A 283,403-nucleotide genomic window follows, 5' to 3' on the forward strand; every position below is an offset into this window, starting at 1 on the left:
TTGTCGTTGCAGCATGGGGGTGTACGAGTACATCAGTGGCGGGGCGTGCATGTCATACCTAGGCCTTCAGTAGTCTTATATCTGAATCACTGCACAGCTGCGAGTGTGGTGTGATTCACTCCATGTCCAATAGAGGATGCAGTTGGCCAAGAAATAACTTGTGACTTGAAGAAACTTAAGAAATGCTGTCATGAAACTGTTCGAATTTTTACTATGAATGTGATAACCGCATAAAATTGCAATATGGTTTGCTATTTTTGCTAACTTCGGAGTTGTCCAAACTTAATGATGTCCATGTATTCTTGAAAAGTCCGTCTTGAAAATGACTTTAACAGTATATCAATTTCATCAATCAAATATCAATTTCTTCTCCTTCTTCGGCCATTGTGGGTTGACAAAGCCGCTATTAAATCAACACGACAATATACAGTAAAGTCTTGTTATATCGATATGGGTTATATCGATAGTACTGCTTATTACGATACTATTTCTATGAACGCAAGGAGAAAATTTACATGCTGCAGGATCGGATATATCAATAGTCCGATTATATCGATATTTTTTCAGACTTCCGAGAATATCGATATAACGGGACTTTACTGTATTTGCTTATGCAGCTCACGACCGATACAGTGTGCTAGCTCTGGCCTGTATGCGCGTATGACCTAGTGGCTAGTGATACTATGATCGGCTAGTGACTAGCCAATGATGTGATTAGCCAATCATAATTTGCAAAAACTCTGACGTTGCCTTCCAGCAGGCCTTAGGTTGCCAAGTCAGACTCTGATTGGTTAAAGCAACTGTTTCATTGACATTGATTATTATGCTCCAGAGCCTGGAGAACTAATTGAGAAGGTGTCCAGGTAGAGTTCTGACCCTGGTAACAAATGATGGCTGAAATGTGATTGGCTAAATGCTTAAATATGAAACAACACATCTGGAAGAAGCACAACAGGGAATTGCAATGCAATGAAATGAATCTGAAAGACAATTTGGAATTGTTTAATAAAAATTCATGGACAAAATTAAATTCAAATTAGTCTGTGATTCCGATATTTTTAGGCCAGCAGAAAAGGCCTTGCAGTCCCTGACGGCCCACCACTAGAGTACATAATGTAGAACTGGCGAGCCAGAACAAAAGCAGTCGGGTAGGAGCGTTCCCACAGAAACCCTCACTGCTCTTAAGGAGGAACTGAAGCTCCCCAAAGTTGCTCCGCCTTTTGACGCATTACCATATATGAGAGACGGTGCAAAAGAACGTGGTTGTTGAGATTAATAAAAAGATCTTGTTTGATCCAGTAGCATTTTCCCCAAATTGTTTGGCCTTTTTGGGTCTCTATGGCAACATCTCTTAGCTGACATCTGGATGTAGAGGGCCGTGCCGGCACATAGAATAGAGGATTCCAGCTAGGAAGCTGAAAGGGACGAAAGTCCATGAAAGTCGTATTGTATGTGTCAAAAACTTTGAGAGTCTTAGAGTTTGGACCCCCCTCTGCTTCTGGATGTCAGGGGTGAACGGAGCAGGAGCTGCATTCACATTTGAAGCCAAAATGAGACAGAAGGCTCATCTGGTCCAAAAAGTATAAAGATAGTGAGATTTTTTTCTATAACTGAACTGGAATGAATCATGGGTCCTGTCATTTTTTTCCACTTAGCCCTTTTGAATTAAGCCTCTTTGGAGAAGCTTGTTTCCAGCTTGCTTCCGTCACCTTTCCCTTCACCAGCGGCAGACACGCAAGACCAAGAAAAACGAGCACACTCCACTTTGTGCGTCAATTGGATGATCCATAATGGCTGCGTAAGCCAAGCCAATAACTTTGGAGCCGTGTGACCAAATGGGTACATTTTTCAGGCGTTGCGTGAGTCATTGTTTTGAAGGGCTGCGAACCTGCCAAACAGACGGGCACTGTGTGTCACACCAAGTTACCATTGAGGCGACACTGAGAGTTTAAACAGATGGTGCAATTGACCATGAAGATGAGTTGAAATCAGAGCTGTTTTTTTCACCATTTAAATTCATTATTTGCATTATTATAAATTAGATTTCATATGTTTTATTATTTACTTGTTTAGACGGTTATCAGAACTGGGGAAGCACGGAGGTTGAGTGGTTTGCATATCTGAATCTGGGCTCTGGATTTTCCAGTTTGGTGTTCGTCCACATCGTGACTAGTCAAGGGTGTAGCCCACCTCAGGTTAATCCTCAGTCAAAATTTTTAACAAAAGTGGCTGTCCAATATACAAATGGTACCGTTGATCCTACAATTCCCAGAATGCACTGCACAACGACAGCTTTCTCTCCAGCAGGGGTGTCAAAATCATATTTGACGCAGGCCACTTTGCATTTTGGGCTTCGCTTGGTGGGCCGTGATGGCACTGAAACCAAACCTCCTATTACATAATACACCACAAATTGATATACAGTGATACCTCGGTTTACGAACCCCTTGGCAGTGTAGACTGCAAGGTTAAAATATCCCATCAATCAGGCTTTACAAACAATCAGAAAACCAAAAAATCAAGTAATCAGAAAACCACTGAAAATACAATATATTCAAAATTAGTCATATTTTTAAGCAGTTGAAAATTTGACCATATCTTTATTTCTTTTTCTGTGTAATTACTTTTATGGCAATAGCATTGCAAGACACTAGGTTAAATTTTGCAGCTATTATTAACAAAACTGGCATTGTAAGGATTCTTTGCTTTCTCTATGTAATTATGTACATATATGATTGGGCTGAGGCTCCAAAAGCAATATTATATTTGGAAAACTGTTTTCATTAATTCCAGGTGCGCCTTGTACTTGGGTGCGCCTTATATATTGAAAAAGTTTGAAAATACACCATTCAATGGGGTTACACCTTATATTCCGGTGTGCCTTATATACCGAAAAATACGATAAACACTCGCAAATGCGTATTTCTATTTACAACCCCTTGAACTGGGTACATGATGAGATGGCAAGAGACTGACTGAGGAAGTTTTAGCTTTGCTTTTTTTTTGCATTGTCAGCCCTTTTCTCCATTGACTGGAATGCTCCGTCGAAGCAGCATAAGGCGTCTCCTTCCGTAATGACTTTACCATCAGGCACCACGCCGACTTGCCTGGCGTGCTCCTTATAAAACGAGAAGATGTATTGGTTCCATACCCAGCCACACAACCATGCGATATGCTGTTTCCGAAATGTCTTGAAATATTACTCCACCTTTTTTAATTTCATCATCCAAATCAGTATCTAAAACAGGAAGCAGAGCTGGAGGGAGCAGAGCTGAAGATGTTGAGGTTTTCTTTGGGAGTGACCAGGTTGGATAGGATCAGGAATCAGTACATTAGAGGGACAACTCATATTAAAGGCTTTGGAGAGAAAGTCAGACTGAGATGGTTTGGACAAGAGGAGAGAGAGTGACTATATCGGGAGAAGGATGCTGAGTCTTGAACTGCCAGGCAGGAGACCGAGAGGAAGCCCGAAGAGGAGGTTTATGGATGTGGTCAAAGAGGACATGAAGGTAGCTGGTGTGAGAGAAGAGGATGCACAAAACCAGGATAGATGGAGGACATTGATTCGTTGTGGCGACGCCTGAAGGGAAAAGCCGAAAGGAAAAAAGAAGAAGAAGATGCAAATCAGTATCTTGACTTTTTGAAAATCCTCGGCCTGTAGCTGCGCAGCATGAGAAAGTAATCGAGTTGTGGATCGTATCATGGCTCTCTGTGATGTGTGGTGATTGTAGTGATTTGTGGTTTTCCTCAGATACATCCAGATGCGTCGCTGAGAAGAAGTACACAGAGCAGCAGGCCAAGAAACTTTTCCCACAGGTCTTTGTACCAGTATGCAACCCCGATGGCACATATAGTGAGGTAACAAAAATCAATGTTACTATTTTAAGATGTGAGCACTGATTGGTGTGTCACTTTTATTCATATTTCACCATCTTCCATTAAATCCGATATAATCTCATTGTAAAAATGTAATATTTTTACAGGTACAATGTCACAGCTACACCGGATACTGTTGGTGTGTAACTCCCAATGGCCGACCGATTAGTGGCTCTGCTGTGGCCAATAAAAAGCCTCGATGTCAAGGTGGGTACAATGCCTTAGATTAGATTAGATTAGATTAATAAATTAGATTAGATTAGATCAAATCAGATTAGAGTAGATGGGTTTTTATTGGTCTCACAGTGGAAAATGTTACATTTCACAGCAGCAAAAGCAAAATACAGGAGCTGCTATAAAGGCAGCCACTCTTACGGCGCCATATTGAAGTCAAAAAGAAACAAAATAACAAGTAATGCATCATTGCAGATTTGAAATGTAGATTTAAATTAACCCGCACTTCTCTTAACTCTATTATATTTATTTCTGGTGAAATTTGAGACAACTCTGTCCTTTGCATGTAATTTCAAGGCAATACAGCACTGTACTGTACTGTACTGTACTGTATGTAGCATTACCTTTTAGTTATTGTGCCTGTTGACAAGTGATTTGAGGTATTTCATTTAATTAAATGTTTTGCTTTTTAGGGTCAAAACAAGAGCGAGCGACCACAAGAGAGCCAGGAAAAGGTGAGAAGTCATTTGAAGACACTGCCAAGCCAGACATGGTTAAAATAATCAAGTGACTTGGTTCTTGCTTGAGACCTGTAGGGTGCGACTTGAGACTGACGTGTGACTTGCGTGTATGTGACTTTCACCCGGCTCTGTTAAATAGACCAACAATTACAGTACAGTCTATATACGTACTCGTGTATCAATGTGCAAGTGCGCACCTTTCAAAACATGTACATGCCTGTGTCTGTTTGGCCGTTTCTGTGTCGTGCAGCTTAGGTCGCCTGTTAAGGCTTGCCGCTACTTTATCAACCTGAAATGGCCTGAAGGCTGATTTACAATAAGTCTGTCAACTGAGACAAACGTTGCGAGAAAAAGATGTTTTCAGATAAGGTTGATGATTTTTTAAATCATATTTTACCATGATGTTGATCTAACAGACATCTCAACAGCCCTAATTGATAGTTTCATTCATTCATTTAACACTTAATTTTTCACAATAAGGGATGTCAGTGGAACAAAGTATTTGTATAATTCTAAAAAGGGGTGTGATTGACTCTTGGATGTGGTGTTCTTCTCTTCACCAGAAATTAAATTTACATCAAGCGGCACTGCAACATTTCCAGGAGGAAGTGATGATAGGGAAAAGGGAGGGAGTGGTTGAGAAACTGTGTGTCACAAGAAAAAACAGGATAGACTGTACATTTGTGGTGTGCCCTCAATGAAACCAGCAGGAATAGCAGCAATATTTCCATCCCGCAAAAGCCCATCAATACCAAAGCATTCCATGAAGTACTTTAATTATCAAGGCATTGAAGCATCATTAAAACACAAAACACTTCACCATAAACTCTTCTCTGGTGCTTCACTTGACAAATTCATTCACATACTGGAAACATATGCCGCTTATGACTGGCAAACAGCAGTAAATCTAATGCTGTAAAACCACAAATTGCTCAGGGGTTTCCTGGCAGATGTAAAAAGAGGTGTTGCAGTCATGTAAAAGACTGCATGGTGAAGATAGGTTATTAGTGGTTCATCATAAATCCAAATCATAAATACATTTTTTGTTCAGATGGCATTTCATTTCCTTACTCTGGGCTACATTTCACAACGATGCAGTTTTAGCCACCAATCCGAAAAATAAATGGCTGGTAAGAATGAAGAAGATATTGTTGAATAGAACAATGCCTTAATCCTTGTTTGTGGAGCAATCCATTTGAGTTGTCGGGACTCGCGCACAAATAGCTTTACTTTCGGAGAATAAGTGACCTACAATGAGGTTAACCACACCTATATGCCCTTTTCTTCACCCCAAGAGACTCCAAACCTCCGTCGCCATCCTCATCTTACCACAAATCCAACAAACACACACCAAACAAACACTGAGCTGAATTTTCCCACAGTTTGTTGTTTCTTTCTCTGACTAGGCACTTCTTCAGCACTTGTGTCTTTTATTTATGCTTGGAATGAGAAGCGCAGCAAGGACAATTGGGCACATTATAGTATTTACGGTACATTTTGTAGTAGCCCAGTGAAAAAGATACATGTCCATTTTTGTACATATTTTTTGGGAGTCTGCAATTCGGACATCCCATTGAGGTAAATAATAAATAAATAAATATGTACATAAGTAAACACATATCTATTTAAATAACTATCTAACTGGCTAGCTCACTAACTAGCGGTCTAGCTAACTCTAACTTGATAACTCGATAACTAGCTAACTAACTACAGTGTACACTGTTTACATCAATTGGGTATATGCATTTAGGACATTCTGTTGAGATAAATAATTAAATAAACGTGTACATATTTAAATAAACAAATATCTATATAAATAACGAGCTAACTAGTTAACTAGATAAGTGTTGTACCTAAATAACTACACTGTTTACATCAATTGGTTGTCTGCATTTTGGACATTCCATTGAGGTAAATAAAGAAAGAAAAAAAGAAAGAAAGAAAGAAAGAAAGAAAGAAAGAAAGAAAGAAAGAAAGAAAGAAAGAAAGAAAGAAAGAAAGAAAGAAAGAAACGAATAAATAAATAAACGAAATGAATAAATGTGTCCATACGTAAATAAACAAATATCTATGTAAATAACTAGTTAACTCGCGAATGAGCTAACTCGCTAAGTAGCTAACTAGCTACCCAACTACATTTTTTTACATCAGTAGGGTGTCTGCATTTCGGACATCCCATTAAGGTAAATAAATAAATAATTCTGTATAAATTTAAATAAACAAATATCGCTATAAATAACTAGCTAACTCACTAGCTAAATAAATAAATATTTTTTCCCTCGACAGCGATGATTTGTTCTGTTTTTAAAAACAATGATCTCCATGGGTGTATATGACCGCTATCTCTTATTCGTCCCGGACTGAAACTTTCCCCTCTATACAACTCCATATCTGCCTCCATCCCACAAAGTCATGTATCACTTTTATTTTCTAGTTTACGCTTGTAATGGTAGTTTCTTTGCAAATATTCTCCATTCTGAATGCAGATGAGACTGGATTGGTGGTGGATCCACAACCCCCTGCGGATGAAGAAGGTGAGTCTCTACCCAGTCATTCATCCATCCCTTGTTCTTCGTCCACCATCACACTTGGTGGGTGAATGGTAGCTGAAATATGTATTTTATGTTACTTGAGAGTAAACAAATGTTGAAAATAGATTAATCAATGGAAGGTGGCAATCGATGTCATGATATAGCAAGTGTAAATTGATCATTGTCAACATGATTTAATAAAATTATTTTTATTGCTGCATGTGGAAACTTCCACCCCCCTCAGGAAAAAAACAGTAGCAGTGAAAGTACTATTTCAATCGCTGCAGGCCCCAAGTTATTTTAGTTATTTCAACTCATAGTCTGAAGAAAGTATCATATTCTAAAGACGCAATCGTCTAGCTTAACGACACTCACAGCCACAGTCCATCGTTTACCTACTCCGAATTTTCCCATTTCCCAGCCATATCTGTCAAATACAGTTGACTTTTTGCAATTTCAATTTGACAACCATGATGTGATTTTTACCGTGTGTGAGTTTTGGAAGCATTTGGCTCCAAAGATATATGACTGTGTTTTCAATTGATGCTAATAAAGCTGCCATGGATTTCTTTCAGACATCATTTCCCAGTACCCCACTCTGTGGACGGAGCAGGTCCGCAGCCGGCAAAACAATAGAACTAGAGCACCATGTGAGTTTGAATTTTTTTCCATGATGATTGGGCGTTTGTAGACCTCAACTGAAAGCAGGCTTTGTGTTTTCCTCCAGACTTTAGAGTGCAATCATGGTTTGCGGCTGCTTCTCAATACATATGAGGATTGGGGAGTGAGGGGAGGGGGGGGGGAAGCAAGCACATCCTGGTATTGCGAGGACATGATGCTTTTGGGATCTGGTGGACTGTGGTTCTTTTTGTTACAAGCTATTCGTAATTATCAGCACATGGCACAAACACAGGATCTCCGATTCTTTTTGGCTTGATCCGTACCGCTCTTTGACTCATGCTGCACATTGATCTCAACACACAGATCGGTTACCCTTTCGGTCTTTGGGGATTTGTGCGCAAAACACTCATCTAGGCTGAAAAGCCAAGCGTGCATGAGTGCATTTGTGTATGAATTCCCATTATCATAATTTAAAACCAATAAAAAAGCATGACAAATGCTGGAATGATGGTTTTGATTAACGTGGACTCTTTGGGGTATTGAATAGAGAAAGAAGGAAAAACAGCCCAACAAAGAGAGCCCATATGGAGGTACTGGAGCGAAGAGAGTCCGCAGGGAGGCGTTTCATCCAGCCTCCTTTGTGTGTGCGAAGATTTCTTAATAAAATAAACAATGAAAAGGGATATCTATAATCCTGCAGTTGATTCCGATCTTTGAAGCAATCAACCAAAAAACTCGCTTGGCAACATAGTATCAGCTTTCATCCCTGAGTTTAACGCTAAATGTCTCTTGAATATCTTCACAACAGATGAGATCCCGCAGGGGCCATGCAAGAAGCCCATCTTTTATCATGGTTGAGACCATCCGATATTTCTTTTGGAAAGCATAAAACACAGCAAAAAAATCCATTATCTCTGGGAATTGTGAACATGTCAATAACGACCCCTTCGGCTTTACAGTGCACTGCAATAACGTGTCAAGATGTGTGAAGGCGAAGGCCGAGTATTAGTCTTGTCTGTTTCCCTCGCTGTCATATCCATCCATGAGGACGGCTGACTTTTTAAATATTTACTTAACTTGTGGCATGGGGTGCCGTGCTTGTGTGTCATTAGCCCATTAATGTCCGTAAACAGTGCCACAGGGGAGCTGATATAGGAGTCTGCACACCCTGTCTCTGAGCATTCATCCGCCGCCCTTTCTCAACTCTGACAGCTTCTCTCCACCAATACTGGCACTGAGAGCTATCTACTCTATGTTTGACTTTGTTACATTATGTTTAAAACCGTGTCAACCAGATGTGGTTTGGCATGAGACTAAATTCATGCTTTGAACAACCCTTTGCATCCAAGTCAACCTGCAATTACATGGAAGTGTGTTCGTGTGAAAGTAATGCCTCCGTGATCTCACTCTCCAGCCTCATCGTGTGACCAGGAGCAACAGTCTGCTCAAGAGGAAGCAAAGCAGCACAAAAATGATGCTGTGTTTGTTCCGGATTGTGGCCATGGTGGATTGTACAAGCCAGTCCAGTGCCATCCATCAACTGGATACTGTTGGTGTGTCCTGGTGGACACTGGACGGCCCATACCTGGTACCTCTACCAGGTAAGATAGACAGACTGCCTTAAGAACAGACTGATTTGTTACTACCTTTGCACCAGATGGAGGGAAGGAGGGGTGTTGTTGACATAATGCTGCTAACTAACCGAGACATCAACAAACAAAGACTGGGAAAACATGTCTTGCCTTTGGGCTTGCGTGATTTCTCATCTCCGCCGGCGATGAGAAAGACATCATCCAGACTGGCACGGGTACATATTGCTTGTTATCAGATTAACAAGTATCCAGGCAAAGGGCCAGGGAGTACATTAGCACACATGGAATTATGGATTGTGACACTTTTCTTGACTTGTCCCAGGCCAACTTTTGGCCCACTTGTAGAGCAGTCTGAGAGGAGCTTTGCCTCTTCGAAGGGAAGCTGTGAAATCTTACTTGTGTCCCACGCTCTCTGTCAGCCTCTCTCTTTCTAAATTTCCCCTTGTCACCCTGACTCTCCTCACACCAGACGCCACAACCCTCAACCCCACCATCTTGGATGGGTGACAGGTTCTCCATTTTTCCACTATTATAATCTAATATATTTATTGCAAATTTCACAGTTTCTAACTGCTTATATAGTCCCGTCCACATTGAGTGATGTGCTATAAACTTGTTTCTTTTGCCCTAGGTATGAGCAGCCAAAGTGCGATGGCAATGCAAGGGCTCATCCAACTAAACCAAAGGACCATTACAGAAGCAGACATCTTCAAGGTATGCCCTTGCAGGGGGATGGACTCATTTTTTGTTTTTCTGCTCTGCTCAGACCACATGGGGAGGTTCTTCAGTCATTGGCCTCCAACTACTGACAGCCTCCCAAGGTTGTGATAACAATGGAAGTGTGTGTGTTTGCTGATATCATTAGCAGTGTTGGTCAAGGAAGGTCTTGATAAAGACTTGAGGATTGCCAGATACTGCCCTACCACGGTCAGTTGGCCAGGAGACAGAGACGGATTGGTGGGGATTCATTGACACCGACGTGTGGTGATGGAGGATACCGGGATGAGGGTAGATAGGAGATGAGGGGAAGCAGCAGGCGAGAGAGCTGTGGGTAATGAATCATGGGATGTCAGGAATAGGGAGCGATATACATCTTGGCAATAGCATAGATAACGGCATTAAAGAGTGTGAGGTTTGAAGAAATTGTCAGGCCAGTTTACTTCCTAAATTTGACCAAATTGTACACAATGGATAATCCTTCACAAGTGTTCCTTCTAATATTTAGACGCACTTCACACGTTGTTTAAACCACCACAAATGACCAAACTATAGGTGTGAACATGAGTGTGATTGTTATTGTTTATAATGTTGTGATTGTGTCTATATATGTCATCTGAGAAAGCCTGATGAGGTTCCTGAAATATACACGTCTTGTTTTAAGGTCAAGTGGTCTTTTTTCATATATATACACCATATTTTCCGGTGTATAAGGCACACCGGGGTATAAAGTGCACCCCCAATAAATTGTGTATTTTCAAACCTTTTCCATATATAAGGCGCACCTTAATTGAATGAAAAAAGTTTTCCAAATATGATATATAAATATATAAAAGTTTTCCAAATATAAGGCGCTACAGTAGAGGCTGGGTTACGCACGACTTCTTCTAAAAGGGGAACTTGGAGTCAATGGCTGCTGACAGTATTTGCGAGACCTGTTGTAGCTCAATATTACTTCATATATGAGGTGCACCAGCGTATGATACGTAGGGTCATCTTTTAAAGGAAATCAAGGCTTTTTTTTGGGTGAGCCTTATAAACCGGAAAATACAGTATTTGTGCATTTCTCCATATGGTTGATCTTTCTAGCTTGCATAGATGTCACCATGTCACGTGGTACTATATTTTTCATCCTCCATGTTCAGATACATATATTTGAAAGCCTCACGACAGAAAAATTCTTTTATAAGGTGCAGCAGAGAGCACATGAACATCGATGTACAATTATTTATTCTTTCTGATGGATGTGTGCATAAACATTCTCGCTCAAACACTTCCAATCATGATTTATGTTTAGCCATATTCCATTATGCTTTCTATAAATTGAAAAGCATTTTGCTGTATTTCATTTCATCCTTCAAGAGACCATATAAATTGCATACAAAGTACAGCAATTATAGTTTTCAGGTGCATACAACAAAATCATAGTTTCAGGCGCTTGGCACTGTGGAAGATTCTTTTTTTTTTCGGGTAGATTGGTAAACATGTTAATAATCCACAAGCGAATGCACAGAGCTTCTACTGTTCTTCTCCGGTCCAAGTGTTTATGCAGCCGTGCTCCAGACCTGACATGCACACTGGTCACAGGTGCTGCATTTTAGGCGCAGTGCAACTCTGGCTCTGCTCACACATGAGTTTTGTGGTGCCAAAGAGTGTTACGGCTTGTCATTGATGAAAACTGCATACGTCAGCAAATATTACTCATCTTTGTTGATGTTTGCCAGATGAGCCACAGAGTTTGTGAAGCGTTGCGAAACAGGACATATAATTCAAGTATATTTGTTGTATCAGATGAAGCAAAACATTTATGAACGCACTCGACAGAAAATGTGCACCAAACTGCCATTTTGAACGACACCTGGACAGCGTAAAAATAACTAAATACCGTCCAGAAATTACCCGCATCTTATTTTCTTTATAAGATATTGCGTCAGCGGTACTAAACCTGGTTAGTGTATAAACCAAGCATAATTACGAATGTTGCCTTCAGTCCAGTCGCTGTCGAAGCGCTGGTGTTGAAAGGTTTATGGGGCGAGATGTGAAAACGGAGTTGGAGTGAAAAGTAGTGTATTTGACTTTGTTTCTCTCCACACGTTTTGGGCAAGCGCTGGGAGCTGCTGATGTGAGTGTTGACAGGGCTGTGCCCCATGTGGTTCCATAAAATAACATTGCTTTTCATTGAAAGCAACGCACGGGTACACGCATGCACCTATTGGCCAACCTTTTTTTGCAGCAGCCTGATAAATGGAGGCATTGGAACAGACGCAGGAAATAATCTCATGATTGGATGCCTTTCTTGACTTGAGCTGTCAAACACGGGCATTAAGATACAATCATAAAAACAAACTAAGATCTCATGTGAAAGACATCTCCTTAGGTAATGGTAGCCAGACATCTGCTGCCAATCGAGGCAGAGTTTTAAATGCTAATCTCCACTTTATTTCTGCTAAAATACAAAGTAAAATTATTTTCCTCCCCTAGCCACAAATCTAACCTGCTTTATACATTAATGGCATAAATAAAACACTTTGTCTCCTAAGAGTGTCATTGTGTAAGCGTCTCAACGCTTGGCACCATTTTCGGGGCTAATAGATCAGAAAATTTACGGGGTTCGAGCCATGAGGTCGAATGACTTTAAATGCAAATATGCTCGGCGTGTAAAGAATAAGAGTTTGGGCATGTGTATTACCCAACTTATAGGACCAAACAGCCACACTATTTAAGAGAGGTGGAGCGGAGGCGTGGTGCTGAGTTGCCACCTGTTATCGAGGGCCAAAGCATGCTATTATCTCCAACGCGGGAGAAATTGGCCCCGCAGGGCTGAGTTGTGAAAAGAGTAGAATTGGAACGGCAGAATGAAATCAAACTGTGAGAAATAAGAGAGTCGGAAGAAAAAAAATGTAGGCTTTTTTTAAATGTCAATTATGTGTGCTGGTCTTCAGGCGTACATTTTATTTTGCATTTTAAGCTCTTATAAAGCGTCTTTGAGTGCGATGAAAAGTGCTTTTAAATTAACTCATTCACTACCAGACGATGTGAAAAAAAATGTGTACTCCAGTGCCAGGGTTTTTGTCATTTTCACTCAAATTTCAGGATCCACAGAATATTGAGTTTAAGGACTACATAAACATTAAATACAGCGTTACAAACGTAGACTCTCTTCTTTCATTAGAGAAAAAGAGTTAATTGAGTCCAAAAAAAGTTATGAGTCAGGAGTTATCCAAGTTTGAAATGGGGCGGCTGTACAAAATACAATACAATACATTACATATTGATTTATATAGCGCTTTAACAACAGCGCAGTAACAAAGCACTAATGTGGACAAAAGACAAATGCTACCCCCTTCGTGGAAGTGGAAAAAAAAACATCACCAGAGGTCTGACCAGCGCTTTATCGGCACCCTCGCACACATAGGCAAACAACCATTCACTCTCACACTTAGGGACAATTTGGAGTCTTCAATCAGCCTGCCATGCATGTTTTGGGAATGTGGGAGGAAACCGGAGGACCCGGAGAAAACCCACGTGGGCCCAGGGAGAACATGCAAAATCCACACAGGGAGGTCTATGAGTTTCTTTCATTTGGTGTTTGACATGATTCTATCATTATGTTCATCAGTACTTGGCTCACTTCAGACTGTGTTTGGTTTTCTGACATTTACATGTACATTCACTTTTTAGGGACATATTCAGTGTACAGCTGTCAAAACCACTCAGGGGGCTCTTGAGTGATTGACAGGTAACCTCTACCTCCTCCAAATGAGAGTCTGACACTTTATGAGATGGTCTTAAAGACAACTGTGACAGATGTGTTTGTGGTTTCCCCCTCCCCCCGCCTCACTGCTGTCTAAGGCGCTAAAGCCACGTTGCCTATTACATGACGTCCCACCCCAAACATTTATTAGGCCACCTATGACGGCAACATTCCGCGTTTCAATGTTTGCTGAAGAGGAGGATCACTTTCTATGTTTCTTGAGATTCACGCACCTGATTGTGTATGCACTATTTTCCAGGCTGTCCCGGTGCAAAGAAAACTGAATTTCTGACAAGTGTTCTTGATGCGTTATCGACAGACATGGTTCACGCCGTCACAGATCCAGCATCAGCCGGAAAGTATGATATTTTTTCATGACTTTATCCTTCACAATATAATTTTGTGATCTCATCAACTGTAGAAGAATTGTGTCACATTTTGGTTTACGACCAACGGGTGGCACTGTAGGGCCCCGCCTGCAGCTGCACGGACGGGTGTTGGTCGTTTTCATCAATGGCAGTTAAAAGGACTCCCGGCATGACCGTTTAGTATCGGGTCATTTTTAGTTTCACCCTGTCAGGTTTGTTTCATCATGTTTTACTCATGGTTTTGTTTGCTACTTTGGACATTTTTTGTTTTGACGACTTTGTTGTTTGAGATATTGTTCCTGCAGACTTTATTTGACAAATTGTATTAAATGTTCCAAGACATCAAGGAACTGATTTTGATACATGCAGAGGTTGGATGCTCGATGCCAGTCTGCTGATTTTATCTTCTAGGGTAGTGGAGCCTGACCCCAACCACACACTCGAGGAGAGGGTGGTCCACTGGTATTTTGGTCAACTGGATAAAAACTCCAGCGGCGACATTGGAAAGAAGGAGATCAAGCCATTCAAACGCTTCTTGCGTAAAAAATCCAAGCCCAAGAAGTGTGTCAAGAAGTTTGTGGAATATTGCGACATCAGCAATGACAAAGCACTGTCCCTGCAGGAGCTGATGGGCTGCTTGGGGGTGACCAAGGAAGAAGGTGAGTTTCGAATATACCACCATGTAATTCAGAATGATAAGCCTCATAGGCCTTAGCAACGGTAACCAAGGGGACCAGAGGTTAAGGAAGGGTCAATTTGCACTTTGTGTCGACAGAATGATTTGATGTGAATCCAGCCTCCGTATTTCCTCCTTACAAATTCAATTTTAAGTTCCTGTCACTTGGTGTGTTTCAGGAGCCAAAACAGGAGAAGGCTTATCTCCCAGTCGACTTGTAAGTCAAATATTCCTTCTGCCCATCAACAACACCACCGTGGCTACCTAGCTAGCTATCTGTTATCTATTTGCTGTCTATTAACTATCTAGCTAGCTATCTATTAGCTATCAAGCTAGCTAGTTATCTAGATAGCTGTCTATTAGCTAGCTAGCTTTCTATTTGAGTCATTACCGGGTTGAGTGAACACTGGCGCGTGGTTGCCGCTGCTCACTCACAGAAAATACTTGTGTCCTGTGACTGTAAAGTGGCATTGAGAGTTTTGAAAGGTGCTTATAAATGAATGTACAGTAAAGTCTCGTTATATCGATATCGGATATATCGATAGTCCATGTTATATCGATACTATTTCTATGCACGCACGGAGAAAATTACATGCAAACATGGTCGGATATATCGATAGTCCCGGTCATATCGATATTTTTTTGGACTCCCTTGAATATCGATATAACGAGACTTTACTGTATATATAAATGAAATAAATGTATTATTATTAGTAGTAGTAGTAGTAGTAGTAGAAGTAGTAGTAGTATTAGTATTATTAACACTCACCATTCTTTCAGTTTCCCAGCAACGCTTGGTTATTTTTTTATATACCATGTTTTCAGGCACCTCCAATAAATGAAAAATGTTTTACAAATATAATATATAAGTACAGTACATACAAGTTTTACAAATATAAGGTACACCACATTATAAGTCGCCACTGACTCCATTTCCCCTGTAGACGAACTAGTGTGTATTTCTTTCATTAAAAAACTATGAAACACCGTTGACAGATTAGTCAGAATTACACAAAAAAACAAGTCGTTTCCCAGCCCCTCCGCCACAACCCAAAAAAAAATGCATCAAACTAATTTGACTCCTCCTTGCTCTCCTCAGCACCCATTGAAGAAACAAGGCTAAAACAAGTGAGGATCCCGCTTCCACATGGACATTCTGCCCTCACCATTCGGCAAAAACAAAAACCGTAGTATTTGCACTTTGTACTTTAAGGAAAATGTAAATTCACTCTGTAGAAATAAGGTATTTAAACAGACTGCTGAATCTGTGAATGTTTTAGTTAGCTTTTTTTGTTTGTGTGTGAGTGTGTGTTTCCCGACCAGCAAAAAAAAAAAATATTAGCACATACAATGTATGTGTACTTTGAGTGTCGCAGTTTTCATTTTGGATTTTTCATGTCATGCCCCCTTCCTATGTGGACTTTTCCTCTGTGTGTGTTGTTGACTATAAATCTGATGCGTAGATAGGTTTCTCGCAGACGACACCTATTCATTTAGTATCTTTTCATGTTTCATTAACGCCAGCTTGTTTCAAACACTAACCATGAGAAACATGCTACAGATTCCTATGTATTCTTGTTTATTAGGAATAAAGACCTGTTTTATACATATTTTGTTTGTATGTGTTTGTCTGATAAATAATGTGTGTATGTGCATGTGTGTGTGTGTGAGAATCTAATCCAATTAGACTTCATGGCTTATGTACGTACAACATAATTGCTGTGTGTTTTGTTGCCATGTGTGTTCTATTCAATAAAACACCTTGTTGACACAGTCCTAAGATACCAAGTGTTAGTCATACATAGCAAAAGTTGTGGATCATCCTACTTTCCGACAACTTGCCAATTCCCCTCGAGGCAACATTTTAGAATTGGAAAAAAATGTCTGGTTGTTATTTTAATGCTCATCATAGGTTTCCATTGTAAAGTGATGATAGATAGATGGACCAATCCCAGTCGGGTAATAAGTGCCCATTGAAAATACGATGCATGACCCAGCGTGTGTGCGGGAAAATGTGTATTTGCATAAGATTTACTTACATGCAAGCAGTTGAATGGACTCTTTCTTGAAAAATAACAGTCAGCTCAGAGCAGTCATGACATACTACACTGTGGTACATTGTTCCAGCCTGATTATGTGAAGCTACTAAGTGTTAAACAGTGGCTTTTCACACAAGAAGTCTTCTATAGTTGAGTCAGTGAACCTCAGGCTGACCTGTTAATTCTTCTGATATAGGATTAACAGATTTGTCTCTTCTGTGAAATAATCGGACAGAATAGTCTGGTCAAATTTAGTCTGGTGCGATTTCGATTGAGACGAGGGATTAAGTATCAATAAACTAGTGATTTTTAAGTCATTCACTGCCATTGACAAATTTATTCGGGAATTGAAAATATGACGTAGAGCGCCATTCTCGAATTTGTTCGGGTTTTGTTTTATCTTGTCTGGGTGCAGATAAAGCGCTGGCCATGGCCTCTAGCATTATTCCACAAGGGGGCTGCATTTCCCTTGTTTTCCATGTTAGCACTTTGTTCTAGCGTCAGCTGTTGTTAAAGCGCTATAAAAACCAATATGTATTGCATTGTATTTTGGACAACCGCCCTAATTTCAATCTCATATAACTCCCGATCTATATAATTTAGATATTAATTTTTTCTGATTAAAGAAATGAGTCTCATGTTTCTTACTCTACATTGAATGATTATGTAGTCCTAAAGCTCAATATTCTGTGGGTTCTGGAATTAAAGTGCCAATGACAAAAACCCTGGCACTGGAGTGGATACATTTTTGCACGTCTGGCAGTGAATGAGTTAAAAACTATCTACAGTCACAAAACAAACACACACAAAAAAACAATTATATGTTCGCGCGTTTTAGCTTTTCATCGCAAATATGGAGACTAAGTGCTTTTAAGGTGATTGATTAATTTAATTAATGTTCCAACTGGTTGATCCTTTTACAGTGTTTCCAGTTGAGTTAATCTCAATTCCAGGAACCAAATGTGTCTTTTCCAAACAGCCATGCAATCCCACAATGGGCTATGATTTCTTTTTTTCTTCGTAATTAATTCTCAGCAGCTTGTTCTCAAACTTCTCGTCAACTTACCGGTAAGTCTGGGATTTCTACGTTGCCAACAAAGATCAGGTCTTGTCATCTATGATTTGTTCTCCGTTTTAGTTGAGGTTCACATAAACACCTTTTTACGAGTTGGCTATGTGTCAAGGTATGGTTATATGTTCCCGTGGTGGCTTGGATTCTTTCCCAAACCGATGGAGTATGCTGTCCATACATTTTGGCTTGCACAATTGGCAAGGTCTCCCCATCCCCAACTCTTTGACCCCCGTTTTTTTTTCTCACCTCGCTCCGTCACACAAGCACAAACAAACCCCCTGAGCACAGATACTATTGAGTAAGACTTGTGGGCACAGTTTGTGTGCTTTAATGGACAAGAGCAGGCACCCGAATTTACCACTGGCCTGCCCCATGAAGAAATTACTGTCAAAATCCATCAGAGCTTTAATAGCCTCTGGCCTGACTACTATCCCCACCACAGGCCCTCATAGGGGCTCTGCTCTGTAGGTAAACAGTGGCAGCAAAGCCTTGGACTCACCACTTCCACGCAGACAACCTGGTGTGGCTTTTGGGGATCCAGTTGGCATCACAGAAGATTGGCTGGCACCTGTTGGAGCAGGTTAGATAGCTTCAGGTAATAAATCTGAAGTTTCAGATGTGAGATGTGTGTTTAAATTGTGTCAGTGACTGGCATTCATTTTCGACAGTGTTTGTCCAAATGATGGAAGGAGGTAAGTGCCTATCCAAGATGACATTAGGCAAGGGGTGTAATACAGTTTAGTTTTTGTTGTTGTTTTGATTTCAAGATGGCGCCGTGGGAGTGGTTGACTTTCCATCAGCTCCTGTATTTTGTTTTTCTATGTCTTTCTTTCCTTTTCTCTTACTTTCATAACTGTGAAATGTAAATTTCCCCATTGTGAGACTAGTAAAGGCTAATCCAATCCAATCAAATCCAATTCTTTTAACCCAATATATGGGGAAACAATCTTATTTTCCTTTTGGCTTTTCCCTTCAGGGGATCGCCACAGCGAATCCGTATCGTCCATCTTCAGAGGTTTTGGTTTTGGCCTCAGTTTGTTTTGGCCAAGCTTTTACATCGGGGGTAACAATATTGCGTATCTATTCCTCAATTTGTATTTGTGGGAGGAATTTACTTTACGGTTCAGACTATAAAGTATACATTTTCCTCCTAGCTTTCAGTCCTGATTATTCTTAATTGTCGATTTTTCTCAATCCCAGGGGCATCATGTTCTCCTCTATTCTTAACTTCCCTTCAACTTGCTAAGCTTGGGGAAATTAATTGAGGATATTGCATTCCAGGAAGTAGCATTAAATGTGGACCTAATGAGACTGTCATGATTTGTGTTCATGGATTTGGCATTTATATCAATGTGGAAAAAAAGAAATACCGTATATTTCCCATGTATAAGGCGCACTGGAGTATAAGGCGCACCCCAAATGAATGGTGTATTTTCAAACGTATTCCATATATAAGGCGGATTGGAGTATAAGGCGCACCTTCAATGAATAAAAATAGTTTTCCGAATAAAATATAGAAGTATATAAAGGTTTTTCGAATATTACGCACACCACATTACTACAGCAGAATCCAAAGATGGGCAAAGAACCACAACCATCATGTTGTAAGGATGTGAGGTCAATACGTTTTCTCTGGAGTGTTGAGATGTCAGGATCTCATAGCTGGAAATTTAAGCAAAAAGGGTAAATGGGTTGCAAAGAAGCAGATGTGGTGTGCATTGCAACCCTAAAATGATGTTTTTCTATTACGGACCCAACTACCAAGTGATATTTTTATTCCTCTTTTTGAAATGTTGATTCCAACGTTATGGGAGCGGTTTGGGGAAGCCCCCCAACCCCAACCCCCCATCGTAACTGTACCCTGGGGCACGATCATTGTGAGAAAAGCGATGTCAGTTTTAAGAGTGCATGACAGGGCCTCTTGAAAATAATATTTTTGGCATTGATGTGATGGGTTTAAAAGTTGGCCAATTACATACAGTACATTACAAGACTAGATAAACTCTACACACATTGGACATAGCATTGCAGTCTTATGCCCTCCACCACTACACTCATGTCCTCCCTCCTTGTAATTGTTTACTGATTCAGATGATAGCTTGCAGTATTGATGAGTTTTTATATCAGTTAAATTTGTAGAGAAAAGTCCGATAACTCCATCCTGAGTTTAGGAGCTCAAATTGGGACTGTGACACATGGGAGAGATGAAGAGCAATTAAACAAGAGTTAAAGTGTCAATGGCTTTCCTGCTGAAATCCTCATTCAACAGAAACATTGTAGTACTCAAGCAAAAATAACACGTAATAGAAAATGGCAGAATAGCCTATTTTACTTTTTTATTCTTTTTCTAAATAAACAGGATGTTGGACATAAGAATATTTGCTTTTATTTTTTAATCTTTGGCGAAATTCCAAGCTCCTGTTCTAAATTCTGGGAGGGATTTCCTTATTTCTTGTTCTCACAGTGTCCAGCTTTGACGTAGCAATATCCCAGTTTAGCCTGAGCAGTAATGAAAAGAAAAGATGTGATTAAGTGGTGTGCAAGGAGGGGGGGAGCAAGGAGCTACAATGGAAATACGACAGGAAGGGTGGGGTGGGGTGGGGGGGTGAATGTCAGGTGTAAACTCAAGGGATTAATTGGGTGACTTCTCCTCAGGAATGTTCTGCTGGCAGACAAGGCCCACCCCGCATCCCCCACTCACAGATGCCCACTGGTGACAGGTGCACTGTTGAGGTAAGGCCGCATGGCTAGGTAGTAAATGCAAGGTGGCTAATCTTGTAAGGCATGTAATCGCAAGCAGATATGCATATTTGCATTTTACTTTGCCTTTTTACTTTTCAAAATGGTGAATACAAGGACCACCTGAAGGTAGGACACATGGAGGTATGCACGGTAACTTTTTTTCTGGTTCCAGGCTGACTTTTGGGAAGACACAAGTTCAGGCTGACTTTAGGCGATCTGTCAGTCTGATCAGGTGACTTTAAACGATCCGATCAGGTGACTGCAGACGGCCTGATCAGATGATTTTAAATGATCCGATCAGGCGAATTCAGACAATCCGATGAGGTGAATTCAGACGTACTGATCAGAAACGTTGTTGCTCCATCCTTTACTGTCTTCCGCATGCTGCTGACGTCAACATGTCACGTCAGGATGACTAATGGAGCCCAGATACCTCAATATCGCGATTCAATTTACATTAAGTAAAACAAGAATAAAATGAAACCTATTGCACATTTTCAAAAGCTAATTATACAATTGTGAACAATGATAAAAATCTATTTTTGACGAAAATGCTCTGCTGACTCTAACAGTCGTCACGTTATCTGAATTTAAAAACAATTGTCATCCTATTTCATCATCATCTTTGCCGCTTCACCTGCCCAAACGTCAAGATATCGACCAATCCTGCTTTAATCGGTGCTCAGATATACCAACGTAATCCCACATAATGAACGGATGATTATATTGCGGAATTCAAACGATTACATAAGGAGTTACGGCTATTTCACAACAATCAGCCTATGGTTTACAAATACTTAAACACCTTCCAAAGCAGATTTAAGATTTGAAAAGTGGATTGTTAAACTGTTGCTGTACAAGAAACCAGTCGACTTCAAATACTAGACCATGGTGCCCATGGGCACCAGGGAGCCCCCAAGGCTGACTTCATGAGTACCCCACAGACCTGCTATTGTAATAGATGAAACGCTAAACACTTACATGTGTTTATTAAAAAAAACATATGAATCAAACCTCTGAAGATGGAGGACACTGATTCGCTGTGGCGACCCCTTGAAGGGAAAAACTGAAAGGAAAAGAAGAAGATTGAAAAAAAAAAGGTGATGCATATCAATCGTCATCACTTTGTGCAAGCAGTTTTCATTATTATTGTGTGGGAACATTAACACGACCACTCAAAAGTTTGGCCATACTTTCTAGTGCTTCTGAATGAGTGTCTAAACCTTTGGTTGGCAACGCGGATTAATATTATTACCATAAGAGTTGCTAATAACATATCAGTAAAGACCATTTGAACAACCGTGTTATCTCAGACGTTTGTATGAAACTGGTAGTCCTTGGCATCATTCAGTACCCCAAAAGTTACTTTTAGTTTCGAAAAGGTTATTGCCCCTTGATTTGGTCTTTCTCTGTCACTCTACAGACATTTTTTTCATTCAACAAAATCAAGTTCCCATGATTTATGTCTGGGAATGTCTCAGAACTTGCCAACACTTGTTTTATGACAGAAAATGGAGACAGTGCCCCCTGGATTACTGCATTACTTGTATAATGGGAAATACCCCAGAGTCTTGATTGCCTCACTGACTTGTGTCAAGTGCCAACAAAGGACACAAAACCCCAATACAGATCGACAACAAGTCTATCCCATGAATGTTGGAAAAATTCCTCCTGTGTTTCTTTGAAGCCGCTGGGATTCCTGTGGGTCGTGTGAGTGTGATAGTAAGATGTTTGATTGATAGAGGCTCTGTGAAATGGGACTCTTTGTTTTCATCTCCCTTTGGTGACCTGCCCTGTCATGTTGTCCCTTTTTTGAGAAGCGGGGAGTCTATCTAAGCATCAGATTAACACCAACGGACAACATACTGCTCAGTCACTCTTGGAGAGGTCAAAGGTGACATGCCAGGGTCACTGGTGAATCCAGGTGGATGCTCTGAAGGACTGTCAGGGACTTGTGGAAGTGTCTTCCAACAAAAACAAAACAAATACTAACCTATTGTGAGGCTCTGCTGGGAAGGTTTGGCAGCGTCACTTCAGAAAGAATTTCATCTTCCCCCTGCACCAAAACTTTGTACATATTTCAGGAAGATCGGGGACATTGAATCGAAGGAGGCCACGTTCTCTAACTCCATTATTGGAGAAGATGATTGGAGCTGCGGCCTCATCAATTTGTCTTTTTCACAAGTGAGAGAAGGATAGAGCCGATTTCCCTCATATACTTCACAATCCGCCCTGTACAGGTGTATGCACATGAGCATATATATATATATATATATATATATATATATATATATATATATATATATATATATATATATATATATATATATATATATATATATATATATATTAAAGTCTCGTTATATCGATCAGAATCAGAATCAGAATACCTTTATTCGTCCCGCAATGGGGAAATTTGCAGTCCACAGCAGCAATTGAAGAGGGATGGGGTTGGGGTGGGAGTGAAAGGATAGAAAACAAGATATTCTAAGCATAACAAAATAAAAATGTCAACTGTATACTGTGCAAATGTAGATGTGCAAAAACCGTTCTATAAACAAGACTGTACATAGTGCAGAATCAAGAAATAAAGATATCGGTTATATCGATAGTACTGCTTATTACGATACTATTTCTATGAACGCAAGGAGAAAATTTACATGCCGCAGGATCGGATATATCGATAGTCCGGTTATATCGATATTTTTTCCGACTCCCGAGAATATCGATATAACGAGACTTTACTGTATATGCATGCATGTAAAAGTAAATGTTTGTAGTACTAAAAGTCGTAGTTTGTAAATGTAAATGTTTGTAGTACTTAATGTGATATACTAATATATTTGTACATATGGATAGTATGTATAAGTTAGTCGAGGTAAGTGTACAAATAACAAAACTATAAACATGAAATATACATGTAGAGTTGTACATGTTCCTCAGTGTTTTGCTGATTTTTGTTGACTTAATGATGATTTGTGGATTGGTAATGAAGAAAATACTTTTTTTCAAAAAAACTTTACATTATAGTAAATGTGGAACTTTGGCGTGTAAAAATGGCTTTATTTGAACAAATGTGATGAAAACTGGGTCATTGGTTTATGGATCAAACAAAGAGCTTAGTCACTCATGATTCAACACACTCCTCAACAAACTTGATGTTCCACATGTAGTTTGCTTGAGGTTACATACTCGTGCTTGAGGCACATACTCGTACTTTATTTGCTAAAATGGTCCAAGCAAAATAAAAAGTAATGACAGGGAAGTTTTGGGATTTTGCTTTTGGTTTTCGAGACACAAAGGGGGAAGTAAAAAAAAAATGAGTGGGAGTTTGCTTAACAGGTGGCGATGCATGTGCAAAGGGGGGGGGGGGGGGGTTGCGTGGTTGAAAGATCTGTTGTTGAAGGAAACAGCATGTGAGGTGTCAAAGCAAACAGAACTAAGCAGAGGGACCGCAGGTGTGCAATGTGCTCCTCTTGCCTCTGAACAGCCTTAAGCAGCCGACATGCATACCATACAGGCACTTGCCCTGCAGCACTCTAACTGGCCTCCTCCAGCCACCTGGAGCGACGGCACGTGATTGAAAAAAAGTAAAAGTAAAAGTAATTGTTTCCAATGGAGTTTCAGAATTGTAAGTTGGGAGGCCTACTTCTCACCCAACCTGTACATGTATAATTAATGTGACTTGAACTATCCTGGTGCAATTTGTCAGACTAGATGTTTTGAACAGTCGGACATCCTTGAATAATCAACATCCTAAAGGAAATAGTAACGATGCTTTTTCTCCCCAAAGGGGAATGAATAGGTGAAAAGGAAGCTCTGATCCTCTCCTCTTTTATCGAGAAGTGCTTCATACAACAAAAAGTGTGCATAAAGTGCTTAAAATTGAATGACTGTGTGTTTTGTGTTGTGTCACATTATTTGTTATTTTATTTTTGTTTGACTTCAAGATGGTGCCGCGAGAGTGGCTGCCTTTACAGCAGCTCCTGTATTTTGTTTTTTCTACTTCCCTCTTTCCTTTTCACTTCCTTTCATAACTTAACTGCTGTGAAATGTAAATTTCTCCACTGCAATACTAATAAAGGCTAATCCAATCCAATCGAATAAAAAGTATCACATTTTCCTGTGTATAAGGCGCACCCAAAAGCCTTCATTTTCTTCAAAAGACGACCCTGAAATGTATTATTATTATTATTATTATTATTATTATTATACGCAGGTGTGCTTTATATGTGAAGTGATATTAAGCCACAACAGCTCTCGCAACTACTGTCAGCTGCCATTTCCCACTGTAGAAGAAGTAGTGCCTAACCCAAACCTCTACTATAGCATCTTATAATGTGGTGTGCCTTGTAATTGGAAAACTTTTATATATTTATATATTATATTTGGAAAATGTTTAGCATTCGTTGAATATATATACTCTTTATAGTCCGGTGCGCCTTATATATGGAAAAAGCTTGAAAAATATCATTCATTGGGGGTGCGCCTAATACTCCCTGCGCCTTATACACCGGAAAATAAGGCACAGATATTTGCCCAAAATAGGAAAGCAGTGTAAGTATAAAATAAGTGGAAAAATAAACAATTCAGTGAAGTTTATATACCCCACATTTCTACGTAAACCACCAATAACTACATTTTTTACACACATAGTGATTTAAATATTGCAGGTGTATAACATTTACCATAGCCGACTCCATACTGTTTTTCTAGGCAAGAAAAGAAAATTCTTAATACATTCCACAGCTAAGCATAATCAGGATAATCTTTCAGTCATTTTCCTGTTAAAATGTGTCTGGAATATAATGTGCGTATCACATTTAATGTGGGCTCATGATATGGGCAGTTCTGTTCTAATTATGAATCAGTATATGGCCTGAATAATTGGACTGATCACCAATTCATAAATATTAATGCGTGGCTGTGTTGTAAATTACCCCAAATAGTATAGTCCTTCGGAATCCAATGAACACATTCATAAACACTTGTGAAATCCATAAGTGTGATTATTAACTGGATGATTTTGCTATTTTGCTCTGAAAGCTGAAGCCTCTCTGTGTCCCCCTCAAGTATTCTCCCCTGAGGATAAATTGTGGTCGGGCCCTGACATCCCACATAATTTACTAAATCCACATTGGCTGAAGAGACCCATGTGCTGCGGAGAAAGACCCTCTGTGCAACTAACCTCAGTCCCCGAGGGAATATGGCACACCACAACGCAAGGCAGTGCTGCCTTCATTCATTTTTTAAGGTATGCTATTAGCATATATATTCAACAATTATAATAACTATTGTATGGCATGTTTATCTGATCCATCATGCATTTCATGACTTTTGGGACTGTATTAATTCACCTCTGATGACCTGATATAACAGTTTTAATTCAATCCTGAAGGCGGTACAGACGCTCCCCACCTTACGAACGAAATACGTTCCAAGAGGTCGTTCGTAAGGTGAATTTGTTCGTAAGTTGCTTCAGTGCGATACTGTATTTGGTATGGAATTTATGTTTGAGTCAAACACTGAACGGGGAAGTATAAAACATAGACGCTCTAAGAGTCGTAAAATAAATGTACACCTACTGTAGTACGACGTCATATATACTTGGGTTTTCAGTAAGCCATTACTGAAGCCGCTGGCACGTAATTCCACCATTACTTTTTGTTGTGCGTCGCGTACTCCTGGCGTGTCAACTGGAAAGAGGGATTTCCTTCCCGCCCACAAACACGATGCAGCCAATCGTAAGCGAGGTCGGTGGATCGGCCGGTACTCGTTGCAACAATTTAGAGCATAGCCAGGCGCTGGTTGGTCAGCCTTAGTGTCAGTCACGTAAACGTCCAGCCTTTAAAAGCTCGAGGGTGTGTGTGCGTGGAGCACAGGACAGCCAATCGCGAGCGAGCTAGGACGTAATAAAGCGCGGACAAAATCTAATTTACAGCGTCTCTGTCCGAATATTTTTCGACATACTGTACACGCAAAAATGTTCCTATGTACCGTGTGTACTCGAATTTTAGTAAACTGGGGAGCGTCTGTACTGACAACTTTGGTTATTTTTTTGAACTATTCCCTCACTTCTTGGAATTTATTTGACCTATAAATGCTCATTTTTTCAATGACGAATTGCATGACAAGCAAGACACACAATAAGAAATATTTTCAGGTAGTTAGCCATCAAGGCTCCATTGACTTTAAAACAGTACTGTAACAATTCTGATCAATTGTTCTGTTTTGACACATCATACAACAGTACAACGGTTCAGAAAATTATATCACAAATTATAGGCAAGTGATAACTAATCATCTATTCAATATTATATCTTATGTGTATTCCTGCTTCCATTCTAGGTTATTTTGTTTGGGAGGAAACCTGAATACTCAAAGAAAACCCATGCAATCCTGGGGAGAACACCCAAACTCCACACAGGGAGGCTGGAGCTGGAATTGAACCAGGTACCACTGTACTCTGACGTGCTAACCACTGGATTTTGAGTTTTCCTTGGTTTTGTTTGGGGAGAGGGGGGGGGCTGAATTTGAATTGTGTTGGTTTGATCCAATTCCATCAATTTATTAAATTAAATAATTAAATAAGGCTTTAATCATGTAAGGGAACCACATCTTTTTGCTTTGTGGAAAAAAAAGATAAAATAGAAAGATGTCAGAATGTTGGATCACAAAGCACACACGTGCACACATACACACATTCATGGACTCACACTGTACACAAACATGCAGCACTCCACTTTGACTCATAAATGGAGCCTCATAATCACTGTTTGCCTTTCTATTTAGTCGCCCTTCAGATGTAAGTGTAACCTTGGGAAGTTTGCTTCACCAATTTTTTTTTTACCAAGGATAGATAAACAGGCAGATACTGTATACGGTCAACAAATGCATGTGTACAGCTTTACTTCATTCCATATGTTCTCTTTCCTGTTAAGTGGTCTATGTCACCAATGTGGGGTTAGTTCCCACTCAGTGACGTTCTAAATGTGGGTGTGAACTCCCCACTGCTCTTGCATGGAGTCAGATGAGATGGGTATGACTGACTGGGATCAGGTTAGGACGACCCTGATGAGGTATTCCGGGCATGTTTAGGTGGCTTATTTGGGATTTGTGTGTTTAATCCTATGTTCATTATGTTATTAACAAAGAGCGCAGTTACCCAGCATGCACTGGTATACTGTACTGTGCAGTCCCCTGGTGAAAATATGTTACACTACACGTGATCCAGGCTTCTGTTAAAACCATGCAAGTAGTTAAGTAACACATTTTCTTCATAAAAAAAATGTGAAACAGAGTCACTTGTCTTGGTCTGAACATTTTTAGGGTAGGTTGTGTGCTGGAATGTGTTCATATTCTAGTAAAATCCAAATATGCTTATTTGAAATGAATGGCAAGATTTATTAAGTGTTTACTTTGGAGTTTAGATTATCCAACAAAGTAATCCACCAATCTAGAGTTTGTCTGCTAAAACACAGACACTCCAGCGACATTTATGAGTCATTTACAAGGGTTGTTACACATTTACGAGAGGTGGATTAAGAAAAGAAGGGACTCAAGGTGAGGGAGTTTTCAACCCTGAAAATGTTCTGCGCTGCTCACTGTAACAGGCAAAATGGGTTGTTTCACAGTGTTGTGCAAAAACGGACAATGTGTCAAGAAAAACCTTATCCTGAACTCAGGAATAATGTTGCAGTCATCCCCAATACCGAACAAGAAATTCATGTAGATTATTCTGCGCAGTATTTTACCCCACCCACATCCAGGAAATCTACAGATAGAAAATGATGAGTAAATTACATTCACCGTTTTACATTCCCACAGTCAGTTACTCTTTGTTATCTCACTGGCGGTGTCTTTAGTTTTCGTCTTTCTGCATTTCCACCATATAATTCCAGGGCAAATACTTTGGCATGACAACATATTTACCAAATTATTAAAACCAATATTTGTAGTGAAAGCAAACCGTTTTTCACACATAATCTCTTTGGATGTATTTTCTTAGGAGCTTAGAACATAGACATGCTCACTCCATGAAACAATATTTTTACTGCAGCAAATCCAGTCAATGTAATGCTGTCATTATGGTCAATAAAATCCGATGTAATGGCCACAGTTGGCAACGTAGTTGAATTGTAGCCAGGCCAGGGATGGACGTTCCACAAGTTAATCTTTTAAAGCACCGTTATGTCCAACTTTTGAGCTTGCAATAACAATTTAAAACCATTTGCATGCTGAACTTGCTCCTAAAAAAGTACAATAACATAAATGTCATTGCTTTAGTGATCCAATATCGCCTATTTTAATGGTCTGTAATGTTAGTATAGCAGTTAGAATAAACCAAGGAATATGTTCTCAAACCACATATCTCATTTGGAGATGAACAAGGAAAACGTATAGTAACATTCAGCAAAATAAATGAGATGTATCCATCCATCATCGATAGCAGTAATCCCCACTCGAGTTACAGGTGCTCTGGAGCCAACTCTTGACAAGTTGCCAAGCAATTGCCAGACGAACAACAATGACACTTAGATTCATACCAAAGAAAAATCACAAGCAGAGGAGCAAAGTCCACAGTTGGATCCAAACTTTCAAACTCAGAATGGAACAACCATTCACATTCAATACAGCTGTTTTAAAAACTACAAAGGGTCCTTAGGCAACACAAAATATGAAATATGTATTTCAAACCGATAAACACTTTAGGACAAACATTAGTGCATCCAAAAGACAGGCTGCCAAATGAAAAACAAAGTAATGTAGTTTATTCAATACATTATAAAAATGAAGGTTATAAAGAGAAATACATTGGGGAGACTAAACACATTCTCAAAAAAGACTAACACCATTGCAGGGATAATACTAGTGGGCCTCAATCTGCAGTACATATGCACCTAAAAGCTAGCAACCACTAATTTGACGACAATGAGGTTAAAATCCTAGTGAAATAGAAATTAGATGATTTGAAAAGGGAGTAAAAGAAGCTATTTTTATAAAACAGTAAAACCCTCGTGCTTACAACACACATCTGAGATCGTTACCACGTAGGCTTAGTTATGCTGATGAGGTGATAGCAGGGCAAATGGGGCAATCGGGCCAGTCATAGACCATAATCAGTCAGGACAACCTTACAGCAGGGACCTATCATCATATCAAACCAACATGATTAGAGTCACCATTGAACAACAAATGAACCTCTACTACTATTAGGTTGTACTCTCATACTGTGGTTGTTTTAATTGTAGATGTCTTGAATGGTAACAACACTCACTCCAGGACTTAAGTTCACAATATAACCAGTTTAGTTGGTGAGAGATTTATGAATCTCTCACCAAATGGCAAGTAAATCTAATTAGGCCTCCTCTTATCATGACAAATCCTGTAGTGTTTGGTGTTGGTCAGTACTGTGAGTGTTCCTCAGTGGTTATGTTCATGCCGGCGGTCATCAATCACTAACAGCAGGGAGTGAGAGGGCGCCCAGCTGGCAGGAAGAGTTGATGGCATGATGCTACTTGCTTCGGACTGCCAAGAAAAACTTGTGCAGAGGCATAAGAAAGAAATGAAGTCTCGCTCTACGTTGCTGTGATTGTTTATCACTGTTTTGCATGCTATGAACTTACTGCCTGATGCCATTCTTTGCGAGATCCTTGACCATTTTTTTATTACACACATATATCTAATCACTGTTCCGTCTGTAAGTAATTAATTAATTACGTCTGAATCAATGCAGACTGAAAGAACGGTGGTGTGATTCACTACAAGTCCATTAGAGGGTACCAGGAAATAACTGACCGGCCTTTCTTAATGATGTCCAAGTCTTCTTGAGAAGTCCGTTTTGACAATGGCTTGAACAGTATATCGGCAACCAAATCCATTTCTTCTCCTACTTCAGTCATTGTGGGTTGATGAAACCACTATTAAATCAACACAATATATTTGCTTATGCAGTTCGCTACAGATATGCTGGAGTGTGCTAGCCCATGCCAGTATGCACTTATTATTAGCGGCTAGTGATACTATTATTGGCTAGTGATGAGCCAATCATGTGACTAGCCAATCATAATTTGCGAAAACTCCGACGTTGCAAGCGCCTTCCAGTAGGCCTTGGTGTTGCCAACTTGAACTCTGATTGGTTAAAGCAACTGTTTCCTCGCCATAGATTTTTATGCTCCAGAGCTTGCAGAACTGATTGTGAAGGCATCCAGGTAGATTTCTGACCCTGGTAACAAATGATGGCTGAAATGTGATTGGTTAAATGCCTAAATACATAAACACACATCTGCAAGCAGCGCAACAGGGGGAAAGCAATGAAAGGAAGCTTAAAGACAATTTGGAATTATTACTAAGAATTCATGGAGAAAATATAATTAACATCAGTCCATGATTTAGATATTTTTAGGCCAGCAGAGAAGGCTTTGCAGACCTTGATGGTCCGCCACTGATAAAATGTTGTACTCCATGAAAACACACAGTAGTGACATTTAACCCTTAGTCTCCTCAGTTCCCAACTACTTATTGAGTGTCGTTAAAAGGAAAGGTAATGTTCATCAAGTGCATGACATTTGACTTGCTAATAAAACGTAATGAGTATTCATCAATTAACTGAAATGTTGTGGGATGCTGCCTGTGACGGCATTCAAGGGATTCCATGCAGTGTAGCAGGGTGACAGAGTTTCTGTTGTTGGCTCTCCACACAGACCTGCTTTGTGCCGTCCCGTCGAGCGTCAGGCTCCCTGCGTCAGACCTGGCCTTGGAGAGAAGGACTATATTATGGCACATTATTGGCCTTTACTCCTCTGCTGAAATTCACAACTTTTTCACTGGGATCCATTTTTTTTATTTCGGCCCCCGAAATGTCGCTATCCTATCACACGCCTGTGCTTTTGGCTTCAGCAGATGAGTAGCAAAGAAGCCATTTGGGTCCAAGACATACACTCATCAGCCACACCATCAAAAAATTTATTTACCCTCCAAACATGGAGATTCATAAATAATTCAAGACTCAGATACAGAATCCAATAGCAGATTTGCTGCATGTTTTCAAATACCTGTGCTGATACTTGATCCTCGTGGGGTTTACATAAGTGCTTTAAAGACGACAACTGGAGAGATGTATAACCAATAAAGGCAGCAGACCTCTATCTGCCCCCGCGCATGACATCAACCAGCATCACTTGCTGATCTCACTGTCAAACATGAAATGGTCTCGATTTTTTTTCCACCTTGACATCCGTAAATATCATGCAAGTTCAACCTAAAGAGCAGAAAGGGAGAAACAGGAATGGAGGATTTAACACTCGTGACATTTTCTCACCGCCTTCATTTACCTAGGTATAATAAATGGGTACCGATTCGACCTTTAGCTCCCTCTATATAAGGTGTCAAGTCTTGCTTTAAGGAGAATATCACTCAGAATAAAAGCCTTCAGTTTATAGTTCTCATTCTTCAAAAATCGGAGGAGTGATTTGCAAACATTTGCCCTATATTATCTTGTTACAATCACTCCGAATCCACAAATTTTGTTTCTGATAGGAGGGAAACAGAATTACTGAATCTGGTTTGCCTGGTTGAAAATTGCCCAAAAATGTCAAATTGCACTTGAAGTGTGAGTGTGAGCGCAGGTGGTTGTTTATCTCTGTTTGGCTTGCAATTGGCTGGAAACCAGTTCAGGGTCCCCCCCGCCTACTGCCCGAAGGCACCCCCCGCAACCCTCGTGAGGATTAAGCGGATCGAAAACAATGAATGAATGAATGTCAACTTGTTGATATTTATGAATTCACCGAGGAAATGAAAAGACAATACAGTGATACCTTGGTTTACGAACCCCTTGGCTTACAAACTTTTCAGTTTACGAACGTTATGTTTATGAAAATTTAACTTCGGTATACGAATTCTTTTTCGGGATACACACGGAGCTGCCACAATGAGTGATGTGTCTTTAGCGAACGAGCCTGTTCTCTTAACAAGAAAATGGCAGCCGGCTTGTTTTGGTCCTCTATTCCCTGCCACGAGTTGTCGGTTAAAGCCATGTGATTGGTCAAGAACGTAGCAGCGAGGGGAGGGGGTTTAAACATAAAAGAGACAGGCAGACGACAGAGAGAGAGTGACAAAATGCATAGAAAACAGTGACATTTGGACTTGTTTCAACTTCGATAGTTCAAAGGCTGTAGACTGCAAGGTTAAAATTCCCATTAATCAGGCTCCACAAATAACCCGCACAAGCCATCTGTACACTTGATGCAAAAAGCTATCAACCCAGCTAAACAGACCACAATTGATGAGGAACTAGGTAAAATGATCACAGAGAAAGCTCCTACAAGGGATCATTCCTCAAGATGGTGAAAGGAGAAGGTTACGTTCCTCATCAAGTGTTTAATGCTGATGAAACCGGCCACTCCATTCCATCAAGCCATCAACGACCATCACAACGGTAAATAAAATGACTTTATTATTCAGTACAGTTTATTTCTTTAAAATAAGGTATATTTTTGTAGTTTTAAGGCTTAGAAAATTAGAAAGTAGAAAATTATGTTTTATGTGGACCTGGGTACGAATTATTCTCATTTTAAAGGTTTCCTATGGGAAATTAATTTTTGGGATACACACTTTTTGCCTTACACATTCTGTCCGGGAACCAATTAAGTTCGTAAGCCAAGATATCACTGTATACCATATTTTGTGATGTATAAGGCGCACCGCAGTATAAGGCGCAGCCCCAAAGAATGGTGTATTTTCAAACTTTTTCCATGTATAAGGCGCACTGGACTATAAAGCACACCTTCAATGAATTATTATTTTTTCAAATATAACATAAAAATATGTAAATGTTTTCAAAATATAAAGCACACCACCATATTATAAGGCACTACAGTAGAGGCTGGGGTTACGTACTGCTTCGTCTACACGGGAAAATGGAGTCGTGACTGCTGACAGTAGTTGCAAGACTTGTTGTGGCTTAATACTTAATACTAGTACTTCACATATAAGGAGCACCGCCATGTAAGGCGCAGGGTCATCTTTTGAAGAAAAGCAAAGCTTTTGGGTGTGCCTTATACACCAGAAAATACGGTAAGTCTGAGAAATAAATGATTTGCTCTCTAGTGTGTATTTTTTCTGTGGCCAATGGGCATCTGGAATACAAACTCAGAGTTTTGTTTGTGCAAAATTAAACACCAATCTGGTGATAATTGTTTCACGTATTTATGGAAGTACAAAACAGTCTTGTGTGGTCCATTGTCTATTGAAAGACACTCATGAGATGCTCAGTACAGAACACTCTCTACCTGGAAGCGAAGGTTCTTGTGGAGTGAGCACATGGTGGACAATGAATAAGACAAGTGGGCTTTTCCCCTCTGCGGGGAGTATCAGACTTTAAAAAGAGGACGTTAGTAGTTTGTGTGTGTGTGGGAGGGGGGGGGGGTTATTCAGCCTTAAAGGCCAGCTGTGTTGGTGCTGTCAGCCTCATTGCCTCCAGTCCATCTCCTCTGGGCCGACATGACCTCTCATGGAGGACTTTAGGCGGATTAGCACACCAGAGGACAGCTTGAACTGTTCAGGTACAAGTGTTAAGGGGTCAGCGTGTGGTTTCACTTGTGGCCTCCCCTCTTGAATGAACATTTAACTGGGCTGTAATTCATGTTTTTGTTTCCCTTCTGTGTAAAAACTCTACTTACATAGTGGTTAGGAGTGTGCATTTTATTATATTGTTTTTTAAGTTGGAATTTAGATTATTTTCGAAAACGCCCCTCTATATATTGGAATCAGCCTATGTACTGTATGGAGTTGATATGACCAGTGGCAGGCCGTGGATTTCATCGTAAGGCCTTCAGTAGTACTAGGTCTGAATCAATCCACACTGAAAAAAAGTGTGGTGTGATTTACTACAATTAGCCAGGAAATAACTGACCGACCTTTCTTCATGATGTCCATTTTTTCTTGAAAGGTCCATCTTGAAAACGGCTTGAACAGTAAATCTCCAACAAAATACATTTTTCCTCCTCCTTCAGCCATTGTGGGTTGACAAAACTGCTATTAAAACAACACAATATATTTATTTATGAAGCTCACTATCTCTGCTAGTATGCTAGCTCTGGCCAGTATGCTCTTGTCACTAGCGGCAGTTTTCGCCAACTATGATTGACGAGTGACTAAACTTGCTGATTTCCAGAAACATTGTGACTAAAGAGTCACTCGGTTGGCGTTTGGAGAAACAAGTGTATATATGTGCATTTTTCAGGGCAGGAGTTGTTGATTGTGAGCCATTTTAGTCGAGTGAGCTATCTAAATTGCATGTCATAAGCAGACATGAAAACAGTATCCATTTCCCAAAACAGAAGTCTTTTGTGCAAAACACGTCTTTGGGACGTCCCATTGAACCACAGTTGTGTTTCTTAGCTGCACACTCAAATACAGTTGCACAATGGATTGTGTCATTATCCAAAAGGGGAAAAAAATAAATGCTGAGACTTCTTGCCCAAGTATATTGTTTAAAAGCAGCTCTTCCAGAGCTATAATAACAAGCGCCTTATTATGGAATATCCGATGGCTATTATGTATTTAGGCAGCGGTTTGGCCAATGTGACGTGTCCGACAACCCTAAAGTTACAGCTGTGATATTGTGTGGCCTGCAACGATGGAGAGATAAGGAGGATATCACGTATTTGAATATTGAAACTGAGTTTTGACTTGATATGGAAGGACTGCAAAGCAGCCAAGGTCAGTTGAGTATTTTTGCAAGACATACCACGTTCAATGTGTTTCTCAAATTAAAGCAAATAAAATAAAAAGTAATATGCCAGGAGAGATGAGGCGTCTTTGGCAATGGCACTGACATTTTAAAAACCTTTTTTCTGAAATACAGTCTGTAAAGTTGGTCAAGGATATTTTTGAGACATGTTTTCTCCATCCAATACACCTTGGCGTACATTATTAAACATATTATCCCTGTGTTTTGTATAAAAAAAATGGGTGAAGCGAACATACCACATAAAAAATGATTCCGAATATTGCCACTACGTACATTTTGATTGCGTGTCTGCAATTCTTGACAACCTAATATGGGGTTTTCAGAAAAATAATATACTGTATATGCGTGTGTATTTTTTCCAAAGGGCCGCCTTGCTTGTCACACATGAGGCATGGAACATTTACTCTTTTTGCTTCTCATCAGGAACTTGGCTTAACGCTGCACATAGTCTTAAGTAGTAAAGCAATGCTAAATCAATGTTAATGTAGACCGATGTCTTTATGATTTACTGGAGTACACTACATGGAAGCCGGTCTCGCTCAGTTGCTGAATAAACAGAAGTTTGCTCAGTTCAAATAAAATTTGATGAGGAGATAATTTTGTGAGCATACAGCATAAAGGTCTCTCTCATGTGACGTAGTTCGGCACTATAAGGGTAAAATCAACTTAAAGACAGAAGCATGCGAGGGATAAGTTCATGAAAGATATGGTTTTTATCCAGTCTATCAGTGCTGACTGATCTAAAGCAAGCCATCGACATAAACCTTTAATTAAAAAAAATAATTCAGCGGATCTGCACATTACCTAACATGTATACTCGGTGGCCACAAGTGCTATATCATTCCATCCCATACTTAACATTGAGTGATGTAGTTACGTATTAGATCAGTAACATTATACAGTGAGACCTCAACTTACGAACTTAATTGGTTCCCAGACAGAGTGTGTAAGGCGAAAATGTGTATCTCAAAAAAAAAATTCCCATTGGAAACCATTAAAATGGGAATAATCCGTTCCCGGGTTTCTATAAAATATACTTTTCAACTAAATAAGCCTGAAAACTACACACAACATACCTTATTCTATGTATAATAAATGTGCTATTGTATTGTAATGAAAGAAATACACTGCATTGTATCATAAAGTCACTTTATTTACATTTGTGATGGTCATTTATGGCTTGATGGAATGGCGTCGGAGGTCGAAGGTCAAAGGGAATTGCTGTTTGGAAAGAGAGGCGCATTACATGACTGTAATTAAAGAAATAAACTGCTGTAAAATAAAGTTTTATTTACCTTTTTGATGGTCGTTGATGGCTTATGGAAGGAGCGTCACTTTCCATAAGGACTGTTGGTAACTTAACCTCTGGTGCTGTTCGGTCGTGTGCTTCCGCCGAAGGTCACTCCGCCAGCCGTGGTGGGTGTGTATTATGAAAATAGTGCTTATTATAAGGTTTAATTTTCATAAATTTGACGTTTGTAAGACGAAAAGTTTGTAAGATAAGGTGTTTGTAAGTTGAGGTCTCACTGTACTTATAAAGCTTCTTCAAGTCACAGGTTATTTCCTGGCCAACGGCATCCTCTAGTGGACGTGTAGTAAATCACACCACACTCGCAGCTGTGGAGTGATTCAGACGTATATATACACTGCCTGACCAAATTAATAACTTGATGACAAAATTATGTCTTTGTAAAAACAAAATGAGTCTTAACCAACATGAGTTGTGACTAGTTGGAATCCTGAAATATCCCTTGTCAATGTTGGCAAAGTAAACCAAATACAAAGAAAAGAGACATCATTTGACTTTTTGGGCACGGAGGACTTCTAATCAAAGCTGAAACGCACATAGCCGACCCTGTAATCTCAGATTTCATCAGGAGATAGATTTTGGCGCTGCTCCACTGACAAAGAATAGAAGGCTGACATGCTAGATTGTGCTGTGACTGTCTGAGGATAAGAATCCAAGTAGCTTAGACAGTAACAGTATTGGAGCAGAACAAAAGCTGTGTGAAACTTGCCTGCAAGGCTAGCTAAATCTGGCACTTGAAGGTTTTTGTTCAATAAATGCAAATACAAAAGTAATAGACCATATGAAAAACTGGGAAACCATCCAAAGCTGAAATAACTAGTAAATTTAAAATTGCTCGAAGAGACAAAAGCACCCTCGTTTTTCGATCCATGGAAATAATAGAAATCGGTTCTTTGTGGTTCCTTCGTTCAAGGAGTCGCTTTGTATCAATGTTTAAAGGACAACCGACACCATTTTTTTGTTTCCTAACTGACATCAGAAAAACGTTTTATAGCATCTAAAATACCCAAAACACGCAGGCTGATATTTTTGTCAAATGAAAAACACCAAAATGACGAAGTGTCCCAAAGTTTCAGTTTCAGAAGGTCCCGCCCCCTTGTTCGTGACGTCACTCCAAGACGTCTTGCCTTGCTCTAGAATCAAAACAATGGCTTCAGATTCGGATAAGATGCTTTTTTGTTACTCTTCCAGTTATGAATATGATTCAAATCGTTCTGAAGAGGAAAGCATAAATGTTTGCAATCGATTAAAGAAGTCCTCCCGTATCAATTCGAGCCGTCAGGACTCCAATATAGCATCCCAGAAAATGCACAAAATGGCGCCCATCCACTGTTGGAAATGGGCTGATTTGTCTAGTGGGTATTTGTGTCAACTAGGATCAAATAGTAGTATTGGTGCAACACACAACGATTCACAATCGCATTATTTATGTGTTTTCCTTCTAATTTCGCCATCAACACGGATCAACACGACGTTTTCAGACCAAACAAAGTACCCAAAATGCATTGTGTGTCGCTTTCTTGGTCAGGGGCGTTCCAGACGTGACGTAACGGTATCGTCACCAACTCAAAAACAACACTTCCTGAATATTCAGTGCGAGTCTTAAAACGTAAAATATAGCTATATGCAGTGGAATATTTGTAAAATATGCTCAGTAAACGTCATTTGAAGTGATTTTACAAATTATGGACACAACTTGTCCGGCAGCGTCGGTTGTCCTTTAATGTTTGCTGTCAGCGGTGGGGAGTAAAAGAAGATCGTCAGTTGCAAAAGAAACTAAGTTCTCACAAAACCCGGTCAATCAGACAACCCAAATGGGAATTCCTTACATCATGCATACTTACTTGATATGTTTACAACCAATAAGATTTACTCCGGGCAATCTTCATTTTTCAAATGCTTACAATGTAATCAGATTTAGCTTACTTTGAAGTTATGAGAGTATGATGCCTAAATGTGAAAAGATTCTTTCTCATGTGCCAAGAATATCCAAGAGATTCACCGCCCGCTTCCACCACAAAGACTTCTTCCCACATGTGACAACAGCCCATGTTTATCAAGGTAACTTCATCTTTTTTTCCTGCCATTGTCTTCCATTGTTCCTTTGCTTATCGACTTGCACTTTGTCACAATACTTGATCCTTTCAGGCCAGGAAACATGTTTGGTAACTTACGTCAAAATGGGCATCACACAATTCATGTGGAGCCAGTGGAACCATGTGATTTCTCCCATCCAATCAACAGAGAAAGGTATGATGTCACAGTCAGGAGATAAGGGTCGGAATCTCTGTTGGAACATCTCACTTTGGAGTTTAGGTGTTTTCACCAGGCTTGCGTGCATCTTTTGGAGGGGAACTCACCTTCGTCGTACATTTCAAAAACATGCTTGTAAAAGCTAATTTCATACTTTAACTTATTGTTGGGTCATTGATAATAACCATAATATAATTTACAGACAAATTAAGTTAAATGTGAACTAAAATAGTACTCTATTTTCCAGGGCATAAGGCGCACCCAAAAGCATTGATTTTCTTAAAAAGATGACCCTGCGCCGTATAATAATAATAATAATAATAATAATAATAATAATAAGAAGAAGAAGAAGAAGAAGAAGAAGAAGAACAATAATACATTTTATTTATAAGCGCCTTTCAAAACTCTCAAGGTCACTTTACAGTCACAGGATAAGTTTTTCTGTGGGTGAGCAGCGGAAGTTACTCAAATAGCTAGAAAGCTAGCTAGCTAGCTAGCTAATAGATAGCCAGCTAGAAAGCTAGCTAGCTATATAGCTCATAGATATACAGATAGATAGCTCGCCTTATACACAGGTGCGTCTTATATGTGAAGTAATATTGAGCCACAACAGATCTCGCAACTACTGTCAGCAGCCACCAACTGACTCCATTTCCCCCTGGAGAAGAAGTAGCCTCTACTGCAGTGCCTTATAATGTGGTAGCCTTATATTTGGAAACATTTCATATATTTATGAATTATATTTGGAAAACTTTTTTCATTAATTGAAGGTGTGCCTTATAGTCCGGTGCGGCTTATATATGGAAAACGTTTGAAAATACACCATTCATTGGGGGGGCGCCTTATACTCCGGTGCGCCTTTTACAGCGGAAAATACGGTTATTGGGCATTTCTGAAGACGTCACATTTTAGGCCACCAGGGGACAGGGAACAGCCAGGCTTCACAATGCAGTGCTGCATGTCAGTGGCAACACAAGGACTTTCGTGGGCTTCTCATTGTGCGGTTATATGGACTATAATATAATCTTCTTAATGACACGTTGATACGCATGTGATGGAGTAAACAAAATATTTTTTGTGAAAAACAGATGGGTACACAAGCGGCACATTGATAAAAGATGTCAACAACCACAAACCCAAGAGTGTGGGAATCAAATAATAAAACGTGAAACGACAATGGTGGAAATTAGTCTTAGGCTGCCCTCTAGAGCTGGATCGGGTGAGCCACCATTAAAATGCCAAAAGATGCTAAGTCTTTCCAAGCACAATGTCGGTGTACAGAAACTTTGTCAGATTGCTTAACATTGAAGTGTCTATTTAATTTGGGTGATGTTATTTAAACTATTTTTGCAATGATCTATAGTCACCATTTTAGCAGGGTGAATGTAAGAATTCTCTGGACTAGTGGTGGAAACGAAGTAGAAATACCTTTTGACTGTACTTAAGACTTGAGTACATTGTTTGCCAACAATGTATTATTTTGATTGTATTTATTATTTTGACAGCTTTTAGGTTCTGGGTTTTAATCTTGGCTACCACCTTCTTGTTTCATTGGCGTCAATGTGATAGCTTCAACTTTCAGCACAGACCAATGAGTGCTAATTAAAGTGCTATTTTTGTGAGGGGGTTTATATTTATATCTCACACATTTCCTATCATACACGACCCTGTCGAACTTAAAGTATACCATTATCAACCACAAGAGGGTAATGTTGTCTGAGTTTTCACAAAGGTTTGGCTAATCTAAATTCGTTTTTTTTCTCTGCAGATAGATAGATAGATAGATAGATAGATAGATAGATAGATAGATAGATAGATAGATAGATAGATAGATAGATGGATGGATGGATGGATGGATGGATGGATGGATGGATGGATGGATGGATGGATGGGTGGGTGGGTGGGTGGGTGGGTGGGTGGATGGATGGATGGATGGATGGATGGATAGATAGATAGATAGATAGATAGATAGATAGATAGATAGATAGATAGATAGATAGATAGATAGATAGATAGATAGATAGATAGATAGATAGATAGATAGATAGATAGATAGATAGATAGATAGATAGATAGATAGATGGATGTGCAAAGTGTCATATTAATAAAGGCCGAACAATTGGTATGAAGCAGAATGAAAAATCGAAATAGCTCTATCACACTAAATGGTGGACTATTTGGATCTGGGTGCGTGGCCTGCCAGCTCCGTGGAACACTTGAAAAGGAAGATTAAAACCAGATGTTGAATGGGGTCCGGGGGCCAACCAATAGGAAGCGAGGCCATTTGGTCTGTGGGGGGAGCTTCAATCCCTCCTGTGAGCTCAAGAATATCTCCATCAGGTAGGTTACACCCCAAAGAAAGTCAACAGCAGCAGTGAAGAGTAAGACGTAGACCAAACCAGTCATTGGCCTTCCGTCGTCGAGACTTTTTCTTCGTTGTATGACGTGTCTGGATATGCACGGTGTCTCCCCTTTAGCATGCTGAGCGCTAAGGGTTCATGCGTGGGAATGATAAGCGCCGCAGTGGGAATGGACCGTAGCAGGGTGGGGGAGAGGCTCCAAGCCGCCTTAGCCGGGTTGCAAGAGCTTCATTTGCTTCGGGACAGACAGGGCGACATGGTAAACTGGGCGCTAAATGTGGACCGGGAAGAACCGGTCAGTCGCGTGCACGCCGGTTTGGTGGACGCCAAGAAGATGGGGGCCGAAGAGAAGCGGTTGGAAGCGACCCTCACGGCCCTGAAGCAACAGCTGGTAAGAACTTGCTTAAATTGCTTACACGTTGATGTGTTTCTTTTAAATGAATTAAAATATTGGAATGTAAATCCTTTCGTTTCGATTTATCAATCAGCTGATTCGCATACCTTTGGTTTATTAGCAAACTTTCAAGCACTCAGCTGGAGTTAGGAAACAGGAATGGAGTCATAAATCAGGTTCATTGCTGTAGCAAACTATTGTATTGTGGTGTAGACTGCGGTGTGGTGGGCGTCAGTCGCAATCGTTAACCACTAATGCCAGGAAATACAAAACAATAAAACGCGGGATGGTGTTAAGTGGCGTGTTCTTTCATTTGTAAACAGTGACAGTCAGTGGTGATCATGAGTGTTTGTGACAACTGGCAAAGGAAGGTCCAAGCGACAAGTTTTGCCATGTGTGCTGCTGTTATACTCGTTTTCAGAACGAGCAGGGAACTACCATGCACGCTGAAGTAACAATGATTTGTTGTACTTGTGATGAATGCGAGGGTTAAACCTCAAACATTCTCATATCTCATGTTAATTACAGGAGCCATATAGAGAAATTTAATGAAAGAGTTACACTTGTCAATGCAAGAAAATAAATGTATGAGTAACATGATTTACAAGTATGTATTTTCCACCCCGTTAACAACTGTAACAGTAAACGCTATGCCTTGCCTGCAAAGTAAACAATCTTGGATCCCAGCCCCCAATCCTGACTCCTCTAAGCAGTTTACACAATGGACAGCCTTTACTGTGGGGGGAGAAATGAATTACCCACCACTGCTTTTCCATGCTCCCCCATGTCCCGCTGGGGTTAATCATCACCCACAGCTGAGTAGCACCTCTTTTTCTAAGGACTGTACAGTCGTTGTCTTTGTGCGTTTCTGGCTTTTTTTTTAAATACTCAAATATAAATGAACACTGACCGTGCTTGAACCTGTGTATCTGGGTTTATCTGAAAGAATCTCTTTTTTCTTATAGTCTCGTCTTCGGAAACAGGATGTAGGACTGAAGTCTCACCTGCAGCAGCTTGACCAACAAATAAATGAGTTAAAGCTGGATGTGAGCAAGGCTTCCAATGAGCAAATGGAGAGTGATAGCAGACCAAGTTCAGGTGTGTACACTTGAAAGATTCATGGAGCAAAGAGTAAATTCAGTTTCGGTGTTACGTAATTGCTCTCTCTCTCCAGGTTTCTACGAGCTCAGTGATGGTGGCTCTTGCTCCTTGTCAAACTCCTGTACCTCAGTGTACAGTGAGTGTCTATCATCCTCACAGACCAGCCTTCTTCTCCCTTCCACAAGTGTGGTTAATTCTCGAGTTAGCCCACCGTTACAACCTGATGAAAGTGCAACCCACTCCAACCCTACCCGAGTAACAGGAGTTCATCTGGGAAGCAGTAGGATCAGAGCAAATTCGACTGTCACTGAACATGGACGGCCGAGACCTGTATCAACAGGTAAGGCACTCCTCAAGCACTCATTTTGTTCCATGATTAAAAACACATCAAATTAACTGAAACTATAGTACAACATTAGATACTCATGCTTTATTTATTGTCTTTGTCTTTTGTTGTCTGAAAAGACATGCAAAAATGTGTGCACTCCGGTGCCAGGGTTTTTGTCATTGTCACCTGAATTCCGAGACCCATAGAATATTGCGTTTTAGGACTACATAAACATTCAATACACGGTTACATACCTGAAACTCTTCTTTTATCAGAAAAAAAAAGTTAATTCCTAAAGTATATGGGTCTGGAGTTATATGAGCTTGAAATGAGGGTGGCTGTCGAAAATACAATGCAAGACATACATATTGGTTTATATAGTGCTTTAACAACAGCTGAAGCTGGAACAGAGCGCTAACATGTGAAAAAGGGAAATGCTGCCCCCTTGCAGAAAAAAAAACATTACCAGAGGCCGTGGCCAACACTTCATCGGCACCCAAGCATGAAAAAATAAAACCTGAACAAATTCGGGAATGGCGCTCTACGTCATATTTTCAATTCTCCAATACATTTGTGAATGGCAGTCAATGAGTTAATCACACTGTTATCTATATTTACACTTTTGATGAGTCACGTACTTTAAATGCTGTCTTTATGCATCCGCACAAAATTTCAAGTGTCATATGAAATGTTAATTCTTGTTTTATGCTTCCTGTGTTTCCCAGGAGACCTCGACAAGATGATAACTCAACCACTGAGCTATAAACCCATAGATGCTCGGAAACCTCCAATGTGCCCAATTCCCAAGATCCCTGCAACAGACCCCAAATTCCAGAGCAATTTAATCTCCCGAAATGGAATTGAGTGGTATCAGTACCCAAGCCCTTTGCATGCTGTCGCGCTCCAAAGTCCTATCTTTTTCCACGGTGGGGAATCAGCAATAGCTGCAAATACCGACAAGCCTCCAGCAAGTGATTCTGACACGTTCCAGAGTACCGAAATGGGCTATGATAGCAAGACCCTGGGTTACATTGACAAGCTCCTCCATGGCAGCTCCAACAAATCCCACATTCAAATGACACCCGAGGCTATGCAGACACACGGTACATATCAAAGGAAACCACCTGAAGTCGTAACTCTGTGTCCTCAGAAACCTGTATCTCTTCCTCAACCTCAACCAACTCAAGCCACAAACATCATAGGGCTAGATAATGAACAGAAGAGACACTGCATAACGCATTCCGGTCAAGAAACAACTGATAACGCAGGACACCAACAGCCTTTGAGACCTCAGGAGGTTTCCTATAGGCATCGCTATCCTGCTGTAATGGGGGAGTACAGCTCTGATGAGGTCACAACTTCATCCCTGATCAAGTCAGACAAAACTCATGTTGATTTTGTACCTAGAGGCCACACAGAAAATATATGTGGAGATTGCCTAAAAACAAGTCCCATAGAGAAGAAGGCTCACAGACAAAGACAAGTCATGTCGCACAGTTCAAGCGCAGAGGAGAGTCAAATTGTTGAGGCGCAAAATGACCACATTGGCTCCCCCCGGTTTGTTCATGCTAAATTTGTTCCTGCTGGAAGTCAGAGGGTCAAGGTGAAACAAGCCGATCGTAAAATCAAAGCCGTGAAATCCAAACGAAGGACCAATGAAAGGCCTCGAGCTTTGAGGCAACAGCACCTCTGCTCATCTGCCGAACGAACTAGAGAATCCAACGGGTGTAGAAGACCAGGAAAGGGGAAGATCATCCATAAATACCCTTGCTGTCCAATCGAGGAGCACAAGCAAGGTTCAGGCTCAGACTCCAGCCAGTGTGGCCCTGGAATAATCTATACCCACAAGGTCCATCCAAAGACACACCCTGCTTCAGCTGCTACCAAGTGGTGCAAAAGCCGCAGATTGCAATGTGAGGAGTATGAGCTGCCTGCGGAGCAGAAGAAGAAGAGACAAGCGGCTGCCAAGTGGTTATATGATGGGGAGAAGTTCCAAGCTTTGTCTGCTCAACAACAGAGGTCAAAAGAAGTCTTTGCACAAATACAAGGGAATGTGCGTTTACACCGCAATATCAATGCCAAGACAGGGCAGTGGATCGGACCTCATCATCGCTTCGTGTCCTCCATGTCATCTAACTCATTCAATACCAAACTCAATGCCAAATACCCTCCAGCACCCTATCATACGGCCAACCACTACCCACCTCGATGCGAGTCGGAGTACTCAGCTGAGTGCATGTCACTGTTTCACTCCACCATCGCTGCAAGCAGCGACGGGGAGATGAGCGATAACACCACCAATCGCTTTGGGGATAGTGAATCCAGCCAGAGTTTCCAATCCTTTTCTGATTCTGACAGCAGTCTGTCCACGGAGGATGGAGACCATCTGGATAGCCTTGAGGAGGAGGGTGACCTGGTATGGGCCCAAGCTTCTGTGGGGCCCACTGCAGCTGGAAAAACCCTGCAGCAACTCCCACGAACGGAGCCCTCAGCTTGCCGCATCAAAGCTTCACGAGCCCTAAAAAAGAAGATTCGGCGCTTTCAGCCTGCCTCGCTGAAGGTCATGACCCTGGTGTAATACCCGAGGCAACATATTTGTCACTGAGGGAAGAAAAACTAAGAACTGCGTGAACTTTATCAGAATGATCAAACTTCTTGCAGCACCCTTCTTTTTTCAGGGCAATGATTGTTTTTCATTGTGCTTTCATTGAAAAAAAAAATTATGAGCGTATGTGTTGTCTGTGTGTAAAAAAGCATGCTTGTGTAACACATTTATACACTTTTTTTGTAAATATATCATAAATATAATTCCTTTCTCAATGCACGCGTCCTAGTTTAAGATTTCATGTTAGTCATAAAAATGTGGCCATTGACAAATCATTCTGACATTATTTCAAGCAAATGTTTATTTCCTCTGACTAACAATCAATGTTTCTTATAATAAACTACCAATTGATGAATATTGAATCAGCTTGCATTGGCCTTTTAATAAACCCTTTACTTTAACGTTTATTTATACAATCACATTTAACTATGGGTTTGATTGATTCTGCTTTAGCTTGAACTATTAGCCGTTAGATGTGAATAAACAACATTCCGCTGACTATCATGCTTTTGAAATCTAGACGTCTTGATCCTAACAAACATCCTGCAGAGGCTAACCAATTTAGCACAGATATCTGTAACAGCTCCTTATCTGGTTTCCTGATTCAGACCATCTGTTTGCTTAATAAATCGCAGATTCAACATTCGACCCAGACAGCCATTCTTAATTAGTTGTGGAGTGGAACAGTATGCGGATATTCAAATTTGCGTTGAAGCGGGAAAGATAACTAACCGCATACGATGGGCATTTCAAGGGAGTTACTGACAGCGGATATATCTGAGTTCTTGCTTTTACTTTTAAAACAATCAGTGGGTATAGGATGGAGGAGGAATGACAACGTATACCTATTGTCGCTGAGCTGCAAAAAAGACATTAGATGGTTGACAATGTTGGTGGATCCCAATAATGCGTTCAAAATGAATTGAAATTCAACAGATTTCTAAAGCAAGTGAAGGTAAATTATTGAAGGGCAAACAGATATGACTCCTGTGGTCACATGTAAGAACATTTTCTCCCAGCAAAAAAAACATTTTGTGAGCTGAATTTTTGACGTAGCTAGTAGGAATGGCATACTTCATCAAATTTACTTTAAAGTAGTGTTCCCTGCAGCTATAATCACTACAAAGGCCAGTGTTTAATTCTTTTTCAGCCTGCGCTTGTCCCACTCTTCTTTCAGAACCATTTGCACTTCAAGAAGGAAAACGTCTCAGAGTCAAAGTGCACACTGAAGGGCAACTCTTACTTTTTACGCATCACAAGATGCGGGTCCAAAGTGCAAAGGCCTCAATTCACATCAAAGTTAATGTTTTAAATTCTACAAATTGCTTCACCTGAATCAACTACTTGGGGGTTTGTACGCCCTCTGTCCTCCCCATGCGGGTGACAGCGAGACCTTGGTGGGATTAGAGCTGCTGTTTTCAAGCAGGCTCAGAGGAAGCTGAATTTAACTTTGATGTTGGGTGAAGCGGGACCGTGTCAGTTTGACCTTGTGTGCTGGCTGACCTTTGCAGCTGTATTGCCGTCTCATCTCCAAGGACATCTTCAAAAGGGGCGTCAGAGGGGGCCTTTTATATATCTTTGCGGGTTCTGGTGTCTTCTTTTCTTCACGTTCAGCAGATCTGTTTTACTTTCCCTTTTTTTCACTGATCTACAGCTGATGAAACTACATTCTTCTGTTAAGCGGAAATAAAACTGCAAATAAATACTTTTTTTACTGGAGCAATATATCTTGGGTTAACAACAGTCTGGGTTTAAAACACCAGGATCTTAATTGTTTAGATGTGTATACAACGATCTTGAATATTTTAGAACAAAAGTATGTCAATATCATAGGACATGAAGTTACTCGTGGAAGTATTTTGTATTCAAAGTGTTAGCCTCTTTCCAAAATACTCCCCATGGATGCCTGTCAAGACATAATGAAGGACTCCAGATGTCGTCCGGGATCTCATTCCACAGACTGTTGTTCAGCCGCTCTGACTCTGACATCAAATGCAAGAACACACATGTGCAGATGTCAGTTCTCATCAATATCATAGGCTTTTGTGCTGACACCACAAAGACTGGTGGGAATTTCACAGCTACTTGCCAAAGTAAAGACAGAACGAACCGCACCTCTATAAATAGGTAAAAGTCTCATTAAAAGCACTCTTAGTACCGGGACAGATGATCACTTAAGTCATCACAACGCATGTCACTGAGCTGCTTTGGACATTGATCTTATTACAAGTTACACATAAGGTCACTGGGCTACGACTCTTGTTGTTAGCATGACAGTCAAAGTATATTTCCACTGTCAAAAAGATGTGAGACAAAGCAAAAAAATAATGGTGTACTGCCACACCACATTAACCAATTTGTGACAATGTGACAACTGTGAATCAAGAACAACATTGCAAACAAACGACAAAGGACCACAGAGAGGAGTAAGAAAAACAAAGGGTGTGCCGCAGACAGGTGCTAATTAAACTTTGGCTAGGTTGAGTTGAATCACAGATGTAGGAGAGCTTCTCCTCTTACGTGAGGATCAGGTAAACCCAAATCCTAATTTATAACAGCTCTTCTCAGTCAGTCTCCAGGCTCTCTTTGCTCCCTCTCGTCATCATTTATCTTTGTTTCCACTGGAGCAATTACTGTACCTTTGAAATAATTGCAAGACTGTTTTCAATAATTGAACATTGTATGTCCTTATCTTGCAGTCACTGTTTCTGGTTTGTGAAGATTTCTTCAGTCCGACTGGGCGGCATGAAAAGCCATATGACTTTCTTCATAGAAAAGCCTGGAACAGTGAAGGTGGGTGATTTTATAGGCGTGGATTCTGGGAGAAGCACAGAAACTCATGATTGTACAGCTTTAGACTGGCAATGGCAAATATATCATACCATACATCATGCCTTGTGGAGAATCAGAATCTGAATCAGAATCGTCTTTATTGGCAAATTCAGTAGAACAGACAAGGAATTTCTCTTTGGTAGAACACGCTGCGCGAGTATCATCATAAAAAAAGACATGACAAATCATATTGCATAAAGTAATTCATTTCTTTAAAGTCTGCTAATGAACAAAGTACAGTAAAGTCTCGTTATATCGATATCGGATATATCGATAGTCCCGGTTATATCGATACTATTTCTATGCACGCACGGAGAAAATTACATGCAAACAGGGTCGGATATATCGATAGTCCCGGTTATATCGATATTTTTTCAGACTCCCTTGAATATCGATATAACGAGACTTTACTGTATATAACTACTGGAATACTGTGCACTGTATGGTATAGTAGGTATTTTTTACTTGAGCAAATGAATCAATGAATGAATGAATGAATCATTTTTATAGACCTGTTGAGTTTGGTGTATTTTAAATTTGTTACGAACCGAATTACATTAAGATACACTCCCTTTTGCAAAACTTCCTTATTGGGGATGAGTTTTATCTTGTCTTTTGTCAAGAAGACGGTACATATGAATGGTGCTGAACTGGAATGTCCAATCTCATGAATGTCAATTGTCTGCTGCTAAGGAGAAGGCTTCTTTGGTTGTGTACAAGTACACAATGGAGATACAGACCAGATATTTGAAGACACAGAAAGTAAACTGGGAAAAGATTGAGACATGCGCAGCCACGAAGGCCAAAGCAAATGGTGAACGAGCCAAAAGACTTTCATGGCTGTCCGACTCATCTAAAGGCATAGCAGGCGATTCCTTTACCACCACCTGCTCCTCTTTAAGTACATCCTGTCATTTAATAGCTAATCCCTTCATTCACTCCACGGTGTTTGCTTACCATTGTTTCAACTCACTTCAAGCTGTGGTCAAGGGGTGGTTCAAAAGTTCGCAATCCGTGGAGAGCACGCACTCACGGCGACAGAGGGCAATGTGAGTGCAGATGCCCCTGCAAAGCAATTGTCTACAAGAGAAAATCCCTGCACATGTATGCAAAGTAGTGTTTGGTTCTAACCTTTGCAGCCAAGCCAAGGAACTATTGTGAGCATACAAACCAAATGGGCCCTAGAATTATGCCTTATATAAATTCTACAAGATGTTATCCATAAATCTTCCCAAAACATTCATAAAACATTTTGAAGGTACAAAGGTCTATCTAATGCAATGGTTTGAGCTTGAGTAGGCAAAAATAATCACTCCATTTTCCCAGAAACAGTGGGATTACACAGTGCGTTTGGGTTATGCGCTCATCAAGAGAACTAGTTGGGTGTATCTCTTGACTGCATGGTGCTTCCTCCATTATCAGACTCAGTTTCTCTGTTAGGATGTCCTGACTGTTTTATGAGCAGGATGTCCTGTGTCACTTCAGAGGATTGTCTCTCTTTTGTTAGGCCTGAGGGCTTTAAAGGACAACCGACACCATTTTTTTGTTTCCTAACTGACATCAGAAAAACGTTTTATAGCATCTAAAATACCCAAAACACGCAGGCTGATATTTTTAGTCAAATGCAAAACACCAATAAAAATGACTTAAATTGTCCCAAAACTACTTCAAAATGACCTCGGAGATGTCGAGTTTCAGAAGGTCCCGCCCCTTGTTCGTGGCGTGATGCCAGGACGTCTTGCCTTCCTCTAGAATCAAAACAATGGCTTCAGATTCAGAGAAGATGCTTTTTTGTTACTTATCCAGTTATGAATATGATTCAAATAGTTCTGAAGAGGAAAGCATAAATGTTTGCAATCGAATAAAGAAGTCCTCCCGTATCAATTCGAGCCGTCAGGAGTCCAATGTAGCATCCCAGAAAATGCACAAAATGGCGCCCAACCTCTGTTGGAAATGGGCTGATTTGTCTGCTGGGTATTTGTGTGAACTAGTATCAAATAGTAGTATTGGTGCAACACACAACGATTCACCATCATTCATCATTCATTCACCATGTTGTTTATGTGTTGTCCTTCTAATTTTGCCATCAACACGGATCAACACAAAGTTTTCAGATCAAACAAAGTACCCAAAATGCATTGCGTGTCGCTTTCTCGGTCAGGGGCGTTCCAGATGTGACGTCACGTCAGGCATCGTCATCGACTCGAAAACAAGACTTCCTGAATATTCAGTGCACATCTTAAAACGTAAAATATAGCTATATGCAGTGGAATCTTTGTAAAATACGCTCAGTAGAAGTCATTTGAAGTGATTTTACAAATTATGGACACAACTTGTCCGGAGGTGTTGGTTGTCCTTTAAACCAGGGGTGACCAAACTTTTTCGATTGAGGGCTGCATACAGAAAAATGGAAGGATGAAAGGGCCAATTTTTGAATTGTCTTATTTTAATAAACATTGGATTGGATTGGATTGGATATGCCTTTATTAGTCTCACAGTGGAGAAATTTACATTTCACAGCATTCAAACATAAATGAGTCATTTGACTGACCTTCTGGCCCACCTCAAATGTCATTTTTCCTGGTCGTTTATATGAATATTTTTTGGAGGCAGTTGAGGGCCACTGAAAAATGGATGGCGGAGCATTAATAGTTTGAACGCAACTTCAACTGTGCCAGCAAAAGTGTGCAGGGGGTTGACTGATTTTGCTTTATCTTGAATTTTTCTCGACTGTGGGATTCGTCTACTTTAACCGCCAACAGAGCCACGAAACAAAAACAAGACTTTGTTAGCTCTGAAATAGTGAGTGTGAGTTTTGGAAGAGGACATCAAAAGCGAGGTTAGAGTGTCAGCTGGTCCTCCTCTTGGATAGGCCCCCTGATAAGATCAGAATGACAGGAGAACATGGGACCCACCATGTACCTCCGCCCCCATGGCACTCCTTTCTGCTCCCATATGGCCAGTAACAAGGCCCTCACCTTCCGACGTAAATTCTTCTTGACATATGCCCCTTTTTTCTCCTCCAGAGATGCTTTGAGTGAACAACATTAATACTGCTCCTATATGTCCAGGAGAATTTAAATGATAACACTTATGATGCCACAATGAATTTTTAATAAAGTTGTTAGTTTCAAAGAAATATAAAAGCAGCATGAAGGACCAAACTATTGAATATCTCTCTGCTTCCTTCCTTCATACTATTTGGCTGTCCTTCACATGTGGCTGCTTTGCATCAACAAGAATCCCTAAATGCTCTGTAAGCACTTTTACAATGGCTGCTTGAACAAAACAAGGCCTAATTCACTCAAGATGAACACTGATTAAAATATTTGGATTGGATATGATTTGCCTTTATGAGTCTCGCAGTGGAGAAATTTACATTTCACAGCAGCAAAGTGATGAAAGGAAGAGGAAAGGAAAGAAAGAAGTAGAAAAACAAAATACAGGAGCTGCTGTAAAGGCAGCCATTTAAGATTGATTTCATTTTTTTACCTGATTCTCTCTATCCAGTGGAAGTATATTGTGAAATGATGACTCAGCTGTTAAGTCTAAAAATGACAATATCCTATTCATTTCAGTCACAAAATCAACATATATATATGCCATGTAATTCTAGATTCATATCATATTTTAAAGGAATATATCTCCTGTTGTATGACATGATAAAATCACATTCATAATCTAGAGTCCATCCAGATATAATTCCATGTACACAACAATATATTTTCCAAATCATGGAAGACTGTCCAGCTAAATTTTATGCTGCAGCGGAAAGTGGCTTATTAATTGGCAAAGTGCGACATTTCCTTGGAGTCAAAATTGCTGTATGGCTGTTTTGCTTTTGTCTCACCGGTATTGTTAGTGGTTTGCTTCCTCTCCCCAGATAAAACGGATTAGAGCTCACAGGTGTGGTGGAAAGATTCCCCTCATTGAGAGATTGCTGGAGATTTTTTTTCCCTGACATGCACACAGTCAGAATCATTATTCTGGATGTTTGTGATGTGGTTTCATTTGTTTTCATTAGTGTCCGTTTCACTATGTTTACACCTCATTCTCCCCTAAAAAAAACAAAAAAACAAACATGATACCGTGATGCATACAAAGTTAATCTCAGCCGACTCCACTAACAACTTGCAAGACTCCCTCAGGTCTTGTCTCTTGAGTGATTTGGACAAACCGCCCCTCTCTCAGTGCAGAGGTCAGGGGTCATGTGGGGAACAGACTGATCCTCCACGCTAGTATCGAGTCTCTGCACACAGACGTTCAGACAGCTGTCACTGTCTACCCGGACGTATCGAACACAGATAATTATTGTCGTCAAATCACGGTGTGTTTGAATAATTCCATATGTAGAAACACACAAGAGTAGCAGTTTATAGAACAATGTCATGAGTTGTTGGAAATCAAGTATATAGTCTAGATACTGTAAATAGGTCAAAAGTTTGAAATGGTGAATGGTATTGTATTTTGGATACATCAAACTGATAAATGCTTCCTCGAAATATGACTCAATGTAAGTTATGTGCGAAGGCGGGCCGTAACCTTTTGTACTGGGAATAGAAGAAACTTTATCTTGTGATGTGAGCAGAAAAAAAGCAGATTCAGCAGACTCCCATTTTGGATAGTCCTGTAGGAGGACATGGAAAGTATCTGTTTCTCATTCATTAAATTTTAAAATAAGATATAATGTATGTTGAGATGTATTTCAAAGCGGTACGACAAACAACATATGGTGACGCTTCCTTTATCTTCACCTGACAGTTTGCACGACTGCTTCCTGGCATAAATAAGACAAATAAAGGGGTGGCAACTAAACTTCCTTTTACGGCTGTTAAGATAAACATTAACACCTGACAGTGAATGTGCTTCAAGATAAACCAATCCTTATGTTTTTGATTTATTTCGCTACTGGCACAGATGGTGGAATTTTCTGTGCTGGTCATGGCTGATGTTCCATGATGTTAAGAACAGAGATGGATAAATCTCCACATTCTGGACCCAGAGCTCAGTGAAACGACCCCCGGAGGGATGAATGGTGACGTGTGGATGATATGTTTATATGGGCTGTGTACCCATGCAGTAAATCACAACAGGTCTGGAGTATGGTAGAGAATGACAGTCGATCCGGGGCCCCATGTGTTCCTCGAGAAAATGGGGTTAGTTTGGGGCTAACTTTGTTACTTTTAAACAGGTTGACCCAGCAGGTTTGACCCCAATGTTTCTTTGAACAGGACAACCCAGTGTGACACTTTTGACTAGTTTTGTTGAGGGATTTACACATGAAGGCCAGGATTTAGAGGATCTCAGAGGACAGCTTGCAACTGAGCTCCCTCATCTTTTTGAATGAGGCATTTCAGACATTAAAATCAAAACAGATGAGCTTCACTTGCGCCGCAGCATGTCTCCCCTGAGAGGAAATATTGCTGGTGAGAGAGATTCTACAGATCTCGATGAGGTCAAGATTTCACTTCAAAGAATCGTTGGCAAACCACATGCTTGGTTTGTGGTGAAGGCTCAATAACATTTTGGAATCAAATACCAAAGAGCAGGGTTAGTCACAAGAGATCATGAGACAACACAAACTGCATCTCAAGACACTATTTGGTAAATTAAAAAAAAAGCATCGATTGAACATGCAAATAACCTTAGATGTTCCAGTTCAAAGCGTCGCATTACTCATCCGCTACATGACCTCATTATGTGGTCGGCGCCACTTTGTAAATACTGCAATCATAAAAGTAAGAGGAAAATATGGCAGGCACGGTGACAGGTCTTAGGCTCCAGTCAGGCTGCGCACAACCATTCGACAGTCGTCATTTAATAAAGGTTGACACCCACGCTCTCATGACTCCCTGGCAGATCTATCCCATTGATTCGGGATGTGTGCAATGTGCACTTTAGTGAGATCAATGCCCAACCCTTTTCATTTGCGCTTAACAATCTCCACAGGCATATTGTCCCTCTGTGAGAGCCATAAAAGTTAAAACATCCGCTGCAAAATGACAGTAATGAAAACACTGAAAGGTAAACAAAAGAAAGGATGAAGCAAGAGAGACAGTCTCAGCATTTGACTTGTGTTGCAATGTTCTGTGGATACCCCGCAGAGAAGCATAAAAGGAGCACTGAATTATTGGACTGCAATACTGCCTGTCCTAAGTCTGCCTCCATTACATATAGTAGGTTCCTCCATGTCCTTTTTTGATCCTCATACAGCATGTCATTTTCAACACCACAGCAACAGTTCAGTTGGGCAAACCATTTATCCACTTCAAAGAGTATAGCAGGATTGTGCCAAAACCACACCAAATTCAACCCACTCGGAGGATGACATTATCAAAAAAAAAAAACAGCAATAGAGAGAAACATGGAACTGCTAATGCTTCTTACGATAATGTGCCACTACGGCAGAGGGAAGTCTGTGAAGTACGATATCATAATTGCGCACCTGCTAACTATAATTGGATATTTTAGTTGTAGCTTGAAATTTAATTTGAAATTATTCCAGGGACCTGTAATGATAATAATAATAGTATTTTGTTTTTCTACTTCTTCCTTTTCTTTCCTCTTACTTCCATAAATTTGCTGCTGTGAAATGGAAATGTCTCCACTGCGAGACTAATAAAGGCTAACCTAATGCAATCCAATCCAAAAGTGTTCCCTTAAAGGACAACCGACGCCCCGGGCAAGTTGTGTCCATAATTTGTAAAATCACTTCAAATGACTTCTACTGAGCGTATTTTACATAGATTCCACCGCATTTAGCTATATTTTACGTTTTAAGACTCGCACTGAATATTCAGGAAGTCTTGTTTTCGAGTTGGTGACGATTCCTGACGTGACGTCACGTCAGGAACGGCCCTGACCGAAAAATCGACACACAACACATTTTGGGTACTTTGTTTGGTCTGAAAACATCGTGTTGATCCGTGTTGATGGCAAATATAGAAGGAAAACACATAAATAGCCCATTTCCAATGGAGCTTGAGCGCCATTTTGTGCATTTTCTGGGAGCTACATTGGAGTCCAGACGCCTCAAAATGATACGAAAGGACTCATCGATTGCAAACATGTATGCTTTCCTCTTCAGAACTATTTGAATCATATTCATAACTGGATGAGTAACAAGAAATCATCTTCTCCGAATCTGAAGCCATTGTTTTGATTCTAGAGCAAGGAAAGACGTCCTGGCGTGACGTCACTAACAAGGGGGGGGGGACCTTCTGAAACTCGCCATTTCCGAGGTCATTTTGAAGTAGTTTTGGGACACTTTAAGTCATTTTTATTGGTGTTTTGCATTTGACTAAAAATATCAGCCTGCGTGTTTTGGGTATTTTAGATGCTATAAAACGTTTTTCTGATGTCAGTTAGGAACCAAAAAAATGGTGTTGGTGGTCCTTTAAAGCCTTTCCAGCAGCTCCTGTATTTTGTTTTTCTATGTCTTTCTTTCCTTTCATCTTCCTTTCATCACTTTGCTGCAGTGAAATGTAAATTTCTCCACTGCGAGACAAAAAAAGGTAAATCCAATCCAATAACCAGTAATGAATGTTTTTGGAATGTGGGAGCAAACCAGAGTACCCGGAGAAAACCCACGTTGTTGTGTGTGCGTGCGTGCGTGTGTCTGTGTTTGTGTGGAGGGGTGGGGGGGAAGGGGTTGTTTATGCTCCTTCGACTCAGATGTGGAACCCAGATGACCTTTTGTTTGGTCTATGGAAAAAAAGGTGGCTCATCTGGCAGGAGGAATCCATGCTCATGCAAAACAAATGCCAGAGAATATCATTTGTCAAAATCCAGGGGGTTGTTAGTTAATACATCACGGTCTCCCGCCATAAAATTGAACACATAGATCTAAAATATTTATATTTTTAGAATTTTATTTATTTATTTTTTTAATCCAGGCATTTTTTTTTCACAGGGCTCTCAAACAAATGTCAAGTCTTTGAGGTGAGGCCCTTCTTACTTTGACAGACAGTCTACAAGATAAAGTTACACCCTATTGCACATGAGGGAACAGCTTGGACATATCTCAGTGTGTCTCCAGCTAACAAACAGCCCAGCTCTCCAGGCGATCCCCTATGTGTTGTCATGGCAGTCCTTCAAACACAGTAGGGATGCATTTAGGGGCTTTGTATTTCCTGTGTTTACCAAGCGTCTTGGGCAATCCTGCAGTGAGGCGCAGGATGCCTTTTCCACAATGGCAGCAGTGAAGTCGTCGGATCCTACATGGAAGAACAGCACACACACAGGCAGTGAAGGCAGGGAAGCTAATCCCGGGTGACAAAAGTGTGCGGGGTCTGAGCTGTTATGTCACTTTTCCACGGTGCAGGCTAGAATGCTAAGAACATAGATTCCCTCAGCACTTAACATTACCACGTCTTAACTCATCATTCACACAAGTTGGCCGAAGTCAACATTTGATGCAATGCGACACAGAGACTTGAGGATCTTCATTGGTCATAAGTAGATTTGTCCGACAGGAATCCATGCAGGCTCTATTTAGAAAAGGATCTCAGAGGATCCGATCTGTTTTTAGCTTGGCATTAGTTAATATAGTGCAACAAGATTTGGGTGAGAGTTAAAAGTAGCTTTTCCAGGTGTGCTCTATTGTTCCGATTCACCAAACACGCAATAAGTCCCAAAAAACATTTCAATCGCACAATACTGATTGCAATTTGTCTCACGTTTCAACTGAATTGCTATTTTTTATGGGATTGTTAACTCATTCACTGCTATTCACGAATTTATTCGGGAATTGAAAATATGACGTAGAGCGCCATTCCCGAATTTGTTCGGCTCTTGTTTTTTTTTTTTCATGCTTGGGTGTCGATAAGACGCTGGCCATGGCCTCTGGCAATGATTTTCATCTCCACAAAGGGGTAGCATTTCAATGTTTTCCTATATTAGCGCTTTGTTCCAGCTTCAGCTGTTGTTAAAGCGCTATATAAACCAATCCGTATGTATTGCATTGTATTTTGGACATCCACCCTCATTTCAAGCTCATATTACTTCAGACCCATATAATTTAGGAATTAACTCTTTTTGCTGATGAAAGAAGGGAGCCTAAGATTTCTAACGCTGAATCGAATGTTTATATAATCCTGTAATTCAATATTCTGTGGGTCCAGGAATTCAAATGACAATGACAAAAACCCTGGCATTCGATTGGACACATGTTTGCGCATCGTCTGGCAGTGAATGAGTATCGCATGTTATGTATAGTATTTCTTCGCGAAATACAAGTGTCGATTCAAAATTAAAAATAAGACCAACGACATTGTTTTGTTTGACTCAAACAAACAGTATTTTAAAGGCATGCTGTGAAAGAGCTCTGCATCCAAGAGAGTTCCAGTTTGCGTGGTCAGCTGACTTGCCCTTCACAACACATTCCAAGTGTTCTTCCATTTCTCGTAGCAAAACTGACATTGCAACCCCCTGCAGAGTGGCGTCCTTCATCCCTCAGCGAGTTTGCTGTCTAATGAGGGGCTTAGAGCCATTACTTCACTGCCCAGCGCTTTGGCTTCACCATCCTGTTATATGGCCTTTCTGCCACACCGTGAGAACCGAATGAAGGCTAGATTCCATCAATACATAAATACATACACAAAGGACGCTCTTCAAAAAAAGTTTGTAAGGAAGCCGTCACGACTCCATGATACAGTGATACCTCGGTTTCCGACCCCCTTGGCTTACGAACTTTTTGGTTTACGAACGTTACGTTTATGAAAATTTTACCTTGGCATACGAACTTTTTTCGTACACGGAGCTGCCACAATGAGTGATGGGTCGTTCGCGAACGAGCCGTTCTTCTAACAACAAAATGGCAGCTGACTGTTTTTGTCCTTTATTCCCCGTCTTCGGTTAAAGCCACGTGATTGGTCAAGAACGCAGCAGTAAGGTGGTGGTTTAAACATTAAGGAGACAGGCAGACGACAGTGAGAGAATTTCAACTTTGATAGTTCAAAGGCAGAGTGTAGACTGCAAGGTTAAAATTCCCATCAATCAGGCTCCACAAATAACCCGCACTAGCCATCAGTTCAATTTGAAATGAAAAGACAAGCAAGTGAACCAGCTATTAATGATGTTTCTAGTGTGTCTGCTTGCATCTGTTGCTGTTGCAATATCACAACTTCCAAGATGCACAACCCAGAGGTCCTTGAGACACTTTCTGCAAAAAGCTATCCATTCCATCAAGCCATCAACGACCATCACAAATGTAAATAAAATGACTTTATTATACTGTACAGTTTATTTCTTTCATTATAATACCATAGCACATTTATTATACATAAAATAAGGTGGAGTTTTAAGGCTTAGAAAATAAGAAAGTAGAAAATTATGTTTTATGGGGACCTGGGAACGGATTATTTTCATTTTAATAGTTTCCTATGGGAAATTAATTTTTGGGATACACACTTCGCCTTACACACTCTGTCTGGGAACCAATTAAGTTTGTAAGCCAAGGTATCACTGTACTAATTTTTAGTTAGATTTCACTATGTGGTGTTTGCATAGTATTCAGGATTCCACCCATATTCTAAATACATCATATTACATATACAAAATATTTTACTCCACACACACTGATTCTAAGGGCCTTCTTTTCTTTGTTCAACTATTTCCTGGTGGTTTTAATCAGGTAGTTTTTGTGCAGGTTGTGTAGTGACAGCAGACAGTTAAAAAAAGTTCATTTTACCCTCAAAACTGTCTCTAGGTGTGACTGTGGGCGGTTGTTTCTCTATGTGTGCTCTGTGATTGGGTGGCAACCAGTTCAGGGTGTAACCCGCCTCCTGTCCAAAGATGGATGGGATAGATTATTATGTCACGTCTTCCTCATTGTGACCGACACATTAATATTGTTGTTGTTTTATTTTTGAGAAAATTCAGACATATTTGGTTAAGATCTCCTGAATAGTATGATTTTAAAGCAAGCAGATGATGGTTTGAAAAGTTAGTGTGCCCTGTTTTTGCCCAAAGACTGCTAGGATAGGTGCTAACACGTCTCGTGGCAGGAAGAAAATTGGTGAAAATAAAAGTTCGTTTTTATAGAATTTTACACATGACCTGCTCTATTATTAAGTTTTTATTCGGTTTATGCGATGAAATAGTTAAAAAGTTGTTTTCTAGACTTTGAACGGATTAAGATTTTTTACATTGATTTTAATGGAAAGTGCTGGTTCGGTTTTTGAACACATCGGTTTTCGAACAGGTTTCTGAAACGGATTATGGTCGAAAACCGAGGTATCACTGTAATACCTAACCTGCACTTCCGGATATTGCATAACTCTCGTCCCACTCAAGCAATTACAGACTGAATAGGCCATCAGTCATTGCTACTGTGATGGTAATGCATGATTGGACTTTAAGTACAGGTTATAATCAATTAATTACATGCATTGTTCTGTCACAACAATAAAACTAAAGAATTTATTTGAGTTGCATACAGGTAAATGACAATGTAACGTGGTGCAGATGATCGTGCTGTTTTGAGCAGACGGTATCAAATCAAAGTCCTCTTCTCAGACAAACCGAAATGAGTTTTGGTGTGAGTATTCTACCTCTTGCTGTGATGTGCTTTTTTTCATGTAACACCCTTTCACCAAATGTCAACTTGCAAATAAACCCAGAGCCCACACCCAGAGTAGACCCTGATTAAGCTACCAGGTCTCTTTAGAATAGGTTGGGAGGCAATGAGATGCTAAATGTTGGTAAATAAAGAATTATAGACCTTTAAATGGCTGCAAGCACACGTGGTGGTAATCATTTAAAATCCACACAAATACACAAAGTAAAGACGCAGCCACTATCTATCTGAATGATAATTTCCTTATTTATGGTTTGCTTTTTTCAACACAAGCTTCAGCTGCTTGGAATTTCACCATTATCACATCATCACAATATGAAAGGAGAAAAACAAACTGAGGAAATATGCTAATAAATCATCTGGCTCACAAAAGCTCCTCATTGCTGACAAGATAAGGTCACTCATGACAAGCCTCTGGTAAGTAGACAACATTCCTTTGTTGGCTTTTGAACCTTCTTATTGCTGCAAGGCTTTTCAAACTCCTCCAAAAGGAACATTGTTCCAATGTGGTCTTCACAGTGTCTTAAGTAGCTTGTCTGCAGAGCTGCACTTCTTTGATGCTTGTTTTTTTTCCCATCCGAATGGGCCTGAATGACGTACACAGTTTCAATGTTCTCATCAAGGAAAGCAAGAGTGAGGAAAATAAGACAACCACAATGCTCAACTTCGTCAGCATTATTCAGTCCCTAGAAATAATCGGAATTTGAGTTCAGGCAAAGCAATCAAAATTCTCTTTAAATGTTCTTCAACAGTGCTATACCCTTATACAGTGAGACCTCAACTTACGAACTTAATTGGTTCCCAGACAGAGTGTGTAAGGCGAAAAGTGTGTATCTCGAAAAAAAAAAAAATCCCATAGGAAACCATTAAAATGGGAATAATCCGTTCCCGGGTTTCCATAAAATATACTTTACAACTAAATAAGCCTTAAAACTACACACAACATACCTTATTCTATGTATAATAAATGTGCAATTGTATTGTAATGAAAGAAATACACTGCATTGTATCATAAAGTCACTTTATTTAAATTTGTGATGGTCATTTATGGCTTGATGGAATGGCGTTGGAGGTCGAAGGTCAAAGGGAATTGCTGTTTGGAAAGAGAGGCGCATTACATGACGACTGTAATTAAATAAATAAACTGTGCTGTAAAATAAAGTTTTATTTACCTTTTTGATGGTTGTTGATGGCTTATGGAAGGAGAGTCTCCTTCCATAAGGACTGTTGGTAATTTAACCTCTGGTGCTGTTCGGTCGTGTGCTTCCGCCGAAGATCACTCCGCCAGCCGTGGTGGGTGTGTATTATGAAAATAGTGCTTATTATAAGGTTTAATTTTCATAAATTTGACGTTTGTAAGACAAAAAGTTTGTAAGTTGAGGTGTTTGTAAGTTGAAGTCTCACTGTAATTCAATACAAGTCATCACAACATTCGTAACATCGATTCTCTTCCCACCTTCAAGTCCCATCTCAAAACCCACCTATTTAAAATTGCATTTTCTGTGTAGCTCTCTCTCTTGTTTCTATTTATAATTGTATTTTATTTATTGCATTGTATTTGTGATTATATTTTATTCATTATAGTACCTATGCTTGTCTGTGACTGTAAAGTGTCTTGGAGAGCTTTGAAAGGCGCTTAAAATGTAATGTATTATTATTATTTTTTATTATCTTTATTGATGTAGTGCTTTTACAACAGCTTCAGCTGCAACAAAGCGCTAACATAAAATGAAGAAATATAACAGAACATAACATCAAATACGGACAGTCATAAATTCATAACAGTTATTTGTGCATGTGCCTTGGTTTGGAAGTAGTTGGAGATGAATCAAACCTTTCACCAGTGGATCGGAGACTCAAGCTGAAATCGTGCATGATGTCCCACATGTTGGCTAGAATCTACATTTGAAAATAATCCAACAAGGTGTCACATCCATTGACAATAAAGGAAATGCATATTTATCATAATTCATAAAATCTATTTTATATAAATGTAAACCCTGTTTGTTAAATGTTAACTCTTAACGCCCTACCCACTCTCGAGGACTTGCACACTGAAAGAATCCAAACTAGGGCGCGGAAAATCCGACTGGACCCTCCGCACCCTGCCCACCACCTTTTCCAGATATTCCCCTCAGGCAGGCGCTACCGATCCATGCGCATACTTGTGTGTTCTACATACTTCGCAATAAAGATGATTCTGATTCTGATTTCTCAAGGAGCTTTCAATGGGCTTTAAAGCAACAGGGAAAGAAAGGTGCCTTGCTCAAAGGCAATTCAGATGTTAGGGTGGGGGGTGGATTGAGCGAGTACAGTATTAGTTTGATCAGTCACAGGCCATATTCTTCATCACTCATTCAAAGTTCTACCTATTAAATATGTACAATTATCTACCAATTTCACTGCACTAATCCCTGCTTGATGCTTTAATTCCGCCACTTCAAGAGCAATGCCCCAATTATATCTACTCGACATGTTCTCATTGAAAAGCCAGGCTCTGAGTTCAACTCCACAGGTGTCCAGAGCGCAAGACGCCTGAAACATCAAAAGACATTGTTTGTTATGGTTCGCTTGCTTTGCCTATTTCGTTTATTATTAGCTCTTACTGAACCTGTTCCAAAAAAAAAGCCAATGTCAGCAAATGAAAATGGGGATACAATTCATCATATGTAAGTTATATAAAAGTCACTCATCGCACTTTATTTAGACCCCCCCCCCCCCCCCCCTGTAACAGAAAGTGTTCGGAGTCAGACATTTACCGCCCCTTTTTTAAAAATTGTCTTTCTGTTTTCATTTTATTATATTATAAAAAAAATGGTTACACAGTTATATTATCGAATGCATTACACGTCCTGACATGTTTTGTATGACTCACCTAGTTTTGGTTATTGTAAAATGGAACTATTCCATCATAATAACAAATGTAGAAGTGAGCTGTATGCTTTGTTCTTTTCATTGACTGTTTGGGCCTGTGAAACCATAATAAACTGTAAATTGCAACAAAAAAAGTCACTTATCGCCACTTTTAGGGGCATGTAACAATTTCCTATAGACATAAAGATCTTTGCCATTACCCTTCTTAATGGGATGTTTATTAAATTGTACTGTTAAAATTACACAGTCGTTTAAAATGAAGACTCACCATGCCACCACTCAGCACGTCGCCTCATGCAAGATTTTTCAAGACTTTTTTCATTGCTTGTTACAATTCGTCAATCCACCCGTCTTCAATGCCAATTATGCTTACTAGAATAGCAGCAGGAGGCAGTGAGAGATTGAAAACCCATTTTATCAAGTCATCTGGGAGAACCACCACAAAATAATGTGTATGGTTCCATCTTTAAGACACGCCTCAAAACCCACTCACTCTTTGGCATTTGACTCAGCATGATTCAAATTTGATATTATTTTTAGTCCTTGGTGCTTTCTACTATCTTTGTGACTGCTTTATTTGCTGTATATGATAGTTGACCATGCTAAGCGCTTTGTTACAGCTTCAGCTGTTGTTAAAGCGCTATATAAATCAGTACAGTAAAGTTTCGTTATATCGATATTCTCTGGAGTCCGAAAAATATCGATATAACCGGGACTATCGATATATCCAACCCTGCGCGCATGTAATTTTCTCCTTGCGTTCATAGAAATAGTATCGTAATAAGCGGTACTATCGATATAACCGATATCGATATAACGAGACTTTATTTATTGCATTGTATTGTATAGTTGTTTCAAGAATCCAAGTTGGATTCCAGTTCTTGCCCATTCTACTCATACTGAATCGGCACCATTAAACTACATGTGCACATTTTTAGGATGTTACCCTCCCCCTCCACATTCACTTAATGTTATATTCCTAAAAGCTTGCGAAGAAGTAATCAATGACTCATGTGTCCTGATAACAACCAACTCCCTATGGGGCATCTTCAAAGGGCTCCTGAGGAGATGGTGAGAGAGAAGCATTGCTCTCCATGGGGTAATTACAAGTTGGAGCTGAATGGATTTGTCTCCTTTTCAGCAGAGAGTTTAAAGACAGTCCTGTAAACAATTCAACCAGTCCTGTTAGTGCAGCGGGAGGTAGCTTCATCCACTGTTCTCCAACTGGCGATGCATGTAGACCACTGTCATGTACACAAATGTATTTATACACATGTACAGTACCGTGTTCTACTTTATTAAGGTGCAATTGTTTTCCAGGTAAGAATAAGTGAAAAGTTAGGAGACACAACAATTTCATGCAGTGCAGCTGAGTACACGGCTGTCTGTACCGTGACAAGCGGCCAAGTGTTTGGGTGCTTCTCACTTAAAAGGGTAATAAACTAGACAAACACATAACAAACACTGTCTGGCAGCGTTAAAGCACTTTGTTTGTCTACCCTGCCTGCATCAAGTGCTCATCCAATAATACGACTCATTTATTTTGGATATAAGAAACCTTAAAGCAAATGCTCATTCTAATGTAAAGTTTCACGTTGGTCAACTTTGAGACAAAAAAAGGACACCACAACAGCTGCACAGAGCAATTCAGTGCGGGTGGGTTGAACATTATCACAATATCCATGAAAGCTAAATAATCAGCACTTGAAATACTGTGACCAAATTGAGACTGCATGGGTTTAGGACAGGTTTGGCTTTGGGGTGCCTCCATCCATGCTAGGACCCCGCCACAATTGTTGGAGAAAATGAAGACAAACCAATCATTAACTCCAGACAACGTAATAAATAATGCAATGTGGATGCAGTCGGTGTTTGTCAAAAATTCCTCGTTGGTGTGTGTCTGTGTTATACGGTACGGAAGAGGATTAGGGCCACTGAAGAAAAAAAAATACGGTTGGCAACATTCTGACTTTAAAGTCAGTGTTACAATCATGTAATGTAAGAAAATTATTTTGGAGACCAGTTTTTGTTTTGGTTTAATAATCTCGAGACATTTGCACCTCTTGTTTGATTGATAGATTTTGGGTACGAAACTGAGCATCGTTGACCAGTATAGATATAATGATGATGATCAGGCTCTCGGCCGTTCTGGTTTTTTTATTAAGTGATAAACAGTAAGAAATAACGAGTGTATCATGAATGGAAAGGGAACCCGCTTACAAGCGGTAGGAATTGATCAACTACTGCCCCTTTGTGGCTATAGATAGACTGTGCAGTTCAGCAAGGATGCTTGTTGAATTGAGGCAATATAAAACCGCTATCCACGCTGAAAATTGAAGAAACAACACCCATTGAGTGTTGTAAAATTCATTCGTTAACCCAATTTATCACTGGCTACGGAACGACTAAGACTGTTTGAAATATTTCAGTTTGGCTTTTCACTCAGAATGACAATTTTTTTTAATTGTTTTGCGTATTTTACTGTTTTCTTTCAATAATTTGTGTTTTCATTTTCTTTGTTGAGGTAAGCTAAAATTTGGCTCTGGGACAGCACTTTGTAGGCAGCAGTGATCGTTTTAAAATAAACTTTTTTATGTGAAAGTTGAGTTGAAATGTAGTCCTGAATGCACCATCACGCCCTACTTTTCCCCCTCGACATCCGGGAACTTGTAAGCTAACCAGTGTGGAGAGTGGTAAGGAGGGCAGTGGTGGACAGCCGAACTGATGACAGCTGTCAGTGGGGACGAAATCACGAACAAATTCTGAGAAGAGGACCAATGTCGGACCCTTAAACAAGCACGGATTATTTATTAACGCCCAGAAGGTAACTTGGAATTTTTGAGTGGGAAATCGAAGTGGAATGTACTAACAATTTCCCCTGCCTCTTAAGAGAATCGATGGCTAGCTTCAGTGTTAACAAGCTAACAACGGCTGAATTAGTCTTCCACGAATTGTGTTGTTTTAAGAGCGTTCTTAAAACATGGAATTATTTGTACTAAAGTCTCGTTTTTGTTTCGGGTTATAACAAATTGTATTCAAACAAGTTGGGTAAAAACTGGCTATTGGGGGGGACAAATGCTAGTTAGCTAGCTAAATGCTGACAATCGTAAAATGTTGCTTCGCCAACAAATAACTTAATTCTCCCAGACTTTTAAACGGAATTTGTTAAAACATACATTTCTTCAACGATAGAGTTACAAGACTGTAGTATATTTCTTATTTTCCACGGTGTGGAAAACTTGTGGAGTTCAATGACGTTAGCTCGCTGAATTGGTTAACAGTATTGATTTTGAACGTCATCTACAACATTGCGTTGCTCCTGACAGTTTATTTGTAAACAGTTAAGATGTTGCTTTAGCAACAATAGTTTGTATTCAGTAAATAAACAAAATGCAGTACGACGTGAATTGATTCAAGTTGCCTATTGCGGCTTTTATTCTTTAGTCTGGACCAGCCGGTCAAGGTGCTGCAAACAGTCTCAGTGTGAAATAGTCGCATGTCACTGTGTTGATGGCAAGGAATATCCTATAGACCACTCAGCCACACTGTGAACCAGTTCATATCAAACCACCACTACAGTCTTACTGTGATTATCAGGGTTTTTTATAGTTCCATGTTCAAATTGTATGCTTGTCACATTTCAAGATGGTTCATGTCACGCACAACTGTTCGCCAAAGCCCGAGTTGCATACAATAGTGATGTTGTTTTTGCTGGGATCGTAGTTGGATATGACAGTTGATTTGTGATGGTCTATAATTCATACAGCGATACGGAGAGTTTAAAAATATGCACGTATCAAGAAGTGCAGTTGTAATGTCTTTGCTGACCATTATTAAAACCTTCCTTCTGTTTTCATGCTAGGTTTTTACTACACTCAAATTCACGCCACTCTTGCACATCACTGAAGGAGCTGCTACAGTTAGTGGGACAACATGGGCACACAAGGCACTGGTCGGAAGCGTGCCCCACTAAAAGATCGCTTCTCTGCAGAGGATGAGGCCTTGAGCAGTATTGCACGAGAGGTAAGTAGATACAGTGATTAAAATACATGCTTTCGTTTCAATAATATAACATAATATAGTTTTTGGGTTTTTTTTGGGGTGAGGTAGTTTTTTTAGCACTTGCATTTCCATTTACAATCTCCTTTGCATTCCATATTGGTTCATATATCAATTATTACTCACTGTAAAATGATGATGATAATATAACCATGGGAAGTATTTGAAGTTTTTATCGACACTTTATCAAAAGGTGTGGACATTGATCGATGACTGAAAGGGTAGTCGGTTGCATATTAAAAACAATAATCTCACTCAGATAATGAACATTTTGATTTATATGAACATTAAAATAATGATGTACCGTGGAATGGCTCACATTTACACGATTCTTGTCCATCTAACAGTCTTATAAATTACTCTACAGAACTTTTGTTTATGATTAAATCAGCATGTAATTATGCTGACTGACATCAACAACATATAATTTACGTATTGTGTTCAAGCATGCTTTTGGATGTTTTCAATTGACAACAGTAACAGGTAGTTTCTGAAGACATGGTCTTCGTCACTACAATCGGGTGTAAGGTCTGTAACACAGGATATACAAACTGTGTATGATCATACATATCCAACATGAATTCATTTTAAAGTTGTTTAAATAAAGTTACATCAAATATTCGAAGCATAATTGTCATTTATATGTCAACTCCTGCGAAAATGTGGATATTCAGGTTGTGCTGCAGGCTGCTGGTTTGACTGTACCATTTTTTTTTTTCGTCAGAGGGAAGCTGCTTGTCTTGTAACAACTTGTCTGGGTATTACTTCACTGCCATTCTTTGGTTCTTTTTTTTCAGAATGCTCTTCCTACTGTAGTAACATCGAAGAACACCATAATGGAAAAAAAGTTTTTCCAATGACTAATTGGCTAAATTGTTAATTATATATGCTTGTTGTATGTAAATCGGTTCATAGCTTCACACGTCTCTTTTTTGAATTGTTTTAAGAATGACTCCTGTCTAAAAGCAACCTCATTCTTGGGCACTAAGCACAAGACTCGATTTGCTTTCTTTACAGTCATGGAGGCCCGTCATAGAAACATGAGTCATCGGACCCACCCGACCAGATTCTAAATTTGAATCTGTTTGCAACAAAACTGTGATTAGATTGTCAAAGCCGCGAGTTCAGGGGGTCAGTGTTGAATACTGGTATTACAAAACCACATGGACCTTGTTTTGACATTGTCACCAGTATCATTCTAAAAATTGTGGCTGTTCTTTTATTTTTATTAATCAACTGAGAATTATTACTGTTGGATTTGGACTTTGTCAGTGAACAACAATCTTTAAATTCTGCAAAGAGGGGGTGTGTTTGTGCCTCCATGGAAAGTATGATTCATATTAGTGATGAATGAATACAGATCCTTATTGCCAGACATCTGTACTCGTAATGGCGACCCTCCTCTGAGCAGTCGCACAAAAACACACATTAGGGAATGATTCGTGAAGTTATTACAAAATTAAATTATTATTATTATTATTATTATTATTATTATTAAATTAATTAAACAGTGACAAATTTGTTGTAAATTACTCTGCTTTGCTAAAAAAGTTTGCCTAACATTTTTTGTCATCAGTATGATTCAAAATGTGTCCTTTACCTTTGACCTTAAAAGTTCATAAGCCTTTCTGTTTCAATACAAAGAATGGTATTGAAACAGAATGGCTGTTTATGTCTGACTGCAGCTGTGAGTCTTTGACTTACTTGCACATGAGAGGTTCATTCGGAAATAATCTCTGAGCACGTATTGGTTCATGGCAAAAGTTTGGAAACTTAGCGCTGCTGAAATTTGCCATTCGGCTCATGAGAGTGCACTAACGAAGAACAGTGCTCGACACTTGCCGTTAAGACTGGGGACATGATGTGCCATTTCGAGCACAGCCTAACACTGAATGCAGCCATTTCCAGAGTAGTAAACAGATGTAAGGGTGAATTTCTGAATGTTCCTTCAGTTAAAAGGTACTTAACTTTCAGTTCATTAACCCCCCCCCCCCCCCCAAAAAAAAAAAATAGAAACGTCGATTTCTACATCCATTTTCTAATCAATTTATCCTCACAAGGGTCACAGGCATCCTGGCACCGAGCCCAGCTGTCTTCAGACAGTATGCAAGGGGACATCCTGAACTGTTTGCCAGCCAATCGCAGGGCGCACAGAAATAAACAACCATTCATGCTCACACTCGCACCCAGGGGCAATTTAGAGTGTTTGATCAGCCTGCCATGCATGTTTTTGGAATGTGGGAGTAAACCAGAGCAATTTGAAGTGGGCATCCTGTGCAACGTGGAAAAAAAATCACATCCATTTCATATTTCCCCACATGCCCCACTCGAAATGGGCATATTTACTAAATGACGGGTTTTAAATTTCACCCGGCTTACAGCTACACTTCTCCGCTCTATGACAGAGTTTTCAGATAAAAGATAAATTGAGTTTTCATTTGTGTTCCGATTGGTGAGGCTGTACCATGGTGTGATTTTCAGTGAATTGTGGCTAAATATAGACACAGGCAAACCTCAGCCATGCTGCTGCACAGAACAGCTCAACAGATAGACAGCTCAACAGGTGCAAAAGGAAGAGAGCCAGCCATCTCATTGGTATTTTCCAATAGTTTTTGTCTCTGCTTTGAACAAAGCAGTATATTTGTCAAGCAAGATTTTTTTTTTCCAAACAAATAAAGATACCACAACCGTCTTCTATCGATTTTCATTGTAAAATTAAATGTATATTGTAAATTCCGGAACTGAAACAATCGTACAACAGTGTTGATGTAAGCTTTCGGCCTTCTGAAGTTTAACAAGTCATTTTAGGTAGCACACAGTCAGTTGGGGAATAATCAAACGGGGTTCTTCTTTGTAATTTATAAGATTGCCATTGACGTCTGTGCACAGGCATAGTTGATCGTAATTTCCAGTTGTAACATCTGCATTGAGCGAAAGGAACACAATGTCCAGTGTATTAATGGACTGTGTTTCTCCAAATGCTATTCCTTTTCTTGTTTGTTTCATGAAAAACATTCTGGTAATGTGTATTCATGTCTTCCAAGATATCTCGGTTATTGAGTGGCTAACAAGTATGTTCATGTTGTGTCTCACAGGCGGAGGCCAGGCTTGCAGCAAAGAGAGCAGCACGGGCAGAGGCCAGAGATATTCGGATGAGGGAACTTGAACGGCAGCAGAAAGAGGTATATATTCAAATGTTAGGAACAAAATGTATATCGCTGAACAACATCGTCAATGAGAATTATTCATCTGAAAAATTGTCTCTACAGACGCTCCCCAATTTACGAATGAGATATGTTCCGAACAGTCGTTCGTAAGTTGATTCAGTGCTATATTTTGTATGGAATGTATGTTTATGGCTTATATAAATAGGTTTAATGTTTATATAAGTGTGTTTAAGGCTTGTATAAGTAATATGTATTGGTTTGTACTGAAAAATAAACATTTAATAAAATATATGCTCTATAAAGTTATGTACATGTACAACTGGAGAGGATACTACATACACGTTACTACAAAAATGTTCGTATGTACCGTTGTTCGTAACTCAAATGTTCATAAGTAGGGGAGTGTCTGTACTGTATTTTACAGGGGATCCTAGGCAGGATTTTTTTCAAATCTTAGACATCACCTCAATTTTTGAGCAATCGGTTTTTGGATTAAACCTCAAACATTATGGTTTATTGCGCTGTTTCGTTGCGCAATTGTTGTCTTTCAGTTGGACAAATATCTTTTTTTCACAACCTATATTATATTATTAACCGTCATGCAAATATTTATTTAAAAAGGTAGCTTTTGCCTCACCTAAAAATGTTATATATTAGACACCAACTTCATTGGTGTCTAATATATGAACATTCAAACTTCAACCTCGTTGAAGCAATGCAATATTGTTGTTCCAGGTGTGAGTCTTTTCACATAATTGTTTTAGCTCACTTAACAATCCAAGTTCATGATTTGAATTTCGATTTTTTTTTTTTTGCTTACATATTCAGAATACAGCATGGTTGAAGTCTGAAACAATGATGTGTCCATTGTATTCTGCGCTCACTTCCCTTTAAACCTAAATCTGCTATCCTTTTCCCATACAGTATAATGCACAATACTCGTTTGCCTTTGAAGCGCAATGTTTCTCACAAAAAATAAAAAACCTGTTGCATATCCGCACAAATACCAGCATTTCTATTCTTGAAACAGTTGTTGGCCACGTTTGACATGTCAGCAGTTTTGGGTGAAGTATGATTGTATGTTTTTTTTCCTGGCACTTCCTCCCTCTGTCTAGCTTTCTTACCGCTCGTCTAGCAGCAGTAGCAGCAAAAAATGGGGTCAGATCCACCAGTGGATGGTAGGCGAGTGGGAGTTTTGCAGACCACTAATGCAGTTTATTGTGTGGGACTTTTGACCCTTAATACGTGACTCTAAAGTTACTCACCATAATAAACCTCCCTGTGAAAATAGCACCAGTGTATTTGATGCTCAGCTTGAGTTTATCAGTGGTGGAAATAATGCAATTAAATTTGGACAGAAAGTGACTGTTTCTAACATTTAACTTTGAGTTGCACTTAATCAGTTAATTTCCTTGCATGTTAATGAACTGTCTTTGCAGCATGTCTTTGAGAATTGTTACTGTAAGTAAGCGATTAATAAGGTAGTGTCAGTAGTGTTTTAGAATCAGAAAATGCACGCATGGAATTAAATCCAAATGGTTGCCGCTTTTTTAATACACTTCTCTAAGTGGAACATTAAAGAACAATCGACGTCTCCGGACAAGTTGTGTCCATAATTTGTAAAATGGCTTTAAGTGACTTCTACTGAGCGTATTTTACAAAGATTCCACCGCATATAGCTATATTTTACGTTTTAAGACTCGTGCTGAATACTCCGGAAGTCTTGTTTTTGAGTTGGTGACGAGTCTGTACGTGACGTCACTAAAGGACTGTAAAAAAGACGCGTTTAGCGGTCCTTCCAACACGTCAATGTATATTGCTGTACTCGTTTGGTCTGGGGACCTCGTGTTGCACCGAAGGCCAGAAGAGGGCGTCCAAGCGCCATATAAGGAATTTATCAGCCTGTGGAAACGGAGGTGGCCACAGGAGGTCGCCATTTTGTGCCTCTTTGTTTGGGTGAGAGATTTTCCTCCAATGTTGCCTCAAAATGGCACAAATAAATTCTTTAATTGATTGCAAACATGTATGCTTTCCTCCTTTGGTCTGATAACCTTGTGTTGCACCCAAAAGCCGCCAGAAGAGGGTGTCCAAGCTCCATATAAGGAATTTATCAGTCTGTGGAAATGGCGGTGGCCACAGGAGGTCGCCATTTTGTGCCTCTTTTCTGGTGATCGTTTCTCCCCAATGTTGCCTCAAAACGGCATGGAATAAATTATTTAATCGATTGAAAACATGTATGCTTTCCTCTTCAGAACTATTTGAATCATATTCATAAGTGGATGTGTAACAAGAAAGCATATTCTCCGAATCTGAAGCCATTGTTTTGATTCACAAGCAATGCAAGACGTCTTGGCGTGACGTCACGAACTGGGGGCGGGACTTTCTGAAAATGCCCAATTCGCAGCTCAATTTTTTGCAGATTTTGGACACTTTAAGTCATTTTTATTGGTGTTTTGCATTTGACTAAAAATATACTGCATGTTTTGGGTATTTTAGATGCTATAAAACGTACTTCTGGTGTCAGTTAAAAAACAAAATAGTGACGTCGGTTGTCCTTTAAGTGAGTAACAGTGAAGGCCGGAATACATCTCCATTTGCTGATGAACAGGATGATTGTTTTGCATGGTTTGGTTTTTCCATAGTAACATTGTGGCCTGATCCACCCTTGTAATTGAGCCTCTTGTACTGTTCAATTCTTACCAACATTTTTTTCTTGACCACAGGCTGACTCAGAAAAAGCTAGAGCCGGTAGTAGTAGTAGATCAAGCAGCCGTCATCGGGTGTGTATATTTCCCTCCTACTTTCTTACTTCCTTGTTTTCCTTGCATTTCCTTTTATCTTTTCCTTTCTGTATCTTGTTTTGTTTCTTTCAACATCAACAGGGCCTGGATGATGATATCATGTCTGTACGCAGCTACAGAGTGCGTACATTTTGCACACCCGCCGTTTTTAACACTCAAAAATCAACACTTGTTGAAAATAATGCTTATTTCTCGGAAATGGTTTGTTAAATTATTTTAAACAAAAGTCCAACAAAATACTTCTTTTTCATCATGCGTATTGTGGATGTATGATAATATTCATGTGCTACGTGTAAAGTCAAGCTCATCAGCCATCCGTGATTTGGACTCGAACAGAAGTCGATCCAGTTCTCGTAGAAAAGACATCTTGGTGCGTTTTGTTTGCATGTGTCGTAGGCTATGTGAACTGTGTGCTGCCTAACAGAAGACTACATACTGTTGTGAATTTCAGTTTCCCAGTTTGCTTTTGAAATTGGATATTTTAGCTTTGTTAAAGACTTGCAGCTGAGTGTGTGAACTAATTTAGATAACTCAAGTTACCTTAATGCTAGGACTGCTTTTCTCCAGATGTTTTTGATTTTTTTTTCGACTTTAGATTACCCTTCGTGGTGTGGCATTCTTGATAATGCTTGCTTGATGGTTTGATTGACCTCTTTTACACCTATCAAGTATTGGTGAGTTTCATGAAGTGTTCACCACCTATTTGACGTTAATTTTTTCCCCTACTTGCTCCTGCTCTCCCGTTAGTATGATGGTGTGACAAATGGCTCCACTCTCAAGACCTCGCGTTCCACTGTATGTATTTATTGATGGCAACATATAACTCTTTAATCATTGATACACATTGAGCTGATGTGACTTTTTTATTGGGAAAACAGAGTTCTGTATACAATGATCTACATGGCCATAAAAAGTCTTCGTCTAGCTCCTCCAGGAAGGATTTGCTGGTCAGTGATACTTCACCTTCATTATCTCCGCTCTGACTTCATACCAAGGGGATGTACAATCATAGCATAAGTGGTTTAACCACTAAATTTAGTTAGACTTTATACACGAATTAACATAGCTTAAAGTGGTGCCTCGATAAACCATAAGATAGATGCCTTTTGTCCTAACAGCTGGAGTTCTTCACAAGCACCTAAAATAGAGAGACAACTCTTGTGAAGTCTCCGCTGGTGTTTCTTTTTGATTTTGATGCTGCTGCATCAAGAGATTGAAGGTTGAACTTGGCCGGCAAAAGACTGGTGCAGAGTAGCCAATCGATTTACTTTGTTATCAGGATGGTGTGTACTTTAGGCTGTACATCTCATAACAAGAAATATGATCCCCTCTGTTAATAGCTATGGAGTTCCACATCAACAGCTACATGTTGTTTTATGCAATATATTACGATGAAACTGAAGTCGTGTTTAGTGATAGTGTTTCTGTTTCTTACTTTTTTTGAGGGTGGGGTGGGATGGTTATTCTATGTCATTGCCCCTCCAGACTGGACTGTACCACGATCAAAGGAAATACTCCAGCCTATCGAAGACCAAACTTCTGCCTTCTTCTACCACATCCTCCTACCAGCCACGGGTCTGTCCATCTTTCCAACTCATTTTCCTTTCATACACAGACAGCGGGGTGTAAAAGCCTTGACTCAAATGACAAACTGTAATATCGACTCTAAAATTTTTAGTTGAAGGTACTGTAGCGCTTCACCAGCATTACACTTTTTCCAGCCCTTTGGCTGCAAGCCTTGTTTGAAATTTGTAATTTCAGCAAATTGTGCATCTGTTTTTGTGTACTTCTGCTCTTACTGGAAGGAATTCTCCTCACGTCAACTGACATCCCACTGTTCCCCAATTCTCTGACAGGGCACCACTTCCTCCTCCACTTCCACTACTGTCACAGGGCTGCCACGTAGCTATAGCATGGTCAGTTTCTGTCTATTGTATGGAGACTCCCATTGCGATGCATGCCTTTAACTTCAAAGTTAGAACCTCCCTCACCCCAGTGGCCATATATATGCTCTGGGATGCCCAGGCTGGATGAGTCAGATTGCTTATTTTTAGACCCTGGACCATCTCAACTCTTGGCAGAGGCCACTTATTTATACCTCAGCAAGCAAGATAAGCTGTGTGATCAGGCCTCCAGATCATATATCTCACTGAAGAAGGATTAACAATATAATCATGATCTTTCTTTTGTCGATTTAAACTGCAGGCAAAGTTTAACCGACATATCGTGGCAATCATTTTTGTACTTAATCCCCCCCCCCCCCAAAAAAAAAAAAAAAAAAAAAAACTTTTGTTTTTTTATTCTACAGGTATAAGTGGATCATTTAGAAGCGGCACTGATTCTGTACTCATATTTTATGCTTAGAAACAATAATGTTCATTGACATTTGTGCTTGACATTTGTCCTACTTACGAGTTCAAAGATAGACAGGATTTCTTCAGTTGTACAAAGTGTATTATTCCCGGAAATGTTGTTTGAATATTATAAATATGGAAAGATTTGGAATAAAGTTGCAGTGTTTGCCGTTCAGCATTGAAAAAAAGGGCCTTACCTACTAAAAATACAGTGAGTGCTTCTACTTACTGCATGACCCTCCCAAGGCTCACGGCTACACAGCTCTGCACCCTCTGTTTTTGCTGAGTCCTGCATTGTCTCCGATGTGTGCCCTCAGGCCTCTATTTATGACAACACCGCTCTTTACGGCTCAAGTCTGGGTTCAAGAGCAGTAAGTCTTGTTTGTATAAACAACCACCACAACAACCTACTTTGTGCTTTTTGCCTTAAGTGCTTCCCCTCTCGTCTTAATCTCATTTTCTGCCACATCTGCCACCCCTATCCCCTTTCACACAGCCATCTGAATATAGCTGGTACTCCTCTGGAGCCAGTTCCACTCGCAGCAGCCCTTTGGTGAGCGCTATAATCGGCCTCCAATCGCATGATGTACACTAACATCACACACAAAATGTCCCCTGCTCCAGGACTCTCTAACGTTGATCTTCCATAAATCATTCTCTGACTTAATTTTAAAGACACTATTGTTATATTTGAAGTATATGCATCAACATTTGAGAACATGTTTAGAAATTATGTGGGAACTTGCGTTCTGTACACAATTGTCCTGTTCGCCTACACAAGCAGGGCTCCTCACAGGAAATGTTGTGGTGTGTGCTATGTGTGAATATTTCTGTGCGTGCCCATGTCAGTCTTCCTCAGATGATGACATGGTGAGCAGCGTATCCCAAGAACGCTTCAGGAGAGGCCGCAGGGACAGTGCGGTGAGCTTTAGGGACAAGAGGAGTGCTCCGTTTCGAACGCTCATTTCATTTGTCACAGATTATAATGTCAACTCTTGTTGTTTTGTTCTCATGGCCATGTCTTGATGTATATCCTTTTTTCCTCCACTCTTTTCTGTCTGCTTCTTTCATCGTGTCTCTATTGAAAGTAGTCGTCTGACTTCTCTGACATTAGTGAGTCTGCAGCTGATTATTTCAGCCGCTCCAACAGAAGGGGCAGTATTGTGTCTGATTTGGATGATTTGAGCATTCCAGATCCCGATGCTGTAAGTTGCCTGATTCAGTTCCCAGCATTTGAGTGTTAGAATATTTCTATTGCTACATGGTTTGAAACTAACATTTAGTTAATGTAAAAGATTCATCTCACGGTTGGTCATTTGGCAACTCATGACTTGGTGTTATCTCTGTAGGAAGCCATCTCATCGGTAAACCTTACATTTGTATGTTCAATAAAAATGTGATGAATGCAGTGTTTTTTTAGTTTTGTTTAATGAATTGAATTATTATTGGTTGTGCTGAATTTGTGAACGTGCAGCACTTCTACTGATTGGTCCCTAATTTGCAGAGTGGCGAACTATTCTAAGCATGATTTTTCATCAACATTTTCTTCCCATATAACCTAATACTATATTTCTCCTTTTTTCAGCTGGATGAAAAATGCGACAAACAATATACAGATTACAGTCGGGTAAGTGTACCCACCGGCAACATATTTTCCTTAAAAAACCTCGACATGATTTGGAATTGTTACACAGTTGACATTTGTATATTTCAGCGCCAAAATACTGAAAAATTGAAACATCCCTTGATCACCTGAGAACAAAATGGATTTCCAAAAGAGAATTTGATACATTTCTCAATATATTTAATTACACGACTTGCACCTTTAAAATCAAAACCGGTTTCTCACCGGTTTTCCAATCCACAAAAATGTTTGTTACGCCCCTCGTACACACACACTTGTAGTCAAATCCACTCGAAAGTCATGTTTGTTTATTCCCCGGCAATGAATTATATTGTTATGATGTAGATCATGCAGTAACATAACACAACTATTGACTCTATAAACGGGATGGTGCCATAGAGGTTGTCCTCAGGAATGTTAAAAGCACAGCCAAAAGTGTATGTGGCATTTCCAAACATTCACTACATCCGTTGCCGTTATGTTTAATCACACATCCATGTTATAATATGGTGATCTTTCATTAACGTGGTTGTAGGAGAGTCACGGTCATAGCACCCCCTTTATCAACAATTAATTACAAAAAATGAGAGCCAAATTTTGTACATGTTACACCTCTGGAGGAATTTCAAGAGCCGGTTTATCAGGTTTATCAAACTACAACTCAAGCAAGTGACAGTGACAATGTGAAACACAGAATGATCGGACTCTTCTGCGCTGTTTGGTGACTGTCAGTGTGTGCTTTATGTGCATTTTGTTTTGACTGGTCACCTGCATGTTGTGTTTCCAGCCGTCTTCCCGCTGTGCCACCCCGGGCCTTTCAGCAGCAACATTGGCCTCACTGGGTGGAACCTCATCGCGACGGGGAAGCGCAGACGCGGGCAGCGTCTATGACCCAGACACTAGCTTGAGCGAACTAAGGGTAAGGCAAACAAACAGTACTTACCTTCTGCAATCACATCAACAATTTGCAGATGGGGAAATCAGCGGCAAAGCAGGACAGGGCATAAACAAAATAACTGCAATAAGTCTGGCGAACTCATAGTTATTTATCTATGATCTATAATTGTTCTGTCCCCATGAATCTCCCCAAAGCATTGCTTCTTTTTGTCCTCTCCGCCGTTCTAAGCATTTACTGGGCCACTTTTACCTTTATGGATGCATGGGAGGCCTGGGATGTGACATGTGACCTTTGAAGCTATTCCTTATATGTGAGCGTGCTGGTACTGTGCATTCCGGACGCATTCTCTGTTAAGAGATAGCAGCACGTGTGCTTTTGTAATCTCCTTGACCATCCCCCGTCTTCTTTGTAGTTCCGATTCAACCGTTCCCTCCATCTGCTCCACAGGATATCTATGAACTAAAGGACCAGATTCAGGATGTAGAAGGGCGATACATGCAAGGGCTTAAAGAGCTGAAGGTAGAAGGGCTCAAGTTCACAGCATGTCTACTCTTGTTCTCTGAGAGCAGTATGGCATCACTAACCCCCTGCCTACCCACTCAACCCCCCTAGCCCCCACGCCTGTACCCCCTAACACCACGACCATGTGATCTGCGTGTTCTCTGCCTGAATAGCAAGGACATTTCTTTTGCATGATTTCCCAACACTTACTGTTTTTATCCAAGTTACTTTCTGTGGCCACAACTGAAGACATGCCCACGTTTTTCCGGAAGTCATAGTAGTGACCTGCTCCACCTGCCGACAGCAGGCAGCGGGGATGTTTAGAATTTCTGCCATTATGGTTTTGGTACTCTTTGATGTGGCCTAACATCCAGTGTTTGAAGTAGACATCATATTTACTTGGTCACAGTAGTTATTTTTTTTAGATGGTTGCTCTGTAAATATAACAATGATTTTAGAAAGGAAAAAAGTAAGTACAAAGAAGGCGTCGCTTAATTCCTAGGCCTATGATATTTTTTTTTCAGGTTTAGCAGTGCTTAAAACTGTGTTATAACATGCTCCGTTTCATGTCAGGAATCCCTTACTGAGGTGGAGGAGAAGTATAAGAAAGCAATGGTATCCAATGCACAGCTGGACAATGACAAAGGCAACCTCATCTACCAAGTGGACACTTTAAAAGACGTAATTGAAGAGATGGAAGAGCAAATGTCTGAGATGAAGCGAGAGCTGGAAGAAAAATCAAAGGTGAAAGAATCAGTCCCATATTAATTTCACCCGTTTTATTGTTTGATTTAAGATGATGAATATCTGCTAGAATTGGTATTTTAGGTGATGTTTTTGATATTGTCATTTCTCCCCCAGGAACTAGAAAGACAAAAGCACACATGTACTGTCCTGCAGCATAAACAAGAAGAATTGAAAGAGGGAATCCGGCAGAGAGATGAACTTATTGAGGTTTGTCTTACGCTTCTTTGTGTGAGCACATTTTTTACAAAGCTTTCAGCACAATAAAAGCGCTAGTTGCTCCGTGCAGCTGCCTACTGAGACTTAGTGCAGGGACCCGATAAGGACTTATTGACACTGGCCTCCTTCTAATTCATGTATATTTAGGAAAGTCAGTTATCACCACAATCCTTCCGTTTCCTTACTGCTCTGATAAAGAGCACATTCTTACCCTGTTTCAATTGTGTGTATGTATTTTTCTTATTTGGTCTTCCGCTGAATATTTCCTTCCTGTCTTGTACTTTAAATTCTTGTTACTGTTCATCACTTCTCCAGGAGAATCAACGAATGCAGGCTAATTTAGATGCGATCAGCAGAGAGGTGTATGACCTGCAGGAAACAATAAACTGGAAGGACAAAAAGATTGGGGTAGGCGGTCCCGCATAGATCCTGCTATAGAGGCACTAGATCAGGGATGCCAAACTCCGGTCCTCGAGGGCTGCCGTACTACATGTTATCCAAATCTCCCTGTTGCAACGCACCTGATTCAAAGCAACTGGCTCAATGGACTCACCCGATTCAAATGATCAGATCAGATCGTCATCAAGTTCTGCAGAAGTCTGACATTGAGCCTATTCTGGTGCGTTGCAACATGGAGACTTGGAAAACATGTAGGGCGGCGGCCCTCGTGGACCGGAGTTTGACACCCCTGCACGAGATGATCTAAATTTTAAGCCACGCAAATCTTTTGTCACTCACACCCTCTGCATAATGGACTCACTGTGGCATAGGAAGCACACCCGCATATAATAGTTTCTGCATGTCAGAATAACAGGGTGTTAAGTTGTGATCCGACAAGTTTTGCTCACAAAAAAAAGGTTGCCGTGATTATCATGCATCATGTAAAAATATAATTTTATGAACTTTTACAATTTGCTGGTACAAATAAGTGTTTAAAAGTTAATCATCCAGCATGATGTGCATATTTCACACGTGATCAGTTTGACAGGCCGTTGCAGAATTAATTTTCCCCCTTCCTTCTGCACTCAGTCATGCTTTTCCTGTGTCTCTCCTTTCCGACTAGCTATCTCCCTTTGTCCATTTTCACTGTTGGTTTGGCATGCACAGCGCATGATTGTGCATGAGGCATGACAAACGTGCTAATGCATCTGTATCCACTGTCCAACTTCACTTCCTCTTGTCCATTCTTGTCTTCTGTCATCTGTGTGGCCAGGCCCTAGAGAGGCAGAAAGAGTACTTTGATTGCATTAGGAATGAGAGAGATGAGCTCAGACATGAGCTTGCTGACATCAAGGAAAAAGCCAGATCGGGAGAGGTAGGTCATCCTGCGACGTGACAACAAATACGGCTGAGACATGCGCTACTTGTGAATAATGACTTTTGGTTTGGTAGAAAATGATCAAGTTCAAGATAAACATGGCTGTTTTGGTTTACATGATGATGTTTTTATGAGGGCACATAGCCACTTCTAATGTTTTTTCATACCTGCTATTTCTCATGGTTTGTATTGTGGACATATAGCTTAATACAATAGTGCCTTGAGATGAATTACCTGAAACAGATTTTCTGACTTTTTTTTTTTTTGGGGGGGGGGGGGGGGGTTAGCTTGATATCATTGACAAATGTTTGAAATACATCCACCAAATGTTATCAATGAACTCAACTCACTGAACAGCAAGCAGCAGTTTTCACTTCTTTAAAAAGAGATTTCAAGATATTGTGAAACTCTTCTCCCTCTGTGTGTGGACAACTGTATTCTAGTTCTTGTCACCACACCAGAAGTAGCTGCAATCAACTCACCCTGAGAAATGGTATTTTCCTTCTCAATGACACATTACAAATATTTGAAGTGGAATTTTGGGAGATAGGTTGTAACATATTAACTCATTCACCGCCAGACATGTACCCAGTCCAAAAATGTGTCTACTCCAGTGCCAGGGTTTTTGTCATTGTCACTTGAATTCCAGGACCCAGAGAATATTGAATTTTCGGACTACATAAACATTCAATGCAGCGTCAGAAACATTAGAATCTCTTCTTTCATTAGAAAAAGAGTTAATTCCTAAATTATGTGGGTCTGGTGTTATATGGGCTTGAAATGAGGGCCACTGTCCAAAATACAATGCAATACATACATATTGGTTTATATAGCACTTTAATAACAGCTGAAGCTGGAACAAAGCGCTAACATAGAAAAAAGGGAAATGCTGCCCCTTGTGGAAGGGGGAAAACATTGCCAGAGGCCATGGCCAGCACTTTATCAGCACCCAAACAAGAAAACAAAACCCGAACAAATTTGGGAATGGCGCTCTGTCATATTTTCATTTACGGGATAAATTTGCGAATGGCAGTGAATGAGTTAATGTCATTTCCATTCATTTCAAAATTCATTCATTCATTTCATGCTCGTGTTTGTCTCCTGCCAGACACACGGGCTCGTCATCATTCCAGATGGTACACCAAACGGAGACATCAGCCATGAGACCGCATCCTCGGGAATCACCGTGGTCTCGCAAGAAGCCGCCCAGGTATTGGAATCTGCAGGAGAGGGTCCACTCGGTAAGTCACACAAATGGGTTTTGATGGCACGTTTGAAATTATGTGGGGTACTCCGTCCAAGTGGATTCCGTAATTCTGATATAGCTTCCAAACCGATTGCAGTGTATATAATTTTATTTCTGTTTAATAGATGTCAGGCTACGGAAGTTAGCTGAGGAAAAGGATGAGCTGTTGGCTCAAATCAGGAAATTGAAAAATCAGGTGGAGGAGGAGCGACTGAAACACTCAAAGGTTGACAGTGTGTATGCAGATGGGGAGAAGATGGAGAACGGCACCGAACTCCACTTCATTGAAATGCAGAGTAAGTTTAGCTTATCATGATTGGGCTGTATTTATCAATCCCAGCTTCATTTCAAAACTCTATTCATGCTCAGGAGACGCCAACAGACAAATTAGTGAATACAAATTCAAGCTTTCAAAGGCAGAACAGGAAATGGGTACAATGGAACAAAACGTAAGTACCGGTTACAGATTGCTTGTCAAATGCTTCGGAAACGTGGAAATGACTAAATGGTTTGTTTGTCTTCTTGCTTCAGATAAATAGGCTTGAAGGGCAAGTATCCAGGTACAAGTCATCTGCAGATAACTCTGAGAAAATAGAAGATGAGCTTAAAGCAGAGAAGCGCAAACTCCAGAGAGAGGTAAGCACAAACGGTTTGATTTAATAGAAATGACCATTCGGAGAAAGTGGAATCAGCTGCAGCAAGTGACAACACCTTGAAAACATTTCAGTTATCAGTAAATCACTAAATTTGTCTGGGTCAAAATCTTCTCACTGCCACGTTAACATCTTTGGAATCTCTTCATTAGTCCGCTTGGACTGTAGATAAGAAGCAATGCATTCTGGCTTCTAATCAGAATCAGAAAGCCTTTAATAGTCCCACAATGGGGAAATTTGCAATTAATCAAATAATAATAATAATAATAAATTATTCTGTTTCCTAATCCAAATTGTTTATTACTGTAAAATTGCAAAAAAAAAAGAAATTAAAAATAGACATTGGTGATTTAAACACGGACATGTTAAACTAAAATCGTGGGATTTCATCCAATGTAACATAATGCAAAATATTTATTGAGACGGGCATATGGAAATTAGCATGGATGTTAGACATGGCAAAATATGTACCTTAGTAATAATAGTAATACATGAGTTACATTATAATTTTAAAGCTGCTGTCAAAATCTATTGCACATTTCTACAGCTTCAAAGTTAAAATCATTTTAACAGTAATCATACATGTTAAGTTTCAGAAATCATAAATCGGGAGATTTTCATACTCGTGACTCTGTGGTGTGTGTTAAAATAATGTGAGTGTTATAAAGTATTGTGGTCAAAACCGGGAGTCTCCTGACCAAATCGTGAGATTTAACATGTACGAGTAATGAACAGATTGGAGAAAAAGCATTTATAATGCAGTTTAAACTACTACTTGATACCACTAGAGGGAGCTCGCAAGTCACCCTTTAAACAGCAGTGTACACAATATAAAATGTCACAGATTCAATTAAGATTAAATTTGATCAGAGTCACAACCAAGACGTGTGTAATGTTGTTCCCTGGCAGCTGCGCACAGCTTTGGACAAGATCGAAGAGATGGAGATGACGAACAACCACCTCGTAAAACGCTTGGAAAAGATGAAGGCCAACAGGAACGCTCTCCTTTCCCAACAGTGAGGCACGGGCGGCATCACCGTAGAAGCCCTTAAAAAATCGCACCGCCGACTGCCATGTCGCGTCTGCCCTCCAAGCTCTCACGCTTGAACATGTGTAGCTCAGCAAAAACTTTCCACGTCACGAAAAGGACAAAAGAATGAGCAGACCTGCCTTTCTTTGCAAACCAAAAGTTTCGGTTTGTCCCGGCCAGCTGTTGCCAGGACTCAAATGCAACAAAATAGAACATCCATGGGAGATACAGTACAAGTGAGGACATTTTTGTTTTTTGTTCTGCAACGTTTTTTGATTTAAGCGCGCGCAACGTCACATGATTTAAGTTTATTCTGGCTGGGTGCTTGGCTCTTTTTTTTTTTTTTTTTTTGTTAAGTTGCATGAATGAGTATCCTGATACTTTTACAAGGACTGTCACAGCTGCTCCCGGCCCTGCACCTTCCAACTTCCCTCAAACAAGCCAAGTGCCTTCTCCATCAAACAATAATGGTTTTTACTGGTGGTACAATATGTATTGAAAGAGGTGCAAATGGAAAATATAGCCAGCCAATTGCTGCAATTTCCTTCACTTTTTGTTGTCGAATATTTAAAAGATTTCTTGAAAAATGAATGTGCTATTTGCAGAATTGTGTAAACTGTATTTTATTTCAAATAAGCTCATGTGCACATGCTCTCAGTCATCTCTTACTAGGGGGGTTTCCTGCGTGATAAAGTCATTGCCCTTAAACCTTGTAAGTGGGTGGACCACGGTTGTCAGCAAAAACCAAAAGTAAGCAGCAATTAATGTTTCATATCTCTGTGGAGGTATTTTGCCCCCTTCCCCCTGGTTGCTGAATTTATTTAGTTCATTAATATGTAAGGCTTTTCCAGCATGAATGGCTGTTTCATAAGAAAGATATTGACCACTCAAAAAGCATTCCATACTTTGAATTTATGAATTGGAATTTATTGAAAACGTACAAAAAGTTACAGAGTAAAAAAGGACATTGAGAGGTTGATGTTTTTTTTTCCGAGTCATCTAACACCTCTCAAATACTTTATAGAGATCTGGTAAATTAGCGATCTGCAGCACCGTGCCGTCCTCACTGATGTGTTTGGGAGGACTAATGAGTGAGCGGAAAGCCTTGCATAGGATGTGCTCAATGTTCCATCGCCAAGATTTCACTTCTGCATCCTGATGTAACAGACAAAAAAAAAATCAAAAACTAAATCAATGATGCTCTTTAAGATACATACACGGGTTGTCAAACGTCACTCGTGTGTCTTCTGACCTGGTCCTCTTCTGGCTCAGCTTCCAGGATGTATTGCTTCCTTATTGAATAGAACATGCTGCATTCTTTACTGAAGTCTCGGAAGCATTCTTTTTCATTGTCCCAGTTCACCTGCGTGAAGGTAATTGAAAGATTTCAATTGCATGAGAATTATCGATGGAGTCTATGCCTGAACTAATCTGCAATCACCTCTGTTGCCAGGCGAAGGATGAACATGGGCAGACCTTCCATGACAGGCGTGTAGTTATCAATCAACAAGGGTAATCCTCTTAAATTTCCCTGCTGCAGTGCATAATCGTTAGTTACAGTAAATCACAAAAAAACTGACTGGTAAATGAACTTCAACCTGATCTATCTCCATGGAGAAATAGTCCTCCAGCATCTCAGCTTTCTTCTTCAGAAAGTCCACTATATATTCAGCTAATCCTTCTTTGGGTCCATCTTCCTCAGTCCAACCACTCTCCTCAGAATCCAGAGCCAACATGGCCAGCTCGTAAATAGGAGTTGGTGTCTAGAATCCCATAAAGGCCCGTTAAAAAAATAATAAAAAAGAACATCACCAGAGAATGGTGACTTACTACTTACAGAAAGTCTCAGCACACCAAAGTTCCCAAAGTCATAGATGAGGATTTGGTAGAAGAGTTCCTGGCTGTAAGCAAGAAAATAATGACAATTTGCCTAAATAGATTTCACACACGTGCACTCGTACGTGCGCATGCTTGAGAATACCTTAGCGTTGTGGTATTGAGGAGGTAGAGTTTAGTGTGATGCTGGATCAGAGTCCACTGGGGATTGACACAGCCCACAAACGAGTGATTTTGCAGCATCTCCTGCAAACCTGGTGGCACATAGTGGAGCATTTTTTTCCTCTGGGCCAAAGTGCCATTTAATTATAAAAAAAAAAGAGAACTGAGGAAATCCCACTTATGACATGATGCAATTTGACTAAAACACTTAAATCATTCACTGCCAGACGATGTGCAAAAATGTGTTCACTCCAGTGCCAGGGTTTTTGTCATTTTCACTCAAATTGCAGGACCCACAGAATATTTGAGTTTTAGGACTACATAAACATTCAATGCAGCGTAAAAAAACCTTATTCTCTTCTTTCATCAGGGAAAAGAGTTAATTCCTAAATGGATTTGGGTCTGGCCAGAGGTCTGACCGACGCTTGATCGACATGAAAAACCAAAACCCAAACAAATTCGGGAATGGCGAATTGAAAAGCATGAAGTGGAGCATGCTATTCAATTCAATTCAAATTGCAGTGAATGAGTTATGTGGAGGTATAACTCAACTCAGCAATACCAGCAGTGTAACTTGTCTGACACTGCTACTACCCGACCCTTAAAATTAAATGAATAATTTGATTAAAAAAACAAATGAGGTGCAAATGAGTCAGAAGTTCACTGTAGCTATTTCAAACCTTGATGCGTGTTTTCGCTAATCTCGACTCGCAGCTCTTTGACGCTGTTTAATTTGATGACTCGTCTCTTGGGCGTGGCTGAATCCATCGTGTCCTCATCTCGCCGCTCTTCTGTATCCTCCACCTCCTCTTCCTCTTCCTGCTGCTCTTTCCTGGGTCGCTTCCTAGTAGTAACGCTTGTGTAGAAATTATTTAGGCCATTTGGGGGCAGTAGAATTCCACTAATATTACATTCAAGTTTAAAAAAGTACTAATGAACATTCGAGTTACGAACAACGCTACATATGAACATTTTTGTAGTAACATATGTAGTATTCTCTCCAGTTGTATATGTACATATCTTTATAGATCATATATTTTATTAAATGTTTTTCAGTCCAAACCAATACAGGTTACTTATACAAGCCTTAAACATACTTATATGAATCTTAAACATACTGTGTATACTTTCCATACAAAATATAGCACTGGAGCAACTTATGAACAAATTTAATTTACGAACGACCGTTTGGAATATATCTTGTTCTTAAGTTGGGGAGTGTCTATATTCAAGAGATGAGTGCCATCCAACCATTAATTTCCATTTCCGTAGCATCTTTATTGCTGTAACTAAGGGAATGAGTCACCTTTGGACATCGTGCACTTGGTCGTTGCTCTCCTCGCTTCTCGGCAGGTCTACCTCCATCTGGTCCAGTGCCTCCACCATATCCAAATCATCAAACTCGACAACTTTGGACATGGAATCGACGCCGCTCGGGCAAGCGGGTTCTGTCTCAGGAAGCGGTTTCTCCTTCGGCTGGAGGAAGGTGTCCAGCTTCTGAGCACTAGAGTCAGTCCTCACCATCTGATGCGCGTAGACGTGCTCGCCAGACTCCAACGTGCCGCTGGATGACTTGACCTCACTTAAACCACACACAGACAGCCCGGGCAGCAATGTCTGCACAGAAATAAAAACAAGGTCAGTTTATTCCTTTTTGCATATTCATCCTAATAATGTAACATATTTACCTCAAGTCATTTTAGCCTGCTGTTGTATGATCAATTAAAAAAAATAATTGTGGAGTTAGATGTCTAACATATGCCCAAAAATGAAACGCGTATAATCATAATAATACATTATATTTGTAAGCACCTTTCAAAACTCTCAAGGTCACTTTACAGTCACAGGATACGTTTTTTTGCGGGTGAGCAGCGGCAGCCACAGGAGCCAGTGTGCACTCAACCTGGAATAGCCTTTTACTGAGCGAGTTGCTTGTTCTGTAGCCACAAAGGAACATAAGTCTTCTTGTGCCGGTCCCAAGCCCGGATAAATACAGAGGGTTGTGTCAGGAAGGGCATCCGACGTAAAAGCTTGGCCAAAACAAACATGCGGATCAAACCTCTAAAGATGGAGGACACTGATTTGCTGTGGCGACCCCTTGTAGGGAAAAGCCGAAAGGAAAAGAAGAGATAGAAAGCTAGCTAATAGGTAGCATATCCGGTAGTACCTGCGTGAAGTATGTACGTGAAGAGTTGGAGCCTAGCAGCTTGCACTCAATGTGCTTCTGAACGCTTTCAATGACGCTGTCCTCATGCAGGAAATGCACTTCGTGCTTGGTGGGGTGCACATTCACGTCTACGTTCTGGGGGGCAATCTCTAAACTGCAAAAATCAGGTATTTTGTCATTTACTTTCAACTAAAAAAACACCCATTCAACACGGAAAGAAAAAAAACACTAACTCAAAAATTGACCAAGGGTGGCTCATTTAACTACAGTTAAGTATCTACAAACATATTCCCTCGATGAAAAAGTTTCTTCAGCATAACTTTAGTTTACTGACGAAGCTCTTCGGATGAGAAACGAAACGTCCGACACCTTCAAAGAATTACAGATGACGGCTGAAGAAACCTTTTCATCGATGGACCACTCCTGTACGACTCAGAGCCTACACAGATGTACCCTTAGAACGCATTGTTACCTGAGATAAAGAAAAGGGTGTGTGTTCTTAGGCAGATACGCAGCGTAAACCGTCTCCACGGCTTTCTTCAGTGCACTTGACACGACCAGGCGGTCTGAAAAGTCACGAGCGCCGGTCACGTCGGCAATCATTACAGCAGTGCAAAACAGGCAAACATTCCCCTGCATGTTTGCTACCTACGGTTAATGAAGAGGACCATGATACATTTCTTGACTGAGTAGTTTGCATTGGAGATGTAGCCCTTCAGCTTGAAGGCCAGTTTATGGTCCTCGCAGCCAACCTCGATCAGCTCTCTAAAAACAAAGGAAGTCCAAGATGGTGCCTGAGTAATAATAATAATAATAATGATGATACATTTCAGGTATAAGTGTCTTTCAAAACTCTCAAGGTCACTTTACAGTCACAGGATAAGTTTTTCTGTGGGTGAGAAGCAGCAGCCACATGCGGCAGCCGCACGCGCCAGTGTTCACTCAACCTGGAATAACTCAAATAGGTAGAAAGCTAGCTATTAGCTAATAGCTAGCTAATAGGCGAGCTAATAGCTAGCTTATAGCTATCTAGCTAATAGCTAGCTAATAGCTAGCGAGGTAATAGCTCGCTAGATAGCTAATAGCTAGCTAGATAGCTAATAGCTAGCTAGATAGCTAATAGCTAGGTAGCCAGATAAATAATAGCTAGCTAACTAGATAGCCAGATAGCTAATAAATAGCTAAGAGATAGCTAATAGAGTGTGTTGAAGATTGAATGACTGTGTTTTTGCCATATTCATTTGTTTTTTTTTTTTTTTAGTTCTTTTGACTTCAAGATGGCACAGTGGGAGTGGCTGCCTTTCCAGCAGCTCCTGTATTTTGTTTTTTTACTTCTTCCTTCCCTTTCCGCTTCCTTCCATAACTTTGCTCTTGTGAAATGTACATTTCTCCACTGCGACACTAATAAAGGCTAATCCAATCATCAAAGGTCAGCAATTCAGCTGCGATTTTGTAACTAATACCTGCTGACCGCATTGCCAAAAACTCCTCGAATGTTATCCACCACTGATGCGTTGGGCAAAGTCCTCACATCTGCTACCGTCTCTCCTTGCTGGAAGAGGCCACCAAAATGTTTGAAAAAAAAAAAACACATTATTATTTACTTAAGTACATTATTGAGTTATTCGCTTACCTTCTTGACAGAGAAGCTTTTCCCGGAATTGTGTATAGCATATCTATAAAATACAAGTGCATCCCAAACATTGGATATGCAAAAAAGCGCGAACAAAAATAACTCAAGATATGCAACATGACAGCACCTGCTCACCACCTCGACAATTCTGGAGTACTCATCACTGGGGCTTTTTAATGCTTTCCTCCTGGTGGACACATTGTAGAATAGATCCTCAGCCTGTACACACAGAGACTCGATTATACACACACTTATTCTTATATTGATCTTAGTTTCACTCCCTGGTGCTTTCTACTATCTTTGTGACTGCTTTATTTCCTCTATAAGAGTTGTCCGTGTTATTCAATTTGTTACAGATTCAGCTGTTGTTAAAGCGCTATATAAACCAATATGTATGTATTGCATTGTATTTTGGACAGCCGCCCTCATTTCAGGCTTATATAACTCAAGACCCATATACTTTCGGAATTAACGATTTATTTCTGATGAAAGAAGAGAGTGTAAGGTTTCTTACGCTGCATTGAATGTGGAGGTAGTCCTAAAACTCAATATTTTGTAGGTCCTGAAAGTCGAGTGACAATGACAAAAACCTTGGCACTGGAGTGGACACATTTTTGCACGGCGAGCAGTGAATGAGTTAAAGCATGGGTCTCAAACCCGCGGCCCGAGGGCCAACTGCGGTCCCCGAAAAAATATTTTGCGGCCCGCCTTGACATGAAAGATTAATGTTAGTGCGGCCCCCATGATTGATATGAATGAAACTTGTGCGTGGAGCTGAACAAACCGCTGAACAAATCACCATTTTGGAGCTCCAGAGGGAATTTAATCACAGATTTGCAGACTTCAAGACGCACAAAGCCACATTTCAAATTTTTGCCGACCCATTCTCTTTTGATGTGCAAGATGTCCCTCCTGTGTTCCAAATGGAGCTCTGTGACCTACAGTGCCACTCTGCACTCATAGCCAAGTTCAGGGATGTGAATGGAGAAGTGTGAATGGCAGTGAATGAAAAAAGATGTTCAGGTCCTATTCAAAATTATTCATGAACAGATCTGAGTGTGATTTTTTTTTTTCATGTGTGTGTTCCTTGCATTTAACCCCCTCTTGCCCACAATCCTACTGGGATGGGCTCCAAAATGTATGGAAGAAATAGTGGTGCCCAACTCACCAGTATTTGTGTACCCTGATTCCCTGCGCAGGGTTTTGGAGGGCCTTTTAGTTTACCATTACTGTAAGTGGCCCTGCAAGACACAAGAAGCACCAATGTCATCCATCCACCTGTTTGTAAAATCTATTTCACACGTTACCATACCTGTAAGCGCATTTGGCATCAGCTGTCTTTGTTGTTATGGTTACATGGGCGACATGGCTTATACTGGCCAGAGCCTGCAAACGAATACCAGGAAGATGTGTATCTTGTTTCTAAGGATTATTTGATATTTGCATTTACCTCTCCTCTGAAGCCATACGTTGCAATGGCAGAGAGCTCCTCAAATGTCTGCAGCTTGCTTGTGGTGAAACGCTCGCAAACTATTTCCATGTCTTCTCTCTGCATCGCAATTATAGAGGCCTAAGAAGGTGTCTCAAAAGTTAGTGTCAATGTTAAATTGTTGAATGCCATGAACCGGTTGCCAGCCAATCGCAGGGAAACAAACAACCATTCAAAGAACAACCGACATCACTTTTTTGTTTCTAACTGACATCAGAAAAACGTTTTATAGCATCTAGAATACCCAAAACACGCAGTATGATATTTTTAGTCAAATGCAAAACACCAATAAAAATGAGTTAAAGTGTCCAAAAACTACTTCACATTGAACCCGGAAGTGGCCAGTTTCAGAAGGTCCCGCCCCCTTGTTCGTGGCGTCACCCCAAGACGTCTTGCCTTGCTGGTGAATCAAAACAATGGCTTCAGATTCAGAGAAGATGCTTTGTTGTTACTCATGCAGTTATGAATATGATTCAAATAGTTCTGAAGAGGAAGCATACATGTTTGCAATCGATTAAAGCTAAGGGGGGGGGGGTGTAGCACTAAAAAAGAGGCAGAAAATGGTAAGAAAATGGTGACAAAGCGCCGTGTAAGGAATTAATCAGCCCGTTTTCCACAGGCTGATTAATTCCTTACACGGAGCTTGGTCGCCCTCTTCTGCCTGTTTTTGGTGCAACACAAAGTTTTCAGACCAAACAAGTACAGCAAAATGCATTGACGTGATGGAAGGACTGCTACAATGTGTCCTTGTTTCGGTCAGGGGCGTTCCTTAGTGAGGTAGGGTGAGGACTCGTCACCAACTCAAAAACAAGACTTCCGGAATATTCAGCGCGAGTCTTAAAACGTAAAATATAAATATATGCGGTGGAATCTTTGTAAAATACGCTCAGTAGAAGTCATTTGAAGCCATTTTACAAATTATGGACACAACTTGACCGGACCGCCCTCCTAGGACATATTGTCACTTTGATATTCATATTAATAGTGCAATAAGGCGCGTTTTAAACTACGTATTAGTATTTTTTGCATGCAAGCCTCGGCGCGTGCCTCCAATCCCTACCCGAATACCGGTGCCGTTGTCCTGAATCTGCAGTAGCTTCAATCCACCGTCGTTCACCGTTACCTGGATGTTCGTCGCCTTGGCATCCAAACTGAAACATTTAAACACGTTTCTCACCCATTTCGAGGGTTGCACAATTTTGCTGCTGGCTCCGAGCGCGAGTTAGTTACCAGTTTTCAATCATTTCTTTAACAGCGTTAGCAGGGCGCTGAATAACCTCTCCCGCAGCTATCCGATTAACAACCGTCTCTTCGAGCCTTCGGATGACCCCCGCCATCATTAACAGATCTTACTCAACTCAATTCAGTGTGCTAAATTCGAACGGCCATGCTGTTTACACCTGTTTATTTACAAGGTACTAACTCGAACGAGACACGGAAGTTACGTGTAACGAGAACGGGAATGATAAGAAGATATCTCTCTAGTGGCCAAACAAAATACTTCTGCATTTTTAACCGGCTCTGTTACATTTGTTACAATCGAGGCATTTAACGTTATTCTTAGTACAGTATATAAAGTTTTCAAAAATAATGTATTAACGCGTCATATTCGCGCGCGAGAAGTGGCGGGGTCTGGCGTCGCTTATGAATGACGTCATTTTCTTGTCTTTTGTAAATATGTTGACTGAAGCGTTGACAATGGACACGGCGCCAACGAAAGAAATCTCAGAAAATATTTGTTTTTGCTGTTTGGAAAATATGAATGTATTCTACTATATGGTAAATAAGTTCTTGGGGGGGGGGGGGAGTCATGCGCGTGTGCTACCAAACTGAACTTTGCCATCAAGAAGAGTGACCTCAGCAGAATGAAATTCTGAAACCAGGCAAGCGCCCCACGACGGGGAGAGGCGCTATTGTTGAGTAATCCAATCAGGTGGAGTTTTCTGATATGGTATAGCTATAGCCCAAGCGAACTTTGTTCCAGCTTCGAGAAAGTCATTATAAGTCCCCATTCAAGCATGTTATTATACAGATAATACTGAATTGGCCTTCGAAGTGACAGTTGAAGATGGATTTTCATCCCATTTTTGCTGCTTTATGAACACCATATAGTGAATGTGGCTTAAATGGAATACAAGAGGTGGTTGATTGATTGTCCTGAAAGATTTTTAAGCTTGATTAAGCTTGATCTGTTGCTTTTGGAGAGGAAAAAAAACAACAACATTTAGAGCTTTACTGGACTCGTGAACCTTCTAGCTCAAGTGCATTTTTCATTTGTGTTCACACCACGTTGGTGTGAACACAGGTGGTGTTTAACAGAAACAGTACAAGCATTCCAGGAGATCACTTTGAACACTAACTTGGCATAAGCCACGACTTCCGCGGCTTGCTGCATGGCTTTGGAGCCTTAGTTTCAGTACAGTCAATAAAACAAAGGCTCTAGCATAACCTGAAAGGTCACTGAAAGTATGAAGGGAACCAATTTGAACTGTAACAAATTAATGTCTTTCCATTGTAATCCTTGCTTAGGCGTGTTGACTTTGTCACGATTGAAAAATGTGTGCGACAAGCACGATGCAAATACTGTGGGTCGTTTGATTCTGAAACGTTTCTGTCATTTTGATGGGCCTGAAGTTGTCTTTATATAGGGAATATGAGTAGACAAGTGGTTTGCTCACCCGGCTCGCAGCTAGGATGTCGTCGGTTTGTTACTGAACTCTGGCAATCCTGTGTGGAATTTGCATTCTCATTGTACTTACGTCATAGTCATAAAACATTTGTAGAATCCTGCTTTTAAATGTATTTATTTTGGGACTTACTATACAAAGATGAGTCGAAATTGTAGTTTACTTCATTCTATCATACTTAGTGACATTTTTTTCATCTTGTACATATATAAAAAAAACAAAACAAATTAAATATTTAAACTAAATAAAACTTACCCATAAAAGTAAATGTTGGCAGTAAATAGATTTGTTGTGATCTCGTATGATTACACAATAATGCCTGAGAAATTATTTTTGCTAGGTAGCGCTCTATATAATTATAATAAAAGTCATTCTTCACTTCTTTATTATTATTATTTATCTAGCTATCCAGCTAGCTAGCTATTTGCTATCTAGCCGGCTAACTAGCTAGCTATTCGCTATCTAGCTGGCTAGCTATCTAGCTAGCTATATATGAGCTATATAGCTATCCAGCGAGCTATCCATTAGTTATCTGCTAGCTAGCTAGCTAGCTAGCTATTAATTATCTGCTAGCTAGCTTTCTATCTATTTAAGTTACCTTCGGGTTAAGTGAGCGCTGTCGCGTGTGGCTACCGCTGCTCATCCACAGAAAAACTTGAAATCCTGTGACTGTAAAGTGACCTTGAGAGTTTTGAAAAGCGCTTATAAATGAAATATTATTATTATTATGATAAATTGTGCGCAGATTTTCACCAAGTACTCCAGCATCTTCCCACGTTTGAAAAACATCGTCAGGTTCATTGAAGACCTTAAATTGTCCATAGCACTGAATGTGAATGTACGTTTATTTATATGTCTAAAAATATATGAATTGTATCTGTTGATCAAATGTATATTGGAAGGAAATGATGTGCATCCTACACTTGTCTTCGACATGCAGGAAGAAGCATTCCGGAAAACTGTTGATTCACAGGATGTGCCTCGGGAAATGATCCAATGGAACGGACTCGTGTAAAATGGAAGGACGGCATCTAAAGATCAGGCAGACATTATGACGTCGGCCACACAAAGGTGAACCACTCAGAATTTCGCTATCAAGTTTGTGTTTATTTCATTTTGCAATGGATCATATAAATAGTCAGCTGTGAAAAGTCACAAGTGGTTGTGCATTTTTTTGTCTTTTTCTTAACACTGTTGTAGCTAGGTCCTTGTTTTTTTTTTTTTTTTTTTTTTTTTTTTTTTTTTTTTACAAAAAGCTCACAGTACAGCAACACACTGATGGGTTGTCACCTGTGATGACGAGCATTTTTGTGCATGCAAGTTAATCTGATTGCCCCCTTACACAGGATAACAATGGAAAATCAAACTAATTTTTTTTAGATTGGCATTAAAAGGCTCTCCTGATCACAAAATGTATTTTTTTTTTCAAAAAAAAAATCAATACAGTACATGGAAGAAAATATCTTTGTGTTGTCATATTATTTGTTATTTAGGTTTTTTTTGTGTTTTTTTTTTTTTTTTACTTTATATTACGGGTTGAGTGAACGCTGGCGGGTGTGGCGGCCGCTGCTCACCCGCAGAAAAAATGTCCTGTGACTGTAAAGTGTCCTTGAGGGTTTTGAAAGGCGCTTATAAATGAAATGTATTATTATTATAATAATCAGAATAAATTGTACTCAAATTAGTGGGTTTAAGGTACTCCATGGGATGAAAATTAATGTTCATTGGATGAGCACAGAAATTACTCATAATACAGTCGTTTTTGAGTAAAATGTACTCGAGGAAATTCACTGTGTAGGTGAGTGTGAATGATTGTTTGTTTACATGTGCTCAGCGACTGTCTAGCAAACAGTTCAGGAATGCAACCCGCAATTCACCGTAAATCAGTTCGGATCACAATGTCCTTAAATGCTATAGAAAATGTATATATGAACTCTTCATTGTCAGAAATTCACTTTCTTCATCTCTCTGTTTGAGCATAATCTCCTGTCTTCTTGGAGACCTGTGCTTCTTCTGCATGAAAGGCTTTCACCCAGTAATGAATCGCACAGCTGCCTTTTCTCTTTTGTTTTCCCAACTCACATTTCCTGCTGTTTTTCCCAAGCGCACTCAAAATAAGTCATGCGATGACAGCCTTCTTTCAATACTTTACTATATTTTCCGTACAATAACAGTGGTAGATCACCTGGCGAAAAATGCAAAAACCTTATATTTTTATCACACTGACCTTATGTGGATTTGTCGCAGCTTGGAATTGAAGCGGATTTATGTGGGACAGGAGATGTGAGACAATCTCTTTTCATCAATGGATGCCACAGCTGCGTGTTTGCTTTCAACATTTAGCTTGTAGTAGACGTGAACATTCCACCATGACGTCCCTGATTCACTGCTGAAAAGGACGCTTTGATCCCCTCTTTAATCTAGAACTGCTTCATGTCACAAAGAGGGTACAGAAAGTGCTGAAGAATGAATGACTATGTGTCTTTGTGTTATCATTATTGTTTTTTGTTTTTTTTACTTCCGAGTTGAGTGGATGCTGGCGCGTGTGGCTGCCGCTCCTCACCCGCAGAAAAAATATCCTGTGACCGTTTTGTGTGTCGCTTTCTCGGTCAGGGGCGTTCCAGACGTGACATCACGTTAGGCATCGTCATCAATTCGAAAACAAGACTTCCTGAATATTCAGCGCGAGTCTTAAAACGTAAAATATAGCTATATGTGGTGGAATCTTATTAAAATACGCTCAGTAGAAGTCTTTTGAAGCCATTTTACAAATTATGGACACAACTTGTCCGGAGACGTCGGTTGTCCTTTAAGCAGGCCAAATTTTGAACGTTGCCCTGCGAGATGACTGAACAGTCTATGTTTGTTTTAGGTAATGTTTGAAAGAAACAATGAGGGATTGTCTTCACATTTCCACTTGAGGAGATAGCTGCTTGCATCACATCCTTTCCTTTAGTTATATCATAGTCCTTAACATCATGTCTATTTTAAGTCCGAGTTCGGAGCGAACCTTGCACATAATACTCCAACATTTGGTTTCTCAACTCAATCTCCTTCGATGGTTTCGATTTAAAATGCAGACAATGTCCCTAATTCATTGGATTAGAATTTTCCGAATATTGAATCAGAGAATCATTATCCTCAAGCAGTGATGGGATTCTGGTAACAGTCACTGTTGTACTGTAATTGTTTATGTTGTGTGAAAAGAAAGCAACGATTCAAAGTTGACAGAGCACTTAAACACTATGTGCTATTTCTGTGTGTTGTTTAGACTAACACGTTCACAGAAACATCAACACCAATGGTGTTTATTCATAGGGCAAGACGAGTCTTTTTAACAATCTTTCTCATTTAGCCCATTTTTAATGGTTAAAGATCTTTGCCATTTGTTTGTGATGTACACCAAGGCATGGGCGACACACTCCTGAAAGGTTGAATTTTTATCTGAAGAGAACAATTTCGCCTTTCGTTTCTAGTGTCTTTCTTACTGTATTTGTGAGTCATTAATTAAGGTTGTGAACTTGCGAGAAAATAAGCATTATACATTTTAAAAAGCACTGCATTGGCTTCCAGTGTGTAGGTTTGATAGCCCCCCCCCCCCTCTCGTTAATTAATTACTCTTTTACAAAAGCGTGCATTTGTATACACTAAAGCTACCATGGTAACGGCTTATTCTCTCAATGTGATTCAAATTCACTTTCTGGGGGAGGAAAAAAAGCCCCACATGGTGTGGATTTTACTGCGTTTGGAGCAGTGAATACAGTAAATGTACCTTCTTTGTGACAATGAAAAAGATAGTTTGTAGACACGGCCATGCTGAACATACAGCGATACCTTGGTTTACGAATTTAATTGGTTCCCAGACAGAGTGTGTCAGGCGAAAAGTGTGTATCCCAAAAATTAATTTCCTATAGGAAACCATTAAAATGAGAATAATCCGTTCCCAGGTCCCCATAAAACATATTTTTCTAATTTTCTAAGCCTTAAAGGACAACCGAAGCCTGCGGACAAGTTGTGATGGCTTGTGCGGGTTATTTGTGGAGCCTGATTGATGGGATATTTTAACCTTCCAGTCTACACTCTGCTTTTGAACTATCAAAGTTGAAACGAGACCAAATTTCACTGTTTTCTATCCATTTTCTCACCATTTAACTTTTTTTTTCACTTTTTTTTTTTTGTTTCAAGCTCTGTCGTCTCCCTTTCGTGTGTGTTTTCTCACTCTCTCTCTCTCTCTCTCTCTCTCTCTCTCTCTCTCTCTCTCTCTCTCTCTCTCTCTCTCTCTCTCTCTCATCTGCCTGTCTCTTTAAATGTTTAACCCCCCCTTACTGCTGTGTTCTTGACCAATCACGTTAACCGAACACGCCATTTTGTTTTTGGGAGAACGGCCTCACTCTCTCTCTCTCTCTCTGTTTGTAACCCCCACGCCCTCACTAATGCGTTTTTGACCAATCATGTGGCTTTAACCGGACACTGGGGGCGGGGAATAGAGGACAAAACAATCGGCTGCCATTATCTTGTTAGGAGAACAACTTGTTCGTGAACAACTCATCATTCATTGTGCCAGCTTCATGTGTATCCCGAAAAATAGTTCGTATGCCAAAGTAAAATTTTCATAAATGTAACGTTTGTAAACCGAAAAGTTCGTCTGACAAGGGGTTCGTAAACCGAGGTATCTCTGTATTCTGTATTCACAGTAGGAAAGAAACATGAAGTAATACAGTCATAATCCAATGTATAGTTTTTTTTGCTGGGTTATCTCTTTTGAAAGTAGGGAATGAATACCGAAAGGAAACATATGAATACAAATCTTCACAAATGCACACTATTATATTAATATTTCTATTTGACAGTATCATATACAATACATATTGATGTACATAGTGCATAAACAACAGCAGAGGCTGTAACTATCACGATTTGCAAGATGGTGGTGGACCCCAAAAGAGCAGGCAGGAGGGAGAACCAGGGTGTAGTTGACAAATTGGATTTAATAAAGTCAGCAGGAACAAAAAGGTCCAAAGTAGCAAACAAAACCACAAGGAAAACATGACGAGATGAAAATTACCTCACAGAGTGAAACAAACAACGACCTGACACTGAATGGTCGTCCCTGTTACCGATTAAAATGACCAAAACCTGTGGAGATGCAGGCGGGGCCCAAGAGTGCCACCCATTGGTCGCAAATCGAAACGTGACAGGAACTTTCATATAGAGGAAATAAAGCAGTCACAAAGATTGTAGAAAACACTCGGGAATAAAACTGCAAGTGTTATTTGAATCCTGATTATTTAATATGGTCATTGTTTTGGTGATTAATTAATGAGTGGGTCTAAAATATGTGATCATTTAAAAACAACATTATTTCAAATTGGCAGTGCAGAAAACAAAGATTATAGTTCAGACACACCTTGTATTTTGTATTTGGCCAAATGTTTGACAAACCAGCAGTTTGGGCCTCACGCTTATCAGTCGACTGATCAAAGCATGAGCAGCATTCGCAAGACTCGTAGCAGGGAGAGAGAGAGAAACCGAAAGAAGCCAGGGAGAGAGAGAGAGAGACAGACAGAGAGAGACAGAGATAGAGAGCGAGTGAGCTAGAGAAAGAGAGTGAGCGCGAGAGAGACAGAGGGAAAGAGAGAGACAGAGGGAAAGAGAGAAACAAAGAGAGAGTGTGAGAGAGTGTGTGAGAGAGAGAGAGAGAGAGAGAGAGAGAGAGAGAGAGAGAGAGAGAGAGAGAGAGAGAGAGAGAGAGAGAGAGAGAGAGAGAGAGACAGACAGACAGACAGACAGACAGACAGACAGACAGACAGACAGACAGAGAGATGAGTGAGTGAGCGAGAGAGACATATATATATAGAGAGAGAGAGAGAAAAAGAGAAACAAGGAAAGAGAGAGAGAGACACACACACACATATATATATATATATAGAGAGAGAGAGAGAGAGAGAGAGAGAGAGAGAGAGAGAGAGAGAGAGAGAGAGAGAGAGAGAGAGAGAGAGAGAGAGAGAGAGAGAGAGAGAAGAGAAAGAGAGAGAGAGACAGAGTGTGTGTGTGTGAGAGAGAGAAAGAGAGAGAGAGAGAGAGAGAGAGAGAGAGAGAGAGAGAGAGAGAGAGAGAGAGAGAGAGAGAGAGAAACAGCGAGAGAGAGAGCGTGAAGGGGCGTTGCGGTGCTCAGTTAACCCCCTGCACTTCTTGTCGGTGTAAGCTCTCAATAATCGTCGTGCACATGCTTAAAGCGTGACAATAAACTGGTTTAACTAGGTGACAGGGGACAAAAAGGATGTGTCAAAACACTTTTGGCAGGTCCCATCCGTGTTAGAGGCGCGACTGAAGACGCGGCGACCGGAAACAAGGCCAAATGGCCCGTTTCGAGCTCAAACGACAAGAACCGTGACGATGACTTGACGCGAACCAACTCGGTAAGTTTACCGAAAAACGTCAGGCGTGCATGTTTTGTTAATGTGAGTGTGTATGCGTGTTGTGGCGTTATGGCTGTAACATATGGCCTGAAACCTTTTTTATTTGTCAAGTATGCTACATTTTTAACTGTTAGTCGTTACAACAGCTGGGTGACCGAAACTCCTAAACACGGAGCCTTGCCAGCGCCGTTAGCTCGTCGCTTAATATTCTCCCTTTTCTGTCGATTGTTCTTATTTTAATGCTTTCCAGTGCGTGTTTGTGGCTTATGCTAAAATGTGGTTTTCAGAAAAGTCGAGAAGGAAACTCGTGTTTTTGGTCAGAGGGAGGAGCCGCACCCATAACTCTGTACAGTACACTACTGGAATTTTATCTCCACTCATTCATTTGTATTTAACTCACACTTTCAAGAAACTAGAGTGAAGAAACTTGCTGTAATGTTCCCAGATTTTGCTCCGTTTAATTTGAAAATGTGTTGTTGGGTATTGAAATTAATGCCATTACCGTGTTGTGGAAACGATGAGGGAAATGGACGACTTGATTTTCATTTGACACTTGTTGTAAACACTGTCCTCTAGCATTCATTTACATTTATTATCATATAATTGATGGTGTCACATCGAAATGTCTTCTGTAGACAGATGCTAAAGCATATATTTGCAGACTTTTTTTTACATTTATGATCATTTTTTAATTTGTAGTTTTGCCCCCCCCCCCCCCTATGTATTTAGATGGGGCGGCCCGGTAATCAAGTGGTTAGCATGCCGGCTTCACAGTGCAGAGGTAGTGAGTTCAAGACCAGGTCTGGCCTACCTGTGTGAAGTTTGCATGTTCTCCCCAGGCCTGCGTGGGTTTTCCATGAGTCCTTCAGTTTCCTCCCATATTCCAAAAACATGCATGGCAGGCTGATTGAACACTGGAAAATTGTCCCTGGGTGTGAGTAAGGGAGCAAATGGTTGTTTGTCGCTGTGTGCCTCATGATTGGCTGGCAACCAATTCAGGGTGTTCTCCGCCTAGTTCCAGAAGACGGTTGGGTTAGGCTCCAGCAACCTCGCGGCCCTAATTAGGAATAAGCGGAGAAGATAATGGATGGATAGGTGTATTTACATGTTGCTAATGGTGTAGTGTATGTTGAAAGCGCCACATTGGATCAAAAAACAAACAAGCAAAAAAAAGTGTCTGGAAACGCAAAAAAATGTAATCCTTAGTGTCTGGAAACGCAAAAAAAATGTAATCCTTGAAATGAAGGCAACACGTGGTGTATGTATGGGGGGATGGGGGGGGGGTACTTAACTTTCAGTGACGAAATAGATGTGGCTTCTTCTTCTTTCAGAAGAAGTGGTGTTGAGAATGTATGGACAGATGGATGGACTGTATTTAGATAAGATGGCTCTAATTTATCACTCTTTCTTTTGTCCTTATAATGTCCTTAGCCAGCAGTATGGCACGTCGCTCTCAATGTTCCTCCGCTGGGGATAATCCCCTGCACGCAAACTACCTTCCTCCTCACTATCGGGAAGAGTACCGTCTGGCCATTGATGCATTGATAGAAGAAGACCTCGAAGGATATTATGACTTTCTCCAAAAAGCAGATGTGGTGGATTTCCTGTGCACACCTGAGGTCCAGTATATTCAGAGCTCGGCCCAGCTTCCTCAGCAGACCACCCACCAAGAGCCAACTTTTCACGAGGGTGGAGGAGACAGCTCATCGGATACATACTGGCCAATCCATTCGGATTTAGATGCCCCCGGCCTTGACCTCGGCTGGCCTCAGCTGCATCTTTTTGGTGGCCCCACAGAGGTCACCACGTTGGTTAACCCTCCTGAGCCTGACATGCCGAGTATCAAGGAGCAGGCTCGGCGACTCATCAAGAATGCTCAGCAGGTGCTTCTTTGTTCTAAAATGGCAGCAGACTCTATTCTATCCTTCAGTGTCGTCACACTTTCATGTTTATTTTTGTCTTCACAGGTGATTGCCATAGTGATGGACATGTTTACCGATGTTGACATATTTGCTGATATTTTAAATGCTGCCGTGAGACACGTTGCCGTCTATATTCTTTTAGACGAGCAGAATGTACATCATTTCATGAACATGGTGTCCAACTGCAGAGTAAATCTACAGAGTATCCAAGTGAGTCTTTTAAAAGTCGCGCAATATACACTTTACCCAAGGCATTTTTTAACATATCCTGTTGTCCGTGCTTATTTACATATTTTGTCATCACATCCCCACCAACATTTGAGTGTTACCATTCATTTACGATAAAAAAAAAATGGTGCTATTCTCAGGGCTCAGTCTGCCGATAGTCTCCCCTACTTATGAACATTCGAGTTACAAACAACAGTACATATGAACTTTTTGACATATGTAGTATTGGATTGGATTTGCCTTTATTAGTCTCTCCAGTTGTACATGTACATATCATTATAGAGCATATATTTGATTAAAAGTTTATTTTTCAGTGCAAACTAGTACAGGTTACTTACAACAGACTTATATAAACCTTAAACATATATATACAAGCCTTACACATACAGTATATTCCATACAAGATATAGCACTTAAGCAACTTACGAAGAAATTCACCTTACGAACAACCGTTCGGAACGTATCTCATTCGTAAGTTGAGGACAGTCTGTACAATTAATTCTGCTTTCGTGACTCGCATGTCAAACTACTCCCCTTGAATGCACTTTTTTAAAGCAAATAAACAATCTGATTTATTTGTAGCAATTGCCATGGTGTTTTCTCAAGCGCAAGAGAACCTCAACAGTTCACATGGTTAAAAAAAAAGGGAGCAATTTAACACACGAAGCTCACCTTCAACAATGTAACAAAGGTCTTCTTATGACACCGCAATGAGCACAATTAGGGTTGTCGGTCCTATAACAATAGCAAAGCAGGAACTAGTTGTCAAAATAACTCACTGAGCCATAGTCATGTGTTGAGTAACTCGATGTATATTCTTTTTTTCATTCGTAAATATCTATCAATAGCCGATGTAAATAGATAAGATAATATTTTATTGATTCGCAAAGAGGACATTTAAGCGATAAAGCAGTACAAGGTAATGCAGGTACACATGACCAAAACAATAATATTACAGTAATGTTTTTATTTTGTTTAATGGATTGTTATTTGAGTAATCATATTATCGGATAACATTTTAGTTTTGCATTGAAGTATATTACAAAAATATTTTTTGTAAAAAATAAATAAAATAAAATAGCCCCAACGGCAGAAATAAAACAGGTTTTACCTTTGGAGCGAAGTTCAGTTTTGCTCAGGTGCACTTATAAATTAGTCATTGTTTGTGCATCACTGTGCTTGATATATTTGGAAGAATAATGCCACACTGCTTTAATTTTGACAATTACAATCCAATAACTTTTACAGTTTCTACGTGTAAGAACTGTATCGGGCATCACTTACCACTGCCGCTCAGGGAAATCCTTCAAAGGTCAGATGATGGATCGCTTCTTGCTGACAGACTGCAGGGCCGTACTGAGTGGGAACTACAGGTAATGATCCTACACGCTATTGGCAGTTAAGAAACAAGAAATTATATATTATAGTTCATATTTTACATTGTACCTCTTTGTGCAATAGAGTGTGAAAAATGGAACATGTTTTACATAGATTTTCATTGTTTTCCCTCCAGCTTCATGTGGTCATTTGAGAAACTCCATCGGTGTATGGCACACCTTTTCTTCGGACAGCTCGTATCGACTTTTGATGAAGAGTTTCGGATCCTCTTTGCTCAGTCACAACCGTTATTGACTCATGGGCCTTCCGCGACGGAAGACATTGGCCTTTTACAAAAAAGACAATACCCAAGTAAAATAAATTCACTAGTGTACAGAGAGCCCAGAAAGTTGGTACCAATGGACATGTCTCATCCAGAGGATGAACAAATGGAACCCGACTGGAGAATGTTGCACCTGAAAAGGGGCGGATCTTTCCATGGTCCCGCTGATTTGTACAGTCAATTTCCATCGCAGCAGTCGGGAATGGAGCACCAAGGTCACTCCAAGTTTCCCATGATGGAAAACCCTGCTTTGAAACGTCACACAAACATTTATACTGAAGGTGTTCACGGCAGGTACAATTACCCATTCACGACCCAACCTACAGCAGACTTTGAGGCCAGGGGAAGGCTGTTTATTAGGGGGCAACAGAAAAATGTGGGCCCAGGTCCCGCAGATCAGTACTCTGACTCGGGTTTACCACAAGAGATGGGGCCATTTGATAACTTTGACCCTGTGCTTAACTATTTATCCTCCACCAAGAATGTGGACTTTGAGCAGGTCTCAGAGAAATTACAACCTGCTGCAGATTTGCCTTTCAGTTTATCTCAGCCTACTGGAGATGACAAGCAGTTTGGCCAAGAACCTAACACTGACCGCAAAGACCCCAAGGTCAAGCGGGGTTTAAGGAACTGGAGAATTAACTCCTACCTCAGTGCATATGATAATCCAGGGGATGAAGGGCTACCATCCATCCCGCCCCAGGCAGCAGATCCTTTTGTGGACCCAGCTAACCCCCTACAGTTAACAGTACCACTCACAGAATTCTCAATTCCGAAAATTTCCAATATCAGAGAATATAAAATTCCCGCCATTCCCAGAGTAAGTCAGTTGCCATCTTATGCCAAAGCTTTTGCACAGGAACACGAGCAGTCATCCAAATTGCCAGAAGAAAGTGCTACTGTGCTAGCTGACAACAAAACAACACCAACGCCCTCAGAATCATCATCAACAAATGAAGGGGAGAAACTAGAAGAGGCAGAACAAAAGGAACCCAATAGCGCTGGGCGAAAGGATGAGTCATTTAAGAGAAAATATAATGCAGCAGTGCCAAGAAGCTCGAGGTTAAGATCATCTCTGATATTTAACTCTTTAGAGCAGCATACACCGGGTGGACGAGATGACGAAAGTGGCAAAAATGAGACAGAGCAGGGAAAAGTGTCGTTTATTTCCCAAGGTTTTGGACAAAGAAGGTCAGCTCCAAGAGATTCTTTTGGATGGACTCGTTACTTGAAGTCATTTGATGGCTCTGTGCCCGAAACCTCCAAAGCAGAGGATAAAGATTCATCCAAGGAAGATTCAAAGAATTCCTCTGAAAATCTTGATGTCCAAGAAGCATTCAAACGTCCGGATACCGAACAAGTCAAAGCATCTCCAGCACCATCCAGATTGAAGCGATCTGACTCTGATATGGCAAAAACCCATCACCCAACCATATCTTCGGCGAGCAATCCGTCGTCTGTCGATATGAGTGATCCTGATAAGCGGCTCATGTTTTTCAAAGAGCTGGCAGCAAAACGCAAAGCTGCTAAAGCCGCAGAAGATGAAAAAAGAACAGCAAAGACCGGAGTGAAAGCACCAGCAGATCTTGGTCCTGCGGAAAAGAATGACGTTGTACCACTTGAGGACGGGAAAGGTGATATGACTTCACAAATGTCAATTTCATTATCGTCAAGTGTTACTACAAAGGATTTAAGTAAAACAAAGTCCACAGAGCCAACCGTTGGTTTCAATGACGAGGCAAACAAGCAAGAGGGCCAGGTCAGTCATCCAAACGTTGTGGCCCAAAGCTCAAAAAGTGAACCGCGTAGAGTCTCAGTCGATTTGAAAGAGTTACAATTGAAGAACAGCCAAACGGCAGCATCTTTATCTGTCTCTGCAGAGGCTCGTCAGTCTGACTCGGAAGATCCAGAGCTTCACAAAGCTGCCTTGAGTGAGTGTAGCTCGAGTCAACAACCCATTTTAACAAAAGAAACACATGCTAATCTTTCATCGCTTGAGCGTATTACCGATAAAAGTCTATCACCGGTTCGCAAGTCTACCTCATATCAGTCCACATTATTTACTCCCAGTATGGGCGATTCAGCATCATCTTCTGTGTCAACCATGATTGCTTCTAACATCCAAACTCAAGACTCATCACAGTCTAGCAAAGTAGCACAGCCAAATGCAAAAAGCTCTAACTCTGAACAACCGTCTTTCATTAGTACCCATCGAACCACATCCAGTCCTCATGACCCTAATATAAAATCACCTAGCATGCAGTCCCTAACATGTACCAAAATACAACCAGGGGAATCGGCCTATGCCTCCCCAACGAGAGCCACCCAGTCTCCTGAGGAAATCGTCTCATCTGCTTTTGAGCAATCTGGAGTTTTACAGGAAAATTATGTAGCTGGTTCAATTGTAGCTGAGTCAATTTCATCACCCATTGTCATTCCTTCGTCTCTCAGACAAGACAAAGGTGACATCCCAAGTCTTGAATCCAATGTATTTGGTTTTCAAAGTCATTCTAAATCTGGTCTAAAAGAATCCTATACCTCGCCCACTCTCGAAGACTCATCTCGAGAGCCATTAACACAAGCAAATTGCCCTCCTGAACCTAACCCAGAAAAGTCTTTAGTTCCTGATGTCGCTGATTTATCTTCATCTGTGTTGCATGGGCCTTCGGACTCCAACTTTTTAACCAATGGGAATCCAGCTGACAAAACGACCTCCATTGTGACATCTGTTTCGGCTGATCCGGTTCTGCCCAACATCAAGCTCCACTCTGATCAATTTGAAGTGTCCACAACAGAAGTAGCCGCACCTTTTGCTAGCAATAGTCTGGGCAGTCAAAATGATGCCAGTAAAGATTCAAAATCACCTCTGCCTTGTGAATATAAAACGGAAGAAGGGGCCGCTAACAAGGGTCCCGTGCAGCAATCTGATTGCAGTGAAAGAATAAATGAAGCAACGGGGCAAAATAAATCTTCAGGGGTGGCAGCAGAGGAAGAGGTAGCATCATCACAACAATCCAAGCAGCCAAAGTCAAACCAATCCCGCTATCACTCATCAACCGCCGGCGTGCTCTCAAGCAGCAACCTCCGAGACGATACGAAACTACTCCTTGAACAAATTTCGGCTAGCAGCCAAAGCAGGAACGAGTCCACAAAGGAATTACCTGTCACCGATGATGAGAAAGAAGATGGAGCTGACAAAAATGCCAAGAGGGAAAAAGATAGAGAGATTGAGTCACTCAACAGCAAGGTGCCAAAGTCAACTCAGGACCGTGACAAGCTCCTGGAGAAACTCCAATGCATGAGGAAGGAGAGGAAAGTTTACAGTCGCTTTGATGTACGTTCAATTATCCATACAATATTTTTCCACACATTGAAGATTTTTGTTCACTTTAATAACATCTCTTTTTCTCCCATTTGTAGATGGCGCCTTAATTGGGATGCAGAGAGAAAACGGAGAGAAAGGATTTGAGACTGAAATACAGCAGAAAGCTGACATGCTGACTAAGAAACTTACATTACCGGTAAAGACCAATAAGGGTAGGATTTCTATTTGTCAATCAGTATCAGTTTAGTCAGCGTCGGGAGCGTTTGCTAACAGTTGGCCGTGCATACGTACGTGATAATGTTTTAATGACACGGATGGGTAAAGTGCAATTTGTTACAACTGCTAATTGGAGGCGACCTCCACAGTACTTGACATTTTACTGCAAAATGATGTCTTGTTTCGAATTGTAATCATAAGGTATGTGGTTTTACAATAAGGAGGTTTTAAAAATACAGAATTATGATGGCGACCGTGGAGTTTAATACCAATTACAGTAAAGTCTCGTTATATCGATATTCTCGGGAGTCGGAAAAAATATCGATATAACCGGACTATCGATATATCCGATCCTGCAGCATGTACATTTTCTCCTTGCGTTAATAGAAATAGTATCGTAATAAGCAGTACTATCGATATAACCGATATCGATGTAACGAGACTTTACTGTAGTTAGATGCACACTCGCTTTCCAAATACAGGGATCCCTCGCTACTTCGCAGTTCACTTATCGCGCTTTCAGTGCATCGCAGATTTTTTTTTCAATGAAAAAAAAAACATTAGAATAAAAAAAAATGCAGACTCAGATGTTTTGTACATGGCAGTAGCTTGAGTGGTTCCCAACGCTGACGTCATACAATGGCAGCACGCTATCTCATGGTTTACAGCCATGTGGATTGGCTGTGCATCTTCTCAGCCCATATGGGTTATTATTAAATAACTCTACTTCGCAGATTTTTGTCTATTGTGGTTGGTCCCGGTCCACATTCACCGCGAAAAACGAGGGATTAGTCTAGAACTCAATGCTAGTCGTAGTGCAGAAAAAAAAACTTGGTCTGAAGGATCTTCTGCCATCTGGCGGTTCTTCGCGTAACTGCAGCCCCCACCCGCTTACATTATTGTTCTCATAACTGCAAACCAAAATGTTACCACATTGGTCATGTGTTGGAAGTGTGAAGAAATACCACATAAATGCCTCACTTATTTGAGCAACAGTGCCTTTGTGTTGTCGAAATGCCTGTTACTTCTGAATAAGCCAACTCATGTCTGGCTTGTTTTTCTCCTGGACTTAAAGAGTTTGATGTTTCTCTTTATTCGTTAAATTGGTTAGTTATCAGATCTCACAGGCAAGTGACACACAGACGAAATGTGTCCGAGAACTTGATCGTGGCGTGGAGTCGAGCACGTCGTCTTGCTGTGTTGCCACAGACTCATAACGAAACAAGAATACAATTTGGTTACATCTAAACCTGCATGGTATCTTAGAGTAGGTGTAAAAAATCTAATTACAATACCGCTAATGGATATTCACTCCCATATATTTAGAATAGGTATTTAATACAACAATATTGATCACACGTTGCAAAGAAGAGTATCATAAGTGTGAAAGAAACAGTGACATCTTAAAGTTGATTAAAGTTCAGTTTTTATTATCCCCTTAGTGTTGCTTTTTTTAAAACTTGTCTTTAATCTAATATTGAAGGCATGTATTCACGGAGCTCCATTTTATAAGAAAACCAATACAAACAAGTTACATAAAAAATAAGTGTTTGTGTGTGTGTGTGTGTTGTGATGGATGAACAGGATTGGCATATTGTTGTTGTATTTTGGCATTTTCAAGTCATCCATATTCCCATATTAGCTATTGCAAACATTTTCCTTGAGGGACCTCAAAGCCATACCATGTACATTGATGAAGTTCATGTAGCAGTCAATGACAAACTGTTGTTTTATATTCTGTAAATTGGAAAAACTGCTTTTGTGCCTTTGTATTCCTCTGAAATTGTGCCTCAACTCTTAAATCTTTCAAATGAAACAAAGAAGCTAACAAAATAGATTTATATTTTAGGTACATTTTAATGGATGTCTGGTTTTCTAGACAAACTGCTGAAAATAAAATGCTTTCAAAATGTCCATTTTGAATCTTTTTAATAAAGATAAGAATCCTGAGTGAGTCCGATGATTAATGTGTGTATCTGACCGCAACCCCTTTGTAAAGTTCACGTCATAACCACCCTAAATTTACAGCAATGGTGATAAACAGAATAGTACTGCATTCAAATACTGTTGTATCTGCATTGTGTGTGTTGATACTCCATCGGTAGGTTGAATTATATTCCTTTAGCAATTTCTACCTCTTTGACAATTCCGCTGAGCTGTCTGAAATATTGTTATAATAAGTCTTATTATAACAATCATACATCTTATTAAATAAGATGTATCAAAACAATCAAACAAAATGTATCAAATTGCTTCGCCTCAATATTTCAATGTGTCTGTGCTTCACATTTCCAGTAGGTCGCGGTAATGCAAGCTGTTTGCTAGCAGCATTTGAACTTGACAAGAAGAAGAAGAATATTTTTTTTCCCAGCATGCTCTTCTGTGTTTGTAAACAAAGAATTCTAACGCTTTTGGTTATAGGTAATTGTTTTCACGTTGCGATGTTACCTATCGGTGTTGTCTTTCTGTGTGTGTTTTACTTATCTCTTGTGCACTGTATTGCTACACTGTAAACCCATTTGGCGTTCAGTTGAATGACTCCCCTGATCTTTAACCCCTCTAATCGAAAGAAGTTGTGAGTATGCTATGAGCTACTGTTAGTTGATTGAATCAGCTCTCTCTTCATATGCTAAGGCAACCCTGACAAGTCAAACTTATCAATGCCATAATATCAGAAATAAAGCATCCACATCAAAATTATTTTTTAAATCTCAACATTTCAAATACATTTTCTGACTACTGTATTTCTGATAAAGAATAATGTAAATGCTTTCTACTGCATGCATAACATGGAGTAGTCGTTTTATAATGCTGAAATAAGACATTTCAGATTTGAGGGTCTAACTTGGAACCATATCCAGTATTTTACCTTATACTGAAGTGTGCGCGTGAACTATTGTTCTTTTCTGTGTGCCTTGCGATTGGCTGGCAACCAGTTCAGGGTGTCCCTCGCCTACTGCCAGAAAACAGCTGGGATAGGCTCCAGAACCCCCAGCCCCTTTAGAGGAATGAGCGTTTTGTAAAATGAATGTACTTACGTCAGAGTTCTCTTGCAAAACGAAGCCAACGCGATTAAGCTCAGTGAGTGTAAAATAGCCATCAAGTCACATGCTGCAGAACGACGCTTATGAAAAGACACACTCGACTGTACTTCGTAATGAACAGTAGGCCTCTTGTGTGTGCGCTGAGCAGCACCTTTGCACTAATCTTCTTTCCCTTTTTCATGCATGCTCCAACCCAGAGTTTGTGTCAGTCTTGACTTTGTCCAGATTCTGCCAAGCGGAAATTAGTTTGACTATAAAATGACTCCAAGGCCAAAGGGAGTTTACCACATCACCGCATTCAGCTGGTATGCTTTTGTTGTAATGACTTTGGCTGCTAAGGATGGTGAGGAGTTACCACCTGGGATCTTTGTGTATGGCGGACCTTGGAAATACCTCACGTTTTTGAACTTAGTAAGTAAAATATTGTGGAGTCCAATATGATTGAAGGAGGAGCGCATACGAAAGCATGATATCTTACTTGTTATATTTCAGTTACTGCAAATGTTATTCTTTGGACTGGCTGTGGTGATCGATCTTCAGGACGGGAAACATTCTCATAAGACACTGAACAGATGTATGGATCTTATATTTTCTGTCTTTGCCTTCCCAGTAGGCATGGTGAGATATGTATTCCGAATGTTATTTTTTTTATAATATATAAGAAATCAGTATAACTTACATAAAGTCTCGTTTAGTTTGTTGTTGTTCTTTTTTGGGCTATATTTGCCTATGACAGAGAGTTGGTCTACCCAGCAACAATTGACGCCTTCTTCCCTCCTTGGATCAACCATGCCATGGTCTGAAAAATGTGTCATGTCAGCACTCTACGATAAATGGTACGATTCATTTCCTTGTGATCACTACTAATTTCTCACCTGTTTTCTTAGCATACATTTGTCCTTCCTTTATTACTTGGAGAAATTCTGGTGCAGCCACATGCCTATCCGCAAACAAAGAATGCACTGGGCACACTTGGATTAGTTGGCGTCGGATACCTATTCTGGTAAGTAAGCATAAAATAGACTGAGATGAAAATAAAGACACAAATTATCATATTTTCTGCACTATAAGGCGCACCTAGAAGAAAAGATTTTTTCCAAAGCTGACCATGCGCCTCATAATCCAGTGCGCATTATGTATGAGGAATGTTTTAAAATATAATAATAATAATAATAATAATACATTTCATTTTAAGCGCCTTTCAAAGCTCTTAAGGACACTTTACAGTCACAGACAAGCGTAGGTACTATAACAAATAAAATACAATCACAAATAGAATACAACAAATAAAATACAGTTATAAATACAAATGAGAAAGAGCTACACAGAAAATGCAATTTTAAATAGGTGGGTTTTGAGATGGGATTTGAAGGTGGGAAGAGAATCGATGTTACGAATGTTGGGAGGAAGTGAGTTCCATAGTTTGGGGGCAGAGCAGCTGAAAGCCCTGTACCCCATCGTGCTGAGACAGGCACGGGGGGCATACAGAGGTGGAGGGAGGAAGAGGATCTGAGGGAACGAGAGGGAATAGAAATTAAAGTTGCACCTTATAATGCGATGCACCTTATGTTTGGAAAAGGTTTTTAAATGTCATTTGTTGAAGTTGCGCCTTATATTCCAGAAAATACGGTACACTGAAATTCAAGGTTGTATACATGCATCTGGACCAGCCCCGAAAAAGTTTTTTTTTTTTTTTTTTTTTTTTTTTAATGATATCAAACACACACGTATCAAGACAAAACACTTGGATTAGCTAGTTCACATGTCAAATTCAAGGCTCAGCAGCATAACCTTTTGTGTCTGACAAAAGTTAATAAGGTTGACTTCCCATTTTTTGATAAAAGGTTTTATTTTTAAAGGACAACCGACGCCGCCGGACAAGTTGTGTCCATAATTTGTAAAATCACTTCAAATGACTTCTACTGAGCATATTTTACAAAGATTCCACCGAATATAGCTATATTTTACGTTTTAAGACTCGCGCTGAATATTCAGGAAGTCTTGTTTTTGAGTTGGTAACGATGCCTGACGTGACGTCACGGAGGGAACGCCCCTGACTGAGAAAGCGACACACAATGCATTTTGAGTACTTTGTTTGGTCTGAAAACTTCGTGTTGATCCATGTTGATGGCGAAATTAGAAGGAAAACGCATAAATAACGCAATGGTGAATCGTTGTGTGTTGCACCAAGACTACTATTTGATACTCGTTGACACAAATTCCCAGCAGACAAATCAGCCCATTTCCAACGGAGCTTTGGCGCCATCTTGTGCATTTTCTTGGACGCTACATAGGTGTCATTGACGGCTCGAATTGATATGGGAAGACTCTTTGATCGACTGCAAACATTTATGCTTTCCTCTTCAGAACTATTTGAATGATATTCATAACTGGATGAGTAACAAGAAAGCATCTTCTCCGAATCTGAAGCCATTGTTTTGATTCTCGAGCAAGTCAAAACGTGTTTGCGTGACGTCACGAACAAGGGGGCGGGACCTTCTGAAAATGAAACCTTTTCGGATCATTTCGAAGTAGTTTTAGGAGACTTTAAGTTTTTCATTTGACTGTGCCCATTGTTTTGTTTCTTGAGCGTGAGCCCATTGTTTTGTTTCTTGAGCAAGGCAAGACGACCTGGCGTGACGTCACGAACTGGGGGCGGGACTTTCTGAAAATCCCCAGTTTGTAGCTGATTTGTGGCAGTTTTTGGACAAGTCATTTTTATTTGTGTTTTTTTTTTCATTTGACTGAAAATATCAGACTGTGTGTTTTGGTATTTTAGATGCTATAAAACTTTTTTCTGATGTCAGTTAGGAAACAAAAAAAAATGGTGTCGGTTGTCCTTTAAATATTATCTTTTTAATAACATTAATTCTAAATTGGCAGTTTTTCTTCACTTTTGACTGTAATGACAATGAAGTGAAACCTCTTTGCCCCCTTCTTTCAAATTTCCTTCAGGATTCTCTGGGTGTACTTCTCAGCAGGGGTTTGGGTGTATCCCCTCCTTGGGCATTTCAGTGCTGTTGGTCTGCTAGGCTTTTTTTGTTTTAATATGTCTGTGGTGACCTTGTTTTACTTTCTTGGAGACAAACTCAACAACAGCGTGTGGAAAACCCCATTTCATCAACAATGACAACCCTGATCACTCTGAGATACGAAGGTTTTTTTTCCCTTGTTTTTATTTCAAAAACAACAACAAAAAACATGTTGTATTCTGTTGCTATTTCTATACGCTGAATCACATTCAAGAACATTCTTCGCAAATACATTAAAGTTGAATATGACGAACATTTGCAGTGTATGAAGGGAGTCCATTTCACTACTTCCTCTTTAATACTGACTGTATCTGAGAACTGCAAAATCACAACTGCATAAGGTCTCTGTGTGCATGTCCAACCTGATTGTAGGGCAATTCATGATAGAAGATTTTAGCCCCGTGTAAGGAAGGAATTCTGGTGACTCAAAGCACTGTTCTAAATATTTGAAAGTATCCGGCATTGATTAAATCACTTCACCGAAAGCGCTGTTGTGTTCTTAAGTCAACGGTCACGTCTGACCATTTCATCCGCCTTTGAGGTCTCTGTAGCCTTTAAGATGGTGGAGGTAGTTTGGATCTGCGTCCACCAGTCCAACTGAAAGGATCTTGGCCAATAAATTGAGATCTCCCTCACTCAGGTCGTTCTGTTGATCACAAAAATATCTACTCTGGAAACTGTGATGAAAAGAACTGAGAGTCTTTATTATTAGTACTCACCTTCTTGTTACCGATCGATTCCGGTGTCTGTGACTTTTGAGGTCCAGTTCCCTGCTCAAGATAACAAAGATAATAAAACTTCAGCCACTCAATATTAGTCGCTGGAGGAAAGTTGCTCCATTTAGTGTCCGTTCTCAGGATTCAATCACTTCCAGAACACTGGTTCAAGCTTATTTGATCCAAATAAAAAAAGAAAATACAATTTAAATGATAACCGACGTCTCCGGACAAGTTGTGTCCATAATTTGTAAGATGGCTTCAAATGACTTCTACTGAGTGTATTTTACAAAGATTCCACCGCATATAGCTATATTTTACTTTTTAAGACTCGCGCTGAATATTCCGGAAGTCTTGTTTTTGGGTTGGTGACGAGTCTGTACGTGACGTCACTGAAGGAACGCCCGTGACCGGAAAAAAGGACACATTGTAGCAGTCCTTCCATCACGTCAATGCATTTTGCTGTGCTTGTTTGGTCTGAAAACGTCATGTTGCACCAAAAAGAGCCAGAAGAGGGCGACCATGCTCCATATAAGGAATTTATCAGCCTGTGGAAACGGGCTGATTAATTCGTCACAGGAGCTCGGTCGCCATTTTCTGCCTCTTTTTTTGTGATCCATTTCCCCCCCCAATGTTGCCTCAAAATGGCACGGAATAAATTCTTTAATCGATTGCAAACATGTATGCTTTCCTCTTCAGAACTATTTGAATCATATTCATAACTGGACGTGTAAAAAGAAAGCATATTCTCCGAATCTGAAGCCATTGTTTTGATTCTCCAGCAATGCAAGACGTCTTGGCGTGACGTCACGAACGACGGGCGGGACTTTCTGAAAATGCCCAATTCGCAGCTTAATTTTTGTGCAGATTTTGGACACTTTAAGTCATTTTTATTGGTGTTTTACATTTGAATAAAAATATCATACTGCATGTTTTGGGTATTTTAGATGCTATAAAACGTTTTTCTGATGTCAGTTAGGAAACAAAAAAGTGACGTCGGTTGTCCTTTAAAGCTTTACTCGCCTGTGTCAGTCCTTTCGAGAAGCACATAATGATGACAAGAATGCCGACAACAATCTGTGGGTTTAAACAGAAATGCTACAGTCAACATTACAAGCGTGAGATCTTAATTAGACCACAACATACAGTATACTTTACAGATATATTGTACACACACATATATGTATAATACATCTAAATATCTTTTTAACTTACCCCAAGGAAGTACAGCATTTCCCTTCTCGTTGTGTGCTGAATTGTCACATAAGAAGTGTCTCCTGTTCTCAGTGGCACCCACACTTTAATGCTTGGAACAAATAAGAGAAGCTACCCGACAGGATGTGCAACATTTTAAATTCTTTCAATTGTGCCAAGAAAAAAAATGCTTTTACGTAGGCAACTGCGTCATATAGGGTGTGGTTTGCATACAGGTGTCAAGTTGCCTGCTGTAAATATTTTCATTTTTATTATTATTATTTTGCCAGATATTGAAGTGAAAGTGCAAACCTGACCAATTATTTGATATTTGCAATACGACTGACACAAATCTGGAATCTTTGCTTCCGCCCACTTTTTAAAAGCATGCATGCAACTGAGACTCTGAATTGGATATAGGCGTTCATGCTTACGTCTATGTTATCTGCACTTTGTTCAGTTAAGGCTGTACCCAATATGTCACTTTTCAGTCAGTTTGGAAAGGTTTAACCTCAGCTGTGAGCAGAAAATCGTTTTTATCCATTTTGACCGACCTTTAGTATTAATATATTTTTATTAGTCAGTGTTATATACATGAGTTTATGCATCTTCAGTGTAGCAAATTATTTTATTTATATACTTATACTGTGCATGTGTGCAGACAGCATCTCGTTTTTAATATTGCAGACTAATAAATGAAAAGTAAAAATAGTTATAGATTAATTTCATATTTTTCATTGGGGGCAGGATCTCGTTTTTAATTTTCCAGACCAATCAATAAAAAGTAAATATAGTTAAAGATTGTTATTTTCATATTTTTCATTGGGCGTGGTTTGTGCTCCCGCCCCTTTGAGATTGTGAAGAAAATGCTTTTATGGGAAAGGAAAAAAACTGATAATGAACTAATATAAACGGAGGATAAAGTAAACGTGTCCTAAAATGAATACTGTACTTGCTTTACGGAAAATATATTTGTCCGACTCGTGGTTTGTCCATCTGAATGCTTTTGAAACATGACAACTTTAAAAAAAAATGTTGGTTAGTCACATGATTTTGCTACGTTAGGAAGTTTTGACAGTAGAGTGTTTGCTTATTTGCTTTGTGACTACTCCCGACAATCAGCTTCACGTTTCAATTGCGTTCACGTGTAGTCATTTTACTGTGATACGATCACAAATGCTATGTGTGAATGTGTATAAAATGTGTGCAGTCATCAGCGCAAAAATGAATCTCGCCTAGAACGTTGTAGACGCTTCGCGACAGTTGGTCCCCTAGTGAAGTAAAAAAGGGTACGTCAGCAACGGACCTCCTGCGAGTTCGCCTTCAAACTAAAGGTATACACGTTTGCACCCGACTCCACGAGCAGAGTAAAAAAATGCACCATAAGGACAAATACGAACTTCAGGCGTCTCTGTTAACTTATCGATATGTGTTAAACGCACATTTTTTAAAGTCTACAGTTACTTCTGGCTGATATAATCGACACGATATTTTTTGTATGAAAAGTATCATCCACATTGTTGGTTGTTAAATATGACTAACTTGATGCGAGGTACTCCTGCGAGCCCCCGAGGCAGTTGTTGACAGATAAGGGAAGATTATGTGGAGTGAAGCTGGGCAACTGAGTGAATCAACGTGTCTGTGACAACGTGATCTCTACAACAATAGCGTCATCGGTGTAGTCTTCAATTGGTAAGTTGCTGTGTGCTGCTTTTACTGCCTTGTTTTACAACGCAGCCACCATTGGGCATTTCAAGCCACGCATTCTCCCCAAAACGGTGGGTGTGAAGCCAAAAAAACGTCCAACCGAACTGTAGAAACATCGAGATTGAGCTCCAAAGCCTTAGGAACCCTCTTCTTTTTTATTTTAAGTCAAAAGATGTAAATTGTGTCAGGGTATAGTTCTGAGGACGTAAAAGTATGAAAGCCACAACAGTACGTAAAGATTGCTCTAATGCTGGTGACCGCTAGCATGTTTTTAGCTATGTTGTATTCGTTCGAAAACGCCGACTGCCACAAAAAAAACATTCACCTAATGACTACACAGTTAGTCCATAACAAGGTAATTATTTAGTATGAGGCCGATATTTGGCAATAAGGCTTTACTTTAATTTGAAATATAAACCGGAAATGTCACCGTATCTTGTTGTGTTGTAAAGCCAGACAAGCAAAATTCCAATGGTAGCCCAGTTTGTTCAGTATTTTTTACGTGGATAGATAGCCTGGAGGTTTCACAAATTTATGTTGCGTTTTTCTTGCCTGCGCACGGTAGTTCCGTCCCTTTCTCAAGTGCACTTTGGCATCCAGTGGTCACAAGTGTTTAGGACCGAACCAACAACCACTGGATTGGGAGCCACTCTCACCTGAAGAATACCTGAAGAATGCTGCCATTGCGCCCCAAACAGTGTCACTCTCGTTGATTTGTTGTATCCATCTTGATCTGAATTCTTCTCATTTGTCTCATATTTGCACTTAGGGAGTGCCCTGGCTTCTTTTGCCACAAGGAAGGACTACAATGCTGTGTTGGGGCAATGCTTCCTATGGCCAGCTCGGTTTGGGGGGCATTGATGAAGAGATAGTAGTAGAACCAAGGAAATGTGACTTCTTTCATGCAAAGCGAGTGCGCGATGTAGGTTGTGGACGCAAGCACACAGCCTTCCTGCTGGAGGATGGAACAGTATACACATGTGGCTGCAATGATCTTGGTCAACTGGGCCACGAGAAGTCCCGGAAGAAACCAGGTTCGTAATTTTATTTGAAAAATGTTTAGTTGTTGTTGTGGAGTCGTGACCGTGACCCTTAATAGGGTCAGCTGTCATAGAATATGGATGAATGTTCAGTCTTTTTGTGAAATATAGCAAATATAGTAATACGGTAAATATCTTGGTCCTCCATTAGAGCAAGTTGTGGCTTTGGATGCTCAGATCATAATCGCACTGTCTTGTGGAGAGTCGCACACACTTGCCTTGAATGACAGCGGGCAGGTTTTCTCATGGGGCCTTGGCTCAGATGGGCAACTGGGCTTAAACAACTTTGAAGAATGTGTTCGTGTGCCTAGGTACACTTTCATTGTTATGTAATATGTTTCCCTATGTGCTAGTCATAATGAAAATCCCCCAAAAACATTGGTGTCCTTTCTGTGTGATGACAGAAACATCAAGACTTTGACTGATGTTCAAATCACTCAGGTAGCCTGCGGGTACTGGCACTCACTAGCACTTTCAAAAGGTGAGGATGGCTTATAACCACAAGTAGCACAATCACAATTTTTCTGACATGCTTATTTTGTCCCCCCTTCAGGGAGCCAAGTTTTCTCCTGGGGTCAAAATCGATATGGGCAACTTGGTCTTGGAGTAAACGGGCAAAGCATTTCAACCCCTCAAATCATTCAATCTCTGCAGGGCATTCCTTTTGCTCAGATATCAGCAGGTGGTGCTCACAGTTTCACCCTCACTCTTTCCGGTGCTGTGTTTGGTTGGGGGCGTAACAAGTTTGGTCAGCTTGGTCTCAATGACAGCAATGGTGAGAATGGTGATTGATTTGAAGCGTATTTGACCCCACGATGTACACCAACGTTAACTCATTCACAGCCAGACATGTGCAAAAATGTGTCCATTCCAGTGCCAGGGTTTTTGTCATTTTCACTTGAATTCCAGGACCCAGAGAATATTGAGTTTTAGGACTACATCAACATTCAATATAGCGTTAGAAAGTTTCTTCTTTTATTCGAAAAAAAAAAAAGGATTAATTCCTAAATTATATGGGTCTGGAAGTTATATGTGCTTGAAATGAGGGTGGTTGTCCAAAATACAATGCAATATATACATATTGGTTTATATTGCGCTTTAACAACAGCTGAAGCTGGAACGAAGCACTAACATGGAAAAAAAGGAAATGCTTCCCTATTGTGGAAAAGAAAAACATTGCCAGAGGACATGGCCAGCACTTTATCGGCACCCAAACATAAAAAAAAAAACAAAACCCGAACAAATTCGGGAGTGGCGCTCTACGTCATATTGTCAATTCCCAGATAAATTCATGAATGGCAGTGAAAGAGTTAATTGGATAATTAATTTGCAGGACATTTTCAACATTTCTTCCATGTACTTTTTTTGAGTTCACTGTGAATTTCAGTCTTTGACTTTTGCCTTTTTTCCCAGACCGGTGTTTTCCAACCTTGCTGAAGTCACTTAGATCGCAGAGAGTAATTTTTGTCTCCTGTGGAGAAGATCACACAGCAGCCCTGACCAAGTTAAGTACTATTCTGCAGCTGGACTTAAATATTATACTTTGGATCTGTAGATTTTTTTATTTTTAATTTTTTTGTTAGCCACATAAACACACGAAAAGTTGAGAACTGGTGTTACTGTTTCAACAGGAAGGAGGTGTCTTTACCTTCGGAGCAGGAGGGTATGGTCAGCTGGGGCACAACTCCACAAATCATGAAATCAACCCGAGAAAAGTCTTTGAGCTCATGGGAAATGTAGTCACACAGATTGCATGTGGAAGGTAAGACTGGGATCTTATTGAAAAGGTTTCTTCAGCTGACATATGTAGTTCTTTGACGGTGTCGAACGTTTCGCTCCTCATCCGAAGCGCTTCGTCAGCGAACTAAATTTCTGCTGGTAACTCTGGCCCTATATACAGTGAGACCTCAACTTACGAACTTAATTGGTCCCCAGACAGAGTGTGTAAGGCGAAAAGTGTGTATCTCAAAAACAAATTTCCCATAGGAAACCATTAAAATGGGAATAATCCGTTCCCGGGTTTCCATAAAATATACTTCTCAACTAAATTAGCCAAAAAAACTACACACAACATACCTTATTCTATGTATAATAAATGTGCTATTGTATTGTAATGAAAGAAATATACTGCATTGTATCATAAAGTCACTTTATTTACATTTGTGATGGTCATTGATGGAATGGCGTTGGAGGTCGAAGGACAAAGGGAATTGCTGTTTGGAAAGAGAGGCGCATTACATGAGGACTGTAATTAAAGAAATAAACTGCTGTAAAATAAAGTTTTATTTACCTTTTTGATGGTCGTTGATGGCTTATGGAAGGAGAGTCACCTTCCATATGGACTGTTGGTAACTTAACCTCTGGTGCTGTTCGGTCGTGTGCTTCCGCCGAAGATCACTCCGGCAGCCGTGGTGGGTGTGTATTATGAAAATAGTGCTTATTATAGGGTTTAATTTTCATAAATTTGACGTTTGTCAGACGAAAAGTTTGTAAGATAAGGTGTTTGTAAGTTGAGGTCTTACTGTATATCCCTAATCGACAGGTGATAGGTCTTTGCTCTGTCAGAGCAAAGGTCTAGCACCACTACCACTGTCCATTAAGGGGTATATATAGGGCCAGAGTTAGCAACACAGCTGTAGTTGGCTGACGAAGCTCTTTGGATGAGGAGCGAAAGTCCCATTTTCATACTCATTCAAGTGTTTTTTTTCCCCTAAACATTTTGCAATTCAAGGCAGCACACGCTGGCTTTCACACCCTCATGCGGAAAGATGGACTCATTCGGTCTTGGTGGAAATGGACAGCTTGGTACACGCACCAGCTGCAACAGGAAAAGCCCGGGTCCAGTCAAGGGTCCCTGGATACACTCTGTTGATTCAGATGATCATGGTGAGACTTTGGAATTTGATCGACAGTAATATGTCGCTTACATGTTTTCAAGTCAGTAAACCTCTCACAAATTTACCTTCACAGTCATGAATCAAAACTGCTGTATCAAGAAGATTTATGCCGGAGGAGACCAAAGCTTCGCTCACTATTATGATACCAACGTAAGTTGTTATTAAGTAACAACTTGGGTGACAGGATTTAGTCAGTGCAGCATTTTATTTTTGTTCTTGTAGAGCCTGCAAAACATTGATAATGTAACAACACCAGATACCCAGCGAAGACTTTGTACTGTGAATGAGGAAAATATCCAAAGATGGCTGAACCATTCACCCGGAAGAATCCCGCTAGAAATCTCCAAGTAAAGTATTCCCTTCACAACAGCGCCGGCTATCTGTGTACAGTGATACCTTGGTTTACGAACCCCTTGGCTTACGAACTTTTCGGTTTACGAACGTTAAATTTATGACAATTTTACCTTGGCATACGAACTTTTTTCGTACACGGAGCTGCCTCAATGAGTGATGTGTCGTTCGCGAACGAGCCCGTTCTTCTAACAACAAAATGGCAGCCGACTGTTTTTGTCCTCTATTCCCCACCTCCAGTCTTTGGTTAAAGCCACGTGATTGGTCAAGAACGCAGCAGTGAGGGGAGAGGGGGGGGTTAAACAAAAAAGAGACAGGCAGACGGCAGTGAGAGAGTTTCAACTTTGATAGTTCAAAGGCAGAGTGTAGACTGCAAGGTTAAAATATCCCATCAATCAGGCCCCACAAACAACCCGCATAAGCCAGCTGTACACTTGATGCAAAAAGCTATCAACCCAGCTAAACAGAACGCAATTGATGAGGAACTTGATAAAATTATCACAAAGAAAGCACCTATAAGGGATCATTCCTCAAGATGGTGAAATAAGGTTGTGTTCCTCATTAAGTGTTTAGTCCTGATGAAACCGGCCACTCCATTCCATTAAGCCATCAACGACCATCACAAAGGTAAATAAAATGACTTTATTATATAGTACAGTTTATTTCTTTCATTATAATACCATAGTACATTTATTATACATAAAATAAGGTATATTTTGTGTAGTTTTAAGGCTTAGAAAATTAGAAAGTAGAAAATAATGGGGACCTGGGAACGGATTATTCTCAATTTAATGGTTTCCTATGGGAAATTAATTTTTAGGATACACACTTTTCCCCTTACACACTCTGGGAACCAATTAAGTTCGTAAGCCAAGGTATCACTGTATTATAAAACAAATTTGTACGAGGTTTTGTCTTTTCCTAATTTGGGAGTGGGGTAAAGTAGTCACGCCAATTGTTTTTCTTTTGTCATTCCCTCAGTGAGATTGACCTGGTGTTCTCAACTGCAAGTTGCCTCAACGGCTCCTTTTTGTCTTTGAGGTACATCTTCTTATTCAGCTTGTATGTTACGTTCTATGTGAACAGGACGTCATGGTCACGTCGCTCCAGAATTAGCATTTTCAACACATCAATTGTGAATCTCTGTCATCAGTCATCCAGATCACTACAGAACCAGCAGTAAATGTTCCGGGATCGATATGAATGTGGCCCGTCTCCTATTTCATAGACTGATTACGCCAGAATACCCTGAGATTGCCCAACAGGTCAGTCGTGCAATAAATTAATTGTGATTGTTCCAAAGCTAACTTGTATCCTTTTGTTGTTGTCACTGTCAGATTGCTGCAAATATTGAGAAGAATCTAATCCCCAGACTAAGCAACTCCCCTCCAGACATCGAGGCACTGAGACTTTACCTGACGCTTCCCGAATGCCCTCTCTTCAGTGATCCCAGCAATTATGTGACGATCTCCATCCCATTTGCCAAATCACTGCTCAGCCTGAAAGAAGCGCCGCTTCGAGTGCTAGGTAGGAGGAAAAGCTACAAACAGTTTACTCCACGTTCGCCTGTGTTTCCATCTAGCATTATGTTAAGTTCAGATCGCCATGGTTCATGTTTGAAATTGCAATTCGGGGTCACTGTCAACGATGTTGGCTCGAACACAGGAAGATTGTCTTTTACTGCCGGCAGGGGACGTAGCCATTCATGACCGACGCCCAACTTCTGCAGCCCTCTGCCGAACTATTTATTGAGAGTATATGCAAATTTAAGTGATGCATTAGTAAAACATACTCTTCATGATTTGAATAGGACGTCCCATCAATCAATGTCCATAAAACAACAGAACGTAGACATTTTAATAGATTGTCCTTTCCATGAACTTATACATTTGAAACCTGGCTAATGAGCTCTTCCTGTGAATGAGTTTACCAAGTCCTAAATTAGTCAAAGGCCAGATCTCCTACATGAAGTTGACAAGTTAACAGGTTGTGTCTGTTCACTCTGTTCACCTCAGATTGACCCTAAATTTTCTGTGCTTCCATTGTGGTCCTTGCGTTCGGCCGACTAAGCGTGGGACTTTTAAATGTGATAACTTGTATTCTGTCTATTCTTTGTCACTCACGTTTCCTATGTTGGGCGGTTTACCAATTTTGACAATGGATGCAGAGCACATTCCAGTTTTCTGATGATTGGGTTTGCTTCAGGAAACTGGTGGTCCACATTTGAGCCCCATGTCTTCCAAAGGCTGGTCCAGTTGTACAAAGATGTGGTGGCGTACCTCCTCCAGATGCACAAGGTCGGAATCCCAGCGACAGAGCAAAGAATTTTCACCTGTTTTTTGGATACGTCACTCCAGCTGCTCCAGATCCTTCACATGGTAAATGTGGAGATACACCTTGTTTTACATTGGCAGCATTTAACTTTCTATCACTTGGTACCAGTAAATTGAGCGAAATGAACTTAGTTACAGAACATATGAAAGTCATATGCCAAGATATTTGTGCGTATCCAAGTGTTGAAACATGTCCGCTTTCATGTCCCTTCAGGTGAATGAGCGAGGCGGACATATTATACAGTATGATAAATTCTACATTCATGAGTTGGATGACTTGATAGACATCAGAAATGACTACATCACTTGGATTCAGAGACAAATGTACCCAGGGGTGAGTTTTTTGGTAGTGTGCTTTTTTGGGAAATTTAACTCATTCACTGCCATTCACAAATTTATTCGGGAATTGAAAATATGACATAGGGCGCCATTCCCCAGTTTGTTCGGGTTTTGTTTTTTTCATGCTTGAGTGTTGATAAAGCGCTGGCCATGGCCTCTGGCAATGTTTTTTTTCCACAAGGGGCAGCATTTCCTTTTTTTTCCATGTTAGCGCTTTGTTACAGCTTCAGCTGGTTAACCTGGGTTCGATCGAACCTTAAGTCGGTCTCGGGTTCGACAAAGGGAGATGCATGCTACTCAACATGTTAATTATTTGACACGCCCACTTGGCCATCAAGTGCTGCAAATGATCACATGACACAGCTTGCCCAATCAGTGCTGTGGGAAATGTAGTTTGATTTGTCGTTAACAAGTCAATGTTGAGATAGAATGGCGTACAATTTAAAAAAAAAAGTATATTTATCTTTACATATATTAACTTTTTCATGTTTTTAATAAATACTGTGTTTTTCTTAGCTTGAATATGTAATAAAATATCCATATGTTTCACTCATTAAGGATTTGGTGAAAGTACATATTTACTTGGTTGGGTTTGGTACATCTAAAAAGGTTAAGAACCACTGTGCTAGATAAACCAATATGCATGTATTGCATTATATTTTGGACAGCCGCCCTCATTTCAAGCTCATATAACTCCAGACCCATATCATTTCGGAATTAAGTTTTTTTTTTAATGAAAAAAGAGAGGCGAAGGTTTCTCATGCTGTACTGAATGTTTATGTAGTCCTAAAATTCAATATTATGTGGGTCCTGGAATTCAAGTGACAATGCCAAAAACCCTAGCACTGGAGTGGACACATTTTTTGCACATATGTGGCAGTGAATGAGTTAACATCAATGAATAATATAAAAGAGAGTGAAGATACAGTGAGACCTCAACTTACGAACTTAATTGGTTCCCAGACAGAGTGTGTAAGGTGAAAAGTGTGTATCAAAAAGAAATTTCCCATAGGAAACCATTAAAATGGGAATAATCCGTTCCTGGGTTTCCATAAAATATACTTTTCAACTAAATAAGCCTTAAAACTACACACAACATACCTTATTCTATGTATAATAAATGTGCAATTGTATTGTAATGAAAGAAATACACTGCATTGTATCATAAAGTCACTTTATTTACATTTGTGATGGTCATTTACGGCTTGATGGAATGGCGTTTGAGGTCGAAGGTCAAAGGGAATTGCTGTTTGGAAAGAGAGGCGCATTACATAAAGACTAAAGAAATAAACTGTGCTGTAAAATAAAGTTTTATTTACCTTTTTGATGGTCGTCGATGGCTTATGGAAGGAGAGTCACCATCCATAAGGACTGTTGGTAACTTAACCCCTGGTGCTGTTCGGTCGTGTGCTTCCGCCGAAGATCACTCCGCCAGCCGTGGTGGGTGTGTATTATGAAAATAGTGCTTATTATAAGGTTTAATTTTCATAAATTTGACGTTTGTAAGACAAAAAGTTTGTAAGTTGAGGTGTTTGTAAGTTGAGGTCTCACTGTACTCTTCTGAACAAATGAGAATTTGTGAACCGATATGGTGCATTCAGTCATGCCTCTCTATCCTCAGGGTCATGATGGTGTGGTGACTATGTGCAGGTATCCATTTGTATTTGACGCCCCGGCAAAGACCACTCTGCTGCAAACTGACGCCGTCTTACAAATGCAGGTAAAGAAAAACTTTTCGTGTCGTTATGTCAAATAAGCTCATTTTCGTTTTCTGCTTTGCTTAGATGGCTGTGGATCAGGCTCAAATGCAAAATTTGAGTTCCATGTTCCTCCCTGCTGTGGAATCTGTTAACCCATGCCTCATCCTCATTGTCCGGAGGGAAAATATAGTTGGAGACACAATGGAAGTTCTCAGGAAGTCAAAGAATGTCGACTACAAGAAACCGCTGAAGGTTTATTTCATAGTCATTCCATTACATTCAAATTAATCTAAAGATGTTTCTGGTTGTGAAACATGTACTCGTGACTACCCATGCCAGGTTATTTTTGTGGGAGAAGAGGCAGTCGATGCCGGAGGTGTAAGAAAAGAGTTCTTCCTCCTGATTATGAAAGAACTGTTGGATCCAAAGTATGGGATGTTCCGTTACCATGAAGAGTCCAGGCTCCTCTGGTTTTCAAGCAAGGTATTGACCGAATAGAATTGCTAGTGGCGAGCTAAAATACAGCTCACATGATGATGGCTCACAAGAAATGCCGTTAAAGGATAAAGAAAAGCATTATAATTTTTCATTTCATATTCATTTGTTATACTTGTTTGAATTGCTTGAGGGGAAATTCAGTCAACTTATTCACACGTATTTAGAGAACCAGATCTCACACGTGCAAGCATGCAACGAGATATCGGAAGTAAACCTTGAATCATAAGAGCCAGAAAGGTGTAAAAAATGTGTCCACTTCAGTGCCAGGGTTATTGTCATTGTCACCCGAATTCCTGGACCCACAGAATATTGAGTTTTAGGCCTACATAAACATTCAATGCAAGAAACCTTAGACTCACTTCTTTCATCAGTTAATTCCTAAATTATATGGGTCTGGAGTTACATGAGCTTGAAGTGAGGGTAGCCGTCCAAAATAATAATAATAATACATTTAATTTCTAAGCGCCTTTCAAAACTTTCAAGGACATGTTACAGTCATGGGATTTTTTTTTGTGGGTGAGCAGCGGCAGCCATTCGCGCCAGGGTTCATTCTACTCTGAAGTAACACAGCAGCAAAGTGAGGAAAGGAAAGAAAGAAGTAGAAAAACAATACATGTAGCCACAAATTTGACCATTTGGAAATGTGTCCTGTCCAGAAATCATTCATGGCAGTTGTATTGTATTTAGCTGGCATCATGGAATTTCACAAGTTTGGTTTGCTTTTACGGGCCGAATAAAATTATCTGGCGGGTCAGATCTGGCCCACTGGCCTTGAATTGGACACCTGTGGTTTAAGGAGCTACATCTTTCCTTTCTCGTCATTAAATCTGACGTGAAAGGTTGAGCTTTGAGCTTGGCACACATATTGGTTTCTTTAGCGCTTTAACAACAGCTAAAGCTGGAACAAAGCATTAACATAGAAAAAAGGGAAATGCTTCCCCCTTGTGGAAGGGAAAAATATGTCCAAAGGTCTGGCCAGCGCTTTATCGGCATCCAAGCAAGAAAAAATAAAACCTGAACGAATTCAAGAATGGCGCTCTACGTCATAGTTTCAATTCCAGAATAAATTTGTGAATGGCAGTGAATGAGTTAACAAGCCCATTAAAAAAATAGCAATTTACTTGAAACGTGAGTAAAAATGGCAATCAGTACGAAACCAGAACTAATTCGGGAATGGTGCTCTCCGTCATATTTTCAATTCCCGAATAACTTCGTGAATGGCAGTATAAATGTGTTGTGACAGCAATTTAATGTTCCTTCCAGACTTTTGAGGACATCGAATTGTTTAACCTCATCGGAGTCATATGCGGTCTCGCCATCTACAACCTCACCATTGTGGAGCTCAACTTCCCAGTGGCATTGTACAAGAAGCTTCTGAAAAGGAATCCCACGTTAGATGACCTGAAGGAGCTCATGCCAGATGTGGGAAGGTAAGATGAAGCGTAATCATCCAAAGTATCCTTTGCAGTCACTCTTCTCCAAATGTATTGGAACAGACAGGCTAATTCTTTCTTTTTTTTTTAATCTTTTTTTATAATTTCATTTAGAAGCGCCTTTCAAAACTCTCAAGGTCACTTTACAGTCACAGGATAAGTTATTTTCTGTGGGTGAGCAGCGGCAGCCACACGCGCCAGTGTTCACTCAACCCGGAATACCTCAAATAGACAAAAAGCTAGCTAGCTAATACATAGCTATGCCAGATAGCCAGCCAGCTAATAATAATAATAATAAATTTCATTTATAAGCGCCTTTCAAGACTTTCAAGGACACTTTACAATCATAGGATTTTTTTTTTCTGCGGGTGAGCAGCGGCAGCCACACGCGCCAGCGTTCACTCAACCCGGAAGTAACCAAGCATCATGGCACTCGACATGTTTGATTTGCTTTCGCGGCCCAAATAAAATGATGTGGCGGGCCAGATTTCGCCCCCACGCGTTGAATTTGACACCTGTGCATAAGATAGCTAGCTCCATATCCAGTCAGCTAGCAAATAGATAGCGAGCTAGCTAGCATATGACCAAAAATGATAACAATGGCTGTTTTCCCATATTATTCCAACCCTAATGGTCTTTCTATGTGGCAGATTACGGCAAAAATAATGTTTCATTTTTCCAAATTATAGCCTTTAGTTTTCATTTAAATGAGGCAGTTATCGCACTTTTCAAGCAATATAATTAACAAACGTATTAATTTGCTGCGAACTAGGAGTCTCCAGTTGTTACTCGACTACCCCGAAGATGATCTTGAGGAAACTTTCTGCCTGAACTTCACAGTAAGAGTGCATTTATTACCCTTGTGGAACCTCAAATGTAGAAATTAATCAGTGATGTTTCAATCATGTTGTGTGTCGTGTGTTCTCCTTCCTCAACTGCTACAATGTCATACATTTCCCTCAATCCGTTTTCAAAGTCAGCTTTATTGTCAAATATGCTAATATGCATGACATACAGCACAGATGAAATTAATGTCCTCTCGGACCCAGCGTGCAAGGCACTTATAACGTGGCTAAAAAGACATACAATTGACAACAGAAAATACAGTAAAGTCTCGTTATATCGATATTCAAGGGAGTCCAAAAAAATATCGATATAACCGGGACTATCGATATATCCGATATCGATATAACGAGACTTTACTGTACATGTAATTTAGGAATGTAAAGTGATGTAGTGTCGTCTGGAAAGTGACGTAGTGACGTATGTAAAGTGAGGTAGTGACATATGTAAAGTGAGGAAGTGACGTATATAAAGTGACGTAATGTAGTAATGCAAAAACAAATAACAATAAAAGGGTTGAAGTGAGGTCTCGCAGAAAAAATGAGAAAACAAAAAAATAGAGATCAGGATGATACTACAGCATGTAGCGTGTACTCAGAGTTTGGTGAGTGTGGCAGTGGGAAGGGGCAGGGTGGGCAGGGCTGGGAGGGAGTTGAGTCTCCGCACTGCCTGGTGGTAGAAACTGTCCTGTTTTATCCCTATCTTGCAAAAAAAAAAAACACCATAGAGCAAAAAAACGTTACCCTCTGAACGTTAATAAGTTATTTTTTTTCAGATCACAGAGGAAAACTATGGTGCTACCGAAGTGTTGGAACTCATACCGAATGGTGAAAATATTAACGTGAATAAATCCAACAGGTAAACTTGTTCTGCTTGTATTGTTTTTGTTTATCCCCGTAAAATGAGTCTCAAAACTGACCATGTGAGTGTAACCATTTCTGTGTCCAGGCAGGATTTCGTCAATGCGTACGTCGATTACACATTCAACGCTTCCGTCGCACCACTATTTGAATGCTTCTATGCAGGCTTCCACAAGGTTTGTGGAGGCAAAGTTCTGGATCTGTTCCAGCCCAATGAACTCCAAGCCATGGTGATTGGCAACACCAACTATGACTGGACTGAACTTGAAAAGGTTTTGCATCATTTGGATATTCATACATTTGTGATGTATAGCTTGGGGGGGGGGGGGGGGGGGGGGGGATATAATTACAGAGATGCATCTGGGCCGCACCCTTGTGCCATTTACGCATTTTGACAGTCACTACCGCAACTTTATAACTCCACTATATCAGCACCGGCGCATGTCTATTACAATTAACGCATATTGCTACATGATCTGCGCCAAACAGCAATTAAAGTGTTTTCCATCAGGTTTTAAAGAACGAGTTCTGTCCATAATTTGTAAAATCACTTCAAATGACTTCTACTGAGCGTATTTTACAAAGATTCCACCGCATATAGCTATATTTTACGTTTTAAGACTGGCGCTGAATATTCCGGAAGTCTTGTTTTTGAATTGGTGACGAGTCACTGAAAGAACGCCCCTGACCGAAAAAAAGGACACATTGTAGCAGTCCTTCCATCACGTCAATGCTTGTTTGGTCTGAAAACCTCGAGTTGATGTGTGAATTATTCAAATCTCACATTATTTTATTTTTCCTCTCAGAGCACTGAATACAAAGGAGAGTTCTGGGCGGACCATCCCACCGTCAAACTCTTCTGGGAAGTGTTCCACAAACTTCCTTTAGACAAGAAAAAAGAGTTTCTCTGTAAGTGTTACTTTACCTATGAATGATTTTATTGGAAAGAGTGTGAAAGTGAAGCGACAATCATGAAATGTTGTTTGTCCCCCTTCAGTGTTCCTCACAGGAAGTGATCGCATACCCATCTTGGGCATGAAAAGCCTTAAACTAGTGATCCAGCCAACCAGTGGGGGAGAACATTATTTGCCCGTCGCCCACACGTGCTTCAACTTGTTGGACCTGCCCAAATACACCAATGCAGGAACACTGCGTGACAAACTTCTTCAAGCTATAGATCATAATCAAGGCTTTAATCTTGCATGATGCTGCTTTGAAAAGGTCCAAAATGATCAAAATTGGCAAAATGGCAACGGGCCACCATGTTCCCAAATGTCTTTGCTTTGCAGGCTGTAGGAACAGATCAGCGTGAGCGCTGCTTGGGAAGAGGCTACAAAGAACAATATAACTTTGCCTTGTCAGCATATTATGTTACTCTGATTTTTGTTTTCCAAAGCCGTCATAAGTATTTGACGTCACCTGCTAGATGGGAACTTATAGTACATTTGATATAGCAGTTATGTGCATTATTTGTTGAATATGGCAATTACAAGGATGTAGTGTTACTATACATGCAAGATTTTTTTACACGTGCAATTGAGAGCACTACCTTACTGACGGCGGACATCTAATTCTGCAACAATACTTTCTTGAATATGGACTATAACTTGACCAGATTTAGAGGCTTTCTTCCAAGTGTTCTTAATAAAACATGCTTGTTTCAATGTGGCTTGGATGATAAGATAATTTTTACAAGAGTTAACAATCCACCTCACTTCGGCATGAAATGTGTGATATGCAAATAACTAACCTTTGTTTCACTTAAATTTGATTGTGATCATGAATACAGAACCATACAAAACATTTGGTTGGAGTGCAACGTCTTGGCTTTGAAGGTGAAATAAATAAAAGGATGCTGGTCGTTGTCAGGAGACAGTTAAAAGTGTATATTAAATTATGGATATACTGTACTTTGTTGAATTTGGATTAGCAGACATGGTGATATTGATATTGCTTTTGGTGAACATTTCAATGAGGCAACTCATGATGACCCAGCTGGTAATTGGAGCCACAGGAGGGACAATGTTGTGCTTTGCCCTCGTGAAGCCAAAACCACACGGTGTTGTCTTCCTCACCTAGATGAGATTTTATTTCTAAATTTAGATTACAAGTTGAATACAAATACTTTAAAAAAATCTCAATTTAAATTGTCACAGAGGCAGCCTACCAGCCTCTTGCTAAATTCACTAAAACTAAGTATAGTACTTGTATGTATTTATTTTAAGAATACATATATTGTTTTATTTATATAGTCAAACCTGTTTTCGAATGTCCCAGTTCTCATTTAATTCAGTTTTCAACCAAAAATGTTATCTTTTTTTTATGCCCCATCTCCAACCGAAATTCGGTTCTCAACCAAACTGAGCGCACCGCAATGCACCACTCGATTACCCTCCGCTTCCATATACCTGACGTCCTCGTGTCGTTCCTTCCTCATTGTAACCGGCGCGTTAGTATTGTTGAATAAAGTTGTTGTTTTTTTTTTACGAAAAAGCAGACGTGTTTGGTTGAGATCTCCGCAAATCGGACTGTTAGCCTCATGTAGCATTACATTCTGAGCAGACGTTTTAGTATTGTTGAATAAAGATAAATAAAGCAGTCGTGTTTGGTGAGGCGCTTCCTCGTGTAGCGTCCATTGTGAGCGGGCAGATTAGTATTGTTCAATAAAGATTTAAAAAAAAAGCAGTTGTCCGGATTTAGAACGGATTATTTTTTTTACGTTGATTATAATGGAAAGTCCTGTTTCGGTTTTTGAACCAATCGGTTTTCGAACAGGTTTCTGGAACGAATTATGGTCGTAAAACCGAGGTATAGCTGTATATATTTTTGGGGTAAAAGGAGACGAAATATAAAAAGACTGTGTCCCGCTTTATTGCCCAGGCTGCACTGCAGCGTCTATTCACAGGCGCGATCCCGCTACTGAACGGTACGGGGGCTTTGACCTGCTCCGTTTCCGACCTGGGCCGGTGCACCCCTCCTCAGACGACCTGGTGGCCTCGAGCTCCCCCGGGAGCACCATATCGATACCGATCTTAACGCGGACGCCCGTTCGACATAGCCCGCTGCAGCCCAGAACCCCCGAGCTCACACGGTCCGCCAGCCTTAGCCTCCCAGTCACTTGGATTACAGGTACGCGCCACGTACCCGGCGAGAAGTGTCGGGGCAGCAGTGATCTTGAAGTAAACGCTGTGACGTCACTTGAGCTTCAAGTAATGCTGTCGGCTCAACCATTTCACTTGCAGTGTAATGCAGTTGTTTTTTTTCATCTTCAACATTTTCACTGTTTTGTATCCCCTTTACGCTCTTCTTTTCCTCTCGTCTTTTGCCCTCAGGGGTCACCACAGCGAATCAGTGTCCTCCATCTGCAGAAGTTTGATTCGCATGTGTTTTGGCCAAGCTTTTACGTCGGATGCCCTTCTTGACACAACCCTCTGTATTTATCCGGGCTTGGGACCAGCACAATAAGACACTGGCTTGTGTCCCCTTTGTCGATACAGAACAAAACATCTCGATGAACTTAATGAAGATGCTCGATAATAAGCCCCCCGAACACGAAATGGTCATCGGTACAGTAACTGTGAGTATTTTTTTTTTGTTTCGTATTGACCCTGAAGGAAACACCAAATTTAAAGGCATACATGCTTTCGATTTATCAACTAAAATAATTTACAAAATGAGTACAGCAATAATAATGTTTCATTTTTCCTTAAGCAATGCTTATGTCATTCTAGGGGTGGTGGGCAGAAAAAAAAATGGGAATGTGTGCATTGAGAATGAGAAGACAGAGTAACACGCCCAAAATAGGACACATTTTAATAACCGCTTCTGTTGACACTGCTCTTGGTGAAGTACGCATCCATTTATAATCCAAACGGCTTCGTTGATCCTAAATTGTGTGTTACAATAGGTGAGTGACGGCCTATTCTATCTGATTTTGGGCAAGACACACTGGATTGGTCGATTGCAAGGCACATATAAATAAAAGTGCATTCATATTGTATTTACATGACATACATTTACAAAGGTAAAATAACAACACTTCAAATCAATGAATTGAATGTCATAGTGTATTTTATGTAGCTAAAACAATAACAATACTATGCTTATCAATTGCGCTCAATCATGTTGTGAATGTCAAATTGTGGATTTATCAACACAAAACCACAGCTGCAAACATCCATATGATTTGGTAAGCGTCCACATTTAACCAATCTACTTTACAGATAATGACATCACATCTTGACCATGTTCATAAATAATCTTACAAAAAGTAACAGGGGAAAAATATCCTGGACTGGATTCATATGTCATAATTACGGAACTTCTGCAGCAGACAAGATGGTGTGTCAGCAGTCCAGCGGAAACGACGATGCCAATAATCACCTAGGTAATCAGAGCAAAAAGTTAGTTTTATCAAAATTAAAAGCGCTCTTTCAATACTCCCAATAAGTTAGGGATATTGGGTGAAGTTTCATTTAATGTATATCCTTCTGTCCACTACCAAGTGAAATTGACCTTTTCTAAGCTTTTGAATAACACATCCAAATGTTTAATATTTCCATACATTTAGCACAAAAAGGTTCATATGGAAAACTTCACCCAGAAGAATGTCTTTTTCTGACCACCTGATTTGAAGGGCACATGATGTTTACAAAAAAAAAGAATGGAACTACATGACTTTAAATTAGTATGGGACTTTTATTATGATATACATGATATAAATGTGATTGAATGAAGAGGAATTACTTGAAAATTGCGTGTCTTCACTTGAGATAATCCCCGCTGCTTCTTGCTGACAATGAAAGTCTTCTGCATGGGATGTGATTGGTGTTTCTGCCTTTGCGGCCTCCACCATGGGTTCCTTCTTATTTCTCACAGCCCAATGCATTGACTGGAAAGATTTTTTAAAGTCCGATCATGATACCAATTTTCATCGCAAGCACATGACAGTAAAACATCACACACCATTTTTACAGAGTCTTTTAAGGCTTGCCAGTCATGGAATGGGATAGCAACTCCACTTCTCCTCCATAGATCATAGTTTTTTCTTTTGGCGTCATTGGTTAACACTTCTTTGGCTTCTTGTAGTTTTTGAAACTCTGCCACTGCCAGAAAGAAAATAAATACATCCTGTTATAATTGAGCTAATATTTAAAACATTAACAAATATGCTCAAGAAAAATATAATCATCTATAAGCACCTTTGTAATTAATATATTTATTTGAATTTTTAAAAAAATGTCATAGCCCTTTTAACAAACGTACCTGCATTGGGGTTGTCTTGATGTTTGTCTGGGTGGCATGCCCGAGCTCTGATCTTGTATTCATTAAGAATCTGTTCGGTCTGAAAAGAAATAAATACCTGAATTATGTGCATGTACTTGAAATTAGCACCATGAATTTCGATATCTGCCAACTGTCATGCACGCTCAATGCTACATAAAGGCAATATGTCTGTGTAAGCTCTCAGTCGTACAGGAGTGGTCCATCGATGAGAAGGAAGGAGGCGATCACGTCCGAAACCTTCACTTTTGTACAGATGACGGCTGAAGAAACCTTCTCATCGATAAAGGCAATATGGATTATGTTTTCCCAGATCTGTTAATGTTACAGCGCCATATAGGTCCAACATCAACAAACTATTCTAATGCGTTCAGTGTATACATTGGCAGAAGCTAACAATGTATGGTAGCGCTAATTTGTGCAACAGACAAATCCAAGTGAAGCTCTGCTTACCTTTTTGGTAAGCAGAGTTTACCAAAAGAGCAGTCCAGTAAGAAAGGCTTTTGGAATGTTCAACATTAAATATCTTGCCTTGCCAAAGTATTCAATTAAATTTACGTTGGCACGATTTGAAAAGCATTGCATTGTTTTTATTTGTGTTTATCACAACGTCCTATATAAAATGGAATTGAGTGTAGATTATATACTAACTCTGACTTTCATTTCTCATTTTCTCAAGATTTTGTATTGTGTTGCACAGCTCACCGTGCATTTATAATACATTTTCGGTAAATAACTTACCGATGATAACTCATCGCATCCTAATAAAGCATAATAGTCTTCCAAATCCTCGGGTCTGTAGTTCAAAACGGCCTCCATTCAACGATGTCACGATTCTTCGAAAGGAGCAGCTTGAAGATCTCTAACGCATGTTGCAAAACGAGCCTTTCCCGACGCTGCGCATTAGCCAGACGGCACGAATCGAACTGAATATATTTACTTTGCCTTTCGTGAATATTTCGGCTTCACAGATACTGTCGAGATCCATAAGCAACGGGAACCATGTGACGTATGATACATTGGTGTGACTCATCCCGGTTAACCGCACATGACGAATTTTAAAGGGACATACATGTAGATGACATAAACAAGAAAATACCTGGTACTATTTTGAGTTTGTGACACGTGTGGCTTGTTGATTTAAAAAAAACTGTCACGAAACAAGTCATACCTGTGCAAAAGCATAACATTCGCTGTACCTCACACACGTTTGCAGTCACATAATTTTATATTTTCCATCATTATAAATAATCTTATAGTACTTGAATGCATCATTTTTTTGTTATGGTTTCAGATTGGTGACGCATGACGTAAAACGTCTCTGCTACTACTGGAGAAGAGCACGTCACGTGATCAACGCAAATGAGCCAGCTGTCTGTCGGGGGAGGGATTCGCTCATTCCGCTCAGCGGTCTGAAGATGGCGGACGGAGAGAACATTCTGGGAACGGCCTTCTCGGGCGCCTCCGAAATGGACGAGCCTACCTCTAAAAAGTCGAAAATTACCCTAGCGACAAACCACGGCCTCAAAGTCACCGACGCCATTAAATTCACGTGCGTTTCTGGAGTCACGGAGAGTTGGGAGGCGGCGGCAAATTGTACGCAGGCAGCGGAGAGGGAAGCCAAACCGTCGTCGATGGCGGTCGAGCAGGCCCCAGGAGCGCAAGGCGGAGACAACAATGGCCTGGGACTTCTCGTCTCCGAGCCTTTTAAGTCCGCCGTGAAACCAGACGACAGCGCCGTGCTCGGGCCGTTCGAGTCCAATGCCGGTGAGTACTGAGGCGGACGTTTTTAACGCGTTAAGCGCCGTTCTCCGGCGGTTACACGTTTTCCCAAATTGAGCGCGGATTTGTTTTTAAACCCAATGAGAATAACTCACGTTTTTTCATCGACAATCAAACTGCACCCGGTGGCAGCCCTGTTTTCTGTTAATGGTGACACGTAACCGAGTAGAAAAGCTTCAATGGGAGATATTGGATGAGTTTTCATGAATGGACTTGTTCCCACGAGACACTGAACTTTGATGGCGACGTAGCGTTCGTTAGCTGGTATGAGTTCAGTCCTCACACCCACTTCCATGAGCCAAAGTTACCCTCCTAGCTTATTGTCGTGATCATATATAGAACCTAATGTTAACAGTCTGTGTACATTACTATTCGTTAAGTATATTCAGCCGTGTTACAGTTCTTGCAATTCTTCACACAGATCTCATTGGATGTATCGATCGAACCTCCAATGGCTTGGCTGTCACACCTGAGCATGTCACAGAGGAAGATGACAGATCCTCCCATGCCAGCTCCAGCGACTGGACACCACAACCACATATAGGTACCTGTGTGAATATAAGATGGACAATGACCTTACTGTCCTCTATCGTGGATTTTATGAAAACCCTTGATCCATGCTAAGACGTTATCTTCTGGGCCAGGTTCCTACAGTTTCATCCAGCAGCACATCAGGGAAACCGACCCAAGGGCTATCCTGAGGGAGTTGCTGCCTGAGACTGTGCTCCCACCGGATTTAGATGACATGACACTGTGGCAGATCATCATCAACATCTCAGAACCTCCTAAACGAAAAAAACGGAAGGATATTAACACATTGGAAGATGTGGTCAGGCTACTACATGAAAGTAAAAGGATTCTGGTGCTGACTGGTGCCGGGGTACGTCCCTCTTAATATAGTTTTCCAATGTACGATGATCCCCTGTTTGGTGTGGTGGATATAAGGGGTGTTTCACAAAAGATAGATACTTTATTGTATGTATTTTTAGCTTATGTGAAATCATACGTTTTTAATTTTAGTTGGTTGTAATGTGCAACATCAGTACCAAGAGTTTAGTTAGCTACTGACCTGTCAACAACCCTGAGACTCGAGGGGAAAATGTATCCTTTGGATTTGTAATCATATCTTTTTTTTTTTTTTTTTAGGCCTCCCTTCACATGTTTTGTCGTCATCTTTATTATTTTACTGGAAAAAAGAACTTCACTATATTAATGCTAACATAAAAATATAATGTGAAAGACCATACATGTGTTGAGAGATTGATACTAATGTCTTAGTCATTGGAAAACTTTATAGTGGCACTGTGAAAAATATACCACGGTCTAGTGGGACTTTTTCTGTGATTTTATTTAAGTTAAAAATTCCCTGTGCTTCATTCAGGTGTCTGTTTCATGTGGAATACCAGATTTTCGCTCCAGAGATGGGATTTACGCCCGTCTTGCTGTTGATTTTCCTGATCTTCCAGACCCACAAGCTATGTTTGATATCGAGTACTTCCAAAGAGACCCAAGGCCATTTTTCAAGTTTGCTAAGGTTTGCTTCATGTATGTTTCTTCTTACAAAGCCAGTGCAGGAGTGACGCGTGTGACAACTTTGCTTGGAAGTTCTCAGTGCATCGTCTTTTGTCACAGGAGATCTACCCGGGTCAGTTCCAGCCTTCGCCCTGTCATAAATTCATATCTATGATGGACAAGCAAGGCAAGCTACTGCGCAACTACACACAAAATATTGATACATTAGAACAAGTGGCTGGAGTTCAGCGAATTATCCAGTGTCATGGTAAGTGGCAACATGAACTGTGACGGCTCAAGATTATTTTTGAGAAGGAATATACATCTTCAAAAAAAACCAACAATAAATCATGATTCTTTCAGGGTCGTTTGCAACTGCTTCCTGTCTCATCTGTAAATACAAAGTGGATTGCGAAGCTATAAGGGAAGACATCTTTAGCCAGGTATGTAATAATAATAATAATAACACATTTATTTTATTTATAAGCGCCTTTCAAAGGTCTCAAGGACACTTCGCAGTCACAAAGCAGAGACATAAATAAAACCACAGATTAAAATTATAAAAAGAATACATTAAAACTATACAGAGATTTTAAATGATTTTGGTGAGTTTTGAGATGGGATTTGAAAGTGGGATTGAAAATCAATATCGCGGATGTTGGGGGGACGAGAGTTCCAGAATTTGTACCGTATTTTCCGGTGTATAAGGCGCACCAGAGTATAAGGCGGATATCCCCCAGTTTTAAATGTATTTTTGATGAATAAAAAATAGCTTGCATGCTTATCACTGATTCTCATAAAAAAAAAATCTAAGTACCATATTTTCTGGTGCATAAGGCGCACCCTTAACAAATGGTGTATTTTCAAACATTTTCCATAGATAAGGCGCAACGGACTATAAGGCGCAGCTTCAATGAATGAAAAAAAAGTTTTCCAAATGCAATATATAAATAGATAAAAGTTTTCCAAAAATATAAGGAACACCACATTACAGTATAAGGCGCTACAGTAGAGGCTGGGGTTACGCACTACTTCTTTTACGATGGGAAATGGAGTCGGTGGCTGCTGATCGTAGTTGCGAGATCTGTTGTGGCGCAATATTACTTCGCGTATAAGCCGTATAAGGCGCATGGTCATGTTTTGAAGAAAATCAATGCTTTTGGGTGCGGCGTATTCACCGGAAAATACGGTGGTTGTATATTGAGATTTATTGAAAGCTACATACAGGCTCTAAAGCTGTGGAAGCATTTTACTTCAGCCTATAACACAATCACATCAGCGTTGATCTTTATTAATTACTCTACCGGTAATTGGTTGGTGAGTCATTCAATTTATTGTGCATATCAAAACTATATGACGAGGCGATGAAGTATTGACAAGACCTGGTTTCACAGTTCTAACGACCCATCAAAGGAAATTGTACCTATTATGCGGCCCGTGAACTGCTGCAACGCACTCTTTGGAATTCTGAAATTAATTATAAAATTCTGCTTTCAGCGGGTGCCCCACTGCCCTCGGTGTCCAGATATTCCTTTAGCAATAATGAAACCAGACATCGTCTTCTTTGGAGAAAATCTTCCAGAAATGTTTCACAGAGCCATGAAGCAGGACAAGGATGAGGTGGATCTTCTGATAGTTATCGGCTCGTCGCTGAAAGTCCGACCGGTCGCCCTCATCCCAAGTATGTTCATGCCCAAAATCTTAAAGGACAACCGACACCATTTTTTGTTTCCTAACTGACATCAGAAAAACGTTTTATAGCATCTAAAATACCCAAAACATGCAGGCTGATATTTTTAGTCAAATGCAAAACACCAATAAAAATGAGTTAAAGTGTCCCAAAACTACTTCAAAATGACCTCGGAGATGCCGAGTTTCGGAAGGTCGCGCCCCTTTGTTCGTGACGTCACGCCAGGACGTCTTGCCTTGCGCTAGTCTAGAATCAAAACAATGGCTTCATATTCGGAGAAGATGCTTTCTTGTTACTCATCCAGTTATCAATATTCAAAGAGCTTTGAAGAGGAAAGCATAAATGTTTGCAATCGATTAAAGAAGTCCTCCTGTATCGATTCAAGCCATCAGGCCTCCAATGTAGCGTCCCAGAAAATGCACAAGATGGCGCCCAAGCCCCGTTGGAAATGGGCTGATTTGTCTGCTGGGAATTTGTGTCAACTAGTATCAAATAGTAGTCTTGGTGTAACACACAATGATTCACAATCGCGTTATTTAATTGTTTTTCCTTTTAATTTCGCCATCAACACGGATCAACACAAAGTTTTCAGACCAAACAAAGTACCCAAAATGTGTTGTGTGTCGCTTTCTCGGTCAGGGGCGTTCCTTTAGTGACGTCACATCCGGCATCGTCATCAACTCGAAAACATATAATATTATAATATTCAGCGTGAGTTTTAAAACGTAAAATATAGTTATATGCAGTGGAATCTTTGTAAAATACGCTCAGTAGAAGTCATTTCAAGTGATTTTACAAATTATGGACACAACTTGTCCGGAGGTGTCGGTTGTCCTTTAAATTTAATGGTGCGCAAATGTATTCAGCAGCTTTTCTTGCCACCCTATCCAGACTCCATTCCTCATGAAGTGCCTCAAGTCTTGATCAATCGGGAGCAGCTCCCTCACCTCAACTTTGACGTGGAGCTCCTGGGCGACTGCGACGTCATCGTCAATGAGCTTTGTCATCGATTGGGCGGGGATTTTGAGCAGCTTTGCTACAACACTGTAAGACTCACCGAGATCACGGAGAAACCCCCTCGGTTACCAGAGCAGCCACCGTGCGAGGCCTTGTCCGACGACGGAACGCCAGAGGAGCCAAATCATCACAGTACAGACTCTGTCCAAAAGGCTTCACCGCCAAGTCCGACTGTCGCGGAAAGGGATGGTCACGTTGCGCCTTCGGAACCTTGTCCCGACACTCAATGTCCCAGCGAAGGGAACGCAGAGCCAAACCAGCTATCGGTCAAAGACGCAAGTAAAGAAGAGAGCATGGAACAAAGGAGCCAATCTTCCCACCAGGAATTTCGCAGACGATGCTGGATGAATCGCGTCAGTCAAAGTCCAATCAGCAAGCGCCTGGACAGTAAGTATCCACCTGTGGACAGATCGCTGCTGTCTAAATTTTCACCCCTCTTTTCCACTTAGTGTATTTTCCGGTGTATAAGGCACATCCAAAAGCCTTGATTTTTTTTTTTCTAAAGACGACCCTGCGCCTTATACGAAGGTGCGCCTTATATGTGCAGTCACATTGAGCCACAACAGGTCTTGTAGCTACTGTCAGCAGCCAGACTCCATAGAGCAAATGGGGCGCAACCCGCAGCCTCAACCTTATAATGTGGGGTGCCTTATATTTGGAAAACATGTATATTATATTTGGAAAACTTCATTCACTGAAGGTGCGCCTTATAGTCTGGTGCGCCTTATAAATGGAAAAAGTTTGAAAATGCACCATTCGTTGGGGGTGAGCCTTATACTCTGGTGCGCCTTATACACTTGAAAATATGGAACCTTGCATGCGAGAAACAATGTTACTGTACTAAAATTGAAAACATTATATATTCATATTTTATTTTGAAAACTTTTTTCATTCATTGGCGGTGCACCTTATACTCTGCTGCACGTTATACAGCAGAAAATACAGTACTTTTTTTAATAAGACCTCAGTGATAAGTGTTTGCATGCAAGCTATTTTTCATTCTGCAAAAATACATTTAAAACCGGGTGATATCCTGATACAATTGTTTTCTCTTCTCATAAAGTGTGATACGGATTAGGGGGAGGAGGCGATGTCATTGATAATTATTATCAGTATTTTGTATTGGTCGATTTGATTTCTAAGCGCCTTTCAAAACTCTCAAGGTCACTTTACAGTCACAGGATCCGTTTTTCTGTGGGTGAGCAGCGGCACTCAACCTGGAACTAACTCAAATAGATAGAAAGCTAGCTAGCTAAGAGTTAGCTAATAATCACTCAACCCGGAACTAACTCAAATAGATAGAAAGCTAGCTAGCTAAGAGTTAGCTAATAATCACTCAACCCGGAAGTAACTTTAATAGATAGAAAGCGAGCTAGCTAGCCAAGAGTTAGCTAATGATTTAGCTAATTGTTTACACACGCCACATCAAAAAATATCACTGCAAATGTTCACATGGAGTGGAGAATGTCATAAGGTTTCACAACAAAAGATTTGAAAATGACAACACCGACTTTTTATAATAATAATAAAGAACGTTACTGTGCCGATGACGATTTTGTGTTTGGGAGCCTTTTACTGTGCGAGTTGCTTGTTCTGTAGCCACAAAGGGACATAAATCTTCTTGTGCCGGTCCCAAGCCCAGAAAAATACAGAGGGTTGTGTCAGGAAGGGCATCCGTCGTAAAAGCTTGGCAGAAACAAACACGCAGATCAAACCTCTGAAGATAGAGGACACTGATTTTCCCATTGAAGGGAAAAGCCGAAAGGAAAAGAACAAGATTTTGTATTGGTCAATGTAGGATTTAGGATTATCTTTCGTTTCTTTTGTTTTTGTTTTTTTACATTATTGAAAAGAAAATCAAATAGAAAGGTGAGACAAAACTGGAACATAATTGGCACATCATATCTGGATGATAAATACAAACGTGAAGCATAGCAAGACATGAACAATGTCCCGACTATGAAACGTGGAGGAGGTTTGGTTACGTTCTGAGTTTGCTTTTGGTACATTTCTCACCGGGTCAAACAAAGAACATGCCTATTGAATGGATTATGCTTGTGACCAACAGTGGGCCAATACCTGTTTCAAGCACCACATCACTACATCTTCCACGGGGCGGAGGTTTACTCAGATTCTGAGGAGGAGACGTCGAGCTCGTGCGAAGAAAGCGACAGCGAGGAGTCGGAATGCAGCGGCGATGAAGGAGGAGAGGTCAGCGAGCCGGAGGAAGCCGACGGAGACGCCTGCCTCAGAGACGCAATACAAGACACTTTGGCCAATGAAGCCACATCAAGTTTGCAGACAAACAGTACGGTTGAACAAACTCACTGCACCACACAACACCTTTAAACTACCTAGTTGACAAAGCACTCGTCATTTTATATATATTTATATGTGTATATATTTATATATATACATATAAAGTGTCTGTTCCATATATTTTTGATTCATCAGCCTATCGTTTTTCATAAATTGTGTGGCAATTTATGTGAATATGGAACAACCTATAGTCACATGCATTGTTGGAAGCATATTACACTTGCTACTTACTGAATACAACCGGTTGCCATCTTTGTTTTTTGTTTCATGTTTGGGAATGCATTCGTTCATCTACTGCAACCTCTGACAAAAGACAGCAATTCAAGCTTTAAGGCATGACTTTCTCATCATCAGTCTATAATGTGACATGAACTGTGATCTTTTGTGATTTTTTTTTGTCACAGTAGCATGAACATTTTAGTCAAATGCCTGGCGAAGACGAACAAGCCCTTCCGATGTCTTACTTGAACATTTTGGTGAACCTGAACACAAACAGTTCGATTCTGGTCTTTCATAAGGGTAAATGCAGCAGATAACAGTCCTCTTTAAGTTGAAACCAAAGAACACTTCATCAACTTGATCTGATTTCCATATAAGTTATATATATATATATTACTCATATCAACGGAGTCTTGGAAAGAGATTATTGAAAAAGGTAGTTTCTTCAGATGTGGCAGCTACTTTTTATGGTCAAGCCTCTTATTTTTATACTCAGCTTTGAGACATACTCTGCCAAGGGTAGATGACGGTCTTTCTGTACAAAGTTGTCCTTTGTTTTATTGCAATGCCTTATAATGTTCACTAAAATTTGAAAAAAAAAGAAAAAAAACAACAGCATCTTCATGAAACCGATTGTTGCTCTTATTTTTCATGAAATGTAATAATAATAATAATAATAATAATAGAACTCTTCCTGATAGCCTGCTGAATGTTAACATGTTGATTGGCTGATCAGATTTACAGTACAGTGATATCTCGGTTTACGAACACCTTGGCTTACGAACTTTTCGGTTTACGAACGTTACATTTATGAAAATTTTACCTTGGCATACGAACTTTACCTTGGCATACAAACTTTTTTTTTACACGGAGCTGCCTCAATGAGTGATGTGTTGTTCGCGAACAAGCCCGTTCTTCTAACAACAAAATGGCAGCCGACTGTTTTTGTCCTCTACTCCCCGCCCCCAGTCTACGGTTGAAGCCACGTGATTGGTCAAGAATGCAGCTGTGAGGGGAAGGGGGGTTTAAACATTAAAGAGACAGGCAGACGACAGTGAGAGTTTCAACTTTGATTGTTCAAAGGCAGAGAGTAGACTGAAAGGTTAAAATATCAACCAGGCTCCACAAACAACCCGCACAAGCCATCTGTACACTCGCAAAAAGCTAGCAACCCAGCTAAACAGAACACAATTGATGAGGAACTGGATACAATTATCACAGAGAAAGCACCTAGAAAGGATCGTTCCTCAAGATGGTGAAAGGTTACATTCCTCAAGTGTTTAATGCTGATGAAACCGGCCACTCCATTCCATCAAGCCATCAACGACCATCACAAAGGTAAATAAAATGACTTTATTATAAAGTACAGTTTATTTCTTTAATTATAATACCATAGCACATTTACTATACATAAAATAAGGTATATAGTTTTAAGGCCTAGAAAATTAGAAAGTAGAAAATTATGTTCTCTGGGAACGGATTATTCTCATTTTAATGGTTTTTCTATGGAAAATTAATTTTTGGGATACACACTTTTCGCCTTACACACTGTCTGGGAACCAATTAAGTTTGTAAGCCAATGTATCACTACATATATTTGAGCCTCGTGCCAACTTCATACACATGCTAATTCAGTCAGTGGTTGAAGTGGTGCCACTATTTGTTACTTCTGGGGTTCTCAGTAAAAATAATGAAAAACAAGGGCTCACTCACTTTTTTCCACAGTTCTAACTTTCCCCAAATTACATTTTTTTTCCTCAGACCTAATGGGGTCAAATTGCCACAATATCAACATATAATGTACGTAAAATAAAGGACTATTGGGCTCCCGTTGTGAAGCTAAACGCCAGTCTCCAAGAAAGTGCATCTCATTTATGTTTACAATATTGTCTTCACTTAATTTCAGGCAAATGACTGCGTTTGACTGATTTTGGGTTACGGTCTAATGAACAGTTTCATTATTTACATACAACAAAACCCGCAAAAGGGAAACTTCAGTGGTGTCGAAGAAACAAAAAAAAAAACGATGCAAGTATCTATGCAGTGTGAGGACACTTCCGATAATAAACTGTACCCAATAGCAGGGTTTTAAATAAGGCACTCCCAAAAATATATACCCCCCATTTTCTCACTAACTTCCATCGGCGTCTCAGCTCATTTTCTTTTATCATATACTCTATTTATAAAATAGTTTGTTGCCGTCTATGTGTCGTTCGCGAACGACCTGACTCTTGAAGACGGCTCTTTGAAGTTAACGATTGGGATCGGCTCTTAATATGGAGTTGCTTGAGGATCTAACGCCCCTCCCCCTTCGGTTGAATCTGCACGTGATTGGTTAAAAGACAGGGGGCGGGTTATATATACAACACGCGCGCACACACATGAAAGATGCTTCCCTTTCCCCGCCTTTTTTTGTGACGTAAAATCACGTGGTTTATATTCCGCCAGACAAATCAATGCTCCTCAGACGCCGGAAAAAGGACAAATCCAGTTAGTTGAATGTGTAAGTAAAACAAATAGATAAATAAAACAAAAATGTCGTCCACACGCCAAGGCATGTGTCTGACAAATGTTGTCAGTGGTCATGCGCCGTCTCGTCGTTGGTTATCGCATAAATGACGTGACGAAGAAGAACGTCACGACAACGTCGTGAAAAATGTTGTCATCGATAACGCCAAGCTGAAAACAGATGCTTGATTTTGGTGAAAAGATTTATTCAGCCGTCACTGACGAAGCTCTTCAAAGAAGTGCAGATGACGACTGAAGAGACATTTTCATCGATTGACCACTCCTGTACGACTGAGAGCCTACACAAATGCTTGATTTTGCAATTGTGTTTATCGCAAGTACAGCTTTAAATGCCAAGGCTCGGCTCACGGCGACAGTTGGAATGGAAACTATGGAAGATGACAGCTCGGACGTAAACGATGACCACAATCATAACTATTGTGCGGGCAGCAGCGGTGGAGTCAAGACCTGTTCAAGCAGACAACTAAGCGAGGTAAAGACGCTACACCCTGCTATCAGCTTAACCGGACAAGGAAAGGAAGTGGAGTCAGCTCGGATAAGTTTACTCTGCCGAAACGCGTCTGGTTCCGAGTTCGTGGACTCAGACTCCGGCAGCGAATGCAGCGAAGTCGGTGGCGAGACCGAATGCGCGACGCCGGCCGCCGCCTCTACTCAAGACAATTTCACGCTCGACTCGTCTTCAAAATTCCGTAAGTTGACGTGCTCCTATACACTTAACACGGTCATAATAAAACACGCCCTAAGGTAAAATTGCGATGGTAAAACGGAAATGTCCGTCTTCCTTTCTAGTAGTAAATACCATGGCTGTGGAGGACTACCGTAACAACCACTGGCCAAACCTGGAGAAGGCAATTGAGCGCCTCCTCATTTTCAATCCCACGGACCACATCTCTGTTTCGTATGCTCAGATATACAGGTATTTTTTTAATACACCTGTCAACATGCTCGACACCGTGACCTGACTAACGGCTCAATTTTTCCTTACTGAGAAAAAAACATACGCGTGCTAATATTTCATTGCGCAATTTTATTAACAAAATTTACATGTAAACATTAATACTTTTAACAAGTTACAACATATTTCTAGCAATAATCAAGTATGTTCTTTTTTGTAGAGCATTATTGTAGAGAATTTGAATTTGTGTTCTTATATCAATGATATTACGGCGAAAAAAAACACGGTAAAATGTTTAATTTAACTGATTTCGAAATAAAATTACACTTGACCGGAACGTTTCTTCTCGGAGCTTATGTTTCTTCTCGAGATTTTTCGCACGGACTTGTTTTCTCGGCGGTCGACTTCGCTTTTTGCAAGTCGCGATATTTGTTATAATTAACATTACTGCAACATTTAATGACGAAAACACGGAATCGAAAACATCTCAAAGTTATATTTAACAATTATTGCGTTTCCAATACAAACTTTCTTGTGCAAAAATCGGACAGAATACAGCAAAATACGACCGGTTGACAGGTATGGACTTGACCACTTGATGTTGTGTAAAGTAACTTGGTGTATGAATGATAATCTTCGCATTGAAATAGTAATATCAATGATCTAACTGGTAAATATAGCTCTTGTGTCTTTTGCTTATTTTTACAGTTACGTCTACAAGTGTGTTTTCCAGCAACACTCCGAGCTGCTCTACAATGACCTTAAATCCAAAATAGTAAATCATCTCCAACGAGTATTCATTGATCTGAACGTAAGCTAAGCTTAATTTTGTATACAAATACAGTACGGTAGTCTCTGAAGTAAAATAAGGCAATAAACAAGCATGTATGCCCCTTCATATGACTGTGTGATTGGTGAGATATTAGAATTTTCAAAAGGAAAATATAAATGTGCACACAATTTGCGGCATTCTTGTTACGGAATTATTAAAGGAAATAATCACAGTTAAAAAAAGGCAAAACATGCACCAGTGTTAATAACAAGGGTCAAGGGTTTTTTTTAAAAAAAGCAGGAGTGCAAGTTAACCAGTATAATGACCACTCTGCATTTTACAGTTTTGGATTTTTAGCAGATCTAAATGCGAGGTTACAACATGTCACAGTTTTTCTTCTTTTTAGGCCGTCCCACTTGAAAACCTGATTGAAAGTTTCAACACAGCCCTGACGCAGTACATTGCATCCCTTCAGTGTATTGTTCCAGTATTTATGTATTTGGTAAGTCACTTTTAAATGCGATATGGAAGTATATTTTATGCGGCTTTCTCATGCGGATTGTTTTTAGAACAAGTTCTACATCGAATCAAAGCTTCACCGTGACCTGAAAGAGGATCTGATGAGCTTGTTTGCTGATCACGTCGCAGAGAAATATGTCAACACACTCATGTGTGAGTACCTTTGCTCTTATTAATGTCACTGGCAAAACATCCCTACAATATGTTGAATGAAATTGTTTTATGAAATGAATTCATTTTTTTTTATGTTCATAAAAAAACATTCAACCAGATTTAGCTTTGAAAGGTTCTGCAAAGAGGAATTGGATTACCCTTTATTTGTCTCGTAGTGGAGAAATTTACATTTCACAGCAACAAAGTTATGAAGGTAAGAGGAAAGGAAAGGAAGAAGTAGAAAAACAAAATACAGAGAGCTGCTGGAAAGGCAGCCATTCTTGCGACGCCATTTTGAAGTCAAAAGAAAAAAAAATGACAACACAAAGACACAAACATTCAATCTTAAGCACTTTCTGCACCCTCTTTGTTGTATGAAGCAGTTCTAGATGAAAGAGGAGAGGATCAAAGTGTCCTTTTCATCAATGGATCAAGGACGTTGTGGTGAAATGTGCCTTTATTAGTCTCACAGTGGAGAATTTTACATATAAAAGCAGCAAAGTGATGAAAGGAAGAGGAAATGATTGAAAGAAAGAAGAAGAAAAACAAAATACAGGAGCTGCTGTAAAGGCAGCCACTCTCGCGGCGCCATCTTGAAGTCAAAAACAGCAACAAAAAAACTAAATAACAAAGAATGTGACACAACACAAGACACAGACAGTCGTTCTATCATAAGCACTTTCTGCACCCTCTTTGTTGCATGAAACAGTTTGAGATGAAATAGTAGAGGATCAAAGCGTCCTTTTCACCAGTGGATTCGATACGTCACGGTGGAATGTGCACGTCTGCTACAAGCTCAATGTTGAAAGCAAACACGAAGCTGTAGCATGATGAAAAGAAATGGTCTCCCATCTCCTGCCCCACGTAAATCCGCTTCAATTCCAAGCAGCGGCAGTTCCAAATACATCCACATGTGACTCAAGCAAAGTTTTTCAAACGCTGCTTTCAACTGGTCATTATTTAGGCAAAGAAAGATTTTTTTTTTGTCACTTCTCAAGCCTTTTTCTTGCAGCTCTTCTCATAAAAGCTCACGCGGTGCCCTTTGAAGTACAGCCGTCAACCATGGCCAGTGTGGTCAAAGGCCTCTACAGCCTCCGACCAGGTGTGTCACTGCAAAGCTAAAATAAATAACCCGTATTTCCAGAACTTAGGGGGTGACCTCCGAAATTAACTCATTCACTGCCATTCACAAATTTATTCGGGAATTGAAAATATGACAGAGCGCCATTCCCAAATGTGTGGGGTTTTTTTTGGGTGCTGATAAAGCGCTGGCCGTGACCTCTGGCAATGTTTTTTTTTTTCTTTTCCACAAGGGGCACCATTTCCCTTTTTTCCATGTTAGCGCTTTGTTCCAGCTTCAGCTATTGTTAATGCGCTATATAAACCAATATGTATTTATTGCATTGTATTTCGGACAGCTGCCCTCATTTCAAGCTCAGATAACTCCAGACCCATATAACTTAGGAATTAACTTTTTTTTCCTGATGAAAGAAGAGTGTTAGGTTTGTTACGCTGCATTGAATATTTATGTAGTAATAATAATAATAATACATTTCATTTCTCAGTGCCTTTCAAAACTCTCAAGGTCACTTTACAGTCACAGGATCAGTTTTTCTGTGGGTGAGCAGCGGCAGCCAGACTCGCTAGCGTTCACACAACCGGGAATAACTCAAATAGATCAAGTTAGCTAGCTCGCTGATAGGTAACTAATAGATAGCAAGCTAGTTAGACGGCTAATAGATATAGCTAGTTAGTTAGACGGCTAATAGATAGCAAATAGATAGCTAGCTAGGTAGCTAGCAACGGTGACCCCGTTCAACCGGGAGTAACTCAAATAGATCAAGTTAGCTAGTCAGCTAATGGATAACTAATTGATAGCAAGCTAGCTAGTTAGACAGCTAATAGTTAGCAAATAGATAGCTAGCTAGGTAGCCAGCAACGGTGACCCCGTTCAACCGGGAGTAACTCAAATCGATCAAGTTAGCTAGTCAGCTAATAGATAACTAATTGATAGCAAGCTAGCTAGTTAGACAGCTAATAGCTAGCTAGCTAGGTAGCCAGCAACGGTGACCCCGTTCAACCGGGAGTAACTCAAATAGATCAAGTTAGCTAGTTAGCTAATAGATAACTAATTGATAGCAAGCTAGCTAGTTAGACAGCTAATAGTTAGCAAATAGATAGCTAGCTAGGTAGCCAGCAACGGTGACCCCGTTCAACCGGGAGTAACTCAAATAGATCAAGTTAGCTAGCTAGCTAATAGATGACTAATAGCTAGGTAGCTAGTTAGACAGCTAATTGATAGCAAATAGATAGCCTGCTAGGTAGCCAAAACTCAATATTCTGCGAGGTCCTGGAATTCCAGTGACAATGACAAAAACCCTGGCACTGAAGCGGACACATTTTTGCACATATCTGGCTGTGAATGAGTTAATAATAAGTCCGTTTGGGTAAGACGATAACTTGTTTGTGAACCGAAACAGTTTGTGTTTTACTAACTTTGGTTGTAGAGATGGAAAAACACGATTATACATCATATTTAACTTTTAAAATGTCTGATTTTTATTCCTCTCCCTTTTTTTTTTTACAGAGTGGGCTCAGTTGGCGCCTGCTGTCTTCTCTGACTTTATTCCTCAAATCAACCCTCCCGCTATGGAGTCTCTGTTGTTGGATTACGCTGCTCATGACCAGAAGCTACAGATGGAGCTTTCACTGAACGGCTTTCCACGGTTAGTTTGTCTTGAAATGCTCAGTGTCAATGTGACGTGTACCATTTTTTTCCCCTCCCCAACCATCTGTTTCCAAGTTGGGCGGCCCATTGGTCCAGTGGTTAGTGCGTAGACCACACAGTGCAGAGGTACCGGGTTCAATTCCACCTGTGGTCTCCCTGGGCCTACGTGGGTTTCCTCCCCCATTCCAAAAACGCGTCAGTTTTGATTGAAAGCGCAAAATTGTCCATAGGTGCGAGTGTGAGCGTGGATCAAAAAAACACACTGGTATTTCAATAATGGTGAGGACTTTTTTCACCCACCGTTTTCCTTATTTATCACAAAATTGAACGCTTTTAGGTGCAACTTAGTGTGGAAAACACAGTAGTTGTTGACCTGGTTCATCCAATCATTCAGTAAATGTAAGGAATGAGAAAAATAAGATGAAATCCATAAAGATGAGGACTTACCTGTGTTTCTTTTTGTTTTTCAGTGGTGATCAGTCTCGCAAGAGGGCCAACGATGAATCCTGATTGGAAGATGTTCACATTTCCACTTATTTGGTTTTTAGTTCCAATGGGTGGTGAATGTCTCCTAAATTTCTGGACTGTTATGTGGGCTCCGTGAGTAACAGCACATGAACAGTGTGTGTTCCTGCGCCTCCCACCTGCTGATACAAGAGAAACTTCGCCGAACATCAGTGTCACCGATCACTGCAGTGTGAGCAAGACCTGTGCAAGGCGCACCCAATGAATGGTGTATTTTTAAACATCTTGATGAAAATGAAGGCTTTTGGGTGTGCCTTATTCACCGGAAAATATGGTGTGTATCTGTGTGTGTTTGGATAATAAGTCACTTTGTGTCAATTACACTGTTTTAATTGTAATCTAGGAATGAAATGTAAATCATTTTTATGTCATTCGTATGTAAACATGGGAATGTGATGATTTTTTTTTGTACGTGAAAAATCATTGTGACAAAAACCTTACAACCACCCATCTGTCCTCAGTTGTGTGTCTTTCAGTATTTTGTGAGTCCGAGACCATGACCATGTAAAGTAAGGCGTTTTCAGCCAGAAAAAAACGACCATGTATAGTAAGGTGTTTTTAGGCGAAAAAAACGACCATGTATAGTAAGGCGTTTTTAGGTGAAAAAAACGACCATGTATAGTAAGGTGTTTTTAGCCGAAAAAAACGACCATGTATAGTAAGGCGTTTTTAGCTGAAAAGAACGACCATGTGTAGTAAGGCGTTTTTAGGCGGAAAAAGTGACCATGTATAGTAAGGCGTTTTTAGCTGAAAAGAACGACCATGTGTAGTAAGGCGTTTTTAGCCGGAAAAGAACGACCATGTAGTAAGGCGTTTTTAGCCGAAAAAAACGACCATGTATAGTAAGGCGTTTTTAGCCGAAAAAAACGACCATGTATAGTAAGGCGTTTTTAGGCGAAAAAAACGACCATGTAAGGCGTTTTTAGGTGAAAAAAACAACCATGTATAGTAAGGCGTTTTTAGGCGGAAAAAGTGACCATGTATAGTAAGGCGTTTTTAGGTGAAAAAAACGACCATGTATAGTAAGGCGTTTTTAGGTGAAAAAAAACGACCATGTATAGTAAGGCGTTTTTAGCCGAAAAAAACGACCATGTGTAGTAAGGCGTTTTTAGGCGAAAAAAACGACCATGTACAGTAAGGCGTTTTTAGGCGGAAAAAGTGACCATGTATAGTAAGGCGTTTTTAGCTGAAAAGAACGACCATGTGTAGTAAGGCGTTTTTAGCCGGAAAAGAACGACCATGTAGTAAGGCGTTTTTAGCCGAAAAAAACGACCATGTATAGTAAGGCATTTTTAGCCGAAAAAAACGACCATGTATAGTAAGGCGTTTTTAGGCGAAAAAAACGACCATGTAAGGCGTTTTTAGGTGAAAAAAACAACCATGTATAGTAAGGCGTTTTTAGGCGGAAAAAGTGACCATGTATAGTAAGGCGTTTTTAGGTGAAAAAAACGACCATGTATAGTAAGGCGTTTTTAGGTGAAAAAAAACGACCATGTATAGTAAGGCGTTTTTAGCCGAAAAAAACGACCATGTGTAGTAAGGCGTTTTTAGGCGAAAAAAACGACCATGTACAGTAAGGCGTTTTTAGGCGGAAAAAGTGACCATGTATAGTAAGGCGTTTTTAGCTGAAAAGAACGACCATGTGTAGTAAGGCGTTTTTAGCCGGAAAAGAACGACCATGTAGTAAGGCGTTTTTAGCCGAAAAAAACGACCATGTATAGTAAGGCATTTTTAGCCGAAAAAAACGACCATGTATAGTAAGGCGTTTTTAGCCGAAAAGAACGACCATGTATAGTCAGGCGTTTTTAGCCGAAAAAAACGACCATGTATAGTAAGGCGTTTTTAGCCGAAAAAAACGACCATGTATAGTAAGGCGTTTTTAGCCGAAAAAAACGACCATGTATAGTCGGGCGTTTTGAGGTGAAAAAAATGACCATGTATAGTAAGGTGTTTTTAGCCGAAAAAAACGACCATGTAAGGCGTTTTTAGGTGAAAAAAACAACCATGTATAGTAAGGCGTTTTTAGGCGGAAAAAGTGACCATGTATAGTAAGGCGTTTTTAGGTGAAAAAAACGACCATGTATAGTAAGGCGTTTTTAGGTGAAAAAAAACGACCATGTATAGTAAGGCGTTTTTAGCCGAAAAAAACGACCATGTGTAGTAAGGCGTTTTTAGGCGAAAAAAACGACCATGTACAGTAAGGCGTTTTTAGGCGGAAAAAGTGACCATGTATAGTAAGGCGTTTTTAGCTGAAAAGAACGACCATGTGTAGTAAGGCGTTTTTAGCCGGAAAAGAACGACCATGTAGTAAGGCGTTTTTAGCCGAAAAAAACGACCATGTATAGTAAGGCGTTTTTAGCGGAAAAAAACGACCATGTATAGTAAGGCGTTTTTAGCCGAAAAGAACGACCATGTATAGTCAGGCGTTTTTAGCCGAAAAAAACGACCATGTATAGTAAGGCGTTTTTAGCCGAAAAAAACGACCATGTATAGTAAGGCGTTTTTAGCCGAAAAAAACGACCATGTATAGTAAGGCGTTTTTAGCCGAAAAAAACGACCATGTATAGTCGGGCGTTTTGAGGTGAAAAAAACGACCATGTATAGTAAGGCATTTTTAGCCGAAAAAACGACCATGTATAGTAAGGCGTTTTTAGCCGAAAAAAACGACCATGTATAGTAAGGCGTTTTTAGCCGAAAAAAACGACCATGTATAGTAAGGCGTTTTTAGCCGAAAAAAACGACCATGTATAGTCAGGCGTTTTTAGCCAAAAAAAACGACCATGTATAGTAAGCCGTTTTTAGGTGAAAAAAACGACCATGTATAGTAAGGCGTTTTTAGCCGAAAAAAAACGACCATGTATAGTAAGGCGTTTTTAGCCGAAAAAAACGACCATGTATAGTCAGGCGTTTTGAGGTGAAAAAAACGACCATGTATAGTAAGGTGTTTTTAGGTGAAAAAAAAACGACCATGTATAGTAAGGCGTTTTTAGGCGAAAAAAACGACCATGTATAGTCAGGCGTTTTTAGCCGAAAAGAACGACCATGTATAGTAAGGTGTTTTTAGCTGGAAAAAAACGACCATGTATAGTAAGGCGTTTTTAGCCGAAAAGAACGACCATGTATAGTAAGGCGTTTTTAGGCGAAAAAAACGACCATGTATAGTAAGGCGTTTTTAGGTGAAAAAAACGACCATGTATAGTAAGGCGTTTTTAGCTGAAAAGAACGACCATGTATAGTAAGGCGTTTTTAGCCGAAAAAACGACCATGTATAGTAAGCCGTTTTTAGCTGGAAAAAAACGACCATGTATAGTACGGCGTTTTTAGCCGAAAAAACGACCATGTATAGTAAGCCGTTTTTAGGTGAAAAAAACGACCATGTATAGTAAGGCGTTTTTAGCTGAAAAGAACGACCATGTATAGTAAGGCGTTTTTAGCCGAAAAAACGACCATGTATAGTAAGCCGTTTTTAGCTGGAAAAAAACGACCATGTATAGTACGGCGTTTTTAGCCGAAAAAACGACCATGTATAGTAAGGTGTTTTTAGGCGAAAAAAACGACCATGGATAGTAAGGTGTTTTTAGGCAAAAAAAAACGACCATGTATAGTAAGCCGTTTTTAGCTGAAAAGAACGACCATAAAGTATAGTAAGGCGTTTTTAGCCGAAAAAAAACGCCCATGTATAGTAAGGCGGTTTTAGCCGAAAAGAACGACCATGTATAGTAAGGCGTTTTGAGGTGAAAAAAACGACCATGTATAGTAAGGCGTTTTTAGGCGGAAAAAGTGACCATGTATAGTAAGGCGTTTTTAGCTGAAAAGAACGACCATGTATAGTAAGGCGTTTTTAGCCGGAAAAAACGCCCATGTATAGTAAGGCGGTTTTAGCCGAAAAGAACGACCATGTATAGTAAGGCGTTTTGAGGTGAAAAAAACGACCATGTATAGTCAGGCGTTTTTAGCCGGAAAAAAACGCCCATGTATAGTAAGGCGTTTTTAGCCGAAAAGAACGACCATGTATAGTAAGGCGTTTTTAGCTGGAAAAAAACGACCATGTATAGTCAGGCGTTTTTAGCCGGAAAAAAACGCCCATGTATAGTAAGGCGTTTTTAGCCGAAAAGAACGACCATGTATAGTAAGGCGTTTTTAGGGGGAAAAAAAACGACCATGTATAGTAAGGTGTTTTTAGGAGAAAAAAACGACCATGTATAGTAAGGCGTTTTTAGCCGAAAAAAACGACCATGTATAGTAAGGCGTTTTTAGCTGAAAAGAACGACCATGTATAGTAAGGCGTTTTTAGCCGAAAAAAAACGACCATGTATAGTCAGGCGTTTTGAGGTGAAAAAAACGACCATGTATAGTAAGGTGTTTTTAGGTGAAAAAAAAACGACCATGTATAGTAAGCCGTTTTTAGGTGAAAAAAACGACCATGTATAGTAAGGCGTTTTTAGCTGAAAAGAACGACCATGTATAGTAAGGCGTTTTTAGCCGAAAAAACGACCATGTATAGTAAGCCGTTTTTAGCTGGAAAAAAACGACCATGTATAGTACGGCGTTTTTAGCCGAAAAAACGACCATGTATAGTAAGGTGTTTTTAGGCGAAAAAAACGACCATGGATAGTAAGGTGTTTTTAGGCAAAAAAAAACGACCATGTATAGTAAGCCGTTTTTAGCTGAAAAGAACGACCATAAAGTATAGTAAGGCGTTTTTAGCCGAAAAAAAACGCCCATGTATAGTAAGGCGGTTTTAGCCGAAAAGAACGACCATGTATAGTAAGGCGTTTTGAGGTGAAAAAAACGACCATGTATAGTAAGGCGTTTTTAGGCGGAAAAAGTGACCATGTATAGTAAGGCGTTTTTAGCTGAAAAGAACGACCATGTATAGTAAGGCGTTTTTAGCCGGAAAAAACGCCCATGTATAGTAAGGCGGTTTTAGCCGAAAAGAACGACCATGTATAGTAAGGCGTTTTGAGGTGAAAAAAACGACCATGTATAGTCAGGCGTTTTTAGCCGGAAAAAAACGCCCATGTATAGTAAGGCGTTTTTAGCCGAAAAGAACGACCATGTATAGTAAGGCGTTTTTAGCTGGAAAAAAACGACCATGTATAGTCAGGCGTTTTTAGCCGGAAAAAAACGCCCATGTATAGTAAGGCGTTTTTAGCCGAAAAGAACGACCATGTATAGTAAGGCGTTTTTAGGGGGAAAAAAAACGACCATGTATAGTAAGGTGTTTTTAGGAGAAAAAAACGACCATGTATAGTAAGGCGTTTTTAGCCGAAAAAAACGACCATGTATAGTAAGGCGTTTTTAGCTGAAAAGAACGACCATGTATAGTCAGGCGTTTTTAGCCGAAAAAAACGACCATGTATAGTAAGGCGTTTTTAGGCGAAAAAAACGACCATGTATAGTAAGGCGTTTTTAGGTGAAAAAAACAACCATGTATAGTAAGGCGTTTTTAGGCGGAAAAAGTGACCATGTATAGTAAGGCGTTTTTAGCTGAAAAGAACGACCATGTATAGTAAGGCGTTTTTAGGTGAAAAAAACGACCATGTATAGTAAGGCGTTTTTAGCCGAAAAGAACAACCATGTATAGTAAGGTGTTTTTAGCTGGAAAAAAACGACCATGTATAGTAAGGCGTTTTTAGCCGAAAAGAACGACCATGTATAGTAAGGCGTTTTTAGGCGAAAAAAACGACCATGTAAGGCGTTTTTAGGTGAAAAAAACAACCATGTATAGTAAGGCGTTTTTAGGCGGAAAAAGTGACCATGTATAGTAAGGCGTTTTTAGGTGAAAAAAACGACCATGTATAGTAAGGCGTTTTTAGGTGAAAAAAAACGACCATGTATAGTAAGGCGTTTTTAGCCGAAAAAAACGACCATGTGTAGTAAGGCGTTTTTAGGCGAAAAAAACGACCATGTACAGTAAGGCGTTTTTAGGCGGAAAAAGTGACCATGTATAGTAAGGCGTTTTTAGCTGAAAAGAACGACCATGTGTAGTAAGGCGTTTTTAGCCGGAAAAGAACGACCATGTAGTAAGGCGTTTTTAGCCGAAAAAAACGACCATGTATAGTAAGGCGTTTTTAGCCGAAAAAAACGACCATGTATAGTAAGGCGTTTTTAGCCGAAAAGAACGACCATGTATAGTCAGGCGTTTTTAGCCGAAAAAAACGACCATGTATAGTAAGGCGTTTTTAGCCGAAAAAAACGACCATGTATAGTAAGGCGTTTTTAGCCGAAAAAAACGACCATGTATAGTAAGGCGTTTTTAGCCGAAAAAAACGACCATGTATAGTCGGGCGTTTTGAGGTGAAAAAAACGACCATGTATAGTAAGGCATTTTTAGCCGAAAAAACGACCATGTATAGTAAGGCGTTTTTAGCCGAAAAAAACGACCATGTATAGTAAGGCGTTTTTAGCCGAAAAAAACGACCATGTATAGTAAGGCGTTTTTAGCCGAAAAAAACGACCATGTATAGTCAGGCGTTTTTAGCCAAAAAAAACGACCATGTATAGTAAGCCGTTTTTAGGTGAAAAAAACGACCATGTATAGTAAGGCGTTTTTAGCCGAAAAAAACGACCATGTATAGTAAGGCGTTTTTAGCCGAAAAAAACGACCATGTATAGTCAGGCGTTTTGAGGTGAAAAAAACGACCATGTATAGTAAGGTGTTTTTAGGTGAAAAAAAAACGACCATGTATAGTAAGCCGTTTTTAGGTGAAAAAAACGACCATGTATAGTAAGGCGTTTTTAGCTGAAAAGAACGACCATGTATAGTAAGGCGTTTTTAGCCGAAAAAACGACCATGTATAGTAAGCCGTTTTTAGCTGGAAAAAAACGACCATGTATAGTAAGGCGTTTTTAGCCGAAAAAACGACCATGTATAGTAAGGTGTTTTTAGGCGAAAAAAACGACCATGGATAGTAAGGTGTTTTTAGGCAAAAAAAAACGACCATGTATAATAAGCCGTTTTTAGCTGAAAAGAACGACCATAAAGTATAGTAAGGCATTTTTAGCCGAAAAAAAACGCCCATGTATAGTAAGGCGGTTTTAGCCGAAAAGAACGACCATGTATAGTAAGGCGTTTTGAGGTGAAAAAAACGACCATGTATAGTAAGGCGTTTTTAGGCGGAAAAAGTGACCATGTATAGTAAGGCGTTTTTAGCTGAAAAGAACGACCATGTATAGTAAGGCGTTTTTAGCCGGAAAAAACGCCATGTATAGTAAGGCGGTTTTAGCCGAAAAGAACGACCATGTATAGTAAGGCGTTTTTAGGGGGAAAAAAAACGACCATGTATAGTAAGGTGTTTTTAGGAGAAAAAAACGACCATGTATAGTAAGGCGTTTTTAGCCGAAAAAAACGACCATGTATAGTAAGGCGTTTTTAGCTGAAAAGAACGACCATGTATAGTCAGGCGTTTTTAGCCGAAAAAAACGACCATGTATAGTAAGGCGTTTTTAGGCGAAAAAAACAACCATGTATAGTAAGGCGTTTTTAGGTGAAAAAAACAACCATGTATAGTAAGGCGTTTTTAGGCGGAAAAAGTGACCATGTATAGTAAGGCGTTTTTAGCTGAAAAGAACGACCATGTATAGTAAGGCGTTTTTAGGTGAAAAAAACGACCATGTATAGTAAGGCGTTTTTAGGCGAAAAAAACGACCATGTATAGTCAGGCGTTTTTAGCCGAAAAGAACGACCATGTATAGTAAGGTGTTTTTAGCTGGAAAAAAACGACCATGTATAGTAAGGCGTTTTTAGCCGAAAAGAACGACCATGTATAGTAAGGCGTTTTTAGGCGAAAAAAACGACCATGTATAGTAAGGCGTTTTTAGAGGAAAAAAACGACCATGTATAGTAAGGCGTTTTTAGGCGAAAAAAACGACCATGTATAGTAAGGCGTTTTTAGCCGAAAAGAACGACCATGTATAGTAAGCCGTTTTTAGGTGAAAAAAACGACCATGTATAGTAAGGCGTTTTTAGGTGAAAAAAACGACCATGTATAGTAAGGCGTTTTTAGCCGAAAAAAACGACCATGTATAGTAAGGCGTTTTTAGGTGAAAAAAACGACCATGTATAGTAAGGCGTTTTTAGCCGAAAAAAAACGACCATGTATAGTAAGGCGTTTTTAGCCGAAAAGAACGACCATGTATAGTCAGGCGTTTTTAGCCGAAAAAAACGACCATGTATAGTAAGGCGTTTTTAGCCGAAAAAAACGACCATGTATAGTAAGGCGTTTTTAGCCGAAAAAAACGACCATGTATAGTAAGGCGTTTTTAGCCGAAAAAAACGACCATGTATAGTCGGGCGTTTTGAGGTGAAAAAAACGACCATGTATAGTAAGGCATTTTTAGCCGAAAAAACGACCATGTATAGTAAGGCGTTTTTAGCCGAAAAAAACGACCATGTATAGTAAGGCGTTTTTAGCCGAAAAAAACGACCATGTATAGTAAGGCGTTTTTAGCCGAAAAAAACGACCATGTATAGTCAGGCGTTTTTAGCCAAAAAAAACGACCATGTATAGTAAGCCGTTTTTAGGTGAAAAAAACGACCATGTATAGTAAGCCGTTTTTAGCCGAAAAAAACGACCATGTATAGTAAGGCGTTTTTAGCCGAAAAAAACGACCATGTATAGTCAGGCGTTTTGAGGTGAAAAAAACGACCATGTATAGTAAGGTGTTTTTAGGTGAAAAAAAAACGACCATGTATAGTAAGCCGTTTTTAGGTGAAAAAAACGACCATGTATAGTAAGGCGTTTTTAGCTGAAAAGAACGACCATGTATAGTAAGGCGTTTTTAGCCGAAAAAAACGACCATGTATAGTAAGCCGTTTTTAGCTGGAAAAAAACGACCATGTATAGTAAGGCGTTTTTAGCCGAAAAAACGACCATGTATAGTAAGGTGTTTTTAGGCGAAAAAAAACGACCATGGATAGTAAGGTGTTTTTAGGCAAAAAAAAACGACCATGTATAGTAAGCCGTTTTTAGCTGAAAAGAACGACCATAAAGTATAGTAAGGCGTTTTTAGCCGAAAAAAAACGCCCATGTATAGTAAGGCGGTTTTAGCCGAAAAGAACGACCATGTATAGTAAGGCGTTTTGAGGTGAAAAAAACGACCATGTATAGTAAGGCGTTTTTAGGCGGAAAAAAAGTGACCATGTATAGTAAGGCGTTTTTAGCTGAAAAGAACGACCATGTATAGTAAGGCGTTTTTAGCCGGAAAAAAACGCCATGTATAGTAAGGCGGTTTTAGCCGAAAAGAACGACCATGTATAGTAAGGCGTTTTTAGGGGAAAAAAAACGACCATGTATAGTAAGGTGTTTTTAGGAGAAAAAAACGACCATGTATAGTAAGGCGTTTTTAGCCGAAAAAAACGACCATGTATAGTAAGGCGTTTTTAGCTGAAAAGAACGACCATGTATAGTCAGGCGTTTTTAGCCGAAAAAAACGACCATGTATAGTAAGGCGTTTTTAGGCGAAAAAAACGACCATGTATAGTAAGGCGTTTTTAGGTGAAAAAAACAACCATGTATAGTAAGGCGTTTTTAGGCGGAAAAAGTGACCATGTATAGTAAGGCGTTTTTAGCTGAAAAGAACGACCATGTATAGTAAGGCGTTTTTAGGTGAAAAAAACGACCATGTATAGTAAGGCGTTTTTAGGCGAAAAAAACGACCATGTATAGTAAGGTGTTTTTAGCTGGAAAAAAACGACCATGTATAGTAAGGCGTTTTTAGCCGAAAAGAACGACCATGTATAGTAAGGCGTTTTTAGGCGAAAAAAACGACCATGTATAGTAAGGCGTTTTTAGAGGAAAAAAACGACCATGTATAGTAAGGCGTTTTTAGGCGAAAAAAACGACCATGTATAGTAAGGTGTTTTTAGCTGGAAAAAAACGACCATGTATAGTAAGGCGTTTTTAGCCGAAAAGAACGACCATGTATAGTAAGGCGTTTTTAGGCGAAAAAAACGAAAAAAACGACCGAAAAAAACGACCATGTATAGTAAGGCGTTTTTAGAGGAAAAAAACGACCATGTATAGTAAGGCGTTTTTAGGCGAAAAAAACGACCATGTATAGTAAGGCGTTTTTAGCCGAAAAGAACGACCATGTATAGTAAGCCGTTTTTAGGTGAAAAAAACGACCATGTATAGTAAGGCGTTTTTAGCCGAAAAAAACGACCATGTATAGTAAGGCGTTTTTAGGTGAAAAAAAAACGACCATGTATAGTAAGGCGTTTTTAGCTGAAAAAAACGACCATGTATAGTCAGGCGTTTTTAGCCGAAAAGAACGACCATGTATAGTAAGGTGTTTTTAGCTGGAAAAAAACGACCATGTATAGTAAGGCGTTTTTAGCCGAAAAGAACGACCATGTATAATAAGGCGTTTTTAGGCGAAAAAAACGACCATGTATAGTAAGGCGTTTTTAGAGGAAAAAAACGACCATGTATAGTAAGGCGTTTTTAGGCGAAAAAAACGACCATGTATAGTAAGGCGTTTTTAGCCGAAAAGAACGACCATGTATAGTAAGCCGTTTTTAGGTGAAAAAAACGACCATGTATAGTAAGGCGTTTTTAGGTGAAAAAAACGACCATGTATAGTAAGGCGTTTTTAGCCGAAAAAAAACGACCATGTATAGTAAGGCGTTTTTAGGTGAAAAAAACGACCATGTATAGTAAGGCGTTTTTAGCCGAAAAAAAACGACCATGTATAGTAAGGCGTTTTTAGCTGAAAAGAACGACCATGTATAGTCAGGCGTTTTTAGCCGGAAAAAAACGCCCATGTATAGTAAGGCGTTTTTAGGTGAAAAAAACGACCATGTATAGTAAGGCGTTTTTAGCCGAAAAGAATGACCATGTATAGTAAGGCGTTTTCAGCCGAAAAAAACGACCATGTATAGTAAGCCGTTTTTAGGTGAAAAAAACGACCATGTATAGTAAGGCGTTTTTAGGCGAAAAAAACGACCATGTATGGTAAGCCGTTTTTAGGTGAAAAAAACGACCATGTATAGTAAGGCGTTTTTAGCCGAAAAAAACGACCATGTATATATAGTAAGGCGTTTTTAGGCAAAAAAAAACGACCATATATAGTAAGGCGTTTTTAGCCGAAAAAAAACGACCATGTATAGTAAGGCGTTTTTAGCTGAAAAGAACGACCATGTATAGTCAGGCGTTTTTAGCCGGAAAAAAACGCCCATGTATAGTAAGGCGTTTTTAGGTGAAAAAAACGACCATGTATAGTAAGGCGTTTTTAGCCGAAAAGAATGACCATGTATAGTAAGGCGTTTTCAGCCGAAAAAAACGACCATGTATAGTGAGCCGTTTTTAGGTGAAAAAAACGACCATGTATAGTAAGGCGTTTTTAGGCGAAAAAAACGACCATGTATGGTAAGCCGTTTTTAGGTGAAAAAAACGACCATGTATAGTAAGGCGTTTTTAGCCGAAAAAAACGACCATGTATAGTAAGGCGTTTTTAGCCGAAAAGAACGACCATGTATAGTAAGGCGTTTTCAGGCGAAAAAAACGACCATGTAAAGTAGGGCGTTTTTAGCCGAAAAAAAACGACCATGTATATATAGTAAGGCGTTTTTAGGCAAAAAAAAACGACCATATATAGTAAGGCGTTTTTAGCCGAAAAAAACGACCATGTATGGTAAGCCGTTTTTAGGTGAAAAAAACGACCATGTATAGTAAGGCGTTTTTAGGCGAAAAAAACGACCATGTATAGTAAGGCGTTTTTAGGTGAAAATACGACCATGTATAGTAAGGCGTTTTTAGCTGAAAAGAACGACCATGTATAGTCAGGCGTTTTTAGCCGAAAAAAAACGCCCATGTATAGTAAGGCGTTTTTAGCCGAAAAGAACGACCATGTATAGTAAGGCGTTTTTTGCCAGAAAAAAACGCCCATGTATAGTAAGGCGTTTTTAGCCGAAAAGAACGACCATGTAGTAAGGCGTTTTTAGCCGAAAAAAACGACCATGTATAGTAAGGTGTTTTTAGGCGAAAAAAATGACCATGTATAGTAAGGTGTTTTAAGCAAGAAAAAACGCGACCATGTATAGTAAGGTGTTTTTAGCTGAAAAGAACGCCCATGTATAGTAAGGCGTTTTTAGCTGAAAAAAAACGACCATGTATAGTAAGGCGTTTTTAGGCGAAAAAAACGACCATGTATAGTAAGGCGTTTTTAGGTGAAAATACGACCATGTATAGTAAGGCGTTTTTAGGCGAAAAAAACGACCATGTATAGTAAGGCGTTTTTAGCCGAAAAAAACGACCATGTATAGTAAGGCGTTTTTAGGTGAAAATACGACCATGTATAGTAAGGCGTTTTTAGCCGAAAAAAACGACCATGTATAGTTAGGCGTTTTTAGCCCAAAAAAACGACCATGTATAGTAAGGCGTTTTTAGGCGAAAAAAAACGACCATGTATAGTCAGGCGTTTTTAGCCGAAAAAAACGACCATGTATAGTAAGGCGTTTTTTTGCCGAAAAGACGACCATGTGTATATAGTAAGGCATTTTTAGGCAGGAAAAAACGACCATGTACAGTAAGGCGTTTTTAGCCCAAAAAAACGACCATGAATAGTAAGGCGTTTTTCGCCAGAAAAAAGACCATGTATAGTAAGGCGTTTTAGCCGAAAAAACGACCATGTATAGTAAGGCGTTTTTAGGCCGAAAAAACCACCACGGATAGTCAGGCGTTTTTAGTTTCAAAAAAAAACAATGACTATGTATAGTAAGGCATTTTAGCAGAAAAAAAAAACGCCCATGTATAAGCCGTTTTTGACCTGAAAAAATGACCATGTGTAGTTAGGGGTTTTTCGCCCGAAAAAAAAGACCATGTATAGTAAGCCATTTTTGACCTGAAAAAAAATCGACCATGTATAGTAAGGCGTTTTTAGCCTGATGAAAACAATCATATAGAGTAAGGCATTTTTAGTCCGAAAAAAACCCCGACCATGTATAGTAAGACATTTTTAGCGTGAAAAAAGCAATCATGTATAGTAAGGCGTTTTTAGCTTGAAAAAAAAAACCCATGTACTGTATAAGAATAAGAAAGGATTTTACTAGTCCCACAATGAGGAAATAAGTAATCTACAGCAGCAAAATTGAAAGAGTTGGGGAGGACAGAAAAAGGTACTACATGCACAAAAATTCTTCAGAAGGGAACTCTCCAACTGCACAAGAATGTTTCAGAAAAAGTCCTGTAAACAGTGCAAAAAATATATAACAAAGAAAAAAAGTACACCTCCATAACGACCACCATTGAAATACACTTAAAATATGTTTGTACAAAACTATTTAAAAATACTGTACTTATCTATTAATATAATCAACTCAAGTTCAATAGAAGTGAACAGCAATTGCTTTTTTTTGTGCCACTAGAGGGAGACTGCATTCCAGTACTGTACCTACCACATACTCAAACCACACTACTTCTCCACATTCTGCATGATGATAATAGGCTGCTGTAATAGTCATGAACAACGCACACTATAGCATGACATACAGTAGATACAGGAACCGATCAAAATCATTGCATCCAATCAGACAAATATGATATAATAATTCTAAATAAATAACTAAGTTTCAGTCACACACAACCTCTCCCCATGATGTTAGCCGCTCATCATAGGATGGAATATCAAATTGTTGCTTGTTTGTGCAGATGTTAAAGCAGAAATGTGAATGGTCTTGTTAAAGGACAACCGACGCCTACGGACAAGTTGTGTCCATAATTTGTAAAATCACTTCAAATGACTTTTACTGAGCATATTTTACAAAGATTCCACGGCATATAGCTATATTTTATGTTTTAAGACTCGCGCTGAATATTCAGGAAGTCTTGTTTTTGAGTTAGTGATGATTCCTGATGTGACGTCACTGAAGGAACGCCCCTGACCGAGAAATTGACACAATGCATTTTGGGTACTTTGTTTGGTCTGAAAACGTCATGTTGATCTGTGTTGATGGCGAAATTAGAAGGAAAACACAAATAACGCGATGGTGAATCATTGTGCGTTGCACCAAGACAACTATTTGATACTAGCTGACACAAATTCCCAGCAGACAAATCAGCCCATTTCCAACAGAGCTTGGCCGCCATCTTGTGCATTTTCTGGGATGCTACATTGCAGTCCAGATGCCTCAAAATGACACAAAGGACTTCTTTACTCAATTGCAAACATGTATGCTTTCCTCTTCAGAACTATTAGAATCATATTCATAACTGGATGAGTAACAAGAAAGCATCTTCTCCGAATCTAAAGCCATTGTTTTGATTCTAGAGCAAGGCAAAACGTATTTGCGTGACGTCACGAACAAGGGGGCGGGACCTTCTGAAAATGAAACCTTTTCGGATCATTTCGAAGTCGTTTTAGGAGACTTTAAGTCATTTTTTATCGGTGTTTTTCATTTGACTAAAAATATCAGCCTGCATGTTTTGGGTATTTTAGATGCTATAAAACGTTTTTCTGATGTCAGTTAGGAAACAAAAAAAATGGCGTTGGTTGTCCTTTAAGAGTAGGTCCAATGAGTACAATATTTCATCATATTTTGCGTACACTGCATTCATCATACTTTCAAGAACACCCAAAACGCACCCAAATCTGCAAACGACACCACCAAGACATTGAACAAACCATCATTACGATCGTTCAAAATGATTTTTGGAGGAATGCTTTGAAAGGATGTTAAGGTTGCGGGGGGGTGTGAGGCTGCAAAAAGGGCTTCTAAATCTGTTGGATGGTGGTCTCCTGCAGAGCAGCAGAGGTGGAATCCCTTTACAGCATGCTTTCCTGTGGCCAATGAGCACGGACGCCTCCCAGACATATGGGCTAGGCCTCCCCAAAATAACCTGCGACCCAGGCGCTGACAAATGTTGCTACTTTTATTGCTGACAGGTTACCCTAGCGACTCGCCTTCATATTACCCCCCCTTCTAAAACGCCAAGGGTAACTGCGCGAGAAAAACAGGAAAGCTGGGCAGCTGCCTGTTCCCAAAGTTTTCCTAGGTGGCAGCAAGTGGAAGACGGGAATCTCCTACTTGGAACACAGGTGCAACCCCGAGGAGACACCAGTACCTTTCCCAGAGACCAGCTGGGCTTACTCTGAAGGTAAAAAATATATATACAGTAAAGTCTCGTTATGTCGATATTCAAGGGAGTCAGAAAAAATATCGACATAACCGGGACTATCGATATATCCGACCCTGTTTGCATGTAATTTTCTCTGTGCGTGCATAGAAATAGTATCGATATAACCGATATCGATATAACGAGACTTTACTGTATTTATAGCACCCCTTAAAGTCATTATTCCTGCATGAGCCTGATGCTGCAAGGAAATTCTGAAAAAGCTCTTGACATGTCTTGACTTCCGTCTACATTTAGATGAGGACTGCGAAAGCAGCCACTTAATTCAATTTACTCTAACCCAAAACATCCGCCACCCCACTAACCCGAGTGGTATGATCCTGTCCTGCGTTTACTCAGCATGGGCCTGGTCCCGATAACAAACTTTTTAAGCGAACTCTCCAAGTCTCAATTTAGGACCATTTCACTCACTTTGGTTGTCATTCATTTGGGGATTATAGTACGTCCGATCTAACTCGTGATAACAAGGTCGCGAAAGATGAAGGAAGCCGCTTTTCTTTGTTGATTTTCTTCTTGTAAACTGAGCCCCCGGTTATTTTTAGATATGACTTGGTGGGCTTGGAGTCTGTTTGCTAAGGATTAATGTGCACAACAGCTGCACCTTCAGGTCCGCTGGAAGGGCATCGCCAGTGAGCTTAATCGCACCGATTTGAGTGTCAGTAGCATATGCGCGCGCTATCTCGTGTCTGTAATTCCATGACTCGCTCATGCTTAGTGTCAGAAAATTATGCAAGGGGGAAACTTGACAGAAGTGAGGAAGGGTGCGGCGATAGGGAGAGTGGGTGGGGGTCTGTATCCCATCAAAGCGGACAACGTGTTAAGACTATGCCAAAATTTGACGAAAATAAAATGCTATTTTTTTGACCAGATCTTTTTACCTTCAGCTTCTGGATTTGTGTTGTCAACAGAGGTTGTTTTTCTTTATCAGATCAACTTATTCACACGCTTGTTGTCATTTTTGGTCGGGAATTAGCTGGAGGCGGTCTCGGTTTTTGAGTGACAAGAAAAGTATAAAGCGTGGACTCGTCGCCAGCCGATTCCAGAGCACAAATTTCTGTAAACAGGAATTCACATTTTTACACTTTTGAATCTGCAATGAACCAAAAGTGCGTGTTTTTTAGATGTAGAAGGAAGCTGGAGTAGCGAAGTAAGTTTGCCCCTCCCCCCTCAATTTTAATAGCGTATCTTTTTTAAAAAAAAATATTTTTACATTAGCGGTGTCAAACCTGTTCTCACTGCAGACCACGTTGTTGTGCTGGTTGCCTTCAAGTTCAATGGGCGTAAATACAGGGTGACCCAAAAAGATGCATACCCATGAAAATTTCAATTGTGGCTTTGATTAAAAAGCTATTTATTTGAAATTACATGCACACATTATTCAGTTAATGGAAGACCATTCACCAGAGTTTCAGTTATTTCTGTCAATTTTTAGTCAATTTATGGCTTTCACAAGATGTGTTCCAAATGTCCACCATTTCGTTGCAAGCAAAACTGTACTAGTCTGACAAAGCTGTCAATCACTTTTACACACTCCTCTTTCGGGAGGGTGACCCAAAAAGATGCATTCTACTGAGTCCCTCACTGCAGCAATGATTTCTCCTATAATTCAGATCTTAGTTTTACTCCCTGATGCTTTCTACTATCTTTGTGACTGCTTTATTTTCTGTATATGTTAGTTGTCCGTTTTAAGTGCTTTGTTACAGCTGCAGCTGTTGTTAAAGCGTTATATAAATCAATATGTATTGTATTGTATTGTATTGTATTGTATTGTATTTCAGTATGATGTGTGAAAGAATTTCGGTTGCGTATGTAAGAGAATTCTGGTTGGGTACGAAATAATGTCCAGGAAGGCCATCCGTGTCGTCATGCATCTCAAACGTTCTTTAGCTACAACGCAACTTAAAAGATCTTGGTTGTTCGTGTGCAGCAATTGAATCTCATTGCCGCCTTGTATGATTCTCCTCCCAGTATGCAAGAAAACGCCGCTGAGCAGCCGCAGTCGCTCTCTCAGCTCTTAAGGGAGAGCTACCTGGCCGAGGCCCGAGCCCATCAGCGTCACAGCGAGATGAGCCGCTCCGACGCATCGTCGTCACGCCTTCAAATTTTTGACCTGATCAAAGGAAAGGCAGAGGACTCGGCGGGGATCCACGAGAGCCAATTTCCGGACCTGTCGGCATTCCTCAGCCAAGAAGAGCTGGATAAGAGCGTCAACTTGGCCCGCCAAGCCATCGGACATGAGCACCGGGAGGAGAGGCCCGAGGTCAAAGCCGCCATCACTCCATCTGCCTCGGCTTCTATTTCTTCACCCACAATTTCCACCGTTTCCCTCACGAAGCCCTCTCCAGTTCCTCATATGCCCTCCTCTACGCTGCCTCTCACACCGCCGGTTGCGTCACCAATATCGCAATCAAAGCTCGCATTGGACAGAAAATCACACCCAGCCTCCTCGTTAGAGGACAACACCACGAGGAACAATAGTGAAGGTCTAAACCACTTGAACAAGTCGGTGAGGAACTCCCCTTTTGGGGTGGAGACCCAATCCAAGAAGGAGTTCCTTAATAAGGCGGCCGATTTTATCGAAGAGCTTTCCTCACTCTTCAAAGCTAACGCATCCAAACGGATACGACCGAAAGCATGCAAAGCCCATCGGAGTCGGAACCAGAACAAGAGCCAAAAGGATGGAAAAAGTTACTCAGATGACTCAGACGACAGGGAGCGTTTGGTCATATCCGCGGACCTGGCACAGGATGGGTCCGATGCCATCGTTAGCCAACTGTCAGACATTCAGGGGGACTCTGGGTTTGGTCATATGGAAATACAGAACAGTATGATAACTGAGGAGCAGCAGTTTGGGTCGAAAGAGGTGGAGGCACCCCAAGGCTACATTTTGAAGCAAACTCCATCGTGTACAGACGAGCAAACATGCGAGCCACCCCATTTTATCCAAAAACTGAAAAGCAGAGAAGTTCCTGAGGGTAGCAACGTCCAGTTAGACTGCATCGTCAGAGGAAATCCGACACCTAAAGTCCGGTAAGAAGCCACAAATCTGAAAGGCGATCCAGTCTGACAGGAGCTCTAATATTAGTTAGCCCAAAGATATGTTGGCCTCTGCATTCGCTTCAATGTGTCATATTCCCAAAATGAAAGGTTATCGTACTGGTGTCGGTGTGGTGGAGTCTCTTGAATCTCTTTAATCTGAGAAATACCAGAATGATATCTGAAAAAGAGATTGTGTGAATTTGCCAATTAAAACAGTACATGGTCAATCTGGTTAGAAGCGCTATTCTATAAGGGACCAATCAAATTGTCATATATCAGTCAGTCCTTCCTTCTGAATTGTAATTCATTAACATAGCAAGATACTTTTATCATTCTGGAAACCGTTTGAGGAGTTCCTTTTTCTGTTCTAGCATGACTCAAAGAAAGGTCAATCAAAATATTCTGGAATGTGTCTGTGGTGGAGGAATTTATCAAAATAAGAGTAAAAACTCACATAGGCACCAAATAAATTTGCAATTTCAATTTCCTATCTAATTAATGTGTTTAGATGAGAATCATTTCGGGAGTTTTTGTTACTAAAAACAAAAAGTCCACACTGGCAAAAGTTACATTTATACAGTGTGTATACACACACAGACACACAAATTTAAAGGTGTCATTACAGTGCCTAATCTGTATACTAAATGCCATTTCCCAGACTGGATTTGCACTGCATTGTTCAAATGACATAATTCCAATGTGTTTGTCTCAAGTGGCATCATTTAGATATGCATAGTGGTAGACAAGAAAAAAAATAGTTTGGCTGTCTTCGTGTCCAAAAGTCTGATACATGTTGGATTTGCTGATGTCTGCGCAGTAGAAATGGACAGATTCATACTTGTATCATGCTTGCTTTTATGGTATGTGTTGCCTCTTGGTGGTGGTGATGATACTAGTGTAGTTATTGATGTGCACTTTGAATTCTGGATAATTGCCATTGTGTTGAAATTGTGCATCAAATCTAACACAAAAAAAAAAATATGGGCATTTTAAAGGTGCTTATAAATGAAATGTATTATTATTATTATTATTATTATTATTATTATTATTATTATTATTATTATTATTATTAAATTAGAATTAGCCACTTGGGCTTACAGTAAAAATTCAGCTTGAGGTAGAACAGAATTCGTGGGGGTTGATTAGGTTTTTTTTTCATAATTTCTTCACAATCACACTGTAAAAATAAGTTAAATATAGTTATTAGTAAGACAAAAATAATTCAACCCTCAATATTTAATTATTTAATATGTTTTGTCATATTACAGTATTCAGCATTTTTTTTTTTTTGTTCTTTTGACTTCAAGATGGCACCGCGATAGTGGCTGCCTTTCCAGCAGCTCCTGTATTTTGGTTTTCTACTTCTTTCTTTCCTTTCCTATTCCTTTCATAACTTTGCTGCTGTGAAATGCAAATTTCTCCACTGCGAGACTAATGAAGGCTAATCCAATTTTAACATTACAGTCAAAAATGAAGACAATGTGAAAATGAGTCCCCTCAGAGATTAATATCATCATTTGACTTTTTTTTTTGAGTGTCATGTTTAAAGAGAAGTGAAGCACATGCATAAGAAAACAGAAAATCGTTTTAAAATGGCTTAACTTGATCCCTTCCATTTACAACACAAAACTTGCAGGGCAGTATTGACTCCCTCTCTTCACTCAAGACCTCTCATGGTCCTCATTTTGTAATTTGATATTTTTTTTTCTTAAAAAAACATCTATTTTCAGCCGATGAAGTCCCCAATTTTCCACTCTCCATACATTTTACATTTTTACTGTGGATCAGCATCGATTTATGTTTAGAAGATGCAACGAAGGGGTAATGTGAAAACGTTTGAGGCTGGACAGCATGCAAACGGGGTATAGGCGAGGTCGAGGGGAGGGGGCATGGTCTTGCTAGTTCTACTGAGCATTGTTGAGGCACTAACATACACTTGTGCTGGGGGAATGCAAGCGCTCGGCCATTTTTAGACTGGACTGGCAGTGCGAGCTGTAGTCTCGTCTGATAATGGAACCCAGTGAGGTATTGGCGGTCTCATGAACGCGAGCAGCACTTGGGTAAGAGGGTTTTTATTTTGTCTTTAGTAGAAACTTGACATTGTTTCTTCGTTAATGTAGTTTCATCTTTTGTATATATTGTTGTTTTTAACTCATTCACTGCCATTCACATATTTATTTGGGAATTGAAAATATGACTTAGAGCACCATTCCTGAATTTGTTCAGGTTTTGTTTTTTTCTTGCTCGGGTGCCGATAAAGCGCTGGACATGGTCTCTAGTAAAGTTTTGATATTCCACAAGAGGGCAGCATTTCCCTTTGTTTCCGTGTTAGTGCTTTGTTCCAACTTCAGATGTTGTTAAAGTGTGATATAAACCAATATGTATGTATTGTATTTTGGACAGCTGCACTCATTTCAAGCTCATATAACTCCAGACCCACATAATTTAGGAATTAACTATTTTTTCTGATGAAAGAAGAGAGTGCAAGGTTTTAAACGCTGTATTGAATTTTTACGTAGTCCTAAAACTCAATATTCTATGAGTCCTGGAATTCAAATGACAAAAACCCTGGCACCGGAGTGGACACATACGTATTTGCATGTCTGGCAGTGAATGAGTTAAAGCTAGCTGTAGCATAAGATATCTCTTTAAAAAAATTTGTTCATTCAATGAACCTCATCCTTTATGCCAAAGTTCATTCGGACTGTTTCAGCTTTTGCCGTGTCTACTCGATATGTTTGGTTGTATCGGTGTGTGTGAGAAGTTTAGCCTGATGTGAGTTTGGTGAGGGAATCTCCTTGCTAGGAGGAAAATAGCTCTGACAGGTGCAGTGAGGAGCACACCAACCATCCTCTATACTACTCATGCTTTTAATTTAGACTCTTACTCATGACAAATGACTCTCGTGTGGCAGAACATCCTGCGGCGAGTCTATTCCAGTGAGGCATGAGAAGGAATTCCGGTGTACCTTCACAATTGTACATATTGAGTGGCCTCACGAGAGTTTTATGATCATCTCGCCACATGCCTACCTTTTTTCCTCTTTGCTTATTGGATGGATTTTTCCAAATATTGTGGACTCATTGGCTGAAAATTGGTGTTCCGAGAGGCTCATGGTCATATCGCTACATTATGTATTGGAAGTCAGTTTTTTGTTATCATTTTGAAATGAATAATTACACTATACCATGATTGTCAACTCAATCTCTGCTCGTCTACTAGCTACTGGAAGATTTTGGAGACCAAATATTTGAACTAACATTCTTCAAATGTTGTTTTGGTGGGCTGTTCGGAAAGCAATTCCGCAAGCGGGGAAGCTAAAAATGTATATTGTAACTTTCTAATTCACAAATGCAAGTACCTGTTCACGTAGGGAAATTTTCTTCTACTTTTATGAAGTGATTGAACTTGAAAATGTTGATTTAAAGCTGATGTCATGTGTCCTTTCATCGTTGTCAACGAAAATATAAAATAACTTAACCTAAAAATACAAACATGGGTGGCCTCACGATAAAGTTTCAAGTCAAAACGCGCAGGTTGTTATGCATTCCTCCAGTATCCCAAGAGATTCTAAACTTGGAGTGACCGCTGCTGTACTTTACAGGCAAAAGGGAAAGTGTTTGCTCATTGAAGTTTATGTGATGGACTTGTAACTCAGCCAAAAAGCCGCTCAAAGACCGTGCATAGCTGCAGTTTTAAAGGGACAGGAAGAAGATCACCACAAAAAATGTAGAGTTAGCAGGGATGTAGAATTGCATTGCATATAGAGATATATAGAGATTAAAGGACAACCGACATCACTTTTTTGTTTCCTAACTGATATCAGAAAAACGTTTGATAGCATCTAAAATACCTAAAACACGCAGGCTGATATATTTAGTTAAATGAAAAACACCAATAAAAATGACTTAAAGTGTCCAAAATGTGCAAAAGAATTGAGCATTTTCAGAAAGTCCCGCCCCCAGGTCGTGACGTCATGCCAAAACGTCTTGCCTTGCTTGAGAATCGAAACAATGGCTTCAGATTCAGAGAATATGCGTTCTTGTTACACATCCAGTTATGAATATGATTCAAATCGTTCTGAAGAGGAAAGTATAAATGTTTGCAATCGATTAAAGAAGGTCTTCATTTTGATGGATCAAGACTGATGTGTAGTGTCACAGAAAATGCAGAAGATGGGGGCAAAGCACCGTATTTTTCAGCTTGGAATTTTTGTCAACGAACATCAAATAGTTGTCTCGGTGTAACATACAACGATTCACCATTGCGTTATTTATGTGTTTACCTTCTAATTTCGCCATCAACACGGATCAACACGAAGTTTTCAGACCAAAGTACCGCAAAATGCATTGAGGTGATGCAAGGTATGTCCTTTCTCAGTCAGGGGCGTTCCTTTAGTGACGTCACGTACGGACTCGTCACCAACTCAAAAACAAGACTTCCGGAATATTCAGTGCGAGTCCGAAAACATAAAATATAGCTATATGCGGTGGAATCTTTGTAAAATACGCTCAGTAGAAGTCATTTGAAGCCATTTTACAAAATATGGACACAATTTGTCCGGAGACGTCGGTTGTCCTTTAAGACTTAAAAAAAACAGCAACAAAAGCTAAATATTCCAAACATGCTAATATTCCATTAAATTTTCCGAATCGCAGGTGGTTCTGTGAGGGCAAGGAGTTGGAGAACAGCCCCGACATTCAGATCATCACCAGCGGTGATCTGCACTCTCTGATCATCACTGAAGCTTTTGAAGAAGACACCGGACGTTACTCCTGCTTTGCATCTAACTTTTACGGAACTGACTCCACTTCAGCCGAAGTTTACATCGAAGGTGATTCTGACATTCTCTGTAGATACTTTAAAGCTGCGCTTCTCAAACTGTTTGAAAATAATTCAGTTGTATCATAAAAAAAACCCAATGGGAATCTACATCTGGGGGTTGTTTTCGAAACATCTGCTTTACAAAGGCTGTATAGAATACTGAAATGCATGTGTGATCCTTCAGGCGCATCCTCTTCAGAATCTGAGGGGGAGCTGCACTTTGAGGATGTAGCCCAGTAAGTTCTCCTATTCTTGCCATTTAGATGTAAACGTTTGTTCTCATAAGTCTTTTTCTTCTTGTGATTTTGACAGCCTTCATGACAAACAGCCAAAGTCCACTCCACTATCAAGCCACCCCACAGCCGAAATTAAAGATTCTTCAATCAATCAAACCACAAAAGAACCAACAGAGGAGGTCAGCCCTCTTGTGACCCAGAAGGTCCCAGTTCCTGTCCAAACGACACCCGACTCACCTCCAAGCCCAGAGCTATCCCAAGCATTAGTAGCATCTACAGTTCATCCAGAGGAAACTGAAACAGGAGTATTTCCGACGTCACCGCCTGAAGAACTCACGGAGTGTCAGTTGCTGCCTGGGGCTGCTTTGCTCACACCTGCACCACAAATTTTAAACTCGGTGGCGCCGCTCCCGAACATCGCAAAAATATCTCAACTCGAGGTACAACCTAGACACACTTCCTACCATTTGTGTTGCATTTCTGCCAAAAACATGTTCGTTTATGTAGTTATTGTTCTTAAAGTGTCTCATTTATTTATTTATTTAGTGTGTGTTTATTTATTTTGTTGCTTATTTAATGGTGTTTATTTATTTATTTATTTATTTATTTATTTAGTTAGTTAGTTAGTTGGTCATTTATTTGTGTATTTGTGTATTTATTACTTTATTTATCTGTGTATTTATGTATTCGTTTATTTATTTATTTATGTATTTATTTATGTATTTATTTACCCATGTACTATTTATTTATTCATTTATCTATGTATTTATTGAGTTAGTTATTTATTGTTATTAATGTGTCTTATTTGTTTATTTATTTATGTATTTATTTATTTAATGGGTGTTCATTTATTTTGTTGCTTATTTAATCGTGTGTTTATTAATTTATTTAGTTTGTCATTTATTTGTGTTTATTTGTGCATTTGCTAATTTACTTATTCATCGGTGTGTTTGTTTATTTATTTAGTTGTTTATTTAGTGGTGTGTTTATTTATTTAGTGATTTATTTTGTGGATTTATTTATTCATGCATGGTTATTTCTTGATTTGTTTATTTATTGATGCATGGTTATTATTTTTTATTATTTAGAAATCTGCTTATTTATTTGTTTGTTTATATTTATTTCTGTGATTATTTTTTTGTCCAGAGTCAAACATCGAGCTTGAACCTCCAGGAAGACTTTAACCAGCAGGCCATTATGGCTGCCCCAGTTTTTACAAAGGTAGAATTTGCAGTAAAAAGGATATTGAGGATTTTTCTCACTGTATGTTCAAACAACATCCCTTTGTCATACCTCTAGAGTCTTCAGGACCTGGTGGCTTCAGAAGGACAGTTGATAGTGCTCGAGTGCCGTGTGAAAGGAGTGCCGTCCCCTCGAGTGGATTGGTATAAAGAGGCCAAAATCATCGAAGACTCTCCGGATTTCCGAATACTGCAAAAAAGTAAGCATGGGATGACACAAAATATGAGGTTAATGAAGTGGTAAGATATTCAAATGTACGACAAACAGAAACTGATTGCACACCTGCAGATTTTCGGTGGTCATTTTACAAAGTCATCATTGTTTGAGAATCGGATGTTGATAAATTGACCACCGCGCTGGTTAATAAGATCGGGTGACCCAAAAGGATGCGTACCCATGGAAATTTAAATTGTGGCTTTGATTAAAAAAACTATTTATTTCAAATTATAACCACACATTATTCAATTTAGACCATTCACCAGAGTTTCAGCTATTTCTGTCAATTTTTAGTCAATTTATGGCTTTCCCATGATGCGTTCCAAATGTCCACCATTTTGTTGCAAGCAAACCTGTACTCGTCTGATAAAGTTGTCAATCACTTTTACACATTCCTCTTTCGGGAAAAAAACATTGCTGCAGTGAGGGACTCAGTAGGATGCATCTTTTTGGGTCACACTCCCATGTTCAAGTCAGCAAGTAACATCCTCCTTGCTAAAGTATGATACGAAATGATCCTCTGTTAGTGATCTACAGAGTCCATTTCTTGTATTTTTTTTCAACATTTTTTTTCCACTGACGATCAGCAAGTAGAAATCCTGCAGCTCAATAGTGAGCCTCCAAATTTAAAGATGATCTGCTTCAATGATTGTGATTCAGATACATATATTTACAATTATAGTGGTGCTCTTTTCTGTTTTCAGAGCCCAGATCTCCAGCTGAGTCAAGTAGCTTATTTTTTATTTTTTTTTAAATAATTCTTCATTTGTAGGTAAATATATTTGTTGTCTTAGGAATTTATCATGCCGTGTTGAGACATCCAGTTCTGAAGTCTTAGTCCTTGGGAGAGACTTGTGCTCCTCTTCTGTACACAAGCCAGGGCTGCTTTCCCATGCTTGTGCACCTTATAAGGGAGTCTCTCATCCTGTGTCAAACCACCATGGCAGATCATTTCAACCTGCCTTAGCTTCAAGTCGACTCATCTGCACGTACAAAGAAACTCGGAGCGTAGCGTTACTTTGTCAAACAAGTCATTCGCTTTTTCTCTCGCAGGACTCTGATCAGCAATTCCGTCCGATCGATGTAATCATGTGAGTATCACTTTTGTTTCTCTAGATGAAATCTGCACATTGGTCATCTCTGAGGTATTTTCTGAAGATTCTGGGATGTTTACTTGTACAGCAAGCAACAACTATGGAAAAACGTCCAGTACTGCAACACTCAAGGTCAAAGGTAATAATTATGTTTTGTATTGGAAAAAGAAGAATCGCATCATAATGGTCGGATGTCGGTATACCTGAATAAATGTATTATTTGTATTTTTTTTTTCAGCGAATAATGTGAACAACCATGCAATTAGGCCTTTTTGTACTTTAACTGTGGAACCCACTCGAGTCCAAGAACCTTCCGCATCAGATCTCCGCATCCCTCCTATAAAACCCCAAACAGAGATTGCTCTGACCAATAACATCAAGCCCCACGCCAGCACCATCCGGTTGGATCCGTTGGTCAATAGCACTCTACGTTTGGACCCCTTAAGCACCAGCACCCTTCGTCTGCACCCCAACAAGTCCAGCATGCTTCGTCCGGACACCGTACGAACCAACCTACATGGTCTGGACACCAACGGCTTCTCCGGTGTCCCGAATCTCAACCCTGCGGTGGAGCAGGAAGCCTTCAGAACAATGTTGACTACACCTGACGCAAGTTCCAATTGCACGGCAGCCTCCAATCCTCAAAACGGGGCATCTGTTCAGTTGCCCCTCCCCAATCCACCTCCTAACTCCTGCCTGAAGTCAGGGGTCCTGACAAACCACAAAGACCCCCGTGCCGGCTCCAGAGTGGGTCTGCGTGTACATTTCAAACTACCCGAAGATGAGGAGAGTGAGCAAAGTGAGATATTTACTCCACCTGCTGAAGACGCTTCTGATGCACTACTCAACAAAGGACCACCACCCGTGCTAGCAAAACCCAGATTGTAAGTAAAGATGATAAGATTAGATTTGTGATGATTAAATTAAGTTCTAAAGGAATTATTGCTCTGGTACAATAAAGAGTAGCTTCTTCCAAAACGTTTGGTCCGGATCTCGAAGAAATGCTGAAAACTATTATTGTCATCCACAAGAATGTATTTTTAAACACCGGATTGCTATTCTATGGTAAAATAAAATATAATTACTCTTCAGATAAAAATGTGCTTTGAATGAGAAATCCTGCTGTAGTCTACAAACAAAATATGCAACCCAAACCACATTTTTAATTCATCCAATATCAGGATTTGATCCTCCCCCTCCTCTTCCAGTCCAAATATAAACGCTCCTCCTTCCGCTCCGCTCTAAGTCGCAATTCACAAATCCATGCAGGCAGACCTCAAATGTGGACTTTCAAGCTCTCCAAAACAAAGGATGGCATTTTCTATTTGTGAGTCCATTTGAATTTCCTCCATTTTGGTGCAAGGATAATCACACGATGTTTCCGATTCTTCTTGTGCTCACCCTGAAAAGTTGAATTCCTGCTGGTATTTAGGATTGGAGTTTGATCATTGACTTGTATTTACCAAAGACTAAACGTGACGGTGATTGAATCAACAGTACTTGAATATGACAAAAACCGTGACTGCATGACTCCATTTTGTGTGCATATCGAAAAACGTTCAGACGCTGTGCAGTGTTGTTCTGCGACCAACTTGTTGGTGGTCCTTAAAAGGGCAGATCATCTCCAGGCTGACTTTGGCTTACTCCTTTTGAGCTTTATGGGTTTGACCGACTGCGATTCACTGGAACAGCCCTGCTCCTCCTTCATGTTCACCATGTATAGTGTCTTTCCAGCTTCATCTGTGATGTTGCTTTTATTTGATTGACAGGGACCAGGCGCAGCTCCAGCTCCTTCATAACCAGGTTCTTATGGAGCAGCAGCAGGAAAGCGAACCCCCAACTCCAACCCACAATCATCCTTCAATGCAGGTGAAGACAGAGGCCTCTCGCGAAGGTTCATTCAGAGAAAACCGGGATTCCCATTTGACCTATCTTCACACCTCACCGATGACGACCAAATCTGGACCTATCCAGACCACGATGTCCCCTGCTGCGTCAATGAGTTCTCCTCCGGCAATCAACACCGCTCCTCCGCCTCTGCGATCTTTTCCATCCACGTCGCAGGGTAAGACCACATCTCAGGTGACGTTGCCTCCACCTAAACCGCAGCTCAACCACGCTACGCCTCTTGGAGTGGTACCCTCAAGCCAGATGATCCACGCCTCCCACATGAACCTATCGACAACAGTTCTTGCCAGAACTGCACCCGCACCGAAGTTTTCCTCAAATTTCAGTTCGAGTTCAACAGATTCCATCGCTTCCTCACATCATGTTACGTCTCCAGCTGCTTTACTGAGAACCACCCACGCTTCCCTTATGAATCTGAATGCGACCTCACAGGCTTTCAACTACACCCGACCCAAAGAGTTCATCACCGCTCACACGTTCTCACCCGTCAGGAGCCCCTCCCCAACTGAATCCCCGGTCCCGCTTCTCCAAGAACTGGCAGCTGCATTGCACTCTTCCACCACCAATTCGCCAGCGCGCCCTCCATTCTCACCACGGACCAGGATCTTTCCCACGAAAGTTCTCCAGTCCCCATCGAGTCCCCCATCAGTCATATCCTCACCCACGCCGGGTTCGGCGCCGATCCTACATAACGCGTTTGCCATCAGGGCCCAGTCCCCTCCGCAGACTTCCTCGCCCACCTCCAGCACTTCCACACCAAGCCCCATCCAAAACCCCGTGGCTTTTCTGAGCGCCATCCTGCCTTCCCTGACACCACCTCAGCCTACCAACTCCATGGGCCTTCCCAAAGGGGCACCTTTAGGGTACTTTGCATCTGATTTTTTGCATGACTGTAGAGGCGGGTGAGTCGACACATTCTCCAATGGTTCTTTTGTTTCTTAAGGTTCACTAAAAAGGTACCAAAGACACGCCTGCCAACGTCTGAAATTACTCGCGAGAGCAAAGATGTTGCTCTTCGTGGCATTGAGAAAAAAATGCAATTTCAAGAGGATCTTCCCAATTTTGCCTATCAGCAGGTACCAAACACCCCTTTGGTTATTTCTTGGTAGAGTCATTTGATGTGTTAGTTCAGTGTGCCGATTTAGTTCTCTTGTCCAGTTCAGATTTACAATATATACCGTATTTTCCGGTGTATAAGGCACACCCAAAAGCTTTGATTTTCTTCATAAGATGACCCTGCGCCTTATATGCAGGTGCGTCATATATCTGAAGTAATATTGAGCCACAGCAGGTCTCGCAATACTGTCGGACGCCACGACTCCATTTCCCCCCGTAGAAGAAGTTGTGCGTAAACCAAGCCTCTACTGTAGTGCCTTATAATGTGGCGTGCCTTATATATGGAAAACATTTAAAGATTTATATATTATACATATTTGGAAAACCTTTGTCATTCATTGAAGGTGCGCCTTATAGTCCAATGCGCTTATACATGGAAAAAGTTTGAAAATACACCATTCATTCGTGGTGCGCCTTATACTCCACAAAATACGGTACCTTGCATGTGAGGAATAATGTTTTTGACATTTTTATACAAAAGTTACTTATTAAAATGGTCATTTTCAAGTTTTTCCCATGTCACACAGACTGAAATTAACTTCAGAAAAGCTCACAATTCATTCTAAATGAAATTGTGAAACTTGATTTGGTACTCATCATCTGTAGTGATAATGATAATAACAATAATAATAATAATAATAATAATAATTCCTCTAATGGGTGGGCCATCGGTCAACCATTTTTCCTTCCTAATTCACAATCACTGGTCCATCTTGTCCTTGTACTGTAACCACGCATGGGTATAACCTTCCTTAGTCTGTCTGTGTGCTTCTCTCAGTCGGTTTGTGTGTCTTTGTGGGAGTTCGTAATCCATCCCTGTCCTCTCGTAGAAGCGGAGTATTGAGGGGATAACAGCAAGCAGACCCCTTGTTGGACCAAACATTCCAGCTACTGTCATTAGCTATGATGAGGTACAAGGATCATCTCTTTGCAAACACAGATTCGGGGAGCAAGCATGATGTTAGTTCAGTTACCGAGTAACTAATATTTGTTCTGCATGAAAAAAAATGACGACATTATGCTCATGACTCACTGTTCACTTAAAAATTCACTCATTTCTTCTTTGAAGCATATATGTCCTGAAATATGACAGGGAAAAAACGGATTCTGATTCTGATGAAAATGTTTTTCTTCTCTTTTTTTTTTTTTTTTGTAGTCCGATGAGTCAGATTTAACTCATCCACTGCCAGTCACGAATGTATTCAGAAATTGAAAATATGATGTAGAGCGACAATCCCGAATTTGTTTGGGTTTTCTCATGCTTGGGTGCCGATAAAGCGCTGACCATGGCCTCTGGCAATGTTTTTTTCCACATTGGGGAATCATTTCCCTTTTTTCCATGTTAGCGCTTTGTTCAGGCTTCAGCTGTTGTTAAAGCGCTATATAAACCAATATGTATGTATGTATTTTGGATAGATGTCCTCATTTGAAGCTCATATAACTCCAGACCCATATAATTTAGGGTTTTTTTTCTCATGAAAGAAGAGAGTCTAAAGTTTCTAACACTATATTAAATGTTTATGTAGTCCTAAAACTCAATATTCTGTGGGTCCTGGAATTCAAGTGACAATGACAAAAACCCTGACACTGGAGTGGACACATTTTTGCACTTCTGGCAGTGAATGAGTTCATGATGCAAAATTAATGAGATATAAAAATTCAAAACAGTCACGGTGCTCTCATTTAAATTCCGTTCTCTGTTTTACCCTCTCATCTTGCTGCATGAGATTATTTTATATGTTTTGCTTTCCAGCACAAATGCTATAGCATGTTTTCAATTTAGTGGTATAAAGTCAAAATACAAATTTGCATATCGTTCGATAGCCTGTGTCCCTTCTTCTATATATTATCTGAATACACATTTTACGGCAAGTAAAAAGGCAAAATAATATTATCTTACTTAATATTTTCTTTCACTTTGCATTTGTTCTCCATTTTATTAGGAGTACAAAGTTTCCAATTTTGAGCAGAGATTAATGAGCGAGATTGAGTTCCGCTTGGAGCGAACGCCAGTGGAAGAATCGGACGATGACGTGCAACATGACGACGTCCCCACGGGCAAATGCATCGCGCCAATCTTTGACAAGAAACTCAAAAACTACAAGGCCATGGAGGGCGTACCTGTTACTTTCTCCTGTAAAGTCGTTGGCATCCCCGTTCCGAAGGTGAGATGTCGAGTTGTGCAAAAAGGTAAGGATACTTTTATGTTCAGAACTCACGCCGTATTCATGTCAACAGGTGTACTGGTTCAAGGATGGGAAGCAGATCTTGAGGAAAAATCTGCATTATAAGAAGATAAGAGAAGGCGATGGGACATGCGCTTTACATATCGAGTCAACAACAGCTGATGACGATGGAAATTACACCATCATGGCAGCAAATCCACAGGTTAAATACACCATGTGTTAAGTTTCATCACCTCATCCTTCTGAATCCATCACTGATTCAACATTTGAAAAAAAAACAGGGACGAATGAGCTGTTCGGGTCATTTGATAATCAACACAGGACCCCCCAGAAACCGAATGACGCCGATTAATTCTCAGAGGTAAGCAGGAATGCAGATCTTGGGTATAAAACGTTTTGACAACTGTTCAATTGCCAGAGTTTTGTAAGAAATAAGTTCAAAAAGTGTAATTAACTCATTTATTCCCAAATTCCCAAATTTATTTGGGAATTTAAAAGCATGACGTGGAGCGCCATTCCCAAATCTGTTCGGGTTTTGGGTTTTCTTGCGGGAGGTGCCGATAAAGCGCTGGTCAGACCTCTGGCAATGTTTTTTTCCTCCCACGAGGACGCAGAAACTTGACATCGTTTCATCTTTAGTATATGTTGTTGTTTTTAACTCATTCACTGCAATTCACAAATTTATTCAGGAATTGAAAATATGACGTAGATCGCCATTCCCGAATTTGTTCGGGTTTTGTTTTTTCATGATTACGTGCCGATAAAGCGCTGACCAAGAGGACAGCATTTCCCTTTTTTCCATGTTAGCGCTTTGTTCCAGCTTCAGCTGCTGTTAAAGCGCTATAGAAACCAAAATATGTATGTATTGCATTGTATTTTGTATAGGCGCCCCCACTTGCACCTCATATTACTCCAGACCCATATAACTTAGGAATTAACTCTTTTTTCTGATGAAAGTAGAGAGTCTAAGGTTTCTTACGCTGCATTGAATGTTTATGTAGTCCTGGAATTCAAGTGACAATGACAAAAACCCTGGCACTGGAGTGGACACATTTTTGCACGTCTGGCAGTGAATGGGTTAATCTCTAAATTAAATTCTTTGTTGTTAACAAAACAATAAAATATCGCATCAGAAATGTATCTGACTAAAAATGTTAACAGCTTTTCATGGAGCAAGTCTCCAACATGTCCATGTCGCTCTTCAGTCATGTAATTAAATTGTGACATTTAACTCAAAGCATCTTAATGGTGGCTTAACTAATTTCCCCTTTGAATGGATTTGGAACCAAATATATATAAGGGTTAAATAACCGTCAACGACTCACTGCATTTTAGGGTACGAAATCGCGTGCAGGAGGTTGAAGGAGAGCAAAGCCATGAGCGTTTTTTCCAGCCTCACTTCGTCCAGGCTCCAGGAGACACGCTAGCACATGAGGGGCGGGTGTGCAGGCTAGATTGCAAGGTCAGTATCGTGTTGTCAGCATCGTTTACACATACTGCCATATTTGCCAATTCCACCTTCAAAATGATCCTCATTACTTTTTTTAGGTGAGTGGTCTGCCCAACCCTGAGCTCATGTGGTTGGTCAATGGTCGGCCAATCTATCCAGATCTTTACCATAAAATGCTGGTGCGGGAAAATGGCATCCACTCTCTGGTCATTGACCCCCTGACACAGAAAGATGCTGGCACGTACACCTGCATTGCAAGCAACAAAGCAGGGCAGAGTTCTTTCAGTCTAGAACTCAAAGTTGTGGGTGAGCGCATTTCTGTTGCCATGGATAAAAGTGATGCTTTTGATGTAATCCCGAAGAATTTTCAGTATGAATTTTCCCTTCAGAAAAAGAGATGAAATACCCTCCCCAGTTCGTGGAGAAGTTACAGAATGTCGGAATCCCCGAGGGAAACCCCGTCCGCATGGAGTGTCGGGTGGTGGGCATGCCGAATCCAGTTATATTCTGGAAGAAAGACAACGACACCATTCCAAGAACACAGAGCAGAATGAGGTCAGTGAGACCAAAGAAAGAACTACCGGTGTACAACGATTATGATATTCAACAGAAGAATTTCAACAAGTCCCAGTTTTAGAAAAATACACATTTTCAAAATTTGGCACTTTAAGGAAAAGAGTGTTGTTCCCTGAGAAAGGCCCAATAGACGCCCAAAAGGGGATGTACTACCTGAGGCTGCTAAAGAAGCAAGGCCTGCCACAGGAGGTCCTATAACATTTCTACACGGCTGTCATCGAATCAATCCTGTGTTCTTCCATCACGGTTTGGTTCGGGGCTGCCACAAAAATGAACAAAATCTGACTTCAACGGACAGTTAGGACGGCGGAAAAAAATCATTGGCATCGCCCTACCCACTCTCGAGGATTTGCACACTGCAGGAATCCAAACAAGGGCGTGAAAAATCCTACCGCACCCTCCGCACCCTGCCCACCACCTTTTCCAGCGACTCCCCTCAAGCAGGCTCTACTGATCCATGCGCACCAAATCCAGCAGACATTTAAACAGCTTCTTTCCACCGTCACCATGAACTCGCTAAACAGTAACCCAAATATAACTGTATAGTGCCTCTTTGCGATATTTTTGTAATGATACTAGTGCAGTGTCTTCTACCGGAGTCAAATTCCTTGTGTGTTCTACATACTTGGCCAATAAAGATGATTCTGATTCTGATTAACAGCCCTGCCAAATTCAAACTTGAATCATCAAATATCAAGCCAGTTCTTTCTCTGTCGAACACTGTGATTGTGTCAGCTGACTGCTCCACTCTGTCAGATACTTGCTAGCATGTTTCGTAACTCTGCTTCTGCTTTAGCATGCATCAGGATGCCACAGGATACGTGTGCCTCCTCATCCAGCCAACCACTAAAGAGGATGCTGGTTGGTATACAGTGTCAGCCAAAAACGAGGCGGGGATTGCAGCCTGCACCTGTAGGCTGGATATCTATGGTACGAAAGTGAGCAGTACATGTATAAACTTTCACCCACCTGACTGAAGTTTAAACTTGTCACCATTTATTATGACCTTCAGCACAGTGGCATCAGAGCGTACCGGCGCTCATGAAGAAGACAACAGGTACGGGAAGCCGCTACGCGGCTCTCACAGGCCAAGGACTTGACATCAAATCGGCTTTCCCCACATCGGAGACAAACCCCTTCCTGTTCTCCAGCTCACCTGCTGAGGGCACATTGGAGAGCGAGGAGCTGTGAAGAGCATATTCTTTTTCGGGATGTGCCTGAATGTTTACCTACTCGGAATTCTGTGATGAGTTTGATGTGAGACACTCAGAGGAAAGAGCGATTGTGAAAGGGTTGTGCTACTTAGCACAGAGTCACCATTCCGGTTTACGTAGGTCATATCAAGAGTGTTACACACATTATTTGAAAAATAAATTGCTAAGTCTTAGCTTATGAGCCATTAATGGAGTTGAATTTTCTCCAACAACTTTAAATGATGAAAGTTTATTAGTGTTTTTTTTTTACTGTGGAGAATATATTTTCCCAACAATCTGTTCACACAGTAGTTACACTTATTTCCCTTTGCAAAACTTCTAGTAAATTTATATTTGATAAATCAAAATCATCAAAATTATTTGAGAAAAGAATTTGAGAAAAGCACTATTTTATTTAGTTTGTTGATTAAACATTGAATTGTTTCAACATAAGTGCATTTCTCATGTAAATTTATCAGGGTTCACCATTTAGCACCCTGTTTTCCCTGTGTATGCAAATATGATAATGAAAACAGTTTTTTCATAGTTGTTAGTTGCTGAAACTGTTTATGGGGAAGTGAATGAGATTATTTTTAAAAAATGTGTTTGATGGTCCAGTGTCAGATGAAAAAGTGAAGCTTAAAGGGCAATCTGAGCAGTTTAAATGATAACCTTGAACAAAGAGAATTTCAAGTGACTTTGGAAATACGTATTTGGAGGGAAGCTTTAAAGCACCTATTTTATTTCTGTTATGTTGCACATTGTAAAATATTTTTGTTTTGAGAATAAAATTATATTTATTCAAGTGAGTCAGTTTCTTTTGTATACCAAATCTGTCACTATATCACATCTGATACCAGTGGCGGGCCGTGCTTGTCACTCCTACGTCTAAATCAATCGACAGTTGCGAGTATGGTGTGATTTAATAAACGTCCACTAGAGCATGTCGTTGGCCAGGAAATAACTTATGACTGGACAAAAAACTAGCTTCGGAGCTGTCCAACCTTTCTTAATGATGTCCATCTATTCTTGAAAAGTCCGTCTTGAAAATGGCTTTAACAGTATATCTGCAACCAAATCCATTTCTTCTCCTCCTTCAGCCATTGTGGGTTGACAAAAGTGGCATTATATCAACACAATGTATTTGCTTATGCAGCTCGCGACATATACAGTGAGACCTCAACTTACAAACACCTTAACTTACAAACTTTTCCTCTTACAAACATCAAATTCATGAAAATTAAACCTTATAATAAGCACTATTTTCATAATACACACCCACCACGGCTGGCGGAGTGATCTTCGGCGGAAGCACACGACCGAACAGCACCAGAGGTTAAGTTACCAACAGTCCTTATGGAAGGTGACTCTCCTTCCATAAGCCATCAACGACCATCAAAAAGGTAAATAAAACTTTATTTTACAGCACAGTTTATTTCTTTAATTACAGTCTTCATGTAATGCGCCTCTCTTTCCAAACAGCAATTCCCTTTGACCTTCGACCTCCAACACCATTCCATCAAGCCATAAATGACCATCACAAATGTAAATAAAGTGACTTTATGATACAATTCAGTGTATTTCTTTCATTAAAATACAATAGCACATTTATTATACATAGAATAAGGTATGTTGTGTGTAGTTTTAAGGCTTATTTAGTAGAAAAGTATATTTTATGGAAACCCAGGAACGGATTATTCCCATTTTAAAGGTTTCCTATGGGAAAATCTTTTTTGAGGTACACACTTTTCGCCTTACACACTCTGTCTGGGAACCAATTAAGTTCGTAAATTGAGGTCTCACTGTACAGTGTGCTGGCTAGCTCTGGCCAGTATGCTCTTAACACCTAGCAGTTAATGATACTGTGATTGGCTAGTGACTTGCCAATCATGTGATTAGCTAATCATAGTTTGCTAAAATTCTGATGTTGGCCTTGTGTTGCCAACTCGAAATCTGATAGGTTAAAGAAACAGTTTCATCGACATAGATTTTTATGCTCCAGACTAGAGGCTACATAACTGATTGTGAAGGCGTCCATTAGTCTGTGATTTAGATATTTTTAGGCCAGCAAAGAAGGCCTTGCAGGCTCTGACGGCCCACCACTGTGTGACACATGAGCAAGATATCTCACTTTGATATGGGTTGCTAAAGTTTCAGCTGATTGTTGAGGCCTTGTTTTGACTGTGCTTATTGTCTTGAATTCAAAACAAATAGAAAATGCCAGGAGTCAATTAAGCATAGCTAATCAGTCCAATTAAAGGGGAAGAAGGTTCAAATAGGCATAAAATTGCATTCACCTCACGTGACCTAATTAGACTGTGAGCCTCATTTGACCAGCTGCCAGGTCGGGTTGCTAGCTGGCTGTCACTTGTGCGTGTGACAAAGTCATAAATGTATAATGGGAAGATAACATCAACTTTAAGATTTTTTTTCATTACTTAAACATGTTATGATGACATCAAGAGAGTAATTATGTTTTTCATTCCGAAAGCATCATCAGGACATGATCATGGGATTTATAAAATGCACTTTCTCCCGAACAAAAACATACGCTTTTTGGCTTAATCACCGTTCCACCATAAGGGGATCCGGACTTAATGCCGTGTGCGTTTCTTTTTAGGGTTACGAGGACCCGTAATCCTCAATTGTGACATATGGCTTTTGACAACGGGCCACAGCTGAGTTGTAGGTGCTCAAATGAGCCAATCATATAATGGAGTTTGGGCCGGGGGGGGGAGAAAAAGGGTGGAGGACACGAAAGGGTAGTGTCTCATCGCAGACGAGGCCCTCAGACAAGACAAGCAGCATCTGGCAAACTACATCAATCTGTAATCAATGAACCAACTGGTAGATGGGATTATATGCCTAATTGCACATCCAACCAGTCCATCCCAAAAATAACCAGACAGCATCACTTTGTGTCCCTGACCCACTCGCAGAGACAGCCATTATATGTACTTGGCCTGCGCCGTGATTAATCATTAAAAACCTGCCTGTACGCATATAATCCTGGAGTTGGTCAATCCAGAGCGACGGCAAGAAACACAAAGCATCACTCCTTAAACACAGCAGCGAATTAGGTCGTAGGAAATTAAAATGATATTTAGAATTCAATATTTAAATGACGTTCGCTGGCCATATATTCACATACAAAATTAAATACAACTAAAAAGTATGTTAATTTAGTCCATGGTTGGACAATATTCAAATATTATTGCTGCACAAAGTCTCACAGGCTTGCACCAAAAAATTAATAAAAACAACATGATTAAATAATGTAAATAAATATTAGAAATACATAAATAAAACAAATTACACAAATATATATTATCCATATACATACATACATACATACATACATACATACATACATACATACATACATACATACATACATACGTACGTACGCACGCACGCAAGCACACGCGCGCACACGCGCACACACACACACACACACACACACACACATACATACATACAGAGAGAGAGAGAGGTAGATATAGGTCCAGATATACAGTAAATATACAGTTGAGTATACACTTTTTTGGAGGTGGGATCGTACACAATTCCTGAAAAACCAAAATATTTGGTCACATCCGGCACGAAATTGTCAGGCAAATTCCACACTGATTTCATACAAAACAGAGTATCTAAGCATGTTTCAGGTTTCTAGACAAGAAAATATACGACGTTGTAGAATCAGCCAAGGTATTGTGCCCTTGAATTCCAAATGTTGTGTAAGCAGATGGGAAATAAGAGACAGACAAATGGTTCTGTCTGTCCCTTTATTTTTTGGCTCAGTACACAGATCAATTATTTATTTCCCATCTCCATCTGACCTTAAGGACACGTATGCCCCCCTCCCCTCCCACATACTGTCCCACAAATCATTCAGGCCACAGTATTGAATAACAACTATTACAATTGAAAATATGAATAAAAAGAGTTTTGCGACATGATGAGCGATATCATTTCCAGGTTTTGATGCAATAATCTGCACACCATCTTGTCCACATTATCCATGATCTTTAATCCTCAGATTTTCAGTGAAAATCCTTCGGGCAACCAAGCACACTTTTGTAGCCTCAGGCTAATCTCAGATTATGCCTCTCATCACACCGAGACCAGATACACGAGCAGTGAAAGGAGATTTGGGGGCATTTGTTGCATGATACTACTTAATAGCCATGTGGGAGAAGAACAAAAAAAAAATAGGAAGCTTGATTATAGATGGATTTGCAAAATAATAATAATAATAATAATAATAATAATAATAATAATAATAATCAGAATGCTTGGCAAGATCTTGGAATAAAATAAGAATGATAAAAATAGTTGTCATTTTTTTCAAATCTAATTTATAAAGTCATAAGGAACAGTATTGTGCTTCAATACAGTAATTGTCCAGTGTTTAATTCCATTGTAACCTTTTCAGACAAAATGTTTACATCAATTTAAATCCTTGAACATAATAATGGTTACTCACTGTTTTATATAAACATGAATACATCTAAACTCGGTTTGTTGTCGGCTTTATAAAGTTTGTTTGGAGCATCGGTTGTGCAAGCAGATGGTAGGCTTTGGTGCTTGTGACACATGGCATCGAGTGAAGCCTCGGCCAGAGAGCCCAGCCCAAGATAATTGGAATTTCATTAAGGTTTTTTGTTTGTGTGTGTGTGTGTGTGTGTGTGTGTCCCCGTGTGTGTGTGCATGTCGATTTTATATGCATGTGTGTGTGTATGTGCGGTGAGTGGGTTTTAAGGAGTCTGTTGCATGGCTGTGAGGGGGTGGCAGAGGGCAGCGACTCCACCTGCTGCCACCTGTTCATCTGCTGTGTGCCTTATAAAAGTGGCTTCCTTCTCTGGAGCACAGACACCTTGGACTCTTCAGACTATACGCTCCATGGAGGTTTAACCCTTTGATGCTCATAGCAAACAACGCGGAGGTCAGACCAGAAAGAACCTGGAGCACACCCAAAGATTTGAACTACGCATTTGAAAGTTCTAGGATTTGGAAGTTCTCATTTACGGTTCAGTTCCTCCAGCAAAAACATGAAGCCTCGCCGGTCGAGCTGCACAGACTCCGGATCCGAATCCTCAGAGGTGGACTCTAGGAGCCCGGAGAAATACGAGTCGGCCATGCGGCGAAGAATGGCTGCCAATGCCAGAGAGAGGAAGAGGATGCAAGGGTTGAACACGGCCTTCGATTGTTTACGAAAGGTGGTGCCGCAGTGGGGTCAAGACAAGAAACTGTCCAAGTATGAAACCCTACAGATGGCTCTCAGCTACATCATGGCACTCAACCGCATCCTGATGGACACCAAGAAGCACAACGCTGCGCATAGGCAGTGGGTGGACTTCCAGTTTGACTGCGTGCAGCCTGACAACTATGAGTACCTCATGAGGTACGACTCCACGGGGCAGGACTTTATCAACTCCTCTTTTTCGTATCAGTTTGATGGGGATCAACTCAACATATAAAAAGTACATTAAAAAAAAGAACAAAATATGACTAATAATAATAATAATCTGCTGTTTGGCATGCAAAACTGTGTTGTATGTGGCAACGTGAAACCATGTTTTTTTCTTCAATTACGGAGACAGTAAATACAATTGTATTGATTTGAGTCTTATCTTTGTTGGGTAATCAAGACTTCTTTTTTTGAACGTCTTTGACGTGTTTATGTTGGGATACTAATGTTAGACGCGGTGTTGTTAAAATGACCATTCGTTTGAACATACAATGTGAATTTATGGCTATTTTGAATATCCAGCCTGGAAATGTGCAGTTTTAGTGCACCGTGAGAATCATAGGAAGTAGTTGCATAGCTAAATCTAACGTGTAATTATTTAAGAGCATTTTTTTACTTGCAATCTGTTGTTTCTCACATGCTGAATTATAGTTTCGGATTGAAAATAAATACTTTTTTAAGAAAAATATATTCTGTTGACTTTTTTATTGAGATCATCATTATAATATTTGCCCTGATCGACTCATATTTTAACATCCAATATTATCCGAGAAAGATTTGGTTTAGCAATAGAAGTAGCTAGTAGCTAGCACTCCTTGTTAGCATAGCAAACAGTATCTCCACTTGTCAAGCGGCCGGGTTCTATTCCCTGGTGGGGGGGGGGGGGGGGATCAAGGTTTTTTTTTTTTTTTTTTTTTAGTATTTGTTATTTAGTTTTTTTTGTTCTTTTGACTTCACAATTGCACCGCAAGAGGGGCTGCCTTTCCAACACCTGCTGTATTTTTTTTCTATTTCTTTCTTTCCTTTCATAATTTAGCTGCTCTGAAATCCAATCCAATCCAAGTTTTTTGTAAATGTTCCCACTGTGGGACGATTAAAGTCTTTCTGATTCTGAAAAATTGCAGCTAGTTTCCTTCTTTGTGCGCTACGAAACATTGTTACTGTAGATTATGTCACTTGGACAGAGGACAGGGAGGGACAGACGGAGTGTGTGTGAGAGAGAGAGAGAGAGAGAGAGAGAGAGAGAGAGAGAGAGAGAGAGAGAGAGAGAGAGAGAGAGAGAGAGAGAGAGAGAGAGAGAGAGAGAGAGAGAGAGAGAGAGTGAAGTAGATATAGGTACAGAGAGAGAAAACACACTCACAGGCACACACACAATCTTGTTTTTAGGGGAATGGCAGGCCATATCCACTTGTGCTGCCCCATCACATGTAAATCCTCCATTTGTTCACAGCTTCTGTAACACCGAGATAACAGAATCTGACGTCAGCAGTGACAAAAATAAGAGCTCAAACCACAACAGCATTTCTAGTTGTCATTCTCAAGAGTACGATTTGAAATGAAATATATTTTCGTTTGAGACTTGACGTCTCGCGCGGAACGACATAAGATTGTTGGCCGTCGGGGCGCCATCACACATTTAAATAGCAATCACGCCCCATTGTCAAGTGATTGACACGGATTTGAAAAGTTTGAATGGTGGCACAAGCCAGAGAAGATTAACAAAGCCTCTGAGCAAGATGCCGGCCTGGCTTCAGTAGGGCAGCAGGAATTAAACACCATTGTGTGCTAATGGCTGCATGTAATCGCTTAGTTCGGAGTCGCTGAAGCATGAGTGGACAGAGCTGGACCCAAACACTGTGCTTTTTTTATAATAAGACACAGACAGTAGCAGTGGCTTAATTGTAGCAACCAACTACTTGTCACTGGAGCTCTCCATACTGAAAATGTATGAAACTACTGTATATGTGGGAATTTCCATCCCAAAATATCGGAGGTACAATGCCCAATAAAATACAAGGCCTTTAAATGAGACCAAATGTTGTGACATAAGCTTTGAGGTGCATTTCGTTTTGGCAAACACTGATACAGATGGTCATAATGACTCATTGGCCACATTGAATGCCTGCATACCTAATAAACGCTTTCTTGACAGTTGGCATGTCAAAAATGAATAGAGGGTAGAGTCAAAAGAGTGTGTCAGTGACAGTGCAATTACGCTCTTCAATTAATTCAGTCACGAGCAGCGAACAGTTGGCAGTAAGGGAAAAAAATGGGCAAGATACAGCTCATGATTGCATTAGTTGGGAATCAGTGACGATAATGTGCTCAGCAGGAAAGTCATTGAGAGGATTGAATGGCAAAACAATGTTGCGTATTATTTAATGATTAGGAAGGCTTTACACAACATGTTTACAATACTATACACACTTGGGAATTATTTTGAAAAATGGTGCGTGTCCCTCGCCGACTGTCCAATGACGGCTGGTATAGGCTTCCGCATGCCCGCGAGACCTCGGGCAGGTCAGAAAATGGAACATCGAAGGAATGTGGGAAAAGACAAAGGTGTTGTTTTATAATATAGGTAATATTATTTCTGGACTAAGAAGATTTACATCACAGGTTTCAAAGCCAAGGCCCGGGGGCCAAACATGGCCCGTCACATGATTTTATTCGGCCCGCGAAAACTAATCAAACTTGTAAATTGCATGATGCCTGCTAAAGTCCGAACCAAATTTTTAAATTGTCCCATAATACCACAAAAACAGTCATTACAATCATTTTGGTTTATTCTTTTCTACAAGGGGCAGCATTTCCCTTTTTTCCATGTTAGTGCTTTGTTCCAGATTGAGCTGTTGTTAAAGCGCTATATAAACCAATATGTATGTGATACCCGCCCTCATTTCAAGCTCATATACCTCCGGACCCATATCATTTAGGAATTAACTCTTTTTTCTGATGAAAGAAGAGAGTCTTAGGTTTCTAACGCTGTATTGAATGTTGATGTAGTCCGAAAACTCAATATTCTGTGGGTCCTGGAATTCAAGTGACAATGACAAAAATCCTAGCTCTGCAGTGAACACATTTTTTTGCACGTCTGGCAGTGAATGAGTTAATTTGTTATACACTCTATATGTAATATGTGGAGGGGATGAAATATTCTAATGGCTTCCCCAAATTCATAACGGCCCCCGAGAGGGAACCGTAATTACAATGTGGGCTATGGCGAAAAAAAAAAAAACAGTTTGACACCCTTGACTTAGATTGTGCCCCTTTCGTTCAGATGATACAAAAAAACTAAATATAATATATCGGAGTGCATTTCTACAGCACAAAAATTGACATCTACAATATACAACAGCCACTGAGATAATAAATAAAAACAAAGCAATTTTTAAATAGTGTTCTAATTTGTATTTTTGGATTTTAATAATTGGTGTATATATCAATGAATTCGTTATCAACCCATCATCCTACTGTCGCCTCAATTTCCCAACGATGACGACCTATGCTCTGGCAGAAGGCCCGGGAGCTCCTCCCTCCACATTGCTTATGTCACCTACTCCTTATAAGCATCCAATTGCGCAGGTGTTCAAAAGCCGCCGCCACAGCCCTTCTTCACTTTCCTCTACGATCCTGCACCATGAAGAGTCTGAACAACCGTGCCGAAAGCCACCTGTCCGGCCAGGTGGAATGCGAGTTGGAAAACACGGGTTCATGGGTGAACCAGGGTTACATTGAAAACTCGTCACCTTTGCCAAGAGTTGTGAACACCGTCTACAATCCTCAGCCCCTCTTTCAGGGTTCTATGGAGAGCATCTACAATGTGGACATCTCCCGCCCGTTGCCGCAGGAGTCACACTCGGCTGATAAAATCTTATCGAAGGAACCCGGAGGTTGCTGCTCTTTCATTAAAGGTAAGAACATTCTTAAATCGGCTGGTTCTACTACTCCCATTGTCAACCATAACACCCATCTACGAATCTTTACCAAGACAACAATCACTCCAAAATGCATGATAATCATGACCTACTGGTTTTATGGATGCAACAACAATTTTCTGACCCCACCTTCCTTCTTTTCAACATTCTTGGTAGGTTTATGGGGAACGACACTGACGAAGAACACCTCAAACAACCGGGAACTGTTTGTCCGCACAACTCTACGCGAGCTAATGATCTATCTGGTCTTCTTGGTGGACATTTGTCTTTGTAAGTAATAAGATCAATGGAATCGATGAGTGTGCCTGAATTATGGTTATTAGACATGTAAAATGTTAATGAAAATTAGAAGGTCATTGGATTGAGGTGCATTTAAGCCATGACTTACTTGATTTTATATGGGATGGTGGTACAACTATTTTGATTGTTAACCTAAAACTTTATATTTTTGCTTACATTAAGATTAATTAATGGTCAAGTTTAGTTGAGACGGATCGACTAAAAAATAAAAATACAATGTGTAATGTTGTCTATTAACCTTTTATATGTAAGATGTTGAACTAGAACAAGGCAATTCAGAATCAGAATCAGAAAGCCTTTAATAGTCCCACAATGGGGAAATTTGCAGTCCACAGCAGCAATTTGAAAAGGGGGGGTGGGTGAAAATAAAGTACGTATTCTAAGCATAATAGAAATGTCAGAGGACTGAGATGTATACTGTAACTACTGCAACGGTAAAAAATGTTTCATAAAGAACTATAGAATTGGTCCAACATTTGGCAATTACCACCTTTAACCTCTCACAAAAGAAAACAAAACGAAAACAATAAGAAATATTTCATGACAAGAATTTTGGACAAATCTCATTTAAGCCATGAGCGAGACTGTCCAAACTTCCGAGTCGTCATTCAAAAGCACCTGGACAATCTAAAGAGGTCCAATAAGAGTTGCTCTTACATATTAGTGATGAATAATTCAGTTTCATAAAAAAAAATCTGATTAAAGTGGTGCAGAAGATGCTAGAAAATGTTGATGAAAATTATTATGAATAAATGACTTATGATATGGCACCCAAAAAACAACAACAATTGGTAGCATGAGTGAAAGTGTATCAAAATATGAAAATTTCCCTACTGTGGGATTCTGAATTTGGGACAGTTGTCTAAACATAAAAAGTACTCCCCTGCTTTGATACTTTGATACTTATTTATTTGATATTTATCGCATTCTATTTGTGATTGTATTGTATTTATTATAGTACTTATGCTTGTCTGTGACTGTAAAGTGTCCTTGATAGCTTTGAAAGGCCCTTAAAATGTAATGTATTATTATTATTAATTATTTGATACCTACCACAAACGTCCTCCCAAACACTCGATCTGAGAGTTTTTGTCAAACCATTAGCCGTGAAAGGGACACAACCGCAAGCTTTTTGCCCTTTAGCGATAAGCGCATTGGGCCTCGTCCATTGTTTCTTTGTCTGTGTTACATTGACATTGTTTGAACGGGCTATTTGCGACATGGGCTGGTGCGCTCTCTCCTCAAACAAATTACCGCCTCTAATCTGGATCCATCTGATGGCGGCAACATAAATACATCCAAGGAACAAGTGGCTTATGTCTGTCCTGCCTTTGACATGTCTTATCTTAGGAGCACCGAAAGGAGCAACGTTTACGGCCAGATACAAAGCCAGATGGCGTCAAGTCGTGAATAATGTTCACTATGTTGTCCTTTCAGTGACGTACGGCATGACGAGCTCAACCACCTACTATTACACTAAAGCCATGGCTGACCTGTTTGTAAACACAGCTGGAGAAAGTGGGGTTAAGTTTCAGTCCATTAGCACCATGGGGGATTTCTGGTCTGTGAGTATTTACCCTGACGGATTTCTCCTAGTTTCTTTTTTAACACAGTCAGAGGCTATTGGGTTATTTTGACCATTTGAACTTCTTTCGCTATCCATAGTTTGCCCAAGAACCCCTACTCGATGGTCTCTACTGGACAAAATGGTACAATAACCAGTCAATGGACAATGGTGATCAGTCCTTCATCTACTATGAGAACATGTTGCTGGGAGTTCCCAGGATGAGGCAGATCAAGATCAAGAACAACTCCTGCAAAGTTCACAAAGACTTCCAGGATGAGATCACAGGATGTTACGATGTCTACAATGAGAAGAAGGAGGATGAAATTAACTTTGGCCTAATCAACGGCACAGCGTGAGTTACACCCCCTCAGCGCATCAAGAAATAAGTATTTGTTTATGTTGTAGGCTAAAATGTCGGAGATCAGCCCCTACTGTCGTATTCGGATAGTCATTGTGTATGTGGCCTCTGATCTCTGCAGATGGAGCTACCACAGTGAGAAAGTGATCAAGGGTTCTTCACATTGGGGTTTGCTGACCACCTACAGCGGAGCCGGATACTTCCAAGACTTAGGTCGAACCAAGGAGGAAAGTGCAGTTCTACTCAGAGAGCTTGAGGAGAACCTCTGGCTAGACCGAGGAACCAGGGCCATCTTCATCGACTTCTCCACTTACAACGCAAACATCAACATGTTCTGTGTCATCAGGTAAAGACCAAAATTCAAATTGCTCGATCGGAATCGTGTTTAACGTGAGTCTGTTGATAGGTTGGTGGTGGAATTCCCGGCAACGGGTGGAGCTATCCCTTCTTACCAGATACGAACAGTCAAACTGATTCGTTACATCAACTACTGGGACTACTTCATCCTGGGTTGTGAAATGGTCTTTTGTTTATTCATATTCTATTATATTGTGGAGGAGATACTTGAGCTTCGAATACACAAGTTCTCCTACTTCAAAAGCATCTGGAACATACTTGACATCCTAGTTATATTGGTAAGAAAGAAACATTCTTCCAGAGTTAAGTGAGCTATAAACAATTAACGCGTCTGTCATTTCCAGCTTGCCATTGTTGCTATCGTGTTCAATATTTTCCGGACAGTCAAAGTGGACAAGTTACTTGGCAAATTGTTGGACCAACCGGAAATTTATGCCGACTTTGAGTTTCTGGCCTTCTGGCAAACACAATACAACAACATGAACGCAGTCAACTTGTTCTTTGCGTGGATCAAGGTAAAATATTACATCATTCCAATCTCAACTCTTGACATTGCCAAAATTCCTAAATATCTTCTTGTCAATCTAGGTGTTCAAGTACATTAGTTTCAATAAGACCATGACCCAGTTGTCCTCCACACTGGGTCGCTGTGCCAAAGACATTATAGGCTTTGCTATAATGTTCTTCATCGTGTTTTTTGCCTACGCCCAGCTGGGATATTTGCTATTTGGTACAGAGGTGGAATTCTTCAGCACCTTTGTGAAATGCATGTAAGAGATCTCCAGAACAGCAGAATGATTTGAATTTATGTTGTACTTGAACTCATCAGTCTTTCCATTCCCCCTGCAGCTTCACCCAGTTCAGGATTATCCTCGGAGACTTTGACTATGATGCAATTGATCGTGCGAACAGAGTCCTCGGCCCAATTTATTTTGTGACCTACGTTTTCTTTGTTTTCTTTGTCCTGCTCGTAAGTCAACCTGCTGCGCAAATTATGTCAATGACACTATGTTTAGACTGTGATGTTTTATATCTCTTTAGAACATGTTTCTCGCCATCATAAATGACACCTATTCGGAGGTGAAAGAGGAGCTATCGTCCCAAAAGGATGAGCTACAAATTAGTGACATCATTAAACAGGTAACTTGCATACTAAACATTTTAAATAGGATTTCACGTGATCCAGATTCTTCTCCAATCAGAGTTACATGAAGACATTCATGAAGCTGAAACTTAAAAATGAGAAGATATCCGATGTTCAGAGAGCTCTGCGCGCCGGATCGGGCGAAATTGAATTCAAGGATTTTCGAGAAACTTTAAAAGAGTAGGTGGAAAAGATGAAAGACGATTAAGATTAAGATAAATGTTGTTGTATCAATCGAATTAAACACAATCCTCACCATTCTGGTGATGTCGTAGGATGGGACATGCCGATCATGAAATTTCTGCAGCTTTCTCCCAGTTTGACCGTGATGGGAACCATATTCTTGATGAGGATGAACAGGAAAAAATGAAAACAGAGCTAGAGGAAAAGAGGGTTTGTCAAGTTATATGCTTTGATACCATTTAAAACATTCTCATTATCTCATATCTTGATTCACGTGAACGAGAAAGTCCCATAAAATGTTTTAATGTTCATATTTTCTCAGGATGCCCTCACTGCTGAACTCAACAATCTTGGAATGAACTACGGGAAAGAATTAGGAGAAAAGCCTCCAGTGATCTTAAATGGCCAAAAGAGCAACTTGGGTCACACGTTTATGGACCGAGAACAGTTTATAAGGTCACACCAAAAACATGTCCACATTTCAATCCAGTCCCTTCACGATCTCTCTCGTTGTGTCATTTGCAGATTGTCCAGGCAGGTTCTCAACCTTGAAAGTACCATGTGTGGCATTACAGCGAAGATTGAAATGATTTTGAAGAAAATTGGGATAGAGGACATCACTGAACTGAACAAAATAAATGGGAAGTCGATGACCAATCCTATTGTAAGTATCAGCCTCAAGCGTTGGCATTATTGCATCGTTGATATGTTAATGGGCCATTCTGAATTGCCCGTAAGTGTGATTTGCTTGTGTACATATCTTAAAAATAGCATTGAGTCAGTTAACTCATTCACTGCCAGACGTGCAAAAATGTGTCCAGTCCAGTGCCAGGATTTTTGTCATTGTCACTCAAATTCCAGGACCCACAGAATATTGAGTTTTAGGACTACATAAAAATTCAACACAGCTTTAGAAACCTTAGAATCTCTTCTTTCATCGGAAAAAAGGAGTTAACTCTTAAATTATATGGGTCTGGAGTTATATGAGCTTGAAATGAGGACGGATATCCAAAATACAATGCAATACATACATATTGGTTTATATAGGGCTTTAACAAGAGCTGAAGCTGGAACTAAGTGCTAACATGGACAAAAGGAGAAATGCTGCCCCCTTGTGGAAAAGAAGAAAAAACAGTCAGCGGTCTGACCAGCGCTTTATCGGCACCCAAAAAAAAAACATGAACACATTGATGAATGGCGCTCTAAGTCATATTTTCAATTCAGAATAAATTTTTGTGAATGAGTTAAATTAGTCCCGGTATATGAAATGACATAACCTGCAATTATTTTTTTAAAGTGTAAAAATGTATTCTAATCAAAATACACGAACAAATGGATTGTGACGCAAATATAATCATCACATATTTGACTTGTTTTTATAATTACTACATGCAGGCGGATAAAAATGCCACCGATGGGAGTATTTTGGTTTGCGTGGACCGAGGCACAAAGACTGCGCTGCCATCAGGCAGAATCTGTACCGTCCCCACATATGACTGTCATATGTGATAAAACCATGAGATGTGATAAAGGGGAACAAAGAAGGAGTTACAGATCAAATATGTCAATGCTTTAAGAGAAACATGTCGTCGTCACTGATATATCCTCCATTATTAACAGTTTCAACTCAACATACAAACATTTGAGCTTGGACAAGTCAAGTTTCACTGAAATCTGTAAATTATGTGCACTCTTTTTTTTTTTCTCTCTCTCTCTCTCTCTCTAGACATCAGAAAATGTTAAAGCACAAAAACTTAGATAACTGCATTGTTAAATATGATAGATTCCACTTAAATATAAAACTACATTTTAGACGTGTTGTGTAACTTATATACAGTATATCAAAATAGACTGTTGTTCAAGACAGTATAAAAATGTATAAAATCTGGCTAAGTTATTGTGGCTAAATAGTTTATGAATATAGTTATTTTTCCATTTACTCAAAAGTCTGTCAACTTCTTTGCTTAGTTTGTTGAAGAGTGAGTAATGGTCTTCAATGTTAATGTTCCAACAAGCATTATTCACATCACGTCGGTGTTGGGCTGCAAATGCTCAAATGCAAGTGAGCAACGTGTGTTGTTAGATGCAAGCTGCAGTCGAATACGTGCCTAATAAACATACTAACAGGTGTGGTTTGAACGTGTCTTTATTTCAAGTGACTAAACTGTGTTTTCTATTTTTCTAATGAAAACCACCCCCATCCTTTATTTAACATCACTTATCACGGAAGCAAATTGCCATTACATTCAATATCTTATGCAAACAAACATATACCGTGTGCACGTCACAATCGTGCAGTTCAAGCTAAAACATCATCTGCTTTCTGCTACTTCAAGGAAAAAAAGGGACATATCCGCAGTGGGTGACTTAAAAATTGGCCAAAAACACTTCCGGGGGACCCATGTATGATAATCATATTGAGTTTCAAGGTTATTCACAACATCCAACCCATAGTTATGTACACAGCATCACCGAAGCTGCAATTATTTGATGTTATTTTGTCAAGAGTCTTATTAATCCCAAACAGCATTTTTAGACTCTACCCCTGGAGAAAAAAAAACAAGTGTCTATTCCACACATGATACAACAAAACAAATGGCACATAATTTCAAGCCAAACAAAAAGGTGCCTATGATTGCATTTCACTTGAGAGTGCATCAAGGACCAAATATAGAGAGGGGGAGGGGGGGTTGCTGTATTTACAAATCCTTCCACCAACATGCAAAAACCCTCAAAATTAAGGAAGGATATATGATCTATTTGTCGTTACAAAGGTGGGTGATTAGAAAATGCTCCATAGTCAGGGATTGGTCTTCAAGGAATAATGAAAAAGAAAAACTTTATATTCCTCTAGGAAACCAGCCCAGAATCAGCATAAAGATTATCTGTTAACAAGATGAGGAATTGTTTGAACACTTCAATTCAATGCATCAGTGAGCCTCAGTTTTTTTTTCCTTTGCTGTGAGACAGGTTCACCAAAACAAAATATATCAAAAGCTTAAAGAACATGCTGACAGAGCGGTGAAAGTAATATGAACATTGCTTGTCACTAAAAGAAATGTCACCGCTGCTGTAATTATTTTAAAGCCACAGCACTCAATAGAAATTGTTGTGCTCTGCAAACTATTTCAGAAGCTATTTTTTTCCAAATCACTTTTCATCTGCATCCAAATTGCAGTGACTTTATGGCTATTGGCTAACCCCCAGACCAATACTGTATGGTTGCCGTGGCTCATTGCAATTGTTGCAGATTTAAATTAAAAATACCAACTCATGACTTGTGTTTTTTTTTTAACTAATTATATCAAATAGAAAAAAATTCCGCCAAGCACGAGCAGTACATCAACATTCTGACTCGACTACAACTAACAAATGGAAAATATTCAATGTATTTTTATATTTGTGAAGAACACGATCGAAGTATGTATTGCTGCAGTTTCAGGTTTGAAGCATGTAAACCCATTTGAGTGAAATTCTACCAGAACACAAAATTTTGGATGCAGTGATGTGATTTTTTAGGCATGTATTTTAAAGCTTTGACTCCAATTGGAAATTTTATTGGGGCGAGTTTTTTTTTTACTGGGAGGGGAGCATTTTGCCCATAGCTAACAGATACTGCAGCTGTTCAGTAGGAGTACTGCATTGAATGTCACCTATTGTCCTTTTGCTCTGGCCCACATCGGTAAAAACTGGCAGGTGGCTCACTTGTGTATTGCAGTATATGACAGATTCGATGTCACATTCCAGAATACAGAAAAATACAAGGTTAACTGCACCAGGAAGGTTTTATAATATGAAAGTATTTTGTACTGCTTAATCCCTGATAAAAAATAATTCTCAAGAAAGGGCCAACCTGCGCCACGGGGGTGATTCGGACTGATGTTTAATGCTAGACTTGCATTTCATTGTCCTTGGAGCATGTTCATACACTGAATTTTTAATCTGAAGAGGGAGAAAAAAAATTACATTCTTAGTGAAATTGGCAGAATCAAAAAAAGTGTTATTTGTCCTATGAGGCAAACAGATGCTTTATGTATCATGGTTTGACCAGAGCTGGTTCTTCTTCGTAATGGGCTTGCGTTCAGACCAGCTCACTGTGTCTGATAACCAGACATGTTGAAGTTGGACAGGTTGGAGACGACCGAATTCGCCGAGGCTGAAGCCTGAGGCGATTGAGAGCCAAATCCTCCGACCCAGCCGGGCGACTGAGACTGCCTGTGAAATCAATAATTTATTAATATGGAACTTTGTTGCACACCTGGAATATTTAACAAGCGTGTTCTAACTATGAGGCAGTATCATGGCATTGTAAGGCTGGAATGAAACGCTGGATGATTTTGATACGTACTCTACTCCAAAGCTTTGTTGGTTCCACGATTGGCCATACATGTTGTAGGAGGGAACTTGCCATCCATTAGTCATATACTGCTGCCCATATTGCTGCTGTGGACTTCCGTAGACCTGATTCCACTGCCCCCACTGACCATATTCCACCTGTGATGATAAATCAAAAAAACTACATAAATAATGGAGTCATAATCAGGAGCAAACAACAGACTTGACGACAAAGGGCACACGATTGACGTTCATTCCAACAATGACATTACAAAATATATGACTTAGGGAGAATGACTTTACCTGCTGCGAACCTTTGGTCGTATCCTGAGATTCTTTGCCCCAGAAGCATTTGACTATGTGTCCTTCAATGCCTGTGCCATTAACTGACACAATGGCATGGGCGGCACTGTCATGGGAGGAAAACCTTTCCAAATAGAAGAGCGTTATCAAGCAATTTCACTCGACAAAAGAACTTGGTTGACATCTAGGGGCCAAATGTCGTAATTACCTGATGAAAGAATATCCTTTCTCTGGGAATACTCTGATTTCCATGATTTGTCCAAATGGTGAGAAGGTCTGACGCATTAAGGTATCTGACATAATAAGAGAGAAAGTACTCTAAGTACAGTTGTCGAAACTGACAAAGTACAAACATAATATTAACGCATTCACTGCCATTGCCGGATTTATTCAGGAATTGAAAAGCATGACATGGAGCACCATTCCCAAATTAGTTCGGGTTGTTTTTTCTTGCAGAGTGTGCTGATAAAGCTTCGGTCAGACCTCTGGCAATGTTTTTCCATCCCACAAGGGGCCCCCCTTTGCCTTTTGTACAGCCGCCCCCATAACTCCAGACCGACATAACGTAGGAATGAACTCTTTTTTTGCTGACAAAAGAAGAGAGTCAAAGGTATCTTACGCTTTATGGAGTCCTAAAACTCAATATTTTGTGGGTCACATTTTTTAACACATTACCTCGCAGTAAATGAGTTAAATTCAAAACACTGACCAGATAGTCCTGACTGGATGCCCCCACAGTACACAGTACAGTTCTGCGGACTGGATTGGCTCACAACATCATCAAACCGCAGTTGTTTTGAGCCATCTGAAAGGTACAAAAAATATCTTGAGCAAACCATTTCTCTGCAATCAACACACTTTCATTCTAAACTTACTGTCCTGAGAATTCTTTGGAGCAGGTGGCTTTCGCGTTGCCCAGTTGGTCCTGATTTGGCGACCTCCGAGCCACTGCCCGCCCATGTGAACGATGGCGTTCTCAGCATCCTATAAGACCAAATCAGGAAGTCAAAACCAAGAGTTCACTAAATACATTTCCGTATACCGACAAGCAATTCTAGTGGTCAACAACTGAACATTCTGAATTTAAACAAATAGTGGCCAGCTTACTATAACCACAAATGGGGCTGGAAATGTTTACTTTTAAATACTGAAATCTTGGAACACAATCAAAAAAGCACCAGAGCGGAAAATGGTGAAAATAAGGCAAGACATTTTTTTAAAGCATAGCTCCCCAGAAAAGTCCCTTGCGGTGTAGAGCTTCAATTGATCGCCAGCCAATCACAGTGTTTTACAATAATATTTACAATTATTATCATGAATTTTCTTTCTTTGAGGCAGTGCACTTCTTCCTTGACAATTTTAAGAGCCGATGTAAAAAAGATACATGTATGGTGCTCTCTATTGCTGTGCGGGTGTAAGAGGACAACTCATTTTTTTCCACAAGAGTCCACTTTGGTTGCCTGAAGTGGACTATGCATCCATCCATTTTCCGTACCATTTATTCCTCATTGGGGACACTCTGAATTGGTTGCCAGCCAATAGCAGGGCACACAAAGACGTACAACAGTCACTCACACACACACACCTAGGGACAATTTGGAGTGTTCAATCTGCCTGACATGCGTTTTTGGAATGTAGGAGGAAACCGGAGGACCCGGAGAAAACCCACGCGGGGCCAGGCAGAACAGGCAAGCTCCACACAGGGGGGCCGGAGCGGGACGCGAACCTCTGCACTGTGAAGCCGGTGTGCTAACCACTCGACTACCAGGCCACCCCCGGACTATGCATCCAGCGACTAAATAGAGCGTGGCCACTATTTGGGTAAATTCAGCAATGACATTCGGTTTAGCAATTTACATTCTGTTTGTTATTCTCAACAGTGTTATAGTAGGAAGTTATATAGAAAGTATCCCAGACTGTGTATATTATTTTAGCCGCCTATAGATTTGCCCTCCACCCAAAAAAGTAAGAATAATAAACAGGAAAAGAAATAACCTTTCATCTGTGTTGTGGCACTGGAGCCTTACCAGTTTGTTGTAGAAGGACACAAATCCATACCCCTTTGATTTAGCCGTCGCCATGTCCTTCACAACACGAGCATCTCTGGAGCGAAAAGTGAAAGGTTGCAGTGAGTATTTCAGCCAAAATAAAGTGTTTTTATTTTTAAAAAAAGGAGCCACGCAAGACACACCGAACTGTAAATCCACTACACTGTTCAATATTACTGGCCCCTGGACTGAGTGCTGACTCACTGACTCAAAAGCAAGATTTTAAGTAGGCATACATGCAGTCTACAGGTTGTACACATTTTAAGATGTCTTCTTAAATTATTGCCACAAGAGCATCGCTTTATCTCCTATTTTTAGTCTCATGAAATGTGCGCTGCACACTACCATGCATTCTTAAACTACTCTTCCGGCCTACAAATGAACAAAACGTATAGGATGTGTAAGAGGGAAAAAGGAATTAAATGGCAGCTTTTCTTTTGTCCCATGATCAATTCTTGACCACCGATATGGAGTATGGCATTTGGGGAACCGCAAATTCTGAGAACTCGACAATTTTCGTACATTTGAGAGGAATTTCCCCATTGTGGGATTATTAAAGGTTTTCTGTTTCTGAAGACTTTAATGTGAAAAACTTAGACAATTGAATATAAAGCATTTGAAATATAGATTTAGGGGAATGCATTTAATATTAAATGTGATCATCTATACTATAATCACGTAAAGACAGTATCTACAAATAAAGACAGAGGAAAAATGGAATAAATAGAGAAAAAAAACTACATCTGAGTCTCCAGAGTGCACAGTTCCTTGCTGTTAGCCTTCAATCTCCTGTCCAATCCTATGAGCATTTCTGTAAAATAATCAAAATGCTATTACTTCATTGAGACCCACATCTAAAAGCTGTTAAGGTTGACATACACAGCTTACATTGCGCTGACACTTACCATAGACTAAATATGCATAGGAGAGCAACACTGGCTGACAAAATCCACAAAACAAGTTAACAACGAGAAGAGAGCACTTCAGTGAAATAATCGGACATTATTTCCTAAATGGTAAATATTTGTCGGAAAGCTGAAAATCTGCACATACATCACAACTTGACTGTGTCTCTCTTTCCGATTAAGATAAAAAAAGTTATTGTGGCTCCTCAAACTAACTCTGACTTCTGAATCTACATAAGATGAACGAGAACATTTTATTAAACATGCAAAGGGATGCGTTTGTTTTCCTTTGGACTCATCTTTTTAGGAACACATTTCAGAATCCACCAAGGGGACAACGTGAACACAAATGTTTTGGTTTTGCTGTTGTTCTTCCATGGGTTGAAAATAACTATCAATATCATTCTTCCGTGTTCTAAATTAAGTGATACATAACATTTTGAGTAACGTATTCTATAAATATGATTGCTTAAGTAATATGAGCTTTTGAAAATGGGTGGCAAATCATGATTCTAACCAAAAAGCTTCAATGTTGTGATAATGAAAATAAATAACGAAAACTTACGAGATTCTCCCAAAAGGAGCAAATGCAGCCCTCACATCTTCAGTAGTAATCTCGGGACTCAGATCACCCACAAACACATGAAAGTGATCTGTATTGGCATAAAAATAATTACTGTTACACATATGTTCCCATTTCACTCCCATAGTTGTTCCTACTACTTACTGGACGTGTCTTTCTTTTGGCTACTGGGAGTGGTGGCCCAATTTACTTTGACTTCCTGAAAATAAACGAAACAAACATTTCATTTATAACAGGAAGGCAGGCATAGTCTGCGCAAGATGAAAAAAATACCATGGTTTGAAATTGACTACATTTACACCAGTAAAGATATCCCACCTTCCCTAGTATTTTCCTTCCATTCATAGCTGCTACTGCTGCAGCAGCATCTCTGTGTTCAAAGAATTCCACAAAGCAATACGGGTCATTGGTTGTATGCTGCAAGAGAAAATGTCAAACCAAGTAATTAGTTTAACCTTTGGATTACGTTGTATACGCTAAATGATGATTTCAAATTCCTGTCACTTTTTTGTTTGTAAGTGAAAGATTAAATCACATAATTTTTATATTTTCCACCGCAACGTTCAGGGCATAAAACGAATCGCTTTGCGTACATTGCTAACATTCATTTCTACATTCGAATCGCAATATAGGACCAAACTAAGTTCACCACTTACCTCGGTGATCATTTTACAACTTTTACAAGGCCCTATTTGAGTAAAGAGTTGTAGAATTAGAATCTCAGTCACATCTCTGGATAGGTTTCCCACGTAACTGGAAGGGAAAAAAAATAATCCATGTAAGAGTACTCACACATTTCAATAATATAAACAACACAAGCGTTGACACTATGATGAAGGCTTGTGTGTGGTTAACCCAGAAAAAAACAACGTGCAACTTAGTTCCTTTCGCTTGAAAGCATGAAAATCCGCCGAGCTAACACTGCTAACAATTTAGCTGTTCTTGCGGTACTTCGACTCAATTCAACTGTTACGGAACATATTGAACGAGGAACAAAAATAGCTGTGAATTCATATTTTTTTTGCAAACACTGTTGATTGACGTGATCTTCAACTTTACTGTTGCCAGAAATACAAACCAATAAACGCCCGACTTCGTGTTAAGTTAGCAACCGCGTTTTAAAATTAGCACGCATACGTTTTCGGAGATTAATAAAACTATTGGAATTTACAGTGTCCTGGGGTATGAATCGTCGTCCATTATCGATGTCGACTGTCAGCAAAAGCAACGAAGAAAAAAAAAATCTAATTTCTGGTTAACTAAAGTTTCTCAATTCCTTGGTACGCTAAATCAACTTGCTAAATCAACTTGCTAACTAGCCAAAAGCTAGCTAACCGGACACCAGTCGTACGTCATGCTGCTACGACACAAGTTTCGAGAACGCATGCGTATTCAGTCACACCATGTTTGACAGAGCTCCAAATATCTTCTTCCCCCTCTTTTGGTCTCGTCATCTCGGTTGCCAAACAACTTTATGCGCCATTACTGCCACCAACTGATCTGGAGATTGAGCAATTGATCTGGAGATTGTGTCCGAACGATCTCCAAATGTCAAATATGAACCTCGTTTTATTTATTTGTGTCAGGCTTTCACTGTTTGTTAGAATCTTGATTGTCTCCCTCCAAACTGTTCTCATGCCTCGCACCCCCTAAAAATAATTTTCGATTAAAGTTTACAATTAAAATCTAAATAGTCGCTAGTGATTGGCGGCCCGGTAGCCGAGTGGTTAGCACTTTGACTTGACGGTGTAAAGGTACACGGTTCAATTCTATCTGGGACCTTCTTGTGTGGAGTTTCAATGTTCTGTGCTTGCATGTTTTTTCTTATTTAATTTATTGAAAATTGTCCCGAGGTAGGAATGTGAGCATGAATAGGTGCTTGTTTCTGTGTGTGCCCTGCGATTGCTACCGCTAGAAATCGGTTCAGGGTGTCCCCCACCTTCTGCCTGAAGACATCTGGGATATGCTCCAGCATTTGGGCAATGGGTAGGCCTAATTGTGAAATGATGAGCCATGTTTATGTATGTGTGTTCGGGGCTGGGGTGTGCTGCGCGACAGCCATGCCTATCTGTCCAGCGCTTTCCACCCCCAGCATTAATCCAGCTATTTCGAGAAACTACCAGCCCACTTTTCCACGTCACTTGAAGAATCTTTAAAGCGTCCGTCGCCGGTATTAAATGTCTCAGTGCTGGGCAGCCAGAAGCATGAACGGCATGAAAACGCAGCCGCCGACAGCGACGATGGCGACGAACGACAACAATCCCTTGCCCCTCGGATGGGAAGTTAAAATTGACCCCCAGACAGGCTGGCCATTCTTCGTGGATCACAACAACCGCACCACAACCTGGAATGACCCGAGACACGACGCGAAAAAGGTATCGGCGCGCGATAAAGTTATTGTATTGAGGAACGCGCGTTGTGTCATTTTCATCGTGCCACCGGCCGTTCAGACTCGTGAAATGTTTCGAGGGGCGCAGTTCGCTCGGTGTGTTTGCAAAGGAACGCTTTTGACCATAGGCCATGTTTGCCCCTCAACTCCCCCTCACACGCGCATTCTCCTTACAAGCCTTTTCGAACGGCTCACCAATCCTGTTTTGTCGCCGGGCACTGATCTAACGACATAATTACTCGGTGACTCATCCTGCAGTATATGTGAAGACCACCTTTGACTTCCAATATCAGTTCCCTTATGGCGACAAACACCGCGACGTCCTCATATTAAACTTTTCCCTTACAAGGCTTTGACGGAGGAGCACTGTGGCCAGGGTGCAGTCTATATGTTAGGATTACCATATACTGTATTCATATTTACTGTAAGCATGGAGAAAATTATAGATATTAACGAAATGACAAAAGACAGGAAGGGGGCTCGTGTGCTGCCACTTGTTAATCTTCAGTGAGACGTCGCTGTCGAAGGTAGAAGCTGCTGGAAAGAGGACAGCTGTCAGTGGATAAAATGGGTGCAATGCTGTTGCCTGTGAGCAGGCTCCCCATAATGAAATGGCAGAGGGCAAAGGGTCACTCCCTGAAATTGTATAACTTGCTTTAGACTAACAGCAGACGGGAAAATGATCTAATCATATTAGGGGCATTTCAAATCTCTTTTGGTTTTGATATCTTTTGATATTTGTTGTCAGTGGTTACCCAGGCAGAAATCAATGAACTATGAATAAACCTGTTGCTTGTATTCCGCCTTAGCTGTCACTGGCAGTTGCCTGAGACACTTGAGTTATGTTGTCAACAATACAAAGCTGTTTTTAATTCCAAACCCATATGAACCGTAGAAGCAGCATACATTTATTACTGCTCTTTTATAAGATTGTTCTGTATGCACCTAGATAATCCGTTGTTTTAATGTTGTTATAGTCAAAAAAATGATTCAGAAGAAGCTGTTGAAAAACCGAGTGTGGATACCTTTTTATTATTTATTTATTCACTTATTTTGTTATCGTAGTAACACATGAATACAAATATGAACCAATTACAGCATACTAACCAGAGATTGTCTAAAATACAAAAGTTCATGTATGTTGGGCAATCAGTATCAGAAAGCCTTTAATAGTCCTACGATGGGGAAATTTTCACAATTATTCATAGTGCATTTTTAACTTTACATTTATGTCAGGATTGAGACCTCTTTAAGGCTTCAGTTTTCTAGACATTTTTTGAACATCTTTTAACATTTAACAAAAGGAGCCCATTTGTCTCGTCTTTTTGAAATCCAGGGTTTTATTTACCGTTCCAGTGTGGAGTTGGCATGTTCTCCCCCTGCTTGTGTAACTTTTCTCTCATAGTTCAGAAGTATCATACCCCAAATTGTCCATAAGTTTGAATGCGTCTTTTGGACTGACTCAATTTAAATGTAAATATTGCTATACACTTGAATCATTTATGAGGTCCAAACATTATTACATTTACCATTGCACATTTCCACTTATAGAAGCAAAAAAATGAGCTTTTTAGTTGGAGCATAGTCAAAACATATTTATTGGTATTGTTAATTTCCAGCGCTTGTTTGAATTACTATGACTGCAGGTAACATCTCACTTGACACCTGTTTTTTTTACATTTCAATTCATGTGTACATTCTTCAGGTTCAGGAAGTGTCAACAAATGGACCCAGCACACCACCAGAACCAAGCCCCCTGGAGACACAGAAGACCTTTGTGAAAGAGATGAAGCACCCCATCCTTCGGCCAGGTTATGTCCCTATCCCAGTCTTCCACGAGGGTGCAGATCTGAAACAGCAACAGCACCCGTGCTATTCGTTCATCCAACCAAGCACTGCACAGAATATCAGGACAGAGGGAAGAATACCTTCGCCGACCCCAGGGTTTCATTGTAGGCCTAGGTCACCTCTACATGGATCGGGCGACACCTGCTCCACAGGGCCGGGAAAAGCCAGCTCGCCTGTATCTCAAACAACAGAGGTTGGTCAATAACAAAGACTATGGTTCTAATTTGCAATGAAGCGGTCTAATAAATGAGACTAACATTTTCGTTTTGCTTTCAAGGCTTATACCGGCCTGCATAACCAACTCCCACGAACCAGCAGCAGTGGCCTTCAAGCAGGTTACATACCAATCCCAGTCATCCATGAGAGTACAGGAGGCCAAACGCAAGCACAGCCTCAGTTTAATCCATCCGTCCACTGTCAACGTGTACCCTATTCCGAACATCAGCAACCCTTCCACCGCCTCCAGCAGGACCAGTGGCCCGGCTATTCTGCGGCAATGCAGCCTCCTCGAGAAAGGGCTTCTCCCGTCTTGTATCCTCAGCACCGTGATACTGCTGCTATTCACCTACCACATAATATCAGAAGTCAGTCACCTATTGTAACACAGGTGCTGGGCGAAAAGCCGCAGGTAATAACTTCAGACTTACACGCAGATTGGTTGAGATATCCACATATTGAATCAACCTTTGATTGTTCACAGCAGAACATCATGAGAGAGCCACCCCAGAAAGTGGAGCAGGAACAAATGAGCCCTCTACAAAAAACGGAGAATATCCAGGTTCCTCAGCCTTTGCGCACAGACGCACACGGCCAACAGCCTCATTTTCAACAGCCTTCACCTCAGAAACGTCAACACTTCCAACAGCCACCGCCTCAACCACATCAACACTTCCAACAACCTCCACCTCAGCAACCACAGCAAGTCGAGCAGGTACCGCATCAGGCATCTCCGCAGCCTGAGCAATTAGAACAACAATTCCCACAGCTCTATCCAACAGAGCAAAACATTGCCGATGTCACTGAGCAAAAACCATCAGAAACGGAAGCACACGACGAGGCGGCTGTTGCCGCAGAAGTCCCACCTGTCAAGATGGAGGCCGAACAACCGCCTCAGTGTCTTGTCCATCCAGGATTGGCTAAAGTACAGAAGATAGTTGAGCGAGTTGCTCAATTGGAAGCGGAGGTGAAGAGCTATGAAGGGAAAAAAAATGATAAGAAGTACTTGTTGCTGGAGGAACTGCTGACCAAAGAGCTCTTAGCGTTAGATTCGGTTGATCCAGAAGGTCGGGCTGATGTACGGCAAGCGAGAAGGGATGGAGTCCGTCGTGTTCAGACCATATTGGAGGAACTGGAGCAACTGGGGGAGCCGTCTACATTTCCTGCCTTGGCGGAGGGAGAAAACCCGACACAGAAAGGAGAGCCCAGCATGATCACCAAGGAGAATGTTGCAATGGCAAGAGAGATCTCCTAACAAGAAACTGCAAGTGTTTGTTTGATGGTGAACAAAATTACACCCCTGCACTGTTTTTGTGAAAATTGCATGCATTCATTTACAGTGTTGGTCTTTTATTTATTTATTTTTTTGGCATTCACCACATCATTGATGGACGCTCTTTGTTGTCATGCTTTTGGAGATGACATTGTTGCCTTCTGTGTTGTGCCAGTGTCTTCATAGCAAAACACCTGTCAAGAGCCAGGTGTTGACATGAAGTTTGAGCCAGATTCAAGTTTGATGATGAGGCCTTTATCATACAATCAAAAAAAAAAAGTATTTTCTTAATGATACGTGTCGATGCCTTTTTGTCTTTATTCAACATTGTATGGAGCTTTACTCAATCCAGTCGGCACATTTGTTTGTATACAGTGCATGAAGAGTGCAAACATTTGGGGCTTTGGAGATGAATTCACTGCAAAAAAAGCTGTTGACAAAAGCATTTCCCCTTTATTACAATGTTTGAGCTGTTTTGTGGCAAAAACAAAATGAAGTTGTCATTTAGGATGCTGCTTTTTGGGTCGTGAGTTATTTTGTCATCTTTGCACTTCATGGAAATGTATCCCAGTGAATGATCAACATCATTTTTTTGAAATATGTGTTTCACCACTTTTGATGTGTTTTGAGTGTTTGTATCGACATCGGTGAATGTGTACTTTCAATGCAATATATCAAGTATTTATATTTCACTATATAGTATTTTACTATATTTATGACTGTCTAAAGACAAATGGACCTGTGATGTGACACAATCAGCACTTGGTGCTCATTAAGAATCAAGAGTTCAAACGGTCTTTGCAGAAACACCAAAGCCACAATCTGTAATATCACAGACAAAAAAAAAACGCCTTATCAGTGCAATACGACACCAAGCTATCACTCGAAAAGTGTCAAATTTTGTTTTATGATTAGCCTCGCACAATTTGTGTCAAGATTTGTCACCATAGTAAGCCCTCTGTAATGCCTTATCACCCTCACAAATTATGGATTGTGGCTTAGTATATAGATCGCAGGTGACGAGTCAGAGATGAATGCATTGTTGAACGCAAGTCATATGGGTATGGTTGAAATAAATTGTATTTGACGGTTTTCTGACTAATATTTTGGTCCATCCAAGTACTCACAACAAGCACAAGTATACAGTAGATACAATTGTTAAACAAAAGACTATCAGTAGTACTCAGTAGTTAACACTCTGGTCCACATTCTTCCATGTCACTGCTACCTCTGTTTTGTTCTTCGTTATAACAATCAGGATTTTAACCAAGGTTGACTTTATCGCTACGTTTTTTTTTACATTGTGTAATCATCTGCGGGGATTGAAACTAGTGCTCTGTCCTATTTTGACAAAGTAAATTGTAGAAAGCTCAGATACCTGCCTTCAAAAGTATGACGTTTTCAAAGAAATACATAAATTACAGACTGCGGAAAAATATCTGGATGGATAGTCACAAGTACTTGTGGGCTCAATTCATCAGCTACTAAATAAACTTTTTGAAGAATTGATTAATCTGTTGAATATTTATTAGGCTAAATTAATCAGATGAACATATTCTAATTTAGGTCGATCTGTTGAATATTATTTTGCTAATTTAATTAGATAAAACATTCAAATTTAGGTCGCTTTTTTCACAAACGGGACATTTTAAATTGACACTACACAAAATATACATACAGATTTTGAGTTAAAGATTGTCTTCAAACTTATTTTTTTTCCAAAATAGAGGAATTGATTAGTCGATTAAAAGTTTTGCTTCAAGTTCCCGATGCAACAGGATGATGTCCTTTTATTTTTTAGCTAGTTCACACAAAATGTTTCAACGGTTTTGTTGCATTTAAAGAGCTTCAAACCCAATCGTGTCCGTGTTATTGTTCAGATGCACACTTTATTTTCCCCGAAGGATGCCTCTGAGTCACAGAGAGAAAGCAATAACCCTTCACTTTCTGTGTGGGTGGTTGGGAACACTGCAACATCAACTACTAAGAAACATCGACACGGACGGAAATTCCACGCCCCAAAAAATAAACAATAAAAACAGTTTTGGGTAACATTTATTTTCAGTGTGGAAACTTTCCCCTCCCAGTGAAACGAGGCGACTCTTGGCTTGCACGCTACCTGCTTTGCCGTGGTGACGACAGGTCACGTGTCATTGTTTAGAGCAGGAAACTGGCATCTTCTGGATGTCTTCCGCGGCAGTTTATAGAGACAAGTCCACATTTATTTACGTCTTACTTTTTTGCCCAGCATAACAATGGGGAAGAATGCGTTTACAGTGGTGAAAGAGAGCAATCGCCAATATGTATATAAGTGGAGCAAACCCATCGAACAAGGGTCCAGCTGCTGTTAGCTTGTAGCCGTCGCGCACCAGCCGGAGGGGAACGAGGAGCTAACGGGAGTTAGCGATTCGCCGTTTGGATAACCGCTGTCATCCTCTCGTGTTGCTTCTGCTCCTCTCGGGGCTGGTCCTCTAGTTCATAAATTATTTTGTTGAACAGATATATGTAAAATGGAGCTGTTCCAAGCCAAAGATGATTATATTCTTCAGAACGGGGACCGCGCTCTTTGGTGTAGCCGAAAGGACGGTTCGATGACAGTCAAACCTGGTACGTATCATTCCGACAGTCAATCTTTTTGAATCGAACACGAATGTTTTTCTTGAAAAGCTCAAATCAAAGCATCCAATTGACATTTCCATGCAAGACAATTGTGGGGTAATTACTAGTACCACCAACGTCACCAAGTATATTCACAATTTGCCTGTCTAATAGTACCTACACGTTTGGCAAACTTCATGAACAAATCGTCTCGTTCAAAATTGTTTTTGTGCCAATGACTATATTTTGTGCCGTTGATTATATTTCATTTTCCTTGACTAAAGACAGACTGATGAATTTTCTTGTAACATTTTATGTTGGACACAGAGGAGAAAACCAGACATTCAAGTTCTTAATTATACGAATTAGCTGAAACGGAGTTATTTTATGAGAGCTTCCGCGACTAAATTGTTTTGGGAGTACTTAACCAGCGTGTTCCTTCTGACTCAATTCAGGTCTGTCTCGTAGTATGAAACCTTGTGTGTGACAAACAATTGATTGTCCTTTTGTTGAGTACAACTGACTATGGAGATCACAGTACTGTATATACATGACAGGAGTGATTAATTATAATAGAGCCTTCCAGACTGCTGAGGATTTTGATACTTGGAGTCCTAGGTTGTGTAGCCATCCTGAACAGGTCTACAGTTGCACCACTGTTTCATAATTTAATTGGAACAAAGGGTCCTCCTTCTCTCAACTTCAAACTACTCATCTGCTCACAGGAAAGCATTTCTTGACGGCACACCGAGTAGAGGTGGAATTGTTTCTGCAGGATTTAGCTTGTATTAATTCTCATACCAATGTTATACTCCCTGTGCCGCACCCCTCATGGTTAAATTTTTCGTCAGTGAATCAATCACCAGCAGTCCAATTTTCCTTTGAGTCAGCCTTACCGCTGTGTCGCCTTAACTGATCTCATGCCTGGTCTAAGATTTTTAACAGGCGTGTTTGTAAATAGACTGTGAGTGTTATGACAGACTAATGTTTCTCCTTTTAGTATAAATGTGGGGTGCTTGATGACTGACCGAGCACTGCAATTTGATGTGCTGAATCAAACGTTAAAATGTATTGTTTTTTTGAGTGATATCTGCGTGACTTTGTTGACAGTTATTACACGAGCTTTAGTCACACTTGCACAGAGACTTGCATTTTTTCTTGATTTACTTACAGCAACGGACCTGCTGTTTGCCTGGAACCCGGTGTGTTTAGGCCTGGTGGAAGGAATCATCGGAAAGATACAGCTTCACACAGGTAAGAAGATGAAGTACTCATTTAACATTTCATATTTAATGATCTGGAAAAAAACAAGATCTTCGTATTTGGCTACTTGCTCTTCTATTACTGTGACTCGTTTCACATTCACGAGGGAATGTGTGAATGTACTTTGAAATGCATGTAGTGATGAAGAGGAGTGATGTGGTGGTGATGATGCAATTGGTTATGATATTTTTCCTCTCTCATACTTGCCCTCTCAAAAATCGCAGTTATTATTACCTTAGGCAAGGACGTGTGTTATTTTCAGACATGGTAGTCCAACATGAGCTAATACTATTTTATTCAATATTTATTTACCAAATGTCTTGTGCTGCTGTACTCAAATCACTTAATAGCTGTTTTGAGTGTGGCTTCTTCACACCCTTTAGAATGTGAGGAATTCTGCACCCGCGATGCCGTCACCCTCTACCCAGCTCCCTTTCTTTTACGCCTCTTGCTAGATCTTCCTCTTGGACTTGTATTAATCCGCCAGAAAGCGCTTGTTGGCCATTTGCCAGGCGAACACAAAGTCTACAAGATTATCAAGATCGCTGTCATTCCTCTGTCTGATGAAGAGCCACAGGAGCTGGAACTGGAGGTGTGTATCCTAAGTCTGTATTCAGACACGTTGCAAAGTGTATGATGCTTGATCTTATTGAGCATATCAATGTCTATTTCGTAGCTGCAATATATTTGTAAAGCTTTATTTTGTGGACAGTCCCACAGAAAGGTCCAATTATAAAGATGTTTAATAATATAAGAGAAAGATGGGTATTGCTAAAGATTTCAGTTTTTCAGGGGAGCTTCATGGATGGTGAGGCACAATATTTTCAAGTGAGTAATACTGACGGGGAAAGATTGCTCATGAATACAGTGGTCATAGCTTCCACAGTTTTACATGGTGCTCCGGAATAATTAGCCCCCTCCTCCCATTCTCACTCTTCTGTGCACACAAGTCCCCTAGCTTCATGTAGCTGTCAGGCTGTTTACTAAATTAGTTTTCCTCCTCAGGGTAGTGCTCCTTATTTTGTCAAGTTTACTTTTATAACATCATGTCTGTCCGTCTGACTGACATTTTGTATATTACCTATACACTAAAATGATTCATTTTTTTCAGCCCTGCAAAAAACATCATTTTGGAATTGACAAGTCAGAGAAACTGGCTCAGTCTCCTGATGAATCCAAGTTAATGAAAACCTTAAGCCAGATAAAATCCAATGTGGCTGTGCCCATTAAAAAAAAGGTTGGTGTCTATTCAGTTTGTAACGCAACTAATGCTTCCTGGGTTTCTGATGCTTGTTCTTCTCGAGCAGTTTAATTACCTACCTATCTGTCAAATCTACCTAACCTAACTATTTTTCCCAATTCAATACAGTAAGGTCTCGTTATATCGATATCGGATATATCGATAGTCCCGGTTATATCGATACTATTTCTATGCACGCACGGAGAAAATTACATGCAAACAGGGTCGGATATATCGATAGTCCCGGTTATATCGATATTTTTTCGGACTCCCTTGAATATCGATATAACGAGACTTTACTGTATTTCCCTGCCTTCCAGGTGAAGGAAAACAAAGAAAAGGAACGCCTAGAGAGGCGGCTGCTAGATGAGCTCTACAAAATATTTGTGGATTCTGACTCATTTTACTACAGTCCCACCTATGACCTGACAAACACTGTGCAGCGCCAAGGAGACTTGGAAAGGTCCGATTTACCGCTTTGGAAACAGGTCTGGGGAGAAACACAATTTGGACCGAGGTCCCAAATTTTCTGTGATTGTCAAATGTAGAAATTGGTTGATTAAAATAAATTGCAGATTGTTTTTTGTCCAAGGTGGATGATCGTTTTTTCTGGAACAAACACATGATTCAAGATCTTTTAGACTTGAAGGTAAAGATTTTTCTCCAGTTTACATTATATATGTGTGTGTGTGTGTGTGTTTTCTTTCCCTCTCACACTATGTTAAGACTGGAACAAAATGCCTGTATCAAGATGTCGACATTTGTTGACATGAGCAGGTGTAGTCATTGTGTGACGTGATAATCATTAAATAAATACTGTACAATCATGCGATAAAGATACTAGCACATAACTCAGATTTAATGAAAGATTATCTTTTGTATGCAATATGTGATACTGTACATGCAAGATAGTATGTTAAAAATATTATTTGTACCTTAAATAGGTAACATGATACTTTTACTCCAGTCGAAGTTGATTTTCTCAGATTAGCAGTTCATTTAGTTTTTAACACAATCACAAACACAGTGGTAAAGGATTTACCATATTTTTCGGGGTATAAGGCTCACCCCCAATAAATGGTGTATTTTCAACCTTTTTCCATATATAAGGACTATAAGGTGCACCTTCAATGAATGAAGCGTTTTCCAAATATAATATATAAGTACTGTATATTAAAAGTTTTCTAAATATAAGGCACACCACATTATAATGCGCCACAGTAGAGGCTGGGGTTGCGCACTACTTGGGAAATAGAGTCGGTGGCTGCTGACATTAGTTGTGAGACCTGTTGTGGCTCAACATTACTTCACATATAAGGCCCACCTGCGTATAAGGCGCAAGGTCATCTTTTGAAGAAAATCAATCCTTTTGGGTGTTCCCTATACACAGGAAAATATGGTATACTATTGCTTTTGGTCAAATCCTTCCTTGTGTGACATCAGAACTGCCTCTCCCATGTGCTCTTACCACGAAATCATTAGTTCTATTGTCTCGTTCCATTTCCTTAGTTGCAATGGTGAAAACACACAAGGTACATAACAACAGTAGCGCAGCCATAACACATTGTGATCAGTTTAGAAGCAAAGTGACATTTAATGATAGGATGAATTGATGATGATGATAAAATGAGCTTGTCTAAATAAATATAATCTCATCAGCTATCAGTATTTTCTGTTATTTGGCCTTGATGGAGGTCTACTACACCTGTATTGTACCTTTGAAAGATTTTCTAAACAATAAATATCTTTGCATATTTCAGACCCCCGAGGTGGACTTTTGGGTGATACCAATCATCCAAGGCTTTGTCCAAGTTGAGGAACTTGTAGTGAATTATAACGATACGTGTGATGAGGAACGGAGTAGTCCCGAAACTCCGCCGCAGGAGGTGACCTGTGTTGACGACATCCATCCACACTTCACCGTCGCTCTCATCTCCAGACGTAGCCGCCATCGAGCAGGTACACTGTATTCACTGTAGTGCTTCAAAAAACTCCAGTATCCCCACTATCCTGTGTAAAGTGATTGTCACAGCTGGCCTAAAAATATACTGGTTTACTAAAATGCAAATGTGAACACATAATTCCCAATTCCTGTTCAAGATTTTAAAAAAAGAATTGAAATCATGCAATTCATGAGAGGACAGTGGATGTTCTCTTTTTGACAGGTGGTCTATTGTCCAGTAAATTCCTTAATAACAATAATACATTTCATTTATAAGGGCCTTTCAAAACTCTCAAGGTCACTTAACAGTTACAGGATAAGTTTTGTTCTGTGGGTGAGTAGCGGCAGCCACATGCGCCAGCGTTCACTCAACCCGGAATAACTCAGATAGAAAGCTAGCTATCTAGCAAATAGCGAGCCAGCTAGCTAGCTAGCTAATAGATAGATAGCTAGATGAATAGCTAATAGGCAGCAAATAGATATTCTCAATACCAAGCGTGTAAAAGCACCAACGGTAGCTCTCAAAGCACTCTGAACTGATTTAAACTGTCTTTTCATATAATTATATCACACAGAAAACATGTTTATTCCATTGACATGAAACAATCTTTTAATAGCCTTCATCCATTTTGTTTGCCCAAAGGGATGCGATACAAACGCAGAGGAGTAGATACAGATGGCCACGTGGCTAACTATGTGGAGACGGAGCAGTTGATCCACGTGCACAGCCACACTCTGTCCTTTGTGCAGACTCGTGGCTCCGTGCCTGTTTTCTGGAGCCAGGCAGGATACCGCTACAATCCCCGACCACGCTTAGAGAAAGGTCAGTGGAACCACTTTCTGTGTGCAGTCAGTCGACTGAAATAATTTCACAGGCATTAAAGCAGCTCACTGATTTGTGGTTAATTCTAACACTATTTAACATGTTAACTACTATATTGTTTTGGAATATAAGGCGCACCTTCAAAGAATGAGATATTTAAAAACCTTTTTCATACATAAGGTGCACCGCATTATAAGGCGCACCTTCAAAGAATGACAGATTTTAACATGTTTTCCATACCTAATGTGCACCGGATTATGAGGCGAATGGTCAGCTTTTGAAAAAAATATTTTCTTTTAGGTGCGCCTTACAGTGCGGAAAATACTGTATTTTATAAAATGTACTGTCAATAAAATTGTTTATATATCCGGCATTTCAGAAGAGAGGGAGACTATGCCGTACTTTGCTTCGCACTTTGAAGAGCAACTTAAACTCTACAAGAAAGAGGTAAGTTTGCAGGTGTAAGTGGCATAAGTTTGTAATTTTTGTAATTCTTTGTTCTTAATTTCAGGTCATTATTAACTTAGTTGACCAAAGTGGACGAGAAAAGTTGATTGGGGATTCCTATCTGAAACAAGTGCTTCTTTACAACAACTCAAACCTCACCTATGTGTCATTTGACTTCCATGAGCACTGGTGAGAGAAACACTCGCTGTGATGTGTTTGTCATTCTATTTTTTTTAAATAACGATGTTCATTTCCATCCTTTCTATCTTCTCAGTCGAGGGATGAGATTTGAAAATGTGCAAATACTGACGGATGCTATCTGTGATATCATCACTGACATGAAATGGGCCTGGTAAGTGTGACTCACTATTTTATAATTAGAATCAGAAAGTCTTTACTAGTCCCACAATGGGGACATTTGCAATCTATAGCAGCAAAATTGAAAGGGATGGGGGGGGGGGGTCAAAAGATAAAACAAAGCATTCTATGCACAAAATAATGTCAGGTGACTGAATTGTACAACTGCACAAAAATAACGTTTCATAAAATGAACTGTACATCGTGATAAGTATAAAAATACAGTATACAAAGCATATTTGACAGATTGATTCGACATAAGCTTTAGAAGAAAAGTACGGACTGTTTTCCATTTTTTTTAATTTTACAGAAAATTTCCACAAAAATGAAATTATTTTTCATCGCACACGCACACATACACACAAAATATTGCATCTCTGCCTCTCCGCTAGGGTGGACCAAGCTGGAGTCATCTGCAAGCAAGAGGGCATTTTTAGAATCAACTGCATGGATTGTTTGGACAGGACAAACGTAGTCCAAGCAGCTATTGCCCGTGTGGTTATGGAACAGCAGGTAAAATATTAGAATCACCAGCACAAACAACAACAAGCAGGAGAATCTAGCCAACAGCATTCATCAAATTCTATGATTAATTTCTCTCAGCTGAAGAAGTTGGGCGTGATGCCTCCAGAGCAGCCCCTGCCTCTTAAATGTTACAGGATCTACCAGATCATGTGGGCCAACAATGGCGACACCATCAGTAGACAGTATGCCGGCACAGCGGCACTTAAGGTATTGCTACTGCGAGAATTGGCTTTGGTTATAGTGATGCTTTTCTGACATGGATCTGTAAATGCAAATGCTTGTCACTCAATAAATCAGTGCGAACACCGTTTTATTTTTAGGGAGATTTTACACGGACGGGTGAGAGGAAACTGGCTGGTGTGATGAAGGACGGCGTGAACTCAGCCAATCGCTACTATCTGAATCGCTTCAGAGATGCTTATAGACAAGCAGTAATCGGTATAAAACTGAGTGAAAAAAAACTGCAAACTGCGCTCAGAAACAACTCCTTATGGTGTCTCTACATTTCATTGCAGACCTCATGATGGGTCTTCCAGTGACTGAAGACCTTTACTCAATTTTCAGCAAGGAGAAAGAACATGAGGAAAAAGAGCAGGAAAACCAAAGAGGAGCCCAGGAGCAAGTCAGCCTGTTATTGCAGACATACATGCAGCTTCTTCTACCGGATGATGAGAGGTTCCACGGTGGTTGGGCTCTCATTAACTGTGACATGAGGTTTGCAGCACATTTTTGGGGGGTCTTTTAACTCATTCACCGCCGGATGTGCAAAAAAATGTGTCTACTCCAGTACCAGGGTTTTTGTCATTGTCAATTGCATTCCAGGACCATTGACTTTTAGGACTACATAAACATTCAATGCAGCGTAAGAAATGTTAGACGCTTTTTTTTCATCAGAAAAAAAGTTAATTCCTAAATTATATGGGTCTAGAGTTATATAAGCTTGAAATGAGGGTGGCTTTCCAAAATACAATGGAATACATACATATTGGTTTATATTGGCTTTAATAAGAGATGGAGCGCTAACATGGAAAAAAGGAAAATGCTACCCCGTTATGGAAAAGAAAAAACAATTCCAGAGGCCATGGCCAGCGCTTTATCAGCACCCAAGCATGACAAAACAAAACCCAAACAAATTCGGGAATGGCACTCTACATCACAGGCGTCAAAGTCAAGGCCCGGGGGGTAAATCCGACCCGCCACATTTTTTTTCGGCCCGCGAATGCAAATCAAACGTGTGAAATTCCATGATGCTTGCTAAAATCCGAACCAAAATTTCATATTTTTGGATATAAACCACAATAACAGTCATTATTGTTGACTTCAGATTTGAAAACGAGTTATTCATTAATTTGTTGTGCGCTCTATATGTAATATGTGGAGGGGATTAAACATTCTAATGGCTTCCTCAATTTCATAACGGCCCTTGAGAGGAAAACATAACTACAATGTGGCCCGCGGCAAAAAATGACTTTGACACCCTTGGTCTATGTCATATTTTCAATTCCCAAATAAATTAGTGAATGGTTAATGGAGTTAAAATACAAATCAACAAATATTGTGATATTTTTATAACACAGCCAATTTTAAATGTGGATATTGATACTGTAGCCAGAAATGTCTTGGGAGCTCGGTGTGCCTCTTCTGCTTGTCAGCTTCATTGATGCCACAAATAAAAACGTGGATGTGCATTTGCTGTAAGTCTTTGGAGCTCAACGTGTGTCGTCTTCTTCTCAGTCACATCGATGCCACAACAAAAGATGAGGATGTGCTTCTGCTTCTATCTGACAAAGCCTACTACATTGCGTAGTAAGTCTGAACTACAACTTCCAACCTACCAGTATTAATGTTTTCATTTGAATCATTAGATGATTCTGTTCATTCGTAGCTATGACGAAGAAGCTGATAAAGTCAACCAGTACCAACGCCTCAATTTAGAAGGTTTGGAAAAGATTGAAATTGGTAAGTCCTCCATTTCATTCTAAGCAGAAGTGAATGAGTCACCCAGCACTTCCTAAATGTGTGTGAAACCATTTCTCTCGGTACCCTTGATGTAATATCGTTGAGGAATATGATTCATTCAAGGAAATGAACCAAAAATAGAAGTTGCGAATCTGCGTGTTTTTTTTTTGCAGGTCCGGAACCGACGCTTTTTGGCAAACCAAAGTTCTGCTGTATGCGCCTGCATTACAGAAATGAAGAGCAAAGCGGATACTTTCACACACTACGAACAGCCACCCGAAATCCTGAAGATGACGGAAAAGGTTTCATATATAAATCTTTGATTAAAATTAGCCACCGTATTTAAACACCTGACTAACCACACGCTTTTTTGTTGTCATTTTAATTCTAAAGCAATCTGTCTGCTATGTGCTGCTTTACCGCTTTTGACTCCTCTAACTCTGTAATTTCTCCCCTGGTGATGATTAAAGGATTTTCTTATCTTATGTTTCAGATACACTACAGTGCATTGCTGAGATGCTTCGCATTACAAAACAGGCCAGGGGGCTGGACCTTCTGGTGCTTGAAAAGAAACTAGAGAGGTCATTAGGCTATATATTTATCATACCGTCTAAAAACAGTGTTGGGTTATTCCTGACGCTAATGTTCTTTCTGGGTGTGTGCCGTGTCCGTGTCTGTCTGTGATTCAGGCGTCAAAGCAGACCTCATGAAGATATAATGGGGATCCAGAACAAAACCGGTGAGCAGGCGCAGGGCAGCTCCGGGCTAGCTCAAGGCAAAAGTTTCCTCCTCAATAAATTCTCCTCTTTGAATCAGAAAGTAAAACAGACCAAAACAAGCGTGAACATCAGCACCTTCAAGCCTCTGGGCAAGCTGGGAAATTTCTCTAAGCCTGACGTCAAGGTCAATTTTCAGAAACCAACTATGCATGTTAACTTGTGGAAGTCAGACAGCAGCTTGGACACATCGGATGGCACAGGAACCTTAAAAGATATCACCGACATGAATTTTGATATGTCCGATGACTCAGACTCTTACAATTCTGATCCGGAGCACCCGTGCTCTGAGTCTTTCGAGAATGTGGACTATGTCCTGCCCAGCTGTGGCATCGTAGCATCTAACCCAAGACTGGGCAGTCGGTCCCAGTCCATCGGTAGCGCCGAGCTAAATATTCCTTCTGTTATCCGGGTGAGTGACTGTGATGGCCAACAGGAGACCTCTTCCCAGGGTCCCGAAGACCAATCCCCAGGGACGGCCTCAGTGGCTGAAGAAGCCATTTTGATTGACTTTGACACTCCCTTCGATGCCTACTGTCACCAGTTTGTCCAGGACGCACAGACCAAGCCCGTCGAGGTGTTCGGAGAAGGGCCGCCTGTGGCCGCCCATCCGCTTAAGCCCATAGCGCCCGTGCAGAATAAAAGCCCAGCGGACCCCAAGCAGTTAAGCACAACGCCACAACATCAGCAAGAGGAGCCCAACATCCCCAGGCCATCCCAGCTGGATGTCCAGACCACTGCCTCCGCTTCTAACCATCTCGGCATTCAGAAGCCCACCTCTGCCATGTCAGGCGGTTCTCAAAGGAGTCTCGGCTCCCAGCTGGAGGGCAGTCTCGGCCCTTCGCCCGCTGACAGTAACGGCAGCCGGGTGGTGTCCCCCTTTGCCAAGATCAGGAGCTCCATGGTCCAGGTGGCCAGTCTCACCCAAGCGGGACTCACTCAGGGCCTCAACTTTGCCGTGGCCAAGGTGCAAAAGAGCCCAGAACCCGAGACAATCAATGAGGTCCAAGAGAGTGAGTTGAAAGCAATGTTTACGCAGTGCCAAACCAGGATCATTCAGATCTAGTGATTTCCTTGAAAGAAGCATTTCCGGAGGACATCATGCGGAAATGTGTTACTCACAACCTTTGCCCTCATTTCTGCCCTTTAGTCCAAGTAGCCACACAATCGAGAACAGTAATAACATGGCAGTGAATGTTTACATGCACACGAGAACATGCGGTTTCCCTTTTTAAAAGGAGAATTTTGCACATTCCGATCACCACCAAATTCAGGCGTTTGTCACTTTTATTGGTTGTCAGTTGCCATCTTATTTTCTCAATTTTTAAAGCCACTCCTGACCCAAACGTGCGATGTAATACTGTATGTTAATTAAATCCCTTCTCCTCGTACTTACAACACCCTCATATCACAGTCACATTTCTATAAAAGGCCCTTATAGAGTATGTGCATCAAAAACCAAAAATTCTTCATTTTAGATCAACTGAAGAATTTAACACGTGCTGTATCTGTTGAAGACTATTTTTTCAAAATAACTTTACGTATTATTTCATTCAATATAAATGACGCCTGAGTGGGTATGTTGGGGAACAAATACTACAGCATAAGTACATGCAAATTTTAACATTGCAATCTTGCGGAGTTGGCATATTGTGCAGTTTTTCGTGCATGTAAACATAACACTGTTTTCAAGTGATTTCAATTATTTACAATGCTCGCATGACAGGTTAGTGCCAATGGCCGACTTTGACAGAGCAGATCGTTATTAGCTGCATGATAATAGACTAATTTTGGAGTAATAATATTCTACACAGTATGTGCGGGCCACCTATTGATATGTGTGATAGATAATGATAATCCTTTGGAACAGCTGTCCTTATGTCCGACCAAATAATTTATGTGGATCCCAAATTATGTTCACTACTGTATTAGCCTTGGAATAGTAGTAAAAAAATGACCAACTGTACGTAGTTAGCCTATGTGATATAAATATTGTCAAGTGTTGCTATAATGTGATACAAATTTTGACTACGTAAGACTTTAAGGAAGAGTACTATGATAGTGAGTGTTTTTTTTTTGAATGGCTGATAGCCATTTACTGCCACCAAATGCTAAGAAGAATGTATAAATAGAAATATATCTCAGAATATAAAGGCGCATATAAGATATATTTTGGAAAGTTGTATCATAAGTAAGAAGGATGTCACCATATAACCATTAATGGATGAATTCACTGTCATTTGAATTATAGATTGTTGTATCATCGACTAAACAGCTGAGTAGCACATTGTAGGCATATATGCAAATGCATCAAACCAACTAGGAATAAACACTCCCAAAAACTGAAACTTAGTTGCCTTAAAGGGGAATTAAAGTAGGACTATTTGAGGTATATCAGGTATTTATTGTCAACGCTACATTTTTGATCCATTCTCTTACCTGTTACATTGTGTACTGTACTGTATGAAAAAAAATGTTCAGGGAAACTCCGTTTTATCTTGGGATATTTCATTATCTGATACTTTAATTTCTCATATGATACCCAATATTATAATTACTCGGTTTGTGTCTGCCATTTTGGAGATAAAAGGGTGAAACTGATGCAGATTTCAGAAAACTGTAATCACATACAAGGAAACTGTATATATTTTTTTCCATTTTAGCCTTGTGATTGGAGGAGTACGGTTATACCTTGGTTTACGAACTTTTCGGTTTACGAACGTTACATTTATGAAAATTTTACCTTGGCATACGAACTTTATCTTGGCATACAAACGTTTTTCATACACAGAGCTGCCTCGTTGAGTGATGTGTCGTTCGTGAACGAGCCCGTTCTTCTAACAACAAAATGGCAGCCGACTGTTTTTGTCCTCTATTTCCCGCCCCCAGTCTTTGGTTAAAGCCACATGATTGGTCAAGAACGCAGCAGTGAGGAGGGGTGGTTTAAACATTAAAGAGACAGGCTGACGACAAGAGAGAGTTTCAAATTTGATAGTTGAAAGGCAGAGTGTAGACTGCAAGGTTAAAATATCCCATCAATCAGGCTCCACAAACAACCCGCACAAGCCATCTGTATTGATGCAAATAGCTATCAACCCAGCTAAACAGAACACAATTGATGAGGAACTAGATACAATTATCACAGAGAAAGCACCTACAAGGGATCATTCCTAAGATGGTGAAAGAAGGTTACGCTCCGCATCAAGTGTTTAATGCTGATGAAACCGGCCACACCATTCCATCAAGCCATCAATAACCATCACAAAGGTAAATAAAACGACTTTATTATACTGTACAGTTTATTTATTTAATTATAATACCATAGCACATTTATTATACATAAAATAAGGTATAGTTTTAAGGCTTAGAAAATTAGAAAGTAGAAAATTATGTTTTATGGGGACCTGGGAACGGATTATTCTCATTTTAATGGTTTCTTATGGGAAATTATTTTTTGGGATACACACTTTTCACCTTAAACTCTCTGTCTGGGAACCAATTAAGTTTGTAAACCAAGGTATCACTGTAGCTCTAATAATCTGGTCAGTATTGAGAAGAAATATCCCAAGACCATTGATCACACGTTTCATATATACTACCGTTGTTAAGTTTACAGTATGTGTTTCCTATAGTCAGCTCAGTGATGAGCAGACAAGGTGCGGTTTTTGCTTTGTGGTTGCTGTATCATTATTTTGAAGACTTTATTTTGCACACTTTTAATGCATAAATTCTATTTAAACAATGCATTAGGATTACATCACTGGAGATAGTTTAAAAATGATGCTAATCCTCAACATCCTTAATCAAGACCACAATTCTAGTTTTTTTTAACATTGTCGTTAATGTAGTTGTTATGCAGGGCAATATTTTTTTCGTTAATTTTGACACAAGTGCATGAGCAACACTATTAATTTCTGTCTGTTGGAGCTGTCCCGCCCTCCCACAAAAACCTCACGCGCCTCATCCTTTGAATAGTTCTTCAAGCGTTTGTTCAACACTGTTTCACATCACCTGCTTGTGGTCACACCTGTTTATCAACACACTTGCAGTGTTGACATTGTGTTATATATTAAAATATCCTATTTATTCTCATCCTTTTTTGAGTGTTACTTGATGGCGAAGTGCATTTGGAGATCTTGGTCCGATATTTCACAGGAATAAAAAAAAAGAGTGAGGGACAGACTGAATATGTTGCATGAGATTTGTTAAATATAGTAGAATAGTGGGAATATCAGGATACATGCATTATTCACAAAGGGAAAACAAACGCTGGAACAAATTTCCTAGAACTTTATTTACATTTGTAAACAAATATAAACATGAAAAACTGTGCACAGGTATTCAGGTGTTAGCTGCTGGCATGTCATGACGCAGCAATGCACGTGAACATAAATGAAACGAGACACATTTTGATGCTAAACCTTAAGTGTCAAAAGGAGAACAAGAAATGACAGTAATCACGGCTCATTTCCATTGACGCTCTTGTGCTGCTCCATTCGACAACATCTTTGAATCTCCATGTGTTTGGCCCTCAGCCAGATGTCTCTGGATAAAGACGTGTGTCCCAGGCTCAGAGACAGTAACCTGACAACAGAGACTGGATTAATTGTACCCTGTCGCACCATTGCGGTGCGTTACAGTACAGCGATACCTTGGCTTACGAACTTAATTGGTTCCCAGACAGAGTGTCTAAGGGGAAAAGTGTGTATCCCAAAAATTTATTTCCCATAGGAAACCATTAAAATGAGAATAATCCGTTCCCAGCTCACTATAAAACATAATTTTCAACTAAATAAGCCTTAAAACTACACACAATATACCTTATTTTATGTATAATAAATGTGCTATGGTATTATAATTTAAAAAAATAAACTGTACAGCATAATAAAGTCGTTTTATTTACCTTTGTGAAAGTCGTTGATGGCTTGATGGAATGGAGTGGCCGGTTTCATCAGCATTAAACACTTGATGAGGAACGTAGCCTTCTTTCACCATCTTGAGGAATGATCCCCTGCAGGTGCTTTCTCTGTGATAATTTTATCTAGTTCCTCATCAATTGTGTTCTGTTTAGCTGGGTTGATAGCTTTTTGCATCAAGTGTACAGATGGCTTGTGCGGGTTGTTTGTGGAGCCTGATTGATGGGATATTTTAACCTTGCAGTCTACACTCTGCCTTTGAACGATTCAAGTTGAAACTCACTGTCGTCTGCCTGTCTGTTTCATGTTTAACCCAACCCCCTCGATGCTGTGTTCTTGACCAATCACGTGCCTTTAACCAAAGACTGGGGGCGGGGAATAGAGGACAAAAACAGTCAGCTGCAATTTTGTTGTTAGAAGAACGGGATCGTTCGCGAACGACACATTACTCATTGAGGCAGCTCCGTGTATGAAAAAAGTTCGTATGCCAAGGTAAAATTTTCATAAATTTAACGTCCGTAAACCGAAATGTTCGTAACCGAGGTCTCACTGTATTTCCCAATGGAGATATTTTATGTTTGGGAATATGACATACAAACATTTCACAGAATGTGATTAATCATGTACCTTCCTCAACTTAGTGGAAGATTTCATTGTTTTGGCTGTCAATATGTATTGCTGGTATAGAAAGTTGAACAAAGATAGATAATTTGTAAATATAAATCATTTTCAGGCCAATAAAGTGACATTTTGTCATTTCTAATTGAACACATCGTTTACGTCAGGGGTGTCAAAGTCATTTTTTTGCCGTGGGCCACATTGTAGTTATGTTTTCCCCTCGAGGGCCGTTATGAATTTGGGGAAGCCATTAGAATGTTTAATCCCCTATACATACTACATATAGAGCGCACAACAAATTAGTGAATAACTCGTTTTCAAATGTGAAGTCAAGAATAATGACTGTTATTGTGCTTTACATCCAAAAATATGAAATTTTGGGTTTGGATTTTAGCAAGCATCATGGAATTTCACAAGTTTGATTTGCTTTCGCGGGCCGAAAAAAATGATGTGACGGGCCGGATTTGGCCCACGGGCCTTGACTTTGACACCCGTGGTTTACGGAATACTAATTGGGAAACACTGCATGCAACCAAATACATTGTTGTATTAAAATTGTATTTTTTCATATTTGGAATTCTCAACTTTAAAAGGTAATAATCCCTATATTTTTTTAAAGAAAATACTGATAATCGAGAACCCACCTTGCGACAATAAGCATTCGATGCAGGTCCTCAGCACTTATACTTTGAGGATCGTCCTTCCTCATGTCTACAAAATCATCCTCGACTGACTGAGGACAACAAGAAAATAAACAATTTAAACAGAATTGTCTTAACTGGTGGTGCAATACAGGTAACACCCGACTTACGACCAGCTCGACTTACAACCATGACCTCCAGACCCTATTTTGTAAATTTTTTATCCCACGCCTGGCACCGCAACGTGCTAGCAGGCCAGTAGGACAATTTTGGCCTACTGTGGCCTGGTGTGATGTCACCAGTTTGCGTGTCATTTAGCCTCCGAGTCTCTATTCAACATTTTGAATGGATTTCAACTTACGACCATTTCGACTTACGACCGCTTGGTTGGAACGGAACTCGGTCCTAAGTCGGATGTTACCTGTATATTAACCCCTACCTAGTTATCTGTAAAAGATAAAAACAGTCGAAAAAGATCTCACCTTGGTCACATCATCTGAGATACTGTAGTCCAGTTGCCGGGCTACACTGAGATAGAGTCGGAACTTGTTGAACTGTGACGATGTTTGCGCATTTATGGGGATGCTCGTTAGATATTCATCCACGTGGTCTGGACCTACTTGAGGTTTCAGGTGGATCTGACAGTCTGACTGTTGGGTTTAAGAAAGAAAGATGGTCAATACTTGACACTGTTTCAATTCCATGTGTTGGAATGCTAAGGTCTCTTATTATATGACGTTACACCATCAAAAGGCGCAAAGCTTGACCGGCATTCACTCGCAATGCAAACAAGCGGACCTAAGCTATCTAGTAGCTAGCTGGCTATCTAGTAGTCAGCTAGCTAGCTGGCTATCTAGTAGCTAGTTAGCTAGTAGATAGCTAGCTGGCTATCTGGTAGCTAGCTAGCTGGCTATCTAGTAGCTAGCTAGTTGGCTATCTAGCTTGGCTGGCTATCTAGTAGCTAACTAGCTGGCTATCTAGTAGCTAGCTATCTAGTAGCTAGCTAGCTAGTTGGCTATCTAGTAGCTAGCTAGTTGGCTATCTAGTAGCTAGCTAGCTAGTTTTTTTTGAAAGGTGCTTATAAATGAAATGTATTATTTTTTATTATTATCATCATTAGCTAGCTATTTGCTATCTGGCTGCCTATCTATCTAGCTAGCGATCTATTCACTATCTAACTGGCTGGCTATCTCGCTAGGTATCTTTTGACCATCGATTGGCTAGCTAGTTTTTTTTTTAATCTATTTGAGTTACTTCCGGGTTGAGTGAACGCTGGCGCGTGTGGCTGCCGCTGCTCACCAACTGAAAAACTGATCCAATGACTGTAAAGTGACCTTGAGAGTTTTGAAAGGCGCTTAGAAATCAAATGTATTATTATTATTATTATTATTATTATTATTATTATAAGGCCAACTCTCGGGGTTGTTTACAGTGCGCTGCCCTTCCCTCCAGACTGACACCTCTCTCTGGATAGTTCCTGTGGCACAACACACACAGTTGCCGCCATGGCAACATAACATCCCCAGCACACAGGAATAGCACACAGCGCATTCCTTAGCCCTGGTCACAACAAAATGAGCCCCACGCTAAAGCCCCCCCTCCAAATTGGAGGGGGGGTTTCTGCCTCCAGCCAATGGCAGCTGAGACAGCAGTGTGATACTGGTTGGAAACAACCGCCAGCGTTAGACATGATCAAGTCTCAGGGGAGGCTAGCGGAAACCTAACACCTCTCAGGCCTAGTAGGGGAGAGACTAGGTGGTAAAGTGAGATCTGATACCTATATGGCTGGCTAGCTGGCTAATTGAGTCGGGAAACATATTAGCTATCTAGCTAGCTATTGGCTGTTAGCTATCTATTAGCTGGTTACCTAGCTAGCTATCATTTTGCTATCTAACTAGCTGGCTGGCTGGCTACCTCACTAGCTATCTATTTGCTAACTAGTATTCGCTATATAAGAATCAGAATCATTTTTATTGCCAAGTATGTAGAACACACAAGGAATTTGTTTCCGGTCGAACACGCTGCACTAGTATCATCATCAAAAAAAATTGCAAAGACGCACTATACAGTTCAATTTGGGCTACCATTCAAAGAGTTATTGGCTTGGGGGAAGAAGCTGTTTAAATGTCTGCTGGATTTGGTGCGCATGGATCGGTAGCGCCTGCCTGAGGGGAGTACCTGGAAAAGGTGGTGGGCAGGGTGCGGAGGGTCCAGTATGATTTTCCGCACCCTAGTTTGGATTCTTGCCGTGTGCAAGTCCTCGAGAGTGGGTAGGGCGGTACCAATGATTTTTTCCGCCGTCAGAATTGTTGTTCGATCTAACTAGCTGGCTGGCTACCTAGCTATCTATTTGCTATCTAACTAGCTAGCTATCAGTTATCTATTAGATTCCGGGTTGAGCGAATGCTGGCACGGTGCGGCTGCCGCTGCTCACCCACAAGAAAACTTCATCCTGTGACTGTAAAGTGACCTTGAGAGTTTTGAAAGGCGCTAAGAAATGAAATTTATTATTATTATATTATTATCTGCGTGGCTGCATGTCCTCACCGGCAGCAGAGAGCGTCCTTCCGATGCTACCAGCACGTTAATATTGCACGGGAATTCCATCTGGTGGTAGTTAAAGTCATAATCCACCTTCTGCCACGAGATCACATTCCCCAAAGCTGTGACGTTGCGCACACCTATTACATCACACACACATAGGTAGCATCGTTAGTGTCAAATCTCAGCTCGCAAGCTGAAATGGAACTCTCGCCGCATGTGCACGTTTCAACCTGTGGTGTCCAGTTGTCCTTGCTCCAGTTGGGTTTCATCGAGGAAAAGGGAAGTGTTATGGGCTAGCTGCAAGACTCCGCTCACCAGCCGGTTGGCCAAGTAGTCTTTCTTTGGCACCATATGCATCTGATTCATATTGTGAAGGCTCATGCCCAGATAGAATGACTACAATGTGTGAGGACAAGAGGGGTGAGGTGGACACAAGTCACATGTCGTCTTTTCAGAAATAATTTTGTCTGAACAATATAAAGATTTACGACCAACTAAGCACATTATCTGCCACTTGATTATTATCATTATTATTATTATCATCATCAGTGTCAGTGTTACTCCTAGGCCTTCAGTAGTGCTATGTCTGACTCACTCCACAGCTGCATGTGGTGTGATATTACTACACGTCCACTAGAGGGTGCTGCTGGCCAGGAAATAACATGTGACTTGAAGAAACTTAAGAAATACTGTTATTAAAATGTTCGAATTTTTACTTTGAACGTGTGGATTTATGTTAACCTCATATAATTGCAAGATCATTTGCTATTTTTGCTAGCTTCGGAGCTGTCCTACTTTTCTTAATGATGTCCATCTATTCTTGAAAAGTATATCTTGAAAATGGCTTTAACTGTATATCTGCAAACCGAATCCATTTATTCTACTTCAGCCATTTTGGGTTGACAAAACCGCTATTAAATCGACAGCAATATATTTGCTTATGCAACTCGCTACCTGTATATGATCGTTATCCATGTTAATCGGTTTGTTGCAGCGCTATATAAATCAATATGTATTGTATTGTACAGATACAATGTGCTAGCACTGGCCAGTATGCTCTGATCACTAGCCAATCATGTGACTAGCAAATCATAATTTGTAAAAGCTTTAACGTTGCCAGCGCCTTTGAGCAGGCACCGAATTGCCAACTCTGATTGGTTAAAGCAACAGTTTCATCAACATTGATTTTTATGCTACAGGGCCTGCAGAACTGATTGTGAAGGCATCCAGGTAAATATCTAACCCTGGTAATAAATGATAGCTGAAATGTGATTGGTTAAATGCTTAAATACGAAAACACACACCTGGAACCTGCACAACAAGGGAAAAGCAATGAAAGAAAGCTGTAAGACAATTTGGAATTATTTCATAAGATTTCACGAACAAAATATAATTCACATTAGTCTGTGATTCAGATTTTTTTTAGGCCAGCAGAGAAGGCCTTGCAGGGCCTGACGGCCCACCACTGATTATTATGTCCACAGTCAAATAAGCACTTCTCTTTTGAAATGGAACCAATTTTTAATGTCTTCATCTCACAATAAGCAAAAACTAAGACACTAAAGTTTATCTTATTGAACATTGATGAGCTCAATGAATTCATTGAGAGACGACATCAGGTACGAGACACCCGAATCAAAGAAATCTTGCATTTTACTCACAGAAGGAACAAGTTGCTGAATAACTTTGTAGAGACGTTCCGTGTATGAGGAGATAATGGGACATCCACTCAGGTTGAGTGTAAACTTCCCCAGTGGTAGCACATCTCGTCTGGCATACCTACAAAATAAAAGCATTTAAATAAAACTTGATTCTGTGACTTGCAGGCAAGTAACAACGCATATACGTGATACATACACGCTGGAAATTAGATGCAGGATGAGGTACTCGGCAGCCAGAGAATCTCCCAGAAGGACACGAGTTAGATATGCAAGGAAGTCCTCTCTGACTGACGCCATCTCACTCAAGGTTGAAGACAAAACTAGAGAGCACAATCCAAAGTTAATACTAGACATACATTATTGATTGAAAATGATTTTTTTCAATTACTAGTATCAGAATCAAAATCTGATTCATCTTTATTGGCTAAGTATGTAGAGGCACTATACAGTTATATTTCGGTTACTCTTTAGAGAGTTCATGGCTAGGGGAAAGAAGCTATTTAAATGTTGAGTGGAAAAGGTGGTGAGCAGGGTGCGGAGGGTCCAGTAGGATTTTCTCTTGTCTTGATTCTTGCAGTGTGCAAGTGCTATGATAAAAGTTTGATTGACATTCCATTCTCAAGTTTGATTGACATTCCATTCTCAATTTTAATGACAAGTCCCATGTCAAAACCCACCTATTTTAAATTGCATTTTCTGTGTAGCTCTCTCTGTTGTTTCTATTTAAAATTGTATTTTATTTATTGCATTCTATTTGGGATTGTATTTTATTAATTATAGTACCTATGCTTGTCTGTGTCTGTAAAGAGTCCTTGAGAGCTTTGAAAGGCGCTGAAAATGTAATGCATTATTAATTATTATTATTATTATTATTATATGAGTAATACAGACGCTCCCCAAGTTACCAACAAGATAAGCGCAGAATGGGTCGATCATAAGGTAAATTTGTTCGTAAGTTGCTTCAGTGCTATATTTTGTATGGAATGTATGTTTAAGGCTTATATGAGTATGTTTAAGATTTATATAAGTATTTTAAGGCTTGTATAAGTAACCTGTATTGGTTTGTACTGAAAAATAAACATTTAATAAAATATATACTCTATAACACAGGTGTCAAAGTCAAGGCCCGCGGGCCAAATCCGGCCCGCCACATCATTTTTTTCGGCCCGCGAAAGCAAATCAAACTTGTTAAATTCCATGATGATTGCTAACATCTGAGCCAAAATTTCATATTTTTGGATGGCAACCACAATAAAAGTCATTATTCTTGACTTCAGATTTGAAAACGAGTTATTCATTAATTTGCTGTGTGCTCTATATGTAATATTTGAAGGGATTTAAACATTCTAATGGGTTCCCCAAATTCATAACGGCCCTTGAGAGGAAACAATAACTACAATGTGGCCCGCGGCAAAAAATGACTTTGACACCCCTGCTCTATAAAGATATGCTCGTGTGCAACTGGAGAGAATACGACATATGTTACGACAAAAATGTTCGTATGTAGCGTTGTTCGTAACTTGAATGTTTGTAAGTATGAGAGCGTCTGTATGTTTTATGTGTGGAAAGAAAGCTGCAGTACATACACCGGCATGTTTAATACAGATTCAATTTGAGAAAAAGCATGTCACAGTTAAGATCATGGACCACAGACAAGGATTTTACTCACAGGTCTGATTGTTTTGCAAGGTGGCACAAGGCAGCAAAGGGTTGTTTTGTGCCAGCGGTTTAGCGTAGAGCATGTGGAGACGAGGAACCAGTGACGCAGGTGGGCTGTGGACTCTCTGCTCCTCAGCTGTCTCCATTGAATCGTCGATGAGTGACGACGACGCATCCCTGTATGGATGTACAAAGCATCAACGACAGATATCCAGGGCACCATTTTTAAAGCAGCAAAACTACTCCGATGAACGTCTTACTTGTCTTCTGCCAAAGCACCGAGAGCAGGACTAACTGAAAGGATTCCATAGACTTCTATGGTGTCGTTCAGTTTGAAGCTCTCCCAGTTCTCGTAGACCTGCCGTAAGCACACGTTAGCTTGTGGCCTCACGCACGCTTCAGTTCAACACAGACGGATTGTATACCTTGATTAAGCAAGATGGGCCTTTCTCATCTGGGAGAGGAAAGTTGAGGTCAAGATGCGAGGCGGACGCCGTGTAGTTCAGAGCAACTTCCGCCTCTTGCCGCTGCGCGTCACCCTTGCAGTGTTGGTCTGGTGGAATCTGAAGACCTGCAGATAAGAGAGCTTCAGATTTCATATCAGGCAACACGGCTTAGTTCTCAAATTATTTGTAACTCAACGGTGACTAGTGACAAAGCCGATTTTTGATACAAGGCAGTAAATAATCAGAATATACAATTTGTAGCATGCCTGATAGCTGTCTACAGTGTGACATTTCTGGTAATAGGTCATGACATCGTGATCAACCCAAAAAATGTAGTCGGTAATATTATTCTCATACCTGCATTAGGTTCCCTTTGTTTCTGTGGCTGAGCATCAACGCCATCCATGTCATCATCTTCATAGCTGCGCTTTTGTCTGTTGGGCGCGTATGATGTGGATGGCAGCACTCTCGCTTGGTTCGAGGCAGCATAACAGTGCAACGGAGTTAAGGGAAAGTAGTTAACAGTAGTGCATTTTTTTGTTTCATTGCGCTCAATGATTCAGACAAGGTTAGGATATATCTTTCACCCAAGTGTTTTCCCCGGGAACAGGTACACAGTAGAACGTTTGTCTTTCGGAAGTCACAATGTTTTTGGAGTTAAAATCCACCTACGGATTTAAACATGAGTCAGCGAGTTGGGACATTGAGGATCTGGCATGACCGAAGCATGATGGACTTACCCCAAATTCCGTCACATCTTTGTACTTTCCACACCTTAACACCTGGTATTGGTGAGACAGCATAATAAACAGTAATTAATATATTGAGAGTAGCCGATATTACATTCTAACTGTATGATAAGGGTGAGTAAAAGTATTGCGGGATCACAGAATTAAAATTACATCCATAAATTGTGCTTTTTTTTTAATTACAGTTTTGAAAGGCGCTTATGAGATGTATTACTATTATTAATAAAACAGCAAAGGCTGACTCAGAAAGGAATTGGGGAAGCTCACTTTAGCTTGTGATGTTGCATCGAGAGTTTCATACATTCCCATGTAAAACTCTGGATCAAACATGTCCTGAATTAAACATCGGAACTTGACCAGGCTGTCAGGCTTGAGGTAGTGCAGTGGAATGTCATTCATTGATGGAACCTTAAACAATATGAATACATTAATATTTTCAGGACAATGTATACTGTGACAAGTGTATGATTATTCTCAATGTTACCCAGGTATGAGCATCCTTTTCATTTAAATGACCTTTGAAGAATTCTACCACTTTCGCCTCCCAACCAGAATTCGGGTTGTTCTGAGATTCAGCTGAAAAACGAACCACAGAACGCTTATGTTACAAATTTTGATCAGATACATGGGTCGAGGTATGAAAGACAAGTGCATATCAAACAATTCATAATAACTGGAGCTCGGTATGTAAGTAATTTTTAAATAAATCCCAAATATGGTGTCATATTGGGATTTTTTTGCTCAGAAGAATCCTTGTGACAAAATTATATTAAATCAACGCGCGTCAAATTGATTCTTAGCAACAACTACATTTTTAAAGCGGACGGTTTGAGGGTCTCCGTGAACCAGAACGCTCATTTTTATGTGTTCCATCTTGTCAATTCGTGTGTACGGGTGGACAAAGGTCCAAACTTGAGAACCGTCACGTTTCTTCCACAAAACTCAGGGAGCGTTACGGCAACCGATGTGAAGCGGTGTTTCCTATTTAAGTAACGGAAAGCGGGCTGTTTGCAGCCTCCGATGAATCGAAAGAAAACCACACGAGTAGATAGATAATGGCTCCCAAGCTAACCAGCTACACTCACACGCTGAGCTTTAATGTTGAATAGAAATTAGTGTGGGGGGTCTTACCAAACATCGCCTCGATAACATCCAGTGGGTTGTCAATCCAGTCAAGTGTGGAAGGCATTGTTGCCATAGACACAATTTCGATGTAGTGTATGTGAATTCAACTAGGTAAAATAAGTTACTAACTTGAATTGAGTTGTGACAGGATGGCAGAAGAAGCCAGGGCGGGAAACAAACGTCACTGGGTGATGGCAGGAGTACGTTTGTTTTAAGTATAAAGACCTACCGCTGCTAAAGCAGTGCAGCGGACACTTGTGGATTTGGTTGTTGTTTTGTCTGTTTCATGCTATTTTTGTAGCGACACAAGTCTAAATATTGTGAGAAAAGCATTAACTAAATATTAAGATTATAAAAAGACATACATAAAGACACAATTACCACTGAGTAAAGAATACTACCCGCCTAAATATGTAGTGAAACGGAACGTGATCTTCTCTCTAAACCAACCTACAACGTGCAATTTTAGGAAATCTCTATTTGATACGGAAGTTGTTATTGTTGAAGAAGAATGGCTGTACTGTAATGTCATTAACATCGTTCACGTCCTTGTCGCAGGCGAATCCGTTTAGGGATGACGCATTCATTTTAATTCAGAATCCCGTAAACTGTATCGCGATATCATTAAAAACATTGGTATTTACAGTTGTTACATGACGTGAAACACTAAACAAATGTCTTAAAACACCGCTATCGACTCACAATATTAGACTAACGCTTTTTTTACATTCTACAGAAAATGTAAAAAGATAGATTGATAAATTATTATTATTATTATTATTATTATTATTATTATTATTATTATTATTATTTTATAAACGGAGTGTCTCTTTCTTCCCATGAGACTTGAACGCATCATGCCCAGACTGCCTGCCTACTCCGGTAGTGGCTACGTGTAATTTTGAGAAAATGGCAGATAGAAAAAACAATAATGTTCCTAACCCCGGTGCAAATTTATTATTTAGTGGGGCTCCTGAGTTTAACTTCAATTTGCCCTTCATGCCAGTGAGTCAGGCGTCTGGTCCTGCGGTGTTGTCGGGAGGTAAGAAGAAATACCGGTAGCCGAAACATGAACATACAAGCTAACTCGTTAGCAGACTTCCGGTTGGGACGTCTTTACTGCACACGTTTGAGAAACCAGAATGAAAATAATGCTGAATATCGTCAGGTTGTATTTGTCTGTCAGCGTAGCCTCAATTTGCATGTAATTTATTTTGAGCTCATTGACATGGACAGTTCATTTGACGTTAATCATTGTGAGTTCTTGTGTTTACTGTATGTTGCGATGAGATTCTTTGACGAGTGTTATAGTGTTCCCGATACCAAATTTCACTAATTTATTTACATACAGTTTTGTTTGTTAACAGAATTAAATTGGTCTGTGAATTAGGAACACTGTCATATATTTAATTTTAAACTGTCATGTTTTATGCAAAGCGTACACAAACCAGTTTATGCTTTAAATGTGCTCTATGATATCCATCAGATGATTCTACCGAAGTTGGCGAGGAAGACAGCTTTCTGGGTCAGACTTCTGAGACTGTACAAGCTCCTTCTACCTTTAGCTACTTTTCTAATCCAGGAACCAGCACTGACCCGTTTGCTTCTATTGGCCAACCATCATGCCTACCCCCATCATCAGCAGCAGAAGCAGCCTTGTGTGCTGTCACGTCATCTGTTTCAAATAGCGCTAACGTGGCCCCTCAGATGCCTCCCAACTCACAGTTGAACACTACTTCTCCTGTCTTCAGCAGTACAGCGTTTCACAGCCCAATGGGGCGCCACACTCCTCCCCCTAGTACAATGACCACACCACCTCCGCAGATCCAACCACAGAGTCATAATCCCTATCGACACACTGCCACCAGCAGCAAAGCCAGTCCTTATATTCCAGCTCCAGAGGTCCTGCCGCAAAGCCACACATCACAATACAATCCCTACTCTGTCACCTCGGGGTCGCAATCGTTCCCACTGTCCGGACCCACATTCACAAAGGTAAACTTAATCAGTGACTGCGCATTTGCGAACCTGGAGGTAACTATTATACAAATAATAAAAAGAACATTTTCTATCATGTTCCACTTAGCCTCCTCCCGGTCACGTGCAGGCACCACCACCACCTCTTCTAGCCAACCCTACTGGTGCAGTTGTGCCTGCTGGCCCCATGCTGCAGTACAACTACAACGTTTATGAGCCTATTCAGCCACACTGGTTCTATTGCAAGCTAGTGGAATCCAAAAATGTTTGGCTTCCTTTCAGCATCATCGACTCCCTCCAGCTTGAGGAGACTTTTAATTCTGGTACTACCTGCACTATAATTTTCCATGAAAATCCCTTATTAACATTCATTTTAATATAGTCAATCAAGTAACAAGTCATAGATTTAAAATGTGCACTGTTTTATTTCTCTAGTTCAACCCGACCCAGAAAATGTGATCATACGTACAGACGGAGGCCGGTTTGACGTGCATTTGTATGATCGCATGCGATCAGCGGTCTATTGGGAAGAGGAGGATTCAGAGGTTCGCCGCTGCACCTGGTTTTACAAAGGAGATACGGATAGTCGCTTCATCCCTTACTCTGAGGAATTCAGCGACAAACTAGAGGTTTGTCATCCAAGTTCATTTGACTGGAGCTAGCTAAAAATCATTACTGTTTAAAGGACAACCGACGTCTCCGGACAAGTTGTGTCCATAATTTGTAAAATGGCTTCAAATGACTTCTACTGGGCATATTTTAATAAGATTCCACAGCATATAGCTATATTTTACGTTTTAAGACTCGCGCTGAACATTCAGGAAGTCTTGTTTTTGAGTTGGTGACGAGTCCGTACGTGACATCAGAAAAGGACCGCCTCCTCACCGTAAAAAAGACGCATTGTAGCGTCTTTCCATCACGTCAATGTATTTTGCTGTACTGTTTTTTTTTTTTTTAACCATGTCTTACACCCAAAAGCCGCCAGCAGAGGGAGGCAAATTCCATGGAAGGAATATATCAGCTCGTGGAAACGGGTTGATTCATTCCTCACCGGAGCTGGTCGCCATTTTGCGCCTCTTTTTTTGTGAGAGATTGCCCCCCAAATGTTGCCTCAAAATGGCCCAAATAAATTCTTTAATCGATTGCAAACATGTATGCTTTGCTCATCAGGACTATTTGAATCATATTCATAACTGGATGTGTAACAAGAAAGCATATTCTCCGAATCTGAAGCCATTGTTTTGATTCTTCAGCAAGGCAAGACATCTTGGTGTGATGTCACAAAATGGGGGCGGGACTTTCTGAAAATGCCCAATTCGCAGCTCAATTTTTTTTGCAGATTTTGGACACTTTAAGTCATTTTTATTGGTGTTTTGCCTTTCACTAAAAATATCATACTGCCTGTTTTGGGTATTTTAGATGCTATAAAACGTTTTTCTGGTGTCAGTTAAAAAACAAAAAAGTGACGTCGGTTGTCCTTTAAGTCACATTTGGAGTTTCCAATAATTTCCAATAATAAATGGTTACCCATAAGTTTCCTTTTCAGGATCAATATTCACATAAAAAAAGTTTACTTTAATGTAACTGATGGATTGAAATACACATGATGTGAAACAGATTATACACCAATTAAAAAAAAGCAAAACTACATTTGAGATTAAATAATCAAAAAAAAAAATCTGTTAGCTTTTGGGGTTCATTGCCTCAATTGTGCAAATGTGTGTGTTCATTTATGTTCATCATGAATGATGTATATTTCCTTCACATTTTTATTTCCTCAGACAGAATATAAGAAAGCTGTATCTACCAACCAATGGCACCGTAGACTGGAGTTCCCTTCTGGAGAAACCATTGTCATGCATAATCCAAAGGTAAAACCTACTAAAAGTCTGATCAGCGCTTAAACGTACATACCTCTTCAAAATTGGAAAAATGGTTGAAACACAATTTTTTTGTCATCCTGGACCTTAGAAAAGTTGTGTGAACTATGAGAATCGGTTGAAGTGACTACCATGATTTGATTGGATTGGATTGGATTTGCTTTTATTAGTCTCACAGTGGAGAAATTTACATTTCACAGCAGCAAAGTGATGAAAGGAATGAAAGTAGAAAAACAAAATACATGAGCTGCTGGAAAGGCAGCCACTCTCGCGGCGCCGTCTTGAAGTCAAAAGACAAAAAAAAACAAAATAACATAATATGACAGCATAGAGACAATATGATATAATATGTATATATATGTAATATATATGTGATATATAATATGATGAGGACAAAATATTTGTTGTCTCTGTAGGTGATAGTACAGTTCCAGCCCACCTCTATGCCTGATGAGTGGGGGACCAATCAGGATGGACAGACGAGGCCCAGAGTGGTGAAGAGAGGGATTGATGATGACCACGATCAAGTCCCTGACGGTAATCAAGATCCACTACTCAGCAGACTTTTCACATGCTCTGTAGTTCCTGCATGTTTTTTTATTGAGTAGTTCTGCGTCTTCAAGAAGATGCTTATGAGGTGAATGAGAAAGATCACAGGGTGAAACCAAAATCCTAGACTCATAAAATAATTTTAATTTATAAAAATTTCAGTGTAAGTGTGGCTATGAAAATAAAACTAAATTGTAGAGTCCAGCTTTTTTTTTTTCGATTCAAGGAAATTCTAGTTCCTTAATTTTAGCACAAGAAGAAATACTTTTTTTAAAGCATGATAGGGAAAGGACCAGCTCTGTCAATATAAGCAGACAATAATACCTTTTAACTCATTCACTGCCAGACGTGCAAAAATGTGTCGACTCCAGTGCCAGGTTTTTTGTCATTGTCACTCGAATTCAAGGACCCACATAATATCAAGTTTTAGGACTACATCAACATTCAATGCAGCGTAAGAAACATTAGACTCTCTTCATCAGAAAAAAAAGTTAATTCCTAAATTATATAGATCTGGAGTTATATGAGCTTGAAATGAGGGCGTCTGTCCAAAGTACAATGCAATACATGCATATCGGTTTATATAGCCCTCTAACAACAGCTGAAGCTTGAATAAAGCGGTAACATGGGAAAAAAAGGGAAATGCTGCCCCCTTGTGGAATGGAAAAACATTGCTAGAAGCCATTGCCAGCGCTTATCAGCTACCAAACAAGAAAAATCAAAACCTGAACAAATTTGGGAATGGCGCTCTTTCATATTTTCAATTCTTGAATAAATTCATGAATGGCAGTGAATAAGTTAATGCACTATGACCAAATGATTGCCGTGACGGTGCAAATCCATTCTCTGCACCTTTTTCCAGGTGAGCTCCCCAAAGTGGACCATCTTGTGTTCATGGTTCATGGAATCGGTCCCGTGTGTGACCTGAGGTTTCGAAGCATTGTTGAGTGTGGTGAGTTGATGCCAGGATTTGTGCAGCCTCTTGGTTGTCTTCATCACACCCCCCTAAAATGATAGTTGCATCTACATATATTATTTAATGGGTTATTTGCAATACAATACAATACAATACAATACAATACAATACATATTGATTTATGTAGCGATTTAACAACAGGTTTGCCTGTAACAAAGCGCTTAACATGGATAACTATCATATACAGGAAATAATCATAAATACATATTTATGCAAACATTGTTTGGACAGGAAGTACGGCACACAGTATCAGTTTAGTTAGCAGTCATTGAGTTTCCTTTCAGAATATGTTTTTTTTTAGGTTCATGCATGTAATTTGTCAGCCGAGTTATGCACCAAAATGTGTAAAAAAATTCATTCATGTAGTAAAATTAACTGCACGCAGATGTTAATTTGATTGTTCCATTGGTGACACAAATAATTATATCTAAATGTATTTTGCATTAGAATGCTCTGTATTTTTTTGGTTTTATTGATGTACAGTAACAGATAATTGTTGTATATTTGGTATTGATTAATAATTAAGCAAAATCAGATAAACAACGGTATCACACAAATGGGAGCGGATTGGACTCACTGTATTGTACTTCTTGATTAATGTGATGGGCTACTAGTTCAATGTACACTTATGGGAAAACTTTGCATACAATTGCATCTTAATTACAGGTTAGTCATAGTAAGACTAAAAATAATAATTATTTTGGAATACAGTAAAGTCTCATTATATCGATATCGGTCATATAGATAGTACTTGCTTATTACGATACTATTTCTATGAACGCAAGGAGAACATTTACATGCCGCAGGATCGGATATATCGATAGTCCGGTTATATCGATATTTTTTCCGACTCCCGAGAATATTGATATAACGAGACTTTACTGTATTAAAATATAATTTTGATTTATCCCAAAGGATAACCAATCTGCTTTCTTGTAAAACTACAGAAACCACATATTTACTGTTCATTGGTTGAAATGAGAGGAATTTGACTATTTTCAGTAAATTACCGAATTTTCTGTAATATGAGGCGCACCTTTAACGAATGACATATTTAAAAAGCTTTTCCATACATAAGGTGCAGCGCATTATAAAGGGCACCTTCAATTAATGACATATTTTAAAACGTTTTCCATACATATGGCGAACCGGATTATGAGGCGCATGGTCAGCTTTTGAAAAAAATCATTTCTTTTAGGTGCGCCTTATAGTGTAGAAAATACGGTATTTGTGTTCAACGCTCAAACAATGAATTGTTGATTAATCGATTCATTTTGACACCTAGCTGAATGAAAAAAAAAATCATACCCCTTCAAAATGTGGACATTTTAAAAGGCTGACTTTTCATGTGTATGATAAATCCAAATCACTTTTCTCTCAGTGGACGACTACCGCAGCGTGTCTCTGAAACTGCTGCAGAGTCACTTTAAAAAACCCTTGGACGATCACACCATCAGTCGAGTGGAGTTCCTGCCTGTCCATTGGCACACGGCCCTCCATGGCGATGCCACAGGGGTGGACAGGTGAGTAGACTTTACATCCCTGAAATGCTGTGCCATACAATATAGCTAAGATTAAAAAACTAAAAGTGCACGTCTGTAATTTTACTCTACAACATTTTCATTTCTCTTTGCAGGAGGATAAAGAAAATCACCTTGCCCAGCACGGGACGATTACGTCACTTTACAAATGAGACCTTGTTAGATGTACTCTTCTACAACAGCCCGACATACTGCCAGACCATCATGGACACGGTTTCCTCAGAGATTAACAGACTTCATGCCTTGTTCATGAAGAGAAACCCTGATTACAAAGGAGCAATATCTGTCGCCGGGCACAGCTTGGGTAATGAACTTTTTTTTTGGGGTGGGAGGGCGATTGAGGGTACATAGGACAATGCTTAAGCTTTCTTAAAAATATGTAGAAACTGTGTTGGCACAGTTAACTGAAGGATTCTTTGAGCAGTTTTTTTTAAACACCGGCTAATGTCTTTCTTGTTTCCTCATGCTTTGTTTCATTAATTCATTCACTGCCAGATGATATGCAAAAATGTATCCACTCCAGTGCCAGGGTTTTTGTCATTTTCCCTCAAATTCACACAGAATATTGAGTTTTAGGACTACATAAATATTCAATGCAGCGTAAGAAACCTTAGACTCTCTTCTTTCATCAGAAAAAAAATTGTTAATTCATAAGTTAAATGGGTGTGGAGTGTTAGGAGCTTGAAATGAGGGGGGTTGTTCAAAAATACAATGCAATACATACATATTGGTTTAAAGCGCTATGTAAACATGGAATAAAGCAATAAAATTGATAAATAATAAAATGGGAAATGCTCGCCCCTTGTGGAAGGGGAAAAAAAAAAAAAACATTGCCAGAGGTCTGACCAGCGCTTTACCTGCACCCAAGCATGAAAAAAACCTGGGGGATGTCACTCATGTCATAGTTTCAATTCCTGAATAAATTTGTGAATGGCAGTGACATTTAGGACAAAATAAACATTCAATTCAGCGTAAGAAGCCTTAGACTCTCTTCTTTCATCTGAAAAAAAATAGTTAATTCCTAAGTTTTATGGATCTGGAGTCATCTGAGCTTGAAATGGGGGCGGCTGTACAAAATACAATACATAATATTGATTTATTTAGCGCTTTAACAACAGTTGACTTATGGAAGGGTGAATATATTGCCAGAGGTCTGACCAGCGCTTTACCGGCACAAATTCAGGAATGGCAGCGAATGAGTTAAAATTGATATTGTCCTTGCAGGGTCCCTTATACTCTTTGACCTGCTGTCAAATCAAAAGACTGAAATCACCCCTGCGGCGGTGCCAGCCATTAATGGAGGAGCGCAACAGGTGAATGCCATTTTAATTCTGTATCCATCGAGGTTAGCAAACATGCTTCGAAGAAGTTAAAAAAAAAGGTTTCCCTCTGAAAACTAGGTAGCAGCGCCGGTTGCACCAGCCGTTGCCCTTCCAGCTGCCGAGGAGGAGCCCAAAGAGGAGGAACCAGAGGACCTTTCCGCTGTGCTGGAACATCTCGGACTGTCTGAGTACAAGAACACCTTTGACCAGGAAAAGATTGACATTGAATCTTTTGTAAGTGAAGATTAAATACAGTATGAGAAGGTCAAGGAAAGCGCGATTTACTGACATAATAATACTACTACTACTACCACCACTACTACTACTAAATACTACTACTACTACTACTAAATACTACTAATACTACTAATACTAATACTAATACTAATACTAATACAGTGAGACCTCAACTTACAAACACCTCAATTTACAAACTTTTTGTCTTACAAACGTCAAATTTATGAAAATCAAACCTTATAATAAGCACTATTTTCATAATACACACCCACCACGGCTGGCGGAGTGATCTTCGGCGGAAGCACACGACCTAACAGCACCAGAGGTTAAGTTACCAACAGTCCTTATGGAAGGTGACTCTCCTTCCATTACAGTCCTCTTGTAATGCACCTCTCTTTCTAAACAGAAATTCCCTTTGACCTTCTACCTCCAACGCCATTCCATCAAGCCATATATGACCATCACAAATGTAAATAATGTGACTTTATGATACAATGTAGTGTAAAAGTTGAAAAATATATTTTATGGAAACCCGGGAACGGATTATTTCCATTTTAATGGTTTCCGATGGGAAAATGTTTTTTGAGATACACACTTTTCGCCTTACACACTCTCTCTGGGAACCAATTAAGTTCGTAAGTTGAGGTTTCACTGTACTAATACTAATACTAATACTAATACTAATACTAATACTAATACTACTAATACTAATACTAATACTACTAATACTAATATAATAATAATACATTTCATTTATAAGCGCTTCAAACAGAATTGGCCTTTTGTAATTTTTGTGTTTACAACAGTGCTTTGGGTTTTAAAGCTCAGCTGAGGATCTGTTTACAGTTTGCAAGGTGCGCTCTGTGCTTTTGTTTGCATATTCCTGCTTCCTTTTCCATTTCAAAAACATCCATATTGAAGACTAAATTGTCCTTTGCTCTCAGTGTGAAAAAAAGTATTTTGTCTAGATCAGGAATCAGGAGCGGTTCTTTGGTACTGATTGTTGTGAAGTGCTGTAAATTTGATATGCTCTTCTGAAATCACGACTTTGCTCAAATTACATGTATGTTGTTCTCAGTGATACGTCTGTGTCGGCTCTCAGTCGTACAGGAGTGGTCCATTAATCTGTATGTCAGTCTGCCATTAATCTGTACTTCTTTGAAGGTGTCTGACGTTTCGCTTCTCATCCGAAGAGCTTCGTCAGAAAACTAAAGTTGTGCTGGTAACTCCCTGAAGCTCAGTTCCTGAGATTTAATTTTAAGCATGCTAACAACAGACTTCTTAGGTCGTTACCACATAGGCTTAGTCATGCTGATGAGGCGATACCAGAGTTAATGGGGTAATCAGAACCAGGCATGGAACATTCAAGGTAAGACAGAACACTGCTCCCCCAACCCTAGTGCAAAGACCTACCAGAGCCGAAGTCTGGCACCACCACCTCTGTCAATTAGGGATATATATAGGACCAGAGTTACCAGCACAACACTAGTTCGCTGACGGAGCTCTTCGGATGAGGAGCGAAACGTCCGACACCTTCCGTACAGATGATGGCTGAAGAAACCTTTCCATCGTTCTCAGTGATATTCATTTTTGCGATGATCAAGTGGTGTTTTTGATCTGAATTTGCTGATTTATGTCTTTTAGCTCATGTGTACAATCGAGGACTTAAAAGAGATGGGAATTCCTCTTGGGCCCAGGAAGAAAATCGCTAAATTTGTCAAAGAAAGAGTCACGAAACAGGCAAGTCTGTCAAATTGGTTTTGCCGAAAAATTGACATCTTGAAATAAATAGATGACCGACTTTTGTGTACTTTGTGTACTGATCAGGAGAAAGAAGCTGAGGTGCAGGAGGTCAGTAAAGCTGGAGAGCCGGCTCAAGCTGCTGAGACCAGTCCTGACAAGAATTTACCGGCAGGCGTCTCCTCCATCCACGTCGACTACAACTACTTTGAAGTTGGAACTGGACAAGTACGTCCGGTCATGTCGTTAACGCACACACACGCACACAAAAAAATCTCGTTTTTGATTGGTTGTTGAAAATGTGAGAGTTCATACCTCATGCTTTGCTTCTCAGGTGTCAGTAGTCTACCACAACCTCGACTTTAGCCTAGTGAATTTCTTTGCCTTGGGTTCTCCAATTGGCATGTTCTTGACTGTCAGGGGCCTGGAGAAGATTGAAGAAGACTATCAACTGCCAACTTGTAAAGGATTCTTCAATATTTACCATCCGGTAGGCTTTCCTTCTCATTGTGTAGTTGGTTCTAAATGATTAAAAAGACAGGCTTGGAGATTAATCAATTGAATTGTTTAATCAATTTATTTCTCCAAATGTGATGTCTGCCCTTAACTCATTCACTGCCATTCACAATTTAATTTGGGAATTGAAAATTTGACATGGAGCAGCATTCCCGAATTGGTTCGGGGTTCAGATTTTCTTGCTGGGGTGCCAATAAAGCACTGGCCAGACCTATGGCGATTTTTTTTCACTTCCACCAGGGGGCAGCATTTCCTTATTTCCTATTTTTTTCTGATGAAAGAAGAGAGTCGAAGGTTTCTTATTCTTTCCCAAAGTATTTCAGCTTTTGCAGAAAACAACTTTTTTCAGGTCAAAGATGCATGGCTTAAAGGACAACCGACGTCTCCGGACAAGTTGTGTCCATAATTTGTAAAATGGCTTCAAATGACTTCTACTGGGCGTATTTTAATAAGATTCCACAGCATATAGCTTATATTTTACGTTTTAAGACTCGCGCTGAACATTCAGGAAGTCTTGTTTTTGAGTTGGTGACGAGTCCGTACGTGACGTCACTACAGGAATGCCCCTGAGTGAAAAAAGACACATTGTAGCGTCTTTCCATCACGTCAATGTATTTTGCTGTACTGTTTTTTTTTTTTAACCATGTCTTACACCCAAAAGCCGCCAGCAGAGGGAGGCAAATTCCATGAAAGGAATATATCAGCCTAAGGAAACGGGCTGATTCATTCCTCACCGGAGCTGGTCGCCATTTTGTGCCTCTTGTTTTTGTGAGAGATTGTCCCCCAATGTTGCCTCAAAATGGCACGGAATAAATTCTTTAATCGATTGCAAACATGTATGCTTTGCTCATCAGGACTATTTGAATCATATTCATAACTGGATGTGTAACAAGAAGGTATATTCTCCGAATCTGAAGCCATTGTTTTGATTCACAAGCAATGCAAGACGTCTTGGCGTGATGTCACGAAATGGGGGCGGGACTTTCTGAATATGCCCAATTCGCAGGTCATTTTTTTGCAGATTTTGGACACTTTAAGTCATTTTTATTGGTGTTTTGCATTTCACTAAAAATATCATACTGCATGTTTTGGGTATTTTAGATGCTATAAAACGTTTTTTTTTCTGGTGTCAGTTAAAAAACAAAAAAGTGACTTCGGTTGTCCTTTAAATAACTGTACAATTATTGATCATAGTGCCTCTGGTGGTTTTTCAGCCTGCATAAGAAAGTTGATGTGGACAGAATTATGTCCAAAGCAGGCAAGTACATTCCGATGTGGCATCAGTCCTCTTGTCTGACCCATTGCTGTCTTGTCCTCTGTTTCAGTTGGACCCAGTGGCTTATCGGATCGAGCCCATGATAATACCAGACTTGGAATTGAAGCCTGTTTTGATACCCCATCACAAAGGAAGGAAAAGGCTGCATCTTGGTAAGGAAAAACACTTGCTTGCATTGGACATTTTAACTCATTCACTGCCAGATGATGTGCAAAAATGCGTCCACTGCAGTGCCAGAGTTTTTGTCATTTTCACTCAAATTCAAGGACCCACAGAATATTGAGTTTTAGGACCACATAAACATTCAATTCAGCGTAAGAAATCTTTGACTCTCTTCTTTCATCCTAAATAAATAGTTAACTCCTAAGTCATATGGGCTTGAAATGGGGGCGGCTGTACAAAATAGTACAATAGAATACATACATATTCATTTATATTAGATTGGATTGGATTAGCCATTATTAGTCTCTCAGTGGACAAATTTACATTTCACAGCAGCAAAGTGATGCAAGGAAGAGTAAAGGAAAGGAAAAAGTAACAAAAACAACAACAAAATACAGGAGCTGCTGGAAAGCCAGCCACTCTAGCGGCGCCATCTTGAAGTCAAAAGAACAAAATAATATAACTACACTTAGACACAGTCATTCAATTTAAATCACTTTCTGCACCCTCTTTGTTACATGAAGCAGTTCTATATGAAAGACTAGAGGATCAAAGCGTCCTTTTCACCAGTGGATCAGGGACATCATGGTGAAATGTGCACGTCTGCTACATGCTTAATGTTGAAAGCAAACATGAAGCTGTAGCATCCATTGACGAAAAAGATTGTCTCGCAACTCCTGTCCCACATAAATCCACTTCAATTCCAAGCCGCGACAGTTCCACATACGCATCGACGCTCTGCGCTTTAACAGTAGCTGACGCTGTAACAAGGCGATAACATTGACAAATGCGATAACACAGGCAAATGCTGCCACTTTGTCTGACCAGGACTTTATCAGCACCCCAGCAAGAAAAAACAAAACCCGAAAAATTTGGGAATGGCGCTCTACGTCATACTTTTCAATTCCCGAATAAATTCAGGAATGGCGGTGAATTAACCAATCGAGTCAAATGTGTTGGACATTTTTAATCCTGAAATTCTGTTGTTTTTGGGCACAGTAAGTTACCCTTTTGTAATGTATCTTTGGTGTTTTAGAGCTAAAAGAGAGTCTCTCCAGAATGGGCTCGGACCTGAAGCAAGGTTTTATCAGTTCGTTGAGGAGCGCATGGCAGACACTCAATGATTTTGCTCGCGCCCACACCTCCTCTGCACAACTTCAGGCAGAATTGGCTATGGTGGCCAATCAGATTGAAGAGCAGGAGAAAAGAGCGCAAGATCGTGAGTACAGTATTTCTCTCTCTTTCAGAGATACCCAACTGCATACATGGGATTTTTTTTGTAATATTAATGCCCTGTTTTAGTTTCAGAACATAAAAACCCAGAGATCCCCGAACCACCCAAAGAAGAAGAGCCCGAGGTCAGGATCGGGATGCTGAACGGAGGGAATCGGATCGACTTTGTCCTGCAGGAGAAGCCCATTGAGAGTTTCAATGAGTATTTGTTCGCCCTACAGAGTCATCTGTGCTACTGGTACGCAGCTTTTTTATCCAAATAATAATAATAATAACACTGATGATGATAATAATAATAATAATAATAATAATAATAGTAGCAATAATAGTAATAATACTAATAGTAATAATACTAATAGTAATAATAGTAGTAATAATACTAGTAGTAATAATAATAGTAGTAGTACTAATAGTCGTAATAATAACAGTGGTAATAGTAATAGGAGTAATAGTAGTAATAGTAGTAATAATAGTAATAGTAGTAATAGTAGTAATAGTAATAGTAATAATAATAATAATAATAATAATAATAATAATAGTAGTAGCAATAATAGTAATAGTAATAATAGTAGTAATAATACTAGTAGTAATAATAATAGTAGTAATACTAATAGTAATAATAATAGTGGTAATAGTTATAGGAGTAATAGTAGTAATAGTAGTAATAATAGTAATAATAGTAATAGTAGTAATAATAGTAATAGTAGTAAGAGTAATAGTAATAATAATAGTAATAAGTCTTCTTGTGCCTGTCCCAAGCCCGGATAAGCCTGGGTTGTGTCAGGAAGGGCATCCGACGTAAAAGCTTGGCCAAAACAAACATGCGAATAAAATCTCTGAAGATGGAGGACACTGATTCGCTGTGGCAACCCTTTGAGGGAAAAGCCGGAAGGAAAAAAAGACGTAATCATAGTAGTAATGGTAGTAATGGTAGTAGTAATGGTATTTGTAATTGTATTAGTAATAGTAGTAATAATAGTAGTAATGGTAGTAATGGTATTTGTAATTGTATTAGTAATAGTAGTAATAATAGTAGTAATGGTAGTAATGGTATTTGTAATTGTATTAGTAATAGTAGTAGTAATAGTAATAATAGTAATAATGGTAGTAGTGGTCGTAATTGTAATAATGGCAATAATGGTAGTAATGGTAGTAATTGTAGTAGTAGTAATGGTATTAGTAATGGTATCCGTAATGGTATTAGTAATGGTATTAGTAATAGTAGCAGTAATAGTAGTAATAATATTAGTAATAGCAATAATAGTTGTAATGGTAAGAATGGTGGTATTAGTAATGGTATTAGTAATAGTAGTTGTAATAGTAGTAATGGTAGTAGTGGTAGTAATTGTAATAATGGCAATAATGGTAGTAATGGTATTAGTAATGGTCTTTGTAAGGGTAGTAGTAATGGTATTAGTAATAGTAGCAGTAGTAGTAGTAATAGTAGTAGTAATAGTAATAATAGCACTAATAGTAATAACAATACATTTTATTTCTAAGCGCCTTTCAAAACTCTCAAGGACACTTTAATTCTGGGGTTTGGCAGTGCGTCCGCTGCATGCACCACATGCAAGCATCCCCACACTTTGTGTCTATAAGTGTGAGCAGTGACTAATTTTTATAAGACAGCGACTGCACCCCCTGAATGAGCTAATTTCAAGAGGATGTTTTAAATTTGTAAAAAAATGCAATATTTGTAACATTTATATATACAATTTCTGCCTGCATCCAATGAATAATTCATATTCAATATGCGTTTTGTAGGGAGTCTGAAGACACAGCTTTGCTTATCCTCAAGGAGATCTACAAAAGCATGGGAGTGCATCCTGAACATATGGTACATTAGCAGAATAAAACCCCGTCATGAAAAGACTTTTCCATTCGGATGATTTCATGCCTGGATTGTTTTGCCATTTCTTTTACTTTCTATCAACATGATTTTCTGTAGGCAAATGTGTAATTACAACCACATTATCCTGCAGACCCAATCCCAATGGAATCTATTGTTTTTCAATATAAACAAGAAACAGAATACAAACGATTTGTGAATCATATTTGCCCTATATTTTATTAGAAATGCCACAAAGGAAAGATATCTAATGTTCAAACTGAACAAATAATGTGTAACCTGTTCTAAAAAAAGCTGGGATAGACTCATGAATACCGCTGTGTTACGTCACCTTTACTTTTAACAACATTCATCCAATGTTTGGGAACCGAGGACAAAAATAATGGAATCTTTCCAATTGGAATTTTCACATTCTTTTGCTTGATGCATAGCTTCAGCTGTTCAACATTCCGTGGTCTCCGTTGTCGTATTTTATGCTTCATGATGCCCAACACATTTTCAGTACATTTTTACTATGTTTTAAAACGTTCTCAGTTGTTCACAGAGGTGAATCTTGCCCCATCTTTGCTTGTGAATGACAAATGTCAATTCACAAAAGCTCCTTTTAGACTCAATCAATTCACCCGCTAGTTCCAAATTGGTGTGAGATGAGCATCCTTGCACGGTTCTCTATGATTATTTGCCACATTACAATAAAGTGTCTCAGTTTGAATGATAAATATCTTGTCTTTGTCCTGAATTTCGTTCAACATAGGTTGAAAACGATTTGTAAATACAGTGATACCTTGGTTTACGAATGCTTTAGCTCACAAAGTTTTTGCTTTACGAACATTAACTTCGCAAGAATATGATCTTGGCATACAAACTAGTTTTCAGGAAACACACCGAGTGCCACAATGGCTGGCGGACTAGTTTTCAGCGGAACTGGACTACTTTTCCACACCCCCTTTCTTTGAGTACATACGTGTTATACGTGGTTTGCTAATCGAGTGGACTACATTTGCTATTATGGGACTGAAAAAGACCCCACCTCAGGCTAGTGTTCAGACGAAGAGGACATAAAAGAAAATGACGGTCGAGCAGAAGAAGATCAATGAGACTTAGCATCCCAGTACCAGTATGCTAAGTTGACCATTGCTACGCGTGGCTAAGGGTGTTTCTGTGTTGTCTAAGCAACGGTCTCAGGCAATAGAAGAGGTTGATAAACTGTTGATTTGGATTAACGAAAAACAGCTCGCAAGGGACAGTGTGAGTGAGGGTATTATTGCCGAGAAAGCACGGCAACTTCACTCAGATATCAAGAGGCAACTACATCAACTATCACAAAGGTAAATAAAATGACTTGATAAAACAGTACTGTTTATTTCTTTAATTACAATACAATAGCACATTTATTATACATAAAATAAGGTATATTTTGTGTAGTTTTAAGGCTTATTTTGTAGAAAATTATGTTTTATGGGGACCTGAAAATAGATTATTCTCATTTTTAATGGTTTCCTATGGGAAATTAATGTTTGGAAGACACACTTTTTGCCTTACACTTTCTCGGAACCAATTAAGTTCGCAAACTGAGGTATCACTGTAATTGGATGCTGTTTTGCCTTTGTTTAACACAATGTCAATGTGTTTGTATTTGTCTCAAATTAAGAAAAGCGACCGCTGTTGTAGATTTAAAGAAATGACATGTTTATTGTAACATTTTATAGTATAAATTATACAGCTGGACAATGAAAAGGAATGTTGTGCACTAGTCAATAAAATGGCAAAAGATAGCAACAAAGTAGCAGCAGTTTTTTTTTAATAAATCCTTCTCTGAGTCCAATGGGAAAAAAATTGTTCGATAAATCATTTTCTTGCATGTTTTCTTAGTGTTCAGTTGCTTGGATTAGCGGAAGACAATATATACCACCCAAATTACCGTATTTTCCGGTGTATAAGGCGCACCCAAAAGCCTTCATTTTTTTCAAAACGACCCTGCGATGTATATGGAGATATGCCTTATATGTTAAGTATATATTATATTTGGGAAACTTATTCATTGAAAGTGCGGCTTATACTGTATATGGAAAAACTTTGAAAATACACCACTCATTGGGGGTGCACCTTATACTCTGGTGCGCCTTATACATCATAAAATAGGGTAACTATTTTTGAGTTACTTTCACATTCAAGACGATCACACAGAACATCGCCACCCCCGCCTTGAAGCATTTTTCTGGCCTTCTGTGTTGACCTCATACAGCGAACAAATGAACAGTTAACATGACCTGTGGAACTGAAGTGAAAGAGTCCGCAGGAATTAAAACATCACAACATGGGCATGAGAAAATCAATTTACACGAATAAAAGACATTTACAACAAAAAAATATATTTACAAGAATGTAGCGCTCCAACGTAGTCATGTACTGTGTATAAATACTGCCAAAAAGCCCCGAATGTGAAAAAAAAAACATGTTTCAGAGATTAAAAATTCGGGTGCCTTCGTACCCGACATTAGTTTTACATGCTCACGTTTGATCTTTGCACCTTCAACAATCACATTAACATGCTCTTTTCTATTAAAGGACAACCGACATCATTTTTTTGTTTCCTAACTGACATCACAAAAACGTTTTATAGAATCTAAAATACCCAAAACACACAGCCTGATATTTTTAGTCAAATGCAACACACCAATAAAAATGAGTTGAAGTGTCCCACAACTACTTCAAATTGACCTCAGAAAGTTTCAGAAGGCCACACCCCCTTTTTCGTGACATCACGCCAAGACGTCTTGCCTTGCTCGAGAATCAAAACAATGGCTTCAGATTCGGAGAAGATGCTTTCTTGTTACTCATCCAGTTATGAATATGATTCAAATAGTTCTGAAGAGGAAAGCATACATGTTTGCAATCAATTAAAGAATTTATTTGGGCCATTTTGAGGCAACATTGGGGGACAATCTCTCACAAAAAAGAGGTACAAAATGGCGACCAGCTCCGGTGAGGAATGAATCAGCCCTTTTCCACAGGCTGATATATTCCTTCCATGGAGTTTGCCTCCCTCTGCTGCCGGCTTTTGGGTGTAAGACATGGTTAAAAAAAAAAACAGTACAGCAAAATACATTGACGTGATGGAAAGACGCTACAATGCGTCTTTTTTACGGTGAGGAGGCGGTCCTTTTCTGACGTCACGTACGGACTCGTCACCAACTCAAAAACAAGACTTCCTGAATATTCAGCGCGAGTCTTAAAAGGTAAAATACAGCTATGTGCGGCGGAATCTTTGTAAAATACGCTCAGTAGAAGTCATTTGAAGTGATTTTACAAATTATGGACACAACTTGTCCGGAGGCGTCGGTTGTCCTTTAAGAAGGTGACTGACTGTCACAGAAAATTAAAAAAAAGGTCCCATTCATCAATCAGCTAATAAATAAGAATACTAACTGAACAATATGGCTCCACAATTAATATGAAAAGTTGATTTCTCCCAATTTGCGAAAATAAATAACTGGGATTGAAATCCAAGAAGTGGAATTTCACCTTTGTTTGGGAAATGTCAACATGACCGACTGCTGAAATCTATTGACTGAGGATTACAGTTAAAAAGGATTACAATAGGATTACAATAAAATTGACTCAAAATCTGCAAAAAAATGAGCTGCGAATTGGGCATTTTCAGAAAGTCCCGCCCCCAGTTCGTGACGTCATGCCAAGACGTCTTGCATTGCTAGTGAATCAAGACAATGGCTTCAGATTCGGAGAATATGCTTTCTTGTTACACATCCAGTTATGAATATGATTCAAATAGTTCTGAAGAGGAAAGCATACATGTTTGCAATCGATTAAAGTATTTATTCCGTGCCATTTTGAGGCAACATTGGGGGGAAATGTCTCACCCAAAAAGAGGCAGAAAATGTCCAGCTCCTGTGAGGAATGAATCAGCCCGTTTCCACAGGCTGATAAATTCCTTACATGGAGCTTGGACGCCCTCTTCTGGCTCTTTCTGGTGCAACACGAGATTTTCAGACCAAGCAAGCATTGACGTGATGGAAGGACTGCTACAATGTGTCCTTTTTTTCCGGTCAGGGGCGTTCCATCAGTGACGTCACGTACGGACTCGTCACCAACTCAAAAACAAGACTTCCGGAATATTCAGCGCGAGTCTTAAAACGTTAAATACAGATATATGCGGTGGAATCTTTGTAAAATACGCTCAGTAGAAGTCATTTGAAGCCATTTTACAAATTATGGACACAACTTGTCCGGAGACGTCGGTTGTCCTTTGAAGGTAGCTCAGCAACTGCGAGAACTATGTTGGGGTCAGGGGTTGTCGGGTTCATTTCACAGCAAGTAAAAGATCAAAACCTGCAAGGCGGAAAAACATGCTTTTTTTTTTTAGAAAACGTGTACAAAACGCAGCAGGGTTACAAAAAAGCAATGACGTTGTTCATCTGCTCTTTTTTTTTTTTAGTTTCCCGCAGCTCAACTCGCCACGTCATTGTTCTTCGTACATTCAATTCGTCTGCAGCTGTGCGTTAAAAATGTCAGCGTCTCACGGGGCTTTTTCGCTGACGACGTGCGGCGAAAGCTGCTCAGTCGTCCGCTTTGTTCTGAGGCTTAAAAGCCTGTTTGCGGAGGTGAGCCTCGATCTCGTCCCGGAATACCAGCATTCCCAGGTAAGAGTGCGAGGCCTCGTTCATGGCTTTGGATTGGATGCACATGCGATACTGTTCCGGGGTCAACTCGTCGGCGCACTGTTTTTCGTGCCATAGGTGAAAAAGAGTGGACACCGGAGTCCGGACCACCACCAGGTCACTGCGAAGATACTTCCTGTATAAATGGACGTCTTCAACGCCCCAGCCTTTCACTTCCAGATCAAAACCACCTGAAAGAAGGAAAATAATAAGTAAAACCGTGTGGGGAAACGGCCGAGTAAGACATAAAAAAAACGTGCTCTTACCAATACTTAGGAAATCCGAGCGATATTGACACGTCATACCGAAGCCGAAATCTCTCCAGAAACCAGCGTCTTTTTTGTGAACCTGTTTCAAACACACATTTATGCTTCACAGTCTTTTATTAACTCATTCATTTATTTGCCAGACGTGAGCAAAAATGCGTCTTCGGTTAAAGCCACGTGATTGGTCAAGAACGCAGCAGTGAGGGGAGGTGGTTTAAACATTAAAGAGACAGGCAGATGACAGTGAGAGAGTTTCAACTTTAATAGTTCAAAGGCAGAGTGTAGACTGCAAGGTTAAAATATCCCATCAATCAGGATAAACAAACAACCTCAGAAGCCATCTGTACACTTGATGCAAAAAGCTATCAACCCAGCTAAACAGAACACAATTGATGAGGAACTAGATAAAATTATCACAGAGAAAGCATCTACAAGGGATCATTCCTCAAGATGTTGAAAGAAGTGTTTAATGCTGATGAAACCGGCAACTCCATTCCATCAAGCCATCAACGACCATCACAAAGGTAAATAAAACGACTTTATTATGCAATACAGTTTATTTCTTTAAATATAATACCATAGCACATTTATTATACATAAAATAATGGATATTTTGCGTAGTTTTAAGGCTTAGAAAATTAGAACGTAGAAAATTATGTTTTATGGGGACCTGGGAACTGATTCTTCTCATTTTAATGGTTTCCTATGGGAAATTAATTTTTGGGATACACACTTTTCGCCTTACACACTAAGTTCGTAAGCCAAGGTATCACTGTATTGAGTTTTAGGACTACATAAACATTCAAGTGAAGCGTAAGAAACCTTAGACCACTGGTGTCAAAGTCAAGGCCCGAGGGCCAAATCCGGCCCGCCACACTATTTTGTTCGGCCCGGGAAAGCAAATCTAATTTGTGAAATTCCATGATTCTAGCTAAAGTACCAACAAAAAATTCTAATTGTCATACATAAACCACAGTAACACAGTAAGTCATTATTTATGACTTCAAATTTGAAAAATAGACATTTATCAATTTGTTGTGCGCTCTATATGTAATATAAGGAGTGGATGAAACCTTCTATTGGCTTCTCCAAATTCATAATGGCCCCCCCCCGAGAGAAAACCGGAACTACAATGTGGACCGGGGCTAAAAATGACTTTAACACACCTGCCTTAACTCTCTTCTTTCATTAAAAAAAGAGTTAATTTCAAAATTATATGGGTCTGGAGTTATATGAGCTTGAAATGAGGGCGGCCGTCCAAAATATAATGCAATAGATACATGTTAGTTTATATAGTGTTGAAGCTGGAACAAAGCACTAACATGGAAACGAGGGAAATGCTGCCCTCTTATGAAACCGAAAAGCATTGCGAGATGTCATGGCCAGTGCTTTATCGGCACTCAAACAAGGAAAAAAAGCTTGAACAAATTCAGGGATGAGTTAATGTAAAAATGGCAGGATCAGACTGTATTCACTCATCAAAGTTCTTACCAGCTGAAGTTCAACAGGTGGCGCCAACTCGAAATTTCCATAAACTATGGCAGGATTGTACAGACTAAACACCACCGGATAGAAGACTTTCTTATCTACAAAATGGAAAGAAGCAGAATGTTTAATCGCAAATGTTTCCCCTGTCGTCAATTCAAATGACAGATGATTAACTCATTCACTGCCAGATGTGCAAAGATGTACTACTCTTGACCCAAAAGATGCTTCCGACACTGCACCAATGTTTTCTCCCGAAAGAGGAGTGTGTAATAAGTATTTTTTTTTTCATATGCTAGGGTTCATTTAGCTGGCTATCTATTAGCTATCTATTTACTATCTATTCGCTAACTGGCCGGCAAGCTAGCTATCAGGCTGCCTATCTATTAGTTATATAGCTAATTGTCTAGCTGCCTATCTATTGGCTATCTATTAGCCAACTGGCCGGCTAGCTAGCTATCTGGCTGGCTATCTATTATATATAGCTAGTTGTCTAGCTGACTATCTATTAGCTATCTATTAGCGAACTGGCCAGCTAGCTAGCTATCTGGCTGGCTATCTATTAGTTATATAGCTAATTGTCGGTGACTGTAAAGTTCCCTTGAGAGCTTTGAAAGGCGCTTAGTTATCTAGCTAGTTGTCTAGCTGGGCTATGTATTGGCTATCTATTAGCTATCTATTAGCGAACTGGCTGGCTAGCTAGCTATCTGGCTGGCTATCTATTAGTTACCTAGCTAGTTGTCTAGCTGGCTATCTATTAGCTATCTATTAGCAAACTGGCCGGCTATCTATTAGCGAACTGGCCAGTTAGCTATATATCTGTCTAAATATCTATTAGTTATATAGCTAGTTGTCTAGCTGGTTATCTATTGGCTATCTATTAGCTAGCTAGATTTCTATCTATTTACTTCCGGGTTGAGTGAACGCTGGCGCGTGTGGCTGCTGCTGCTCACCCATAGAAAAACTGATCCTGTGACTGAAAAGTATCCTTGAGAGTTTTGAAAGGCGCTTATAAATGAAATGTATTATTATTACTATTATTATTATTATTAATTATATGGCTGGGGAGTTATATGAGCTTGAAACGAGGGCAGCTGTCCAAAATACAATGCAACACACACATTAACAACAACTAAAGCTGGAACAAAGCGCTAATATGGAAATAAGGGAAACACTGCCCCTTGTGGAAAGTAATAAACATTGCCAGAGGCCATAGCCAGCGCTTTATCGACACCCAAACAAGAAAAACCAAAACCCAAACAAATTCGAGAATGGCGCTCTACGTCATCTTTTCCATTCCCAAATAAATTTGTGAATGTTAGTGAATGAGTGAAGCATACTTGGATGTGCGTGGAGACGACACGTATTCAGGAAGTCCAATGTGAAATGGATGTCCACGTCGCAGAAAAACATCAGAACGTCGCCTTTTGTCCAAGCGCGTGCGCCGATATCCAGGCCACGCCCTCGGGAGAAATCCTCCTCCACCGGGATCAGAGTGTAATTAGAGAAACTCTCCTCTCTGTAAAAAAAAAAAAAAAAGATAGATTCTTTATCCCCTTTCCACGTTGATTGACCATATCTTGTTGTGAGTAAAAAGGACAAACCTTGACATTGTTTCCAAAGATGACTTGACCTCTCGGAGCCCCTCATGGCCAAAATAAACAACAGTGAGGTAAACTCTCTTGTCCTGCTGTACACACACTTCCCTAAAAAGAGTCAGCGTTACATATCGTTGCTACGGTGCTAATTACGAGAACAAGCAGATGGGCGAGTATGGAAAGAACAAGCGAAAACATGTCAAAAGAATCAAATGGTCACACCTGAAGTTGTGTAAGAACTGTAAAAAAGTTTCTGCTCTGCCCGACAGCGGCACAATAATGTTGATGATCATTTCCGTTGTGTCAACTGTCATGCTTCTGACTTTCATCAGTGGGCCAAAAGGCCTGAAGAGGGTGACGTGGCGGAAGGTGCTGGATTCCTTTTTGGCAAAGAAGAGCTCGTAAAGTGATCCTTTGTCCCGTTCCGTTCTGTACATGCCTGCCGATCGAGAACAAGATGAAGGGGAGTAGTGTGGATGTGACACACAAGCACATTTGCATTTGTGCAAAAAATAAAAAAAAAAGCTCATTTTAAAAGGACAACCGACGCTTCCGGACAAGTTGTGTCCATAATTTGTCAAATCACTTCAAATGAGTTCTACTGAGCGTATTTTACAAAGATTCCACCACATATAGCTATATTTTACGTTTTAAGACCCCCACTGAATATTCAGGAAGTCTTGTTTTTGAGTTGGTGACGAGTCCGTATGTGACGTCACTGAAGGAACGCCCCTGACCGAGAAAGCGACACACAATGCATTTTGGGTACTTTGTTTGGTCTGAAAACTTCGTGTTGATCCGTGTTGATGGCGAAATTAGAAGGAAAACACATAAATAACGCAATGGTGAATCGTGAATCGTGTATTGCACCAAGACTACTATTTGATACTAGTTGACACAAATTCCCAGCAGACAAATCAGCCCATTTCCAACGGAGCTTGGGCGCCATCTTGTGCATTTTCTGGGGACGCTACATTGGAGTCCTGACGGCTCGAATTGATACGGAAGTCGATTTCAGGACATTTATGCTTTCCTCTTCAGAACTATTTGAATCATATCCATAACTGGATGAGTAACAAGAAAGCATCTTCTCCGAATCTGAAGCCATTGTTTTGATTCTAAAGCAAGGCAAGACGTGAATGGGTTAAATTAAAGAATGACACCAAATGCAGGGAAAAGGCGTTTTGCGATATAATTTATCGATAGACAGTCACACACGAAAACGGTGACATTTCATTTAGAAGCACCTTTCAAAACTCTCATGGTCACTTTACAGTCACAGGATACAGTCGCTAATAGATAGCTACCTAGCCAGCCAGATAGCTAAACGATAGCTAGCAAGCCAGCTAGACAGCTAATAGATAGCTAACAGATAGCAAATATATAGTGAAGTAGCTAGGTAGCTAATATAGTAATAATTTTGTTGTGTTTTGACTTCAAGATGGCGCCGCGAGAATGAATCAAAAACTAATTCATATTGGCATTTTCCGTGTTGTCAATTTGAAATAAATTCCCCATGTATTTGAATAGTTAGCTTATCGATAGACAGTCACACACGAAAACGGTGACATTTCATTTAGAAGCACCTTTCAAAACTCTCATGGTCACTTTACAGTCACAGGATACAGTCGCTAATAGATAGCTACCTCGCCAGCCAGATAGCTAAACGATAGCGAGCTAGATAGCTAGCAAGCCAGCTAGACAGCTAATAGATAGCTAACAGATAGCAAATATATAGTGAAGTAGCTAGGTAGCTAATATAGTAATAATTTTGTTGTATTTTGACTTCAAGATGGCGCCGCGAGAATGAATAAAAAACTAATCCATATTGGCATTTTCTGTGTTGTCAATTTGAAATAAATTTCCCGTGTATTTGAATAGTTAGCTTATCGATAGTCACGCATGAAAACGGTGACATTTCATTTAGAAGCACCTTTCAAAACTCTCATGGTCACTTTACAGTGACAGGATACAGCCGCTAATAGATAGCTACCTAGCCAGCCAGATAGCTAAACGATAGCTAGCTAGATAGCTAGCAAGCCAGCTAGACAGTTAATAGATAGCTAACAGATAGCAAATATATAGTGAAGTAGCTAGGTAGCTAATATAGTAATAATTTTGTTATGTTTTGACTTCAAGATGGCGCGAGAATGAATCAAAAACTAATTCATATTGGCATTTTCCGTGTTGTCAATTTGAAATAAATTCGCAATGTATTTGAATAGTTAGCTTATCGATAGACAGTCACACACGAAAACGGTGACATTTCATTTAGAAGCACCTTTCAAAACTCTCATGGTCACTTTACAGTCACAGGATACAGTCGCTAATAGACAGCTACCTCGCCAGCCAGATAGCTAAACGATAGCTAGCTAGCAAGCCAGCTAGACAGCTAATAGATAGCTAACAGATAGCAAATATATAGTGAAGTAGCTAGGTAGCTAATATAGTAATAATTTTGTTGTGTTTTGACTTCAAAATGGCGCGAGAATGAATCAAAAACAAATTCATATTGACATTTTCCGTGTTGTCAATTTGAAATAATATCCCCGTGTATTTGAATAGTTAGCTTCAATCAATGCGATACCTTCTATGAAATGGCTCTCCTTGTAGGCTTGTCTCCGCACGGTCAGGTCATCCTCCACGCCGTCCTCCTCATCGGGGTTGTTGATGATTTCCAACGCGGCCTCGATGACCTCCACCAGTTCATCCCGCCGATCTTTACGAACGGGTTTCTCCTCCGGGTGACGCGTCAGTCCCATTTCCAGCTGGTAAACCTTGGACGAGGTGAAGCTCTCAAACGGCACCAGCGCGTACTCGCTGGGCAGGCGGGCCCCCGTGTTGACCTCGGCTTTGTCGATCTGAGAGTGAAGGAAGTCTAACAGATCTCCGGGCTCTTGCTCCTTGTTCTCAGCTAATCCCTGCGCCTCGGGGAGTTCCTTCTTCTCCTGCAGGAGCTTCAGCTTCTCGCTCATTTCCTGCAGCTCCTGCTTGAGTTGCACAATCTGCCGTTTCAAGCTGGCGGCGCGGTTCAGGTGGCGCTCCTCTTGCTCTTGCAGCAAGGCCTGGTAGTACTCCTTTCCGTAGGGTTCGCCCGCGATCCCGGGAAGGACCAGGCTGACGTCGGGTTGAGGGGTGCACTCCAGCAGATAGGCGAAAAACAGCAGAACCAGCAGGAGGAAAAGGCTCAGGAAGAGCCAACGGACCCGGCCGTGGAGCAGCAATCCCCGTCTGGGCATTACGCTCTCATACAAGTTCCAGCTGGACAAGTCTGCATTCCGTTTCTTCTCTCACGCTCTCTTTGACATCACTTTGGTCAAAATTCGGGGTACACTCGGCACAGGTAACATTTTAGATTGGTTCTGGCTAGACATTTCCCGGACAAACTAATTCTGGTTGAACCTTTGGCTAAAATATTCCCATGTAAATCCATCGATCGTCACCTGGGGAAGAGAAAGGAAAAAAAAAACACATGAAGATTTAATATGAAGGGGTTATTAATCAAAACTGGAGAAAATAAGCATTTTCACAATAAATTTTATGGAAATTGTTTATCACAGAGGATGATTTATGTTACCTCCTAAATCACACTACCAGGCTGACGCCAGTTACATAACACTAGAGTCAAACAGCACAAGACTACGAAATCGCCAGAAAACAAACAAACGAGCACACACACACACACACACACACACACACACACACACACACACACACACACACACACACACACACACACACACACACACACACACACACACACACACACACACACACACACACACACACACACACACACACACACACACACACACACACACGCACAGACACAGACACACTCACGCACACGCAAACACTTCTCTGAAACAGACTCAAGTCCTGCTACGACCGTTAATACAACACAATATAAATTTGCAGGAAGCTACTTCCTGCTAAACAGAGTGGTTAACAAAATAAAAGCGCACGTATAGGAACACTATAACAGCAATGTTGTTGAATTCAGGAGATGATACAAGGGGGACACAACACTGTGACCACAAACTTACAATTATATGAGTCGTATTAAAGGACAACCGACGTAACTGACATTAGAAAAACGTTTTATAGCATCTAAAATACCCAAAACACGCAGTATGATATTTTTAGTCAAATGCAAAACACCAATAAAAATGACTTAAAGTGTCCAAAATCTGCAAAAAAATTGAGCTGCGAATTGGGCATTTTCAGAAAGTACCGCCCCCAGTTCGTGACATCACGCCAAGACGTCTTGCATTGCTAGCGAATTCAAAACAATGGCTTCAGATTCGGAGAATATGCTTTCTTGTTACTCTTCCAGTTATGAATATGATTCAATTAGTTCTGAAGAGGAAAGCATACATGTTTGCAATCGATTAAAGAATTTATTCGTGCCATTTTGAGGCAACATTGGGGTGAAATCTCTCACACAAAAAAAAGAGGCACAAAATGGCGATCTCCTGTGGCCACCTCCGTTTTCACAGGCTGATAAATTCCTTATATGGCGCTTGGTCGCCCTCTTCTGGCCTTCTGGCGGCTTTTGGGTACAGCAATATACATTGACGTGATGGAAGGACCGCTACAATGCGTCTTTTTTACGGTCATGGGGCGGTCCTTTAGTGACGTCACGTACGGACTCGTCACCAACTCAAAAACAAGACTTCCTGAATATTCAGCGCGAGTCTTAAAACATAAAATATAGCTATATGCGGTGGAATCTTTGTAAAATACGCTCAGTAGAAGTCATTTGAAGCCATTTTACAAATTATGGACACAACTTGTCCGGAGACGTCGGTTGTCCTTTAAATATTCTATCGTCACAACTATAATAACACCCAGCTTTGATTGAAACAGAGCAGTTGTAGTTTGCAGTGCAACTGCATCATCACGAGAGCGGTGCCCTCTATTTCTCACTCAGAGACAAAAATACACAGAAAGTGTGTCTCAATTGTGTAAAGGTTAGTCTTGAAGGTCATCTAATCAAGCTCGCATTAGAGCGGTGCAATTCTTCAAACCTGACAGCTTCGGAGTAAATTTGTAGCATGGCTACAACAAAAAAAAGCACACAAAGAAGGAAGTGGAGTCTATCAGTCTAATTCTTATGTACAGCTTGACAACATAATTATTTTGAACATCTTTCAACATGACATTGCATTTTATTCATGTTTTTTTTTTTTATTGATCAAGAGAAAAGAAACAGGAGTGGTTGTTTGACATGTGGTAAATCAACAGGGTTTCTTTTCATGTGAACTTTGTGGGTGGAGCGGCAGCAACTTTTTGAACAGTGACGCAGCAGGAGCGTTTACCCAGTGTGGAGCGAAGGCTAGCCAATTGCAGGACACACACGTAGACATTCCGCCGTGACAATTATACCACTGGACAATTTAGAGTCTTCAATTGCGCAACATGCATGTTTTGTTTTGTTTTGTTTTTTGGAATGTAGAAGAACACAGGGGGACACACAATCGCACAATGAGCCCTGAAAACCATGAAGTGTGAAACAGACAAAACATGATATGAAGAAAAAAAAACACACAAAGCCAGTGTGGATTTAGACATAAAGAGAGAGCGAGATGATAAACGCATTTCAGACTTGACATCTTTAAAACCTCAAAATTCACTTGTACGTGAATCGGACGTGATCTTAGTTTTACTCCCTGGTGCTTTGTACTATCTTTGTGACTGCTTTATTTCCTGTATATGATAGTTGGCCATGTTAAGCGCTTTGTTACAGCTTCAGTTGTTGTTAAAGCACGATATGAATCAATATGTATCGTATTGTATAGACGTTTAAAGGACAACCGACGTCTCCGGAAAAGTTGTGTCCATAATTTGAAAAATGGCTTCAAATGACTTCTACTGAGCGTATTTTAAAAAGATTCTACCGCATATAGCTATATTTTACGTTTTAAGACTCGTGCTGAATATTCCGGAAGTCTTGTTTTTTGAGTTGATGACGAGTCCAGACGTGACGTCACTGAAGGAACGCCCCTGACCGAAAAAAAAAAAAGGAAACATTGTAGCAGTCCTGCCATCACGTCTGAAAACCTTTGGTCTGAAAACCTCATGTTGCACCAGAACGAGCCAGAAGAGGGCGTCCAAGCTCCATGTAAGGAATTTATCAGCCTGTGGAAACGGGCTGATTCATTCCTCACAGGAGCTCGCTGGACATTTTCTGCCTCTTTTTGGGTGAGACATTTCCCCGCAATGTTGCCTCAAAATGGCACGGAATAAATTCGTTAATCGATTGCAAACATGTATGCTTTCCTCTTCAGAACTATTTGAATCATATTCATAACTGGATGTGTAACAAGAAAGCATATTCTCCGAATCTGAAGCCATTGTTTTGATTCTCCAGCAATGCAAGACGTCTTGGCGAGACGTCACGAACTGGGGGCGAGACTTTCTGAAAATGCCCAATTCACAGCTCAATTTTTTGCAGATCTTGGACACTAAGTCATTTTTATTGGTGTTTTGCATTTGAATAAATCTATCATACTGCGTGTTTTGGGTATTTTAGATGCTATAAAACGTTTTTCTGATGTCAGTTAGGAAACAAAAAAGTCACGTCGGTTGTCCTATAATTATCCATAGCTCTGACCAGTCCTGGATGTAACTTAAGGCAAGCACATTTGAAAGTGGATGATGGATGGACTTCAGTCAGGTAGTTTATCTACTGTACATTACATACAGTACCCGCCATATACAGCAGGTAATTAGTGCAGTGACGTGCAGTCAGTGGAGGCAGGTGAGGCAGTGCCTCACCTGTCATCATGGAAAGCTGTCATGTTAATATCAAATGAACCAGTGACGCCACAGTGTCAGGTGAAATGTATCATATTGTGATCACTAATATATACACATAATGCATATGAGGGATCGTGGTTTAGGACTAACGACGTTTACAATTGCCTATTAAATAAAAGGCGACGTGAATCAGTCATCAATTATTCTGAACTATCCAAACCGGAAGACGCCTAGGTTATGCGGTTGGCTTCGCGACGTTGGGTTATCTCTACGGTTTCCAGTAATTTGTCTGTCAATAAAACGTCCCGCAAGGCAATTCTGTCGTGCATAGCCAGATACTCACGTCATCTTGTACGTGTCCCTCGTCGTTTGTTCTTGAAGCTGGAGGTTAGGAGGGAAACCCAGAGTGAGGGGGAGCCTGTGTTGCAAAATGCCACGGAGCAAAAAGAAAGAGTTTGCCACCACTTCCGGTTCGCACGAGCCAATAGAAGTCATAGACGTCACACTACACGTTGACGCTCGAGAACATAACACAATATAATTTAATACTAATAATAAAATAATACAGAAAATACACGATGTCAATGTAGTGTTAATAGCGATTGTTTGTGTCTTCTAGCGGAAATGGACATGGGACATTTCCAACAACGCATATAGATCCTATAGTTTCCTATCCCATTGTACTGTACTGACTGGACTGACATTGTTTCAGTTGTATTTTAGATCCAATTTAATTTATCGATTCAGTTCGACATTTGAATTCAAATTGATTCGTCGGATTCATTTATTTCACATTCAGAAACAGAATGCGTTTTGAATTACAACACGTGAAATTAAGAACCGTGTACAGTACACAGGTACTGCTGCACGGAGAAAGTACTACCCGGTATTGAGAAATACGTACAGTACTACTAACTAAAAATAATTATATAATCACTGTGATCCATTATTATTTTTTTTAATATTCGTCTCGCCCTCCCTCATAAAAAAAGAAAACGCAGCATTAATATATTGTACATTTGTATTGTTTATTAATTGTAACAAAGCAATGATAGCACTCATTAGTTTACATACGTTTTTTTTTTCCATTTACGTTTGTTTTTACGGGAGAAAAAAATGTCTAAATGGTCACAATTTCAAACAAAGTCATACAATTTTACGGACATTTTTCTTATAATAAAAATAATAATAAAATAAAAATACAGTAAAAGTAAGGAGTCAGTTTTACCTTAGTTTGGAAATGTTTATGAAACATTGTGTAGGTAGAACAGATAATTAGTCTTTGGATAGAGTAAGGACCACAGTCCTTCAAGGTAGAAATGTCACTTTTTTTTCTCTTCCACGCAGTTCCAGCTGTTTACAGCAGATGATGGTAAGGGTGTTCCCTTTAATTCCTGGGCTGGAACATTATCTTCACAGTAGCATATGAATATTTGGAAGCTAGTGTTGAAGCGGCACAGGCACTTAAAAGACATTGACACTGGCATACAATCTGGTACAACAGTCATGCAGTGATACAACGTGGCCAACATGACTGTGAAGTAATAATTAACACACATAAGAGTTGAATGAAACATGGACGACTTTAATCCACTTAGTTTCACAGAAAAAAAAGACCTCAGTTTGAATAACAGAAATAAAAGGGAACTTTAGCTTCAGATTATATATACATGTATATATATATATATATATATACAGTTTTATAGAAATATACATCTTGTCACATCTAGCTATCGGGCTTGTCCACGGTTTTTGCGGATGAAGGCAAAGCCATCCAGTTTGCATAAACACTATCATTGGCATATCTTGTAAAGACTGGATTAGTGGCATCATGTCTGTTGAGCGGTACCGGGCTCTTCTCGGGCCAGTTCGGGTATGACATGCCTAAAAATGAGAACACATCATTTTTCTGCACTCGGTAAAAGATAAGCAGCGTGCAGACGGCAAGGCTTTTAAATTAAACTCTGTAGTGGTTTGGCGGCTTGGAGGAGGTGGTTTGGGGGGGGGGGGGTGATAAGCGAATGGTTGTTGGTCAGGAATTAAAGTTGACAGACATGTCGGTTATACCCTGATCACCATTATCAATGGAAGGTCTTTGTAATGCATCAAGGGATGGCTTAATATTGCATTAGCAACTTTCGGTTGATTGAAGTAACATCACCAAAGAGTTGCACTCAAAAGCCTTACTGTGTCTCCATTAAGTAATCATTATAGAGTAACAGCTACACATGGAAAAAGCAATGAGAATTTAAGACAATCTGAAATTCAAACAACATGTCGTGATTGATTCAGTGAGGACCTGTTTCAAATGTCACCGGTTTTCGGTTTCAGTGGCAAAAAAAGAGGATTTAATGACTCCAAAAACTTAAAACAAACATTAGAAAAAAAAAATATATATATACCCAGGTGACATCCGACTTACGACCGGCTCGACTTACGACCACCCGTACTTACGATCACGACCTCCAGACCCTATTTTTAACATTTTAATTCTACGCCTGGCACCGCAATGCGCTAGCAGGCCGGCAACGTGTACGACAATTTTGGCCAGCCAGCCAGCCAGCATCTCACTCTCGCACAGCAATCGACCGTGTGATCGCACCAGAGGGGCGGAGTTTGCGAGTCACTTAGCCTCCAAGTCTCTATTCAACATTTTGAATGGATTTCAACTTACGATCATTCTGACTTACGACCGTTTGGTCGGAACGGAACTCTTTCGTAAGTCGGATGTAACCTGTACCTGAAAAAATATCGATATAACTGGACTATCGATATATCCAATCCTGCGGCATGTAAATTTTCTCCTTGCGTTCATAGAAATAGTATCGTAATAAGCAGTACTATCGATATAACCGATATCGATATAATGGGACTTTACTGTGTGTGTGTGTGTGTGTATATATATATATATATATATATATATATATATGATGTAAAATAAAGTTAGTGAAGGGGGAATGGTGTTAATTAAAAGGATGGGTGCATTCAGTATTTACAAATGTTTGAGGTCAGCGTTCGTGTACATTAGAAGCAGGTCCAAATAAAACAGAATGCAAGACAACAAATAGCCTTGTATCTCTCTGAGCTTCTACTTCACGATGAAATGGTCAGGAATAAACATGCCCAGATCACAGTCTCACACACACTTGACGATAGAAAGCCAAACACAACTTGCTAAAACAGAGGGCTTGTTTGCCCTGTTTCTAAAATCGAGTAAATGCATGGGAAATTCTACCATAGAGCTTGTTTTCAATCCAAGTGGAGGGGAGGGTTCGAGGGATAGGGGCGTTATTACAGTCCACAAGTGGCGTGTCTTCTTCGGAGAGTGCGTCATCGTATAGTAGGGCATCAGCAGGAGTGGACGCTGCCAGGTCCAGGTAATCCTGACAAAAGTAGATCAAGGTGTGATTAGACTGATTAGGTGGGGTGGACTGAGTGTTTTTTTTTAATCTCTCTGCAGTCATTAAGCTACAACTTGTTCAAACAAAGTCTACAACTCTGTTTGAATAAGATAGAATTCGAGTGCAGTGCGTCTTTTCCATTTTTTGTTATTAACCCATTCACTGCCATTCCCGATTTTTTTTCAGGAATTAAAAATTTAACGTGGGGCCCCATTTCCGAATTTGTTCGGGTTTTTGTTTTTCCTGCTGGGACTGCCGATGAAGCGCTCGTCAGCAATGTTTTCGCCTTCCACAAGAGGGCAGCATTTACAATTTTTCCATGTTAGCGCTTTGTTCCAGCTTCAGTTGTTGTTAAAGCGCTATATAAACCAATATGTATGTATTGCATTGTATTTTGGACAGCCGCCCCCATTTCGAACTCATATAACTCCATACCCATACAACTTAAGAATTAACTCTTTTTTTACGATGAAAGAAGAGAGTCTAAGGTTTCTTACGCTGCATTGAATGCTTATGTAGTCCTAAAACTCAATATTCTGTGGGTCCTGGAATTTGAGTGACAATGACAAAAACCCTGGCAATTGAGTGGACACACTTATGCAAATGTATGGCAGTGAATGAGCTAAAAAAGATTTTATTTAAAAAATGGTTTTAAAAGTTAGCGGTCGAACAAAGGTTGCCTTAGGTTAAGTAACACTGCTTTTTTTTGCATTGTACTTTTACAATACAATATACATATTACCTGACAACATGAGTTTCTAATCGATGAAAAGGTTTCTTTAGCCGTCATCTGTACTTCTTTGAAGGTGTCGGACATTTCGATTCTTATCCAAGAAGCTTCGTCAGCAAACTAAAGTCTTACTGGTAGTTTCGGCCCTATATATATATATATATATATATATATATATATATATCTCCCTACTGTCCAGACGTGGCGGTGCCGGACTCTGCTATGATTGGTCCCTGCTCTCACCGCCACGCCTGGACAGTAGGGATATATATATATATATATATATATATATATATATATATATATATATATATATATATATATATATATATATATATATGGCCGAAACTACCAGTAAGACTTTAGTTTGCTGACGAAGCTTCTTGGATAAGAAGCGAAACGTCCGACACTTTCCAAGAAGTACAGATGACGGCTGAAGAAACCTTTTCATCGATGGACCATTCCTGTACGACTGAGAGCTTACACAGACATGAGTTTATAAGATTAATTTACTACCACATACATATATTTTATTTTTTACTCGGGTCAATAATTAAAAATGGACACAACAATCCTCATTGTAAGCGAACGTGATCAGCCAGTCAGTGAAGAAAAATATGCGCATTATTTATGCTCTTATAGGACATTTGATTGGTAATTCTTCACCATACCCGACTTTTAACCATCATCTTTTCCAGTTCTTTGCTGATGTCAGAGAATGTTGGCCTTTTGTCTGATTCTTGTTTCCAGCATCGACCCATAAGATTATACCTGCAAAGGAAATGTTTTTTCCCATTTATTTTAGACTTTTCCCACCGTTGTGTACTTGTAGGATGTTCCAAACAAACAAAGCGGAGAGCTCACATTTCCTCGGAGCAGTTCTCTGGTCTCTCCATTCTGTAGCCAGTCTTCAGCAGGTTAAACAGGCGTTCGGGTGCAATCCCCGGGTATGGATTACCTCCTAATGTCACAATTTCCCATAAGAGCACACCGAACGACCAGCTAGAAAAAAGAAGAAACATTTAGCATAATCTCTATTTTTTTTTTTTATTTATTTATTTAAAAATGTAAACATGATGACTTTACTCACACGTCACTTTGTGTTGTGTAAATGTGATCAAACAGAGACTCGATCGCCATCCATTTAACAGGTATTCGACCCTTCAAAATAAAACAAAGAGTAAGATTTGAATAAGAATTAAAAGATGAAGGGGAAATGGATGTTCTTTCTGTCTTCACCTTGCTCCTCTTAACATAAGAGTCCTCCTCATAAACATCTCTGGAGAGGCCAAAGTCTGAGATTTTCATTTTCCTTCCCTCTGCTACGAGCACATTTCGTGCTGCAAGGTCCCTGTGAACAAGCTGTGGGACAAAAACAATGAATCAGAAAGCCTTTCATGATATTATATAATAATAATAATAATAATAATAATAATAATAATAATAATAATAATAATAATAATAAAAATAAGACTAAAAATACTAACAATAATAACAACAACAATCACAATCACAATAATAATAATAATAATAATAATAATAATAATAATAATAATAAAAATAAGACTAAAAATACTAACAATAATAACAACAACAATCACAATCACGAACACAATAATAATAATAATAATAATAAAAATAAGACTAAAAATACTAACAATAATAACAATCACGAACACAATAATAATAATAATAATAATAATAATAATAATAATAATAATAATAATAATAATAATAATAATAATAATAATAATAATGATCATGATAATAAAACAAAAACTAAAAATACTAACAATAATAACAACAACAATCACAATCACAATAGTAAATCATCATCATCATAATCATAATCATCATCATAACAACAATACTACTACTACTACTACTACTACTACTACTACTACTAATAATAATAATAATAATAATAATAATAATAATAATAATAATAATAATAATAATAATAATAATAATAATAATAATAATAATCATCATAATACAATTTATTTCTAAGCGCTTTTCAAAACTCTCCAGGACACTTTATAGTCACGGAAAAAAAAACATTTAATCATGAAGATACACATGAAAAAAATATGAATAATAATAATAATGCATTATAGCTACCTATTTGCTATCTAATTGCCATCTAGCTAGCTACATAGCTATTTATTCGCTATCTATTAGCTATCTAGCGAGCTATTTATTTGCTATCCAATCGCCATCTAGCTAGCTGGCTATCTATTTGCTATCTATGAGCTAGCTATCTAGCCAGCTAGCTATCTAGCTAGCTTTCGATCTATTTGAGTTATTCCGGTTTGAGCGAACGCTGGCGCGTGTGGCTGCTGCAGAAAAAAAACACAGAAAAAAACCTTAACCCGTGACTGTAAAGTGACCTTGAGAGTTTTGAAAGGCGCTTATAAATATTGTCAAGTCAAACCTTCATTTCCGCTAAATACTGCATGCCTCTGGATATCTGCCACGCAAAGGAGATCAGGTCACCCATAGTGAGCGCCCTATCGTCTGGGTTCTCCAAATAACTGGAGTTTCGGTTAGCGTCCATTCCCATGAAGCTCGGGCCAACTTTCCGGCTCTCGCGTAGGAAGTTGCGAAGTGACCCGAACTTGGCATATTCCACAATCAGGTACAATGGACCTATTCAGAGGGGGGAAAAATAAGTCTTGACACTCTATGCACAACGCTGGCTGTCACAGAGGAGCTTTGCTGAGGTCCTTACCATCTTGGCTGCATGCTCCGTACATCTTGATGACGTGAGGATGGTTCACTTGCTTGAGTAAAGTGAATTCTGACATCAGGTCCCGTAGCTCACTATGGGAGGCGTTTTCTATCATGGAAAATAACAAGGATTGGATTAGCTTTTATTAGTCTCGCAAATGGAGAAATTTTCACAGCAGAAAAGTGATGAAAGGAAGAGGGAAGGAATAGCAGAAGTAGAAAAACAAAATACAGGAGCTGCTGTAAAGTCACCCACTCTCGCGGCGCCATCTTGAAGTCAAAATAAGAAAAGAACACATTAACAAATAATATACACACAGTCATTCCATATTAAGCACTTTATGCACCTTCTTTGTCGGATGAAGCAGTTCTAGATGAAAGAGGAGAGAATCAAAGCATCTTTTTCACCAGTGGATCAGGGACATCATGGTGAAACATGCACGTCTGCTATAAGCTTAACATTGAAAGTAAACATGAAGCTGTAGCATCCATTGACAAAAAGAGATTGTCTCATATCTCCTGTCTCACGTAAATCCGCTTCAATTCCAAGCCGCAACAGCCAGATTTGATATGTACCGGCCACAACAGTCGGTACGTGTACAAATCAATTCAAAAATCCTCTCATGTGCCATTGTTACATAAAAAAGGTTTTTTTCGACACCGGCTAATGTCCTTCTTATTTCATTAACTCATTCACTGCCAGACGATGTGCAATAATGTGTCTCCGGTGCCACGGTTTTTGTCATTTTAACTCAAATTTTAGGACTACATAAACATTCAATGCAGCGTAAGAAACCTTAGACTCTCTTCTTTCATCAGAACAGAAGCGTTAATTCCTAAATTAAATGGGTCGGGAGTTATATGAGCTTGAAATGAGGCCGGGTGTCCAAAAATACAATGCAATAAAGCTGACTTTGACTTTGACTTTGAATACATACATATTGGTTTAAATAGCGCTTTAACAACAGCTGGAGCTGGAATAAAGCGCTAACATAGAAAAAGGGGAAATGCTCCTCCCTTGTGGAAGGGAAAAAACACTGCCAGAGGTCTGCCCAGCGCTTTATATGCACCCAAGCATGAAAAACCAAACCTGAACAAATTCGGGAATGGCGCTCTACGTCATATTTTCAATTCCCGAATACATTTTTGAATGACAGTGAATGAGTTAAAATAAACTATTTTCCCTCTTATCCTTGTTAAAAGCACAAATATGGTTTCCAATAAGCATAATAAAATGTCTTATTGATTTGATGTGGTTGGTTACCACTTACCTTTCAGCATCTTCACAGCCACAGTGGTGTAACCTGCTTTTCCTTTCAACCTAAATGCTGTTGCTTTGACCACTTTACCAAATTCTCCCTCTCCCAAAGTCTTGCCAAGCACAAGATTCTTACGAGGGAATTCCCATTTGGGATCCTCCTGTTGAAAGAAAATGAACACAATGTGGTATTCAACCTCAAAGAGTCAAATGGCGTGTGAGAAGCAGCTCACGGGTATTTTGAAGGTGTCGGTCTCGATGGATTCCTGCGAGCCTCTTCGGAGGTTGTTAGCGGGGAAGCTGATGGGATAGGCTTGGGCTGGCCGACGGAAAGTCATCTCAGCGGACGCTATTGGAGGCTTGGGCGAGTTCTTGTGGTAGCGGTGGAGGAAGTATGAAGAAAGGAGGATGGAGACGATGAAGGAGAGGAGAAGAACTGTGGCGACGACGGTTTTACACATGTCATCGCAGAGCCACTCTTTTTTGGGGGGCCAGGGGGGGTCACAACAATAAAAATATAGGATTAGTATTGACATTTCGTGATATTTTAATACAATATGGCATTGGTGACAATGGTATCCTCTGACCAAAAAAAAAACATTTTAGACGCACATCATTTCCAGTGACGGGCCTGCAAGGCCTTCTCTGCTGGCTTAAAAATATCTGAATCACAGACTAATGTTAATTATATTTGAAATTACATTTTCTGTGGAGCTCTCTCTCTTGTTTCTATTTATAATTGTATTTTATTTATTGCATTCTATTTGTGAATGTATTTTATTTATTATAGTACCTATGCTTGTCTGTGACTGTAAAGTGTCCTTGAAAGCTTTGAAAGACGCTGAAAATGTAATGTATTATTATTATTATTATTATATTATTATTATTATTATTATTATTATTATTATTATGTTATATATAACGTCAAAGTTTTCGCAAATCGTGACTGGCTATTCACATGATTCACTAGCCAATCATAGCCGCTAATGACAAGAGCATACTGGTCAGAGCTAGCACACGGTATCTGTAGCGAGCTACATAAGCAAATACATTTTTTAGTTGATTTAATTGTGGTTTTGTCAACACACAATGGCTGAAGGAGGAGAAGAAATGGATTTGGTTGCAGATAGACTGTGAAAGGCGCTTAGAAATGAAATTATTATTATTATTATTATTATAAAGCCATTTTAAAGACGGACTTTTCAAGAATAGATGGACATCATTAAGGTTGGACAGCGCCGAGGCCAGCAAAATTAGCAAATAATATTTTAATTTTATGTGGTTATCATGAATGAGCAATTCATAGTAAAAATTCGAACAGTTGAATGACAGTATTTCTTAAGTTTCTTCAAGTCAAAAGTTATTTCCTGGCTAACGACACCGTCCACTGGACGTGTAGTAAATCACACCACAATTGCGGCTGTAGATGGATTCAGACGTAGCACTACTGAAGGCCTAGAAGTGACATGCATGATTCGCCACTGATCATTTGACATAATTTGTATGTGGATTTTTGATCTTATCAATTACACTAAAAGAGAAGATTCACTTTTCAGAGTTTCCGGCATATGCAATTGGTTTCTTCGCTCAATATAAATATTAGTGGCAATTAATTATCTGACAACTCACCCTCAATATCTTCCTTTTCACAGAAACATCTCTCCATCAAGCAATAACAAGTTCCATAGCCAGCCTGGATGCCGTTCCTCAAGCCAAGTTCGTGACCTCCTGTGACACTTTGCTCTTCACGCACACACATAAACAAAACATGCATATAGATATAGGGAGTCAATATTGTGAAAGCGACAGTCCGAATCTGGCATAAATGATGTCAGAACTTACTTGTACAGTCTTGCGGGCATATTGATGAATCTTTGCTTTCAATTGCATCGCAAAAGCTATCTGGACATGTCCGCAAGTCTGGGGAACAAGTTGAGTAGTTTTCTGCAATTCCTGGAATAATAATAATTCGTACATCACGATTTGGTTCGGGGCAGCCACAAAAACGGACAAAATCCGACTTCAACGGACAGTTAGGACGGCGGAAAAAAAAATCATTGGCACTGCCTTACCCACCCTGGAGGATTTGCACACTGCAAGAATCAAAACAAATTTGCGGAAAATCCTACTGGACCCTACGCACCCTGCCCACCACCTTTTCCAGCGACTCCCCTCAGACAGACGCTACCGATCCATGCACGCTAAATCCAGTAGATATTTAATCAGCTTCCCCCGTCGCCATTAACTCTCTAAACAGTCACCCAAATATAACTGTATAGTGCCTCTTTGCAATTTTTTTTATGATGATACTAGTGCAGCGTGTTCTACCGGAGACAAATTCCTTGTGTGTTCTACATACTTGGCCAATAAAGATGATTCTGATTCTGATTCAGATTCTGCCGAACATTTATTTCCCATAAGAAACCATTAAAAATGAGAATAATCCGTTCCCTGATCCCCATGAAACATAAATTCCACCTCAACAAGCCTTAAAACTACACAAAATATACATTATTTTAGGTACAATACATTTGCTATTGTATTGTAATTAAAGAAATAAACTGTACGGTATAATGAAGTCGTTTTATTTGCCTTTGTGATGGTCGTCGATGTAGTTGCCTCTTGATGATGTCCGGGTGAAGTTACCGTGCTTTCTCTGCGATAATACCATCACTCACACTGTCCCCTGCTTGCTGCTTTTCGTTAATCCAAATCAACAGAAGTTTTTCAACTTTTTCTATTGCCTGAGACCGTTGCTTAAACAACACATAAACACCCTTAGCCACACGTAGCAATGGCCGACTTAGCATACTGGTAATGGGACGCTAAGTCCACAAACACACACCCCGTTCGTGTTTTTCGATGATCTCCTTCTTCTACACGACCGTCATTTTCTTTTGTGTCCTCTTCGGCTTAACACTAGCCTGTGGTGGGGGCTTTTTCGGTCCCATAACAGCAAAAGTACTCCACTCGATAACACACCACAGCCGCACGCAAATAGGGTGGTGAAAACTAGTCCGCCAGCCACTGTGGTGCTTTGTTGTTTGGTTCGTCCGCCGAAAGCTAGTTCGTTATCCAATACTATACGCTTGCGAATTTAATGTTCGTGAGGCAAAAGGTTCGTGAGCTAAAGCGTTCGTAAGCCGAGGTATCACTATACTGAAAACAAAAATGACTATACACTTTTAAATGACCTTTTTCAGTGCCTTGCCTCCACTGGCATCTCCCCGTCGTTGCTCCCAAGCCTCTGGTCGACTCACAGTCTCCTCGATGTCTGTTTTCTGCGCAGGACAGGAACTGCTGACTGTCCTGGTTTACTGCATAAAACAAGCATAAATGGATCGTCCACTCACTTAATGGAACGGGAAACAGCATTCAAAACTACACAGTACTGCAAAAAATTGCATTGATGAGAGTATTTTCCTGGTATTCCACCTTCAGTATCCAAAATGATTTGAATCTGAGTGCTGGTTTCCGACTGTGCGTGGGGTGTCTGAGCTATGACCATGTACTCCAGATCTTGACATTCGGATCTTCGTAGAGGCTCAGAGTCGTTCACGTAAAGGAGTGCCCACATTTCATCGGGTGACTGGGAGATACTTATGGCTCCATAGCAGGAGAGCTCATCAGTAGAGATGTTCTTCTCAGGAACTTTGAGCTGGTAGGTGACGCTGAAGCCATCAAACTGTTGACAGTTTTCCACACAGACTCTGCCAACCTGAAGAGGGGGGCGGAAGAGGATTTGATGTTACTTTCGTTCAGGAATTAGACATTTCTTGGCTGAAAGTAAGATCTTAACATGTCGCAAAAACAATAAAATGCAGTAATAAATACACCAATGTCGGCTGTCACATACAGTACTAAAAAACAACAGTATGTATAAAATTATGTATTCCAAATATTTACTTGATAATTTTAAAATAAGTTTGCTCACATGATCCATGGACATTTTGGACACTCTCTCCTTCAAGACCTGAGTGTCGTCAAAAAAGGTGTTCTCTCTTCACTGACAAAATTTTACCGGATTTTCCGCACAATCACATGAAAGCCTTCAATTATTTTAAAAAGCTGATCTTATATAAGGAAAATGTTTGAAAATATGTCATTCGTTGAAAATGTGCTTTATATCTGTCCGACCAGCTTCAAATCTCGGTTCCCTCTCGGTCTCTCAGATCCTCATCCTCTCTTCACCTCTATGTGCCTTCTGCCCGTCTCACCACGATGGGGTGCAGAGCTTTCAGCCGCTCTGCTCCCCAAACTCTGAAATTCACTTACACCCAACATCCGTAATATTGACTCCCTTCCTACTTTCAAATCTCACCTCGAAACCCATCTGTTTAAAATTGCATTCATGGTCTAGTAACTAGATAATAATAAATATAATAAAATAATAATAATAATAAATATCGCTGATTGAAATAGACTCTAGTTCAATCAGCTATTTTATTATTTATCATTTTATCTATGGGTCTATTGTTTTTGTATTGTTTTTTGATTGTAAAATATCCTTGGGTGTTCTGAAAGGCGCTTGGAAATTAAATGTATTATTATTACTATTATTATTTATTATTATTATTATTATTATTATTATTATTATTATTATTATTATTATTATTATTATTATCCAGTGATCTTTATAATCCGGAAAATACGGTATGTAGCACAGCTAACCTCAAGGCTCAGAGATTACTTTGAGTTAGTCACTAACTCAAGGCGCAGGGTCATATTTTGAAGAAAATCAAGCATTTTGGGTGCGCCTTATACACCGGAAAATACGGTAATTTAGAGCGATCGACTAACAGTTAATGGATCGATCTACATTATTGATCTAAATTTAAGGGTATGATCCAAATTATATATATATATATATATATATAATTATACGTGTATTATAAATTATATTATATATAATTAAGGTTTTTTTCCATACACTGTACAAGGTCAGCTTTCGAAAATAATTGAAGGCTTTTACATGCGCCTTATAGTGCAGAAAATCCGGCAGTATTTATATACAGTATGCACTTTATAATCCGGTGAGTTTTATAATCCGAAAAATATGGTATATAATCATAATAATAATAATGCATTTCATTTATAAGCGCCTTTCAAAACTCTCAAGGACACTTTACAGTCACAGAATATTTTTTTTCTGCGGGTGAGCAGCGGCAACCACACGCGCCAGCATTCACTCAACCCGGAAGTAATATACATAAAAATATATACAAATATATGGAATATGTGGAAAAAATACACCATTTAATGGGGGTGCGCCTTATACATCGGAAGATACCCTAATTGTAAAAAAAAAACTAAAAAAAGCATGACAATTTGCTTGGGCAGGTTAAACTTATGTTTCAAAATTAGCCCTCACTGACCAAACAGATGAAGTATGACTTAAAATATGCCGAATTTGAGTACCTTAGCATAAATCGAAGCTTTACGCATAAGCGTGAAGATAGGTGTGATGTTCTCAAATCGGATGTGGACGGGTAAGATGGTGACGTTGAAGTGAAGCAACACAGTCGCATCTAGACCAGGGTAGGCGGTGTCATTAACCAGGTAGTCCAGTTGCACGTTACGATTCTCTGTCACAAGCAGGTTCCTCTTAAGGATTAGCTCTATAAAGGGAGACACAGCAGTTTTTTCCTTCTCAAACATCTCTTCTTTAAAAAAAAAGAGGTGCAGTTGACGGGATTACTCACGATAATTATGAATAGTTTCTCTGACGCCGTTCCGAGCAGCTTTTTTTTCGCTGAAGCTGCGTTTCACATCAAATGTTTCCCTTGTCCAAGTATCGGTGTTAAGCAAGGTGTCAACATACCTATTGTGACTCTGGTCTGTGGAATAGATGGAGGTCAAGTCCCTGTCAAAAACTGACAAAGTACCATAAGTACCACCCTGGAAAGAGACAAATTAGATGAATCGGCATTTTTATGGATATAATTTCTCATCCGGTTTTCTGTTTTCTTTTCTTACTTTTGTCCGATTGAAACTGATGACAATATCTGTTGCGTCTGTTCCATTCACAGATGGAGCGTTATCGTCCTCGTCATTGACAAAAACATCCAAAGGTGTGTCTAGGGTGGTGATGGCAGATTCTGTACTGACTGTGCAAACCAGCATGAGTCTATAACGTTCGCTCTCTTCTCGGTCTAATGGGGCAGTCACAACCATTTCGGAGGTGTTCTGATTCACAGCGAAGGGTGCAGGCATCTCTGTTGGGACATGTCATATGACGGGTAACTCAATTTGCTTCATACGATTAATTATACAACATTAAAGGACAACCGACGCCTGTGGATAAGTTGTGTCCATAATTTGTAAAATCACTTCAAATGACTTCTACTGAGCGTATTTTACAAAGATGCAACGGCA

At 39.9% G+C, this 283,403-nt stretch overlaps 20 protein-coding genes, 2 long non-coding RNA genes and 1 other non-coding gene across 48 annotated transcripts in view; 15 read left to right on the forward strand and 8 right to left on the reverse strand.

Moving 5' to 3' along the window:
- The window catches only part of smoc2 (SPARC related modular calcium binding 2), a 26,574-nt gene extending 10,134 nt beyond the window's left edge, over positions 1-16,440 (forward strand). Inside the window, exons 3-13 of the mRNA XM_089012520.1 lie at positions 3,752-3,858; positions 3,984-4,083; positions 4,524-4,565; positions 7,058-7,105; positions 7,678-7,752; positions 9,138-9,324; positions 9,947-10,029; positions 14,046-14,145; positions 14,566-14,813; positions 15,010-15,047; positions 15,930-16,440. Coding sequence (XP_088868646.1) covers positions 3,752-3,858; positions 3,984-4,083; positions 4,524-4,565; positions 7,058-7,105; positions 7,678-7,752; positions 9,138-9,324; positions 9,947-10,029; positions 14,046-14,145; positions 14,566-14,813; positions 15,010-15,047; positions 15,930-15,953 — 1,052 coding nt within the window. The 3' untranslated portion in view covers positions 15,954-16,440. The remainder of the gene's footprint in view (positions 1-3,751; positions 3,859-3,983; positions 4,084-4,523; positions 4,566-7,057; positions 7,106-7,677; positions 7,753-9,137; positions 9,325-9,946; positions 10,030-14,045; positions 14,146-14,565; positions 14,814-15,009; positions 15,048-15,929) is intronic.
- Positions 16,441-27,033: 10,593 nt separating this feature from the next.
- On the forward strand, positions 27,034-38,974 carry LOC148889558 (uncharacterized). Its single transcript, XR_016116845.1, has 3 exons — positions 27,034-27,136; positions 38,729-38,805; positions 38,893-38,974. It is a non-coding gene; the product is annotated as an uncharacterized LOC148889558 (long non-coding RNA).
- Positions 38,975-41,288: 2,314 nt separating this feature from the next.
- On the forward strand, positions 41,289-46,147 carry dact2 (dishevelled binding antagonist of beta catenin 2). The gene is made up of 4 exons (XM_089012618.1): positions 41,289-41,748; positions 42,717-42,849; positions 42,926-43,192; positions 43,906-46,147. Exons 1-4 carry the CDS (start codon positions 41,476-41,478, stop codon positions 45,756-45,758), a joined length of 2,526 nt encoding a protein of 841 aa, XP_088868744.1. The 5' UTR covers positions 41,289-41,475; the 3' UTR covers positions 45,759-46,147.
- Positions 46,148-65,758: 19,611 nt separating this feature from the next.
- On the forward strand, positions 65,759-84,330 carry lrrfip2 (leucine rich repeat (in FLII) interacting protein 2). Of its 14 annotated transcripts, XM_089011555.1 has the most exons (27): positions 65,759-65,893; positions 66,932-67,092; positions 70,224-70,310; positions 71,411-71,473; positions 73,019-73,075; positions 73,178-73,216; positions 73,395-73,466; positions 73,844-73,891; positions 73,975-74,043; positions 74,582-74,671; positions 74,953-75,012; positions 75,768-75,821; positions 75,947-76,003; positions 76,300-76,371; positions 76,542-76,655; positions 77,036-77,077; positions 77,862-77,993; positions 78,420-78,491; positions 79,047-79,217; positions 79,335-79,427; positions 79,752-79,844; positions 80,650-80,751; positions 81,863-81,995; positions 82,126-82,296; positions 82,370-82,449; positions 82,532-82,636; positions 83,563-84,330. In XM_089011555.1, exons 2-27 carry the CDS (start codon positions 67,003-67,005, stop codon positions 83,671-83,673), a joined length of 2,277 nt encoding a protein of 758 aa, XP_088867681.1. In that variant the 5' UTR covers positions 65,759-65,893; positions 66,932-67,002; the 3' UTR covers positions 83,674-84,330. The 14 variants fall into 14 exon arrangements, with proteins under 14 accessions (XP_088867681.1, XP_088867680.1, XP_088867687.1 ...); XM_089011554.1 differs by having other exon boundaries at positions 73,019-73,216; XM_089011561.1 differs by lacking the exon at positions 79,752-79,844.
- A 142-nt stretch (positions 84,331-84,472) lies between these two features.
- mlh1 (mutL homolog 1, colon cancer, nonpolyposis type 2 (E. coli)) lies at positions 84,473-92,599 on the reverse strand. 2 transcript variants are annotated; one of them, XM_089011571.1, is made up of 19 exons: positions 92,201-92,599; positions 92,031-92,121; positions 90,932-91,030; positions 90,794-90,867; positions 90,650-90,722; positions 89,609-89,700; positions 89,482-89,524; positions 89,312-89,400; positions 88,501-88,613; positions 88,321-88,414; positions 87,849-88,002; positions 86,988-87,298; positions 86,362-86,525; positions 85,665-85,773; positions 85,521-85,584; positions 85,282-85,446; positions 85,125-85,217; positions 84,936-85,046; positions 84,473-84,838 (listed from the first exon to the last, which is right to left on the reverse strand). In XM_089011571.1, exons 1-19 carry the CDS (start codon positions 92,308-92,310, stop codon positions 84,683-84,685), a joined length of 2,205 nt encoding a protein of 734 aa, XP_088867697.1. In that variant the 5' UTR covers positions 92,311-92,599; the 3' UTR covers positions 84,473-84,682. The 2 variants fall into 2 exon arrangements, with proteins under 2 accessions (XP_088867697.1, XP_088867696.1); XM_089011570.1 differs by having other exon boundaries at positions 86,362-86,537.
- Positions 92,600-99,821: 7,222 nt separating this feature from the next.
- On the forward strand, positions 99,822-109,377 carry sack1ha (scaffolding CK1 anchoring protein Ha). Of its 6 annotated transcripts, XM_089012898.1 has the most exons (8): positions 99,824-100,076; positions 101,508-101,959; positions 102,044-102,208; positions 103,475-103,599; positions 103,740-105,520; positions 105,767-105,817; positions 106,586-107,220; positions 107,307-109,377. In XM_089012898.1, exons 2-8 carry the CDS (start codon positions 101,516-101,518, stop codon positions 107,316-107,318), a joined length of 3,213 nt encoding a protein of 1,070 aa, XP_088869024.1. In that variant the 5' UTR covers positions 99,824-100,076; positions 101,508-101,515; the 3' UTR covers positions 107,319-109,377. The 6 variants fall into 6 exon arrangements, with proteins under 6 accessions (XP_088869026.1, XP_088869023.1, XP_088869022.1 ...); XM_089012900.1 differs by lacking the exon at positions 107,307-109,377 and having other exon boundaries at positions 99,822-100,076; positions 103,740-105,645; positions 106,586-106,725; XM_089012897.1 differs by having other exon boundaries at positions 99,823-100,076; positions 103,740-105,817.
- A 137-nt stretch (positions 109,378-109,514) lies between these two features.
- LOC148889563 (androgen-dependent TFPI-regulating protein) lies at positions 109,515-113,846 on the forward strand. The gene is made up of 5 exons (XM_089012901.1): positions 109,515-110,882; positions 110,964-111,089; positions 111,167-111,268; positions 111,359-111,474; positions 113,427-113,846. Exons 1-5 carry the CDS (start codon positions 110,730-110,732, stop codon positions 113,599-113,601), a joined length of 672 nt encoding a protein of 223 aa, XP_088869027.1. The 5' UTR covers positions 109,515-110,729; the 3' UTR covers positions 113,602-113,846.
- Positions 113,847-113,992: 146 nt separating this feature from the next.
- On the reverse strand, positions 113,993-115,565 carry LOC148889564 (uncharacterized). The gene is made up of 4 exons (XR_016116993.1): positions 115,435-115,565; positions 115,243-115,296; positions 114,223-114,273; positions 113,993-114,149 (listed from the first exon to the last, which is right to left on the reverse strand). It is a non-coding gene; the product is annotated as an uncharacterized LOC148889564 (long non-coding RNA).
- Positions 115,566-116,517: 952 nt separating this feature from the next.
- Positions 116,518-131,078, forward strand: herc4 (HECT and RLD domain containing E3 ubiquitin protein ligase 4). Its single transcript, XM_089012903.1, has 24 exons — positions 116,518-117,105; positions 117,890-118,154; positions 118,312-118,471; positions 118,565-118,641; positions 118,714-118,935; positions 119,574-119,669; positions 119,796-119,922; positions 120,892-121,046; positions 121,131-121,207; positions 121,280-121,404; positions 122,390-122,449; positions 122,562-122,673; positions 122,746-122,935; positions 123,614-123,786; positions 123,956-124,075; positions 125,702-125,800; positions 125,865-126,032; positions 126,120-126,263; positions 127,542-127,708; positions 128,484-128,550; positions 129,330-129,412; positions 129,503-129,686; positions 130,221-130,323; positions 130,412-131,078. The coding sequence occupies exons 2-24, from the start codon at positions 117,929-117,931 to the stop codon at positions 130,618-130,620; spliced, it is 3,144 nt and encodes a 1,047-aa protein (XP_088869029.1). The 5' UTR covers positions 116,518-117,105; positions 117,890-117,928; the 3' UTR covers positions 130,621-131,078.
- Positions 131,079-132,265: 1,187 nt separating this feature from the next.
- On the reverse strand, positions 132,266-132,563 carry LOC148889566 (signal recognition particle RNA). The gene has a single exon (XR_016117027.1).
- A 641-nt stretch (positions 132,564-133,204) lies between these two features.
- Positions 133,205-135,808, reverse strand: dnajc12 (DnaJ heat shock protein family (Hsp40) member C12). The gene is made up of 5 exons (XM_089012264.1): positions 135,439-135,808; positions 134,680-134,758; positions 134,380-134,519; positions 134,161-134,305; positions 133,205-133,797 (listed from the first exon to the last, which is right to left on the reverse strand). The coding sequence occupies exons 1-5, from the start codon at positions 135,514-135,516 to the stop codon at positions 133,715-133,717; spliced, it is 525 nt and encodes a 174-aa protein (XP_088868390.1). The 5' UTR covers positions 135,517-135,808; the 3' UTR covers positions 133,205-133,714.
- Positions 135,809-135,981: 173 nt separating this feature from the next.
- Positions 135,982-143,854, forward strand: sirt1 (sirtuin 1). Its single transcript, XM_089012261.1, has 9 exons — positions 135,982-136,464; positions 136,901-137,023; positions 137,124-137,359; positions 137,861-138,013; positions 138,112-138,259; positions 138,355-138,434; positions 139,489-139,672; positions 140,573-141,085; positions 142,767-143,854. Exons 1-9 carry the CDS (start codon positions 136,116-136,118, stop codon positions 143,045-143,047), a joined length of 2,067 nt encoding a protein of 688 aa, XP_088868387.1. The 5' UTR covers positions 135,982-136,115; the 3' UTR covers positions 143,048-143,854.
- Positions 143,855-145,687: 1,833 nt separating this feature from the next.
- Positions 145,688-151,805, forward strand: cacul1 (CDK2 associated cullin domain 1). 2 transcript variants are annotated; one of them, XM_089012619.1, is made up of 8 exons: positions 145,688-146,454; positions 146,555-146,681; positions 147,369-147,471; positions 147,839-147,934; positions 148,002-148,104; positions 149,117-149,206; positions 150,692-150,830; positions 151,303-151,805. In XM_089012619.1, exons 1-8 carry the CDS (start codon positions 146,052-146,054, stop codon positions 151,340-151,342), a joined length of 1,101 nt encoding a protein of 366 aa, XP_088868745.1. In that variant the 5' UTR covers positions 145,688-146,051; the 3' UTR covers positions 151,343-151,805. The 2 variants fall into 2 exon arrangements, with proteins under 2 accessions (XP_088868745.1, XP_088868746.1); XM_089012620.1 differs by having other exon boundaries at positions 146,558-146,681.
- A 14,421-nt stretch (positions 151,806-166,226) lies between these two features.
- Positions 166,227-186,379, forward strand: mypn (myopalladin). 3 transcript variants are annotated; one of them, XM_089012345.1, is made up of 20 exons: positions 166,227-166,455; positions 168,463-169,524; positions 174,192-174,367; positions 174,542-174,593; positions 174,670-175,033; positions 175,740-175,814; positions 175,893-176,034; positions 177,168-177,284; positions 177,384-178,029; positions 178,915-179,916; positions 179,997-180,129; positions 181,000-181,080; positions 182,113-182,334; positions 182,408-182,557; positions 182,637-182,716; positions 183,691-183,817; positions 184,033-184,111; positions 184,195-184,360; positions 185,178-185,311; positions 185,394-186,379. In XM_089012345.1, the coding sequence occupies exons 2-20, from the start codon at positions 168,464-168,466 to the stop codon at positions 185,570-185,572; spliced, it is 4,986 nt and encodes a 1,661-aa protein (XP_088868471.1). In that variant the 5' UTR covers positions 166,227-166,455; position 168,463; the 3' UTR covers positions 185,573-186,379. The 3 variants fall into 3 exon arrangements, with proteins under 3 accessions (XP_088868471.1, XP_088868469.1, XP_088868470.1); XM_089012343.1 differs by having other exon boundaries at positions 166,228-166,455; positions 183,904-184,111; XM_089012344.1 differs by lacking the exon at positions 181,000-181,080 and having other exon boundaries at positions 166,228-166,455; positions 183,904-184,111.
- A 4,094-nt stretch (positions 186,380-190,473) lies between these two features.
- atoh7 (atonal bHLH transcription factor 7) lies at positions 190,474-191,407 on the forward strand. Its single transcript, XM_089011881.1, has one exon. The coding sequence runs from the start codon at positions 190,626-190,628 to the stop codon at positions 191,052-191,054; it is 429 nt and encodes a 142-aa protein (XP_088868007.1). The 5' UTR covers positions 190,474-190,625; the 3' UTR covers positions 191,055-191,407.
- A 3,031-nt stretch (positions 191,408-194,438) lies between these two features.
- pkd2l1 (polycystic kidney disease 2-like 1) lies at positions 194,439-200,801 on the forward strand. Its single transcript, XM_089011878.1, has 15 exons — positions 194,439-194,739; positions 194,920-195,033; positions 196,501-196,628; positions 196,729-196,982; positions 197,110-197,334; positions 197,395-197,623; positions 197,690-197,860; positions 197,934-198,115; positions 198,195-198,315; positions 198,387-198,485; positions 198,548-198,669; positions 198,765-198,882; positions 198,995-199,128; positions 199,198-199,336; positions 200,068-200,801. The coding sequence occupies exons 1-15, from the start codon at positions 194,466-194,468 to the stop codon at positions 200,179-200,181; spliced, it is 2,424 nt and encodes an 807-aa protein (XP_088868004.1). The 5' UTR covers positions 194,439-194,465; the 3' UTR covers positions 200,182-200,801.
- On the reverse strand, positions 200,801-208,221 carry tial1 (TIA1 cytotoxic granule-associated RNA binding protein-like 1). Its single transcript, XM_089011880.1, has 12 exons — positions 208,018-208,221; positions 207,503-207,599; positions 207,165-207,263; positions 206,991-207,045; positions 206,829-206,916; positions 205,338-205,413; positions 204,186-204,294; positions 204,020-204,115; positions 203,519-203,603; positions 203,311-203,434; positions 203,021-203,166; positions 200,801-202,887 (listed from the first exon to the last, which is right to left on the reverse strand). The coding sequence occupies exons 1-12, from the start codon at positions 208,044-208,046 to the stop codon at positions 202,764-202,766; spliced, it is 1,128 nt and encodes a 375-aa protein (XP_088868006.1). The 5' UTR covers positions 208,047-208,221; the 3' UTR covers positions 200,801-202,763.
- A 717-nt stretch (positions 208,222-208,938) lies between these two features.
- Positions 208,939-213,663, forward strand: bag3 (BAG cochaperone 3). 2 transcript variants are annotated; one of them, XM_089012553.1, is made up of 4 exons: positions 208,939-209,221; positions 210,941-211,276; positions 211,361-211,711; positions 211,787-213,663. In XM_089012553.1, the coding sequence occupies exons 1-4, from the start codon at positions 209,024-209,026 to the stop codon at positions 212,552-212,554; spliced, it is 1,653 nt and encodes a 550-aa protein (XP_088868679.1). In that variant the 5' UTR covers positions 208,939-209,023; the 3' UTR covers positions 212,555-213,663. The 2 variants fall into 2 exon arrangements, with proteins under 2 accessions (XP_088868679.1, XP_088868678.1); XM_089012552.1 differs by having other exon boundaries at positions 208,941-209,221; positions 211,784-213,663.
- Positions 213,664-214,699: 1,036 nt separating this feature from the next.
- Positions 214,700-228,593, forward strand: inpp5f (inositol polyphosphate-5-phosphatase F). 2 transcript variants are annotated; one of them, XM_089012025.1, is made up of 20 exons: positions 214,700-215,179; positions 216,344-216,424; positions 216,889-217,025; positions 217,545-217,670; positions 217,994-218,161; positions 218,266-218,322; positions 219,434-219,632; positions 220,259-220,438; positions 220,818-220,885; positions 220,950-221,074; positions 221,160-221,237; positions 221,635-221,755; positions 221,846-221,974; positions 222,088-222,205; positions 222,283-222,481; positions 223,502-223,573; positions 223,653-223,726; positions 223,900-224,028; positions 224,220-224,307; positions 224,416-228,593. In XM_089012025.1, exons 1-20 carry the CDS (start codon positions 215,083-215,085, stop codon positions 225,566-225,568), a joined length of 3,399 nt encoding a protein of 1,132 aa, XP_088868151.1. In that variant the 5' UTR covers positions 214,700-215,082; the 3' UTR covers positions 225,569-228,593. The 2 variants fall into 2 exon arrangements, with proteins under 2 accessions (XP_088868151.1, XP_088868152.1); XM_089012026.1 differs by lacking the exons at positions 214,700-215,179; positions 216,344-216,424 and having other exon boundaries at positions 216,890-217,025; positions 217,545-217,669; positions 217,992-218,161.
- A 184-nt stretch (positions 228,594-228,777) lies between these two features.
- Positions 228,778-239,041, reverse strand: mcmbp (minichromosome maintenance complex binding protein). Its single transcript, XM_089012027.1, has 16 exons — positions 238,868-239,041; positions 238,221-238,312; positions 238,004-238,144; positions 237,728-237,769; positions 237,566-237,655; positions 237,345-237,480; positions 236,967-237,112; positions 236,802-236,899; positions 236,552-236,718; positions 235,079-235,202; positions 234,883-235,000; positions 233,452-233,617; positions 233,225-233,358; positions 231,160-231,327; positions 230,681-230,769; positions 228,778-229,086 (listed from the first exon to the last, which is right to left on the reverse strand). Exons 1-16 carry the CDS (start codon positions 238,932-238,934, stop codon positions 228,960-228,962), a joined length of 1,905 nt encoding a protein of 634 aa, XP_088868153.1. The 5' UTR covers positions 238,935-239,041; the 3' UTR covers positions 228,778-228,959.
- Positions 239,042-239,731: 690 nt separating this feature from the next.
- sec23ip (SEC23 interacting protein) lies at positions 239,732-254,838 on the forward strand. Its single transcript, XM_089011736.1, has 18 exons — positions 239,732-239,903; positions 240,348-240,856; positions 240,969-241,161; positions 241,274-241,467; positions 242,620-242,709; positions 243,135-243,255; positions 244,130-244,219; positions 245,625-245,766; positions 245,880-246,088; positions 247,009-247,097; positions 247,185-247,340; positions 248,988-249,083; positions 249,171-249,311; positions 249,418-249,573; positions 250,925-251,027; positions 252,074-252,256; positions 252,340-252,508; positions 254,035-254,838. The coding sequence occupies exons 1-18, from the start codon at positions 239,771-239,773 to the stop codon at positions 254,114-254,116; spliced, it is 2,856 nt and encodes a 951-aa protein (XP_088867862.1). The 5' UTR covers positions 239,732-239,770; the 3' UTR covers positions 254,117-254,838.
- A 910-nt stretch (positions 254,839-255,748) lies between these two features.
- On the reverse strand, positions 255,749-269,379 carry csgalnact2 (chondroitin sulfate N-acetylgalactosaminyltransferase 2). Of its 2 annotated transcripts, none has more exons than XM_089011737.1 (8): positions 269,253-269,379; positions 264,735-265,590; positions 262,370-262,586; positions 262,154-262,255; positions 261,890-262,068; positions 260,556-260,650; positions 259,065-259,146; positions 255,749-258,989 (listed from the first exon to the last, which is right to left on the reverse strand). In XM_089011737.1, the coding sequence occupies exons 2-8, from the start codon at positions 265,384-265,386 to the stop codon at positions 258,697-258,699; spliced, it is 1,620 nt and encodes a 539-aa protein (XP_088867863.1). In that variant the 5' UTR covers positions 265,387-265,590; positions 269,253-269,379; the 3' UTR covers positions 255,749-258,696. The 2 variants fall into 2 exon arrangements, with proteins under 2 accessions (XP_088867863.1, XP_088867864.1); XM_089011738.1 differs by lacking the exon at positions 269,253-269,379 and adding an exon at positions 265,725-265,982.
- Positions 269,380-269,928: 549 nt separating this feature from the next.
- ret (ret proto-oncogene receptor tyrosine kinase) overlaps positions 269,929-283,403 on the reverse strand; it is a 32,274-nt gene continuing 18,799 nt past the window's right edge. Inside the window, exons 5-21 of the mRNA XM_089012484.1 lie at positions 283,005-283,243; positions 282,731-282,926; positions 282,447-282,646; positions 280,464-280,746; positions 280,223-280,345; positions 278,871-278,981; positions 278,658-278,771; positions 277,262-277,506; positions 277,042-277,189; positions 275,772-275,879; positions 275,475-275,689; positions 274,280-274,402; positions 274,131-274,201; positions 273,905-274,042; positions 273,712-273,811; positions 272,145-272,292; positions 269,929-270,793 (exon numbers count right to left, since the gene is read on the reverse strand). Coding sequence (XP_088868610.1) covers positions 270,636-270,793; positions 272,145-272,292; positions 273,712-273,811; positions 273,905-274,042; positions 274,131-274,201; positions 274,280-274,402; positions 275,475-275,689; positions 275,772-275,879; positions 277,042-277,189; positions 277,262-277,506; positions 278,658-278,771; positions 278,871-278,981; positions 280,223-280,345; positions 280,464-280,746; positions 282,447-282,646; positions 282,731-282,926; positions 283,005-283,243 — 2,720 coding nt within the window. The 3' untranslated portion in view covers positions 269,929-270,635. The remainder of the gene's footprint in view (positions 270,794-272,144; positions 272,293-273,711; positions 273,812-273,904; positions 274,043-274,130; positions 274,202-274,279; positions 274,403-275,474; positions 275,690-275,771; positions 275,880-277,041; positions 277,190-277,261; positions 277,507-278,657; positions 278,772-278,870; positions 278,982-280,222; positions 280,346-280,463; positions 280,747-282,446; positions 282,647-282,730; positions 282,927-283,004; positions 283,244-283,403) is intronic.

The sequence above is a fragment of the Hippocampus bargibanti genome, linkage group LG13, assembly GCF_051943395.1.
Source record: "Hippocampus bargibanti isolate YZ-2025 linkage group LG13, ASM5194339v1, whole genome shotgun sequence".
In the NCBI taxonomy this organism is placed as follows: domain Eukaryota; kingdom Metazoa; phylum Chordata; class Actinopteri; order Syngnathiformes; family Syngnathidae; genus Hippocampus; species Hippocampus bargibanti.

Coding starts and splice junctions, on each gene's coding strand:
- herc4 (XM_089012903.1), top strand. CDS start 117,929: ATGCTGTGTTGGGGCAATGCTTCCTATGGCCAGCTCGGTTTGGGGGGC. Junction 121,208..121,279: donor CTCACTATTATGATACCAAC/GTAAGTTGTTAT, acceptor TTGTTCTTGTAG/AGCCTGCAAAACATTGATAA. Junction 122,450..122,561: donor GGCTCCTTTTTGTCTTTGAG/GTACATCTTCTT, acceptor CTCTGTCATCAG/TCATCCAGATCACTACAGAA.
- mypn (XM_089012343.1), top strand. CDS start 168,464: ATGCAAGAAAACGCCGCTGAGCAGCCGCAGTCGCTCTCTCAGCTCTTA. Junction 182,717..183,690: donor ACGCCGATTAATTCTCAGAG/GTAAGCAGGAAT, acceptor ACTGCATTTTAG/GGTACGAAATCGCGTGCAGG. Junction 184,112..184,194: donor TCTAGAACTCAAAGTTGTGG/GTGAGCGCATTT, acceptor TTTTCCCTTCAG/AAAAAGAGATGAAATACCCT.
- LOC148889563 (XM_089012901.1), top strand. CDS start 110,730: ATGACTCCAAGGCCAAAGGGAGTTTACCACATCACCGCATTCAGCTGG. Junction 110,883..110,963: donor ACCTCACGTTTTTGAACTTA/GTAAGTAAAATA, acceptor GTTATATTTCAG/TTACTGCAAATGTTATTCTT. Junction 111,090..111,166: donor TTGCCTTCCCAGTAGGCATG/GTGAGATATGTA, acceptor AGTCTCGTTTAG/TTTGTTGTTGTTCTTTTTTG.
- sack1ha (XM_089012895.1), top strand. CDS start 101,516: ATGGCACGTCGCTCTCAATGTTCCTCCGCTGGGGATAATCCCCTGCAC. Junction 101,960..102,043: donor TCATCAAGAATGCTCAGCAG/GTGCTTCTTTGT, acceptor TTGTCTTCACAG/GTGATTGCCATAGTGATGGA. Junction 103,600..103,739: donor GTACTGAGTGGGAACTACAG/GTAATGATCCTA, acceptor TTTTCCCTCCAG/CTTCATGTGGTCATTTGAGA.
- sirt1 (XM_089012261.1), top strand. CDS start 136,116: ATGGCGGACGGAGAGAACATTCTGGGAACGGCCTTCTCGGGCGCCTCC. Junction 137,360..137,860: donor TGGTGCTGACTGGTGCCGGG/GTACGTCCCTCT, acceptor TGCTTCATTCAG/GTGTCTGTTTCATGTGGAAT. Junction 138,260..138,354: donor GCGAATTATCCAGTGTCATG/GTAAGTGGCAAC, acceptor TGATTCTTTCAG/GGTCGTTTGCAACTGCTTCC.
- dact2 (XM_089012618.1), top strand. CDS start 41,476: ATGCTGAGCGCTAAGGGTTCATGCGTGGGAATGATAAGCGCCGCAGTG. Junction 42,850..42,925: donor TGATAGCAGACCAAGTTCAG/GTGTGTACACTT, acceptor CTCTCTCTCCAG/GTTTCTACGAGCTCAGTGAT. Junction 43,193..43,905: donor GCCGAGACCTGTATCAACAG/GTAAGGCACTCC, acceptor TGTGTTTCCCAG/GAGACCTCGACAAGATGATA.
- sec23ip (XM_089011736.1), top strand. CDS start 239,771: ATGGCAGATAGAAAAAACAATAATGTTCCTAACCCCGGTGCAAATTTA. Junction 239,904..240,347: donor TCCTGCGGTGTTGTCGGGAG/GTAAGAAGAAAT, acceptor GATATCCATCAG/ATGATTCTACCGAAGTTGGC. Junction 244,220..245,624: donor TCGAAGCATTGTTGAGTGTG/GTGAGTTGATGC, acceptor CTTTTCTCTCAG/TGGACGACTACCGCAGCGTG.
- pkd2l1 (XM_089011878.1), top strand. CDS start 194,466: ATGAAGAGTCTGAACAACCGTGCCGAAAGCCACCTGTCCGGCCAGGTG. Junction 194,740..194,919: donor TTGCTGCTCTTTCATTAAAG/GTAAGAACATTC, acceptor CATTCTTGGTAG/GTTTATGGGGAACGACACTG. Junction 199,129..199,197: donor GACCGAGAACAGTTTATAAG/GTCACACCAAAA, acceptor TGTCATTTGCAG/ATTGTCCAGGCAGGTTCTCA.
- atoh7 (XM_089011881.1), top strand. CDS start 190,626: ATGAAGCCTCGCCGGTCGAGCTGCACAGACTCCGGATCCGAATCCTCA.
- lrrfip2 (XM_089011554.1), top strand. CDS start 67,003: ATGGGCACACAAGGCACTGGTCGGAAGCGTGCCCCACTAAAAGATCGC. Junction 76,004..76,299: donor CCACTCGCAGCAGCCCTTTG/GTGAGCGCTATA, acceptor TGCCCATGTCAG/TCTTCCTCAGATGATGACAT. Junction 76,372..76,541: donor GAGGCCGCAGGGACAGTGCG/GTGAGCTTTAGG, acceptor TATTGAAAGTAG/TCGTCTGACTTCTCTGACAT.
- inpp5f (XM_089012025.1), top strand. CDS start 215,083: ATGGAGCTGTTCCAAGCCAAAGATGATTATATTCTTCAGAACGGGGAC. Junction 222,482..223,501: donor CTCATTAACTGTGACATGAG/GTTTGCAGCACA, acceptor TCTTCTTCTCAG/TCACATCGATGCCACAACAA. Junction 223,727..223,899: donor TTTGGAAAAGATTGAAATTG/GTAAGTCCTCCA, acceptor TTTTTTTTGCAG/GTCCGGAACCGACGCTTTTT.
- mcmbp (XM_089012027.1), bottom strand. CDS start 238,934: ATGGCAACAATGCCTTCCACACTTGACTGGATTGACAACCCACTGGAT. Junction 237,770..238,003: donor ATGCAACATCACAAGCTAAA/GTGAGCTTCCCC, acceptor CACCAATACCAG/GTGTTAAGGTGTGGAAAGTA. Junction 237,113..237,344: donor ACAAAGGGAACCTAATGCAG/GTATGAGAATAA, acceptor TCTTATCTGCAG/GTCTTCAGATTCCACCAGAC.
- mlh1 (XM_089011570.1), bottom strand. CDS start 92,310: ATGATGGCGGGGGTCATCCGAAGGCTCGAAGAGACGGTTGTTAATCGG. Junction 90,868..90,931: donor CGTATGGCTTCAGAGGAGAG/GTAAATGCAAAT, acceptor ATTCGTTTGCAG/GCTCTGGCCAGTATAAGCCA. Junction 85,774..86,361: donor TAGCGAAAACACGCATCAAG/GTTTGAAATAGC, acceptor ATGTGCCACCAG/GTTTGCAGGAGATGCTGCAA.
- tial1 (XM_089011880.1), bottom strand. CDS start 208,046: ATGGACGACGATTCATACCCCAGGACACT. Junction 204,295..205,337: donor TGTCCTTCTACAACAAACTG/GTAAGGCTCCAG, acceptor TTGGTCTTATAG/GATGCTGAGAACGCCATCGT. Junction 203,167..203,310: donor CGACCAAAGGTTCGCAGCAG/GTAAAGTCATTC, acceptor TTATCATCACAG/GTGGAATATGGTCAGTGGGG.
- csgalnact2 (XM_089011737.1), bottom strand. CDS start 265,386: ATGCCCAGACGGGGATTGCTGCTCCACGGCCGGGTCCGTTGGCTCTTC. Junction 262,587..264,734: donor GGAGAGCCATTTCATAGAAG/GTATCGCATTGA, acceptor CTCGATCGGCAG/GCATGTACAGAACGGAACGG. Junction 258,990..259,064: donor CTCGGATTTCCTAAGTATTG/GTAAGAGCACGT, acceptor TCCTTCTTTCAG/GTGGTTTTGATCTGGAAGTG.
- cacul1 (XM_089012619.1), top strand. CDS start 146,052: ATGCTTGATTTTGCAATTGTGTTTATCGCAAGTACAGCTTTAAATGCC. Junction 148,105..149,116: donor ATATGTCAACACACTCATGT/GTGAGTACCTTT, acceptor TTTTTCTTGCAG/CTCTTCTCATAAAAGCTCAC. Junction 149,207..150,691: donor CCTCTACAGCCTCCGACCAG/GTGTGTCACTGC, acceptor TTTTTTTTACAG/AGTGGGCTCAGTTGGCGCCT.
- dnajc12 (XM_089012264.1), bottom strand. CDS start 135,516: ATGGAGGCCGTTTTGAACTACAGACCCGAGGATTTGGAAGACTATTAT. Junction 134,759..135,438: donor GATGCGATGAGTTATCATCG/GTAAGTTATTTA, acceptor ATTTCTTTTCAG/ACCGAACAGATTCTTAATGA. Junction 134,520..134,679: donor TCAAGACAACCCCAATGCAG/GTACGTTTGTTA, acceptor TCTTTCTGGCAG/TGGCAGAGTTTCAAAAACTA.
- bag3 (XM_089012552.1), top strand. CDS start 209,024: ATGTCTCAGTGCTGGGCAGCCAGAAGCATGAACGGCATGAAAACGCAG. Junction 209,222..210,940: donor CGAGACACGACGCGAAAAAG/GTATCGGCGCGC, acceptor TACATTCTTCAG/GTTCAGGAAGTGTCAACAAA. Junction 211,277..211,360: donor CTGTATCTCAAACAACAGAG/GTTGGTCAATAA, acceptor TTTGCTTTCAAG/GCTTATACCGGCCTGCATAA.